The sequence below is a fragment of the Emys orbicularis genome, chromosome 3, assembly GCF_028017835.1.
Source record: "Emys orbicularis isolate rEmyOrb1 chromosome 3, rEmyOrb1.hap1, whole genome shotgun sequence".
Classification (NCBI taxonomy): domain Eukaryota; kingdom Metazoa; phylum Chordata; order Testudines; family Emydidae; genus Emys; species Emys orbicularis.
In genome coordinates this window covers 177,832,608-178,102,367 of record NC_088685.1, presented here as the reverse complement: position 1 = coordinate 178,102,367, position 269,760 = coordinate 177,832,608, and the positions used below count along the sequence as shown (strand labels likewise).

At 42.2% G+C, this 269,760-nt stretch overlaps 1 protein-coding gene across 1 annotated transcript; it reads left to right on the top strand.

Annotated features, from left to right (window-relative positions):
- The first annotated feature begins 26,778 nt into the window (after positions 1-26,778).
- On the top strand, positions 26,779-159,240 carry THADA (THADA armadillo repeat containing). Its single transcript, XM_065400810.1, has 27 exons — positions 26,779-26,854; positions 28,761-28,855; positions 29,333-29,463; positions 35,726-35,874; positions 36,034-36,066; positions 37,508-37,560; positions 38,395-38,581; positions 40,627-40,721; positions 40,845-41,065; positions 43,026-43,732; positions 44,433-44,596; positions 44,757-44,912; positions 47,114-47,236; positions 47,717-47,840; positions 49,991-50,122; positions 51,550-51,783; positions 57,015-57,150; positions 57,665-57,801; positions 59,086-59,244; positions 60,430-60,587; positions 65,629-65,738; positions 80,936-81,068; positions 92,983-93,096; positions 98,646-98,768; positions 101,885-101,976; positions 146,075-146,164; positions 159,105-159,240. The coding sequence occupies exons 1-27, from the start codon at positions 26,779-26,781 to the stop codon at positions 159,238-159,240; spliced, it is 4,068 nt and encodes a 1,355-aa protein (XP_065256882.1).
- Positions 159,241-269,760: the final 110,520 nt, after the last annotated feature.

The window sequence follows — 269,760 nt, the reverse complement described above, 5'->3', positions numbered from 1 at the left end:
AAAATTGATTTATAAAGGGTTTTTCTGTTCCCTTGTAGATTTTTATAAGGGTATGGTCATAAGGGTAGAAATCAACTATGCCCCGATCCTGCAATAAGCACTACATATGTGAACCCCTAAAGAGCTCCATGGGCTGCAATGGAGAACTGTGGGAGTGCAGAGGTCTGCCCACACAGAGCTCATTGCAGGATCAGGGCTTAACTGATTCTATAGCCACAACCCATTGTACACACAGCACTGTCAAATAAGTAAATACTTAAAACAAAACTATGTTCACTAACTTTTAACTTATAGCATTTTAAAGTGTAATTCCTTATTACAGTAGGAACAAGCTTTGCACTCACTAATGGGATTTGCACCTTGGTGGTGTCAATACATACATACATTTCTTGAGTGTTAAGTGTGGGGGATTCTTCTTGGGAAAGGGCATATGGCACAGAGAAGCTTTAGTGAACGACAGACGTGTAGTAAGCTACTGTATCACCAAGCAGGTCTCAGTGTTGTCACTTCCACTTTAGGCAGGTCTTGTATAGACACACAAAGTTGCTTTGGTGCATCAGTATTTTACCCCAGTGGATGACCTCATTATCACAAGGCAATGGCATCATGACCCAAAGTGAGGGACCTGTGACACGTTATGACAGTGGAAGTCAACCTCTGGCTCCGGAGCCACATGCGGCTCTTCAGAAGTTGAAGTGCGGCTCCTTGTATAGGCACCGACTCTGGGGTTGGAGCTACAGGCGCCAACTTTCTAATGTGCTGGGGGGGTGCTCACTGCTCAACCCCTGGCTCTGCCACAGGCCGTGCCCCCCTCCTCCCCTGAGCCTGCCATGCCCTCGCTCCTCCCCCTCCCACCCAGAGCCTCCTGCACACCACAAAACAGCTGGTTGGGAGCAGGAGCGGCGCCAGGGTTTTTGCCGCCCTAGGTGGCAGCACTCCTCTGAGCATTCGGCGGTGGGGGGGGGTCCTTCCGCTCCGCGTCTTCGGGGCACTTCGGCGGCGGGTCCCGGAGCGAGTGAAGGACCCACCGCCGAATTTCCGCCGAAGACCTGGAGCGGAAGGACCCCCCCACCGCCAAATTTCCGCCAAGGGCGGCATCCAAATCCTGCCGCCGTAGGTGACCGCCTAGGGTCGCCTAGTGGAAGCGCCGGCCCTGATTGGGAGGTGCAGGGAGGAAGGATGAGGGTCTGATCAGCAGGGCTGCCTGCCAGTGGGCAGGAGGCGCTGGGAACAGGGTTGGGGGGCTGCTGACGTATTACTGTGGCTCTTTGGCAATGCACATTGGTAAATTCTGGCTCCTTCTCAGGCTCAGGTTGCCCACCCCGGCGTTATGATGTCCTGATCCTGACGCTATGACATCACAATCTGATGTCCTACGATGTCCCCTGGCCGCCAAGCCATCTGCTTTGCCGCTGCCTGAGGCCGGACGAGGCTCCAGGGAGGGGGCCGGACGAGGCTCCAGGGAGGGGGCCAGCCCGCTCCCCCCCCCAGGCCCCGCCGGGAGCGGAGGGCAGGGGCTGCGGGAGCTCTGCTGCTGAGTGGCCAGGCTGTAGGGGGAGCGGTCCCGCCCGCAGGAGGAGGCAGCCCCGGGGTCCCGGCCCCTGCGGGACGAAAGGGGGAAAGAAATCTCGTCAAACCTGGCAGGGCTCCGGCTGGCTGCTGAGCAGGAGGCCGGTCCCGCGCCGGGTCCCGTCTCTTGTCTCGCAGCTCCAGGCTCCGTTAGGGTCGAAGCCGCCGCGGCTCTAACCGCCTCCCCCGCGCCCGTCCCACGATCCCCGCGGCGGGCAGCGAGGGGCCTGAGCGGCAGCCGCGCCGGCCACTGAGGAGCCAGAGGCTGCCCGGCCACAGGCCGGCGGGCGGGGCCACCCGTCCCCTCTCGTGCCTGCGAAGAGGGGAGGCAGCTTCAGGGCACTGCTGGGAGGGAAGGTCCCAGTTCCTGCGGCCCCGTCCCAGCCAGAGCGAGGGGCTACGGGGCGTGGGACGGCTCCCTGTGGCCGAGGCCGCCAGGGTGCCCCGTCGGGGCACGCCAGGAGCACCTGGTTCCGGCAGGGGAACCCCTGTGTCGGTGCCGGTTGGGGGCACGGGACTCCCTGTGTCAGTGCCCGTTGGGGCACGGGACCCCCTATGTTGGTGCCTATTGGGGCATTGGGATCCCTGTGTCAGTGCCCACGTCGGTGCCTGCCGGGGCACCCCTGTCGAGGTGAGGGGACCCCATGTCTGTGCCCACCAATGGTGCCCCCACAGGTGTGCAGGGACTCCTGTGTCGGTGCCCACCAGAGGCACCCCCATCAGGTTCCCCCTAGGGACCTCCTTGTGTCAATAGTACGGTCCACCATGCTCCATTGGGGCGCATGGATCCCTGTCTCAGTCGGGGCAGAGGGACCCTTGTCATGGTACCTGCCAGGGGCGCCCCTGTCAGGATGGAGGGATCCCTGTCTCAGTGCCAGCCCAGGGTGCCCACATCAGGGCACTGGGACCCTGTGTTGGAGGTCCTGCTCAACCCATGCAGCCTTGGGATGGAGCATGCTAGGTACAGCTAGACAGTGTTAGGTAATCTTAACTACAGATGTTGCTATTAGCTCCCCCGTGTAATTACATGACTTTTTAACCAAAGGATCGTGCTCTGAGTGAAGGCAGAGGACTCCTGACCTCTAACAGGAAAACCCTTGTATAAAGAAATTTGTACAGTGATGTACCTTGTTTTGTTGCTTCAAGAACTCGAATTGGCTTTCCCCCTTTCCCGCCAGTCCTGCACAGACATCAGTGGACCTATTCACAGTTAAATATACATGTAAGTCTCTACAGGATTGGAACACAAGAGGGTAATAAATACACTATTTAGAAATCTTTCATTAATGCTTTTCAATTTCCTTTGGGAATTTCCTACTGTTACTATCAAGTCCTGGTTCTTTCACTTCAGTCATTTGTATGCTGTAATAAATTCCCTACCTTACACTTTTCCAAATATTTGAAGGAATCATTTAATGCATTGATCCAAATGGGCAGTACCCTGTGATGCTACAGGCTGAGACCCAGAAGGCCAAAAAGAAGACCCATTGACTCCACAAGGGTCTGTCCACATGGTTTACTTCATAGGAGTAAGGCCAAAGTGTAAGCTGGAGAGCAGGTCACAAAAGGCATATCACTTACAATACACGTTAGAGAAATGAACATTCGCTATTTTCTCTATTTAATTTCTCCTCACTTTGACATAGTTGCATTTATTGTATTAGCTTTCCATAGCATAACTTTGGAATCTTGCAGGACAGTTTTCCTGTCCAAAAAAAACTAATAAAAATATTTTTAAAATACAAGAGGATTGCTTCTCCTCTGCTCCTCTTAAGTCTGAGCATTAGCCAGAATGCTAGGTTGAGGTTAATATAATTTGTAGTACTGAAATTAATTTTTATTAGTGAAACAGTTGTACGGTATAGTTGGTGCATAAAGAACTAACACAAAATGTAATTCGTTGTATTCAAAACTTTTGGAAGCGAATTGTATAATGACCTGCATTTCTATTGTAACTTTCATCCTAAGGGATCCTAAATCATATTATAAAGTTAACACATTAATATATCAACTATATACAAGAATGATGCTGCTATCTCTGTGCTGAAAATGCAGGGTGAATTTCAAGTAGGCCAGAACATAATTACCTGAGTTCCAGTTTGGCCAGAGTAATGGACATGAAATCCCTACTTATGCAAAAAGTTCCATGGATCCATAAGTAGCGAGAACATCAGTTTTATATCTCATCTGTTATTCCTATGTAGGTTTTAAATGTAAGAAGATGCAACAAAATGTCACATAAATCCATCTATTGATATGCAGATACAATACAATGAACATATGAATGGATATTGTGTATTCATATAATTATACTTGTACCTTTTCAGAATAATTTACCAGTATAAATAAATGATTCATCCTCAGAGAATATTGTATGCGGAACTGATTACCCCATCTCAAAAAGGATATTACAGATATAGAGAGGGTTCAGGAAAGGGTACTGAGAATGATTAAAGGCATGAAAGAATTCCTATAAAGAGAGTTTGAAAAGACTGGGATTGTTTACCTTAGATAAATAAAAGAGGACATGATAAAAATATATAAAATAATGAACAGTACAGAGAAGGTAGATTGCGAACTTCTGTTCTCCCTGTCTCATAACACAAGAGCAAGGGGATATTCAATGAAATTAAAAGGTGGTTAATTCAAAGCTAATGAAATGAAATGCTTTTTCATATACAACATGTAGATGGATTGTGGAACTCATTGCCACTAACTGAGACCAAGTGTTTATCAAGATTCTAAGGAGATACTGTACATTTATATGGATAACAAAAATGTCCGGAGTTATAATAGTTAATGCTAAAAAAGTTTTGGAAGGACTATAAAATCTCATGCTTCAGGGGTTAAACCAATATTTAATTATTAGGAATTATGATGAGACCTTAACTGGCGAGAGACGGGGCAGATTATCCCACATCTGTCTACTATGAGCCGTTCATTTTCCTGTGAAGCATCCGTTGCTGGCCATTGTTGGAGACAGGATACTGGACGAGATGGACTATGGGTGTGATCCAGTGTGGTGGTTCCTATGTTTTTCCTTTATTTTCTTTTTTCTTTTTTCTTCATCCTTCACTCCAATTTTGTTTTACATTTTTTCTACATTATATGGATTTTTCTCAGTCTCTCTCTATTTTCCCTAAGAATAACTTAAAGACATCCTCCTGATTCTGAAGTTTATGAGCACCTCAGAAATGAGGGTGGCAGTGCTTTTAACATTATTCAGCAAAAAAAGTAGAATTTACCAAATATAAACTCAGGGGTTGGAATTGTGTGCGATCACTAGGGAAGAGGTTTTGACTTTCATGACATAAAACTTGACTTTTAGGAGTTTTTTTCTCATTAAATAAGCAGACCAGTCCATGGCTGAGCAAGCTGTCTTCTGGTTACCTGTAGCTTTCTTAAGTGCTTGTGAGGTACCAGCACTGTATTATCTGAGCACGTAGCTCTTGATCACAGTGAAGAAATCTGACTGGTTTCAGACTGCCTGTTCCACTGTTAAGAAAATTGTGCTCCATCTGCTTATAAGAGGCGGTACTCCAGACCATGCTTTGTATCAATATAAAATAACGTGAACAGCAATTTACTATAGAATATACGCATCTATTTATTTGCATTTTTTAAGCACTTTTCACTGAACTATTTAAATTGAGTATTATGCCATGTGAAATAAGTGATTTATACAGTAATGTTTTACCAGTAAAAACAATTGAAATAATGCAGAGTATTTCTATTTGAATTATGTTTGAAAAACTATTTTTATAATTATAAAATATTTTTAAAAAAATTATTACAATATTCATATGTTATTAGAAAATGATAAATATGAAGGGAGGAAATTGACATAATTTATCTTCACTTTCTCTACAATCTCATAATACATGGGGATATATGGTAGGACACGCTGTGATTAATTGAAAGGGCCCCACATAGATTCTAGCAGGAAAAAGCGTTAAAAATCTCTGTCCAAACAACTAACAACCTTTGCACTCTAGTAATGGAGACAGGTTATTTAGCAGATTCTAATGAGTCATATGTTGGCAACAGCCCCCTAATTCCCAAATGATCAGGGAAGTAGTTGTGAATAGGTTTCAGGTAGATAGTAAGCTGAAGTCTCTCTTTACCTGGATATGTTTAGAATAGCTGGTTAGTTTGTGACTTGGCTGAAATATGTAAACTTTTTCTCGTGTATGTTTTCACATGGACTGTTTTGTTTGGCTTATGATGTAAAGAGGCAAGATATTTTGCTGCAACTTCCTATTTGTAAACAAGTTGCACATTACAGCATTTCTTCTCTCAAGGTGCCTATAGGCTAATACAGGTGCACAGAGCTCTTGTGTAATCTGCCACTGCTCCAAGTGGCCCATGATGCACTTGTGGTACAGTTTTCTTGTTTGCAGAGAAAGTTGTGTTTTAAAAGCTCACATATTCCATAGCTGATCACACACACACACTTTGATATTTTCCTATTTGGCTCTGTGCAGCCTTCAGTTTTTCCATCAACTTGGAGTGACATCAAACAAAGTATCCAAGCAGATTGATATACTGATACTTGCCCTGTCATTTATCCTTCATACTTTGTTTTTTAAAATAGTAGCCACTGAAAAATAGGTTCAAGAATATTATGCTTGTTTGAATAGTAGAAAATGTAATTTTCTTTAATCTAATAGACTTTGTGCCGGTGAACTTTCCACATAGAAGTCACCTCATAGAAACAATCACTCTTAAAACTAATTTATTGTACTGAAGAAATCTTACACTGTTTTTCTTTGTTTTAGCAAAATCTTTTAAAAATTCTCTTTTATTCTCCTAACAAATTTTATACAAAAATTAATTGAAATCTATATTTCATTACAACTTTGTTAAGTTTTAGGTTTGTTTATTGTTGTGTGAGTACAACTTGCCTTGTAAAATTATGTTGTCTTTGATATGGCAATTAAAGTGTAACAAATATACACAACAAACATAACAGAGGAAGCAGTGCATTTGAAAATATGGAAAACATCCAAAATATTTATTAGGGCTGCCAAGTGATTAAAAAAATTAATTGGGATTAAAAAATTAATTGCGCTGTTAAACAATAAGAGAATACCATTTACTTAAATATTTTTGGATGTTTTCTACATTTCCAAATATATTGATTTCAATTGCAACACAGAATACAAAGTGTACAGCACTCACTTTATATTTATTTTTTATTACAAATATTTTCACTTTAAACACCAAAAGAAGTATTTTTCAGTTCACAAGTACTGTAGTACAATCTCTTTATCATTAAAGTTGAACTTACAAATGTATAATTATGTACAAAAAAATAACTGCATTCAAAAATAAAACAATGTAAAACTTTAGAGCCTACAAGTCCACTCAGTCCTACTTCTTGTTCAGCCAATGCTCAGACAAACAAGTTTGTTTACATTTGCAAGAGCTAATGTTGCCCACTTGTTGTTTACAATGTCACCTGAAAGTGAGAACAGGTGTTCGCATGGCACTGTTGTAGCCGGTGTCGCAAGATAGTTATGTGCCAGATCCGGTAAAGATTCATATCTCCCTTTGTACTTTGACCACCATTCCAGAGGACATGCGTCTATGCTGATGATGGGTTCTGTTTGATAATGATCCAAAGCAGTGCGGACTGATGGATGTTCATTTTCATCATCTGAGGCAGATACCACATGCAAAAGGTTGATTTTCTTTTTCAGTGGTTTGGATTCTGTAGTTTCCACGTCAGAGTGTTGCTCTTTTAAGACTTCTGAAAGCATGCTCCATACCTCATCCCTCTCAGATTTTGGAAGATACTTCAGATTTTTAAACCTTGGGTCAAGTGCTGTAGCTATCTTTAGAAATCTCACATGGGTATATTCTTTGCGTTTTGTCAAATCTGCAGTGAAAGTGTTCTTAAAATGAACAACATGTGCTGAGTCATCACCTGAGACTGCTATAACATGAATGCGGGTAAAACAGAGCAAGAGACATACATTTCTATCCCCGAGGATTTCAGTAACAAATTTATTAATGCATTATTTTTTTAATGAGCATTGTCAGCATAGAAGCACGTCCTCCAGAATAGTGGCTGAAGCATGAAGGGGCATGTGAGTGTTAAGTATATCCGGTATCTAAATACCTTGCAATGCCGGCTAAAAAAGTGCCATGCGATCGCCTGTTCTCACTGTTAGGTGACATTGTAAATAAGAAGCAGGCAGAATTATCTCCTGCAAATATAAACAAACTTGTTTGTCTTAGCAATTGGCTAAACAAGAAGTAGGACTGAGTGGACTTGTAGGCTCTAAAGTTTTACATTGTTTTGTTTTTAAGTGCAGTTACATAACAAAAAAAATCTATATTTGTAAGTTGCACTTTCACAATAGAGATTGCACTATAGTACTTGTATGAGGTGAATTGAAAAATACTATTTTATTTATCATGTTTACAGTGCAAATATTTGTAATAAAATGATATAAAGTGAGCACTGTATACTTTGTAGTCTGTGTTGTAATTAAAATCAATATATTTGAAAATGTGGAAAAACATCCACAAATATTTAATAAAATTCAATTGGTATTCTATTGTTTAACACTGCAATTAAAACTGCAATTAATCGTGATTAATTTTTTTATCACGATTAATTTTTTTTAATCGCATCAGTTAACTGCAATTAATTGACAGCCCTAATATTTATATAAATAGTATTCTATTATTGTTTAACAGTGCGATTGGGGTGACTAATACTGCATGCAGTATTCAAGGTTTGGGCATACCATGGATTCATATTGTGTCATTATGATATTTTCTGTCTTACTATCTATCCCTTTCTTACGGTTCCTAACATTCTGGTAGTGCTTTTGACTGCTGCATCACATTGAGCAGATGTTTTCAGAGAACTATCCACGATGACTCCAAGATCTCTTTCTCGAATGATAACAGCTAATTTAGACCCCATAATTTTGTATGAATAGTTAGGATTATGTTTTCCAATATACATTACTTTGCATTTATCAACAGTGAATTTTATCTGCCATTTTATTGCCCTGTCACCCGGTTTTGTGAAATCCCTTTATAACACTTTTAAGTCAATTTTGGTCTTGATTTTGTTCACCTTATTATCTTCTAGATGTTTGCAAATTGATTGCTTAATTATTTGTTCAATATCTTCATCAATGGTTTAGATAATGGCATAGAGAGTACACTTATAAAATTTGCAGATGACACCAAGCTGGGAGGGGTTGCAAGTTCTTTGGAGGATAGGATTATAATTCAAAATGATCTGGACAAACTGGAGAAATGGTCTGAAGTAAATGGGATGAAATTCAATAAGGACAAATGCAAAGTACACCACTTAGGAAGGAACAATCAGTTGCACTGTACATACAAAATGGGAAATGACTGCCTAGGAAGGAATATTGTGGAAAGGGATCTGGGGGTCATAATGGACCACAAGCTAAATATGAGTCAACAGTGTAACCCTGTTGCAAAAAAGCGAACATCGTTCTGGGATGTATTAGCAGGAATGTTGTAGATGTAAACAGAGTCAGGATGAGCTCTGCCCTGACATCTGGTGGTGAATTGTGGCGAGTTGTGGAAAAGAACTTCAGGGGCTGATCTTGTTTGCATAGGCACACCCACCCCGCCTAGCATGAGCCCACAGCAGCCCAAATGGTCACTTCGGCTGCTGTGGGATCCCCAGTTTCTCTGTTATTGGGGCAGGAAGAATAAAGTGTTGTTACCCTGATTATGTGAATCAAGGACAGTGAAACTGTTTTATGACAGAAGGACTTGCCATCAACTAAGTAGCACTCGCTAGACAAGGGACATGGGTTCCAAAACCCAGTGAATTGAAAGAGGTTGGGGACAGGTATTTGTACCTGATGGTATGGGCCCCTTTTGAGGGCCTCAAATACCAATTACACTGCCTCCTTTCTCCACTGTGGAATATCAGAGCTAATTTTGATTCTATTAGGAGTCTAGTTACAGACTGCTGAGCTGAATTCACTTTGGGCCAATAGTGCACCAGCACTGAGGCTCTCCTACTACAAGCTGAAATAACTAAAGAGCTAAAATTACTAAGAGCTGAAATCACTGAGTGCTGGGGGGGGGCTGAAGATATATTGCTGAGTGGCTGGTGGAGCAGAGCAGTTAGCGGGACGGCTGGAGCGGCTCATGGAATGCTGGTGGAGTGGAGCGGAGGAGAGCGGAGTGGCTGGCGGAGCGGAGCAGTTCATGGGACGGCTGGAGCAGCTCATGGGATGGCAAGTGGAGTGGCTGGCGAAGTGCAGCAGTTTGCGGAACAGCTGGAGCAGCTCACGGGACGGCTGGTGGAGCAGAGCGGCTGGCGGTGAAGACTGCAGCAGAACCCCACGGAGAGGCGGGGCAGTCGGCCTCGGACTACGTACGGTGCCCCTTAACACCCCTGTGTATCCCCCCATTTCCACCCAGGCTGGGAGGTAAAACTCTGCAGATAAACTTTTGAACTCTGGGGCTGCACTGACCAGGGACAGAGACTTGGGTTGTTGGACTTTTGGGTGATTTTTTGGGTTGCTGGACTCAAGAGACTTTTGGGGTGTTGGACTTTTGGGACTTTGGGTGATTTTTTGGGTTGCTGGACTTAAGACCCTGAGGGGAAAAGGACACTGCCAAACTTACTTGGGGGTGGGTCTTTTGCTCATGGTTTGTGTTATGAATCCTGTTTGTGGTGTTTCCCCAACATAATGCCGCATTGTTTCCCTCCTTTATTAAAAGGATTTTGCTACACTCAGACTCCGTGCTTGCGAGAGGGGAAGTATTCCTCTTAGAGGCTCCTGGGGGGTGGTATGTAATTATCCCAGATCACTGGGTGGGGACTCGAGCTGGTTTTGCATTGTGTTATTGAAACGGAACCCCTAGATACTGAACCCGACCCTTGTTGCTGCCAACTCAGATGGGCAGAAGGGTTACATAAGCAAGACATGAGAAGTAATTCTTCTGCTCTATTCCATGCTGATTAGGTCTCAACTGGAGTATTGCGTTCAGTTCTGGGCGCCACATTTCAGGAAAGATGTGGACAAATTGGAGAAAGTCCAGAGAAGAGCAACAAAAATGATTAAAGGTCTAGAAAACATGACTTATGAGGGAAGTTTGAAAAAATTGGGTTTGATTAGTCTGGAAAAGAGAAGACTGAGAGGGGACATGATAACAGTTTTCAAGTACATAATAGGTTGTTACAAGGAGGAGGGAGAAAAAATGTTCTTTTTAACCTCTGAGGATAGGACAAGAAGCAATGGGTTTAAATTCCAGCAAGGGAGGTTTAGGTTGGACATTAGGAAAATCTTCCTAACTGTCAGGGTGGTTAAGCACTGGAATAAATTGCCTAGGGAGATTGTGGAATCTTCATCATTGGAAATTTTTAAGAGCAGGCTAGACAAACACCTGTCAGGGATGGTCTAGATAATACTTAGTCCTGCCATGAGTGCAGGGGGCTGAACTAGATGACCTCTCGAGGTCCCTTCTAGTCCTATGATTCTATTAAAATCTTCTGTCAAACTTTTCTTAATGGAAAATGGCTTTTCAACTAAATGGAAAATTTTGCAAATTCATCAACATTTTGACAATTATTTCAATTTAAAAGTTTTTGTGGAATTTTTTTTTTCTTGACCAGCTCTAGTTGCTGTCCTGACTTGTCACATTGTGTTCTATTTAAAGCATACAACCTGCATTTCAGTGATGGATGAAATTAGGGTTTTATAGAAATAGTTTTAAATATTTCTCAGGTGCTTTGAGACCATTGGATGAAAAGGTTTACAGAAATGTCAATTGTGAGTAAAGTCTTTTTCTGCATACAAAAAATACAATCTCAAGGTTTTTAGTGTCCCTTCAAAGGTGCAAAGATTCTTTTCTATTGCATGGTGCCACAGAGTGGTGAAATTGTGTATTGCTTTAAATAATCAATTTCCATGAGACTTTTGGCATTTAATTATGAATTTACCTCATCTCTCCTAAACTAGCACTAAAAACAGAAAATCCTCTTCATCCCCACAATGACTCCTTTATGCAAACAGACATAGGCATCACTTGTTCAGGTTAACAATAGGTCAGAAAGGAGACTCTAGAAGAGCCAAGAAATCCATTGCTGGAGTTCTGATAGCAAGGTACTTGGGGAGCCTAGTGGAAGAGAGATGAGAAGCCCTAATATGAGAATGATTGGGGAACCCTTGAGGAGAGCCAAAAGGATGTGCAGAAATTGAGCTGAGCATTGCACTTGTAATTATTCTGGAGAAGTTCTATGACCTGTGTTATACAGGAGATCAGACTACATGATCACAACACTCCCTTCCAGCCTTGGAATCTATGAATCTATGACTGAAGAATTGAAAGCTGATTTCTTTTGTTGGATTCTATGTTTACCCGGGGAGAGGACAAACTATATGACTGGGGTTGGAGGGCTATATTAGGCCTCGTCTACAGTACAGAGTTTTGTTGACAAAAGTTATTTTGACGACCAAAAAGCGCTATAATAACATCGCTATTGCATGTTATCACAATATGCTCCCTCTGTTGGTAGAGTGCATCCACACTTGGTGCTCTAGCAACAACAGTGATAGCAGTGCACTATGGATAGCTATCCCACAGTGCTATTCACCACCTTGTGCCACTAGGACTTGTGGGTTGGTGGAGAGGATCATAGCGCATAATTGGTGTGGGCTCAACGTTCCATGATGCACTGTTTTCTATTCCAGTATTCCATAAGCGTCCGACTGCAGTTCACAGCATTTTTCAATGGCCCTTGTTTGCTGTCCGCCTACTAAATCTATGTGAAAGTATGGATCCCACACTGCTCTCTACTGCTCTGTTAAATGTCATTAACACATCGTGGATGGCAGTGCAGTTAATCATAAAGTTCCTAACTAAACAGGATTCAGACTTGTCTGAACTGCTGTGTGACAGGGATAGGAGTAACATATGATTACTTTTGGCATTCACGGAGCAGCTGTACAAGGTGGATTGTCACTTTTGGTCTTGGGAAACTAGCACTGAGTAGTAGGATCACATCGTTATGCAGGTCTGGGATGACAAGCAGTGGCTGCAGAACTTTCAGATGCGGAAAGCCACCTTCCTGGAACTGTGTGCGGAGCTTACCCCCCACTCTGGCACCAGGACACCAAAATGAGAGCTTCCCTCTTAGTGGAGAAGCACATGACGATTGGAGTGTGGAAGCTGGCAACTCCAGACTGCTACTGGTCAGTCGTGAATCAGTTTGGAATCGGGAAGTCGACTGTCGGGGCTGCATTAATGCAAGTGTGCAGGGCCATTAATTGCAATTGGCAATGTGCGTGAAATAGTGGATGGCTTTGCAGAAATGGGTTTCCCTATCTGCAGAGGGGCGGTAGATGGCACGTATATCCCAATTTTGGCACCGGATCACCTTGCAATGGAGTACATCAATAGAAAGGGATACTTCTCCATAGTGTTGCAGGTGCTTGTGTATCACAGTGGGCATTTCACTGACATAAATGCTGGATTGTCCTGGAAGGTGCATGATTCACATATTTTCAGGAACACTGGCCTGTACAGAAAGCTGCAAGAGCAGTGGTGGGCAAGCCAGTGGCGGGCCTCTGAACCATTTGTTTACATTTGCATGGCCGCCCGCAGCTCCCAGTGGCCGCGGTTCACTGGGAGCTGCGGGCAGCCGTGCTAATGTAAACAAACGGTCTGGCGTCCCGCTAGCAGATTACCCTCACGGGCTGCGTGCAGCCCACGGGCTGCAGGTTGCCCACCACTATGCAAGGGTGACTTTCTTTCCAGACCAGAAGATTCCAGAGGGGGATGGTGAAATGCCCATAGTGATCCTGGGAGACCCAGCATATCCCTTATTCCCATGGCTCATGAAGCGTTACAAGGGAAACCTGGATAGCAGTAAGGAGCGCTTCAACAATAGGCTGAGTAGGTGCAGAAGGAGCTGGAATGTGCGTTTGGCAGATTAGAAGCATGCTGGCAATGCCTTTATGGCAGGTTAGACCTCAATGAGGCTAATATTCCCTTGGTCATAGCTGCCTGTTGTATTTTGCATAATATTTGTGAAGCTAAGGGTGAAAGGTTTGCTCAGGGGTGGATTGCTGAGGCACACTGCCTGGAAGCTGATTTTGAGCAGCCTGATACCCGGGCTATTAGAGGGGCACAATGGAGGACAATTTGAATCAGGGAAGCTTTGAGGCAACACTTTGAGAATGAGAACCAAGAATGTATATTTCTATGCTACAAACTGCAATGCTTCATTAAATCAAGTTGTGTTAGGAAACACTTGTGATGATTTGTGGTCTAGGATCTCAGTAAGCAAATGATTAAACTGCCTGTGTATGTCTTGCTGTCACCTGATATCACAATTTGTAAGACACAAATAAAGATCAGTTTATCTTTCAGATTCTTTGTTTTTATTAAACAATCAACACACACACAAATGCTTGGTGGGAAAAGAAGGGACCAGGGAAGGGCAGACCATCAGAGCTGTGTGTAGGTCCAGCTATCATTTTGAAAATTGTCAGAGGCGGTGGAGTGAATGGGAAACTGAGAAGTTCTGGAAAGCATAAGGGAATGTGCGGATGGAGTTTGGGGGGTGGGATATGAAAAACAGTTCTGAATGTGCTGCTGGGGATGGTAGGCACATATCTGTTCTGACTGCAGCGTTGTGAGTGACTTAAGCATCTCTGTTTGCTACTCCATTACTTTTATCATCCACTCAGTGGCGTTCTTAACAAGTCCTGATTTTCTCTTCTGTTCTGCCTTTCAATTTCTCCCCACCCCCTGTGTTCCCTTTTTTCTGCATCAGAGTATTGCAGGACCTCCTGGAACATCTTCTGCTTCCTCCATCTTAGATGCTTTCTAATCTGGTGGAGGCGCTCCGTTGGTGTGTAGGGGGTTCCCCTGAAAGCCACATCTGCAGAAGCACAAGAAACAATACACAGAAGCATGGTTATTAGTTCATGCACAGCATTGAATCATTACAGTTTAGCACACCTCTTATAACATACCAAGAACTTTCTCACTGTCCCTTGGCAAGCACACAACTTGACAAACACCCCAGACATGGTGAGTTTAGCCCAAGGTGCGATGGGAGGGGGCGGGGCGTTCTGGGGTAAACAGCAGTGGTGCTTATGAAAGGGTTATGGTGCAGGCAACTAGGGACAATATTGTAAATTCTCCAACCCTTTTCCATAGGCGGGGGTCATTGAAGCAGATATCTCACTCCTGAGGGTAACCAAGGAAGCAAGGCTACATCTGCTGCACACTTGTGGCTTCTGACCCGGTCTCTATGCTGCTCGCCTGTGTGCCACTTTGGTCCCTGCATAAGTGATTGCAGAGTGGTATAGGAAAGTTTCATTCAATGAGGGAAGGAACAAAGTAGCTCTGCCAAGGAACCTCTGGCAGAGGATTGCCGAGGACCTCCAGTAAAGTTTCCTAGAGATTTCTCTGAAGGATTCCCATAAAATCTCGGTGTGCATCAACATACAGTTCTGCTGTACTGCTTAGCTGCATAGGGAAATGTGCAGCACACAGAAACACAGCTAGCCTTTTACATTTCTATCCCTTGACCCACTTACGCAGTACTCAAAGCAAATGAAAGCTGGACGGCATGTAACTGAGCACCATCAACTCAAAAAAAAAACCCCACTTACCAGGGGTCTCCTCTTCCGCTTCTTGCTCACTGGACTGGCTAGACTACTCCAGAGTGGAGAACAGTTCTTGATTGGCTGACCCACCTGCCAACCCCATCATGTGCTCTAAATCATCCTCTAACTCCACCTGCTCGTCCACAACTTCATCCTCTGGGTTAGGTTCACTTTCTGCTGCCTCTAGCTCTGACAAAGTATCCATGGAGCTCTCGGTGGTGGAGGTGGGGTTACCACTGAGGATAGTGTCCAACTCCTTATAGAATCGGCAGGCCTTCGGTGCAGCACCGAAGTGACGGTTTGCCTCCCTTGCCTTCTGGTACGCTTTCCTCAGCTCCTTTATCTTTGCTTTGCACTGCACTGTGTCCCGATCATACCCATTTTCACACAAGCCACAAGAAATCTGCCCGTAGGTATCAAAATTTCTACAGCTGGAGCACAGCTGGGACTTGACAGCCCCCTCTCCCCAAATACTAAGCAGATCCAACAGCTCTGCATTGATCCAAGTGGGAGACTGCTTGCCATGTGGAGCCGCCGTGGTCAGCTGGGAAGATGTGATGTGAGCTCTCCACACCGAGCAAACAGGAAATGGAATTTAAAAAATTCACAGGGCTTTAAAGGCGGAGGGGGTGGTTGTTCACTGGGCTGCAGCGCAGCGGAGTTCGAACTGCTGACCATAGCGGTCAGGATGGGCATTGTGGAACATCTCCTGGAAACCATTTAAAATAAATATATGGAGATATACCTATCTCATAGAGCTGGAAGGGACCCTGAAAGGTCATTGAGTCCAGCCCCCTGCCTTCACTAGCAGGACCAAGTACTGATTTTTGCTCCAGATCCATCCCTACATGGCCCCCTCAAGGATTAAGCTCCCAACCCTGGGTTTAGTAGGCCAATGCTCAAACCACTGAGCTATCACAGAGACAGAACTAAACACCATGTTTACACTGGCACTTTGTTGCTAAAACATTGCCGCAAAAAAACCTCTCTTGTAGAGGTTGTTTTATTTTGTTGCCAAAACTGAAGAATTTTGTCACCAAAAGTGCCATTGCAGTGTGTACACCTCCACTGTTTTGCTGCCAAAAGGTGCATTTTGCTGACAAAACTCTGTAGTGTACAAAAGGCCTTAGAAGCTGGAGACAGAAGAGTCTCATGTTGGAAGAGGGAAACTGCAACACAGAATATAAGGTACCAAGGTGATTATGTCAATCTCCCAGATATGAATGTATAGATAAATTACAACAGGAGAAAAATATTATTTTTCCCTCAGGCCATTCTGTTAGAGATCAGAAGACTCTATAGAAATTAAACTTAAATTTTAGAGCTTAATCCAAAGTTTGTTGAAGTCTAGGGAAATACTACCATTGACTTCACTGGACTTAGAATTAGGCCCCTAGAGAAAATTACTGCCAGGTGATAAGAACAGATAAACCAATGTCTGACACAGAGTTCAAATATAATTAGTTTTCCTCACTGGGATGTTATTTTCACGAGGGCTCCAGAAAACAGGAATTATGTTATATTACTCCATAGTCCTTCACATTGACAGTGTCCAATGTCAAGTGTCAATGATGCAGTTTTTAATGAGAAGTTCACCTGTGTAAGGACTGCAGCAAACATAAGGCTGCTTATCTCTGTTTGGAGAAAGGACCCTCATCCACTGTAAATCACTGATTGGAAAGAGGAAAGATCATCCTCATTTGATGTTCTGTTGTTTGAAAATTATTTATTTGATACTTATAAAAGTGTTATAGGGTCCCAGTTACTGTATGGGTATGGGAAACGGTGCAAGACACACTGTACAGGAGTTGCAATCTAACAAAATCCATCCCATTTGACACCTGAATGGGGAATGTTTGCACAGCAAAGTAACATCTACTTAGCTCGCTAAAGCAGAATCAACTTTAGTTTTGTTTTATTAGTTTTACAGTTTTATTAAGAGGTGTACAGGTGACAAGATGACAAGCAGAGTGCTATTTGTTTGGTGGTGAACACCTCAAATTTTGTTGGTCAGGAGACATAAAATAAACTTGTGCAATCGGAGGGCAGTTTTCAGACAGTGTTACTGTATTTTTATATGGCACTTCACAATGTACAAAACAGACTGAAAGCCCGATATGAGGAACTTTCAGTTTAAGGATCTATCTGGCAAAAGTGCTGAGCACTGATTTTCTACTGATGTGGATCACTTCATCATAGCGAAATGCATTCACCTCTGAGGCAAAACCTAAGTAACTGTTGCATACAGCAATGCTACATGACAGCCTAAGGTCGGAAGTGATGAATGCCATATCCAGTTGAAATTCAGGAGGGTGGTTCAGTTACAGTAGGCTTCAGAACTACCCACAATGGAATTTGGCCTGGAGAAAGAGGTAACATTCTAACTTATATGATTTCTATTTAAGTACCAATCCGTTGAGTACTCTAACAATAGTTAAAAGCATCAGTATAAAACATAGAAGTTTAGTCATCATGCATAGTGAAGACCCTACAGAGAGCATATTCTTAGTAGCCCTTCCAGTCTAAAGAGGGTGCTCTAACTCAGTGGTTCTCAACCAAGGCTACGCGTACCCCTGGGGATATGCAGAGGTCTTCCAGGGGGTACATAACTCATCCAGATATTTGCCTACTTTTACAATAGGATACATAAAAAACACTAGTGAAGTCAGTACAAACTAAAATTTCATACAGACAATGACTTGTTTATACTGCTCTATATACTATACATTGAAATGTAAGTACAATATTTATATTCCAATTGATTTATTTTATAATTATATGGTAAAAATGAGAAAGTAAGCAACGTTTCAATAATCATGTACTGTGGCACTTTTGTATTTTTATGTCTGATTCTGTAAGCAAGTAATTTTTAAGTGAGGTGAAATCTGGGGGTATGCAAAACAAATCAGACTCCTGAAAGGGGTACAGTAGTCTGGAAAGGTGGAGAGCCATTGCTTTAACTTGTGTTAGTGCTGATTGCAACTGAAGTGATATTACAATAGGGTCAAATATTCAAAACTGGCTGCCTAAATTGCACCAACTGAATTTACACTCACACTGCAATTGGAAAACCTCAACTTGTATGGAAAAATAATACAGGGTAATTTTAATGGAAATGTCACATGGAGGATATTCAAATGAAACCTAGGTTTTGGAACAAACCAACATCTTCTGCTGCTAGTGGATCCTGGGAAGACAGAGACCAGGAGGTGAATTCTAATAGAGGTGTTCCAAGTCATGGGCCCAAGTGTCTGACACATGGATTCTGTGAATGAAATTCAGAGCCAATTTTTACTACTGCAGCAATCAGGAATGGATTTTTATATCAAACTCTAAAAATGACACCATTTGCCTATAGCACAGTGCGCAGTACCACCACTGCATGGCACTCCACACCATTGACCCCACTAAGCAATGGGCCATACTAGAAAAGTAGGGCTACCATATGTCCGGATTTCCCTGGACATGTCCGGCTTTTCGGTCTATAAATAGCCGTCCAGGGGGGATTTTTAAAAATCTAAAAATGTCCGGGATTTCCCCCCGGTCGGCTATTTATGGACAGAAAAGCGGTGGCCAAGCGCCGCTCGGCAGCCAAAGCCCCTTCCTGGCTCCCCCCATCCCCTGAAGCCTTACCACGCCGTCCAGCCCCACAGCTGTCTTCCCCCTCCTCCCCTCCCCTGAACGCTCCACCCACCTGCTCCTCCCCCTCCCCCGCTTCCCGCGAATCAGATCTTCGCGGGAAGTCTGAAAAGAAGCAGGGGCAGGCGGGAGGCAGCAGCAGGTAAGCTGGGGCTGGGGCGGGGGGGACGCGAGGAGGAGCGCTCTGGGGAGGCGCGGCCCTGGCCGAGCGGCTCCCTCCGGCCCGGGCCGAGCGGCGCCCGGCGGCCCCAGCGGCTCCGGCCCTGGCCCCAGCGGCTCCGGCCCGGCTTGGGCCCCAGGGCGGCGGCCCCGGTTTCGGCCGAGCGCCGGCCCCGGCCCCTGTGGCTCCGGCCCAGCTTGGGCCCCAAGGCGGCGGCCCCGGTTCCAGCCGAGCGCGCCAGCCCTGCCCCGGCTGAGCGGCGCCGGCCGAGCACCCCCGGTCCCAGCAGCTCCGGCCCGGCCCGGCTCGGGCCCTAGGGCAGCAGCCCCGGTTCCGGCCGAGCACGCCGGACCAGCCCCGGCCGAGCACCTCCGGCCCAGCCCCAAGCCCCGCAACCTCGGCCGGAGCTCCAGCCAGAGCGCAGCCTGATTCCTGGGCTCTTTAAAGCCGGCCCTGGTCAGGGGACAGGGAGGGGGGGTTGGATGGGTCGGGAGTTCGGGGGGGGCTGTCAGGGGGGCAGGGGTGTGGAGAGGGGTTGGGACAGTCAGGGACAGGGAGCAGAGGGGGTTAGATGGGTCTGGGGTTCTGGGGGGTCTGTCAGGGGGGCAGAGGTGTGGTGAGGGGTCGAGGCAGGCAGGGAACAGAGAGGGTTGGATGGGTTGGGAGTTCTGGGGGTCCTGTCAGGGGGCGGGGAGCAGTTGGATAGGGCATGGGAGTCCCGGGGGTCTGTCTGGGGGCGGGGGTGTGAATATGGGGTGGGGGTGTGGATAAGGGTTGGGGCAGTCAGGGGACAGGTAGGATCCTAGGGGGGTTCTCACGAGACAAGAAGCAGGGAGGCTTAGATAGGGGGTGGGGTCCTAGGGGGCAGTTAGTGGCAGGGGTCCCAGGAGGGGGCAGTGAGGGGACAAGGAGCGGGGGGGGGGGGGTTGGCGGTTCTCAGGGGGGCAGTCAGGGGGTGGGAAGTGGGAGGGAGTGGATGGGGGCGGGGCTAGAGCGGGGCTCCTCCCCCCCCATGTCCTCTTTTTTGCTTGTGGAAATATGGTAACCCTAAGAAAAGCTATGTAACTATTTGGGGTGATTTTTTTTTGTTAACCCAATACAGTTTTACAGATATAGCTTATTCTGCTTCCTGAACAGTCACAAGCTATGTGCTGCTGCAGGCACTTACACTTCTATATAGTTCCTAGCTTTCATCCACTGATTTTGAGACTGAGGAACTTTCAGTCTATGGATCTATCTGGAAAAAGAGGTAAAGGGGCAACTGCCCTCCAAGGGGATACGGTTCTCAGATACCATGGTGATAAGTGCACGATAAGTTTCCTGTGTAGACAAGCCCTCAGCCCACTTGATTGACAGTTCTCCCATCCACGTCCTGTCCCTTAGCAGCACCGCTTAGCTTCGGAGCTTATCCTGCTAACGGAAGGGCTCTAAGCCCCGCCTCTCCTGGAGGCCAAAGGGTAGTGTCTGTGTCGTAATTGGCGAGCGGGATCTGTCAGTCAGTCGCTGTACCGAAAGCCGGAGGGCCAGCGTGCGTCACTCACAGCTGCCGCGGTTTGGTTCCGCGTCCCGGCCCCTCCCTCAGCGGGGACAACACGTGGCCCGGCCGGAACCTGACCGAGCCCCGCCTGGGGACGGAGGCAGTGTGGGTGGGTGGCCAGGAGGCGGCAGCAGAGACTGGGTGCAGAGCCAGCGTCCCCATCGGGTAAGGGGGGCGCGTCTCAGTGAAACCCACGTGCTGGGGGGCGCAGGTGATGGGGGTAAATGCGCCGGAGGGGTGGGAGGCGCAGGTCCTGCCCCTTTCCCTGGGGATGGGGGGATAAATGTCTCAGGGGTGTGGAGTCACAGGTCTAGCCCCTTTCTCTGGTGTTGGGGAGATGGGGGGGGGATAAATGCCCCGGAGGCATGGGGGTCACAGGTCCAGCCCCTTTCCCTAGTGATGTGGAGAAGGGGGGTAAATGCAGGTGATGGGGGTAAATGCGTTCTTCTGTTTCTTCTGGTGATGGGGAGAAGGAGAGTGTTAATTCCCTGGTGCTCTTGCATTCATGCCCTTGCCTGCAGGGTGACTGGAAAGTGTACGTTGTAGGTGAAGAGCAAAGAACTAGAATGCTAGATTCCTGGGTCCTCTTCCATGATGTTGTCATTTATTTATCTTGGCCTGTTTGCTTAAGGCCAGATCTTTATCTATGTGGTCTCTGAGGCATTTGGCTGCGTAAGAAGTAATCTCATTTTGGGGCACAACTGGGTAGGTATGCATGTCCAAGTACATTTTGAGGCCAGGAGAAAATTTAGCTCTTCACTATGTGTTTCAGTTTCCCCATCTCTAAAATTGGTATTGTAGAGAACTTCAAGATGCTTAAATGAAAGGTGCTGTGGACGTGTAGTACCTCTCATAACTCAAGCCTGACCCCAGATGTACAGTACCTTCCTTCTTAACTTGTGTAAAATTGATTTTAAACATTAGCTTTAATAATTTTTTTTCAATATTACAGTCCTAAAGTTACTTCCTAAAAGTAGTTTTTGGCTCTCATAGACTTTAAGGTCAGAAGGGACCATTCATGATCAACAAGTCTGACCTTCTGCACTTTGCAGACCACAGAACCTCACCCATCCATTCCTGTAATAGACCCATAACCTCTGGCTGAGTTACTGAAGCCCTCGAATCATGATCTTTTTCTCTTTCACGTGCACAGATTTGCACTAATATTATGCATTTAGTATAAATAAAATCAATCTCTTCTCTGGGAGGAGACTCTTCCTGTCCCAAATCATGTTTTCTTTCTCCACAAATTATTCATCTCAAAAACTGCTAGGGTAGCCTTGGCATAAGAGGTTGTATCTGGCTTCTTAGTCCCCGCTGACCGTGATTATGATATGATAAGTAGGATACTATCGTTTTCTGTTGGTGGCAGTGGACACCAAGGCACTTTTGCCACAGTGTCATCTAACCATTGCAATCACCTGGAATTGCACAGGTGGTGAATGATGGAGACTAAAATGCCTGGTGTAGATAAGGTATTAATTAAAGTGGCCGCTGATCTATTGTATGTGTCTGGAGAATGGAAACTGGTACAACCTGGGACTTACATCTTGGCCAGCTAGCAGCTGAAAAGTAAATGGGATACAGGAAACCTAACTTTGAAAGGAAACAGTTTTTTAAATTGTTTTTAATAATACGGAGCACTTATGGCATTTTTCATCAGTAGTTCTCAGTGTTTTACAAACAGTAAGTCTTACAGTTTTACTGATAACCTTTCAGCTCAGATTGCCTAAGGGTGCAATCCACAAAACAACTTAGGTATCTAAAGTCCAGAGTTAGGCACCTAAGTCCCTGTGTACGGCACCAATGCAGTCCATGAAGCTCTTAAATGGCTGCTGCATAACCCTGTAGGTGCCAAAACTCACTGTGAACCTAACTTTGCACTGTAAAAATCCCTGAGACACCTAAGTTTTAGAGCCTGGGCCGTGCCCTGTGCTGCCCCACTGTAGGCATCTGGATGTCTGTTTCCCATCTAAGCCCAGAGTGATTCAGAAAATGGGAAGATAGACATTCAGCCACCTAAGTTGCATAGAGGGCCTGATCCCGTAGGTGGCCTTCAAGCATGCCTACTGAATCAGGTCCCATTCCAAATCTGGCTGGAGGTGGTGCTGCCCACCTTGTAATATTTAGTCTGGTGAATAGAGCACTTGCCTGGGATGTAGAAGACCCAGGTTCAATTTCCCCCCTCTGCCAGAAGGGGAGAAAGGATTTGAACAGGGGTCTCCCGTCCCTCAGGAGAGTGCTCTAACCATTGAGCGATGAGATATTTTGATATGGGGCTCTCTCAGTCTCTCCTTTTGAAGCTGTTCCACTGTGGATAAATAATGAGTGATTGGAACAAGAGGGTTTGAAGCGCGTCCCCTACCTCCCAGGTGGGTTCCCTAACCACTAAATTATAGTGTTATTCTCGATATTTCCATTCTCTCTTGTCCCATCACCTCCTCCTCCTCTGGCCATTTTTTGTGTAGTGAGGCAGGTACCTAACTCATTCCCACAAGAAGTGGCTTAGGTGCCTAAACTGAGTGACTCCAGTTCTCAACCGAAGATAGGCACCTTCCTGCAGCCTGGACTCAGGCCAGCCTCTGTGAGAGGGATGGCACTTAGCACACGCCTTTCTCGTAGGCATCTCCCATTGGCTAGCTTAAGGCAGCTCCACACCCTGCATGCTGGCTTTTGTGGATCACATGCTAAAGTGCTTATCTCTCCCTGTTCATTGCATAGGGCAGTGGTTCTCAAAGCCAGTCCGCCGCTCGTTCAGGGAAAGCCCCTGGCAGGCCGGGCCGGTTTGTTTACCTGCCGCGTCTGCAGGTTCGGCTGATCGCGGCTCCCACTGGTCGCGGTTCGCCGCTCCAGGCCAATGGGGGCCGCGGGAAGTGGCACGGGCTGAGGGATGTGCTGGCTGCCGCTTCCCACCACCCCCATTGGCCTGGAGAGGCAAACCGCGGCCAGTGGGAGCCGCAATCGGCCGAACCTGCGGACGCGGCAGGTAAACAAACCGTCCCGGCCTGCCAGGGGCTTTCCATGGACAAGAGGCGGACCGGCTTTGAGAACCACTGGCATAGGGAGCCTAGGCGCCTTATTCAGCTTTGTGGGTGGCAGTGTGGATCCTGTGACTTTTCTAGGCACCTTAAAGTTGGGTGCTCTGACACTCAGTGTTTCAATGCCTGAGTCTGTTTGTGGAGCTCATCCTAAGTGATTTGGATAGTAATGCCAAGAATGAGACTTGGGTGTCCTGCCCCCCTGTGCTGTGCCCTATCCATTGCCTCCCTTAACAGTAAATTTAAGTTTTTTTTTTAAATGAAGAGAGATCAGTCAAATTAGCCCTCAGTGTATGGAAGTGTTATTTAAATTCTTGGGATTTTCAAGGACAAGATTGGTTTATTCTTTTTCTATAGACTCAAATGAGACAATTTGACCCTTCCTCCACACCTTCAGTGACCAAGCCAAGCTAACTGTGTTAAATTATAAATTGTGTTCTTCTCCGACAGTCTGCCTGGAAAAAGTCACTACAATCTACAAAAAGGAACACTTCTGTGTCATTGTTTTGTCAAAGTATTGCTGTTCACGGACCCACACAATGGCATAGGCAGTGGCAATACTAGCTTCCCCACACTGCCTTGATAATCTGCCTCAATACTGATATGGAGGAACCAGGGTCAGGATCCACAAAGGGACTTAGGCATTCTGATGTTGAGCATAGTAACATCTAACTTTTAGGCGCATTGAAAATCACTGGAATCCACAAAAGCTGAGTTACCCGCCTAGCCTCCCTATGCAATGCGTGGGGAGAGGTAGGTACTAGAGGATGGGATCTGCAAAAGCCAGTAAGTTAGATGGGGAGCTGCCTAGGCTACCCGGTAGAAAATGCTGATGAAAAGGGCGTGTCCTAAGCGTTGCCCCTCTCACAGAGTTCATTGCCGAAGTCTGGGTGGTAGGGAAATGTCTCGGGTTGCGATCCACAGCTGGAAATCTCTCTCCTGGAGTCAGGCGGCTAAGCCGTTTCTTGTTAGCCAGGTGCCATTCTCACTCAACGCAAAACAGCTGGGTGGGAGAAGAAGAAGCCTCCTTTATAAAACTTAGTCTGGTGGTTAGGGTACTCAACTGGGATGTGATACATTATCTAGCTAATGAGAAGAAAAAATTTGAACGGGGGTCTCCCGCTTTGCAGGTGAATGCTCTAACCACTGGACTGTAGAGTGATTCTCACTCTCTGTGCCCCAATTAATATTTAAGTATTTAATTAAAGTAGAATGAGACACCTACATCAGAATATCCCTTAGTCCAGGGATTGAAGCAATCATCTGAGAGCTAGAAGATCCCTGTTCAAACCCCTTCTTATTGGGCAGAAGGGGAATTGAACTGGCGTCTCTCTCATGCCAGGTAGGTACCCTAACCAGTGGGCTAAAGATTAGACTAGGGGTCGGCAATATTCGGCACGCGGCTTGCCAGGGTAAGCACCCTAGCGGGCCGGGCCAGTTTATTTACCTGCTGACGCGGCAGGTTCGGCCGATCCCTTGGCCCGTGCCGCTTCCCGCCGCCCCCATTGGCCCAGGACGGCGAACCGCGGCGAGTGGGGGCCGCGATCGGCCGAACCTGCCGCGTCAACAGGTAAATAAACTGGCCCGGCCCGCTAGGGTGCTTACCTTGGTGAGCTGCGTGCCGAACGTTGCCGACCCCTGGATTAGACAGAGGAGGAGGTAGCAGCCTCCCTTTTTATCTTTCCCAGAGTTGAGGATGATGCTGGGGCTTAGGCATGTGATAGGCATCCAGATGCATGCCTGAAGCAGCTGTAGAATGTCCAAATGCAGCTACTTAGGCACATAGGGGATTTTTACAGTGAAAACATAGGTGTCGAGTGACTTTATGTACCTACAGGATTAGGCAGCAACCAAGAGAGGGAGGATTTTGTGGATCACAGTGGTTCTTAAATCTGAGATTTAGGCACCTAAGTCCCTTTGTGGATGTGGTCGCAACTCTGGTGGCAAGAGAATAGTTTACTCACCAGTTTTGTTTGCTTACATGTTATAATAGTTTTGGGGATTAAAGTCTGGTAGTTCTTGTGAAGTGGGTGACTAAACTTTGAATTGTTAACCTAGAACTGAAAGGCTCTGTGCCCCATTTACAATCACATTCACCTTCCAATTCTTAAAGTTTTGCATCAAATAACATGTAATTGGGCTTTAAAACATATTTTTAATACTGGTGAAAAGTCACTTGTTTGCAGGGCTGCCCGGGGGGGGGGAGGGGGGGGCAAATGGGGCAATTTGCCCCGGGCCCCACAGGGCCCCCCCACGAGAATATAGTATTCTATGGTATTGCAACTTTTTTTTATGGAAGGGGCCCCAAAAATTGCTTTGCCCCAGACCCCCTGAATCCTCTGGGCAGCCCTGCTTGTTTGTTACTTAACACTCTTTATTAGAAACCCAGACATCTCTACACTAGTAGATCTCTAAAAGACCTTGCCTGGTGGATTTCATATCCCATTTATACAGGACAGGCTGGCCTTAAACATTAAGTGAGATAGGACCTTGGCCAGTTGAAATTTAGCTCTTTAATTCTTATTCTCCCAACAATTTTTAATCATTGTTTTCTGCCACTATTACATGGCCCAACTGCCCTCCAAGGGCTTACAGTTCTCAGGTACCATGGTGATGAGTGCAGTATAAATTGCTATATAGTTCCTATCTTTCATCCACTGGTTTTGAGACTGTGGCTATATCTACACTAGAGATCTTACTGCGGCACAGCTGTACTAATGGGAGAGAGCTCTCCTGTCGACATAATTAAACCACTTGTAACGAGTGACAGTAGCTATGTCGGCGAGAGGAGCTTAGTATCACTTATCTTGACAAAACTTACGTTGCTCAGAGGGGTGTTTTTTCACATCCCTGAGCGACATAAGTTTTGCTGACATAAGTGGTAGTATAGACATGGCCTGTGCTGTGGTTTTTGTCTTCTATTTTGTGTCATGAATCCTCAGTGAATTTTGGATGAAAAGCTTGAAGTGCTTAAAAGTGACAAAATGAAACAGCAGTGAATTTACTACATTTCCTGTAAAATGATTGTGGAGATTAAAATGGAGTAGAACAAACTATTTTAGGGAAAATAATGAAGATCAATGTTAATAGCTAAAAATGAAACTGTCTGTGAATTAATTATGCTTTGAAACAGTATTTTAGCAGGTCCTAAAGTTTAAAACTTTTTTTTAAAGTAGGTTACATTTTAATCAAACAAAAATGGTTTTGAAGAAGAAGAAAGAAATTCAAGTTGATGCATTCGTTCTTGAGTGCCAAGAGCTTGAAACACTTCGGTGTAAGTATTATTTTTTTCCCTAAATTAATTTGTGTAATTTGTCTGTTTGTAGAATTACCTGAATAGCTACTAAAATAGATTTTTTTTTTAAATGCTTTGTCCCTGAGAATAATATATATATATATATATATATATTTTTTAAAGGCTTTTTAGCTTGACAGGTTTCAAAGGAGTCCTATTCCATCCTCCTTCTGAGGAATCTTGGCTGTTACTCATGGGTGTGAATGGATGGTTTAAAGTATGAATGGACCTTTTAGGACTATGATAAAGATGCAGAGGGTTCCTAAGGAGAAAAACACACAAGAGACTTTAAATAACTTCAAAATAGGGCATTCATGTATTTCTCATGATTCTTGGATTTTCCAGGGCCAGTTTGATTTGAAGAGGTAGTTCAGATACTTTTAGAATGTTGTATGTTTGGTGATCAAATGTGATACAAGTTTTCAGTAGTCTTTGTAAAAGGAATTAGTAATAAAGACAAATATGTTTATATTATTGAGAATTTTGACTTTGTAGCTTACAATTAGGAACATAGGAATTAACACATGGATCTGAGGTCCATGTAGTCTAATATCTTTTCTCCAGTAGTGGCCAAAAGCAGATGCTTCTAAGGGAGGTTAAAAACACCACATTAATCAAATATGGGATGATCGGCTTCTGACATTAAGTTCCATCCTGATCTTAGGGTATGTCTATACTGTAGTTCAACATCCGCAGCTGACCTGTGTCAGCTGACTTGGGCTCAGGCTGTGAGGCTGTAAAATTGCAGCATAGGTCTCCAGCCAGAGTCCAAATGACTGCATTGTTAGAATGGCTTGCGCCCTAAAGCGTGTGGTTTAATATCACTTCCAAAAATTTTATCATTCATTACAATAACTCTGGATAGTTTTGTTGTCCATGTACATGTCCGGTCCCTTTTAGAATCTTCTGAGTTTTTGGCCTCAATGACCGTTCTGCTTTTGGATCAGTTAAAATAGAGTGAGAGAAACTTGAGCACCTCCCTCCTGCTTCCATATCACTCTTGTGTTCTGGGATGGAAATCTGCTGCTAGCAGGTCCTTTAGTCCTTAGGTCTGGGCTGCTGCTTCTTGTCCTCTCCCCAAAACCCTTGTGTATGACATGACACGACACACTGTTGGCCTTAGGGACACGGAACAAGCAGCCCACCAAAATTAGTCTGAGGTGAATGTTTTCTCCTGTATTTGGCACTGTGTCCCTGACCCAGCACAGAGAAGCGGCCAGGTGCTGTGGTCTACCTATGCAATTCTCTCTACAGGGCTGATGCCTACATACTCTAGTCTTAGAAGCTCTGCAGTTGGCCCTTTTCTGAGTCACTCCAAGTGACTTTTTAAAAATGAGGTCTGAACTGGCGCTTCTGTTTCCTTTTGCTTTTTTTCTTTGCATTGGGTTTTGTCTAGTTGAACTTCCCATTTAGCATGGATTTTCCCTTTGGTTGTTAATTTTTCTTACAAAAATTACATGAATATGAAATTCGTGCATGTGTGAGTGTGTTTTCAGGATCACCTCCTTATGTTCTGTAAAAGTATGTGTAGGAGTACATTCTTATATCCACACAGATTCTTTTGCAGAATAATAATGGGCTGATTCTGGCTTTAATGTTTATCTACTATTTTCATATAAGTGCAGTCATTTTTGCTCTGTGAAGAACTTGGCTAAGGGTTAAGGTATTGAACATGTAATGTATTCTTATAAGTGCTAAGTATTGTTATGATGATGAAAGGCTGGGGAGGGTGACAGATCAAGTGTAGGGGGGAAAAGGATAAAACAATAGTGATATGTTACAAATATGATATAATTATGAATTGTTTACTGGTTCAGAAAATCAATCTACTATTTATTATGTGGTTCCCGATTAAAGAGAGCTTCTTTTCCCAAATAAAATGTAGCATTTGCAGATGCTGAAGACCAAAATCTGGCTTCTCTGCTGTTGCACTGTGTACAGCTGTCTGATGGTATCCATCAAATCTACTCTATCAAACAGGTAAGTCTTTGCTAATGTTAATTAATGGTAAATTGTAACTGCTAATTTATCATGATACCTGGGAATTTTCTAGGCACCTAATATCAAGAGCTATTTTTAATGTACACTTGTCTTGTACATTTTAAACATTATTAGGACCCGTTTAAAAGAGCAGTCGGTATTTCTCCAAATGTATTAAAAGTTTAGTCTGATTTTTCAGAAATGCTCATAGACTTCAGTGGGAGTTGGAGGTGCTCAGCGCCTCTGAAATCAGACTCTGCGAGGTGTCTGCCAGCAGAAAAAAATACAGAACAGGAAAAAATTTTGAACCTTTATTCTGACAGTTGAAATTTGGTGGCAGAAAAAGAAACTTGTGAAGTAAATTCTTTTAAATTTGGCAAAATGAAATTTTAGGTAAAGGAGAATTTCATTTATTTTATGTATGAGAACATAAACAAAAGTTTAAACTCTGTATGGTTTTTAATTTGTTGATCACAGATTGTGACATTATTGAAGAAGATGGATAGAAACTCTGCATGTAGCCCCATGATTAAATGCTGTTTGGATGTTGTTGGAGTGATGTATTTTTCACTGGGCGCAAAGAATCCCTTGAAAAAGGTGTTGGCAAGGTAACAAATTGGATAGTAAATAAAAAACCCTTTTTGTTTTTCAAAAATAGTAGAATTTTAGCTAAGTAGGAACGTCTGCTGCCACAGACTATTTCACTTAACTTTCAGGTACTTTATTGTATTATAGTTCCATTACTGACATTCATTATTATTGTAATAAGGACGTGGGTTGTCCTTTCTGCCTTAAAATTAGCTGGCTTCTGTAGAAATGATAGCTTTATGTTGGTTGATGAATATGATTTATTTGAGTAGGTAAATTATTTGATTTATGGTCTGGAGGTGGAATCCATGACTAGAAATGGTAGAATGTGAAACAAAAAGAAGTAACACACATGTGGGTACTATAAACTATATTAAAATATAACTTAAAAATGGCATTTGGGTAGAAAATAAAACTTATTTCCACAGTCAAAGATGAATCTTAGAGTCTGTGTTCCATCTAAGTACAAAGAATTTTATTATGATAGCTGCTATGGTGGCACATGCTTATGCTTAGGAGGTACTGTTGTATGGTTTTCATTAATTTTACACCTTTTGATATGTTTGTGGTTTGGGATCCTGTATTTAAATGTTTTAATTTCATACACTCCAAAACATAAGCAGTAAGAAATTATCTGTGCTCTAGCATACAATATAAAGCTTCAGTTGTGCAATGTATTCTGTGCTGGTGTCCCTCCTGTAGCTGTGCAAAACTCCATTGACTTGAAGTCATTGGGAGCCTGTGTGGCATGGGAACTTGCGTGCATGCACCTAGTTGCAGAATTAGAGCCCGAGGCCTTGATTTTGTGATGAAATGTGCGCTGGTGGACCTAGGCTCATGCAAGCATAGAAATTCAACTCCAAACATTTTTGTGCAGCATCTGCTCCTAATTCTGTAGCTGCATGGACCTGATCCTTCGGTCCTTATACAGGCTAGACTCCCACTGACCTCATTGCAAGGTGGGTCTCATTATTGCTGGTGATCTGTAGGTTAAGGTATGATGCTTGAGATTTGGAATTGGTGCAGCAGTGACTTAGTGGGAAAACCGTGGGTGAAATCCTGACAAAACACTTATTGACTTCATTGGGATCAGGATTTCATTTTTGGGTCTACTGAAGGGATAGAAGGGAACAAGAATCCCAAGGAGTCGTGGGGAGTAGAAGTTTGCTGGGGGGGGGTTGAAATCTCAAGGAGTTCTGGGGTAGGTGGTCTGGGAGCGTGGGGAAGAACTTATACAGAGGCACCTCACTGTTTTTTAGAGGCCCGTTAAATTTTGATATAGCCATATCCAGGCTCTACTTAGTTTTAATCTATCTGGGATTTTATTCATACTATCCTAGGAGAATGAACAAATTCTGCAGAGTCTTGGTTTGGAGTAATTTTAAAAACATTAAGGAAAGGCAAGTAAATACTATTAAAAAAAGGAATCCAAGGTAAGCAATATGAGAATTTAAGCTGATATGTGCTCCACGTAGCCCGTCGTTTATAAGCCGACCCCCCCCAAGGTGGTTAGGTAAAAATAGCAAAAACTGTATGACCCTTTCATAAGCCAACCCTATATTTCAGGGGTTGGCAAACTTTGGTTCCTGGCCCATTAGAGTAAGCCTCTGGCGGGCCTGGACGTTTTGTTTACCTGGAGCGTTCATAGGCATGGAGCCCCTCACCCCCCAGTGTCTGCGGTTTGCCGTTCCCAGCCAATGGGAGCTGCGGGAAGTGGCGCGCTACTTCCCACAGCTCCTATTGTCTGGGAATCGCGAACCGCGGCCACAGGGAGCTGAGGGGCTCCATGCCTGCAGACACTCCAGGTAAACAAAACGACAATGTATTAGGTATTCAATTCGATGATTCCATAGAATTTAAAATCATCAAATTTTGGTGTAGACCCGTTTATAAGCCGACCCCCGCTCTTTGATGCGTCACTTTTTTACCAAAAACATTCGGCTTATGAACGAGTATATACAGTACTTCCTTTAATATAATGGCTATATCCAAAAGCAGTAGTTCAGATTAAAGAATTTAAGACTAGTTTTACCCTTTGTGTGTATGTAATTCATTAAATGCTTTCCAAATGTCATTTTAAAATGAAGTTTTTGGTTTGGATACAGCAACAAATAGATTTTAATTTAAAAAACAACAACTTTGTTTTCTACAAAAGCATATCACTGAAAGTTATTTGGTTCATGTTGCTTTAAAAACCACTCTTTTCCATTGTGAGGAACTATGTGCCAGATTTAAGATAGGAAGGAATTTTTTTGGCTATTCTAAACCCCAATAAATAAGGGTTCATAGTGGAAAAGCTGACATGCATATATGCTCTACTTTCAAAATTAAATTAGAATGTGTCATATTAAATAAAATATTTTAATAGGTTTAAATTAATAAAGTTAAATAGGTCATTGTCATAGAAACAAAATATTATGCTGTGTGTTTAATTTGAATTCTGAGTTAGAAAAGGGGCAAAGGGCTAAATCTAATAGCTCTATATTCTAATGGAACCTTGTGCGATTAAACAAAATTAATATAAAAAAGCAAATTACAGAACAATCAGCTATTGTCCAGTCAGATGTGAAGTAGTAAGGCTGGCAGATATTAAATACATTTGTGTTTAGTACAGTATTCTGGATTCCAGCATGTGATGGGGTGGCACTCACCACTGTGGCGCCCCCTGCTGGATGTCCTGGGGATCAGCTCTGTTAGTTATTGCGCCCTCTTCTGGTGGTGTCTCGCCGCCATCACTTCTGCTCCAGTGGTGTTTGCTACCTTTTCTAGGACATTGTTAGCTCTTTTAATTTTTCCATTTCCCCTCCCTCCCCCCCAAGAACAATATAATAGCAAGGAAAAAACACAAATAGGATGAAGGGCACTGAATAAATAAGTTATTGCGATGAGCAGTCCAAATGCATTCTGTGGGGACAGATGAAAGGTTCGGTTGTTCCATCCCATGGGAAAAGGACAGGGGAGTCAGGAACCTACACAAGTTTGACCTGGTGGAGAATCCAAGCAGTAGTCTCTTTGGGTGGAAGCAGGAACGAAGATTGAGCAGGAGGTGTAGCATCCCAACTTCTCAAATCCTAGGGTAGCTGTAAGGATGGGAATCCCTAGTGATTTGAATGCAGAGATATCTGAGTGGAGGGCTGATTTCTTGGTGCTTCAGTAAATTAAATCCCCATGTAGCATTGCAGTAACAGTGGTAGAGAGGACCCAGTACAAATAAATGCTGCTTAATCAGCATTTACTTCTAGTCAGATATTCACAGCATAAGTGAACCGTGGAAGGCCCTTGGGTCTACCTCCCTGTTTCCTGTTCTCAAAATGCAGAAAGAAAAGATCACATGGAAGCTCCTTTGCTGGAGCACTTCATAGTTATGGATGTTTCAGAAAAGCATAGTTAGGTGCTGCGTATTCATTGCTCCTTCTCTTTCATTTCCCATTTTCCAAGAGAGAGGTGGTGGATCAAAGTCCCTTTCCCTTAGCCCGAGGTTAATAGTTCTTCTGTTTGGCATTGAGGTTTGTTTTATGGCTCTGAGGACTAAATGTCAAAAAAAAAATGCCCAGTGCTCTTAAAGAGCTTATTGATGATGTCAAATTATTAATTTGACACAATGTAGAATTCTGTTATAGGTAAAGAATGAGTATATAGGGCAATATCTCTGGATTTTTCTCCAGCAGGAATGAGCAACAGGGAGTGGATCACTTGATGATTACCTGTTCTGTTCATTCCCTCTGGGGCACCTGGCATTGGCAGGACAGGATATTGGGCTAGATGGACCTTTGGTCTAACCCAGTATGGCCGTTCTAATGTTCTATGTTCTTTGAATTCCCTCATTATCAATGTGTTATCTCATTGATGAGTCTTGTAGTTAAACTGTGGAAATGTGACAGTGGGGCGGGAGAAACACTAATTCAGTGAAATATGATAAAAGGTCTGATCCTGCAGCCTTTAATCAGGGGAAATTGCTGTTTATTCCAATCAGGATTTTTCCCTGAGTAATGACTACAGGACCAGACTCTAAATACACTTTTAATCTAATCTAATTTAATCTAATGTAAATACACTTTTAAGATTAATACTGTGGATACTATTGTTTCCTTGTTTGTTTCACAGTCTGAGAGGTAAATTTGCTTAGTGTTCACAGTTATACACTAAATAAAATGTTTGGGGGAGAATCCTGACTAGTTTGATTTCCTATGAGTTATCCAAATAGTTTGCAACCAAAAATACTGTCCCATCTTCTATGCTTTCCATCCTTATGTATGAAAAGTAACTTTTATAGTCTACTAATTTAGGGGACAATTAAATGCTGAAATAATTTTGGTTATATTTTGAGTGTGAGTGAGTGCTTGGCATCATATACATAAGTAGCTCCCTGCCCTAAGGATGGTAGTCTACTTTAACAGATGATACATTGGGTGACAAGCATGAGGTATTGAAGCAGTCTGAATCTTGCAGTGATAATCCCTGGAGGATTTCATGTAATAAGTGTTTATGTTTGAGAGTTCCCTCCTTTTTTTTCTTTTTTTCTTTTTCTTTTTGGGAAATGGGGTTACGAGGTTAGAAGAGATGAGGCGAGGGAGGCTGCTGAAAGTCAAAGGGGCAGCATGGGAGAAAATGAAAAGATGAGTGGTGAAAAAGATGAAGAAGCAGTTAGCCCAGAGTACTCCTGGGGGGGATTCTGTGTGGCTGTTCACCCTTAGAAAATGCACACCCCCCCCCGCCCCCCGCAGAATTCCTGTGCTTCCCTGCTGAAAATGGCAGGGAAGCCGCGCCGGGAGGGAATGGCGGGGGGATGACCCTGGGCGCAGTTTGGGGGGCATTGCCTCCCTCCAGACAGAAGTGAGGCATGGGGGGCATACAGGGTTACGTTCCAGTGCCCCCACTTATTTCTGCAAGCGCAGAGCTGCCCAGCTGAAGGATGCTGCGTCTGGGCTCCACTGACTCTACAGCTGAACGCTGACTCTTGGGTCCTAGTGCCAGTCGTGCTCCTCTTCTGTGTGCTGGGAGCCTCTTTTTTTCTGGGTAAAGGGGGGTGTGTGGGGGAAATGAGTGAAGGGGGGTTAGGGAGGGGGGAGGAGAGGCAGTGGGGGAGAAATGGGGGTGGAACAGGGCAGGGGAAGGGGAATGTGGGAGTGAGGGAATGGAGAAGAAAAGGGGATAGGGCAATTGCAGGGGGAAGCGGGAGCTCAGCATGCAGTGTCCCCTCAGCAGCAGCTGAGGCTCCCCTATTAAGCAGGCCCATCAAACCCTCACCCTGATAAGCCCTACCCCTCTATACCTGGACCCCTCCGACGAGCCCCTCACACCCAGACCCCCCCACTGATCCCCAAGGAGCTACACCTGGACCCCCACCCCATCAAGCCCCACTTCTCCAGCACCCGGAGTCCCCCACTGAGTCCCCCACCCCCACCCACCCCCGCTGAGCCCCATTTCCCCACACCTAGACCCCCACCGCTGAACCCCAACCACCTTCACCTGGATCCCCTGCAGAGTCCCATTGCCCCTGCACCCCCAATGAGCCTCTGTGCATCAAGATCTCCCACTGAGCTGCCCGCATCCAGATTGCCTCACACAGAAACCTCTCACTCCACACCTGTATCCCCCCACACTAAGCCCCTCCACACTTGGATCCTGCTGGGCTGAGACTTCCCACACATACCTGGTGCAGGAGGGCAGGGCCCTCGGGTGTTTCTGGGGCAGGCCCAGCGCTAGCACTGTATCAGGGTCAGGTGGAGCCCCACTGCTGAGTCCCTGTACTAGGGAAGGTGGGGGCTTCAGGGTGATCTCCCACCTCAGTGCCGCCAGTGGCCTGTGTTCCCCACTGCCATGCTGGAGCCACAATTATTTATTGACAAATAAAATTTGCAGAATTTTGCAGAATTTTTAATTTTTTGGTACAGAATTCCCTCAGGAGTAACAGAGGCTTGGGAGAAGCTAATTTTTTAAAAACAAACTTTGTACTTCTGGCTGTAATTAAAAATGCCTCGTGTCTTAGAGTAATGTAACTGAGACTTGTTTCTACCGAATACCTTTGTACTTGCATTCATTTATGTTTATTTTTTCCAATGTTGTAAAATGCCTTAAACTCCGGTCCTGTAATCAGATCTGCCTGAGTACATCCTTGCACCTGCACAAAACCCCATTCAAGTCATGGGTGCTCAATACAGGCCTGCATGAATCCAGTTGCAGGACTGAGGCCTAAGTTTTTCACCAATTTGGCAACTTTGATATTGTGGATGCTTTTTAATATTCTGTTTGAAATAATTGATTGTTCTCTTTCTATTGTAGTTCACTAAATGGCCTTCCTGAACAACTTACGACTGAAGCAGTGCACAGTTTTGTTCGTTGTCTTAAAGAAGAACTAAAAACTACAGACTTATGCTTGTACAGAAAAGTAATGGACAATCTTGCTTCCTGTATGGAAAACTTCAGCCTAGGTATGATGACATGCAATATTATCTTTCATATTTTTAACTTAGTCAGTTGTGATTTGGAACTTGGTATTGTTTATAATGGTCTTGGTCTCATCTTATTGAGATAAAGTAAATGATTGCTTCCAACACATTTATTGAAATACATATTTTCCCCCCCTATAGGTAAAGCAAGTATTAAGAATTTATTCAAAGAAGGTAAGGTCATGCTATTTCTGTAACAGATATAATAAATGTAACCTTTTTGATTGCTTATGTTTTCTTGAGAATAGCTTAAGACAGGCATGACATTTTAAATGTGCATAAGCCCCACTCTTTCTTCTTTATGAAAACTCACATTCAACAAAAACTAAATGTGAAGATAATATAAACAGTTTTTGAACAGCTCTTCTTAATGGGCTTACTAGAAATGAAAAAATTGCATGAAGATATTCTTCTCCATTATAGCTGGAACTTGGTAGATTCGTCTGTTTTCCATGACTTTTTATCTTCCATCTTCAATTCCTTAGTTGCATTTATTGCTGTTCTGAATGAACAGATCTCAGTGGAACCTTTTCAGAGCAGAAGTTGCTATTAAGTGACACGAGGCATTCTCTCTCCCACTTCCCCACCCTCAGGTTGGATGTGATATCTGTGAACCATTACCAAAGAGAGAGAACCAGGAACTGGCAGTGATGAATAATTTGATCTACCAATAGCAGTTAATTACTGTATCATTTATTAGAGTCCGTTTCTAGACCATAGGGTAATGGCAACTTGATATATTGGAAAACTAGGTCTTTGTCCAGACAAAATTCGAAGACCCCAGCCCGGGGTGGCCAATTTGTGGCTCTGGAGCCACATGCCGCTCTTCAGAGGTTAATATGCGGCTCCTTGCATAGGCGCCAACTCCGGGGCTGGAGCTATAGGGGCCAACTTTCCAGTGTGCTACAGGATGCTCACTGCTCAACCCCTGGCTCTGCCCCAGGCCCCAGCCCCACTCCACTCCTTCCCCCAAGGCTCCTTCCCCTGCATCTGCCGTGCGCTTGCTCCTCCTCCTCCTCCCCCCCCCACCCTGAGCCTCCTGCACATCACAAAACAGCTGATCGTGGCGGGCAGGAGGCGCAGGGATGGAGGGTTAGGTGCTGATGGGCGGTGCTGCTGGTGGGTGGGAGACACTGGGGGTGGGGGAGAGCTTATGGGGAGCTGCTGACATGTTACTGTGGCTCTTTGGCAGTGCACATTGGTAAATTCTGGCTCTTTCTCAGGCTCAGGTTGGCCACCCCTGCCCCAGGCTGTTGCAAAGCTGCATGAGCAAAGCTTGTGTGAGTGAGCTCCTTTCCTCCAGCAAGCTGCCAATCCTTATTTTGGAACCATCTCTTTATCGACTTTCTCAGCATAACTTAAGGTTGCACAGCCCAGGGGAATTGTACAATTTTTATAATGGAATTTTTTCCACTTCCTTTGAACACTACTCCTATGAGACTATACTGAAGTTCAAACTTGATTGATATGTACTGTTGTAATGTTGCTTTCATTTGGCAAATAATTTTTCTGTCCATGCACGAACCCTGCACGCACACATGTGGGACCAATTCATATTTGCAGTTCAGTCTGTTTTTAAACAAAATAATTTCTTACTATAATTTATTTTTAATAGTTCTTCAGTTTCTGCAGAAATCTGTCCTTGAAATACAGGAGGAAAACAGGCAAGTGACATTAAATGTGAAATGTATTTAGCTATTTCAAATCCACTCTCTGTGGAAGATACAGTTGACTATGAATATTCTTTCTGGTGACAATAAATCCATTAATGATGTAAATGCCATAGTGATAAAATTGATATGTGCAGTACTATGCCACCTAACAGACATCTGAATGCTGTATTTTCATAATTAATAATAGAAGAGGAAAAGATACTGGAAGAGTAGAGAGGGGGTTTGTCCTGTTAACTTAGTGATGTAATACTGAAAAGGTGAAACCCAGGTTCCATCATAATGAATGGGGCTTCTTTGGAAAGTTGGGACAGTGCATCACTATTTTATGTTCCTTATGCAATCTTGCTAAACACTTATTGGTCCATTCTTTTCTTGATATTAATGAGAATGGGACCTTAGCTTACATAGCAAGGGCTGAATAAAATCTTTTCCGTGTTAAGTTTTTAGTATTCCACTTGACTTTCCCTGTTCCAGGTTTGTTAAAAAATGATCACAGCACAAGTTATCTTGACTTAGAAAAATATCAAAAGAAATTGAAATGTTTGTGGCTGTTTTGTGATTAATATTATTGATTGTAACAATACAAAGACTGACGAGATTTGTTCACAAAGTTATGCATTTGTTTAATCAGCATGCAATGAGTTGTTTTTTAAAAAAAAAAAGTGAAAATGCCTTGGACTTAGCTTTCCTGTTTTATTTTTATAATATTCTCAGTGGATAGAACAAAGTAAAAAAACTTTTTTTTCTGTAACTTTGACAAAATATTTGCATGGGGGAAATACAAATTTTAGTTGACTTTATTTCTATATTTTTTTTCCTTTTCAGAAAGCTTAGTGGAAATAGTATTGCTGAAACTCGACTGATGCATGATTTATTGATGGCCATTAAAGTTTCAATGATGCTACTACAAAAAGTACAAGAAAATTTTCAGGGAAGTCTTTGGAAGAAACCTGGTTCTCTTGTTTGGCAAAGTATGTGTGGTTTACTGAAGAGCTTCACAAACTTTTTAATGGATGGTAAGTATCAGCAGTTTTTAAATATTATAAAGTTTGTTCTTAGTAAGAAACTGAAATAGTTCTTTGTTGAAAAACTTGTCTTTTGGACTTGTCCTCCTTCAATTTAAGTCACTGAGCATTGTACTGATTCTGGTAGCTTACTAAGATCCCAATCATACTGCTATCATCAATTCAGAATGAGCAGAATGTACAGAGGGAGAAATGAGACTTATCAATTATAATGAATAGATATTTTTGATGAGTGAGTGGCATTTCTGTTGTCTTTCAAACTTTAACAAATAGCTTCGGTGAGCATTGCCAGACTATTATGTGTGCAGAAAATTTGTACCAAATAAATACAGGGTTGTGCTATCAGAAGCACAGATACCAATGTCGCAGAACTACTAACTGTGGTATGTAACCTATCATTAGTTCAGATTCTGTGCCAGATGACTGGAGGTTAGCTAATGTGACACCATTTTTTTTTAAAAAGGTTCCCTAGGTGATCCTGGCAATTACAGGCTAGTAAGCCTAATTTCAGTATCAGGCAAATTGGTTGAAACTATTGTAAAGAATAGAATTATTGAACACATAGATGGACACGATTTGTTGGGGAAGAGTCAACATGGCTTTTGTAAAGGGAAATCATGCCTCCCCAATCTATTAGAATTCTCTGAGAGAATTCTTTGATTCTTTCTTTCAACAAACATGAGAACAAGCGTGATCCAGTGGATATAGTGTACTTGGATTTTCAGGAAACCTTTGAGAAGGTCCCTCACCAAAGGCTCTTAAGCAAAGTAAGCAGTCGTGGGATAGGGGGGAAGGTTCTTTCATGGATCCATAACTGATTAAAAGACAGGAAACAAAGGGTAGGAATAAATGGTCAGTTCTGAAAATGGAGAGAGGTAAATAGTGGTGTCCCCCAGAGATCAGCAGTGGGACCAGTGCTGTTCAACGTATTCATAAATGATATGGAAAAAGGGTAAACAGTGAGGTGGCAAAATTTGCAGATGATACAAAATTATGCAAGATAGTTAAATCCAAAGCAGACTGAGAAGAGTTAAAATGGGATCTCACAAAACTGCGTGATTGAATTTCATCTGTCATTTTGTTGCCCAATGTTGATAAATGCAAAGTAGTGCACATTGGAAAACATAATCACAATTATGCATATAAAATGATGGGATCTAAATTAGCTTTTACCACTCAAGAAAGAGATTTTGTAGTTATTGTGGATAGTTCTCTGAAAACATCTGCTCAATGTGCAGTGGCAGTCAAAAAAGCTAACACAGTGTTAGAACCCATTAGGAAAAGGATAGCTAATAAGACAGAAAATATCATAATGCCACTGTATAAATCCTTGGTACACCCAAACCTTGAACACTGTGTGTAGTTCTGGTCACCCCATCTCAAAAATGATATATTGGAGTTGGAAAAGGTATAGTGAATGGCAACAAAAATGATGAAGGGTATGGAACAGCTTCCATATGAGGAGAGATTAAAAAGACTAGGACTTTTCAGTCTCAAAAAGTCGACTAAGAGGGGATATGATAGAGGTCTATAAAATTGTGAATGGTGTGAGAAAGTGAATAAGAAGGTGTTATTTACTCCTTCATATAACACAAGAAGCAGGGGTTACTGAATGAAATGAATAGGCCTCAGGTTTAAAACAAAAGAAAGTACTTCTTCGCACAACACATAGTCAACCTGTGGAACTCATTGCCAAGGAATGTTGTGAAGGCCAAAAGTATAACTGGGTTCAAAAATATAATATGAGCATAGCAGACTCTGCCAGAGACTTCCTTTGTGACTTTGGGCAAGTCACTTCATGTCTGTTTTCCCCCATATATACTATGGGGATAATATTTTCCTACTTCACGTGAGTATTTTCAATATAAGTGCATTAATACTTACGAGGAACTCAGATACTGCGGTGATGCAGGCTATGTAAATAATTGTACATTGTGTAGAAAAATAAAATAACATATTTACAGTTCTAATAATTTCTATCAAATAGAGCAAGCATTGTACAATGAAGAATGTTTTTTTCTTTTTCTATCATAAAGAAGGTCTCTTGCCTACTGTTCAGACTACCTCAGGATTGGCTGTCATTCTCTTTACTAAGACTATGTTTGAGCCTGTTGAAAAGTTGCCTTGTTTGGTAAGTATGCTTCTTCTCTTAAACTAAAGCTATAGATATTTACTACTACCAATTACTAGGTACTTTAATGTTCTATTTGTAATTAATCAATAAGATTGGCATTAATTGATTTTGTTTTTGCAGGTCAGTGACTTGCTCCTCCACTCAGTGAAATGTGCTAGTGTACCAGAGTGGTTTGTGAGCAGCTGTGGGCGCCTCTGTACTGAAGAGCTCTCTGATTCAGTCCTCCTCTTCCTTTGTCATGGAGCGCTGGCCATGTTAGAGTGGAAGAATGGCAGTATGGGTGAAAATGGAGAGAAATTACTCTTAGATATTGCGTTGGTTTTGTTATCTTTGGCTTCACGGTAGGTCTATTTTTTTAATGCTGTTTTAACAACTATTTTTCTGACCTCTTACATGTTCATTTCTGTCGTTGAAACCATACCTACCAACAGTGTCCTGCAGTCCATATCCTTTTCTGAAGTTGGAAATTTAATTACTCTTGTCCAAGTTTTGCACCTTTAATAACTTATTCTGAGTAATCCTAATGATACCAATCTAAAATAAATAAAATATTTGCGTATTTCATTGCCTAGATCAGGGGTGGGCAAACTTTTTGGCCCGAGGGCCACATCCGGGTTGTGAAACGGTATGGAGGGCCAGGTAGGGAAGGCTGTGCCTCCCCAAATAGCCTGCCCCGCCCCCTCCCACTTCCTGCTCCCTGGCTGCCCCCCCTCAGAACCTCCGACCCATCCAACCCCCGCAGCTCCTTGTCCCCTGATTGCCCCTCCCGGGACCCCCTGCCCCAAATCGCCCCCCTGGGACCTTCCCCATCCACCCCCCCCCAGCCCCTTTTGGAATGTGGCCCTGTGAACATGGGCGGAGGACTCAGGAGGAGCAGGGGCAGCCGCGCAGCCGGAGAGAAGCGGCGGTTTCCCCTTCAAAGCGCCACTTCTCTCCGGCCGGCTGTGCGGCCGCCCGGTGCTCCTCCTGAGTCCTCCACCCACGTTCCCCGTGCTCCCGCCACCCGCACCGCCCGCCTGCTCCCCTGCCCCCGCAGTGCAGCCCCTCCCCCCCATAGGGGGTGCGCTGGTTCTGAGCTGCCCAAGTGCTGGGCCCGGGGGCCCCCTGTTGTTGGGGGGGGCCGTGCCAGGGCACCCTGTGTTCACCTCTGAGCTGCGCCACCTGGCCGGAGCCAGCCACACTGCCGGCACGGTGAGCTGAGTCTGCGGGGGAGTGGGGACAGCAGGGGAGGGGCTGAGGGCTCAGGGGCTGGGCAGGACAGTCCTGCGGGCTGCTGTAGTTTGCCCACTTCTGGCCTAGATGTATTTGCAGTTTTCAACTGTTTCCTGAAATGCGGAAATACGTAATTTTTCTTTTGATTTCAGTAGGACTAGTGTTGGAGTAAGGGATTACTCCGCGTGAGAAAGTGTGGCAGACTCAGTCCTTATGTAATAATGTGAATCTTATTTGTTAGATTTCATCTTTTCTGCGAAATATTCTTGTTTTCGTACAGAATAAAAGGAGTGGAACTCTTAAAATGTGATGAATTATGTGGATACAAGCTTTGAGTACTTGACCTTTTAAAATTGTCATCCCTATTAAAATGTAGATTAAAATATATCCCATATACAGCTCCATCCTCTCTACTTAAGGGGTCAAGGAGGTGGTTACTGTTTTTTACATTATGTCATTATTATACTGTTTAATTTTTAATTTTCTTGTGACAAAGAAAACATTTATCCTTTTATTTTTAAAGTAGATGTAAAGTAATTATGTGAAAAATAGTAAAGCTGTTCAGATATCAACAAATACTCAGTTCCTTATGGGCTTAGTCCAAATAGCCAGTCAATACTATTTTTAAATTAAGATTGTTTGTCAAGACTATTTGTCAGGGAATTCTAGCAGTGATAATAATCCATGGTAAAGAAGACAGGGTGGTTTATTGCAGTGTTTCTCAACAACTGGTGCGTGGACCAGCACTGGTCTCTGAGATCTCCCTGACACAATTTAGGAAGGCAGCAAACCGGTCCCTGGTATCAAAAAGGTTGAGAAACACTGGTTAGTGGACTGAGCATGGAATTTGAGTTTTGATCCTGCCACTGACACAGTGTGACTTGTCACTTAACTTCTCAACCTCAGTTTTCCCACCTACAGTGTGTGGTCACTGTTTCCTTACTTGCCTAAGGGGAAGGCGGAGGAGGATATTATGAATTAATGTTTTTAGTGCTTTAAAAATGTAAAGCAATATTTAATAAGTAATACTGAGTGGATAATGACAAATGGGAATACTGCAGATTTTTTCTTTCTTTCTTTCTTTTAAAGATTAAAAGAATCCAATATGGCAGTATCCTTATCTAGAATCTTAGCTATTTGGACTAATTCAGCATTGGATGTCCTTGAATCAAGCTCCCAAAATCTAAAGAGCAGTCTTAATGGAAACTCCAACACAACTGGGAAACTGCTGGAATATGTGTACACGCATTGGGAACATCCTTTGGATGCTGTTAGACACCAGGCCAAGTTGATATTCAAGAATATCCTGCGGATACACCAAGCCACTCTTAAAGAATCTGTTGTAAAATCAGACCCTTTCTTGCCAGTGTTGACAGAGAGCTTGCTAAGTTTAGAATGGCACGTTAAAGGGAAATATGCTTCACTTGGCTGTCTGGTGGAGTGTGTGGGTGTCGAAAATATTTTAACAGTGGACAGAACAATCCCAGCGCAAATCTTGGATGTAATGGGTGATCAGTCTCTTGCACCTTATGCAAGTGATCTTTTGGAAACCATGTTTATAAATCACAAGAGTCATCTAATATCTGCATTTCAAAAAACCATCTGGATTAACCACTGGCATGACACATGGGTATCTCCTCTTCTTTTAATATTGTGTGAAGGAAATCCTGACCAAACTACTTATGTAATAGATTACTATTTACCAAAACTGCTCAAATGTAGCCCTGACAGTCTGAGCTACATGATTAAAATTCTTCAGGCTTCAGCTGATGCTAATATTGGTAAGAAAATAAATTTAATATTTATAGTTCAGATGTTTAGATAAGCTGCAGCAATTGTAGAGAGATGATTTCTGATTTGTTTTTGTCTTAGAAGTAATAAGTGGGAGAGGCAGGGAGAGAAATTCCAAGCTTTCCTTAATTGCTCTCAGCATAGCTGAGAGGAATTTACAGTGATGGCTGAGTGCATATATAAGAGCTTCTCCATTTTAAGTTATGTGTTCACACCCTCACCATAAAGCAAAATGTCACTCTAGCTTTACTTGTATTTTTTTAAAATTAAGCCTGCCTAATAGTTTCCTTATTTATCAGTTTTTAGTTATAAAATGCATGAGAGTTTCTACAGTATTTCTGTATATTTTGTCCATATTTCTTATAAACACTTGCGCACAACAAGTATAGAGGAAACAAATCAGTAAGCTTTGTAGTTCACTTTTAATAAAATATTTTTGTTACAATGGGCTGTGATTAAAAGGTTTATGGTACTGTTGTAGCTACATGGTTTGGTGGTGGTTCTCAGAGTGGTTTTGTGAACTGCTACTGTTGGCTCTCTCAGCCGTTTCTGGTGCTACTTGGAATAAGGAATGGGGGACCTGATTGGATCCAGGAGAAGATCCTTCTCTTAGGATGTCACTCACAGACTAGAAAGGTGGGGGATGCCTGAAGTAGAGTACTGATATTCCAACCAGTATTATATTAATAAAACAGAAATTATTTATTCTTTCTTTAGGCTCTTGCAATACCAGAGGTGCTCTTGGAGCCTTGATGGCATGCCTGAGAACAGCTAGAGCTCATGGACATTTACAATTTAGAGATATCATGAGGGATGGTCTACTATCAGTTGGATGTGTAAAGCAAGGTTTAGTTCATCAGCATAATCAGGTAGATGAAGAAAGTTATTTATTTTTGTGCTTTAAAGTGTGAAGACTTGGTTAGCCTTACAATGTTTTATTTCAGTATCATTATACAAACTTTCTGTCTCAAGTATTTATTCCAGGTAAAAACAAAAAAAGTCTATGGTTCACTTTGGAATGTTTTGTAGGTTCGCATTGATGCTTTAGGTTTGCTTTGTGAAACTCATCGGAGCACAGAAATCTTGACTATGGAAGAGATGCAGCTAATTCAGTTTTTTATTACGTACAATTTGAACAGCCAGTCCCCTGCAGTGAGGCAGCAGATTTGTTCCCTACTAAAAAAGGTAATCTTCAAGAATAAACAATATGTAGTAAGGCCCATGTATTTATGATTTTTACACTGTTTAAAACCAAGTCTCTTAGCATGTTATAAAATGGAGACTATTTGTGATACTGTAATGCTTAAAAGCTCTAGTTGTGGATCAAGCCCTATTGTGCTAGGTACTGTACAAACCCAGAACAAAAAGATGATCCCTGCCCCTGAGAGCTTGCAATCTAAATACAAGGTAACAGAGAGTCGGGAGAGTACAAGAAAACAATGGAGACAATATTCGTCAACATTTTAGTCAGTGGTATCAGTGCATTATCGGTCTTACTTTTGTGTCATCATGCCTACAAAAAACTTGATGAAGAGTTTTGAGGAGGATAATGCGGTATATTTGAAGATGTTTATGGAGAGCTCCTCTCAAGCATGAGGGACAGCATGGGAGAAACCAATAAAGGTGCTTGTTTGGAAATTTAACAAGTGGATGATGGAGGCTGATATCATTATCCAATTAGAGACGGAAGTTGACATTTCGATTAGTAAATGAGAAGTAGGTAGAGTGAGGATAGGCTGTGAAGGAACTGAAGAAAAGCAGCTTTTCCTCAAGATAGGGTAGGGGCACCAGTGGAAGGATTCAAAGAAGGGTGATGTGGTCAAAGCAATGGACTAGGAGAATGATCTTTGTAGCAGTATTCTGAATGGATATGAGCAGAGCAAGATTGCATTTGTCAAGGGATGTTGCGGTAATCGAGACATGAGGTGAAGGAGAGTTTTATCTGAATGGATGGGTAGAAAAACCCCAAACTGAGAGGGATTATGCAGAAATAATCTGCAAGATGTAGACATAACTGGGAACTGAAGAGCTAGAGAAAGAACTGAATTGAAAAGGACACCCAGGTTACAGACTGAACGACCAGCACATTGGTAGTGGTGAGCACAATGGCTGAGAAAATTGGGCATGAAGGAGAGAGGTGGGCTTCAGGGCAAAGATTAAGAGCACTGTTTTTGTCATGTTCAGTTTAAGCTGATGGCTAGACATCCATGGGGAGATGTCAGAGACAGGCTGAGATTTTAGTTTGGACAGAGAGGACCGGTCTAAAATAGAAAAGTTAATCTGCGAGTTGTCAACATAGGGAAGATAGTTTAATTTGTGCTTGCAGATGAGACTACTTGGAGATAAGCTGTTGAGGGAGAAGTGATGGGGATCAAGGACAAAGCCCTGTGGAACCCACTTAGAAAGCTGGAGAGGGGATGAAGGAGCATTCTCTGAAAGGTGTGCTGGAGGAGTAATTAGAGAAGTAAGAGGAGAAACAAGAAAGGACAGAGTCATGAAATTCAAGAGAAGACAAGATTTTAAGAAGAGCATGGTTGACCATGTTGAAGGTGGCTGACAGGTCAAGTAGGATGAGGACAGAGTGCTGGTTCTGAGCTTTGGCTAGGAAGAGGATAGTAGAGAATTTGTCAAGGGCAGCGTCAGAGGAGTGCGAGGGGCAGAAGCTGAATTGGAGTGGGTCTAGCATGGAATTGGAGGAGAGGAACTCCAGATGGTGATTGTAGACTGCATGTTCAGTGAGTGTAGTGTTTGAAAGGGAGATGGAGTGGTAGTTGGAGAGGCAAGTGGGGTTAAAGGTGGGAGAGACTAAAACATGCTAGTATTGTCAGGGAAAGAAAGAACCAGAGGAGGGTGACAAGTAAAGGAGAAGAGTAAGGTGTAGGGGATAAGAGTGGACTTGAGAGCAATCAGGCGATGGGGTTGGATGAGATCACTGAAGCAAGTGGAAAGGTTAGAGGAGGACAGGAAATACGAAACTTCTGTGTAAATGATGTGGGAGAAGGAAGAGAGAGTTGTAAGGATACAGGAGCTGAAGGGAATGAGATATAAAAAAGTGGCTGTGAACCTTTTACAGAATGGGCATTCCAGAGACAGCAAGAGAAGAGGAGGAGGGGAATGGGCGTGAGGTTAGGAGTGGTGGCAGGGATGGAGGAGGTGGATGTGGTATCTGGATTTGTGCTAGCAGGAGAAGGGGCAGATCAGGGTGGAGAGGGGAGGATCAAGGAATGTCAGTAGTGTGATTGTTACATGGTACATGAACTTGTACGCTTTTTGAAACTATAAGCAACTAAACCTGAAAATTATGCCCAAATGTGTTTTGTTTAAATCTCTTATTAGTCATACTTCAGTGTGTGTCTGATCAACTACATTTTGTTTGTGTTTAAAAGTTGTTCTGCAGAATACAAGAAAGTTCCCAGGTACTTTATAAACTGGAGCAAAGTAAAACCAAACAAGAGTTAATGAAAGAATCAGCTAAATGGGATCATTTGGCAACTTTACAGCAGTATAAAGTAAGTATAGGAGCTGTTACAAGAGGTCTAATAATAATAATAATAATACTTAGCATTTTTATAGCACTTGAAAAGCATTAACTACTAATCCACATAACACAGTCAGGAAAATGAAGGATATCCAGCTGCCTGCCTGGAGGGTTCTTCTCAATTTCACTTTAGAAAGTGAAATTGAGAAGCGCCTTCTAGGCTGGGCAGTTGAGAAACCAAAAAATTCCAGTTTGGTTTTCCCACAATGGAATTTTTTATTAAATCTTTTCCTGGTTTGGGGCAAAAACACTTTTTGAAAGCGCAGCTTTTCTTTCGTTCTTTCTTTCGTTCTGTGGAGTTTTCCATTTTCTGGCCAGCTCTAATTTTTTGCCCACTGTGTTGGGAGGCATAACTATATGGGTGTCATCTTGTATCTGATTTCTCAGTACATTTTTATTAAGGTGCATAACATACAAACTGTACTCAGCACATGCCTTTTGTAATCTTCAGGATTTCATGTCATCTATATGTGACAAACTTTTTGAAGCCCTGTTTCCTGGCTCATCCCATCCAACCAGATTTTCTTCATTAACTATTCTGGGATCAATAGCAGAAATATTTTGTGCTCCAGAAGGTGAGGTGTTTGACTTTCATAGTGGGGCAACGGTAGGGTTAAAAAATGGGCTTGCTTACAACAATGCCCTGGTTAACTGGGTACTCAATTTCTGTGTCAGTTTTGCAAAATTTACACTTCAGGTGCAGTTTGCTATATTGTTTCTTCTTTAAATAAAATGACGGTGTCAATAAAATAAGAAAATTCTGATTTTGGAATAAGTGTAAATTAAAGGATGATAAATGCAGTTTTCAGAAACGATGGAGAATTGAACATGCTGCAGTTAAAATATCAAGACCGTAAAAACTGTTAGATTTGTAAAGACTCAAATGATACTGGGTTCTCCGAGTACTGCGCACTAAAATTAATTAGGTGATTGCTCATGTTCTGGTGCTGATAAAGTATTGAGACATTATTTCTTTCAGTATCAGGACTATTCGATCATTCTAAAGTATTCATAATAGGAGCCTGTTTTGAAGTGTTTATAATTAGAAATTCTGTATTTAGATTGTATGAGCAACTTAAAAATAAAATGGTTTGTAAAAATTATATAGAAAAAGCTAAGTATTTGAGCAAGAGAGTAGAATGACTAATGAATTCAGAAACTAGACAATGTTTTTAGAGTGGACTATATTAAAAATTTAGCTAAGTGATCTTATATGTAGGAGTAAAAGTGTGCTTTTCAAAACAGTATGCACTTTTGAGTCTGTTGCTTCATTCCTGTTAATGCCAAATAGTCAGTCATGGGTAGTCAGCCCCAAAAATCATGTTTTTTTTTTTTTTTTTTTTAAGAAAAAGTATTTTTAATTCTTTTTATTATCTTCTGGGTTTTGAACTTTTAGAGCTCAGTCTGGTCACATTTTCAGTCTTCTCTCCAAAGCCATAACAGCTAGAAACTTTTTTTTTTTTTTTTTTTTTAAATGAAAGCTGCGTTTCTCACCTAATTACATGGCTAGAGCTTTAAGGAAAGCTAACTTGGTGAGAGTTGGCAACTGTGAGCTTTGAGAATATTAGAATTATTTTTTAATGTGATAAGTACCTTTTGTACTCTCTGGGGCTTGCTTTCTATATTACAAATATATATTTTTAAACAACACAAACTGATTTGTAGGCAGTGATAGGAAAACTCTGTAAATTGAAATAATGCATTACTCTGTTTAGCCTTAACAGAGTCTTAGAACTTCTCTTCATTGTGGGGTGGTGCATACTATAGTGATTTCTGAAGCACACTAATGTGTTGAGCATTAATCGGTCCATGTAGATCCTGTGACGGGTTGGATCACAGAAATCCCCTTGGGGCTGCCAACTGATATGCCAAGACTACTTTCACAGACTGAACGCCTTCCTAGTCTGGGCACAATCCTTTCCCCTGGTCCAGCCCTTGTTCCAGCTCAGGTGGTAGCTAGGGGATTTCTCATGATGGCTGCCCCCTTTGTTCTGTTCCACCCACTTATATATCTTTTGCATAAGGCAGGGATCCTTTGTCCCTCTCTGGGTTCCCACCCCCTCTTTCTCAATGGAAAAGCACCAGGTTAAAGATGGATTCCAGTTCAAGTGACATGATCACATGTCACTGTGAGACTTCATTACCCACTTGCCAGCACACATGTATACAGGAAGACTTACAAGTAAAACAGCCATCTACAGTCAATTGTCCTGGTTGATAGGAGCCATCAAGATTCCAAACCCCCATTAATGGCCCACACTTTGCATAATTACAATAGGCCCTCAGAGTTATATTTCATATTTCTAGTTTCTGATACAAGAGTGATACATTTATACAAATAGGATGACCACACTCAATAGATTATAAGCTTTGTAATGTTACCTTACAAGAGACCTTTTGCATGAAGCATATTTTAGTTACATTATGTTCACATTTATCAGCATACTTTCATAAAATCATATAGAGTGCAACATCACAGATCCTGCTGGCTCACATCAAATGTTTAACTAGGGAACCTTGAGTGTGCACCAGCAGGGTCTATATAGACCAATTAACGCTCAACAAATTAGTGTGCGTTAGAAATCAAACTCCCGTAGTATGCATTATCCCACTATGTAGACAAGCCCTTAAGGTTTGCAGTAGTTCCATTAAATAAAAGTGGAATACAAATTCTTATTATTTGATAATAACAAAGCATAATGGTGACATCGGTTTCTTTGAACAGGTCAGATGCAAGCAGTCTTTCAGTTGGCTCAAGAGATTGATCCTACCCGTGTTCAAACGCTAATCCAGTGTTTTGCCAGCACTTTTGAGGAAGTAAAAGTTTTAGCATTTGAACTTCTTATGAAACTACATGATATGTTAGATTTACAGGTATGACACAATTTTAGTTTAAAGATACGGATTCCCTAAAAATCATACTTCCCGTTTTAATTGTTTTATCAAGAACACAGACCACACATCAAATGGAGATCAGAATGTGATGGTCATTTTCACAGTAGCACATGAAGAAAATGTTTTTGGTTTGATATCCTTTTTTGCCTCATTGGTTGGGAGAATAGGAGCAAAATTTAGTGGGGAAGGGAAAGGAGGAACCTTAAGAAAATGACTTGCGGCTGCATGACCTTGTACTGTGATTGTATCATATCTCATAAATTAAGGAGGGGTCAGGCCAAGTCACTACTTAGAAAGTATTAGTGATATGGGTGGTTTAATAGGTGCCAGTTTTCAATCTCCAGCATGTTTGAGGCACTGTTGTTGAAGGGGCTGTCTTCCTGAAGAAGCGTAAAACCTGAGGACCAAACCACTTCTGGTCATCAAAGATCCTGTGGCATGCTCTGATAGAATAGGGTTAGTGACCCGAGTGTTCTAGCAAAGTTCCAAGTTGGGTGGTTATATGATGAGTATCTAAATTCCCCCATTAATATCAGTTGAAAAAAGATACTTGTTACTTTCTGCTTTTAAATATTGTGTTGCTATGTGTTGTTAAGCTGCTTCTGCCTTCACCCCTGTGGTGTTTCATTTTAGTGGTGGATGAAGTGAACACAGTATATGCTTTGCCTATCACTAGGTAAGGAATCCCAGGAAGGAAGGCACTAAAGAGTGAAAAGTATTGACTATCCGTGCCCTGCTATGCCATCCTTTTGAAGGGTATTGCTGAGGCATTTGACTCACCTATTGTTGTACCTTAGAACATTCTGCTCTTGGTCTCTCTCCCTTACACTGGTTCTTTGTGGCTGGTTTTAAATTGATTTTTCAAGCTGTTGCCTCTGTTGTCTGCAAATTGTCCCCTTAATTAATCTGATTCTGGCTTATTTAATTCTTGCCATTTATTACCCTGAAAAAGCTTGATTTAGAATGTATAAACAAATCAGTGGGCAGCTGCTCTTTGTTTTTGATTGTTTTGTGTGTGCTGCACAGTATATGCTGTGCTCTTTTTTATAATAATCTGCATAGGGCTTTTTCTGTGTAAAGTCTGTTACCAGTTAAAATGCAGAAGAAAATGTTTTGTTTTCATAATGTTTTGAAGTGTCTGAGCACTGCTTTATATATGAAGAGTCTTATTTTCAATAGATCTGTAGGTATGCATTTGCTGAATGTTAGCAAATGTGCTTGTGCAAATCTCTTGACATACGGTAGGTAGTTGGTATACAAAACAGATACCTGTGAGAAAATGCACTCCAGCAAAGTCACTGAAAATCAGACCCCAAAAGGTTTGAATTAAAATAATTAGCACCGTTGATCTGTAAACTCAAGAAAAATGTATATTGAAAATTACTGAACCTGTATTTTTTTTATTTCAGGATTCTGAAAATCTACATCTCTTATTTCAAGCAGCCATGGATCTTAGCATAAGTACCAAACCCTATGACTGTGTTACTGCCTCATATTTGCTGAACTTTTTAATACATCATAAAGGGCTACTGAATGTCTGCTTAAACAATCAACAGGTTGCACATGCATTTCAGATAGATGAGGATATGTCTGCAAGCACCATGGAAAAGAACACTTTAGCTGGTTAGTTCTGAGGAATAGAAATTTTTTGGATTTGTTTGTTTAGAAGCCTCCATCTTATTTTCTTGCTGGCTATTCTTATGGGCATTCCGGAAAGAATAAATGTACCTAAACTTTTATGAAATTAGGTTAGATTTAAGCATTATATTTAGTATAAATAGAACAGTTTGAGAGCTGATAGTCCTTGCAGGTCAACTCAGGGATGTCAACCTGCCCTAACCCCTACCCCAGCCATGTACTGTAGGACAGAAAACTGGCCCCCGCCCTCCTGTGCTAGATGTAGCCCTATAATGCTCCACTGCCTATGCCTTATTCATACTGAAAGCTTGGGCTTTCTTGTTAACAAACTGCTCTTGGCCCCTCATAGTCTTTTCTACAAATTTAAAAAAAAAAAAAAAAAAAAAAAAGTACATCTCTACTCCGATATAACGCGACCCGATATAATATGAATTTGGATATAACGCGGTAAAGCAGTGCTCTGGGTGGGCGGGGCTACGCACTCCGGCAGATCAAAGCAAGTTCGATATAACGCGGTTTCACCTATAACGCAGTAAGATTTTTTTGGCTCCCAAGGACAGCGTTATATCGGGGTAGAGGTGTACTAAGATTGGGAAGTCATAAATTCTGTAGAATCGCCTATAGCAGGCCTGCACAACTCGTAAAGCGACGAGGGCCATATTACTCCAAAGAAAACAGCTGAGGGCCGAAACCCCCCAAGCGCCGCCAACCCCCCCCCAGCGCCACCCAGCCCCCCCCCAAACACAACACCCCCCCCCCCCAGTGCCGCCCGCCCCACAGAAACAACCCCCCCAGCGCCGCTGAAACACACACCCCCAGCGCCACCTGCCCTGCGGAAACAAACCCTCCTTCCCCAGCGCCGCCCCACCGAAACAGCAGTATTGAACCTCGGTAATATGTTATAGCGGGCCCCTAAGGTAGTATAATTAAGGTAAAAGAAAAATGTCTTTTTTGCTAGAAGTAGAATAAGATCTTCCCCCCCACTTTGTAATCAATTGCCCTGTTGAATGAATGAGGTAGGCGTGGAAGGCAGGCACCTCCAGACAGCTGCAACCCTTGGAGAGGGCAGGGCCAGCTCTAGGATTTTTGCCGCCCCAAGCAAAAACAATTTTGGCCATCCCCTCCTTTTTTTTTTTCGTGCCCCCCTGGCCCTGCCCCAACTCCACCCCTTCCGAACCCCTTCCCCAAATCCCCAGCCCCGCCTCCTCCCCCGGCGTGCCGCATTTCTCCCCCCCCCGTGGGCCCCCTGCGACCTCCCGCCCTAGCTCACCTCCGCTCCGCCTGCTCCCCCGGGTGCACCACCGCTCCACTTCTCCCCCCTCCCTCTCAGTATCCAAATTCAGGCGAGGGAGGGCGGAGAAGCGGAGCAGCGGTGCGTTCAGGGGAGCAGGCGGAGCGGAGGTGAGCTAGGGTGGGGGGGCGCAGGAAGTAACTGGGGGGGGTAGAGGAACCACTCCCCTCTCCAGCTCACCTCCGCTCCGCCGCTCGGCTTCTCCCTCCCTCCGCTATTTCACGCAGCAAGCCTGGGTTTCGCACGCAGCAAGCCTGGGAGGGAGGGGGGAGAAGAGCGGCAGCGCGTTCAGGGGAGCAGGCGGAGCGGAGGTCAGCTAGGGTGGGGGGGGCGCAGGAAGTAACGGGGGGTAGAGGAACCACCTCCCGCTCCAGCTCACCTCCGCTGCCTCCCCCGAGCGCCCCCGCCGCTCGGCTTCTCCTCCCTTCCAGCCTTGCTGCATGAAACAGCTGTTTCGCGCGTGACAAGCCTGCGAGGGAGAGGGGAGAAGCGGAGCGGCGGCGGCGCGCTCAGGTGAGCATGCGGAGGCGAGCTAGGGCGGCGGGGACACTTTTTCCCCATGCCCTGGAGTTGGTGCCTATGATGGCCGGCACCGGAATGCTGCCCCTAGAAATGTGCAGCCCCAAGCACCTGCTTGTTTTGCTGGTGCCTGGAGCCAGCCCTGGGAGAGGGGATGAGAGCCGAGTCAGATCAGTAGAACAGGTCAGCCACCGATTCGCCGCTCACCTCCTCAGCCCCCCTCCCCCGGCTCGCCTACTCACCCCCCGCGTCTGCCCGCTCGCTCGCCCGCCTCCTCAGCCACCACCCCCCCGGCTCGCCTACTCACTCCCTGCCACTGCTTGCCCGCTCGCCTATTCAGCCCCCCGTCCCTCACCCGCCACTTGCCTACTCACCCCCCCCGCTGGCTGCACAGTGAGCCCAGGCGGGCCGCACGTGGCCCGGCCTATAGTCTCAGGCCAAATTTTAAACCTGGCATCTCAAAAGCACCTTAAGTAATGTTTTGACTCCTGTAGTAAGTGCCCTGATTTTTTTTCAGTAGTGCCAAGCACCAGCAGCTCCTGTTGAAGTCCTGCTGAATTCCTAATGGCCTGTGGTTGCCCCTGTAACTATAAAAGACAGGTACAAAGCAAGGGCCTGATCTTTTTCTTGTGCTGCGCCTCAGAATTTTTCTTACCCATCTTCTTAACTTGGAGCAGGGGTGTTAGACTCATTCTCTGGAGAGGGCTGAATTCTATTTGCATATGGCCTTGAGTTAAAACTTCAGAACGACCACACCGCATTCCACACTGATATCAATGAGCAGTTTACACAGATATGAATGGTAGAGTATATCCTTTATGCAATAAATAAGCTTTTATTTATTTACTCTTTACTTTATCATTGCTCTCTGCATTGCTCAATGTGAAAATATGCTCACTTTTAGGCTTCACTGCTATTTCTGCCATTTTTTTCTCTTTCTTTTCACGGTCTCTTCTGCTGTTTTTCCTTTGTTTTCTTTCCTGCCGCAACTCTTAATTGCCTGCCCATGACCTGTGTCAGCTTAAGTCTTAACCTCCTCAGCATTCCACTGCTAAAATAAGCAACAAAATAATATTTACATTTAAAATGCCTTTAGGCTTTAGAGTTAACAGTTCCCCCCCCCCCCCCCCCGAGTAATTAGGCAGGGGAGTTCACTCCTCTGAATCATTGTTTCAAGTGATCTGCAACCTCAGACACACAGCATTGTGTTGGGTACATTCTATTCACATTTGGAAGGTTTTCATTGCAGCCATGATGGCTAGAAATCTTTTTAAACAAAAGCTTAGATTTTGCACGATCAGCCTACATATGTTGTGTGGGCCCCACAAATGCATCCTATAGGCTGGATTGAGCCACAAACCCTATCCATCTGTCTGTCTAAGGGCTGGTCCACACTAACCCCCCAGTTCGAACTAAGATATGCAACTTCAGCTACGTGAATAACGTGAATAAGTCGAAGTATCTTAGTTCGAACTACAAGGTACTTACCGCGGGTCCACACGCGGCAGGCAGGCTCCCCCGTCGACTCCTGAGTCCCCCAGGACCCAGAGTGCCACTGAAAATCAGCTCGCGTGCCGCCTTCGGCACAGGTGCTAGAGGGTGCCTACCCCTGTCCTAGAGTATGAAGTGGGGTGATGATGCTCTCCAGTGCAGTGTTTTGGGCCCAACCTGGTGGTTGTATTTCAGCGCCATCCCAATTTAAATGTTGTAGTAAGGATGGGAAAGGTGCTAATGGGGCTAAGTACGACTGAAAATCACTTGTCTGTCTTAGGTGCCGGAATAAGGATTTATGTGGCTGATTGGAGGCATCCAAGTTTGAATGTTCTGCCAAAGTGGCGGTTGTTTAACTAACCCTTCTTTAAGGGCAAATTCTGCCTTCTAATATGTGTATGTTACTTCCATTGACTTCAGTGTGAGCTGTGTGATTGTGTCTGAAGATAAGGAGTACTTGTGGCACCTTAGAGCATAAGCTTTCGTGGGCTACAGCCCACTTCTTCGGATGCATATAGAGTGAAACATATATTGAGGAGATATATATATATACACACATACAGAGAGCATGAACAGGTGGGAGTTGTCTTACCAACTCTGAGAGGCCAATTAAGTAAGAGAAAAAAACTTTTGAAGTGATAATCAAGATAGCTCAGTACAGACAGTTTGATAAGAGGCAAGTGTGAGAATACTTACAAGGGCAGATAGATTCAATGTTTGTAATGGCTCAGCCATTCCCAGTCCTTATTCAATCCTGAGTTGATTGTGTCTAGTTTGCATATCAATTCCAGCTCAGCAGTCTCTCGTTGGAGTCTGTTTTTGAAGTTTTTCTGTTGTAAGATAGCCACCCGCAGGTCTGTCATTGAATGGCCAGACAGGTTAAAGTGTTCTCCCACTGGTTTTTGAGTATTATGATTCCTGACGTCAGATTTGTGTCCATTAATTCTTTTGCGTAGAGACTGTCCGGTTTGGCCAATCTACATGGCAGAGGGGCATTGCTGGCACACGATGGCATATATCACATCACATATATGCCATCGTGTGCCAGCAATGCCCCTCTGCCATGTAGATTGGCCAAACCGGACAGTCTCTACGCAAAAGAATTAATGGACACAAATCTGACGTCAGGAATCATAATACTCAAAAACCAGTGGGAGAACACTTTAACCTGTCTGGCCATTCAATGACAGACCTGCGGGTGGCTATCTTACAACAGAAAAACTTCAAAAACAGACTCCAACGAGAGACTGCTGAGCTGGAATTGATATGCAAACTAGACACAATCAACTCAGGATTGAATAAGGACTGGGAATGGCTGAGCCATTACAAACATTGAATCTATCTGCCCTTGTAAGTATTCTCACACTTGCCTCTTATCAAACTGTCTGTACTGAGCTATCTTGATTATCACTTCAAAAGTTTTTTTCTCTTACTTAATTGGCCTCTCAGAGTTGGTAAGACAACTCCCACCTGTTCATGCTCTCTGTATGTGTGTATATATATCTCCTCAATATATGTTTCACTCTATATGCATCCGAAGAAGTGGGCTGTAGCCCACGAAAGCTTATGCTCTAATAAATTTATTAGTCTCTAAGGTGCCACAAGTACTCCTGTTCTTTTTGCGGATACAGACTAACATGGCTGCTACTCTGAAACCTGTCTGAAGATAGTGTTTGATCATTAGTCTTTACAGACAATAGTCAACTTAGGCTAAGACTGCAGATTGATAGCTTATTGTTGGACACCGAGTGAATGAAAAATGTGGATAATGTGTTGGGGGAAGAACTTGAAGGACAGTGACAAGTTTAAAGAGAACAATTACTGTGCATTTTACATTAATTGTCTTGCTGGCAAGCTTAATCTGTAAATGTATTTAAAACTGTTTTCCTTTTCTATGTGATGCTTTTTATTCTAGTAATCAAATATTTGTTAGCAAACCTCGAGCGAGAAATATTCCAAGCTGAAAAGTCTCTGCTGCAAGCAGCAGCTTCATTCCCAATGTATGGGAGAGTACATTGTATAACTGGAGCTTTGCAGCAATTACCTTTAAAGTAAGTAAAACATACTGCTGTGTGTAGTGATAAATCAGTAGTGAAGTTGACTCAGCCTTTCACGAGAACACAATAAGATCAGCAGTGTATAGTCCTAATGCAGTGGTTCTCAAACTTTTGTACTGGTGACCCCTTTCACATAGCAAGCCTCTCAGTGCGACCCCCCCCCCCATAAATTAAAAACACTTTTTAATATATTTAACACCATTATAAATGCTGGAGGCAAAGCGGGGTCTGGGGTGGGGGCTCACCGCTCATGACCCCCCCCCATGTAATAACCTCATGACCTCCTGAGGGGTCACGACCCCCAGTTTGAGAACCCCTGCCCTAATGCCTGGATTTTTTACTGTTTAGGTTTTTTTTAATAGGAGCTGACTTCATAATTTTGATTTATGGAACATCTTATTTAAAATTAATTGTATAATAAAGTGCAGATGCTATTTTTATTTCAATTATTTCTTGAAGTTTTGAATATATAATTACTTTTAAATTCCTTGTTTGTATTTTCTTAAAGTAACTTGACCTTGATGACTGAATGGAGGCAGATGGTTACAAAGCTTATTTTAATGTCATACAGACTTTCGTCTGTAGTATCTCCCATTGTCCAGAGTTCATCACCAGAGGGCCTTATTCCAATGGATACAGATTCAGGTAAATGAAATCCATTTTAGCAATAGTTAAGGTTGCTAGAGTTTTATTTAACATAATTTGAATGCTTGTAAGTCCAAAGTTATGAATGGTTACAAACAGTTTTTAATCAAATGTCTGTAACATACTTATAATTGACAAAGTACTTTAAAAAAATCATACATTAGCATTTAAAATCCTTCCAGGAAGACACAGTATGTATGGGGACTGGTCCTACTAGACTACTCGGTCAGACTCTTTCAGCACATACCTGCAGCCTACCCATTTTGAGCTCCCCTTGTCCTTAGCCCCTAACCCTAGTGGCCAGCATCCTGATTCATCTTCCCCATCAGCTACCATCCTTCTGAGTCTCACAGAGACAAGTGAAGGCAATAAGTTTGTTACCACTTTAAGGGAGGCTGAGTTAGGACATAAATCCATTCCCCAGATGCCAGCAGTCATACACCCCTGCCAGATATACAAAGCTATTGGTGGAGGCTTTGAGTTAGCATCTGCCTTTGCACATGGCCCCACAATACTAATACTGGCCCTGGTAGGGAACTCTAAGCAATATAGACTGTAAAGTCTGGGCCAAATTTTGCTGAATTTATGTATGTGAGATACTCCTGTTGTCATCAGCCAGGTTACTTTTTTACAGTGCTTAATTTGTGCCAGGGCTTGCCAGGGCTGAGCTCCGATACTTCTAGGAATGGCAATTCATAGCCCCGGCAACGCTGGGCTTGCTGCATTAGTTACGAATGTAAAAAAAAATTGCTTGAGCTCTGGTACCTTTATATCTTGAGCCCCCGCACCTATTTCATTACAAATTATGCACTGCTTTTTTGAGTAACGTGAGCAGCAATACCTGTGTGCAATTTTTGTTGAAGTTGAGTTTAGTTATACATGTGTGATATTGTAAAATAACAGTGAACAGTAACTTCTTTTGTTTTAAAAGTTCTTGGATATGAACTAGACTTTTTCCTTCGAGTTGTTTTATTTTAAAATATCAGAATCTTAAACCATTAGCTAACTTGGATAAAGGACATATTTTCTCACACTCTAGTGAGAAAGCATTAGTTTGAAGCATAAATATGACAAAGTGAGTAGAAGGAAGACTGTTTTCTTAACAAAGGCAGAACTGATTATTAGGGAGTTATTTGCTTTCTATTACTAACCAACTGTTTTCTAGTAATGTACCTAAAAAAGGTGTGTGTTTGTGTGTGTGGGGGGGAGGGGGGATGGGTTTGTGAATGACAAATGTCAAAATGATGAATTATTAGCTTAAATATTCTCTTATTTAAAACTTAGAAACTGCAGGTCGTTTGCAGATGATCCTGCATGAGATACAGCCACGAGATACAAATGATTATTTCACTCAAGCAAAAATATTGAAAGAACACCACAGAGTAGACTTTGCAAAACTGACTGACGACGAGCCAGTTGAAAATGTTTGCACAGAAATTAGAGGTAATTCAGAAGCTGCTTTTTAAAATTAAATCAGGATATTTTCCACGGAACAAGCAATTTTCTGTGGATGATCCAAGTTAGAAGTTATTTGGTATGTATAGCATTTCACTTTTAACAATAAATATGTCAGAAGCTAGTTTATGTATGGGCATGCTTTTAAAGGTTAATTCACTGTATTTCTAGAAGATTGTGGTTAATTTCTCTTTTGGCTACAAGTGAAAATGAGTTGTTTGCTGTTGGCCTAGTATTTATTGCTTTGTCTACACTGGCCAGATAATCTTTAACACCTTTATATCAAGCTAGGTTTAAACACAGTTTTTGCTTTGGTCCTAGTGTAGTTTCCCTGTCCAGCGTACACAAGGTCGGTAAGGAATTTATTAATGTAATAAAGCCCAACTCATGGACTGACACAATAAAGAGCCTCTGCTTTGAAGATTCCATTGTTAAAATAATAGGGGATGTTATGTAATTAATCCACTGGGGCTGGATGAATTGTAAACTTTTGTTTTCATACTTTTTTTTAAGTCTTTGTTCGTGGTGATACATAATAATATCTAAAATATAAAAAAGTTGTATTTTATACAGTTTTTAAAGTTAAAAACCTAAAACTTCCAACTGTCTTGACTCATTTATTTTCATTAGTTTAAAATAGTTATGGATGGGCTGTGCTTTTTTTATTTCATGGAAACAGTACTGTAAATATAGTGTTTTGGACTCCCTTTTTATTGTAGTTCATGTGATGAACACTAGATGGGGCCATTGAGTTATAAACATTTATGCTTATAAAAGATCTCATCAAACTTTGAGTCTAGGTTAAAAACAAATAAGATCTGGTGAATGATACATTTCTGACTGGTATTGAAGCTTAATTCCAAAACAAAGTAGAACATACGTTTACTTTTCATCCTGAAGTTGTAGTTATATGTGTGGTTTTATTGTCAATAGAATGGCTTCATTGACCAAAACAAAGGACATCTACCATTTAAAATATCACACTGATTTTTTTTGTCAAATTGTATGCCAGGCACAACAATGTAGTATAGGAATCTCAAGAATGGATAATTTTGTTCATATGAAAATGATTTTTGTAAGAAGATTAAACTTAGGAGCACTAATGATGAAACAAATTTATATTAAAATGTATTTAACTGAGCTATATGATATTGCACTTATTTTATTTTTAAGGTAAAGAAGGGCAAACATGTGATGTAACAGCTCAAATGGTACTGGTATGTTGCTGGAGAAGTATGAAGGAGATATCCTTGCTTTTAGGGATGCTGTGTAAACTTCTGCCTTTACAGACTGTGTCTGAATCTTCTGATGGGTTAATAACAGTAGAACAGGTATGAAAATACTTTCTGCTATAAAATCTTGCATTTCTGGAAGAGGTTTCTAAAAATTTCTGGAGGGGAAAATATATATATATGGAAAAGTTGCATTCATTATCTTGTTCTTTATTTTACATTTTTTATTTTTCAATAAATTGACATGCAAAAATAATCAATACTGTAGGAGTAACAGATGAGAAAAAATAGAGTAACAAGTTAGTAAATTAATATTCTGCTAACAAACTCGTGAGATATTCATTCTTGTTCAGTAGTGTTAGGGCCTTTACCAGGTATAGGCTGCAGCCATTGACATTCTGTCCAGTGTGGGGCGGTGTTGCACATATTAATTCGGAAATATAACTTTTACTGTATTTTAGTGAATTAAAGACTCAATGGAATGTCTTTGCTTCCATTTTGAAACATGGAAGTTCATACTTATGTTGAAAATGTTCTTTTTTGGACTTCATACTCAGTAATTTTGGGGGGGAGAATTATGTTGATTGTTTCTGAGTATCATGTTCTGCATAATATGGTTGATTAAAATTATAGACATTTTGTGGGTTGGTCCCTCTTTCAACCGCCCTCCCCCCCCACCGTTTTTAAATTGAAAGACCACAAAAGCTAGCACACTGCCTGGGAATGTTCAAGGGGCTTGAGTTCAGTGTTTACTAGAAATTAGGTTACCGCAAGTATTTTATTTGGGAATATTTTGAATTTATTAGATTTCTGTTTTTAATTGATGATCTTTTTCCTTTCCATATGGTTTCAACAAAACCAGTTGCCAACATGGAAAACTGAAATATGCAGCACATACTTCATGTTTAATCTTTTTCAACTGAAAATAAATATTTAGTTTTGCTTAAGGTGTTACCACATTCTAGAACAAAATAAATAACAGTATAGTATGCTGATGATCTGATTTATTATGCTGTCTCATGTGCAGTGCCTTGGAAATAATGCTAATATTTTTTTATTCACACATTGTCTCCAGCTCATATGTTTGCATCTGGTTAGCAGCTGTGCTTGTACTGTTGCAAAGCTCTGGAGTTTAGATGAGAGAACAGCAATATGTCTCCACTGTTATGTTTCTTAATCTGTTCCAAGTCAAACAGGAATTGGTGTCTTGGAATTAGTCCGCTCTGGAGCTGGCGCCCCCATCTTCACTTGGAAATGCAGCCACAATTAGTGCTTACTTCATGAGTGTCTGTCAGGGTATTTAGACACACAACTCTGATTTTCATAGGTGACTCTGCTTTCATGCCATATATAAACCAAAATGTCTGCATTTTCTTTTTAAAGAGTAATAAACTGACTTTTCAGTCAAATGGTTGAATAGTGGAATCTTCATTTACCTAGGATTAGCAGGAAAATACATGTAGACTGATTGACTATATGTAGTATATAAAATTGTGTGTTGTAGCTAGAAAAATGAAACTGCTTCTTTAGTCTAAAAATAATTAATAAAGTTGTATAGTGCCATAGTAGTAGTTGGGAATTTTAACTTCAGAACTTGTATTATCGTAAGTAATAGATTGTTTTCATGAAAACATCAAACCATTGAAATCCTTTAGTGGATATTCTGTTTGTGTGCATTTTTAGTGTAATACTGTTTGACTTAATTACATAATCTATATAAACAACAGAAGAAAACATAACTGTAAGCTCCTTTTTATGTAGCAGCACCAGATTGTGGATTTAAACCACTGGCATCACTGGTTCAAAGTAAATGAAAATATTCCTGCTGACTTTTATAGGTTTTGGATCAGACATGTGATGCAATAGACATCCCGACGAGGAAGTCTCACTCAGCATTCTCCCTGGTGCACTGGGGCAATGTGTGCTGTAGTAGTAGCTCCATTGTGCTTGGAAAGGGTGTATACACTTCTCCCCACATTGGGCCCAACACTGCTGGCACATGCGGAGCAGGGATGGTTAATGTTCCTGCAGTCACACTAACCTGGAGCAATGATACCTACTCTTCCCAATCTGGTGTGGCTGGCCCTGCACCATGGTACAAAGGGAAGAGGAAGTTTCCTTGCCCTGTCTGCCCCCATATTGAACTTCCACTGCTTCTTACTTGATTAGATAAACTGTATTTATTTCCTACATGTTAGTTGAGGAATTAAAAAGCTCTCTTCATATTAAAGAAAATATGCATCTTTCAACAATATAGAATACAAATAAGCCATTTCACTTGTTTTCATGGAAGATGCTGTTTGTGTTAATTGATTCTTGATAGCCATTTCCAGTAAGTTATATTACTTGATACCAAGTTCACTCCATTTTAATGGAAGTCCATTTAAAAACTCATGAAAGCGAATTTAATAGCATTGCTCTAAGCCAGGTGTGTTGGACAAGCAGCTAATGGACAAACCACCTTGTACAGCACTACGAATCCTTTTTCGTTTTGATCTGTAATCCCTTTTTTCCAGTCCTGGGCCTTTCTTGAGTTTAAACTGCTAATTGTGCAAAATGATCTGCGTGGTTTTGTGATGTGGAGAAATAGCAGTGGCAAACTATGATGAGATCAGATTCTTCTTTCGCCCATGTCAGGATTTGAACTTGGAAAGTGGTGCGTTGATGTAAGCACTAAAAGTGCTCAGCACTTCAGTTGCTTAGCTTTGCAGTTTCTGTATGAAGAGGGTTGGACTTTCACAGCCAGACCATAGGTCATATGGGAGTCATACCCTTGGGTGAGCAATGGTTATTGGCAGCCAGTCGTGACTCTCCTGTGTCAGAGCATCTGCCACTGGCTAATTCCCAGTGCTTTTTTCAGGAGTTCTTTTTCAAGAGCTGGCTGACGGAGTGTTTGTAAAGGGACAGTGTCAGGGAGAGGCAGCTCTTGATTGATCCGTTCTCTGCAGCTGGCAGTTAGGGATAATGCTCTTTTTCTTCTAATTCATTATTAGCCCAGCTTCATTGGAGTAAGAAGTTAGATTCACATGGTATTCCTGCAAGGCCCAGTGGCTGCTTCATACTGTGGCAGTCTTTGGGGCTATGGCTTTGGTCAGGGCTGGGAATAAACTGGTCCTTGTAGGTTTAGGAAGTGTTAGGATGCTCTGAATTTGAGAATCAAAAAGTGAGGAGGCTGACGGCCTGGAGTGGCTGTGGTCTTAATCCTCCTTTCCTCTGCTGCCAGAACAGGTTGCTTTTGGGACATATCTTCAGGGTTCATTAAAATTGCAATCACTTGGCCAAAAAAGGTAATTTTTGTCTTTGTGCTCATTGGTGTTTACCATTCACATATGAAACTGAAATACTAAGGCTTTAATTTTGCATTCTCTTACTACTGGACTAGTGACTTGAATGGGATTCTGCTCCATAGTAAAGACTATGCCTGCTAGTAAGTACAGGTGTTATATATAAAAAATGTCAGTATCTGTATCTAGATAGCAGTGTTGCCAACTCTTGCAGTCTTTTCATGAGTCTCTGAATGTTTGGTATTAAAATCCTAGAACATGCAGTCAAGTTTCAAGTCCTCATTGCTGTAGAGAAAATCTTGAAAATGTGACTCCTAAAGGTTGAAAAGCTAGAAGGAAAGAAAAAGAACTCCAAATGTATTTTTAAAATATCTTGATTTATGACTTTTCAACGCTTGGGATTGCCAATGCCGTGTGTGTGTGAAAAACATTTGAGAAGGGGAGAGATTTACACTTGCCTCTGCTTGGAAAGCTAAAATCTTATATGTGCACTAAGATGATATTTGGATTAAAATCCACTCCAGGAGAGAGTTTAGCTCAAATATCTGCAAGTATCGATGGCCTTTTCTTCCTGTATCTTAATATATGGATTTCATAATACATGATGAAAAAAAATTTAGATTTTCTTTGACTGTAAAAGGCTAAATGTCTTTTTCCTGTTTGGTGCCAGCTTTTGCTTTACCAGAATTTGGATAAAATGCATTATGAAGCAGTAGGGTGGAAAACTATATGCACCTGGCTTAAGTTTTGTGATAGTATCCTCTGCAGTTCATAAACTGTGTTACTTTTAGTTATCACTCAAAATGAGTGGGCATAATTTTGTCCCTGAGTTTTATTTGAGCCGCTTGTCAGGTTGAACTTTTGTGAATCGGCATTAAAAATGTATAATCATCTTAGATTTGTCACATGATTCAGTTATCTGTTTTTTGTGCGAATTTAGTAAATCGTCATCATAGAAACTCACTGAGAATAATAGGTAGTATTGACAAGATTTTCTGTTTTTTGCAGAATTAAATCCTGGCATTTCTAAAGATGTACTGATGCTTACACACTTGATTTATTAATAGAATTATAGGACATGATGTCAGTGGTATTTATTCTCAGAAGACAACATTTTAGTGTATCTCACATTTTAAGTGTAGTTCTTGTTATAAAGCAGTTAAATGGACAGTGTAGACTATTTTTCAAGCTTCTAAAAGGGTTCTAATGACCACAGATTGTAAAAAAGAAAGTATATTTTCTTACTAAATACAAAACTTTCCATTTGGCAAGCTGTTTTCCTTTTGATGTGAACAAAGCTACCCAATTTAAGAAGTAACATGTTTTGAGATGTAAGGGGCCAGCTACTTAAAATATAATAGGAATCCTTTTCTCTTCACAAATACCCTCCCAAATATTTATTTCCATTCATGTTCTTCAGTGTACATTTGTCTCTGCCCTTTGCTAACATCCTGAGTAAAACAGCATGAGAGAATCTTGTTTGTAGATCGGGAAATCAGTGACTCACATAGGTCACTGCAGTCTACTATAATTTGTCCTGCAGTTAATGACACTGCACTGTTGAGTACAAGAATTGAGTCTAGCATGTTTTATGCTAGTTTTTTTATGTTTAAAGTAAAATGCCTTTCACCACTTGCGTTTTAGTTTTGTATTTTCCTTGCTTTGTTGATAACTATCTGTGACCCTTTTAACCTGAGGAAATATTGCTGTCTCAAATGAGGTGTAGAGGCATAAGGTGGTACGGACACCGTTGGGGAACACTTGTTTGAAATTTCAGTCTCAAAGTATTTTGTGTAAATAAATGTACTAGTTGTATCAACTCAAATCATGACTTGCATTTTTACTTTTTTTTCTAGGTTAAAGATATAGGAGACTACTTTAAACATCATCTTTTGCAGTCCAGGCATAGAGGGGCATTTGAATTAGCTTACACTGGCTTTGTGATGCTCACTGAAATACTCTCCAGGTAAAACCCACATATTCCTTATTTAAAAAAAAATGTGTAACAGTTTTATAAACTATGGCCTTGATTCTGCAACTGACTGTGCAAACAGTGCCTTGCACCTTTGTAGAGCTCCATTGATTTCAATGAGGATTTATATGGCCACAGGTGTCCACTGTTTGGAATTAGTTGCATGATATATGACTGTATGGACTGTTTTATTTTAGTTGTATCCAGGCACTCGAGTTGGAATGGTAAGAGTTAAATGGCTAGTTCTTAAAAGAAAAATAAAACAAACAACTCACCCTTTTCTTAATTTCTGTAGTGCTATCTACTGAAAAATTAATAGGAGCGCATGGGAAAATTGGAGTGAATCCCATGGATCCTGCAGTTTTTTAAATCTGAGAATGAGTGGTAAACTTGCTATATTCAACAAGCACCTTTATATTTTCCTGGAAATTCTCAATACTTTTCATTGGATAAACTGTGTATTCTGACACTTGGAAAATTACCTGAAAATGATTTTCCCCTGAAATTTTATTTTTATACTTTCCTATGAGAACGAAACCAACTGAACTGCCTCTGTGTCTAGGTAAGGGTGGATTTTCCATTAAGTGCTTAGAGAATAATTTCACAAAATAGATACTGACGTGCTTGCAATGCTGCTTTGAGACCTAGGGAAGGGGGTAAATAGGGACAGTATTGAGTTTTAATGAGACAAACCAAAATGCAAAATCTCCCTTAATGACTATGCTTTTCTGAGCAGCAAAGCTGACAAAAGCCTAAACATTTTGTTTATACTTACTGTATTAAATCCTGTCCCTCTTGAAGTGAAAGAGAGTTTTGCCATGGACTTCACTGGAGTCAGGATTTCTTCCCTTGATTTCAGGCAAAGGGACTCGCTATTATGCAGACTCTGAGAAGAGCTGCTATTTACTTTCTTATATAACCTTTTGTATTAGAGCTGTACCAATTTTAGCTGTGGCAGGGGAATTTTTTCAGAAAGGAGACTAGGGTGGGCTCAGCCACTGGATGCTGAGGTTCATGGGACCTGCTAAGACGGTTGAAACTCAAGTTTTTCAACAGAATGAAAAGTGTCAACTTATTTGTAGTAATGTGGTTAGTTTTTTCTGCTTATAAGAAAATTGGCACCATTAGCCACCTTTGAGATACAAAACAGGTGATTTAAAGGTAACCAAATTTGATATATAGAGAAAACAATATATTCAAATAGTTGAGTCCGTGGAACAACTAAATCCAGATTCAACGTAGATACCTGTAAAACAAGATAAGAGACTAATCACTGTGGGACTCTGAGACCTCTGGGGCACTTTGGCTTCTCAGCAGGAAACCAATCTTTTATGGAATTCTCTTTTTGAAGGTTATTATGGGCTAAGGTACAGGCAGGCCTCTGACACATCAGACAAATCTCCTTGGTCTGTCTAAAGGTGTCCCTGTGATATAGCCAGCCTTAAACTCTGAATACTAATCCTCATGCAACCTTCCAGCTACATTCTTAGTTCAGAAAATATAAAGTCACCTTTTATCTTTGTACTTCTCCTGTGTTAGCAAGGGATTATCCACTATCATGGACAACTAGTACATGTTGTGGTGGGCTCCCATCCAGCTAGACAGCTTCCTTAAACAACATCTCATCTATATTATCCCATCAGCTAAGTGAATCCCATCTGGATGGGAATAGGCCTGCACATTTGTACTTGATGTTTCTTACCATGTGCCAGGTTGGGATACAAAGAATTATTCTGCTTTCTGTTGGGTAACAGCTGCTACTTAATATCTATTCCCATAGGTTTAATATCAATATTTACTATTATGTCCAAGTTGTTATAAGTCTGCAGAATGAAATATTGGGCCTGGAACAACCTTTCTTTTTTAACTGAAATTAATTAATTACTTCTGACCTCCTCTTTTGCAAGACTCTGGAGTAATCAAACTCCTTCTCTTTCTTATCTAAATTTGTAACTTTAATTCTGCTTCAAATGAAGCTAACAGTAAAATCAAATTACTGTCCTTATCTTGAACTACAGGTATGCTAAAGAGGAAACGTTCTAAATGATTACTGGACAAATAACTGAAATACTAAATGCCGTATAGTTGTGGCCATGTCGGTCCCAGGATACAAGAGAGACAAGGTGGATGAGGTAATATCTTTTTATTGGACCAACTTTTGTTGGTGAGAGAGACAAGCTTTCAGGCAGACCTGAAGAAGAGCTCTGTGTGGCTTGAAAGCTTGTCTCTCACACCAATGGAAGTTGGTCCAATAAAAGATATGACCTCATCCACCTTGTCTCTCTGAAATATTAAACAAAGTCAGCATTTGTTTGAATTTTAATTATAAATGATTTGAAATTTCTTCAGATATAAAGAGAGTTCAGTATTAAACAATCATACAACGAAATAAATACAAATAGTAGATCTGTATTGAGAGGATATTTTGCGTGTTGAATATAAGGGGAAATTTGCATAATTTGATTGTATGAGCCACCTTTTTTTTTTTTTTTTTTTTTAAGGGTCTTCCCTGCTACTATCAAATTCAAGGGGGATTTGCCATGTGGTGGTATTTTTATAATGCCAAGACTTTTGTTAGGTGAATTTGAAAGGTAAAAAGACAGACTATGCTCCAGAATATATATGATTTTAATAAACTATGCTCTAAATCAGGGGTGGGCAGACTAGGGTCCGGGGGCCACATCTGGCCCTTCAGCCTGTTTAATCTGGCCCTCGAGCTCCCGCTGGGGAGTGGGGTCTGCGGCTTGCCCTACTCCCGCGCTCCAGCTGGGGAACGGGGTTGGAGGCCGCTCCAAGCGCGCGTGCTGAGACTCCCGGAAGCAACAGCATGTCCCCCCTCCGGCTCCTACGTTTAGGGGTAGCCATAGGGCTCCGCGTGTGCCCCCGCCCCAAGCGCCACCCCCGTAGCTCCCATTGGCCGGGAAATGCGGCTAATGGGAGCTGCTGGGGTGGCGCCTGCGGACAGGGCAGCGCGCAGAGCCGCCTAGCCGCACCTCCGCATAGGAGCTGGAGTGGGGACATGCTGCTGCTTCCAAGAGCTGCTTGAGGTAAGCGTCGCCCGGAGCCTGCACTCCTGACCCCCTCCTGCACCCAACCCCCTGCCCCAGCCCGGAGCCCCCTCCCGCATCCTAAACTCCTCATTTCTGGCCCAACCCCAGAGCCCGCAGCCCCAGCCAGAGCCCTCACCACCCCCTGCACTCCAACCCCAATTTTGTGAGCATTCATGGCCCACCATACAATTTCCATACCCAGATGTGGTCCTCGGGCCAAAAAGTTTGCCCACCCCTACTCTAAATAGATGACAGTGGGCAAAGGGTAGGGGATGGGATGAAACAAAAGGCGATTAATTAGGAATGTCTAGTACGCATCTTTTTAGTTTCACTTTTTTTCTAATGCCTTGTGTACTGTTAAACTGGGAGGTACTAATGACTGGATGAATCACAGATTGATGGCTGTGAACTCATTCTTCAGTTAACATCTAAAGATAAGGTAATCATATGCCCTCACCTAAAACAAAAGGAGTTTTGAACTGAGTGACTGAAGGTTGCTACAATTTGTAAGGCATGGATAGCAATTTCATTGGGGGGGGGGGAAGTAATCAAAGTATTGTTGGGGGAAAATAGACGTGTGACTGTTGAGTGGGAGTTTAGGGGGAGCAGTTTAGACTGTAGCAAAGGGAGGGTGGTTATGAAGAGGGGCATAAATTGGGTTGGATGATAGCACCCAACCTCTCTTGGCTCCCCTCAAGTGAGGGAGGCATGGCATTCAACAAAACAGCTCTGCCAATGTACCCCAATCTTCCTGCATCCCCACTACTCTGCACCCCACAGCTCTGCTAGCAAAATTCGAACATCCTGGGTCTGACAGCTCTGCCAGTGCACCCCGATAACCCTGCAGCCACAGAGCTACCAATGCACCCCAGCCTTCCTGCACCCTACCGCTTTGCCAGTACACGCCAACCGTACCACAGCCATTGTGTTCCACAGCTCTGCCAGTGTACCCAAACACTGCATGAAAACTATTAATGAATGCTGGAAGATCATTAATTGGGAGGGGTCACGGAGATGGGGTCCATCTGTTGGACAGGGGGCAGAAGATCTTTCTCTCATACATAAAACTGTCAATATTTTAGAACAGGAATCCTGTCTGTAATTTTGTTTCTGCCCTCTTTCAGCAATGCCCCAATGTGTCCCATTAATTCTCACCTTTACTCTGCCAACACTGGAGTTGATGAAATGTACAAGCTCTTCACATCCTTTTGCAATCCAGGCATTAGTGGATATTCTTCAGGCTATGGCTCCTTCAAAATTGGTGTTCCCATTAAGGAGGCCATGCTGGAGTCCGCTGAAGAATTTGGCACACACCTGCCACTTGTGCCCCTACTCTTGTTAATCAGAATTTTCTGCTTTCTCAGTCTACCTTGTCAGTTATTCTCTGTAAATCCTCCTTGATCAGTGCTGTGAGGTCAGTATGGTCTGCTAATGTGAGGTTATGCACAGTCCCACCATATAATGTGACTCCTCCCATTTCATCTCTCAGGCTACAGTCATTACTGATTCTAGTACCAAGTTAAACAAATCTGGTGATAGCATGCATCCTTGTCTCACTCCTACAGTCATTCTGAACCATTCAGTCAGCTTTATGTCAACTGTCACTGCACTCATCAACTTGCTTTGGATGATTTCCATCAGCTTGATCAACTTTTTGGAGATGTCATACATTCTCATAACTTTTCATAATTCTTTCTGCTCAATGCTATCAAAAATTTATTTGAAGTCTATAAAGTTGTACACCTCTACCCCGAGATAACGCTGTCCTCGGGAGCCAAAAAATCTTACTGAGTTACAGGTGAAACCGCGTTATATTGAACTTGCTTTGATCTGCTGGAGCGTGCAGCCCCCCCCCCCCGAGCGCTGCTTTACCGCGTTATATCCGAATTCGTGTTAGATTGGGTCGCGTTATATCGGGGTAGAGGTGTGATAGGTTTGGTTGTGTACTTTTCCAGTATCTGTCTTATTACAATAACTGATCTATTGTACTTCATCATGATCAAAATTAGGGCTGTCAAGCAATTAAAAAAATGAATCACGATTAATTGCCTTGTTAATAATAGAATACCATTTATTTAAATATTTTGGGTATTTTCTACATTTTCAAATATATTGATTTCAGTTACAACACAGAATACAAAGTATACAGTGCTCACTTTATATTCTTTTTGATTACAAATATTTGGACTGTAAAATGATAAACAAAAGAAATAGTATTTTTCAGTTCAGCTAATACAAGTACTGTAGTGCAGTCTCTTTATCATGAAAGTTGAACTTACAGATGTAGAATTATGTACAAAAAACAGAATTGCATTCAAAAATAAAACAATGTAAAACTTTAGAGTCTACAAGTCCACTCAGTCCTACTTCTTGTTCAGCCAATTGCTCAGACGAACAAGTTTGTTTGTATTTGCAGGAGATAATGCTGCCCGCTTCTTGTTTACAATGTCACCTGAAAGTGAGAATAGGTGTTTGCATGGCACTGTTGTAGCCATCGTGTCAAGATATTTACGTGCCAGATTCATATGCCCCTTCAAACTTCAACCACCATTCCAGGGGATATGCGTCCATGGTGATGATGGGTTCTGTTCGATAATGATCCAAAGCAGTGCGGACCGACGCTTGTTCATTTTCATCATCTGAGTCAGATGCCACCAGCAGAAGGTTGATTTTCTTTTTTGATGGTTCAGGTTCTGTAGTTTCCGCATCAGAGTGTTGCTCTTTTAAGACTTCTGAAAGCATGCTCCACACCCCGTCCCTTTCAGATTTATGAAGATACCTCAGATTTTTAAACTTTGGGTCAAGTGCTGTAGCTATCTTTAGAAATTTCACATTGGTACCTTCTTTGCGTTTTGTCAAATCTGCAGTGAAAGTGTTCTTAAAACAAACAACATGTGCTGGGTCGTCATCCAAGACTGCTATAACATGAAATATATGGCAGAATGTGGGTAACACCACAGAGCAGGAGACATACTATTTTCCTCCTCAGAGTTCAGTTGCAAATTTAATTAATGCATTAATTTGTTAACAAGCGTGATCAGCATGGAAGCATGTCCTCTGGAATGGTGGCCGAAGCATGAAGGGGCATACAAATGTTTAGCTTATGTGGCATGTAAATACCTTGCAATGCCGGCTACCAATGTGCGATGGGAATGCCTGTTCTCGCTTTCAGATGACATTGTAAATAAGAAGCAAGTAGCATTATCTCCCCGTAAATGTAAATAAAACTTCTTTGTCTTAGCGATTGGCTGAAGAAGTAGGACTGAGTGGACTTGTAGGCTCTAAAGTTTTACATTGTTTTGTTTTTGAGTGGAGTTATGTAACAAAAACCTACCTTTGTGAGTTGCACGATAAAGAGATTGCATTACAGTACTTGTATGAGGTGAACTGAAAATTACTATTTCTTTTATAATTTTTACAGTCCAAATATTTTTAATCAAAAATAATAATATAAAGAGAGCACTGTACACTTTGCATGCTGTGTTGTAATTGAAATCAATATATTTATTTGAAAATGTAGAAAAACATCCAAAAATATTTAATAAATTTCAGTTGGTATTTTATTGTTTAACAGTGTGATTTAAAACTGATTAATCGCTATTGATTTTTAAAATCGTGATTAATTTTTTTGAGTTAATCGTGTGAGTTAACTGCGATTAATCGACAGCCCTAGTCAAAAATCCAGCCTGTTCCTCTGCAAGTGCTGCTCCCACATACCTCTTCATTCTCCTCTGCAACGTCTTGCTGATACACTCAATAAGCTGATTACTCTGTAGCTCTTGCACTCGCTCTTACTGCCTTTTTATATGGATTGGTACTATTACCACTTTCCCCCAGTTGCTATCATTTGTAAATCTTGAAGACCTGGTCTATTACCTTTGCTGTGTGTCCTCGCCTGCCTGCAGCAGCTCTGCAGTTATGTTGTCACTTCCTGGTGTCTTTCTTTTTCAAACTTCTGTCAAGATCTTTATTATTTCTTCTAAGAATTCTGGCCTCTGTTCTCCTTTATTTGTGCTGGGAAGCTTGTCCAGAACTATTTCATCTACTGTGTTCTGCACATTGCACAGTTCTTCAAAATATTTTTTCCATTGTTTAGTCTTTACTTGTTTGCCATCAATTATTTGTCCGTGTTTGCCTTTTGCTGCTGATCTCTTCAGCTTGTATATCCCATTAATTTCTCTGACTTTGTGATACAACCCATGTCACATTTCTCTTTGCATATTCTTCTTTATGTTGTTTGCTTATCTGGTTGTTTTCTGTTTTATCTGTCTGGTCAGACTTGTACTCTGCTCTTAGACTTTCGCGCTCCTTCTTGTTCTTTTTCGGCTTGCTACGCTTGTCACTCAGCGGCAGCACTTTATCTGTTATCCACCTTTGTTTCTTTGTTTTGGCCTTGTAGCCCAACACTTGTTCAGCTGCTCTTGTAATTCCCCATCCCCCCTTTTTTTTTTATAGTGTTCTGTATCTCTTCAGGGTTCATTTCTTCTTTCACCAGAAATATGAAGTTTCTTCTGCGCGACTTCTTTATGTTCATTCTGGATATCTGGCTCTTTCTTTGTTTGCCCATCAGGTATCTATGTCCATTTCCTATGTGGCTTTCTTTGTTGAAATAACAAGTTCATTATCACCAGGTTGTTGCTTAGGCTACTGAATTTCTGCCTTTCTCTTCTCACTTTCTTCACTCAGTCCAAATCTGCCTGTTGTATGTTATACAGCTACTGTTCAATATACTGGGAGCTCTGTAACCCTCTCTGTTTCATTAATGCGATCATTAATGTTTCAGAACATAATGGAATGTCCTCCAAAAGGTAAATTTATAGGGCTTCATTCATTTGGGAGGAACAGGGTGGATTGATTTAAATTAGTGGTTTTCAAACATCTTAGGCTGCATACCCCTTTCCAAATAATGTAGTCTACTGCCTACCCCATCTGAGACAAGATCATAATATATCCATGATCAGATTGCAAAGCTTTACTAAATAAAATGCATTGTCCGCCATTACAGGATTTTTCGTGTACACCCGGATGAAAGCTCGTGTACCCCTACGGGTATGAGTACCCCAGTTTGAAAATCACCAATTTAAATCAAAGTGACTTAAAGCACTGATTTTAATCTTGTTTTGTATTTGTATTTTTTAGTTACTTTCCTTAAGTAAAGGTGATTCTCATTGGTTGGTAACCAATAAAACATATTGATTTGCAACTAAATATAGTTTTCACACTAAGTTTGGTATTACTTTTTGCTAAGCAGGAAGATACACTATATCTATACATGTTTTTAGCAGTTATGCAGCTTATCGTACATTTATTCAGATTCTTAATTTAAAATTTTTTTAACATGTTAGAAAATGGTGAATCATGCGTTTACAAAATGATGTATTTATTTATTTTTCTTGTGATGTGTCAAGCACTATTTGGATGGAAACTGGCATTCAATGACAAATGTGCAACATTAAGCAGCATTTACATTTTTTATGAGTTAAATAAAACTGCCTTTAAATGTGCTGGATGCATAAGAAAAATGTTAATCTAAACATGTTTTTCATTTAAAATTGAGTTATACTTTCCTTATTTAATAAGTAGTTAGCGAATTGAACTGATTATTTCAGGTGACCACGTTCAAGATTTTATAACTAGTAGAGCTCATCCTCACAACTAGTTTTTATTCATAGATGGATGAGGAAAACAAGCTTTCTTGCACTTTTGTCTCCAAATTGGTTTCACAACTTTGAATGAATTAGTCATTGAAATAGTTGAATAAACTGAAATGAAGAGAATATTTCCCTTGTATGAGCAGAAAAAGCTACTGTAGTCAAAAGCTGGTTTAACACTTCAATAAACTGATTCCATGTTGTTAGCCAATGACTTCTCCCAGTAGAGTGGTTTGACTTTCTTTAAAGCTTTGGTGGCAAGCATGCACTGTTTAAATATTTTTTTATTTAATAGATTATAGTAAATTAGGCCTTCACATAGGATGTCAGAATTTCAAATTTAATTTTTAAAATGTATGTAATTTAAATAAAATCTGATTTTAAATAAAAACAATTAAAAAAAATATTTTTTATCCCCCCCTGGGGAAGAATGGAGCAGAGAACTATATTTAGGGCTTGGTAGAATTCTTGTATTTAAGAAAAATGTATTTGGAGCACTTTGAGGAAATGGGGGAATAATTATTTTATACATTGTATATTGAATTCAGTTAATATCACACATTGCCACCAGAAAGCTATGGCATTTGGTCTCAAATAAAAATACTTAAAGGAGTCATTTCGGAGTCAGCTGGACTAATGCATTTAATTCAAAATCCTTGGAAATTATCCATCTCTAGTGGTTTGCTGAACATCTGCAAGTGCAGTATATGAAGCTATATGGAGATTTCCAGTAGGGGATTGGGAATAGACAGTCCTGTCTGCTATTACTGACTCTGCTGTTGACTGCTGTGACCTTGAGAAGTCATATAACTTTCCTGTCTTCTCAAGCCCCTAAAATCTGGTTAGCTGGTATTATGTAATTTAAAATTCATTAACAGGCAGATCACTGAAGTAAATTACCATTTTATAAACCTTCAAGTCATGCACTGACCTTTTTACCATAACCTGTAAAATTTTTCAATGTAAAGTGAAATCCTCACCTATAAATGGTAGTTGCATGGATGACTTTCTGTACTTTTAAAATGGGTAACTTCAATCTTTCTGGGCTTTGAAACTAATTTCTTATTTAAAATCACCACGTTTGTTGCCACCATTTAAAAAAAATCCTAACCATGATTTCTAGAGCATGCCAAACACTTATATATTCAGACACTGTAGTGTAGATAACTATAAAAGTACTCAGTTTAAAAAGAACGCTGGAACCCCTACAAATGTCTAAATACATTATTCACCTGTGAAACTTTCACTGTGCGCTAGATTCTCCATTTCAGTTCCCCTACTCTCTGGGTGCAGGGAAAGAGTAGGGGCAATGGTGGTGCTATATCTGTTTTTGCACCTCCCTATTCCAGGGTTCTATCAAGTCTTCAGTGCAATTTAAGGATGTCTCCAGAACTGCTCTGATTTGTAACAACTTGTAACTGCTGCCTGTGAGCTGTTACATTGCTTGAGAAATCCACGTCTTCCATACTGAGGCTACAAAGTGTGGGGCAAGGACGGCAATGTAAAGTTATTGTACCTGCTCTTAATTAATAGGGAGCCCCTCTTATGAAGCACATATTTTCTGGGGCAAGTTCACCTTAGATTGTAATAAACTTCTAAGGGCAGGTCCTTGTCTCCTTATTGGTTTGTAAAGCACCAAGCACACTATGGATGTTAGTTTACAGATAATAATAGCATCCAGTACAAAAATTAAACTACAGTAGGACTACTGGAGAGCAAAGTGATTAAATGAGTTTCCCCAGGGCAAGCAGGATTACACTGATTTAAACTTTGAATTTAGATATACGCCTCTACCCCGATATAACGCTGTCCTTGGGAGCCAAAAAATCTTACCGCGTTATAGGTGAAACCGCGTTATATCGAACTTGCTTTGATCCGCCGGAGCGCGCAGCCCCGGCCCCCCGGAGCGCTGCTTTACCGCCTTATATCCGAATTTGTGTTATATCGGGTCACGTTATATCGGGGTAGAGGTGTACTAAGATAGACAACACTTCTAATTATATGAAGTTTAAGCTACAAACCTTAAAAATTCAGGTCCAAGGTTGACCCTTCATCCTTAATACACAATAATTTTTGTATGGGGAGGAGAGTACAGCCTTATGAGTTACGGAGAGAGGCTCAACCTTAACTTTGAATTTCCTGGTTTTTGGCAGTTTGTGTCTCAGGTTTATTGGATTCAGTGAAACTGATCAGAATAGCTGTTATGGCCAGGCATGAAATTGTTTTAACTAGAAGAAAGATAGATAAATCAGAAAAACCACTCACTGAACTGCAATTGAAGTCATTTGCATATCAAGTTAATGTGTGGTGTTTTAATTACAGACTTTAATTATTTGGTCTGGCAAAAATAATTAATACTTCAGTCTGATACAGATTAGGGGTTTTAACCTGAAAGATAACACATTTGTGAACACAATTTTTACCTCAGAAAGCTTCATTATTCTTAAATTTCAAGGCCACCTGCTTATTATGACAATAATCTGCCTGCCAGGCCATAAGAGATGCTGTTGCCAAGCATAAGGGAGTAGTCTCCTCCATTTAAAGGTCAATAGTCTCTAATGATTTTTACTTTAGAGCAGTAACACTTAGCTTTCACAAAAAACTTGGGTTTGGGTGAGTGACTAAACAGGATAGAATTACTTGTGGCAACTTCAGTGTTTGAAATGTCTTAGATTGCATTTCAGTATATTTTTCTCTTTCTGCTAGCTCTTAAGGTAAAAAAATCTATTTAAAAATAAAATATGCAATAAAATAATAATAATAATAATTAATAATATAATGCAAACCCTTGCAATATGCAGCATAACAGCTTTTAAATATTCTGTAATGTTTTGCCTTGTTCTCTTTTGTACCAGCATGAATGTTAGCATAGGATGTTTGTTTTAATGTTGAGGTAACATACTGAAGACTTAAGCACTATTCTTTTGAATAGCTAAAATAAGAAGTTTAAACCATGTTTGAATTAAGGAGATAGGACCAGTAATGCTGGTATTTACAATTAAAACAGTAATATCTGTAGTAGTAGTATACTATAGTTGAAATGGAGTCACAAAGTCTGAGGTAACCACCAGAATTACTGGTTGGTCAAAACCCTGGAAAGTTGTCACATCCATGTGTACAAAAGGATAGAAAGCCAGCCCATGTCTTAAATCATCTGAGAACGGCCAATGGTAGGCTATGTAAAACAAAGATAGGACAGAGGTGACCATTATGTTGTAAAAGGTCCAGAGGAAGATGTCGCAACTGGTTGCCTTGGTTGTGGATCCTGTAATGTGTGACCCATTCTCTTTGAAGGCATGTTTCTCTGACACTTTTGAGGTGGCTGTCAGGATGGTAGTTTAGAGATGCACTACCTGCTTGAAACGGAGCTGTGAAAAGGAGAGAGGGAGGAGAAGCAATGTAGGGAAACCATGGTGGTGCCCAGTCCTAGGGAGGGATTGGGTATCCAGGGGTCCTTCCTTTAACTGGCCCTTACAAAAGGTAGAGGACCTACTGTGACTGTTGCCTAGCTGCATGGTGTGCCGGTTCTTTCTTTTCTTTTTCTTTTTCTTTTTCCTGGGTAGGGAGGGAATAAGACAGAAAGATTGTGTTTTTAAATATTTAGGTGGTGGTCAGATACTACAGTGATGGGGTCGATAAGAACCTAGTGAGTTGGAAATGGAGTGGGGGACAGCAGTGGCAGTAGAAATTGATGTATTTTTAACACTTAAACTGAGGAAATGTGATGTGGGGGATGGGGAAGAAATAAGAGAAAAGTGGAAGGCTCTCTTCAGCCTTCACTTTCTTCTTCCTTCTTCCCCTTCCCGTCTTCCCCTCCCCCCCCAATTTCCGGTCTTCTCTCTTAACTTTAGAGTTCTTATTTCAACCACCCAGGTAGTCAAATAGGGCTAACAGGAGGCCACCCAGCTACTAAAATGGGAGAGTAATTAGGACTTGTGTTTTGGCAACAGCAAATCCTACAGGGTTAATATAATTGCAGTTGTATTAACCATAACTGATCATCATTTGTTACAGGCTGTGTCAAGGCAAATGTTTTAGTGCTTTTAATAATGATATAAAATGGCATTAATGGAAAAACTAATTTTAACTGTGAAAGCTACATTTGGAAAGGCTATGTAATGGTTAAGGAATAGGTTTTATGCTGGCTGACTAAATTATATTTTGTTGAACTTTGTTTGGGCAGCACCTGGGCCTGAAGTAGGCTTGAGGTTCTGTTCCTGCCCAAAAGTCCTTTGCTTGAGGCCGTTCCTGTAATTTTGACAAAGTATTTATTTTTAGAGCTATTTGCCCTGTGAGAGTGTTTCATAGGGAATGCCAGATTGTATAACTGCAGAGGAAAAATACTTCATGGCAAGAGTGCAGTTTAGACACTTGACAAATAAGTCAAAGTACTGGTAATGAATTGTACCCTTGTTTTTTGCTGTCTTCACTAGCTGCATGTTTTTTTGTGGGTATTTTACATTTAAAATTATTTGAATGTATTTTATTTTAAACTGTTTTAAGAGACCTAGCATTATAAAAGCTTTGCAATACTGCTGCTCAGGTTTACAGAAGCATTTTATTTAATTCATTTGTACTGAACATACACTCATTGCATAAGCTTTCAGGTGTGTCGTGTATGACTAAACCACAGTTAAAATCAGCATTAGCCAGATGGTGCAATATGAAATTATCTTGGGGATTGGATGTAGACTGTAGGTGGCACTAAGGTACTATAATGAGGACAAACCAGCTACTTACCTAACCAATTCCTTTAAACATTAGACTCCTTCATAAATGGCCTGCCTCAGGCAGAGGGACGAGTACACACATGAGCAGTTGGAGCCCTGAGATCCCCTGTGCCTGGAGCCACAAGTCCTCCGCCCAGAGAAGCCCCGAGCACCCCTCCTCCCATGGCTGGAGGAGCCTCGGGCTGGCCAAAGCCCTGAGACCCATCCCACACCTGCCCAGAGCATCCCCGCCCCCTTGTCCAGAGGAGCTCTGGGCTGGCCAAAACCCCAAGCCCCCCCACCTGCCCGGAGGAGCCCCGGGCCAGCCACAGCCGTGCCTCCCCTCTCCCCTCCCCTCCCCTCCCCAGACCCAAGCCAACCAGATATGTTTTTCATTATTATTTGGATTTCTATTATGTAAAAGCATTTTTAAATTTACTTCAGAATTGTTATACAGACAACCACTTTTACCAAAAAAGCAAAAGAAACACTAATAAAAAAGACAAGAACATGCAAAGCACCTTATTTATATTTCTACTCTGTTAGGTCTGGTAAAGAATAGAGATAACTGTGCATGATTTTTATTATTGAGTCTGCAAAAAAACCCCGAAAACCTTACATAAATAAATTACAATGATTTGGATGTATATATGTGCATATTACTTTATTAACTTTAGGAAAAATAAATAATTTTAGGAAAAAGTGTAAGTGCGGCCACCAGCAAGAGTTAGTGGCTGCACTCTGAGGCCACCAAAAATTTTGTTGCGAGAACCCCTGGAGTAGGGGCTGCCTAAAGTTCAAATCTGGGGACTGTTAACAGAAGCATCTTGGCTGTTCCCAGCTACTAGGAAAAAGCTGGTCTCTTAAGTAGCTAGGAACCAGCTCGCCTAGTATTTTCTAGATGAAACTTTCTTATGTCCAGTTTTTGAGATATGGAAAAATCCATGGGTAAGTGAAACACACATGCACCCACATTCTCCCTACCACTTCTCTCCAGCCCCCTTCCCCACACATCTGTACAGGTTACAGGGTGAAGGCGTGGGAAGAACGTCATTCCCTTCCACCTCATGGCTTTGCACAAGGGTTGGCTACATTCCTGATAGGGGAATGTACAGGAGCTGTACTAGGTAGAGATGCTAGTAGGGTTAGCCACCTCAAAGTGGGAGAGGGCATGGCCATGGACTTGAGCCAGAACAGACGACTGCATACTGCACCCTTTGAAATGCTGGGGGGAGCTCCTGATCCAGTCTTTGCTCCCCATAGCATTCCCTGAGGAAACTTGCTGAGTCAGACGGAATCCCTCTGGTGGCTTCTACTTCTGTGCAGCACCTCTATTTCTGCCCTGCAAAAAAGTGTCCTGTGGTTAAAATGATAATCTCTTCAAGATTTTAAAATATTGTAATTACCATTTAATACAGCATACCAGGCATTTAATACCAGATCTATTTCAATGTCTTTAATTTTGTTTTTATTAGCCTGGATACAACTCCCATGCTTCTCTCATCACATGTTCCTGCATATGTTAGTATCCCCAAATATGTAAGGCATATGAGTATTCCCATTTTTCAAAATGGGTTGTATATTTCTCCCAACATTGGTCAAGTCAAATCAATCCTACACATTAAGTGCATATCAATCCTATACATTAAGAAAAAATGGTCTTGGTTAATAAAGGTAAATAGCACTCTGCAACAGCAATAGGGCACAGTTTATTATCTTTTAATTTTGTTTTGAACTTGTTTATCCTAAATACTTACGCATGCTTATTTGTGTCTCTTTAGATGTACTAACGAGAGTCTCCGTACATTGCCACAGCAATGGTTGTACAATGTTTTAGAAGAAATTAAATCTTGTGATCCTTCTTCTAAACTATGTGCAACTAGACGCAGTGCTGGAATTCCATTCTACATACAGGTACCTACTAATGTTGCACCTGTAACTTCATATGACTGCATTTATTTTATTGCCACATCATTGTGAGGCATATAAATCCCTGAGAAGTATGAGTGAGTACATTGTGAGATTGACACGTGTTTTACCAATTTGACCCATTCTAGATACTTTGTGAACATAGATGCGGGCAGGAGTCCACATTTTGTCCCAGTTTACATTCATGCAATTGGGATTACAAAATGGGAGTATAATTCGCTGTGAGATGTGGATCTATTGACTGGCGTTTCTGGAGGATGAGAGCACATGAAATTTGTGGTTTCAGTGTGGTGTTTGTCAAATGTGTAATAGTTCAGAGATTGTAAATATAGCTGCTTATTTTATTTGATAAATAAAAATGTGGATATTGCATTGTGAAGAACATGCCTGTTTTCATTTGAGTGCTCCATTTTGGAGCTGAACTCCATTTTAGTGACACTAATACTGTAGCAAACGGAAATTCTTCTGTATTTGATAGATTATATTTGTAATTGGGACATATGATTCAAGAACTTTTATTCTTATGTTTGTAATTTACACTATACATTTTATGATGACTGGATTTTTTTGTTTCAAATAAAATATGGGTGAGCAATTCAACAATGTCGAAATTTTGGCTTTCAGAAGAGGGGTAGAAGTTCGGAGACATGAGGGAAAATGTTTTCTTTCTTTCTTTCTGTAAAATATTACAGATTGTGCAGTGACGGTAACTGATTTATGATTGAGAAATTGCTTTACTATTAATGCAGATTTTCTGTGTAAAAAGAATATTTGAGGGAGACTGGGTAGTGTTGGGAACTGTTTGTAAGCTCTTTCTCTTTTTAAGTTTTTCTTTCAAATCCAGCTCCGATTGATAAAGATAAAAAATTCTTACCCTCTGATATTTGCAAGTGGTCTACATGAAATTAATTCGGTGGCTTCAGCCCAATTGCTGGGGACAAGTGTTCCCATCCATATCACAAAATTTAGCACAGTTAGCACTAATTGGCACCATTAATAGCATTCTGAGAAGCCAGGTTATGAATTGGCATCTGTGAATAAGATGGATAAGCACTAAATGAGGATAACATTATCCTTTTTTTATCTAAAACTGGTCTTTGTAGGCCGAGGTTGACATACATTGGTGGGGAAGTTTACACTGCCACTGTCCCTGCCATACCCGTTTGGATAAACTAGTCTGGAAGGTGCTGCTTTGTCAATCCCCGAGGGAGTACTAAATTCACATCCTGACAATTAAATACCTATAAATGGAGATTTGGAACTAGTTTTGGAATTGAACTGAAACCATTTGGTTGAAGAAATGAGACGGATAAAACCAAGATGAAAATATGTACAATTTTCTTTCTGGTTTTCCATTTTGTTTTTCTTTGATGGATAACTCCAAGCACACTTGTGATTAATGAATCCTGAAATGGACTGTTGCATTTAATCCAAAATATAGATTGTAGTACATATTATAAAGTATCCTAAGAAGATAGCATTAATACATAAAAGATCTTGTTTTATTGGTCATAAATGCAAGACTCAATGTGGCCTCTTGCCATCAGTCTCCTGAGACATGTTTTACTGGCTCAGTAAACTTGCTCTGTAGTGTTTTAATGCTTTTATAATATGTTCTGTAAGGTTACATGCATTTTTAAAATTACCCTTTCAGATTAAAAATATTGCTACCTAAAATAAATCTTTAAACTGCAGAGAGCAATTCCTTTTGGAAGGATAAGAGGAAGTAGTGGGAAAGGGGCTTTGTTTCATTTTTGTACTATTCATTATCATAACATTACATTTTTAGCCTCCTTATGTTTTGCTGAATGTTAGTCTCCCACATATTCCCCTCCATTTTATCTCCATACTGCCTCAATACTTCCTTTCTCTTCTCTCCATGCTCCATGTTTTCCCTCAAAGACACTGTTAAAAGTGCCAGTTACTGCTTTTGTGCATGCTCCCAGTTTCTGTCCTCATCAGTGCTTCCGTTGGCTGAATAGCTCGGAGGTTTTGCTTTCACATTTATTTTTTGCAATGTGATACGGTATTAAATGCCTAAATATTTGTTATTGAAATGGATTCTATATGAGGTTGTTCCCGTTAAAGACATTGATTCTTTTCCCCCGAATGTAATCTAGTCTTGATGTGTGATTTTTTTTTTTATTATTATTATTATCTGGTATCCCTCTCTCCTGCCCCCTTCCTTAATATTGCATCACTTCTGAGCAGCTGCATTCATAAGTATCTTGACTATTTTACTGTTCTTGTAATAAAAATATAGTTAAACTAAAATTTAACCAATTCAGTGACCTTTGGACAGATGGTCCTCTTCCAAAATCAGCGTGCACATGCTGTGCTCTGGACTCGATGTTTCAGTGAAGTGTCTCCAGCGAGTATTTTTATGGTGTATGAAGTGTGCTCCACAGGTTGAAAGGATTGTGTTCAGAGTTAGTAGAATTAGTGACTATTTTCATTTATGGAAACCATTCACTTTAGTACTAGTTTGTAACAAAATAATGTTTAGTTAATTGTTTTTAAAATGAGGATGTTACAGCAGTACACATTTGATTGTCATAGTAATTATTAGGGCTGTCAAGCGATTAAAAATTAATCGCACGATTAATTGCGATGTTAAACAATAATAGAATACCATTTATATAAATATTTGTGGATGTTTTCCACATTTTCAAATATATTGATTTCAGTTACAATACAGAATACAAAGTGTACAGTGCTCACTTTATATTTGTTTTTATTATAAATCTTTGCACTGTAAAAATAAAAGAAATAGTATTTCTTCTTCGAGTGATTGTTCACGTCCATTACACATTAGGTGTGCGCGCGCTGCGTGCACGAACGTCGGAAACTTTTTCCCTCAGCGGCTCCCGTCGGGCCTGCAGGGTCTCCCCTCCCGCCAGAGCGGCGCCCCGCTCTAGCGTATATATATCCCTGCCGGCCCGACCCTCCCTCAGTTCCTTCTTACCGGCCGTGGCGACGTTGGAACAACTCTATCTCTCTCTGAGAGTGTCCCTTAGCATAGTACTCAGTGTTATCTTCAGTTATCAGTTCTTCAGTAGTTAGTGTTAAGCCCCTGGCTATTTAGAAAGACTTAAACTTCTTTTGTGTCGGGTGTTTGACCAACCCCGGCACCGGCCCTGGGCGGCGGGGCATGCCGCACGCCCAAGGCTTTAAGGCTTGTGCCACGTGCCGCAAGCCCATGCCAGTAGGCGACCCACATGACTCGTGTCTCCGTTGTCTGGGGGAAGCACATCAAAAGGAGCGCTGCAAGATCTGCAAGGCTTTCAAGCCTAGGACTAAAAAAGAGAGAGACTTTCGCTTGAAGCAGCTGCTCATGGAGACGGCGTTACAGCCCTCCACTTCAACGGCACCGTCAACCTCGGTGCGGAGTGCCCCGGCATCGGTTCGTGATCCGACGCCGGCGGGGCAACCTAAGCCCACGGCACCGAATCAGCGGGAACACCTCCGGCACCGGTCGTCTTCGCCGGCTAAATCGAAGGGCCAACCCAAGGCCCAAGGACGTTCCCCGCACAGGAGGGTAGCGCCCGCGAAGACCGCAAGTGCTCCTAAGGCCGTTGCGGCCCCAGCACAGATCCCGGTGCCAGTGGCTCCGGCGCCGAAAGGCCCGTCGAGCCCCGGGATAGGCGCGTCGAGTGAGGAGGAAGGGCTGGAGGAACTTTTGGAACAGCCCTCCACCCCGGACACATTTGAGGCAGCAAAGGACCTCATTGAATTGTCCGCTGAGGGCACCCTCCGCGCTAAGGACATTCCGCCGAGACTGCCATCCAAAGGCAAGCCGGCGATGATGCGCCCATCACGGTCGCCATCTCGGCACCGTTCACGGCGCCGGTCCCGGTCGAGCTCCGCCTCGGTGGACTCCCGGCTTCCCTCCGCGCAGAGGGCCGCACAACCGTCGGGCCCCAACAAGCGCAAGGCACCGGCCCAGCAGCCCTGCTCGAGTAGGCACCGGGACGTATCGGTTGCGCGATCCCCGAGACCGTCCTCCTGCAGTCGTTCCCGGACCCGGGGTCACCGGTACCGATCCAGGTCCAGGTCAGCAAGGCGCTACTCCCGGTCCCGGTCACGAAAGCACCGCTCTCCGACCCCGGACCGGCACCGTTCCACGGCACCGCCGTGGCCCTCTAGATCACCGTCCGTAGTTTCGGAGGTAGACTCGGGCCATTCCACCAGATATGCCCACAGAGCACAGACCAGTAGGGAGCACGAAGCCACTTGGCACCCACAGTGGGGCCATCCAGGACAATGGCAATTCTGGACCCCTTGGGCCTACCACCAACAAGGCCCCCCGTCCAGGACCTCGAGATCTGGCCCCTCGGGACACCGGTCCCGCTCTCCACAGTGGCGCCCACCCTCTCGCAAAGAGGCCACGGTCTCCAGGCCGCCAGAGAGGGATAGGGCTGACTCGGCACCGAGCCCGGCACCGTCCCAGACCCACGTCAGGGAACGCACTCCGGAGGAGCACCCAGCCGATGAGGAGTTGCAGGAGGAGGAAGACGCGCAAAAGGCCATGACCTCCTCCTCCTCGCCAGACGAAGCCGTGGCGGGCACAACCGTGTCCGGTCCTCCCCCGATTGACCATCGGGCGCACCAGGACCTGCTCCGCCGAGTAGCCCTCAATTTGGGGTTGCAGGCAGAGGAGACTGTTGAGCAGGAGGACCCTATGGTCGACATTCTAAGCCCGGAGGGCCCCCTCCAGGATCGCGCTCCCGCTCATAAAAACGGTCCAGTCTAATTATAAGACAGTATGGCAAACACCAGCCTCCAGTGTGCCTACTGCAAAGGGCGTAGAGAGGAAATACTTCGCCCCATCTAAAGGGTTTGATTTCCTATTCTCTCATCCAACACCATGTTCGCTGGTCGTCTCTGCGGTCAACGAACGGGAGCGACATGGCCAGCAAGCCCCGGCCCCCAAAGCCAAGGAGGCAAAACGCTTGGACTTATTTGGGAGAAAGGTCTACTCGTCCGGAGGCCTCCAGTTGAGGATCGCAAACCAACAAGCGATTCTGAACAGACACAACTTCAATTCCTGGGCATCGGTCTCCAAGTTCAAGGAAGCCTTGCCTCAGGGCTCGCAACCCGAATTTGCGGCCATAGTAGACGAAGGGAAGGCAGTAGCCAAGATCTCTCTACAGGCCTCCCTTGACTCCGCGGACGCAGCCGCCAGGACAATCGCGTCAGGAGTGGTAATGAGGCGCTCGGCGTGGCTACAGGCTTCCGGCCTTCCCCCAGAGGTGCAAAACACCCTCCAAGACCTTCCGTTCGAGGGATCAGGCTTGTTCTCGGACCAGACGGACGCCAGACTGCATAGCCTCAAAGACTCTCGAGCTACCCTCAAGTCGTTGGGGATGCACACCCCAGTGACGCAGAGGAAGCCCTTTAAGCCCCAACCTCCGCAGAGGCAGTACCACCCTCGTCCTAGACAGGAACCGTACCGCAGGAGGGGCAGGGATAACAGGCGTAGACGCAACAACACGCCTAACCAGGGCCAGAATCATGGCCAAAGCAAGCCGCAGCTGGGAAACAAGCAGGGGTTTTGAAGCTGCAATCGAGGACAGAGTACCAACCTGTATTCCGGATCCCCCTCTGTGTTTCAGGGACCGCCTGTCCCATTTTTACCGTGCTTGGTCGCATATAACATCGGACCGCTGGGTCCTGCGCACGGTGGAGGCGGGCTACACCCTTCAGTTCTCCTCGCCCCCTCCCTTCCACCCCCCATCCCCGTCCCTCTTCAGGGACCCCTCTCACGAGCAACTCCTCATGCAGGAGGTACAGACCCTTCTCACAGTAGGAGCGGTGGAAGAGGTTCCTCCGGACCTCAGGGGGAAAGGGTTCTATTCCAGATACTTCCTCATTCCCAAAGCAAAAGGGGGCCTCCGTCCTATTTTGGACCTACGCAAACTAAACAAATACTTGCTCAAAACACGTTTTCGTATGGTCTCCCTTGGTGCTATTATCCCGTCCCTGGATCCGGGAGATTGGTACGCTGCCCTCGATATGAAAGATGCCTACTTTCACATCGCCATCCGCCCGGCCCACCGGCGGTTCCTGCGCTTCACTATCAACCAGCGCCATTTTCAATTTACGGTCTTGCCCTTTGGCCTGGCAACGGCCCCGCGCGTATTCACAAAATGCATGTCCGTGGTGGCGTCTTTTCTTCGAAAAAGACGGATGCGCGTCTACCCATCCTTGGACGACTGGCTCCTTGCGGGCCGGTCGGAGGCCGAGGTTCGCTCCCATGTGACGTTGGCACTACAGGTGTTCCGCAAGCTCGGTCTACTGGTCAGTGTACCCAAGTCATCGCTGGTCCCCACGCAGAGACTGGACTTCATAGGGGCAGTCCTGGACTCAGTGGCGGCACGGGCGAGTCTTCCCGTATCGCAGTTCTTGGCCATTCAGAAGGTCGTGAGCTCCATCCAGCAATTCCCCACGACCACGGCCAGATGCTGCTTGCAGCTTTTGGGGCACATGGCGGCCTGCACTTATGTAGTCGGACACGCCCGCCTAAGACTCAGGCCATTGCAGTTGTGGCTGGCCCAAACATATCGCCCCAACAGAGACCCCTTAGACCTGGTCGTGACGATCCCGGCTCGGGTGTCGAACTCTCTCCGTTGGTGGCTCGATCGGCAGCAAGTTTGCGCAGGGGTCCCTTTCGCCACCCCGCAACCCATTCTGACGTTAGTAACAGACGCGTCGGACCTGGGTTGGGGGGGCGCACCTGGGGGACCTGCGGACTCAGGGCTTATGGTCCAGGGAAGAAAAGTTGCTTCATATCAACCTGAAGGAGTTGAGGGCGGTTCGCCTCGCCTGCTAGACCGTTCACGCTACCATAGAAGGCCACAGCGTGTCAGTTCTGACGGACAACACTACCGCCATGTTCTACATAAACAAGCAGGGCGGGTCCCGGTCCTCTCCCCTCTGTCACGAGGCGCTCCTCCTCTGGGACTTCTGCATAGCCCATTCAGTCCACCTACTAGCGACATATCTCCCGGGGGCCCAAAACGGGTTAGCGGACCGCCTCAGCCGGTCCTATCACATGCACGAGTGGACGTTGAGACAGGACGTCCTGCATTTAATCTTCCGGAGGTGGGGGTTTCCCCAGGTGGATCTCTTTGCCACCAAGGACAACAGCCAATGCCCTCAATTTTGTTCATTCCAGAACCTCAGTCCGGGCTCATTGGCAGATGCCTTCGCAATTCCGTGGGGCGGGAGCCTGATGTATGCCTTCCCCCCCATTCCCGCTCATCCACAGGGTCCTCCTCAAAACCTGCAGGGACAAGGCGACAGTCATCCTCATCGCCCCGGCGTGGCCACGCCAACACTAGTTCACGACCCTGTTGGAACTGTCCGTGACCACTCCGATCGCCCTCCCCCTCCATCACGACCTCATCACGCAAGACCGAGGTCGCCTACTCCACCCGAACCTACCGTCGCTACATCTCACGGCATGGTTTCTCTCTGGCTAAACGATATGGAGCACAGGTGCTCCCATCAGGTCCAGCAGGTCCTCCTTGGTAGTAGGAAGCCCTCCACAAGAGCGACCTACCTCGCCAAATGGAAACGGTTCTCCCACTGGTGTGAGCCTCATCACATCCAGCCTCTGCAGGCCTCAGTCCCATCGATTCTGGACTACTTGCTGCACCTCAAGCATCAGGGGCTCGCCCCCGCCTCAATTAAGGTGCATCTGGCTGCCATATCGGTGTTCCACCCTGGGGAGTTGGGGGCTTCGGTGTTCTCTAACCCCACAGTAGCCCGATTCCTCAAGGGGCTGGACAAGGTGTTTCCCTACTCGCGCCCGCCGGTCCCTGCGTGGAATCTCAACCTGGTCCTCACTAAGCTCATGGGGCCGCCCTTCGAACCCCTGGCCTCTTGCTCCCTCATGCACCTCTCATGGAAGGTAGCGTTTCTCGTGGCCATCACATCGGCTAGGAGGGTCTCGGAGTTGAGGGCCCTCACTTCGGAACCTCCCTATACAGTTTTTTATAAAGATAAGGTGCAGCTCAGACCGCACCCGAAATTCCTCCCGAAAGTGGTCACGCAGTTTCATACGGGACAGGACGTTTGTTTACCGGTGTTCTTCCCTAAGCCACACTCGGACCCAAGCCAACGCAGCTTGCATACCCTCAATGTCCGTAGGGCATTGGCTTTTTATCTAGAACGGACCAGGCCATTCCGCAAGTCGACTCAACCGTTCGTTGCCATTGCGGAGCGAATGAGAGGCCAACCTATCTCGACGCAACACTTGTCGGCATGGATTGTGCTTTGCATACGCACGTGCTATGAGCTCGCTAACGTACCAGCCCCGAAGATCAGGGCTCACTCTACTAGGGCCCAAGCGTCCTCGGCGGCGTTCTTGGCGCAGGTTCCACTCCAGGAAATCTGTAAAGTGGCCACCTGGTCGTCGGTGCATACGTTCACAGCCCACTACGCGATCCATCATCAGACCAGAGAGGACGCGGCGGTCGGTAGAGCTGTGCTTCAGTCGATTATTCCTTGACTCCTACCCTCCTCCAATGGTAAGCTTGTGAGTCACCTAATGTGTAATGGACGTGAACAATCACTCGAAGAAGAAAAAACGGTTACTTACCTTCTGTAACTGTTGTTCTTCGAGATGTGTTGTTCACGTCCATTACACTTCCCACCCTCCTTCCCCTCTGTCGGAGTCACCGGCAAGAAGGAACCGAGGGAGGGTCGGGCTGGCAGGGATATATATACGCTAGAGCGGGGCGCCGCTCTGGCGGGAGGGGAGACCCTGCAGGCCCGACGGGAGCCGCTGAGGGAAAAAGTTTCCGACGTTCGCGCACGCGGCGCGCGCACACCTAATGTGTAATGGACGTGAACAACACATCTCGAAGAACAACAGTTACAGAAGGTAAGTAACCGGTTTTTTTTAATTCACTTAATACAAGTACTGTAGTGCAATGTCTTTATCATGAAAGTTGAACTTACAAATGTAGAGTTAAGTACAAAAAATAACTGCATTCAAAAATAAAACAATGTAAAACTTTAGAGCCTACAAGTCCACGCAGTCCTATTTCTTGTTCAGCCAATCGCTCAGACAGACAAGTTTGTTTACATTTTCAGGAGATGCTGCTGCTCGCTTCTTGTTTACAATGTCACCTGAAAGTGAGAACAGGCGTTCACATGGCAGTGTTGTAGCCAGTGTCGCAAGTTATTTATGTGCCAGATGCACTAAAGAGTCATATGTCCTTTCATGCTTCAACCACCATTCCAGAGGACATGCGTCCTTGCTGATGTTGAGTTCTGCTTGATAACGATCCAATGCAATGCAGACCAACTCATGTTCATTTTCATCATCTGAGTCAGATACCACCAGCAGAAGGTTGATTTTCTTTTTTGATGGTTTGGGTTCTGTAGTTTCCGCATCGGAGTGTTGCTCTTTTAAGACTTCTGAAAGCATGCTCCACACCCCGTCCCTCTCAAATTTTGGACAGCACTTCAGATTCTTAAATCTTGGATCTAGTTCTGTAGCTATCTGTAGAAATCTCACATTGGTACCTTCTTTCTATTTTGTCAAATCTGCGGTGAAAGTGTTCTTAAAACAAACAATATGTGCTGGGTCATCATCCGAGACTGCTATAACATGAAATATTTGGCAGAATGTGGGTAAAACACAGAGCAGGAAGCATACAATTTTCCCCCAAGGAATTCAGTCACAAATTTAATTAACACTTATTTTCTTTTTTTTTTTTTAACGAGCGTCATCAGCATGGAAGCATGTCCCCTGGAATGGTGGCCAAAGCATAAATGGGCATATGAATGTTTAGCATATCTGGCATGTAAATACCTTGCAGTGCTGGCTACAAAAGTGCCATGCAAATGTCTGTTCTCACTTTCAGGTGACATTGTAAATAAGAAGCGGGCAGCATTATCTCCCATAAATGTAAACAAACTTGTTTGTCTTAGTGATTGGCTGCACAAGAAGTAGGACTGAGTGGACTTGTAGGTTCTGAAGTTTTACATTGTTTTGTTTTTGAGTGAAGTTATATAACAAAAAAAAAAGTACATTTGTAAGTTGTGCTTTCACAATAAAATGATTGCACTATGGTACTTGTAGGAGATGAATTGAAAAATACTATTTATTTTATCATTTTTACAGTGTAAATATTTGTAATAAAAAGATATAAAGTGTACAAGGCTCACTTTATATTATTTTTATTACAAATAATAAATATAATAATATTATATAAATATATATAAAAATAATAATAATAATATAAAGTGAGCCCTGTACACTTTATATTCTGTGTTGTAATTGAAATCAATATATTTGAAAAGGTAGAAAAACATCCAAACTATTTAATAAATTTAAATTGGTATGCTGTTTAACAGTGCATTTAAAACTGCGATTAATCACAATTAATTTTTTTAATTGCTATTAATTTTTTGGAGTTAATTGCATGAGTTAGCTGCAATTAATCGACAGCCCTAGTAATTATACTAACATAGTGTTTCCTCCTTTCATTTACGTATGAAATAGCTGCATTCTCCTTAGTCTCCACCATTATTTTGAATAGATAAAGTACACTAGGTGAACATCCAAAGTGAGGGTTGTGGGTGCATATACAACTGTTAACAATGCCTTATGGATAAAGGTTACACTGTTAAAATACAAAATTGCAGAAATGCAACAGTTAAGATAATATAAGCAGTGTTAATTCATCTACATTACACATGCTGTGTTTTACAGTATGAATTTTATGGTATAAAGAGAAATATATTAAGCATATCTAAAAAGAAAAAAGTAATGACTCAACTTTAATGTCATAATTTATTTCTTGCATGTAACTTACTAGTTGTGGCAGAGCGTTTGTGTGCATGTGTCTAGCTGGAGCTTACAAGCTACATACACTTCATGCAACTGTCTGGCTTGCTGAATTCATATTCTCTGCCAGTCTTACAGTGGTTCTAAGCACTTTGAATCAACAAAACTAATGATATGCACACATTTGCTTAAATGCACCTCAGTATGATTGAAGAAATATTCTTTAGTACACACTCAAATGATTGTATCCAGAGCTGGTTGAAAAATTTTCAACCAAACTTTTTTCTGTTGAAGAATTCCATTTTGACAGAAAATTCTTTGGGGGAGGTTTCTGAGACCCAGGAAATTGGGACGTGGGGGATGGAGCCTGGGGGTGAGTGGAGACTAAGACTGAGAGACTGACTGGCCAGGGTACCCCACCATAGAATTGCTAGTAGCTTGGTGGATAGGGCACTCATGTAGGATGGTGGGGATCACAGGTTCAAGTCTCTGCGCTGTCTTATTCAGAGCAGTGAGTTGAACATCAGTCTCCTACATTCTATGCAAGTCTCTGGCCAATGAATACTTAATTATTTATACAAAGTGGAACAGCTCCAGCAGGAGATACTGACAGAGAGACTGACTGTATGGCCTGGTGGTTAATGTTGCTATTATAATCTTAACTGATTAATTTTCTGACTTTTTTTGGTTCTGTTTTTATTGTTTGTTTTTTTGATTCGTGAGGGTGAGTGACTGAAAATGAGACCTTTTTTGAAACTTTTTTCGTGAAAAAATTCAAAAAGGTCTCATTTTCATTCCACGTTAGAATGAAACAGTTTTAAAAAACTTTAATGTTTTTGCAGAATGGTATTGTTTTCCAACCAACCAATGTCATATCAAAACTATATATATTTTTTTCAAACCAATCAAAGAAAAACAGGATTAAAATCGAAACTATTGTGCAAGTTTCCCTATGGTGCTCAAGAGTGATCAGACGCTCTGCTGTAATATCTTGTATATGTATGAGAGAGAAAGAGAGAGAGATGGTAACTGGGTAGTACTGTTAGTAGATAACTAGAAAAAACTAATTACTTATGACTTTTTACCCTCCCTTAGGCTTTGTTGGCTTCGGAACCAAAGAAGAGTAAAACAAACTTATTGAAAATGACAATGAATGAGTTAATATCTTTGGCTGTACCTGTGAATGAATCACCCAACATAATCCCTCAGGTGAGAAGTAAAACACATCATGATATTAGGAAATAAAGTTCCCAAAACAGTCCTTTGTCAACCAGTCATTGTGTTTTTTAAAAGTAGATGAAATTCATTTTTTTTGATCCACAAACATGCTAAAGTTTAGTTTCTTGAAGCATTCAGAGGTTGTGGAATTATTGGACTCTTCATGCAAACGAATGAGATGTTCTGAACAAAAATCCTGAACATTCTATATTGACTCATTTGGTGTATTGACCCCTTCATGTGGTGAAACTATACTAATTCCTTTTTATTAGAATTTACATAATCAGATTGCCCTGTAATATTTCTGAACAAATGATGAGTAAATTTTAGTATTAAGCAACGTCCCATTTGGAGTAAATAAACAATAGTTTGTGTTCCATACATAGTATGGAACAGTAATGAGAACACACACTGAAAAATGACTATTGTACATACTCACAGCTCTTCATACTTAAATATGTGATCATTAACTTATATTTGCAAATCTTAAAACTAATTGGTCCAATTTAATGTCGAACATCTTTATTTTTCAACATTATGGTAGCAGTACTATAAAAACTTGATAGCTGAGCATGGTTTGTAGTTAGCTAACTTCAGTGTTTGTAGTATTTAGTTACTATGCCAGCTCGTCAGCTGGTGCAAATTTATGTAGCTCCATCAAAGTCAACTTCAGTGATTACCATCAGCTGAAGATCTAGCCCAGTATGTGTAGGGAAGTACAAGAGAATACAATGTCTGTTGAGATAGCCCATGTATTAATCTTAGCTTAAAATTGGCAAGTTTTTCATAAACACCTGTTCCAGGTTGGGTTTTTTGGTGTGTTTTGTCTAATTTTTGAGGCCACATCTACACTATAAAGCAATGTACTAACTAGCTGCCAGTTAGTACATTGCTTGTGCGCATGCATACTTGGCTCCTTGTGTTGGTGGTGTGCATACTCACCAGGAGTGCTTGTATCAATGCAGAGAGCGGTGCATCATGGGTAGGTATCCAACCATGCAACTCGCCACCATTCAGCATGTTCTCTTTTGGGAAGTTTTGGCATTGCATGATGGGGCGAAAATGAATCGTGCAGAGATGACTGGGCGCATGGGGTGAATTTCCCAGCATGCAACTGTCTCTATCCCAAAATGTTATCTATAGCCCGTAATTTTCTCGCTTTTTTTCAAAATCCCACAAACCCACGTGGCCTTCCTCATTGTCTAACATCTCTGAGAGAAGCATGGTGGCTGTATGCCTCTGTACTATTGTCATGAGTGTTGCAAGCACAGGGTGCACAATCCTGGGGTATTTGCAGAGCCGTAAGAAGAACCAAATGAGTGAGAGGCATGGTCATTCCTTGGAGGACTGATTGCTGTGGGACATAGTGAGAACCAATTCAAGGATCTTGGTGGCGTTCATGGAACAGCTGCAGATGGTGGAGCGGCGCTTCTGGGCCTGAGAAACAAGCACTGACTAGTGGGATTGCATCATTATGCAAGTATGGGATCACAAGCAGTAACTGTAGAACTTTTGGATGTGCAAGGCCGCATTCCTGGACCTGTGCGCTAAGCGTGCCCCAGCCCTCTAGCACAGTGATGCCAAAATGAGAGCTGCACTGACAGTGGAGAAGCAAGTAGTGATCGCACTGTGGAAACTTGCAATGCCAGATTGCTACAGGTCAGCTGGGAATCAATTTGAAGTCCCCCACAGGGGCCGTTGTGATGCAAGTGTGCAGGGTCATTAATCACCTCTTGCTATGCAGGACTGTGACTCTCAGCAATGTGCAGGACATAGTGGATGGATTTGCAGGAGTTGGGTTTCCGAATTGTGGTAGAGTGTTAGACAGCACATATATCCCTATTTTAGCACCAAATCACCTTGCCACAGAGTATACTGACAGAATGGGCTACTTTTCTATGGTTATGCAACTGTTGGTGGATCATTGGGGATGCTTCACTAACAGCAGTATGGGCTGGTCAGCGAAGGTGCATGATGCTCGTATCTTCAAGAACTTTGTCTCCTGACCGGAGGATTAGCATTGGGGATGTTGGAATGTCAATAGTGATCCTGGGCTACCCAGCCTACTGCTTGCTCCCCTGGCTCATGAAACCGTATGCCAGCCATCTCAACAGCACCAAGGAACAGTTCAATTACCAGCTCGGCAGGTGCAGAGTAACAGTTGAATGTGTTTTTGGTCATTTGAAAGGATGCTGGTATTGTTTACTCATGCGATTGGACCTTAATAAGAAAAATATCCCAATTGTTATAGCTGCCTGCTCTGTCCTGCATAATATCTGTGAAGCAAAGGGCGCAAAGTTTCCACAAGGTGGAGGACGGAGGTGGGGAGGCTGTCTGCTGAGTTTGAACAGACAGGTGCAAGGGCTATTAGAAGGGTGCAATGCAGAGCTATATGGTTCAGGGAGGCTTTGAAACACCATTTTAACAGTGAGCCAGAGTAATATGTGGTTGTGTTGTAGTGTGGTCTGTCTGGCCCTGCTCTTTTGTGGTCTGGTAGGAATTATGTGGTGAATGCTGTAGGAATATAACATTGTCAATGCACCTATTAATGTTGTTTGTGAATTATTTTATGAGTTGTGTGACACTGTGTAATGGGTTGCTTTCAGAACTGCAGAGCGCTCGGCAGCATGTGCTGTGAGCTAATAAATATGAATTATTTTCCAAATAATAGTTTTATTCTGTAACAATCAGTGCAAAAATCAAAAACCCAGTGCAGTTTTACAACAAATACATTTAAAAACGTAATAAATTAAAAGAACAGAACTTATGAAGGGGAAGGATCATTCATATTCATTTAAACTACACATACTCACACTGACCTGTGAAAGCCACAGTTGATGTGAAGATGTGACTGTCTTTAATGTCCCCCAGGGTGGAGTGGTAGGGGTAGTGTAGCAAACTCTGATGCCATGTGGAATGTTGGGGGGAGGGGGAGGGTTTAGGGAGGTCCCAATGTTGAGTTCTCAGTGGGCTTCAGAGGAATGTGAGCCTGGGATTGTTGAACCTGCAGGTCCACCAGAGTCTGCTGCAGAGTCTGCCTGAGAAGCCCCATTATGTCCTGGTGCATCTCCCTCTCCTTTTCCTGTTGGGACTCCTGGGCCTTGTCCTCTCCATTCTTTCCTTGTCCATGGTATCTGCAATGTTCATCCGCCAGGCCACCATGTTCATGGTCTGATACAGCACTGGCTTGCAGGATCTCATTGAACATATCATCCCGAGTGCTCTTTCTCCTCATCTGGCTCAGGCATTCCGTGAGTGTGGAGGGAGAGACCCTGAAGGCTGCAATGGCAGCAGCTGAAGATAAAACGCACAGAGGTACCATTGTCAGTGTATTCACTGTGGAAAGCGAAACTTGAGGTGCTGAACTCACTCGCCTTGCTCCTCTAAAGTTTTAAGTACAACATTGTCATTTCTTCTTGGGATTGCTTGTGCACGGCGTCAGTCACAGCGCCAGCCACGGTGAGCATGGCTTGCTGGGGGTTGGTGTTGCATGATTCTAGTAGTATAGGGCAGTGGCATTGAATACTGGCACCGTTTTCCACCATTTTCCATTTTATCCTTTTATCTCACTCCTGCCGATTAACAAAGGCAGAGAGAGAGCACAGCTGCTTCTGGTGTCCTTAAGCTGCCTGGGCCCATATGCTGCTAGCTTGTGTACTGCAATGGTGCCTGCCAAAGTTATCAATGAGTGGCGTGGGAAAGTATTCTACCACGGAGGAAGAAATAGGGCAGCCCTCCCTAGAAACCTTCGGTGGAGGATTGCAGAGTACCTCCATGAAAGTTTCATTAAGATCTCTCAAGAGAATTCAAGGGACATCCCTGTGTACATTAAAAAAAAAAAAAAAAAAAAAAAAGGCTCCGATTTGTTCCCTCTGCCTGACTCTATAGGCGAATGTAAAGCAGATAGCAACTCTACTGCTCTTGGTTGTACCACTACCTCTTCTAGCATGAGTAAATTAAATATATGTCCTGCTACTTTGGGAGCGCCATCTCTGTAATTGAAAATTTATCTGCACGCTTGCCCAAGGTTCCTTCCCCTGCATTGGGCTCACCTGTGCTTGACTGGCAGGACTGCAGTGGAGTCAAAAACAGGCTCACTGTGCAGCTCGATCCCCTTGGTCACCTGTCCCCCATACTTCTCCTTGCCGTTCCTGGCAGGGGTCTGTGACTCAGCCTCCTCAGAGGCATCAACGCTGCTGTGGGTAGTGGTGGTGGAGTCTTTGCTGAGTATGGCATGTAGCTTTTTGTAAAAGTGGCAGGTGTGCAGCTTGGCCCTGGATTGATTGTTGGCTTCCCTACACCCTTCTGGTAAGCCTGCCACAGCTTCTTGGCTTTCATGCAGCATTGGTGCTGGTCCCTGTCAAATCCCTTCTCCTGCGTCCCATGAGCAATCTGTAGATGTCGACGTTTCTATGGCTGCTTTGGAGCTGAGGTCTTCTCCCCACAGGCCCAGGAGATCCAATATCTCCTGTTTACACTAGGCAGGAGCATGTCTGGAGCATGTAGCTGACATGGTCAGCTGGGCAGTTGCACACAACAATGGAGAGCTGCTATGTGTGCTTGCCAAGCCAGGAAATCAGGAAAAGGAATTTCAAAAATTCTTGGGGCTTTGAACGGGTGTGGGGGGCTTCCGGTCTCCGTGACGTCTTGGCAGTGGAGTTCACAATGCCTGACCAGAGTGGTCAGTCTGGAGCATGGTGGGACAGCTGCTGGAGGACAGTTAGGGTCGACATAAGTACTACAGTACATCAACAGTGACTCTACGCTGCTCGGGGAGATGGTGTTACTATGTTGCTGTAACGAGGCGCTTACAGCTGTGGGAGACAAATTTGAGTGTAGACACATGCACAATTAGGTCGACGTAAGCTGCTTAACTTGGTAGTGTAGACCAGGCCTGAATCAAAAAGTATCTATTTTTTTCCCCTTCTTGGTTGACAAATTTAAGTTGTAATGTACATGAAGCTCAGAAAAGAATGATCAAATTGACTTTACTTACAAGGTTTGATGCTTCAGATAATCATGAGAAATTTTGAAAATTGTCTCTTCATGGTAACTGAAGAGAAAAAGTGCAACTTTTATGGCTTGATTTTACTTGTAATACAGAAGGTTCAGGATTTATTTGTCCAGGATAGATTGCTAAGCATTACAATTTTACTAGCTGTAGTAAAGAATTTGACACTCCTTTCTTCATATGTTTGCTGCTGTTAAAAAATATAAATACATGTATATCCTTTAGTTTCTTTCATCCAAGAATCTCAATGTTTCATAAATGTGGTGGTAGCTAGAAAAGTGAATCATTTATTCATTCTTTTTTTTTTACTATGACTATGCTTTTCAAAGCACTTTGCACAGTGCCATTGTATTGCTTTAATTGTTAATAGTGATATGTTGAATGGAATTTAAAGTGGAAATTAAGTGGCATAAATGAGTAAATGCATGGATTTGTTCATCTCCATGGCTATGGTTAAAGTATGTAATTTGAGGACTTTTACAACAAAGTAGCATATGTTACAAAACAAATAATGATTTTTTTCCCCCAGGTTCATGCTTTAAATATCCTGAGGGCCTTGTTTAGGGATACCCGCTTTGGTGAAAACATCATACCTTACATAGCAGATGGAATACAAGCAGCAATTCTAGGTTTTACATCCCCTGTCTGGGCAGTAAGTTAATCCTTAATACATTGTATTATATTGGAGAAGCATGTGGTGATGGTGCTAATCAAAGCGTTTGTAATGTTTGTCAATAATTGTACCACAGCTGATGGAATTTTTCTGAACTGAACGTCCATATGTATTACAGAATGTGATGTATCATGGCACAATACTGGAGAAAAATCACAGGAAAGCTGCAGTTTGGGTCTCAGTATTGTTATATCAATGGATTTTTTGCGTTGGTTTGATGTAATTCAGAGTGTTCTTCTTTCTAATTTCAAGAGCGACAAAAGTAAATTATCTTACAAATAAAAAAAAAATCTGATTGGCTGATAAATAGTGAGTCAGTGCATCATGTTAGTAAGAGTCAAGGTTCTCTCCCCTCCCCCCCCCCCCCCCCAATCATTGGACTGGGTCTCAATGCAAGATGGTTATCAGTATGTTATTTTTAAAGTCCAATATCTCCTGACCTGCCATGGCTAAAAATAAATGCTTTAGACTACTGGAAACCTGGGCTCACGTTTGTTCCTTGCCCTTAATGTAGCCCAAGGATATGTCTGGACTTTGCAGTAGTTGCCAGACTGATTATTCCGGAAAGCCTCACTTTCTTAATAGTACTTTCATCTGATTGATGATGATGAATTTGTGATGTTCTTTGCAGGTAAGGGCAGGGCCAGTGCAAGGAAGTTTCGCGCCCTAGGCGAAACTTCCACCTTGCGCCACCCCCAGCCCTGCGGCAGCTCCCCGCCCCTCCCCCGCGGCAGCTCCCCACCCCAGCTCACCTCTGCTCTGCCTCCTCCCCGAGCACGCCGCCCCCGCTCTAATTCTCCTCCCCTCCCAGGCTTGTGGCGCCAAACAGCTGATTGGTGCCGCAAGTCTGGGAGGCGGGAGAAGTGGAGTGGCCGCTGCGCTGGGAGAGGGAGTCTGAGCTGCCGGCAGCCCACCCCAGGAATGCTGTAAAAAAAAAAAATTGGGGGAACCGCTTTTTGGCGCCCCTAAATCTTGGTGCCCTGGGCAACTGCCTAGTTTGCCTTAATGGTAGCACCGGCCCTGGGTAAGGGAGATGAGCTCTGGACTGTGGTCTCAGTGTTTTGTGATTTATGAACGCTGTGATTCCCATTGAACTATGATGTGCTAGTTGAATTTGATTTGGTTTCTGCTGAGTGTTTCACTGGTCTTCAGTTCTCTGAGATCCACTATTTCTGTCTCTGACTCCTGGCCATCAACTCTGGTACTATTATTGACAGGTATCATCAATGTTGCACTTTGCAATGGGAAGCTACTCACCATCCTTAGACATGCAGAGATCCACTCCTTTCTTAATCCCATGATAAATAGAGTCAATATTCCTTTTTAGATAATGTGACTGAGAAAGGGTACCTCTTAGTGTCTTGGTAATATTTATCTGAGAAACTCTTAAATTAGATATTACAGAAAACACACGCATAGTTTTTGGCTAATTAACATATAATTGTTTTTTGTTGTTTAGATACCACGGTGCATTGTAAATACCTTGGTAAATGTTCTTACACTTGTTGTACTGCATAAAAAGCAGTCTGTTAAAATTTAGATATAAGTGTATGTTGGGGAAACTAAATGGGGGAGAAAGTAGAAAAATGTAAGAAAATCAGAAAATTCAGATGTAAGTTGAAACTCCTGAGTCTGCAGTGCCATCATGTCTATGCTTCCATAGCTGTGCTCATTACAGAATGGAATATAGTTTTATATGTCTACTGATCCCTACCTGTTCCATGAGGCAGACAGTGACCTCTTTTCAGGGAGGACTGGGAAAAGGCAGAACTTACGAGGCTAAGCATATGGCTCCTAAAACAGGGAGCAGGCATTGGCCTGCAGAGGGGAAGGCAGAAGAACCCAGCAAGTGCTGAAGAGAAAATTCCTGTGCAAGGACAAAGAAATGAGAATTTGCCTACTACTAGACTCTCCAATTGCCTGCTATATTAGCATGTAACCTTTGTCTGGTGCCAACCATTGAAAATCCATTCCAGAAAAAAACAAAACAAAAACACTATAGTCTAGGCCCCTACAGTGACACTAGCAAAACTGAAGAATATGCAGGTTGTGGAGTGAGAGTTCATACTTTCGGGAGATGTTTCTGAGATGGTCCCTGAGCTAAAGAAGTTGGAGCCACTGGTAGATGTTCTTTTCCTTATTTTAAAGATTGGGAAATGGGGCAGAGGTTAGTGATTTACCCAAGGTTACACAGGAAGTTTGTGGCAGAGTCAGGGATGGATACCAGATTGCTTGCTTCCCAGCCCTGATCTTTCAACCATTAAGCCACACAATCTCCTCCATTAAACTATTTTAGGGCACTGAAGTTCATTAAACTATTTGTCTGTTCCACTCACATGTTAAATATTAACAGAGTCCTGTGGCACTTTATAGACTAACAGATGTATTGGAGCATAAGCTTTCGTGGGTGAATACCCACTTCGTCAGACACATGTAATGGAAATTTCCAGAGGCAGGTATAAATATGCAGGCAAGAATCAGTCTAGAGATAATGAGGTTAGTTCAATCAGGGAGGATGAGGCCCTCTTCTAGCAGTTGAGGAGTGAACACCAAGGGAGGAGAAACTGCTTTTGTAGTTGGCTAGCCATTCACAGTCTTTGTTTAATCCTGAGCTGATGGTGTCAAATTTGCAAATGAACTGAAGCTCAGCGGTTTCTCTGGAAGTCTGGTCCTGAAGTTTACTCCTACAGGTTTTTGTATATTGCCATTCCTAATATCTGACTTGTGTCCATTTATCCTTTTACGTAGGGACTATCCAGTTTGGCCGATGTACATAGCAGAGGGGCAGAGCTGGCACATGATGGCGTATATAACATTGGTGGACGTTCATTCACCTGCACCTACACTTGCTTTTTACAGATCCAGACTAACACGGCTATCCCTCTGATGTTAAATATTGTATAGCAAACTACTTTCACCTTCCTGTGCCGCTAAGAAGGATGCTAGATTAGGGACTGTTTGTCTAGTCTGGCATGCAAAATGTTCTGTTGCTGTTTTAAAAAATTCTAAATTAAATTACATCTAAATTTGAAATCCAGTTTACAGTGCGGTTTGAAAGCTGCTTAATATCTATTCTATGTTTCTTTATACATTAGGTGAGAAATTCCTCCACTCTTCTGTTTAGTACCCTGATTACAAGAATTTTTGGAGTTAAAAGAGGGAAGGATGAAAATTCCAAAAAAAATAGGTAAGCTCCATCTGATGCTAACTTTACTTTTGCAAAGCATTGACTCAGCCAAGAATAATTTGAAAATGTTGCATGCTTTTATGGATTTATCTGAAGAATAATGTTACAAAAACATCTCAGTTAGTTTAAACTGTGTTGCCAAGCTCTTGAGTCAAAAATATCTCCCCAATACAGTGAAAATTAATTTTAATTTAAAGTGTAATTTTACAGAAAGGGCCTGATCCTGAAAGATGCTGAGCATCTACAGCTCCCAAACGCTTCAATGGGAATTACAATGGTCATCACATCTTGGGATCAGACCCCAAAATGATCCTCCAGAAGTTGAGTAACTGGTCCATGATTTTCAGAGCATTAGGACTCCCAGGGAATTGCAATTTATTCATTTTTGAAATGTCTGCTATTTTTACTACACAGTGACTCATCTTGCTGGTCTTAGGAAACAATTTTATTTTTGTGTATAATATAATTAACTGTGGATGTTCTGGCTCTAGTGGTAGTCAATATGGTGGCTCATAGGGAGTTCTGAAATATTTGCTGACGGCAGACAGATGTATTGCTGTTGTTGACACTTCTTGCTGCTCTGTAATTGCAGGAATTCCATGACAAATAGATGAAACATCATAATTACTACCCAAAAATGAGAGCAGTACCATGCCCCCAAAATAGTTACTATGATTGTATTCATGTTGGAGGATGAAAGGGGAGGGGCAACTCCCAAATACAGCTGGGAAAGAGGAGATCATATGTTCAAATCTCACCTCTGCCGACTGTGACTTAATCGGCATCACAGAGACTTTATGGGATAGATCTCATGATTGGAATTTAGGTATGAGGGATATAGTTTGTTCAGGAAGGGCAGACAAGATAAAAAGAGAGGATGTGTATATAGGTATAGACTATATATATGCTTGTTCTGTTGTCTGAAAAGAGGAGAGACGCAGACCAGTTGAAAGTCTCTGGGTAAATATAAAAGGGGTTAAAAAGGGAGGGGTGATGTCATTTTGGAGGTCTACTATCGACCACCAAATCAGGAAGAGGAAGTGGATGAGGCATTTCTAGAACAAATAACAGCAATATCCAAGACACAAGACCTGGTAGTAATGGGGGACTTTAAATACCCAGACACCTGTTGCAAAAGTAATACAGCCAAACCCAAAATTTCCCATAAGTTCTTGGAATGTATTGGGGACAACTTTTTGTTTCAGAAAGTGGAGGACGTAATCAGGGGGACAGACATTTTAGACATGAGAGGGAGGAATTGGTATTGAATCTGAAGGTGGAAGGCAATTTGGGTGAAAGTGATCATGAAATGATGTATTTCATGATTCTAAGAAAGGGAAAGAGTGAGCAACAGAATAATGACAACGGACATCAAAAAAACAGACTCTAACAGACTCTGAGAACTGATAGGTAAGGTCCCACAGGAAGAAAATCTAAAGTTAGAGGAGTTCAGAAGAGCTGGCAGTTTCTCGAGGAGAGAATATTAAAGGCACAACTGCAAATTATCCTGATGCAAAGAAAAGATAGGAATACTAGTAATAGGCCAATATGGCTCCATCAGGAGCTCTTTAGTGACATGAAAAATCAAAAAGAAGTCCTGCAAAAAGTGGAAATATGGTTACTGGTCTAATGGATTGGGGAGGGAAGCAGTAGGTGTGAGAGATCTTGATTTTAGTTAGGCTTTTGACGCAGTCCCACGGATTATTCTCATAAACAAACTAGGGAAATACTGTCTAAATGAAATTACTATAAGGTGGGTGCACCTCTGGTTGAAAGACTATTCTCAGAGTAGTTATCAACGGTATGCTATCAAACTGTGAGGATGCCTCTGGTGGGGTCCAATAGGAGTCAGTCCTGGGTCTGGTACTATTCAATACTTTCATTAATGACATGGATAGTAGAGTGGACAGTTTGCTTATAAAATTTGCAGATGACATGAAGCTGGGAGAGGTTGCAAGCACTTTGGAGGACAGGATTAGAATTCAAAGGACCTTGACAAATGGGAAAATTTGTCTGAATTCAATAAGATGAAATTCAATAAAGACAAGTGCAAATTTTCACCTAGGAAGGAAAAATCAAATGCACTATTATAAAATAGGGAATAACGGGTTACGTGGTAGTACTACTGAAAAGAATTTGGGAGTTGTAGTGCATCCCAAATTGAATATGAGTCAACAATGTGATGTAGTTGCCAAAAAGGCTAATATTATTCTGGTTTGTGTGTAAGACATGGGAGACAATTGTCCTGTTCTACTCTGCCCTAGTGAGGCCTTAGCTGGAATACTCATTCTGGGCACCACAGTTTATGAAAGATGTGGACAAATTTTCTTTATAAAAACAAGTGGTTTATTTAATTCACACAAAGAGAACATCCTGCCCCACACACTTATTTCGTATTTGTAAATTATAGGGCACACCAAACTATAGGTGTTTCATATTCAGTTACTTTGTCATTTTCCTCTTCTCCCATACCTAACAGTGTGAACCTATCCATTGAGGTACAAACCCTGTATAAAAGACTAGGAAATAAATATAAAAAACTTTATTTAGTGACAGTTAAGACTACATCAGTAGAGACCCTATCCATGCAAAACCTGAAAAACATGGAAGTAACAAGTTAAAGGAAAAGTCTCCTGCATTTCTAGCCTTTTTCACATTGCCTACAATGCTGTCGATAACACTTCAATATTCCATAAGGCTTTCACTTCCTCATCTGACTGATACCAAAAGGCAATATGTACCTCAGCTTCTTCATACTCGAATTCTAATGCAAAACCTTAACTGTGACCTCAGCAGTATTAAGGCAGCCTAGCTCCCCAGATGTATGGAGTCAGTATGTGACAGATGTGCTGATCTGTTGTTACAAGAGTGTCTGAGGTCTGTTCCTGTTTTGCAACAGAGTGCAGGTTTCATGAAGTTGCATGTCGGTATCTGTTGGAGGTAGCTTGCACAGGCAACCTTAATTCTGTCATATCCCTACTTTTGAGTGCTTGACGCTGCAACCTCAGTGTTCTTTTAATGTAGGGTTTTTTAAATATATATGTTAAATGGATGCTGTCAACTTAAATTGTACTTCTCTCTGAAACTTCTTTGTTCACTGTTATAGTAATCACTGGGTGTTACTTTAACTGAAAGATTAGAGTAGAAAATATTTTTTTCTGTCTTTTCAGATTGTTTACTTTGTACATTGGACAGGACTTTGAGTGTAGTCAGTTTTATTGTTTCTTCTTTGAGTGCTTGTTCATGTCAATTCCAATCGTGTGTGTGCGTGCATGTACACAGTAGCCGGAAGATGTTTCCCTTAGCAGCAGCCGTAGGGTCGGCCTGGGCACCCCCTGGAGTCGCACCTTCATGGCACCCAATATAGTGCCCTGCCGACCCGCCTCCCCTCTGTTCCTTCTTACCACCAGTGACGGTAGCTGGAACTTCCCTGGCTCTTGCTTCAGCAAGTGGCTTAGCAGCTCGACTCTCGTTGTATTCTTCTTGTTTAGTCAGTTAGTATAGTTTGTTACCTAGTTAAGCAGTTGTAAGTTCCATTGTGGGGGTTGTTCCCCTTCCTTCCTTGCTGTCCCCAGGGCATGCTGCAGGGCATGCAGGTTTCAAGACCTGCAAGGACTGCGTAAAGCGCATGCCAAAGAGTGACCCCCACACCTCTGTCTTTTTGGTGACCTTCGCCCAGACACCATAAACAAGATGTAAAATCTGTCTGGAATTCCAACCAAGAACCCTGAAAAAGAGAGAGCAGCGGCTTAAAATCCTCCTCATGGAGGCAGCTCTTCGACCACAGTCGGACCCCGGTGCTGGGGATCCTACCACCAGCACATCATCTTCGGTGCGGAGCGTGCCGGCAGCCTCTTCCAGGGACCAGGCGCCAAAAAAAGATGCGCCCAAGGAGCCTTGGCACCGTCATGGAGCGTCTCGAGGACACTCCAGCCTTCGGCACTGGTTCCAGTCACCGATGCAGAAGAAGAAGAGGGTCGAAAGCAGTCGATCCCCAATACCTAGACTCAGAGAGACCAGCCATCAGTGGCACCACATTTGGGCCACGGCTTTGAGACGCAAGGGGTGGCCACGTCAACTCAACAAAGAAACTCAAGTTCCTCATGGTCTCTCTGGCCTCCATCATTCCCTCATTGGATCCAGCAGACTGGTATGCCACCCTCGACTTGAAGGATGCGTACTTTCATATCGCGATCACTCAGCCCCACAGGAAGTACCTCAGGTTCATGGTGAACAACATCCACTACCAATTCACAGTCTTCCCGTTCGGCCTGTCAGCAGCACCTCGGGTTTTTACCAAGTGCATGGCAGTCGTCACTGCGTTTCTGCGCAGGCACTAGGTTCAGGTGTTTCTTTACCTCGACGATTGGCTGATCAAGGGCCGCTCCAAGACCTAAGTGGAGGCTCAGGTCAAGTTTATCAGAGCCACCTTCGTCAACCTGGGTCTCCTTTTAAACGAAGCAAAGTCCACTCTTTCCCTTGATCAGAGGATAGGGTTTATAGGGGTAGTATAGGACTCAATCCAGGCCAGGGCATAGCTACCGCAAGCGAGTTTTCGGGCCCTGACCATTCGAGGCCTCAGACAGTTTCCCACCACCACAGCAAGAAACTGCCTGAAGCTTCTGAAACACATGGCGGCTTGTACCTATGTGGTGCAGCATGCCAGGCTCAGACTACAACCTCTTCAGTCGTGGCTGACATCAGTGTACTGCCTGACCAGAGACAGCCTGGACAGGATAGTGACCCTACCTCGCCCGGTCCTCGACTCCCTCCTGTGGTGACTCGACACTCAGGAGGTATACTCAGCGGTCCCCTTCACCAGTCCGCAGCTGTCCATGTCTCTAGTGACAGATGCATCAGACGTGGGCTGGGGAGCACATCTAGGAGACTGCCGGACTCAAGGTCTTTGGTCTCAGGCAGATCTGGCTCTCCACATCAACATCAGAGAGCTGAGAGTGGTACGCCTGGCGTGGCAGGCTTTCCGGGCATACTTAATGGGACAATGTGTATCAGTCATGACGGACAACACCACCGCAATGTTCTATATCAACAAACAGGTGCATGCTCCTCTCCCCTGTGCCAGGAAGCCCTTGTGCTGTGGGACTTCTGTGTAGAACATCCAATACACCTGCAAGCGTCGTACCTCCTCGGGGTACAGAATGAGCTGGCAGACCTCCTCAGCAGGTCGTTTCATGGCCATGAGTGGTCCCTTCACCCCGACATCGTGATTTCAGTCTTCCAGAGGTGGGGCTTTCCCCAGATAGACCTATTCACCATGCGACACAACAGAAAGTCCCAGCCTGGGACCTTTCTAGACTAATGGGACCACCCTTTGAGCCCTTGGCAACGTGCTCCCTCCTCTATCTCTCTTATAAGGTGGCGTTCCTGGTGGCGATAACCTCGGCCAGGAAGGTGTCTGAACTCAGGGTCCTAACCTGAGATCTCCCATATACTGTGTTCTATAAGGACAAGGTGCAGCTCAGACCTCACCCTGGTTTCCTCCCAAAGATGATGTCGCAGTTTCACATCAACCAAGACATCTTTCTCCCGGTGTTCTACCCTAAGCCTCATTCCAGCTGCAGGGAGCAGAGACTCCACTCTCTGAATGTCCGCAGGGCGCTAGCCTTTTACATCGAGAGAATGAAGCCGTTCAGAAAACACTGGTCTACAATTTTTGAGAAGTCGTCTGCTTCAGAGATAAAATGTGCTATTTATTATATATTTTGATGTGCTGAATTCAAATATGACAATTAAAACAACTGATTGGCTACTGTTTCTAAGATATTTAAGTTTTTACATTTTATGTCTATGTATATTGTGTAGATAGTAGAGTTTTAATCATAAATTGTAAACCTAGGTCTTTTCATGTGTTTATGGTTGCTTTACATGATAATATTTCACCTGTCCTGTTTATGTAACACTTTAAAAATCAGCAAAAGGGTTATATAAATAAAATTTATTATGAAACAAAAGGCAAAAAACTATTCTGTACATAGTTTAGTCCTATTCAGTGTCTACTCGGCGCTTCTTGGCTTGTCTCTTGTATTCATTAAATGGAGCATCTCTTGTCACTGCCCAGCAATAGTCTGCAAGCATTGATGGGCTCCATTTGCCCTGATAGCGTTTCTCCATTGTTGCAATGTCCTGGTGAAATCGCTCGCCGTGCTCGTCGCTCACTGCTCTGCAGTTCGGTGGAAAAAAATCTAGATGAGAGTGCAAAAAATGTATCTTTAGTGACATGTTGCAACCAAGGCTTTTGTATGCCTTGAGGAGGTTTTCCACCAACAACCTGTAGTTGTCTGCCTTGTTGTTTCCGAGAAAATTTATTGCCACTAACTGGAAGGCTTTCCATGCCGTCTTTTCCTTGCCACACAGTGCATGGTCAAATGCATCATCTCGAAGAAGTTCACAAATCTGAGGACCAACAAAGACACCTTCCTTTATCTTAGCTTCACTTAACCTTGGAAATTTTCCACGGAGGTACTTGAAAGCTGCTTGTGTTTTGTCAATGGCCTTGACAAAGTTCTTCATCAGACCCAGCTTGATGTGTAAGGGTGGTAACAAAATCTTCCTTGATTCAACAAGTGGTGGATGCTGAACACTTTTCCTCCCAGGCTCCAATGACTGTCTGAGTGGCCAATCTTTCTTGAGGTAGTGGGAATCTCTTGCACGACTATCCCATTCGCAGAGAAAACAGCAGTACTTTGTGTATCCAGTCTGCAGACCAAGCAAGAGAGCAACAACCTTCAAATCGCCACAAAGCTGCCACTGATGTTGGTCATAGTTTATGCACCTCAAAAGTTGTTTCATGTTGTCATAGGTTTCCTTCATATGGACTGCATGACCAACTGGAATTGATGGCAAAACATTGCCATTATGCAGTAAAACAGCTTTAAGACTCCTCTTCGATGAATCAATGAACAGTCTCCACTCATCTGGATCGTGAAGGATGTTGAGGGCTGCCATCACACCATCGATGTTGTTGCAGGCTACAAGATCACCTTCCATGAAGAAGAATGGGACAAGACCCTTTTGACGGTCATGGAACATGGAAACTCTAACATCACCTGCCAGGAGATTCCACTGCTGTAGTCTGGAGCCCAATAGCTCTGCCTTACTCTTGGGTAGTTCCAAATCCCTGACAAGGTCATTCAGTTCACCTTTTGTTATGAGGTGTGGTTCAGAGGAGGAGGATGGGAGTAAATGTGGGTCCTGTGACATTGATGGTTCAGGACCAGAAGTTTCATCCTCTTCCTCGTCTGACTCAAGTGAGAATGATTCTGGTGCATCAGGAACCGGCAGTCCTTCTCCGTGGGGTACTGGGCGTATAGCTGATGGAATGTTTGGCTAATGCACAGTCCACTTTTTCTTCTTTGACACACCTTTCCCAACTGGAGGCACCATGCAGAAGTAACAATTGCTGGTATGATCTGTTGGCTCTCTCCAAATCATTGGCACTGCAAAAGGCATAAATTTCCTTTTCCTGTTCAACCACTGGCGAAGATTTGTTGCACAAGTGTTGCAGCATATGTGTGGGGCCCACCTCTTGTCCTGATCTCCAATTTTGCAGCCAAAATAAAGGCAATAGGCTTTCTTAACCATAGTGGTTATACTGCGCTTTTGTGATGCAAAAGTCACTTCACCACAAACATAGCAGAAGTTATCTGCACTGTTCATACAAGTACGAGGCATCTCTGCTCACTTTGGCTAAACAGAAATGTGTCCCTTTGCAAAATCAAACACTGACAAATAAGAGAGCACCACACTATATGATTTCTAGAGCTGATATAGGGCAATTTGTTCAGCAGAGTGATGTAAGCTTCGTTATGATTGCATCATCCATGACTTCTAGGAATAACATGATGCAATTCATATCATGTATGACGCAATACCAGCTTCAGATTGCATCATTCATTGTTTTGCCTAAAAAGCAAGTACTGTCCAAACCCAGTCATAGATTTATTCATAGATCCAGTCAAAGATGTATTTTAGTCATTTCTGGTTTAAATTGAGATCCCTTCCCTTTATAACTCACTTATCCTCCGCCATTCCCAAGTCAAGGGTCGTATATACTGACCCAATAGCATATCTTGAAAACTAGAGCCAATCAACAATTTTAAGCATCATTTTCGTTCTCAGTGACCCAGAATTAGTAAAGTTTGACTACATTTAGTTCAGAAGCATTTTGGCTGTAGAGCAGTGAAATCGGTCCAGTTATTCGTGGCAATGGTGGACAGAATGAAAGGTCTGACTGTGTCGTCACAACGTATTTCGTCATGGATCGCATCCTACATCCGCGAGTGCTACAACCTGGCGGGGGTTCCTGCACCCCTGATCACTGCGCATTTCACCAGGGCGCAGGCTTAGTCAACAGTGTTCCTGGTGCAGGTCCCCACTCAGGAAATCTGCAGAGCAGCAACGTAGTCCTCTGTCCACACTTTCGCCATGCACTATGCGATTACTCAGCAGGCCAGAGACGATGGGGCCTTTGGATGAGTAGTGCGCCAATCAGTGAATGACTCCAACCCTGCCTTGAGTCACCTGATTGGAATCAACATGAACAAGAACTTGAAGAAGAAAGAATGGTTACACACCTTCTCGTAACTGTTGTTCTTCGAGATGTGTTGTTCATGTCCATTCCAATACCTATCCTCCTTCCCCTCTGTTGGAGTAGCCGGCAAGAAGGAACTGAGGGGGTGGCGGGTCGGCAGGGCACTATATTGGGCGCCCAGGCCGACCCTATGGCTGCTGCTAAGGGAAACATCTTCCGGCTACTGTGTACATGCACGCACACACACGATTGGAATTGACATGAACAAGCACTCAAAGAAGAAACAATAAAACTGACTACACTCAAAGTCCTGTCCAATGTACAAAGTAAACAATCTGAAAAGACAGAAAAAAATATTTTCTACTCTAATCTTTCAGTTAAAGTAACACCCAGTGATTACTATAACACCCAGTGTGTATGCGCACACATCTGATTGGAATGGACATGAACAACACATCTCGAAGAACAACAGTTACAAGAAGGTGAGTAACCGTTCTTTCCCTTGTATAGTCAGTGAGCTAATCTCACACAAACAGGGCGAGACAGAAAAAAGATTTGCAATAGAAGAGGGAAATGAGTGTAGAACCATAAAAAGTGATAGGTCCTCAAGAAGGTGTGTGTGACCTGAAACTGCTTTCAACTTTTTTTTTTCTTTAAGTTGACTTGGTTTCAACTTCATGGCAATTAGTTTATAGGAAAATGGTTTGTTTTGCTAGCTTATTTCTAATGTTTGTCATATACAGTAATGAATGAAGCTAATTTCACTTAATGTTTAAAACTATTATTCTTCAGCAATTGCATCACTTTTGTAATTATAAATGCCACTAGGTGTCGCTGTTGTTGCATATCTTATCATACAATATTCACTGTATAACTGCAATTACACAATTACAGTAGGTGACACATGCAATTCTTCTGTCCTTCCATATATTTTCCAGTATGTTTGCTGTTTTACTGGAACAAAATCCTTATATTAAAGCCTAATAATGTTTAATTTAAATTTTTGGCAGTTTGTCATCTAAAACTTTAAAATTTCAATGCCATAAGTTAGGCACTAAATTAAAATTAGCCTGGTTTTCAGATGTACTGAGCACCTGAAGTCCCCATTACTTAATTGGGAACTGTGTGTGTTTAGTACTTCTGAAAATTAGGCCACTTCTTTAGGTGCCTAAATATGGATTTAGTGGCCTATATTGAGGTGCCTATGTATTATCTTTGTGATCACAGTACACACAGTAGTAAAGCAAGAGAACTGTATAGTTACCAGGAAATGCTCTTAATTTTTTGGTAACTCCAATGGAATTAATAGTGGTAACACAATGATGCTGCATTGTTGCTGGATAACTATGCCAGTTTAATAAACTAAAAAACCCTTTGTTAAAAAATCCCACTGATAAAATAATCTTGTATTCAGTATATTGCAGTATGCACACTAAAATACATCAGAAATGCATTTGCAGAAATAATATTTGTGTTGAATCTTTAGAAATTTAACCTGGAACAAGAATGTCAGGTTATTTAGGTAACATTGAAATAATATTAGCTTATTTTCACTTTGCTTCTGTTGCAAGTTTAGTATAGGAGCACTGTGTTTATTCAAAATTACCTGACCTTCTCACTGTCAAATCTGAGACAGGGCCTTGTGCACTGCAGTTTTATTGCAGTATTACTACTTATTCTGCTATCTGTATCAGGAAGACCAGGGACTTGAATCTGGGTTTACCCCCTCCCATGCAGTACCCTAACCTTTGAGCTATTGACTATTCTGGGTTGGTCTCTCTCTCTCTCTCTTTCTCCCAAAAATTCCATCTGTGAAAAAAATTTCTGTTTAGACAAATAGGCATTTTACAAACACACAAACAGCCAGCCTGAGTTGAAAAATTCCTGACCAGCTCTCTTCCACATCTGCCCCCTTCTCCACTTCTCTCTCCCTAACCCCTTTCCCTTCAGTGCCCTTTTCCTTTTATTTTCTTTCCATTTAGCTTATGCCCACCTAACTAAACTCACTGTGACGGGTTGGATCACAGAAACCCCCCTGGGAGCTGCCAACCGATGTGCCAAGACTACCCCTGTTCCTATTTTCCCTGCCAGCTCAGGACTCCAGCACCCTGTCTTGCTGAGCCAGACACTGCCGTCTGCTCCAACAAAGACCCAGGGTCTGAATTACTTGCCCCAAAGCTGCAGATTTACCTGAAAACAGCTCACAGAAGTGTGCTTGTTTTTAGCACTCAGATGCCCAACTCCCAATGGGGTTCAAACCCAAATAAATCCGTTTTACCCTGCATAAAGCTTATGCAGGGTAAACTCATAAATTGTTCGCCCTCTATAACACTGATAGAGAGAGATGCACAGTTGTTTGCTCCCCCAGGTATTAATACATACTCTGAGTTAATTAATAAGTAAAAAGTGATTTTATTAAATACAGAAAATAGGATTTAAGTGGTTCCAAGTAGTAACAGACAGAACAAAGTAAGTCACCAAGCAAAATAAAATAAAATGCGCACATCTATGTCTAATCAAACTAAATACAGATAATCTCACCTTCAGAGATGCTTCAGTAAGTTTTTTCTCAGACTGGACACCTTCCAGGCCTGGGCACAATTCTTTCCCCTGGTACAGCTCTTGTTCCAGCTCAGGTGATAGCTAGAGGATTCTTCATGATGGCTCCTCTCCCTCCTCCTTTGTTCTCTTCCACCCCCTTATATATCTTTTGCACAAGGCGGGAACCCTTTGTCCCCCTGGGTGTTCCCCCCCCCCCCCCCCCCACTGGAAAAGCACCAGGTTAAAGGTGGTTTCCAGTTCAGGTGACATGATCACATGTCACTGCAAGACTTCATTACCCACTTGCTAGCACACACATATATAGGAAGACTCACAGGTAAAACACAGCCATTTGCAAACAATGGTCCCAGTCAATGGGAGTCATCAAGATTCCAAACCACCATTAATGGCCCACACTTTGCATAATTACAATAGGCCCTCAGAGTTATATTTTATATTTCTAGTTTTAGATACAAGAGTGGTACATTTATACAAATAGGATGATCACACTCAATAGATTATAAGCTTTGTAATGATACCTTACAAGAGACCTTTTGCATGAAGCATATTCCAGTTACATTACATTCACTTATCATGTTTTTATAAAACTATTCCAGTTACATTATAGTCACTTATTATCATGTTTTTTATAAAACCATATAGACTGCACAACGTCACACTCACCTCTCCTCCTTCCCTCCCCCGAGAAAAAAATTGAGAAACAAATGTGACATTTGATGCCATCCCATTGTTCGCTCTGTTTGTGTTCTACCCCTACCCTCATCCTTTGTCTGTCTTTTCTGTTTAGCTTGTAGGCTCGTCAGGGCAGGGAGAGTTCTACTCTGTGTTTATACAGTGCCTGGTAAAATGGGACCCCATTCTTGGTTGGTCCTTAGGCACTACCCTAATAAACATGATGAATGATAATATGTGTATTGGACAGCATGCACACAGGGTTTATTTGTATTAGCATAAGTAAAGAAAGGAAATTGACCTGAAAAATTAATGGTTGAAAAACTAGAATATGGCTGGTTCAGGAGAATTGGATCATTCTTGCTAATAATGTTTACGATGGTGTATGAAAAGGGGGGTTGTACAGTTTGAAGTTGTACAGTTTCTCCTTCCAGAGTTGTGATGAAAGGAAATCTTCTCTAGCTGCTTCTTATGTTAAGAAAGAAATGGATATCAAAATTCAAACACTCCTGATGTGCTTTAGGGAGAGTGGTTTTGGGGATCTGGAATAACTATGGTTTGAATTCTAAATAATTTAACTTGAGCTATAATATTAAGAGTAAAATCAAATAAAAATTCTGTTAACTAAAATGAAGCCTTAAGTAAATTTTTTCATATACTTGAATTGGGAATATATGTCTGTAAACATTAGCATATTTGGGAAGTAAGTAGATTTGGGACAAAATTTGAGCGACAGATTTGGGCAAAATTTGAGCGACATGAGAATGAAGTGCTGTAATGGTGGAGGATGGCAGAGGAGTTTCTGAAGCAGAGTGGAAAGTTGCTAAGTTACCCAGGTTGTGTACGGCAGGGTAGTGTGCAGTGTGTGGGAAGGCTGGCTGTGCACTAAGGCTAGCTAACCACTCCTTGTTGGAGCCATGGAGCACTGCTGGGTGTGTTAGTTTGACTGCCCACGCAGTCTCAAAGGACTGCTAGGCAGCATCCTCCCTCTCATGCGGGAAAGACTCCCTGCATTCAACCCTTACACCATGGACCCACACAAGACAGGCAAGAGGTTGGCTCTTCACAATTAATTAAATGACCAAGGTTTTCCCTTATGCAATCAAAATACAGTTCAAATTTGCTGATTCTACAAATTTTCAAGCACTCTGGCAGAGCGTGCATTTTTGTTATTAATTTCTGCATATGTATGAATTCCTTTTTTTCCTTTTAGTATTGCTACAGATCACCATTTACATTAAGCAAATGTTTGCTCTTGTGGTGTTTAGGATCAAGATTTCATTCTGTGAAAGGAGAGGATGGCTTGAAGTGAAGAGATTCTAAAAATATAGTGCAATAGACGTGAAATTGAATGCAGATCTTTGCATGAAAGTCAGAATAACTTAATTATTGCAGTCAGATGGAGCTAAATAAAATTAACAACGAAATCTGAATTAAAGTCCTCATCGTTTAAGCGGTTTCTTCTTCCTACCCAAATGAGAAACAATATAAAGGATAAGACATTTTCACCTAAATTCTAGCATATATCTATTTCAAAGACCTGAGAAACTTCCATTCTTTGGCCTATATCCAGTGCCCATGGAAATCATTGGGAAGACTGCCACTTACTTCAGAGTGCTGGGTTAGGTCCTCTTCCTCATTAAACACTGCCATTTATTTGTTTTAAAAACTGTAAATTCCTGGCCCTTGCTTTAGGCCTGGTCTGCATCTAAAATTCAGGTTGACCTAGCTACATCATTCAGGGCTGTGAAAAATTTCACACCTGGTGCAATGTTGTTAGGTCAACCTAACCTCCATTGTAGACACAGCTACACTGACGGAAGAGTTCCTCCATTGACCTAGCTATCACCTGTTGAAGGGGTGTATTTGTTACAGAGATGGAAAAACCCCTTTTATCACGCTGCAGTGGTGTAGCTGTGCTGATATAGTGCCTGTAATGTATCAGGGGGTAGCCGTGTTAGTTTGTATCCACAAAAACAACAAGGAGTCCGGTGGCACCTTAAAGACTAACAGATTTATTTGGGCATAAGCTAACTCCCTTCTCTTCATGTGTCAGTATATAATGCCTGCATCTGTAATTTTCACCCCATGCATCTGAAGAAGTGGGTTTTTTACCCAGGAAAGCTTATGCCCAAATAAATCTGTTAGTCTTTAAGGTGCCACCGGACTCCTTGTTGCCTGTAATGTAGACATCCCCTTTTCTTTCACCGGGTTGGAACAGTCTGAAACTTTCTTTGAAGCAGTGCCCTTTGAAGCAGTGGGATGTGGATTTGTGCGTAAAGAGTAATCGTTCTCTCTGATTGGCAATTGAGGTATTAATGGGCTCTAAAGAGAGTTCTGCCAAACTCTCTGAAGGAAGAATGATGTCCTCTAGGGTGCAGACTGGGGGGAGAATAAGGAAATCTCCCTGAACCTCCCACAGAGATGAAAAGGAGGATATTTCCATGAAGAAAAGTCTTGTTTTCTGAGTAAAAGGGTAAACAAGTTCTAAGTGATACTGTGCAACTAGTAACTTTTTATGCTAGAACATCTAGTATATTATTTCATTAAACAGAGCTTTGGAAGGAAAAGTAACTCCTATGCACTTAGAGCCCACTTAAGGAAAGCATCTGCATTCAAGAAAGCACTTAAGTACGTGTTTAAAGTTAAGTATGTGCTTAATTTTCCTGAATTGGGGCTTGACCATGACATTACCATGTGAAATGGCTTTTAATTTCACACAAATACATGTTATATAGAACAAATATTTAGATAATTAGAACTGTTAGGAGAACATGACCATAAACACTGCTATGTACCCAAGAACTATATAGGTATCCTGTATTTTGATCAACAAGGAAGGCGAAAAGTATGCCTTATGTCATTATTTAGAACACACAAAAATCAGGGCTATTTTGCGGATTTAAAAGTTTTTTCCTTTTAAACTGTAATTTAACTAGCAACTTTAGGTTGATGCTGACTCTTGTCAAGATAATTTTAAGTAGGCACTCAGAAAGGAAACAATTCAGGACATTCAGAATCCCATAAAGTTAGACCAATACCACTTAAACTTAAGGTGAGATTTTCAAAGGCACAAATGGCATTAGTTGCCTAATACCCATTGACTTTTGATGGTCATTAGGTGACTGACTGCCTCTAAAAATTGTTCATGTAAACTTTAGAGCTGTTCTCTTTAAATGTAAGAACATCAAGGTGGAGCTTAATTTTATGTTGCCCCTCAACAATTCAGGATATGTTCTTTACCTTATTTACTCCTCACTATTCACCTTCGCATTCAAAGAATAGCCACACTTGATCATTACATGCTAACAGGCATATATTACAAGGTATGGAAGACCCTCAATTGACTTTGGTTCTGTTGTGATTATCAATTTGCAGGAAGTGCCTTCTCCCCCTCATCCCCCTCTGCCACCACAAATGAGCCAATAAGGAAAATCAAATTCACTTTTTAAAATACGGAAATTTCAAAATAAGTGTTTTATAAGCCTTGGGATTTTGCACAAGTGCATAGGTTTTAAAAAGATTTTAAGTGGTCATGTAAGATACTCAGTGGGGCTCAAAGAAAAATATCACAACTCAAATACAGGATTTTTATTGCATTAACACACATGGCCATCTATGAATACATTTATCTTAGTGAGAGTATTATAAATACGTTTCTTCAAGAAAACACTGTTGGGTGAGAAAAAACATGTATATCTGATACTGAAAGAAAGCAAGATTTTTTTTTTTTTTTGGCACCAAATATGTTGTAGACAACATTCAAGAATATTTCATCCTTGTAAATAGTCACACTGCCGTGATGTCAAAATCGGTGTTGTCATGGGCCATCTGCTGTTTATTGTACATTTCAGTCACATTGGTCATAGTTGTTTGGGACATACTCTAATCCAAGCCCTTGGCTATTTCATAAAATTTTTTCTCAAATTAAACTGATATCCTTTTGAAACTACAATAAGTAAAATATCTCTCATAAATACAGACAGTACACAATAGCTGCCAGGTTTATACTTTTAGCATACTATTTTAAACAATGGTTAAGATATGTAGTTTTATCCTCTGCAAAAGCCCACATTTTATCCGGGATATTTGATCAGACTTGACCTCTTTATTTCTTAAACATTTGTATCGAGTCATAAGCAGTGATGGTAGGAAGAGGGACCTACCATTAGAGATTCTTCTATAACGTCCCCTGGTATCAGGACATCTGTCCTTAGATTAAGTTTGTTCAGAGCTTTGGTACTCTGCATTGATATTAAATGCCCAAATAGCAGTGGCGGCAAACACCTATTTCCAATTTCCATCTGAGAAGATGGTGCTCCACCCTGTCATATTCAGGGCCGTTAGGCTTTTTTGTAGTCACATGAGCTTAAAAACTCCAACTCCTGTAAAATCTAGCAGCACATTTACTTAGTAAAATGAATTGTTTTGAACATACCACCTCATGCTCAACTCTCTAAACTGTCTCTCTATTAATACAAGAGTCCAATTAATGATCTCTGTCCAGATATTCAAAGCCCTCCATGGGATTGACCCTAACTGCTAGAGAAGTTACCCATTCTAGAACATCTACTTTCTGTTGGGGAAAATGTCAACCAGTAAGGGGGAAACTTGTGAGGGCAGAGACGGAACTTTCTTAGGAGTTGGACCTAAACTGCAGAATTCTCTCCTGCAAAAGCTAAGAATGACCCCTAACATTGCTGCATTCAGAACTTGCATGTAAAATGTATTTCTGAGACATAGCATTTCCTCCTGCATATGTCAAACCAGAGGATCATAATGGTCCCTTCTGCCCATAAAATCTATGCTCACTCACTCTCACATAAACCAAGCAAATTAAAAACAACAACAAAAACCTTATAAACTACTCAAGCTCTTTCTTCTGCAGCATAAGAAAGGAAGAGGAGAGATTTGTTGTTTCTATTTTTTAACACTGGAGGTGTCCAAATACTATGGTGATGGAGGCCAAATATGTAACTAGATAGGTAGATATTACCAATGGCCCCTGTACATATCCATGTCAGTTCCAGCACCATAATATTTTTTTTGCCTATCAAGTAACTAACATACAGAAACATGTATGAGAAACAGGAAAATAACCCAGTTTTTGTGGCTATTAGTAACTGGTTGCAGTGGAATGACAGTTCTCTCGTCACTGTGGCGATTTATGTAAATGTTCATTTTTAGTATTCATGCTGAGTGAAAGATGTAATGACTTCAGCACAGATGCACCATGTTATAAACAATTTAAAAAAGTTACAAATCAAAACCCAAAATATTTTACAGAGTTTTCTCCCAAACTCCATTAAACGTGCCTTTGCTTAAGCTCCCCCCCACCCCCAAGCCCTTTAGATATTTTTCAGTGTGAAATCTTTACAACGATCCAACTCGGGTTGGCATCTTCATACGGGTATGCTTCATTAGCCTCCTGAAGTGCTCAAGTGGCTGTGTCCTGTAAACTTGTACTGTTTTGAAACGCTGGGCAAATCTCCTTTCCAGCATCTGGAAGGGAAACTTAAAGATCAAAAGTGCTGTGGATTTCAGGTTACAGCAAATGTCATGAAGAGTCCGATCATTAGTACTCAGCCTATAATGAAGGGGCTCCCTTGCTCCTTTGGAGAAGGGGCACTTTTCCTGGAGACCAGCTGTTCATTGTGAGGCTTTTCTCTAGTGGCTTTTTATAACTCCGTTTTTCCCTTACTGCTTGGAGTTTCAGCTGCCGCCAATATAATTCTTTCCCCATTGTTACTTTCTGGCAGTGCTGCTACTGTCCTTGCTGTGTATCCTTCTCAGCGAGAGAAACCCTTTTTCTCTGTATTCTTTGTTCCTCTTTCCGGTTCTGTCTCCCCCAGATATATAGACAGGGCGAGGATGGTTCAGTGGTTAGTGAACTAGCCTGGAATTCAGGTGATGTAGGTTCAGTTCCCTGCCCTGCCACAGACTTCCTGTGTGACCTTGGGGAGTCATTTTGTGTTTGCGCAGCAGCTGGCAGGTATGATTCCCAGCATGGAGCTAGTGTGCTAAAAATAGCAGTGTGGCTGCAGTGGTACAGGCAGCAGCTCTGGCTGGCTGCCTGAGTACAATCCCAGGGTAAGCCCAGGCAATTGGGCTTACCCAAGCTACTGTGGTGACACTGCTATTCTAGGCAGCAGAGCTAGTGCATGTATGTCTGCCCAGGCTGGGAATCACACCTCTCAGCTGCTTTGTAGATATACCCTTAGTCTCCCTATGTGAGAGTTCCTGTAATAGCACTTGCCTACTTCACGGGATCATTGTGAGGATAAGTACATTAAGAGAGTGAGATGCTCAGATGCTGTGATAATGGGGGTCAGATAAATACCTAAGATAGATAGCTATTGAAGCCAAAAGGTCTTATTGCTCACTGTTGCACAGTGACATCATATACTATATATTGCATAGAAAACGTTTAGAGGCTTTTTTGGTAAAGACTTTAAATGGGTTGATAGAAACTGATAGTAAAACAGATTGATGAATGTCTTTAAATCATGTAGCAAAATGGAGTCTTTTAGAGATACGTTAAGTATGCATTTTAAATAGATTACCTGAGCATGTTTAAAACATTCCACTCATGAATGGTACCTCAGAACATATACAACATGAATTAGAAAAATGAACGTGGTATGTAGATCTAGCCTCGCTAGTTAAAATTTAATTACATCTCTGATTGATAGGTTTCAAAGATCATTTGTAAATTTTTCATCCATTAACAATTATTTAAACCCATAGATTTCTAAAAACCACAGGAATGGTAGTAAGAATATAGCTAAGAGTGGAGTGTGTGGTCAGAGATATCTTGCCAAGTATCTTTCTAAGATTTGATGAAGTAAACACTGTCAAGCTGTGTTGTGTTTTTTTTTAAATACGGTAGCCCATATTAATTTTGCTTAAATATTAGTCCATGCTCTGTCTTTTAGTATATTGACTGCTTCAGCAGACTTGCAGGTCTTCGTGAGACAATTCTGAGCTTAAGTGTTCAAACCAATGTTTGCAGCAGACACACTGCTGTTACGGTTTATATTGATTACCAGTCCAAAAATACTTGTTTAACAATATAAGAAAATACAGGCTTCGTACCCTACTGTGTTTTTCTAGTAATACGAGTGATAACATAACTGCTGTTAACTTATGAATTAAAGATAAGTTTTATGAAAATTTTGTGCAATAAGGAGGCAAATTGAAAAGAAAAACCCCATGTACTCCGTTTTCCATACTTCCTAAAGCTAAAAAAATTTGAATATTGAAATAATCTAAAACAATAAAACCATTTTAGGGTAGTCTTATTTAGCTTACAGAAAAAGTATATAGTGTATTCTCTGTTAAAGTTTTAAGGCGGGTGAGGATGATGGTAGATGGAGGATGGTTCTCTTTCTGTACATAAAGCTCTGCTTGGGTCTAATTGTAAAGCTCAACCTGACCCTGACTAGACCTGACACAGCTAATCTGAACCTATCAGGTTTTTTTTCATACCTGACCCAAACCCAACACTTGTACTCGGGTCCACTGAGATTTGGGTTGGGTTGCAAGGGTCTAGCTGCTGGTCTGGACTCCATTTTCTTTACTGTTTTTTCCCCCAGAGCTGCCGAGGTTAATTTATCCCATGCCCTGTTCTCCACCGCAGCCCAGTGCATCCGAAGAATTGCTGTTTCCCCCCTGCCTCCCAGCCACTCCTCCGAACTTGTCAGTGTTGCCGCTGCCACCTCATCCTTGGGGCTCACCCTAGTGGGGGCTTTCTCCTCCCCATGCCCACGCTCCATTTCTGGCCACCTTCTCTTCATGACCTGCCATCTTGCTGCACTGAGAGGCGCTATGACATGTCAGCACACTGCACAGCATGCAGCACAGCCAGGTGGCAGTGGCTGGCAGGAGTGAGGAATGCAGCCAGTGAGGTGCCGCACCGCTGGACAGGAGGAGGTGATCAGAGACCACCTGAGACAGAGTGTTGGGTTATTTTCAACCCACCTGACCCGAACTCGTCTCTTGAAGTTGGGTCCCATTGGATTGCGAGGTTCTATACTAAGTTTAATTGAAATTACGAAGATTGTGACAAAAGTAGTGTATGCTTGCTGTGGGTAATATCAAGTAAACTGCTAATTTACAGAGAGGGGATTTTAGACCCTGGTTGAATTAGGATCAGAGGAGCCATCATTTTGTATTATCCCAGTCATCCTTTTAGTCCAGTGTCGTGTCTCTGATAGTAGCCAGTTCCAGATGCTACAGAGGAAGGTGTAACAACCCCAAAGTGGCCAACTATTGGATGTTCTCCTTGTCTGTATAAATGTCTAATCCTTTTATGATTCCTCCTAAGCGCTTTTCTCAATGATACCTTGTGGAAATGAATCCCACAAGCTGATCGTGCATTGTATAAAAAGATTTCCTTTCATTCTTCTATCAATGAAAAAATTGCTGCTTTTAATTGAGTGTGTCCTTGTAGTATGAGAGGGTTAATAAGAGTGCCTGAGTGTCTCTATGCTGTTCATTGTTTTGTATACCTCTATCATTTCCCCTGTTCTCCAGATAGTCAGTCTTTTTTCTTTCTCTTTATGTGGAAATAGTTCCATTCTTTTAACCACCTTTGTCACTCATCTTTGTATCCTCTCTATTTCTAATATATCCCTTTTGAGCTAGTATTAGCAGAACTGACCATAGTATTCCAGGTGAGGGTACACCATTGATTTGGGGAGTTAGATTTTGAGACTCTGTACTGTATGATACAGTCTCTTTTCAGTGTGCAGCTAAAACAACTCCATATTTGTAGATTCAAGGGGATAATATTCTGCATCCTTTCATCTTTCTATATTTTAATATTCTGTATTCTGTCTGAAATTTTAATATCCCAACCCATAGTAACTATCCATCCTGTGCACAGAAAGCGGCAGGAGGTTCTGTAGAAAAAATTAGGTGTGATCGCGTAATTAAAGACCGCATCGTAATGCATGCACACAAGACAGGGCTGAATTAAGGTTGCATAATCATATTTCCCAACTTTTGAGTTCTTGACCTTGTAACCTTAATAATGTTTTTTTTTAATTTAGTTTTTAATGTAACATGTATATATTTAGGATCTCTAACCTATCTAATTTATAAATTTAGCACTATCTTTAATGTCTAAAGAATACAAACAATAGTCCTGGTAGACACAGTGCTGTGTCTGTAGACCCAAATTCGGAAAAGCTTTTAATACATGCTTATCTCCCAGTCCAGTCAATGGGACTTAAACAAGTGCAGAACTTTAAGCATGTGCCTAAGTGCTTTCCTGAATAGGAAGAGACTTAAGCACATGCTGAACTACTGTCTTGAATCAGAGCCATATATTCCATTTTGAGACGGATGGTGGTTCCTCATTTTACCACAGTGATGGGTACCGTATACAAACTCAAATAAAATGCTATCTCAAATGAGAAGTGATAACAATATGTGCACTAGCATGCGATGTGTAAAGAGCTTCCTCAAACTGTTCATTTGTTTTAAATAAGGAAAAAGCAAAACTTAATTGGATTTTTGATTCTCCCTTCTTACATACCTGAAACAGATAAAATGAAGCAAAGACCTCTGAAAAATCTAACCATATGAGCAGGTAACTTACGGTATGTCTACACAGCAACTAGACACCCAAGGCTGGTCCGTGACAGCTGACTTGGGCTTCGCAGTACTCAGACTGCATGGCTGTTTCAGTGCCATGTAGACTTCTGGGCTCGGACTCCAGCCTAAGCCCAGAAGTCTACACGGCAATGAAACAGCCCCTCGGCCTGAGCCCCACAAGCCTCAGTTAGCTGGCCTGGGCCATCTGCAGGTGTCCAGTTGCTGTGTGGACATATCCTTAGTTTTTCCATCTTATTTCTAGTGATGGAACATTTTAATTTCTTCTAATTTTGACATAATTGTTTGATTTTGTATTATATGTGAATATTGATATCAGGTCTGTCTGTTAACTCAGATTTAAGTGACATTCCTCTCCTTTATTCTGGCACATCATATTTTAAGATCTCTTGCCATCGTACCAACAAAGTTGCCTTCAGAAAGATTCTTTTAAAAAGTTATTTTGGTAAGCTGCTTGTTACATAATACTCTATTCCTCTCAATTGCCGTTTTCCTTAAGTGTTTGCCGTGCACAGGTGCTCTTCCCATACCTAATTACACAAAGGTATCATAAATAGCAAACCAACAGGTATAAAGAGACTTGTACATAAAACAGATCAAAGCAAACGGACCATGTAGTCCTTTGGAAATCTTGGCTACCCACTTTTATAAATAAAAGTGCTTCTAAAGCAGAAAGTATTCAACTACTGTATTTATATAGGCCTTGATTGACAGTTCAGTTATTAACCTCATAAAACACAGGCAATGTAAACTGGTAAGAATGTTTATTCTAGCACTTCTATCTGAAGGAAAATGAAAACTAAGATATAATGGCTTGGTCTCTATTTCTTTTAAGTATTTATTTTAGAACTATGCAGTATAAAAGAATGTTTTCTCAAGTCGGTGAACTTAAGCTATTTTGCTTACTGTTCTGGAATTTAAGTATGTTGTTATAATTCCTTAGAAAACAAACCTAACATTTACTAAAGCTATAAATTCCACTGATGCATAGTGATTCTTCCATCCCTCTTCAAAAATTCCCCTTCTGCCAATGTAGTAAATAAATCTAAGTTGTTCTTGATAACTACATCATGATGTAATAAAAAGGCTGGCACCCATTGCTCTCACTGAAGAGGTGTCCTAGAATTAAATTACTTACTGTAATAAATCTGTGAATGACAAAGATGAGATAATCCTTTTACATCCTTGTATAATTAATTACACAGGGCTTTTTATTAGCTAGTACATTATAACATTTATTTTAATTAATAACAAGGATATGCACAATATTGTTGATTACTTTTCCCCCTAAAAAGGTCAGTTATGTGGTCAGGATGTCTTGTTGGGAATACTAACATTCTCTTTAAGCATGTAACAGTTTTCAACCTTGAAAGCTAATACCATGAGCTCTCTAGAGCAGTGTTTTTCAACCACTGTTCCGCGGCACACTAGTGTGCCGCGAGATGTTGCCTGGTGTGCCGTGGGAAAAAAATATTAAACAATGCTTCGATTCCAGCCAGAATATCAGCTTTGTGTTCAGCCAAACAGGCCCAGGTTGCGCACTGAATAAAGTATTTTATAATTTTTCATATTTCTGTTTACTTACTATTTCATAATAAAGTAATTATAAAATACTTTCTTTGTGTTTATTTGATTCCTATTCAAGAGAATTACTTTATATATAGTCAATATAGGCACAGAGTTAAATTTTTTAACATTTTCTAATGGTGGTGTGCCTCGTGATTTTTTTCATGAAACAAGTGTGCCTTTGCCCAAAAAAAGGTTGAAAAACACTGCTCTAGAGACAGTGTTAAAGTAACTGAAATGGCATCCTATGGCTAGGTCTAACAGAAGAGTGTACTGATTGTTGGAGACCAAGATTATCTAGAGAAGAACTCATAAAAATATTATTTCATCTGCATTGCTATCTGGATCTTTCCAGCAGGACTGCCCAATGTGCATTGCTATCTACTTAAATTTCTAACCCTTAGAATGCTGATATTTCCAGTCTGTCATCCAAATAAATATGTAGTGGGCAGAGCTGCCTGGTCTGGTCAGTCTTTCTCACAAGTGCACACTCTTGCCTGCATTAGCTGTAATACTTTCAAATGGCAATCTTTGTTTGACATCTGATTGGCATTTTAAAGAGTAACATAAATTCATGCCAAGAAGATTGCTTCATACTGAAATAAAGACTACATTGATTGTTTTTAGGAAAAGTTAGTAAATTCCAACTAGATCATTTTTCTTAGCTGGAGCCTATTGATTACTGAAGCTCTAGTATCTGATGGGGCCTACAGATACAGTAGGAAATAACTAGAGTTCTTTTTGAAAATGGATGTTTTCAGTACTGTCATTTCAAGCTGTAGCATTTATTTTGACTGAACTCTGCTTTTTTTTTTTAGCTTTCTGGGCCCAGATTTTTCTTGACTCCTTAGCGGGTAATGAATGTGGTGCCATGAAAATGCAGCTCCCAGCCTGAAGTGATTAAAGAAATAGCAACATTTTTTATGTTGGTGTGGAATACAACTAAGAAAACCCCATACAAACCATCTGCCTTCTAACCTACCCTTAAAAGAAACATTTTAATTTATTAATAAACAGTGTATTTAACTGATAACTAACTGCCCTACAAAAAGTAATATACTGATTCAGAGAATAATTTCTAAAGGAAGAGAACTGTAAAAGTGGTTTAGCCATAATATTCAATGTAAATCTCAAAAGCAATATAAGCAGTGATTTTTTTTAAAACTGCACTGGGACTGTTTGCAGACTCATCTTGCAAAATGTGTGGCAGAATCTGACACACAAATATGTCTAATTCAAATGCCTCAGAGAGTCATAGCACTTCCCATGATGAATTTTATGACACATCCTTAACTCTGCCCTGTAGTCAGAGGAAAAAAATATTTAAAAATGTGTGTATGAAATAGTTTTTTCTAATCAGGGACCACAAACACTATCATGCCTTCAAGTATCAGGGGGTAGCCGTGTTAGTCTGTATCCACAAAAACAACAAGGAGTCTGGTGGCACCTTAAAGACTAACAGATTTATTTGGGCATAAGCTTTCGTGGGTAAAAACCTCACTTCTTCAGATGCATAGAGTGAAAGTTACAGATGCAGGCATTATATACTGACAAATGGAGAGCAAGGAGTTACTTCGCAAGTGGAGAACCAGTGTTGACAGGGCCAATTCTATCAGGGTGGATATAGTCCACTCCCAATAATAGATGAGGAGGTGTCAATTCCAGGAGAGGAAAAGCTGCTTCTGTAATGAGCCAGCCACTCCCAGTCCCTATTCAAGCCCAGATTAATGGTGTTGAATTTGCAAATGAATTTTAGTTCTGCTGTTTCTCTTTGAAGTCTGTTTCTGAAGTTTTTTTGTTCAATGATAGTGACTTTTAAATCTGTAATAGAATGACCAGGGAGATTGAAGTGTTCACTTACTGGCTTTTGTATGTTACCATTCCTGATGTCCGATTTGTGTCCATTTATTCTTTTGCGGAGGGACTGTCCGGTTTGGCCAATGTACATGGCAGAGGGGCATTGCTGGCACATAATGGCATATATAACATTAGTAGATGTGCAGGTGAATGAGCCCTTGATGGTGCGGCTGATGTGGTTGGGTCCTCTGATGGTGTCGCCAGAGTAGATATGGGGACAGAGTAGGCAACGAGGTTTGCTACAGGGATTGGTTCCTGGGTTGGTGTTTCTGTGGTGTGGTGTGTAGTTGCTGGTGAGTATTTGCTTCAGGTTGGGGGGTTGTCTGTAAGCGAGGACTGGCCTGCCTCCCAAGGTCTGTGAGAGTGAGGGATCATTTTCCAGGATAGGTTGTAGATCGTGGATAATGCGCTGGAGAGGTTTTAGCTGGGGGCTGTATGTGATGGCCAGTGGTGTTCTGTTATTGTCCTTGTTGGGCCTGTCCTGTAGTAGGTGATTTCTGGGTACCCGTCTTGCTCTGTCAATCTGTTTCCTCACTTCCCCAGGTGGGTATTGTAGTTTTACGAATGCTTGATAAAGATCTTGTAGGTGTTTGTCTCTGTCTGAGGGGTTGGAGCAAATTCGGTTGTATCTTAGGGCTTGGCTGTAGACAATGGATCGTGTGATGTGTCTTGGATGGAAGCTGGAGGCATGTAGGTACGTATAGCGGTCAGTAGGTTTCCGGTATAGGGTGGTGTTTATGTGACCATCACTTATTTGCACTGTATCATGCCTTAATCACAATCATGTGGTTATTGCAGCATGTCACTTTGGGGCAGAGTTCAGGTTGTAAGGTTGCCCTAACTGCCTTTCCATACTTCTTCATGTGTTTGGATTTCTTTTAAGGTTAAACTTAACTCTGAAATTCCCAAGTTTATGCTATTTGGTTTTGTAGGGCTGTCAATTAATCGCAGTTAACTCAAGTGATTAACTCAAAACAAATTAACTTGATTAAAAAAATTGCTCACGATTAATTGCAGTTTTAATCACACTGTAAAACAATAATAGAATACGAATTGAAATTTATTATAAATATTTTGGATGTTTTTCTACATTTTCAAATATATTTATTTCAATTACAACACTGCATACAAAGTGTATAGTGCCTGCTTTATATTATTTTTGATTACAAATATTTGCATTATAAAAAAGATAAACGAAATAGTATTTTTCAATTCACCCTTCATACAAGTACTGTAGCACAATCTCTTTATTGTGAAAGTCCGATTTACAAATGTAACTGCACTCAAAAACAAAACAGTGTAAAACTTTGGAGCCTACGAGTCCACTCAGTCCTACTTCTTGTTCAGCCACTCGCTAACACAAACAAGCTTGTTTACATTTGCAGGAGATAATGCTGCCCGCTTCTTATTTACAATGTCACCAGAAAGTGAGAACAGGCACTCGCATGGCACTGTTGTACCTGATGGTGTAAGGTATTTACATGCCAGTTATGCTAACATTCGTATGCCCCTTCATGCTTCGGCCACCATTCCAGAGGACATGCTTTCATGCTGATGATGCTCGTTAAAAATTAATGCATTAATTAAATTTGAGACTGAACTCCTTGGAGGAGAATTGTATGTCTCCTGCTCTGTGGTTTTATCTGCATTCTGCCATACATTTCATGTTATGGCAGTCTCGGGTGACGATCCAGCACGTTGTTCAATTTAAGAACACTTTCACTGCAGATTTGACAAAGCGTAAAGACGGTACCAACGTGAGATTTCTAAAGATAGCTACAGCACTCGACCTAATGTTTAAGAATCTGAAGTGCCTTTCGAAATCTGAGAGGGACAAGGTGTGGAGCATGCTTTCAGAAGTCTTAAAAGAGCAACACTCCGATGCAGAAACTACAGAACCCAAACCACTAAAAAAGAAAATCAACCTACTGTTGGTGGCATCTGACTCAGATGATGAAAAGGAACGTGCGTTAGTCCGCACTGCTTTGGATTGTTATTGAGCTGAACTCGTCATCAGCATGGACGCATGTCCTCTGGAATGGTGGGACACTAAGGAGAGAGAACTGTTAAGAAAACCTAATGAGTAGGTAGGTCATGTGATGGCAGCACTCTACAGCATTTGAACACTAAGGAGGTCCTTATCTGGGAAACTATTAAAAAAAGAAACATTAGACTAAACTAATCTATAGAGGCAGAAGCATGAGTTGTAATTTCAGACCATTTTGGTATTGATAATAGCTGTGGTCTGGAAACGTTTTTGTAAGCACGAGAACGATGCGGTGGAGAAAAAAATTAAAGCTGAGTCAGAACACACACTTATGTCCTTGACCATATCTGCTATATTATTGAGGTTTGGCTTGGTCAGTCACTTTGCTCTGTTGTGATTCTTATCCACATGTCACAAGCATTATTAACTGAAAAAAGAACAGGAGTACTTGTGGTACCTTAGAGACATAATGTTCCATTCTATGCATCCGATGAAGTGGGCTGTAGCCCACAAAAGCTTATGCTTAAATAAATTTGTTAGTCTCTAAGGTGCCACAAGTACTCCTGTTCTTTTTACGGATACAGACTAACACGGCTGCTACTCTGAAACCTGTCATTATTAACTGAGTTTCAACAGGTATTTATGCCTTTGAGCCTCATGTACCTGATAAACTGATCCATTGCTTACAGTAGGGTTAGCATTGGGTTTTGCACTAGATCAATCAGCTGCACACATTTTAACTGCAAATGTAGAGCAGGACAAACTGTACTCTGTACTAGTTCAGAAAGCTGTGGTTAATACTTGTTCCAGGCATGCATTAACAGTGGTTTCTGAAATGTTGCTGAACACGGTTTGTCCTAGTGCACTCTTGCAGTTAAACCATGTGTGCTTGAACTGGTGCTGAACTCATTGCTAACCCTTGTTATCACAGATCCATCAGCCCTCTGATCTCTGATGTGCTGTGGGTCACAAAGAGCCTATTAGAGCTAGGCTTTGCAGACATAGGGGTGCACATGCCCTCCATGGGGATCACCAAAACCTACCCAGCCCCCTGTGCAGTGGAACATTACTGGTTGGATTTGTTCCAAATAGGTGTGAACTAATTTCAGTGGCTGTTAATTCTGAAGCCCCTTTGTCATTCTGTGTCTTAGTTTTATCTTGCAAAACTATAGTAGCTGCCCTTAAAACCTTTCCAATTTTACCTTTGCAATTAGATAACATTATGGTGACATTACTTAAGCTTCCTCTTAATTAGTTTAGGAAACACTGCACAGACAGATGTCTCATGTTATTTAGTTGTCTCAGGCAACTGAAAATTTTTTAAGGGTGATTACTATGTCTGGAACTTCTGGGAGGTTTCATCCACCCCAAACCTTGTGTGCATTCCAGCCTGGTAACAAGTAGGATAAATTTGGCTAGTGACCTATTGGATAATATGAATATCGAGGTTTGCACTTGATCTGTGGCCTGGTATATAGTATAAAAATTACATGTTGCCGACAAGCATGTCAACAACAGGTTCAGCCCCAGTAGAGGTGCACAAGATTTAAATGCAAGTACAGATCAGAACATACCATGTTCACCATCATTTCACAAATACATGGTTAAGGCTTGTTTCTGTATTGGGATGGAAATGGGTGATCTACTCTGTCTGTTTTACTGATGTCTATGATTCTACATAGTGTAGAAAAAGTTGTGTATTTGGGGGTTAGGAGGACCTATCAGGTGAGAGATTTGGGAGAGAATGAAGAACCAAAAGTAAACAAGTCAACAACAACAACAAAATTCTGAATATTGGAATAGTGGAATATTCTATCCACTGTGTGTTTTGTTTGCTTGCTTTCATAATTTGCTAAAAGCAAAAGAGGCAAGTATATCAAAGTAGATTTGAAAACTTGTGTCCCTTTCATATGGCTATTTATATTTTCAGGCCCAAATTCAGCCTTGGCTTAAAATGCTTTCTGCGGGAATTGTGTCTGCTGAGGCCAGGGCTCAATTTGGTTCCCAGTCTCTCTGTTTTATCTTTCCTCTGTGATATGCTAGATAACTCTTTAGGCTCCATTAATTTCAGTATAGTCATTGCCACAATAAGAGTAGATGTTATTCTTGGCAGGAAAATATTAAAAAGAGGCCTCCAAGAACTCATGAAAACTATGCCCTTTAATAACAGCCTCTGTAAATGTCTCTTTGCTTTTTGCTTTTTCCCTTTATATATTCCTTTATCCTTGTCTCTTTTCCTTTTTTCCCTACATTTGTTATATCCTTTATCTCCATCCCAATTTTGGTATTTGTGAGTGCCTATCAGCAGTCCAGGATTCTTCTTGTTGGTATTCATGATTTAGAATGAGTATTAGAGCGCCCTTGATAGCCCCAGAAGGTCAATTGTCTTTAAACCTCTTTTGCTATGTTTTCTTTTTACTCTAGACTCTCAGTATGAGCAGATGATTCACAAATGTACTTTATAGTGTCAGTTATTAAAGCAGGATACAAGGCTATGGAGCCTTTAATTTTTCTGAAAAATATGAAATCAGAGATATTATAGAAGGAGATAATCTGTGACATATGTCACGGTAAAATGAGATGTACACACAATGTCATTGCTGTACTTACGAATTAAACTGATCCACCACAGTATGTTCTAAGTATTTACTGCCGCAGCATTTAGCAAAGAGTACCACAGGATTCAAACTCTTTAGGCTATTTTTTAATAAACAAATCTGTTAAACAATTTTAAATCCACAGATAGCATACAAATACAGTAATACAACACCTATTTACAAAGACAGCTAAATGTACAAATACAGGTCTTGACCTACACATGAGATCACAGCACTTAATCGGAATTGATTAATACATGAAAGGAATAACTCTTGAGATATCATGTCGGCCTAGAGGCACTCATGAGAGAAGTAGGATGAAAAAGATGGTGGAGGGGAACCAGCTGACCTGTGGTCATGCTATTGTCTAGTAGAAAACTGGAATCTATCTATCTATAGATAGAATTTTAAGTCTGTTACATTATAAAATGTTTTATCTATTTTGATTGAGAAAGTACAGTAATATTGAACAATCTTATCAGAGGAATAGAAAGGAGATTAATAAGAATGAGGCCATTCTCTTGGTGTGAAGATTCTATTAGGAAACAAATAAAGCCATAAAATCAAGTACAAATACATAGAGAAGTTACTGACCATCAAAAGTACAATAAAAGCTTTGTGTGGGAGAGGCAAACTACTTTTCTCATTCCTCCTTTTTTAAAAGAAAGTTTAGTCATCCACATAGCAAATTGGTCTCTAGCTGCAGCTTAGAATAGACTTTTCTATAAGTTTATTTTGCGGGGTTTTATAGATCTACATCTGCCTTCAATTATGAATTTTAGCTGTAATAGTACAATGAAGGAAGGAAGTTATAACACCACATGTACATCTCCACTCTTTGCCTTCAAAGTAACTTCCGCTTCATAAGAACTCACTACATTTTACTAGAACAGTTTTCTAGCTAGTATCATAAACCTTATCCTTGTGTTTAATGAACTGTGGCGCAGATCCACACAGACAGAAAAGGTTGGAAAGAGTAAGTTCAGATGAAGGAGACAGATGAAACAATTACGAGTGGCAGGTGCAATATGACCTATAGTTAGAACGAAGGGCAGAATTCTTCAGTTAATAGTTGTGGTGGTGGTGTGTTTGTTAGTACTTTTCTTTAGGGGGAAACATAAGTAGAGGGGGAAACTGTCCCTGATTTACTCCCACAACTCAAACAAATTGTACTCTTTTTTCCTCCCATAACACCTCTGGATCCTGGTAAATCTTTCTTCAGACGAGAGCTGAAATGAATTGTTCCTAGAATCCATCAACACATCAGTGTAAATTAGCCACCATTCACTGAAAGGGCACTAGAAAGAAAGGATTGTGCTCTAGACCACCAACTGTCATATATAGAGAATTGGTGAACTGTGTTTAATTTTTTGTCATTGTTAAATTGTAAGCTCTGTAGGACAGAGACCTACTCTTCTATTTTATTTATTTACTTAAGTGTCCTGAACATTTAATGGTATTCTATAAATGAAGCAATTACAGGGGAAGAAATGTGCTTCAGTTTTCTTTTCTGTATTAACTTCTTTGACATGATGGTCAAAATTATGCTAAAAATTCTTACATGTGATTTACAGCACAGAAGAAAACTGATAGTACAGAAAAAGCTGTTTTATCTGGCACTTCACCAACTGGAAAGCTCTAGAAACTGGCATTTCTGATCTTCATTGAAATTCTGGTTTACAGTTCGGTTGGCGCGGGGCCGGTGGGGGGCTGGGGCGTGGGAGGGGCTGCGGGGCGCAGGCTCTGGGAGGGAGTCTGGGTGCAGGAGGGGGCTTGGGGCAGCGGTTTGGGCCACGGGAGCGGATGCGGGGTGCTGGATCCGGGGGGTGCTCACCTTGGGCAGCTCCCCGCAAGCGGCAGTCTGTCTCAGCTGCTCCTAGGTGGAGGCACTCCAGGCGGCTCTGTGCGTTGCCCCCGCCCCACCCCGAGCTCTAGCAATGCACCAACCTGCTGCCCTGAGCCCCCTCCTACACCGAAACTCCCTCCCAGAGCCTGTGCCTCGCTGCCCAGCCCCGCACCCCTTCCTGCACCCAAACTCCCTCCGTCTTAGTTAACCGGCATTTTTCACTTACTGGCACTTCCCATTCTTCAAACATGCTGGATAAAACAGCTTTTACTGTATACTATAATCGTTATTATTCTACTAATAACTCTTTTGGTTCTCATTAAAATAATTCCTGTTTTATTAAATAACCCAGCACTATTTCTTATTGTTTAGACCTTGCTAATCCTGTTTGAAATATTACCCTTTTAAAATGTTCTGTATCTACATGCAGAAGAAAAGGAAACTGAAATGATAGAGGGCATGGTTGAGCTATATGAGCAGGGGAAAGTCTGAAGCAATAATAAACAATTTAAGGTGGACATGGAAAAAATAAAATGTAGCAATGTCTTTGGGCTCTTCCCAGTTCATTTTTTTGTAAACAACATTTTTGGTGTGTTATAAAATCCTGCAACCTATGAAATGTCAGTTTAAAGGATTTAATTAAAGGTAGTTACAAAGCCAAAATCTGCATCTGAACACTATCAGCAACTGTTTGTTCCATCAGTTAGTCATCTTTATGTAGTCCTTGTATCCATCATTCTTTGTATATTCCTCTTTTTTATAACAAATGTAGTTGGATTTTTGAGAGTTGTTCTATTAACTCTTCATGTGCATGTATCTATTTATATCATGAAAATGGGGTGAGCTAAATCTTTTTTTTTTTTTTTTTTTTTAATTATTGGTTGAGATTCTCAAAGCAGTGCAGGGTCTTTAGCCATTCGTCTTGTATTAAAATTAATGGAAAATGTGTGACTAAATGCCTTGTGCTGCTTTGAAAATGTCAACCATTGTCTTTATGCCAAGTGTGAAGGTAATACAATATTCTTAATCACTGCACAAAAATTTCTCTCTGTGCCTGAGATGCCTGACAGTGCACACACACATCTAGTGATGAAAATCCAAAACATCATCACTGTTTGAAAATCAACCAACCAAAAATCTCCATACCCCGTATTACCTCCCCTTTACCTACTTTCCTGTATGTTCATTCTGTTGCCCCAGTGTTGATCCATTTTCTTTTCTTCTCCCTTGAACTTTCCACAGTTTGTAGGTCACAGTCCTTCTTTGAGAGACGGTCCCTAAGTGGATTGCAAATGTGGGTGCACATGTGCGCTATGCACCGGAACTGTTTATAGTAGTGTCTGTTGACCCACACATGTCATGTGTCGATTGCGCGGCGTGTCTGAGGCTTTAAGAGGCAGTGCGGGTCGATGCTGCTCCAGTTCCCTCTTACTGCCGCATGGCCAGAGTCGGAACCCCTGTTCCTTGGTGCTCCGAGCTTACAACGAGTACTGCGTTTTTCGCCTTTTTTGCCCCTTGTACATAGTTTTTTCTTCTCTAGTTGTAGTTAGTTGTCCGTTCAGATAGTTGTTACCGATAGGACTTTCCCTCCCTTTGCGGGACTCTTCCCCAGCCCAGGGACTATGCCCAGGCAAGCCAGGTTTAAGTACTACGCTTCGTGCCCTCACCCCTTCTCTGTGAGCGATGAGCACCAATGTTGCCTTTACTGCTTGGGTGGGGTCCATATAGCCGCCTGCTGCTCCATTTGCTGATCAGTTCCTCATGGAAGAAGCGATGCGGTCACGTGCCCCTTTGGATCCGTCACCGGCAGATCTGTTAGCGCGCTGACCAACACCAGTGGCAGGCATTTCTTCTGGCCCTTCCCACCCAGCACCTGACAGCATCACCTCCTCAACCCAAATCCCACTGTGTGCATAAGAAGCACACTCATGGGCACAAAGGCAGCTCTGCGACGGGGACCGCCGCTAAATGCAGCATTACCTCCCTGAGCTGCGCCAAGTCAGATGAGAAGTCACATGTCGATTCCCGCTCTGAAGCTCCCGCTCTGAAGAAGCCTTGTTCGGAGCATAAATCAAAGCATAACGGTCTGCCAGCACTGCCTTCAGCCACGGTACCCATCCCACCACCATCACCTCCAGCGCAGTCCATGCTGCCAGGACTGTCTTGCGCACACCAGGACATTTGTCCCCCCTGACACCGACGGTCGAACAGCTTCTGCCATTTGCTGACTCTCCTCAGCTTTCTGGACTGCTGGTTGTCCCTCCGTCTCCGGCCGCGGAACCTCTCCTGCTCATGAACTGCCCTGCGTCATCCCACCTCTGCCAGATCTGTCTTCAGAGTCGGACTGATCCTCCGAACAGGACTCAGCCTTCTCACCAACTCACTCCTACAGCCTGGACCCCCGCAGCCAGCCCTATCCTCCAACCCATGGCCCGGTGGACAATCCGTAGCTTGCCTACCTGTGGGGACCGCCAAAGGCTGGCGACTCTGTGCTTGGCCCTACTGGTCCGCCTGGGACACGTATCGGTGCTACAGACTCCCATCATGCCTGCACCACCGCCCATCCCCACCTCCCGTCGATCCACCCTCTGTCTATGAGGATCCCCATGACGCTTCCACTCTCCTGGTGCCCTCTGTTCCACCAGCACTGTTGGCTCCCTCGGTCCCTACTGGCACTTCTTTATCACCGGATGACGTGCTCTTCCCTCCTTTGTTACTCGCTCAATTTAAGACACTCCACCTATACCCTACCGAGGGCTCAAGATGTGACCTGGTCAATTTAGGGCACCCCACCTATACCGTACCAAGGGCTCAAGGCATGGCCCAATCAGTTTAGGCACACCCACCCTTTCCCTTCCGAGGGCTCATGATGTAAGGCACCTATCCTTACCCACGGGGCTCAGGAAGAAACCTGGTCAATTTAAGTACCTGCCCTTTCCCTTGGGGCTCAGGGCTCTATGGGTCTGCAGAACCTTTTCCCAGGGAAAGAGCGTTACACAGTTGTGCTCTAAACATCTATTTATTAGCAACACACAGAGAATAAATATACCGAGCAAATCTCTTACGCTCACCACTCCCAATATACAGACAAATTTCATCCGATGGCCAGTCAGGATTAATTCATCTGGAGGTTCTTGGCGATGCCTCTACACGTCACGGTTGTGAAGAGGGGTCAGAGTTCCAGCAGCTTGATGTTGAACTGCAGTCCGGAAATGGTTCCCAAAGAGCATTTTTTTTTTCATTTACATTATATAGGTAAAACTAGCTCCCTCCTTCACATTTACTAAACCTATCACATTATCCTACACTCCTAAATAACAAAAAATTAAACTAGTTACGCATTGGCATCTGTGTCCTCCTTCCTGTACAAGTTCTTTGCATTTTATCTTTCATGCCCAAATTGTAACTTAATTGTGACCTTCTCTATTTGTGCAGATGGTCAGCATAAAACGCTGGCCAGAGCTTATCTTACCATTTGTTGAGTCTCTTTCTGTATCCTCCCTAATTTCCCAGCATCTTTACAACCTGGGTGGTTATAACTCTTGTTAGGGACATTCCGGAGGTGGGGGTGCTTTATCAGCAGCAAAACATTATCTTTTTTTTTTTTTTTTTTTTTCAATTTTAGTGGTGAACTCCCTGAGTTTCACCCAAGGCTGGTTTAATATTGAGAGGGGTGTTTATCAGGTCTCAGGAGGTATCAGGAACTTCTCTGCTGCATGGTGGCTGCTCTCAACCTCCCCGTGGAAGATGTCCAGGACCCCCATGATCAGTTCCTGGACATTCTGCAGCCCTCTGGACCTTCTGGTATTGCCTTGGTCATACATGATGCCATCCTCCAACCAGCACAAGCGGTTTGGCACCCTCCGGCTCCTGCGCCCCCACCCTAAAATAGGCTGAGTGCAGATACTTTGTGCCAGATAAGGGTACGGACTTCTTGTTCTCCCACCTGCCACCTAATTCCTTGGTGGTTCAGGCGGCCTTGGAACCTGCCCACCAGCAACATCTTCCCTCCACCCCCCTGGACTGGGCGGCAAAAAGCTTGACTTAATTGGGCATAAGGTCTACTCCTCCGTGGGCCTCCAGTTCCTCATTGCCAGTTATCAGGCCATCCTGGCAAAATACAACTTTTTCCTATCTAAGTTCCCAGATTTCCATGCCTTCCTACCCCCGGAAAGCAGCAGGACTTTCAACACCTCATGGACGAGGGCAAATTAGTCACCAAGATGGCCCTTCAAGCCACGGTCAATGCTGCTGACACTGCTTCCCGCTCTCTGGCTCTGCTGTAACACCTGGCTGCAATTCAGCAGTTTCCAAAAGGAGGTCTAAACTACGCTTGAGGACCTCCCCTTCAACAACCAAAAACTCTTCAGTGACACAACTGATGAGTCCCTCCATTCCCTAAAGGAGTCTCAGGCCTCTATATCCCTGCCTCTACCCGCAGGCAGCATCGGTTGTCTTTCCGACCCCGTCCCCATGCTATCTATCTGCCCTACCCACAGCACCAACCTGAGCCATCTCGCCGCCATTCTCTCTCTGAGTGCCCACGACTTTCTACTGCCTCTACATTAGCCGCCTCTACCTTTCCGCAACAAACCCCCAGGCAGAAATTTTGACTCCTTCCATGGGAACCGCAAACCCTCCTCCATTCTCTAGGTCGCTACCAGTCACTTTTGGGGGTCGTCTTACCCTTTTCACCCACTACTGGGGCAAAATCACCACAGATCGTTGGGTAGTGGACATCATTCGACATGGCTACTTGATCGAATTCTTCTCTTTTCCTCTCCCTCCCTCTGTGCAGAAGTCATCCTCCTTTGGAACTGGTGTTTCCGGAACAACCTCACCCTCCATGCTGTACACCTTCCTGGTGCGAGAAACTCCCTTGTGGAGCAGCTCAGTCGCTCCTCCTTCCATGTCAATCACGACTGGGAACTCCACGATCCCATGCTCCGCTCCATCTTTCTCCAGTGGGGTACACCTCAATAGGACCTCTTCACCATGGTGACCAACCATAAACTTGCCCTCTTCTGCTCCAGGGGAGCCCTCAGTTCAGGCTCTCAGGGAGACACCCTTCTCATTCCCTGGACCAACGAGCTCTGTTATGCCTTCCTACCCATTCCCCTACTCCCTCAGGTCCTGCGCAGAATCCGATGGGATCAGGCGACGGTTCTCCTTGTGGCCCCCGCTTGGCTTAGCCATTATTGGTTCCCAGACCTCCTTCATCTCTCTGCTTGTCCCCCGATTCGCCTTCCCCTCTTCCCCGATCTCCTCACACATACCCACAGCCGCCTCCGGCACCCCAACCCCAGTCTCTTCACCTAACAGCCTAGTATTTGGATGGGGCTCGCACATAGATGTGGTGTGTTCTGCTCCTGTACGTGACATCCTCATGCACAGTAGGAGCCTGTCTACCAGGGCTTGCTACCATGGAAAGTGGCACTGCTTCAGTGCCTGAGCGCATCGCCACAGCTATTCCTTGGACTCTGTCTCCATTCCTATTGTCCTGGATTACCTTCTCCATCTCTGTCGCTCGGGCCTCTCGCATTCCTCTGTTCGTATCCATCTCGTGGCACTCAGTGTCTTCCTTCCCCCTGTAGACAGGTTTCCTGTTTTCACTCACCTGGCTACCGCCCACTTCCTCCATGATCTCAACGCTTTTCCCTCGGTGCGGAAGCTTATCCCCTCCAGGGACCTCAGCCTTGTCCTCTCCTTCCTCACTAGGCCATCCTTTGAACCCCTGGAAACCTGCTCTCTCGCTCACCTCTCTATGAAGGTGATTTTCTTGGTCAGTGAACTGGCACAAATGATGGCGGAACCACCCTTTACCATCTTCCACCATGACCAGGTCTCCCTATGCCTTCACCCCAAATTCCTTCCCAAAGTGGTCTCCCTGTTCCACCTCAACCAGTGCATACACTTACCCACCTTCTAACCCAACGGTTCTCAAACTGTGGGTCGGGACCCCAAAGTGGGTCGTGACCCCTTTTGAATGGGGTCGCCAGGGCTGGCTTAGACTTGCTGGAGTCAGGGGCTGAAGCCTGAGCCCCACTGCCCAGGGCTGAAGCCAAAGCCCAAGAGCTTCAGCCCTGGGCGGCCAGGCTCAGGTTGCAGGCCCCCTGCCTGGGGCTGAAGCCCTGGAATTTCAGCTTTGGCCCCCCGCCTAGAGCGGTGGGGCTCAGGCTTTGCCCCCCCCCCCCACCTGAGGCAGTGGGGCATAGGCGGGCTCAAGCTTCGGTCCCCTCTCCTGGGGTTGTGAAGTAATTTTTGTTGTCAGAAGGGGGTCGCGGTGCAATTAAGTTTGAGAACCCCTACCCTAAACCGCACGCCTCCTCCAGGGAGCGCATGCTGCACTCCCTCGATGTCTGCCGAGTGCTAGCCTTTTACCTCCAGCGTACACGTGACTTTCGCATCTCCCCTCATCTCTTCCTTGCCATCGCTGACCACTGTGGAGGTGTCAAAGCTGTATCCCCACTTTGAACTTTAGGGTACAAGTGTGGGGGCCTGCATGAGGACTTCTAAGCTTAACTACCAGCTTAGTTCTGGTCCGCTGCCACCATTCCCTTCCCTGGGAAGCTTTGAGAAACCTTTCACCAATTCCCTGGTGAATACAGATCCAAACTCCTTGGATCTTAAAACAAGGAGAAATTGACCCTTCCCCCCTCCTTCCTTTCACCAACTCCTGGTGAATACAGATCCAAACCTCTTGGATCTTAAAACAAGGAGAAATTGACCCTTCCCCCCTCCTTCCTTTCACCAACTCCGGGTGAATACAGATCCAACTTCCTTGGATCTAAAAACAAGGAAAAATCAATCAGGTTCTTAAAAAGAAGGCTTTTAATTAAAGAAAAAGGTGGTAATCATCTCTGTAAAATCAGTATGGAAAATAACTTTACAGGGTAATCAAACTTAAAGAGCTCAGAGGACCCCCCTCTAGCCTCAGGTTCAAAGCACAGCAAACAGAGATAAACACTCTAGTAAAAGGTACATTTACAAGTTGAGAAAACAAAGTAAAACTAAGACGCCTTGCCTGGCTTTTTACTTACAAGTTTGAAATACAAAAGACTTGTTTAGAAAGATGGGGAGAACCTGGATTGATGTCTGGTCCCTCTCAGTCCCAAGAGCGAACAACCCCTTAAACAAAGAGCACAAACAAAAGCCTTTTCCCCCCCCCAAGATTTGAAAGTATCTTGTCCCCTTATTGGTCCTTTGGGTCAGGTGTCAGCCAGGTTACCCGAGCTTCTTAACCCTTTACAGGTAAAAGGATTTGGAGTCTCTGGCCAGGAGGGATTTTATAGTACTGTACACAGGAGAGCTGTTACCCTTCCCTTTATAGTTATGACACGAGGACACGCTCTTGCCTCGCAATGTCTCTTCCACTGGATCTCCCACTGCACTGAGGACTGTTACGCTCTTTCTGGTGTTCCCCTCTCCCCCGCGGGTTCATGCCGCCACATCAGCTTTCCTTGCAGACATCCCGTGGCAAGACATTTGCTGGGCAGCCATTTGGTCCTTCATCCATACCTTTACCACACACTATGCCCCTGCCATGGCGGTGGATGCAGCTCTCGGATGCAGCATCCTCTAGACTGTGACTCCTGGAGAACCCTTGCACCCGCTACCACACTTGAGTACTGCTTGCTACTCTCCCATGTTTGGAATCCACATAGGGACCATCACTCGAAGAAGAAAAGGTTACTTACTGTAACTGGAGGTTCTTCGAGATGTGTGGTCCCTATCTAGATTCCAATCCTGCCCTCCATCACCTCTGCTCTGGGCTCTGCAACTGCGTGATAAGAGGGAACTGGAGCGGTATCAACCCGCATGGCGTCTTAAAGCCTCTGATGCGCCACACAGTCGATGCACAGCACATGTGTGGGTCAACGTACACTACTATGATCAGTTCTGGCTCCAATGCATGGCGCGCATGTACACCCACATTTGGAATCCAGATAAGAGCCACACATCTCGAAGAACCTCCAGTAAGTAAGTAACCCCCTCTTCTACTTGCACAGCCTCATCTTTGTACAATTCCCTTTTGTTCACAACATCTCCACTAGTGTGCTGTACTATGTTGTTTCCTCTATGCACTGGAATGGGAGGCAGCCAAAGTTGTTGCTTAGCAACTAGTCCTTTTAGGGTGTGTCTTCACTGGAGCTGGAGATGTAATTTCCACTTGGGTAGCCATACCTGTGCTACCTCTCAAGCTAGTTTGCTAAAAATAGAAGTGTTGCCATGGTGGTACGAGCAGCAGGAGGATTTAGTCACCAGAGTACAATCCCATCTGAAACACTAGGCACGTGCTCAGGCAGCTAGCCCCCCCGCTGCTGCAGCTACATTTCTATATCCAAATTAGCTCGGGCATATCTACCAGAGGTAGAAATTACATCTCCAGCTGTAGTGAAAATATACCCTCAGAGGCAGGAGTAAGCACTTCCTCTCACTGCCTTTAGACATGTTTTCTGCAAATACCTGACAAGTAGCAAGTAGGTTTTGAATAGAACCTTTCCTACAAGATCCGGGCAGCAAACTGAGAGACAGGTTATGTGATGTGCCCAATTCAGTGGCATTTACCTTTTGATTTTTTTTTATCCTCTGAATATCAAGAAACTGCATAAAATTTACATATACTGTATATTGAGCACTTTAAGTTTAATGTTCTAGGAACTTTCACTCTTAGTGCTTAATTTTGATTTCATATTTGGTCACTGAATTATTTTGTATGTTAAATTGGGCCTATCGTGACATGAATAAACCCTTGACTTAACTAGCTGCTTGTAATTTTTTCTTTTGAGGTGCTCAGCACCCAAAATGCCCATTGAGGTCAATAAGAGCTGCAAGTAAAATCAAGACAGTTCTTGTGGGTACCTAAAATAGATGCAGTTATCTTGATAGTGCCAGTCACTATTGGGTGATGCTACCTTTTTAGAGCCCCAGGACTCCTACTTCTTTAAGAAAAAAAATACATATGTTCTTAAAAACAAAACAAAAACAAACAAAAACCAAAACTTTGAATATTTATGCCCCCCATTCACCAAAAATTCTGTTTCACTCAAGTATTTTCAAGACTTCTGTCCTCTGCAGACACATTTGCAAACTATTTTTATATGGTTATAAATCCTTCTGGATATGAAGAAGGCACATTGTTAAGAACTCTTATAAATTGCTATCAGCTATAGCTAATTCAAGAACATTTACATCATTCTTTTTATGCAGTTATCAGAAATCTAGAGAGGACATTTAATAGTTTTAATAGAAAGAATGTAGATACTACATCTGAAGGTGTTTCCCATTAGATGTTTCAGGGGTTAACCCTTGATAACAGTGACTATACTGCCCTCTCTTTGAAAATTTACACTTTTTCTGAGAGAAAAATGATTTTTTATTTTTGAGAGTAAATAGAATTTTTCACACATTAGATGCATGGCTGTCTTGGTAACATCTGCTTGGGAATTCTGTCTATTATTATGTGGTGCCTGAATTTGGTATATTAAAATGAAATGCAATACATTGTAAAAACTCTTATAGTACTGCTATAATGTAAACAGGCCTCCAGGAACTGGTTACAGTGGTTTCAGTTTGAATTTGCTTGGCTTTCTAGCCATATCTCCAGTTTCTGATCATTCCAGACAATGTAATGCATGGCTGGAAATAATACTTCAGAATCATCTTCTGTTTCCAAAAAGTCAGATTTCAGAGAGAGATTTTTATTTGAGGAGCAAAGGGGGAAAATAGCAGTAGATTTGATGTTAAGACCTCTCTTGTTGACATTTTTGTTTCAAAATGTAAAATTTGCTATAAATATTCTAATATGGATTCTATAATGTGTTTATCTCCTCTGCAAGGAATCCAAAGTCTCTGAATTTGTAATGATATACATCTACAGTGTGATAGGTTAGATCAGGGGTTCTCAAACTGGGTGTCGTGACCCTTCAGGGGGTCGCAAGGCTATTACATGGGGGGTCCATCCCCCAACCCCACTTTGCTTCCAGCATTTATAATAGTGCTAAATATATTTTTAAAATATTTTTAATTTATAAGGGGGGGTCTCACTCAGAGGCTCACCAACATAAAAGTTTGAGAACCACTGATTTAGATTCTGTTAAAATGGGGCGGGGAGAGGGTTCTCTTTAGATTTTAATTTATGTGGGCTGACTGGAGTTTAATCCAACTTCTCTATTCTTTAGTCCCAGACTGTTTTTTCCCTACTGTTCTTTTTTTTTTTTTTTTTTAGTTTGTGTTTAGTTTGTGTTTATAGGTATTAACATTTCTTTGGTTTTAGGGATTGCGTGCTTGTTATGAATCCATAAGAAGAGGGTATTAGTTCATTAGTTATACCAAATCACCTTTTAAGCCTATGCCCAAGGACTATATATTCCACAGCAAGTTTGACCCAAATACTGTAGCTAGAGCAGCTGGATTCTGGGCATATCACTGTAGTAGTTTAGAGATTCTACATGGTATCTTCATAGTGGATTAAGTTTTATTGATTTAAGAAAGGAAAAAGAATGATATAATCAGTAGTATGTCACTTGTATGTTTAATTTTATGTTAAATATTATTTGTTTTGCACGGCCCCTGTGTTTTAAAATGTCACTGTCCTGCACAGTTTGTATAGAAAATATGTAACCGTGCTGTAGAAATTGGAAGTTTTGGCAGCTTGGTAAGGGGACATTTGGCGCTTTTGGCAACTGGGAAGCAGTTTGAGATTGTGGGATAAGCAATTAGTTGGATGTTTCTGCTAAAATAATTAGTGAAATAGTTAATGTTGACGTTTGAATTACCATCATTATTTCAGTTTACACTTGATTCACATGTAGAAGATTTTCTTCACAACCATAAAGGCTAGAAGCTCAATTTAAAAAAAAAAATGAAATATTTGGAGCAAAATTCTGTGGCAAATCCTCTGCATATGCCTATAGTTATAGATAGTTTGGGATTTTGGTATACTTTTTATGTGCCTACTGAAATTTTCCTGAACCTTTGCGTTTGAAAGTTTGTTTCCATCTAGGGATCATTTTTTGCTGTGTTTACTCTATGGCCTGTGGCTAAGGCATGTTTTGTTAGCTGGGCACTGGATGAGGCTTTGCTGATGTTTGCCATGTGGTGATTTTACTCTTGCATAGTGGTTTTTTTTTTTTTTTTTTTTTGCTTATTTTCACTAAGAATTCATTTTTGCAATTCCTCCCTGTGATTTCGTAGATACTAGCATGAATCTTTTCAGTGAAGCTTTGCTAATGTTTGTTCACTTTTTTTTTTTTAAGTAGATCATGGGGTAGAAACATGTTTTACAATTCTGCTTTTTTCTTCTAGTGGTTAATTGTTTAAAAAAATTCAGAACCCCTTTTAATCTGTCTAATGTATATTCTAATTAGGCTCTTTCCTACTATGAGATTTGAAATACAGTTTTTGCTAACACAGTTTCCTGGCCAGGGTAGACAGTGTCTGTGTTTATAAAATGGTTTAAAAGGCTGTGTTAAAGCTTATGTTTAGTTTGATTTTATTCACTGCCATAACTTGAACTTTGCTGCTTTATTAAGTCTGGTCATTGGTTGAGCTTTGCTGATCATTGGCATAAACTGTATTTAATTTAATTTGTTATGTGCTGGAAATCTGTTTTGAATCTTGTTATGTAGGCTTATAAGGCTGCAAATACACTGGCAAAAATGGGACCTGAAATTTACCATCAGTGTCCAATGGTGCAGCTTTCAGTTTCACTGGTAAAAGTGATTTAGTCACGGAAGTCACGGATTCCGTGACTTCCAAAGACCTCTGTGACTTCAGCCAGTGCCTGCAGGGAGCAGCAGGGTCCCGTACTGCCTGTGGAAGCAGGGAGCTGTGGGGTACTCCCATGGGCCCAGGTGGAGAGAGCTGGCGGTAGCAGGTGCACTCCCCACAGCTCCCAGCCCCCGCGGATGGCAGCGAGGACCCCCGCCACTCCCAGCTGCCCCGGGTGGCAGGGGGACCCCCACTGTTCTTGTCCACCACTGGTGGCAGGGGTAACCCCCGGAGCTCTCTGCCTCTGCGGACGGCAGGGGGGACTTCTGGAGCTACCGGTGGCCACGGGCAGCAGGAGCTCGGAACTGCCAGCAGAGGAGGACCCTGGAGCTCTGAGCCCCCACGGGTGGTGGGGGCTCCTGGAGCTCCCAGCCTGCCCGCAGTTGCCCAGGCTCCTCATTTTATAGACTCATAGACTCATAGACTTTAAGGTCAGAAGGGACCAATATGGTCATCTAGTCTGACCTCCCGCATGATGCAGGCCACAAAAGCTGACCCACCCACAACAGAATATTCCAGCCTGCGAGCCCTGCCCTATGCTGCGGAGGAAGGCGAAAAACCTCCAGGGCCTCTGCCAATCTACCCTGGAGGAAAATTCCTTCCCGACCCCAAATATGGCGATCAGCAGAACCCCGAGCATACAGGCAAGATTCTACAGCCGGATCCTCATTTTACCCGCGATGGCACGTTAATGCCTAATTGACTAAAATCACGTTATCCCTTCAAACCATTCCCTCCATAGATATTTTTAGTAAAAGTCAGGGACAGGTCATGGACTTCCGTGAATTTTTCATTATTGCCCGTCACCTGTCCGTGACTTTTATTAAAAATATCTGTGACAATATCTTAGCCTTAGTAATAGCATATGGTAGAAACTGTATTATAGTCAGGGTTGAAGTGGGCTTGGGCATTTTTGCGACCATGTCTTATAACCATGTTGTGAGCTACTACTTTGGGTTACACTCAGGTATTAATAAAAAAAGATGAACACTTGTTGGCTAATTGAACATTTTGAGACAAACAGGTTGTTATAGAACACTAACTGTTGTTCTTTTTTGTCCCTTTTGCAGAATGACAGGGAGGGAGTTTTTCTCTCGGTTTCCAACCCTTTATCCTTTCCTTCTCCTGCAACTGGAAGTTGTAGCCAGGACTATGGACTGGTAAGAAGATAAGCATGTGGAATTCTACTGAACACAGTGCAATTTAAGGGTGAGGGCGGGGTGGATTTGATTTAAATCACATTAAATCACTAGTCAGGAAGGCTCGATTTAATCATGGATTTCTACATAAAAGTGCATTCTTGTTGGTTGTTATAACCTTAATACATATTCTTCAGAACTCAGAGATGGATGTAGGTTTCATTTTTAGAAGGTACACAGTATACATTATTAAAGTGATTTATTTTGAAAACTTTTCAGATTAGTTTTATAGTTATATCAGAAAATGAATGATTGTTTGGTTATTTCATTTACCAAAGGTAATTGAAGCAGATATTTATGAAGTCATTGGGAGGTGAACTATCTCCAGTTCAACAGGTTAATCATTAATGTTTGGAGGATTTTCTTGCCATGCTGTATTAGGAGGAGAACATCACCAGACAGACATGTAAATTGTTTTATTTAACTAAAACAACAATATTAAGTATTCTGGATTTTTTTTCTTCAACAACAAACATAATATTTTAACAAAACAAGCATATGAATTTTTGAATTTAGTTAAACATTCCAATTTTTTAAAATCAGGTTTGTTTTTAACTAAAATAGTTAAATGAAATATTTAAAAAAAACCTCAAAAATTAAATCGACTGTGTCAGTCAGGTCAACATGAGAAACTTAAACATTGGCTTCTGCAGCTAACTCAGTCATCTTCACCTTCATTTTCTTGTTTGTTCATAATCTGGAAAAGGAAAACAAGCTTTCCCGCTTTTTCAGGTCCCAAACGATTTCTCAATTTGGAATGAATTAGTCTAAAGGAAGAAAATATTCTTTCTACACCGGCAGAAGAAGCTACTGTTCTTAAAAGTGAGCTTATCACTTCAACAGTCTCTGAATCCAAGTGCTTAAGTGACTTCCATCAGTTCACTGGTTCGTGATTTTCTTTAAAACATCATCAGCAAACATATATTTCTTGAATGGTTCACGCTTAGCTCTGAAGTTTATTATAGTTGGCATTATGGAGGGATGATTGCTGGATGTCCATGTCATAGCCAACTCCTCTTCTTCAGCAGTTAAGTTTTGACCCTAGTACTGAGTATTGAGAATATTTGCAAGAAAATGAGCTGGAGATAGTGTTTGTCCCATTCATTTTTTTAATGCTTGTAATTTAATCTTTTCATTGCATATTTCTCTTTTTAAGATCTCACTCCATTCCTTCCAAATTTCAACAGTGTCAGCAATAAAACAGCAATTTCCCTGCATTTTGTTCAAGGCTACAGAAATAGGTTTCAGGGTACTCAGCATGTGTTCAACATTTCTCTTAAGCCCAATGTTGAGAACTTTGGCTGTGATGGTGCCATCTATTTTTTCACGATTTTGTTCACAAACTGTCATCAGATTAGGCCAGTTCTTGATATAATGCTCAAAACAGTCCACTACTGAGTTCCATCGCACGTCTTGTGGGAGAGTTAGCTTGGTTCCTCCCACTTTTTTCAGAGCAGCTGCTGCAAAGTGGTTGTTACGGAAGTATTTTGCAATTTCAACAACATTAGCTTTTATTTCTGGAACACTGAAGTCTTTGGCTAGGAGGTGCATCAAATGAGCACTGCAACCGTATGTTATTAGCTTGGAACTCTCTTCACTTTCTTCTAAATAATTTCTTCTCATCTTGGATACATTTGCAGCATTGTCTCTGACCAAGCTACCGTAGAAGACATTTGAATTTCTTTTCACAGTTTGTTATAGCTTTTACTGCTACTTCTTGTAAGTATTCTGCTGTGTGTGCATTTCCTGATGTATCAATTGTTTCTGTAAGGAAGACAATTCCCTTCTTCTTTTGTCACACAAGCACATACAACAGGATCATTGTGGACATTGCTCCACCCATCAAGACTCAGGTTAAGAATTTTACCCTCTAGACCTTTTGCACACTGCTAAATTTTTCTTTCATACACTTTATTCAGCAATTTGCATGCGACATCTGCTCTGTTGGGTGGACTGTATCCTGGTCTTAATGACTGAACCATGTTAATGAAGTGTGGGTTCTCAATCATACGTAAAGGAAAGTTTGTTGCATAAACAAACTGGGCAATTTTTTCATCAATTTCCTCTTTTTGTAATCTGCTGGTTCTTATCTCAAACTTATCTATGGTTGTTTCTGGATGATGGAGATTTTTTTTTCTTTTTGCTACAGGTGATATACTGTGGCTATGTGACATACAGGATGTGACTGAAACACTATCATTGGCAAATAACTCTGAAACTATAGAAAATGATGGTGATCTTGAAGGTGGATAGTCTTCAGAATCCTGTATGTTGAGGATGGATTCTCCTAAACAAAATAAGTCAATGCAGTTATTTAATTATTATTACCATACTGCTCATTTAGTATTACTCATTGCATTCACTGCCACTCAGTACTACTTTAAAGGTGAAATTGTAAAAGGAAGATCTGCCTATTTCAGCTATTCATTTTTTATCACAACTGCATCTAAAATGATAGTACCGGAGAGTAACAACTATATTTTTTGCTCAAACATGAGAATTCAAGAATAGTCCAGAAGGAAGACAGGCAGTCCTTAAGAAAGAGGTATGAAATAAAAAAGTTTACCAACCTGAAGATCCTGCATGTTCAGACATATTCCTTTCATCATCTTCAACACAGCTTCCTCCTGAGAAGGAACACTTCTCATGATGTTGTTTCATTCGGGCAATCAGGCCTTGCATTTCTTTGTTGCACTGTTTGCATTTTGCACGCATGCCTGTCTTACCCACAGGTAGAGGAACTTCATTAAAATATTCCCAAACTGGGTCTCTTTTACGGCCTGCTGCCATTATAGGTTTTCCCTTCTAGTGAGAGAATGGTATAGTAGATCTCAAATCAATGAAGGCTACACTCAGAAAGACCGCAAGACTTCTGGAATATGCTGCTGAAACAATTTCACTTTTGTTTCTACTGCCTGTCTCTCCCTTCTCACATTTATCTCCAGACTTCTTCTCCTTGTCCAGATCTATTCTTCCCCCAACAATCTTCTATTCATTGTACTTTTAGAGAGAGGTAAGGGATTGATTCTGTGTACACAATTTTTCAGAGGGACAATAGGGTTGAGGTCTGTTATTTCTCACCTCTGTATACCATTTATTTATTTATATGAAACATTTTTGCTGTTAACAAGCACGTTCACTCTGGAGACACAAATCCATAGTTTGAGAACTGCAAAACTAAACATCTCCGATGGTATCTTTTAGACTGAGCACTGAGTCCCATTGTGTAGATAGAAAGATTAACCTAAATAATCTATACAGAAGCCCCTGGAGCCCCCTAAGATTGGATCCCCAATCCATGAACTATTGGAACTCATTTTCTTAAATGTTACATGAATATATTGTCTCACTATATAATTAGAATTTATAATCCCTATTCCATGATGAGGTATCTTTGAGCTATAATGTATCTTAATTAAAACTATCTTTAGATAAGTTTTTTCCTCAAAAATCATTTTATCAAAAAAATCTGATTTAAATAAAAAATCCAATTTTTTTTATTTTTTTAAAAAAAAGAAATCATTGATTTTTATCCACCCTGGGTGAGTAGAAGTGAGTTAGAGGTACTGTTCTTTTGGTGTATTGTTAGTAAGACTTGGTCCCTTTCTCTCCCTCAGTGGCTGTTCAAGGGGCACGGTAGTAAGAGTAGTGTGTTAGAAGGGGAAAAGTTTAGAAGGATGATCAGGAAGGGCTAGAAGCAGATGGGGCCAGTTCAAGAGAATGTCACTGCATTATCCTTCCTGCTGACTGCAAGAGTGAGGGATGGTATTTATATCCCATGCATCTCTGGAGATGCCCTCTTTACTAGGATTGGCTGGCTGCACCTACCCATCCAACTATGAACTTGGCAAAAGGACTGAGTTCCCTCGTGACCCGCTGTGGGCATTGTTTGAAGGAAAGCATCCCTTAAGGGGTGTGTGGGTTTCCTACATCTCATACATTGGGGAACCGACCCTCCTCCTTTTCCTATTCCACTTTAACGGAGCTGAGGGTTTGGGGTTCCTATTATCGGAACTGCAGGGAGCCAATTCCCCTCCTTTCTGCACTGTATAGTTGTTGCTAGGTACTCCCAGATAATTTAAGTGAATAAAGTTGTAGCCTCATTAAACTACATCCATTGCCTCCTGTATTTCTTCTGGTGTGGTTGAACAATAGTGGCTCTTCCATTTGCCTTTGCAGTTATTTTATTACGAGGCTTAACCAAAAATAGCTGGTAAGCTCTCCAGACCAAAATAGGTGGTCAAAATATTTAAAAATAGAAGCCTAAAGTTGGACTCCATATCCATATTTAGGCAACTAAGGGTGGGACTTTCAAAAGCACCTAAGTGACTTACGAGGACAAATCCCACTGAAGTCTAAACATGGATTTTAGCCCAGCTTTAGGATTCTACTTTTGAAAATGTTGGCCTGCAGCTTGTTTATCCATTGCCTATTTCATTGGACACCTGATCTGGATTGGAATCTTTGCGTCCTACTGAAATTCATATATAGTTATTATTTGTATTGCAGTAGCACTCAGAGATTCCAAACAAGATCAGGAATCCACTGAAGTAGGCACTGGATAAACAAGCTACAGGCCAACATTGTCAGAAGCAGAAGCCTAAAGTTGGGCTAAATCCAACAGTGTATTCCATAGTGCTATAAGTGAGTATTTTAGAACACTTTGAAATACGCTGAGTTTTAAGGAAGTTGAAGAAAGCACAATTTGTTTTAGTCTGAAACTGTTTATCACTGGCATTGCTCCACTGAAAATTAAAATCATATCCTCTAGTGAGGGCAATTTTATCGTCTAGTGAGGGTGCTTTTAGCGTACCACAACAAGGAATATCTAGTTGTCAGAAAACAGTCCGCAGTGCTTAACTGTTATAACAAATTGCCTTACGCACTCTTGTTTGTTATCACCATTACAGTATGCTCATATTCAAATAACACTTTATATTATGCCCCCAAAAACTAAGATAAAGAATGTTAAGATTGCAAAGTGAAGCACTCAAAAGTTAGGAAATGCCCGATTAAGGTTGCTTGTGCAATTTTAATTCAGCTTCCTTGTGAATATGTATTATGATCTAAGTTCCCTGTAAGCTGCGTGGCCGTGCAGCAGCCTATTTAGTGCTGTGCAGGGGTCCAGGGAACCTGCTTGGGGACCTGCAGCAGCTGGGGCACCCCTCCACCAGCCCCAACTCTGCTGCGGCCGGGCGGCTCGGCCTGGCCCCAGGTGTGGCCCAGCCTGGCCCCAGGCACGGCTGGGGCACCCCTCCCACAGCTCGGACCCAGCCCCGGCCCCGACCTGCTGGGGCTGGAGAAGGGGCGCCTATCCTGCTGCTGCGGCGGGGAGAGGTGCCTTTCCCCCCCAGCCCAGGTGCTGCAGGGAGAGAGAGCACTGGGGGGAGTCCTCTTCCTGCAGTAGCTCCAGAGCACCATCCTGCACCCCAAACCCCTCACCCCCAGCCTGACCCCAGAGCCCGCAGCCCCAGCCCTGAGCCCCTCATCCAGGCCCCACCCCAGAGCCTGAACCCCCATCCAGAGCCCTCACACTCCTGCACCGAACCCTCTGCCCCAGCTCTGAGCCCCTCATCCAGGCCCCACCCCAGAGCCCTAACCCCCAGCCAGAGCCCTCACACTCCTGCACCCCAACCCTCTGCCCCAGCCCTGAGCCCCTCATCCCCAGTCCCACCCCAGAGCCCACACCGCCAGCAGGAGCGCTCACACCCCTGTACCCCAACCCTCTGCCCCAGCCCTGAGCCCCCTCCCACACTCTGAATCCCTCGCTTCCACCCCCACCACATGAATGTATCCTTTATTATTTATGTCTTTAATTACACAATCATGTACTATTTTTTCCACAGGCCTTTTTTTCTCATTCACTCAGGCCTTATTTGCTGTACGCTATTCAAACCTGCTCTGAATACAAAATTGTTTATTTCTTCACAGGCATTTCTGTGGTGCTCTCGCTACAGTATTTGAGTGCCTCACAAACTTTAATGAATTTATTTTTCCAACACCCCTGTTAGATTAGGTGGTATTATTTTCCCTATTTTCCGGGGGAGTGGGGGGGGAAACACTTGAAACACTTTGGGCTTGATTTTTCAGAGTCTGAGCATTTTTATAGCACATTATATTCTTCTTCGAGTATTGTCCCTATGGGTGCTCCACTGAAGGTGTGTGTGCGTCCCTAAACTGCTGATTGGAGAATTTCAATAACAGTCCATCCCGCCTGCGCACATGCAGCTCCCTGCCTGTCATGAGGTTAGCCAGCATATATGGATTTCCTCCTCAGTTTCTTTTCAACCGCCCTTGCTAGTACTAAGAGCTATTTGTTCACGGATCGTTAACTCCCTATAGTTTTGCAAATTTTAGTTTCCCTTGAAGCCTTTTTCTTTTAATACCTTGTTTGTTTTCAGTTGGCCATGCCAAAAAAATAAAAATAAATAAAAGAAAGAGAAGAAAGGGTTTGCCTCCTGCCAACTCCGGTGGGGTGGCCCCCGGACAAGGGTATGCCTGGCTCTCCTGCAAAGAATCCATCCCAGTGACAGATGGACATTCGCAGTGCATTTGCTGCCTGAGGGAAAAACACAGTCCACAAAAATGTGATTGGTGCCAGCAGTTAAAACCCAGGTTCAGGAAGGACAGAGAATTAAAGCTTGAACTCCTGCTCGTAGTCTGCCCTTCAACCTCCAGACTGCTGGTGAGAGCTATCGCCGCAACCTTCTACATTGAAGGCAAGTGATCCCAAGGAGATGAGCCACTCACTCAAGACCACTAAGAGAAGGTCTGTGAGTCCCCATAGTGAGCCGCAATCAAGGCGGAAACAATCTCTGGCTCCATTGGTACCAACGGCGCCGATGCTATCTAGAGGCGGTACCCAGGGCACGCACGGTACCGAGCCGACAGAGCAAGTCAATTGCCCATGCTCATCAGGTCTTTGGGCACAAGAAGTACTGGTACCACATGGGCGTGAAAAGCATGGAAGATCTGCCCCGGAGAAGGTTACATCAATGATGTCATCGGCATCGGCACTGACCCCTGGTGCACGTGGCACCAATGGACCATATGACTAGATCCGTGTCTCTGGCTCCGGTACAAGTCTCTTGGCACCGACAACCACCGGCACCGATATTGTCCGCACCGGCAGATCTCTCGATGTCTGATGCACCGGACTCGCCCCTACTCAATGCCAGGGCTCTGGTGCCAAATTCTCCCAGAGCATTGGATTCAATGACCTCTCCATGCCATGCACCACCTTTCTCTTCATCAGAGTCAGATTGTGAGCAAGAGGACTTATCCTATCCACCATACTGGTCCCAATTTCATCATGGACACCAGGCATACCGCCCGCCTGACTCTCAACCTCCATGGTTTCGGCAACCAAGGTTCCAGCCTCCTACCCTCAATGGCCATATTGGGACTCCTGGCAGGCCCAGAGGCAACAAGCCTCCCAGGCTCCTAGTGTGGCATACCAGCAGGCAAGGAGACACCCTTCTTCAGCTGTGGTGTCAAAGGGTTTGGAATCTCCTGAGCAACTGGGAGAGGAAGTTGAAGCTGAGGCAGAAAGAGAAGGCACCCCTCAAGCTCGTCTCTCATCGTCCTCACCTGATAAGACGGTGATGCCCCCTCCACCATCTATGGCAGATTATTTTAAATCATTCCAGGACTTAGCTCAGAGGGTGGCAGAAGTCCCGCAAATACAACTGCATAAAGTGACTGAAGCTCACCACACACTAGTGAATATTCAACACTCTTCCACCTCTGCCAGAGTGCCCCTGCCAGTTAATGAGGTGCTCCTGGATCCTGCTAGAGTTATATGGCAGACCCCTGTATCCGTCCCGCCAACATGCTAGCGGGCTGACAAAAGGTATTATGTGCCAGCGAAGGGCATGGAATTTTTATTTTCTCACCCGCCATTATTGGGGATGCAGTTAATTCTAGGGGGCCACCAAAGCCAGTTTAAATCCACCCCGTATAACTGAGATGGGAAACACTTGGACCTGTTTGGCAGAAAAGTGTATTCATCATCCATTCTTCAGTTCCAGATGGCTAATTACCAGGCCTTGTTGGCCAAATGTGACTACCAGAACTATGTGAAACTAGGTTCCTTTATTGATCAGTTCCTGGACCATTCTTCAGTTCCAGATGGCTAATTACCAGGCCTTGTTGGCCAAATGTGACTACCAGAACTATGTGAAACTAGGTTCCTTTATTGATCAGTTCCTGGACTCCCACAAAGACCAATTTATGGCCATAATTAACGAGGGCCAGCTGATGGCGAAAACATCTCTCCAGTCTGCATTGGACATTTCAGACACAGTGGCATGTTCAGTTTCCACGGCCCTGCTTATGAGAAGGGCTTTGTGGCTGCAGTTGTCCAGCTTCCCTAAAGATGTCCAAACCGCGGTGGATGACCTGCCCTTTGAGGGAATGAAGCTGTTTGCCAGAAAGACAGATGGGCCTCATCACATGTTGAAGGATTCTTGGGCAAACCTTCGTTCCCTAGGGATATATATACCAGCCTACAAGAGAAAATATAGCCTTCAGCTGCTGCTCAAGTCCCTGTCGTCGCAGTACTTGCTTCAATACTTGTCACAGAGATCTTATGAGCCAAAGAGAAAGAAATCAAGTTTCCCCAAGCAAAAGCAATTGGAACCACAACCAACTTCATCTCAGCCTTCAACCTTGAAGTGGTAGTTTTGATGGGTTGGTTGAGGCGCCTGTAGAACACTCTCCTCGCCACCTTATGCTGGGAAGCCCCATTCCTCCTTTCTGAGACCGCCGTACCCCATTATGCAGCACCTGGGAACGTATAACCTCTGACAAGTGGGTGTTGGAAATCATCCAGAATGGATATGCCATCCACTTCTCCTCTCTTTCCCCACCCAAACACCCTTCCCCGTCCCTCTTCAGGGACCCTTCTCACAAGAATCTGCTATGTCAAGAGGCAAACCATCTCCTCAGCATAGAAGCTGTAGAAAATTTGCTCGTACATCTCAGAGGCAAAGGCTTCTACTCTCATTACTTCCAGATATAAAAGAAAAAGGGAGGTTGGAGACCCATAGTGGATCTCAGAGCACTCAACAGATATGTCAAAGTGCAGAAATTCAAGATGGTCACCCTATCAATGATCATCCCAGCATTGGAAGAACGAGATTGGTTCTTGGCCTTCGACCTTCAAGACTCATACTTCCACAATTCTATCGTACCAAGTCACAGGTGTGCCCTCAGATTCATGCTGGGGCAGGACCAGTACAGAGTACTCCCTTTCGGCCTGTCATCGGCCCTGAGGGTGTTTGGCCAAGGTCCTCTCGGTAGTAGCGGCCCACCTACATTCTCAGAGCGTAATGATTTATCCCTACCTGGATGATTGCCTTCTCAGGGCACGGTCCCGCACAGAGGCCCAGTGAGTCACTCAGACCACACAGGACCTGTTTCTGAATATGGGCCTACAGATCAAAGAACAAAAATCGACCTTAACACTGGTTCAAAGGCTAGAATTCATAGGAGTCGACCTTGACTCCATTCAGGCAAGGGCACTCCTTCCACATCACAGATTTCTCAGTCTCTCCTTGTTGATAGAGACAGTACAATCCAGCCCCCAAATCTCGGACAGATATTGCCTTCAGCTTCTGGGGCACATGGCCGCAGGCACATCGGTATGTGCTCATGCTACTACACATGAGATGTCTCCAAGCATGTTCGGTTCCGTTTACAGGATGAACAGAGACAACACAGGCAAGCTTCTGTCGATGCCCACCAGAGTCAAGCAATCCTTAGACTGGTGGAAGGACCCAGTAAATGTCTGTACAGGAATCCTGGTTGCTTAGTCTTCCTCAACCCATCTCCTGACCACCAGTGCATCACTCATAGGCTGGGGAGCACTTCTCAATGGTGGCACAATATAGGACAAATGGTCTCTAGCAGAGACGTGCCTCCACATCAACCTGTTCGAGCTCAGAGTGGTCAGAAATACGTGAGCTTACTTCCTCCTGCTGATCAAGGACACGCAAAGAAAGGTCATCACTAAGGCTGCGATTTAGACCTCCGTGACTTCAGCCAGTGCCTGCTGGGAGCTGCAGGGTCCCCTGCTGCCTGCGGAGGCAGGGAGCTGTGCGGTACCCTTGTGGCCCCAGGCAGCAGGAGCAGCAGGCGGACTCCCTGCAGCTCCTGGCCACTGCAGGCTGCATGTGGGATCCCACCGCTGTGAGAGGCAGGGGGACACCTACTGTTCCCATCCACTGCGGGCAGCGGGGTAACTCCCTCCGCGGGCAGCGGGGGAACCCCCGGAGCTCCCAGCCGCTGTGGGCGGCAGGGGGGACCCCTGCAGCTCAGAGCCACCAGCGGAGGGGGACCCTGGAGCTCTGAGCCCCCATGGGTGGTGGGAGCCCCTGGAGCTCCCAGTCTGCCCGCAGCTACCCAGGCTCCTCATTTTCTCATAGATATTTTTAGTAAAAGTCGGGGACAGGTCACCGGCTTCTGTGAATTTTTCATTATTGCCCGTCACCTGTCCATGACTTTTACTAAAAATATCCCTGACAAAATCTTAGCCTTAGTCATGACAGACAACCTGGCCAACCAACAGGGAGGTGCTAGAGAAGGAACTGAGGAAGAAATGCTCGCGCACGCTGGCTAGCCTGATGGCAGGCGGGGAGATGTGTGTCCACGGTTGGAATGGACTGCTACTGAAATTCTCTGATCGACAACGCAGGGGAGTGCACACACCTAAAGTGAAGCACCAATAGGGGGACGCATCTCGAAGAACTATCATTACTGCACAAGATGAGTAACTTCTTCTTTTCAAAGCACAGCTCCGGTGAACTTCAATTGCAGCCACGAGTGTTCAGGAATTCTGCAAATGTGGCTACGGGTGTGTCACGTTGGGCACCCAAAAATGAGGAACACACAGTTAGTGTCCAACTGTGAATATTTTGGTTTTGGTGATTTGCCCAACATCACTTGGGAACTCTGTAGCACACACAGGGATAGAATCCAGTTCTCCAGGGCAGCATTCAGCTGCCTTGATTATGAGAACATCCTTTGTCTTTGTGCAATACCTTGCTTTGTTCACTACACACACACCCAGCTTCTTTAACAGATGGGGCAGGGTTCCTACAGACAACAATGCTCTTCATTACACGACCCTGCCTGTGCAGAGTGAGGCATTGTTCCTCAGAAAAAATAGTATGTGATCATGTAATTAAAGACTGTAATATTAGGCTTGGAAGGATTATTTTTACTGGTAAATGTCAATAAACATCAGTTTCACCATAAACACACAAACTGATGAAAAAAATTTCCATCAATAGTGATCAATATGTACAGTCAGAACAATTCTGCTTGAGAATTTACTAGATTTTGATTTAAGGATATTTACTTTGTATATTTTGACACACAATGTTGACAATATATGTTTTAGTGAGGATAAAGGTTTAACTTTTTGAATCTCAATGTTTATTGTCACAAGACACAACTGAAAAGTTTAAATAGATAAAAAGAGGAAAAATGCTAAAAACAAAAACAAAAAAACACTTGAATTCTTCCAAACCTAATCATAGTGCATAAGCAGACAAATTAAGTTTGCATGTGCAACTTTAGTTCTGGCATTTCCTAACTTTTAAGTATTTGAATTTGGAACATTAATAATACTTTTTAATGTGTTTTTTGCATGTAATTTCCTAATTAAAAAAACCTGAAGAAATAGAATTTCTGTCACGTGGAACTATATTGACCTCAGCTTGGATCATGAGCTAGATTTGGATCTTTAGATCTGTACCACAGGCCTCTACCATTTGAACTAACAGAGTAACTTGTAGCATTTGTAGGCTATTAACATTTATGAGGGCCAGCCACTAGAAGTAGCTCTGACACACAGTTTGCCAGTGGGTTTAACAGCTATTTGCTGACAGCAGAAAAATGTAGAGACTCAGTACTCCTAGGTTCAGTTCCGTGTTCTTGAGGGGAATGTGTTCTACTCCTGTGGCCATGGTTTTTGCTCCCCAGCCCCCGGAGCCTATCGACTCCCCTTTGCCTCAGCTCCTGCTTTCCTCCCCCTCTGCTCTTATATACACACCTACCTCCATCTACCATGCTCCCAACGCCCACAAATCTTCTGGTTTTAAAATTTGTAAATCCTTAAGTGTATTGAAATAAACTATACCAATATGAGCACATTACATCATTATAACTGCATCTGTACTAGTTGATTGTACCAATTTAGTTTTATCGGTTTCTACATCAATATGGTTAAATTGGTATAAAAACTGATTACACCTGCCTTAAAGCCTTTCCACTGAACAATCTAACTGATCTTTTGCATGTAAGCTTGTTGGATTTAATATCAAAATATGCTTTATAGTTGTCTTTAGTTTTTAACTTGGGCTATATGGACAACAGCATTCCAAAGTAAAACCTGCAGGACACCACATGCTAATTTTCCTGCCTATCTGAAGATAGGTTTATTTTGTTCTCATGCTTTCATATTGTATTGATCAAACTTTCTCAATTTCCCAATTCATTGGGAAGTGTTACCTGTTCCATTTTTTAAGTCAGGTTAGACAATAAGTATGTAATGTAATGCACCAACTCTTTTGCCAACCTCTTCTGTTTCTTTTTTGGACTTCATCTTATTTTCCTAGAGTTGATATATATAAAAAGGGATTTGATTGATTCACTGAGCTATCTGGGTGTCTCATGCATGCATTTGAAATTAAATAACTCCTATCATGTGTAGGGCCCTATATTTAAAGGTTGAAAGGTTTGGGTTTTTTTTAAGAGGAATAGTAGAAGGATGTGTAATTTACTTAAATTTCTACTTTGCAACATTTACTGATATAGCAGGGCCAATTATTGGTGTTAGCAGACATGTTTAAGGATAATGTCTTTAACCAGATGTCTCTTATAATTTTTCATTTAGTGAAACTGGTGAGTTGAAGCTCCATCCAAGTTTGTTTCTTTTGCTTTTGATCCTGGGCAAGCTATATCCTTCTCCAATGGATGGCACTTATTCAGCTCTCAGCATGGCACCGTTTGTTCCTTTTATTATGAGGTGAGGTACATATTTCAAAAGAATTTTCTATGCTTACTAGAAAACATTCTCTGGTGATTTTTTTTCATATGAAGAGAATCATAGTTTTTTAATATACTTTTCAGCATATTTCAAAATGCTTTGTAAATGTGTTAGTTACCAGTTAGTTGAAATAACTCATGAAAAAAACTGTTACTTTAATAGTTGTTTGCAGTGTTTTTGTAGCCATGTTGTGTCCCAGGATATTAGAGAGACAAGGTGTTTGATGCAATATCTTTTATTGGACTAACTTCTGTTGGTGAAAGAGACAAGCTTGTGAGCTACACAGCTGAAGAAGGGCTCTGTGTAGCTCACAAGCTTGTCTTTCACCAACAGAAGTTGGTCCAATAAAAGCGATCATCTCACACACCTGGTCTTTGTTACTCTAATACTATATTAGATCAAAGTTCTTGATTACATATTAATACCTATTTTATTTTCACTGGGTTAAGAAAAAGACTAGGGTAAACAAATCTCATGCCAGTCACTGCAGGGATCAGAGACACTTTCCCCTCATGTACAGCATTGCACAATTAATTGGTTAGCTGCATTGTGGGTTTTTTTAACTTTCATCTGAAGCATGATGTATGGTATGGTCACTACCAGAGACTGTACACTAGAATTGATGGACGAACTTGATTGACTATGCTGTGATCGGGAGGGTAAATCTTATGCTGCTGATCTTTAAGAAGAATGTTTTCAACTCCTGTGGAATGGATTTTGATGTTCATTTACCATAAAAAATGATGGGAGTTGTATATTTAATCCACTGTGCATGGTGTGGGAAACGTAATGCTAAAAAAATTAATTGCTTCCATGTGGAGAGAGAATTATGGTTTTCAAATACTTTTTTTGCTCTTGGGTAATATGGTGAAAGAAAACAGGACTGGAGGTTGGGAAAGAAATGGGAATAGTTCTTAAGTACAGAGGAGGGCTTAAATGCCCTACCGGCTGCGGGAAGATAGATTTTACAGTCCAAAATATTACTCCTTAAGCTTGGAAAGTTCATTATTAAATCTATTAGAGTAGTAAAAGAAGTTAAACATGTTTCTGCCCCAAGTCTTTTGATCATTATTTAAGCTGTTATTTATAGTGGAAAACAATAGTCGCTCTGCCTGTTTATCTCTTAGCAGATATGACATTAAAGCATAGTGTCTTGTATACCACAGCGTTGCTCAGCGTTTGTAGGAATAAACTCAATTTACCATATACTGTTTCTAAAAACAGGAACTGAAATAACAGAAGTTTATCTAAAATGTTTCTACGATTCCTGAATCTCAAACGTTTATCTATAGATCCATCTAGGGGTGCATTTATTAGTTACGTCATTTAAGCTATATTCTGCCTTCATACAGTAGCATAGCTGGGGGGGGGAGCAGGGGGAGCAGCTGCTCCCCCACTGAGTACAGTGGCGCCTTAGGCCACCCATTCCACCTCGTAGGCAGAAAACGCAAAGCACCAAGCCTGATGTTGTGTGGCTGAGTGGAGGGAAAAGGGTGAGTTAATCATGAGGTTTTAGAGCCAGTCATGGTTTCTGCAGCTTGCAAAAACGTTGTGACTCATTTCACAACAACCCCGCCGCGTGCATCATGTTTCCTTGGCTTGGACCTTCTGGGTGTCCTCTGCCCCGCAGGTTAGTTAGACCTCAGCCAGGGGCATATGAGCGCTGCTGCTGCTACACACGCTGCCAGCTGCGGACGTGGCGGCGGCTCGCTTCAGGCTCGCGCTGGTTGCTGCCAGCTGCTGCTGCTTGGGTGGCAAGATTTATTCCAGGCAGAGAATTAGCCAGCCAGCCAGCCTCCAAATCTCCGGGTTCCTCACACACCTGGGCACTCAAACCGGAGCTGCCGGGGGTTTAGCGGGGAGTGCTGCTGGCCAATGCATTTTCCAAAGCGACTAAGCGAGCCCGGGGTGTGTGTGTGTGTGTGTGTGTGGTTTGCAAGGTTCGCATAACATTATGCTCTGCAAAACAGGTGGGAGGAGGGGTCAAGCCTGGAGCCTGAACTTCTGCAGAGGTAAAAGGTCCCCGGTGCAAAACAGAACATGTTGCTGCCACACCAGTTCCCTTGTGCAGCGGGCACATCTCCCCGATAGCCACCCATGCTCTCCCGCAGCGCCTCTGGGGGTTAGATCCAGGGCTGGGAGCAGAGGCAAGGAGACACAGACGGTGAGGACAGGAATGGGCGATTCCCTCCCCTCCGTAGCACCTGGTGGGAATTACCCAGATGAATTCACCTCCCTCCCCGGAGCCAGTCCTGGATTCATTGGTTCCATGGGGGCAAGCGTCTCCCATGTCTGGCCCTCACATCCCCTCGCCACTGTCTTACCCCCCCCCCCCCCGCTGCTCTCCTCCTCCCCTGCAGGCCCCCCTCATCCTCCATCCCCAGGCATCCCCCCAAGTTTGTGTTTTCATAAACTCTTCTCTCGCCCGGTAAGTTTCACTCCCTTGTAACCCCTGAGTGCTGCTGCAATAGGCTCGAGGCTACCATTTCCGGGGGGGGGGGAGAGGGGGGGGGAGAGATTAGCCCCAGCTGGATTTTCAAAAAAAACCAGATAGTGAAAGCTTGCTGCCCGGCTGGTCTCCCTGGAGTTGCAGGCATGGGGCATCGCTGGGGGAGGCGCTGAAGGCCTGGGGTTCATAGGGGGATGGATGGGTAGACGGATGGGTGTGTGGGACTGGGGACAAAGGGTGTGCTTGGGGTTGATTAATCAAACTTAGCTGTGCCTCTTCAGCTGCCACTGAGAAAATCAACAGCTCCCATTGCAGCCGTGAATTAACTTCGCTCTCCACTGCCATGTACTTTATGCAGCTCACAGGGGCTGCTTGAATTACCACCTCACTTAGAGCCTTTACTGCCCCATAATCAGGGATGAAGACCTCCGGCAACACAACAAAGGAAGTCTTATAAATAGCAGGGGAATGTCAGTCACCCGCGGTGCCATTGTAATTGCTGGATTAAGTATGTATTTGCTAAAGTCCCCTGGGGGGATTGTTACGGTCTATGGGGCTGATACCAGACATACATGCTTGTCATTGGTTGCAAAAGGACACGGCAAACCCCCAGGCCCTGGTGCTCCCCTACGTGGGAGCTGCGCTGGGGTCAGGGAGCAGGGCTCCTGACTGCAGACAGGGGACTCACGATCCCCACTGATGCCAATAAAGCCTCCTGCAAGGGTAAATCAGGAGTGAGGATAGATACATAGATGGGTGTGTATGGAGATCAGTGGATGGATGGATAGACAAAGGGGTGTATATGGGGATAGATGGGTGCGTATGGGGTTATGGATGGATGGATAGATAGAGGGGTGCATATGGGGTGGATGGATAGAGGGAAGTGTATGGGGATGGATAGATAAGGTAGCTAAACGCAGTGATAGATCCAGACTCTGTAGTAACCCTATTGCAGCAATTATGCCAATAAGTAGCGCAGTTGCGGAACAATCCTTTAGCCGACTCGAACTTATGAAGTCCTACCTCCACTCTACAATGGGTGAAGATAGATTGTCTGGGTTAGCTTTGCTCTCCATTGAAAGACAAATGGCTACTGAAGTAGATTATAATAAGTAATAGATAACTTTGCTAGAATGAAGCTTAGATGAAAGAGGCTGTTGTAGTTGCTTCATAGATTATCATATTGTTTTGATCTTATCTTTGAAATATAAAATAAGTAAATAACGTGTTTTTATTATGTTTTGATTTTATATACAATATAAATAGATGTCATACTGTAAAACTGTTTTTATATATTAAATGCAAAATAACACGTACTTGTAAAACAATATCATTCTTGTGTTTTTATTTTAAGTGCAAAATAAATATGTATAATGAATTTAAAAGTATGTAATTAGTAATTTGATACGTCGTGTGGCGCCTTTTTTTATGTTTTCGCTCCCCCTGATCATAGATGATAGAATCTTAGGGTTGAAAGGGACCTCAGGAGGTCATCTAATCCAACCCCCTGCTCAAAGCAGGACCAATCCCCAAATCCCTAAATGGCCCCCTCAAGGATTAACTCACAACCCTGGGTTTAGCAGGCCAATGCTCAAACCACTGAGCTATCCCTCCCCCCAATTGTTGATGTTAGAACCTGGCTACGCCACTGCCTTCATACCATATGCTACTTCACTGGAGTTTTATAAATGGTCTAGAGTAGAAAACAGTGCCTGTCAAACATCCATTTATGCTATTTTTTCAGCTTACCTATTCTGTTTTTCATGTTCAATCTGCATTCTGATTGGCTACTCTTAGCGAGAAACACATGTAAGCAACATAAAGCTTCAGCATTGCTGTCCTCCTTAACAACTGCTGTGAACATTTTTTTGGACCTGTCAGCATTAAGCCTTTTCACAGGGATGTTATGGAACAAATAACATATATTTGAGTGTAAAACTCAAGACATTAAGAGATCTATATCACCAGGGACTTGCCTTCCTTAACTCCTATCGACTGCAAGGACGTCTGTAATACCAGTGGTGAGGAGGGCAAAGAGATTTGTTAAGATTTTCTTTCTGTTGAACATGGGCAATAAATTAGTTACACTTTTAACAAATTGGTCTAAGGCTAGAGAAAACTTGTTACATCTTTCAGAAAGCAAGTTTCATCAGGCTTTGAGATGTAAATTTCCTGTCTGATACTTAGCAAAGTGCTGACTTTTTACAGTTGTCTGGAGCTATACTGAAAACACTGTAGCCTTTTTAAAAAATCACTTTGTGTTCAACCTGACATTCTTGATTGCGTATCATTATATAACTTGTTTTTTTTTTAAATGTACATAAACACTTCTGTGGATGCATTGATAATTAGTTCATTTCAACCTCTGTGTGCATTATCTGTGATTTACAGAGGTGAATCACCTAGGGAAGGATACTTTCATTCCTTCCTTTAAATTTTCCCCTTGCACAAGGACAAATGAGCCAAAGTAAAAGTACCTCTTTCCTGAACATTTCTGATTCCTTTTAAGATTGCAGGTGCCAGTGAAGATTGTTGTGAAATAATTCTAAGTGAGGATCAAAGAGATAGTATAGTACCAAAGGATGTTAATCAACAATATACTAAACCAGCATACGTTAGTCATCCTCTGAATCTCCCCATGTAGATATATTCATCTATATATATGAATGAATGTGTGTGTATATAATTACTTGGCAATCCTATACAATTACAAAATATAATTGCTATATTTTATACATCGTATAGTTTTATATGATTTCAAGTTCCATAGAGCTCTAACATCACATTTTATAGAGGATAGATATTATATATGCAGCGAGAGAAAGAGGAAGTGAATGAACAGTATAACGTAGCTGATCTTTATCCCTGCACACAATAAAGTGGCATTCATTTATTGATCTGAGAGAATGAACTGAGTACTTAGTGTGTTTGCAAGAAAACAGGCAGCTCCCTTAACAATACTGTACTTGCTTGGAAGATTTCTAATTAGGCTTTTGAACAGTTTCAGTTAGCTAAAGTGGAATTTTCCATCTAGTGGGAGTAGAGTTAAGGTCGCTCTGACCGTGCTGAAATGAATTGCACAATAGGAGTAGGATTAAATGCTGCAAGGACAAATCTCGGTCTCCCTGTAATACATATACTTTCTACTCCCTGCTAAAGTAGGACATTTGAGTGCCTATCTACAGTTCTATTAAAAGTACTTGTTTTTTTCCTCCAGATGTTTTATTTGGAAGAGAATGCATTGATTCACAACTTATCAACTCACTTTTTAAGATTTTTGAAAGAAGTTGTTTTAGAGCTAGATATGTCTGACATACTGATTACTTTTTAGCATGAAGGAATGTTCAGAATGTTTTTGATTAACGAGGGAGGTAATCTGGAGGTGACATTTTAACTATAAAACGAAAACACTTCAAAAAAAAATTCTTAGCTGTTAAAGTGATCCAAATTTGAATGACGCTTGCCATGCCCTCCTCAATGCAATGTTATTCATGAAGTGCTTAGTGCTGAATATTGTTGGCTGAATTCTCCGTGGGAATAAATCAGTGTTCCTGTGGAATGGTGGTGAGAATCTAGCCCTCTACTCTTAAGGGCAGGTTTCAAAGCAGAGTCATGAGTAATAAAAATCATTAAAGGAAATGCATTCTGTGGAGAAAGTTTAATTAGAAATACAGAAATCTTGCTAAGAATTTAATATTTTTAAAATGTCAGCATTGCTACATCATGTGAAATCTGTGATTGGATCTTTCTATTAAAGCACATATTATAACAGCTTAAAGGGTTGGAAAACCCCGTAAAAGAAAATCACACATGCTGTTTTATTTTTGAAAGTGTGGTGTAATTCAGAGAACAGCTAGTCCTTGTTTCTGCTTTACCTTTGTCCAAGTATTGCTCTCCTACATTTTGATTTTGAACATAAAGTATAGTAAGCTTGGAGGGAGTGTAGAGGAAGAGGATGCCTGACTCAAATACGGAGGAGAGGAATGCTAGTCTGGGGATGGAGAGAAGTAGTAGTTTGTGACAAAGAGCTGGGGGTGTGTGGGAGGGAGATGCAAGTGAGACTGGAGGCATGTGGCAGTGGAGGGGCGCAGGAGAGACAGAGAAAAACAGGGACCGATAGTTATCGGAGTGGTGGGGCAAGGAGACAGGGACTGGGAACCAGGGTGGGAAGCTGCAAGCCAGCGCGGGAGGAGGAAGACTGAGTCAGAAAAGTCCTAGTTATGGTATAAGAACCTAAATAGAGAGGTACTTGTAGGTGGGCCTGGGAAAATAGCTCCAAGATCTGTGCATATCTGAATCGAAACCTTTACTAAGAGGGTGCTAAGAGTCTTCAGGATTAGTGACTGCACAGGGCCTACATTGCAGGTCTGCAGCCTGCCTGGAGGATGGGGGTGGAGCCCCTCCACTAAAGCTTGATAACTTGCGTTTTATGAAGTGTGTGTGAGAGACGGGCTTTTTCACATTAGGGGTATGTCTGCTAGAGGTTACTCTTTCCAACTTGAGATAACTAATTTCCAGTTGACACAGATTAACTATCAGGATCGCACCCTATTAGTCTGGATACTCCACAAACATTTGTTGCAGGTTTGTGGCCTCAATTAACTCAGGTTTTTGAAAAACCAAAACAAAACCCTGTAATATAGATGTACGCTATGTGGTTTGAGCTACAGCTGTAGTATACTTGCATAATTTAATATTCCAGAAATTAACTACATTCTGAACTGTACTTAGCTAAAAAATAGACTGTAAGCAGGAAATAGCTAGCTGTTTTTAAACTAAATTAGACTAGCACAGAATATTTTGTAGGTATACTGAACATTATTAATTTAGGAGTGAACTACTAGCTTGATACAAGAGATCTGGTTCTTTCCAGTTAACAGTCTAAAAGGAGGTTCACTCCCAAGAGTCCTATCAAAAGCTGTTCAGAGATTAATTAGCCTTTCGTGTGTGTCTGAGCCAATATTTGATAAACTATTTTAAGCAACATGACGGTATTACTGAAATATTGTCTTGTGTATTGAAATACGTATTTGTTCTAGTTCTGGTAGAAATACTAGCATGAATAGTAATGTATTATAGTTAATACTGAATGTAATTGTTTATGGGCTAGGACAAGTCAAAGCTTACCTTGACTGACGTTTACTTGAAGTTTAAATAGAATCACCTTCACTTGTGCCTCGTTGATAGTTTGTATATAGAATGAATTTCCTCTTACTGGGCTTTCTGATCAGTAAAATATTTTTCTGATGTTGAATAACTTCACCATAAAGATATGTAATCAATTTGTTCCCAAAACACAGTTTTTTTAAACATTATAGGTATATTAAATATGTATGCCATAATTATTATTGTAGTGCCTAGGAGCCCAGTCATGGACCAGCTCTCTTGTGCTAAATGATGTTCTAACTGTGTTAATTGTGCTGACTTGCAGTTAACTGATTTGTCTCCCCAGTTGTTTTTCACTTCACGAACTCACAGCTGCCATTCCAATGTAACTACTTTGTCTCAAAAAGAACAGGAGTACTTGTGGCACCTTAGAGACTAACAAATTTATTTGAGCATAAGCTTTCGTGGGCTACAGCCCACTTCTTCCGAAGAAGTAGCCCACGAAAGCTTGTGCTCAAATAAATTTGTTAGTCTCTAAGGTGCCACAAGTACTCCTGTTCTTTTTGCAGATACAGACTAATATGGCTGCTACTCTGAAACTTTGTCTCACTATATCACCTGAATTTCTCTATCCTTCCCCAGGCTTTTTCCTTCACCTACCCTCAGCCCCACCACTCACCTTCCCAAATTCCCTCTATCTTCTCTCCTGTCTTCATCACTCTGTTCACCTCAATTCCATACATGTAAGGGGAAAGATATCACAATGATGATGAACAGCTATCACTTCTGAACAATACATTAAATTACTTTTAAAAACCATGGAGCCTCCAGGATGCCCATACAAAGCAGATAATCTCATTGTAACTGTTGTGTTACCATCCCTGCAACCCATTGTTGTAAACCACTTATTTTGTTACATCTAAGCTTGGTTGTATGAATGTGTGAGTAAGGGTTTGCAGGATGGGGCACTTGAATTGTAAACTTGTTGGCGGAGTGACCCTGGGCCCAATTTTCAGAAGTTTTGAGCATCCATAACTCACATGGACTTTTTAATTCAGACCACCTGTGAAAATGAGTGTGCCATGGCTCTTATTTATCTAAAGGAACCATAAGGCTCTCTAAATATTAATTTTTGTTACTTTTCATAAACACTATTCATTATTTTTAAAAGGAAATTATTATGAATCTTCACTAGCAAATGGTTCATTTTTGTCTTTGTATTTAGAGAAACTTAACCTCATAGCCAGCTTGTATTGCTTAGATAGCATTATCACTCACATACAATAACATCAGTAACTTATGGTAAATTGTTTTTCAGTAAGTGCCTGATACTGCTCCCATTGAAGTTAGTGGCAAAACTCTCATTTACTCCATAGGGACCAGGTCTGGGCCCACAATGAGTAACAGAGCAACAAACTCAAAATGTAAAATGAAAAGTGTTTGTAAGGCTATAAAGTACACAGTCAAAATTTTCAAATTTAAGTGCCTAAATTTAGACTCCTAAATTTGTTTTTAGGTACCTAAATAGAATTGGCTTGATTTTCAGATATGCTAAGTACTCACAGTTTCCTTTTGAACTCAACAGCTACATTAAAAGGAGGAAGCTACATAATCTCACAAAGAGAAAAGTAAACTAGTGCAGATCTTGTCCTGTCCTGAGATATCTACAGTACATTTTTTGAGATTCTATAATTTTATTGAAAACTTCGTTAGTAACTTTATTTAGGAAAAATATTTCTGCAAACATTTTTGGTGTCTCAGATATTGTAATTGAAAAATATTCCTTATTTATTTATTACTTTGTTTAAAAAAAAATAGTAGATTCTCTGATTTTGTTTTCTTCCTTATGTGCAGTTGCTTATGTTGACTTAACTATTTCGTCCTGTATTTGACTGGTACAGTATTTAACTGACTTTCTCACCTAGGGTGACCAGATAGGAAGTGTGAAAAATCGGGACGGGGTGGGGGGGTAATAAGTGCCTATATTTAAAAAAAAAAGCCCCCAAAATCGGGACTGTCCCTATAAAATCGGGACATCTGGTCACCCTATTCTCACCTCCAAACCCTAGTACCCTTTTGAGAAGTGGCCAGTGTAGATTGCCACAGAGCTGTGTAACAATGTGGCTCTCCCTACCTTGCAGCCTTTTTCATTTTGCTGTATTTTAGCATATTATGGCACCAACAGGAAACTTGTTGCCAAAAACCTGCCTGATTGCAACTGCCAATGCTATGAGATAAAGATTTTATCAACAACCAACAGAAATTTCTGTTGGGATAAATGTTCAGCGTGATATGAAGGGAAATACACTTGTTGAAGCCAGTTTTACATTAATACAACTGTTGTGAGTTACTATTGTTAATTTAAAGTCTGTCCCTAAGTTCTGTGTTAAAATGTATACATCGTCCATTTTTGTTTGTTTCTTATATTAGCTGGTCCATATGATTGGTTTAAGTTGTAGTTGGCTGGAATTATTTTTATTATTTGGAATCTGAATGATGCAAAAATATTAGAAATATTCAGTTCTTGCTAAGGAAGCTCGTTGGGCCCATTTGTCATTTTACTACAACAGCAACTATCATCTTGAGTGCAGTTTGGGCTTTCAAAACCTATAACCTGATGTAAGTATAGAGAAAAATATACAGCTGTAGATACATAATAATATAAAAATCATATATATCCTGTTGTAAAATGTGGATTTTTTTACATTTGCATTATGTTTTTCTATGCTAAATCCTTATTGCGAGAGCATGTTTGTATATATTTTTGTTTGGTGCAAAACCTTCTTAGACAATAGTATAAATATTTCTTTTGACGGGCCTAGGATGAGGAGTTCATTTGAGATGGAACAAAGTGACAAATACATTAAGACTATCAAAAAAAGGCTAGTAAAAATCTGCTACTCTTAAGTGTTAGCTTTTGAGTATAGTAGCCAGTGTTTAAACAAGTGATCAGATCTACACATAACTCTCAAGTGTATCTGAAAACACAATTTTTGGAAGCTAGTGGCAGCCGTTGGCATGCCCATATCTGCATATTGGCTTTCTCTGAGCAATCCTGTTTACAAAGGGTTGGTAATGATGGGTGAATATATTTCCAGAAGATTTTAATTTATTCTTTCGTCCCCACCAAGCCTTTCTGTTACTGCACTGTTAGTATATATTTCTCATATTTGTCACTAGCAGCTTTTCCTTTATTAATATTATCACTGACATCCAGGCTTATTTCTTTTAGAAATAGACTTACAGAAGAAATTTTAACAACTCTCCATACAATAAACATAAAAACGGAACTGTGCTTTTAAACTGATTTGCACAGTGGCAGTGGTTGAGCAGACAGTGAAATGCTTACTTTCTGTTGATGGTGTATGGGAGAGATGCTTGCACTGCTCATCTAAAGAGGGCATGATTTTCTGACTTCTCAGAGAAATATATACTAAAGGTCAGTGCAATAGGAGAAAGGCTTATTGGAAATGATAGGATAAATTAAAATCTTCTGGAAATATTTGCTTTAATCTTGAATATAGGTTTTCCTCTTAGATGTTGTAACTTGCTGTATTTAGTTTACACAATTAAGTCCCAATCCAGCAAAGCACTCAAGGACAAGCTTAACTTTAAGCACAGGAGTAGTCCAGTGAAATTAGTGAGTCTACTCATACGCTTAAAGTTAGCATTTGATTAAGTGCTTTGCTGGACCAGAGACATTTAGTCACATAACCTTCCTTCACAACAGTATACACAGGAAAGGGCAGAAAAATAGAAGGGAAACAAAGCATGCCATGCAAATGACTATAACAAAGTAAAAGAGAGACAAGGTGGGTGAGGGTAATATCTTTTACTGGATCAATTTCTGTTTGATAACTGGAGCTATACAGAGCTCTTCCTCAGGTGTGGCAAAAGTACTCGGAGTGGCACAGCTAAATACAAGGTGGAACAGATTGTTTAGCATAAGAAGTTAACACATATTGTAACAAAATAATTAATCACAAGACTAACATCAATAGTGATATTTTAAAAGTTTAATTATTATAAAAAGCAAAAAATATATCTGAGCTTCTGAGAAGAATCTGTATAAATGGAGCTGTTCAGTAGGTACTCTGGAACTATTGTAGGGGGTGGGCCACATATATGGAATGGGGAAAAGTTTTGGAAGAATTTAACCCCTCTGGCTGCTGACCTACTTGCCATGATTCTAATGGTAAGTTAAAGTAAGAAAATTAATCTTGGCATGTCCTCAGCTGCAATCAGTTCAAGCACTGAAAATCTTTGCAAAGGAATGAGATTTAAGTTATTGTTTAACCTATATAGTTATTTTAAAAATAAATAAAAGGTTACAGACATTACTGCAGAAAATTGTGTTTTGACTACAGTCTTTGTTGTGGGTTTTGCTAACTAACTGGTATAGTAATAAGTGTTGTTGTGTAGTTCTTCCCATGATTCTGCATTTGTGAAACATAATAGTAGTTTGTTTTTACAGGTTATCAAAATTAAAATGCAGTTTTGAATAACAAGTGTTCTTTTATTTTCTCCATGTTTCCATTTACACAAACTCAAGTTGGCAGAATTTTTGTTTCTCTGGCAGGGTATCAGCCAAATATTAAGAAAAGGTGAATCTACAATTAACCCCATGTGACTTCAACAAATTGCTAAATAAATCTACTTGAAGTTATGGTTGTCATTGAGACATTGCTGGGGATTTCTTGATAGCAAAAGCAACAAAAAGATTGAAACTGAAATAGAAAATCCCAGCAGATGATGTAATAAATCTGAATTTGAAGAGAGAATACTTCTATGGAATATGAAACTTATTTACTTTCTTCCTAGGGTCCCTTAAGTGTGAGGGGTGCAGGTGGGAGAGACTTGGGCTTTTAGTATAACTTGTTGACCTGTTTCACAAATAGAAAAAGCCTATGTAGTTTGCCTACATGCTTTCTGTACTACTAATGTATACTACAGTATAAATGATTTTAAGTGCTTCTGAGAAGAGTATTGCCTAATGTTTTATCTTACTCATCTGTGCTTTTCCAAGCTGTTCTGTGTTGGAAGAGTAAACTATTTACTACAGATACAGAGACTAGAAACTTATGCCACTATTAAAAAACCCAAACCCAGTCCCTTAAAAATCTTTTAACATAAATTCAAGGATATATTCGTGCCTAAGAACTGCGGAAAAACATGTATATTCCACCTAATCTGTTTCTACCTTTGTATCTGATGTTGGGCCCCTTTTTTATTTGACTAAATTGATGTATTAGTTGTAAAGTATGTAAGCTACAATAAATTGTTACCACTGTTGAGACATTGAGTCCCTACTTTTCTTTATTCTTTGTCAAGAAGAAAATTGACAAAAACGGAAAGTAAATACTGCATGTTCCTCAACTAATTTCAGATTAAAGTCAAAATGTACTCAGAACAATTATAATGCAAATGAATCCCAGCAATGAGCAACTGAAGGTAAAAAATTTGAGACTTAATTTGTCTCCCTTCGGATACATTAGTTCTTGGGTGATATAAAATTTTATATGGAGCCCTTTAAATCATTTAAAGTATAATTAATATTCACCCCTGTTTACTCTAGGTTGGTTTCACAGCTATGATCATTTATGAAGATACATTTTTATTCATAAATGAAGTAAAAATTGAGTCCCTGAGAAGACAGGAGAGAGAAGAATTATTTGCAAAATCTATAGTTGCATAATACATTTGATCACAGGAAAAATTATTTTGTGACCCTAGCATATTATTTGTGGATACAAGAAATGCAGGAAAAGTCTTTCTCATATAAAATCAAAGAGATTGTGTGCCAAGCAGGTTGTAGCCATTGTTGGGGAGGTAAAGGACACCACTGTAGGATTGATATACCTGCACATAGACAGTAAACTGAAAATGAATCTCATTGCCCTACTCTTTTAATAGCCATACACAAATAACAAGGGCTCCCACAATTGTAATTCAAGATTGTGTATAGTTTGCTTCAGCTTTAGTCCCCTCTCTCCTCAGCACGGTACCCACATGTTTATGGGCCTGAGCCAAAGCCAATTGAAGTCAATGGGGAGATCCCCCATTGACTATGAAACTTTGGATCAGACTCTGTATATCTTGTGCCTCAAGAAACCAGCAACTTGCTTCCCCAATAAGGATTAGATTCTGTATAGAATCACTGACTTTCAAAAGTCATTTGACAGCCTTCACAGGTATACATTGTGGAATATTCTTCAGTCCTACAGAATCCATGTGAAAGTCATCAACATCAAGGCCACATACAGAGATGTGAAGTGCTCTGTAAGGGTGAACAACCAGATAGCAGAGTGGTTCAATGTGGACACTGGCATGAAAGAAGGCAGCATTTTATTTCCACGGTTGTTTGGAATTGCCATAGATTGGATAATGAACACATGTATTATCAACACAGACCCCAGTCTAGCATGGGTAGATGGCAAATGCCTATACGATCTAGGCTTTGCTGCTGATATTGTGCTATGAACAACACCCCAAAAAGCTACAAAGACAGACACACAATGGGAGGCCTACCAGTGTTCAAAATTAGTTATTCTAAAACACACATTCTTGAAATCCAGATGTAAAGCAGTAATGTCATATTAGAAGGCAAAAATATCAAGAAAATATAACAGTTCACCTACACAGCAGCACCATATAAGTCAATGAGAGACCTTAAGAAGGAAGTGACATCAAGAATAGGAAAGACACCACAGCATTTACAAAACTCAACAACATATGGAAATCAGATATACCACACCAAAACAAAACTGAGAATTTTCAGTTCTAATGTAATCTCGATGCTAACATGCAGCTCAAGAGCTGGAGATTTACTAAAATGTTGGACAGTAAACTAGATGCCTTCTAGTTATTTATCCTCTTAAGGAAAGATATTTTCTCATTGATTTTTCTCCAATATCAATGAGGAATCTAAGAGGAATACTTAATAGTGTGGATGTACCACAAAAATAAATGCCTATGAAAGCTTCTGGGCATCGGAAAGCCTGTGTCACCCGTGAAGAGATCTAATAAATTAACAACCAGCAGCTCATTTCTACCAGAAGCAGAAGAAAGCGCTGGACATCTGTGGGGCATGTACTCTGGATGCCAAAACACGGACTGCCATGTCAACAAAAACTGTAAGAAGAACGCTTAGCAAGGAGGTTAGAATAGACTATTTCAACACCACAGAGCAAATGGAAGCAGCAGCAAATGACAGAGAAATGGAAGAGACTGGTTTTCACCCTGTGTGCCAACATTGGCATGGGAAAGATGTAACACGGTGTAAATAGAATCACATATATATCTTTCACTTGTTTGAAATGCTAAAAATACTCTCTAAAGCTAGTAGAGGAAAATGGAGAATGCCTTATAAACTTACACTGGGGAAATTGTGGAGGAGATTCAGGCTGTACCAGGGACAAAGAAGAACCAGTTCCCAGACATCCCAAGGGAGGAGGAAACAATATAGTACCTTCATTGGGCAAAGAATCCCATCTTTCCCGGTAGGATTAAATCCTGAGATAATGCTATTGTACATAGTGTTGGCTGTGTGGGTATGGCATTTAACTGCTGCCCAGGTTGTAGGTAATATTAAGAGAAATGGTAAGATACCATTTCTTTTAATTTCTATAAACCTATGCATTTGTAAAGAAAAAAATGCAAATAATTATTTAGATTCTAGGGGTCATTGCTTTCATATTGGGTCAAATGACAAATGCAGAGTAGGTCAAGTTGAAGACCTCAAAGGTTTGATAATATCCCCTTTAGGAAAAATATTCTTTCATTGATTGTCTTTAATATGGAAATCAGAGGAATATTTAATAATGGGGATGCACCACACAAATATCTGTATAGTCAGCTTACTGTTCTTTTTACACCTAACTGCATAACATTGCTGTAGCATTGCTACCTTCAAAATTTGATTCAAATATTATGTCTTACAAGGGGTAATTTAGCAACTTAAAAATGAATTATATTGAGGATGTATGAATAGAGCCTGGAACATAATCATTTGATCTGATTTGAAAAGGAAAGATAACTAGAAGCTTTTACTTCATTTTTGTGAATGTCATTTTTGCAGGAGCTCTTTCACTCAGAACAGACAGCGCGGTTGGGCTGGTAGCTGAATTTTAACACAACTAATTTTTTTCTAATAAGAACTTAATCCACTGCAAATTGAACAGTATATAAAAATAACTTTTGGGTTCCTGAACAATTATTTAAAAACCAAGTGAACTCTTTGGTTAACTTTGGGTAAGGCTGGCAAGTGGTTGACCCAAAGACTAAATGTTCAATGTTAGTTTTAATTGGCAAAGTTGGCTATGCTCTCCTGTAGTATTGGTTAGCAGTAGAAGTGCTGGGTTAGATATTTTTATAAGGGAACTGTTCATCAGTTAATCAAAAGAACAAAGAGTATTCTAGGAGTGAAAGTGGGTCCAAGACAGAAGTGTATGGTGAGCATAAAAAATGATGGAAATACTTGTCTGCTGTGACATCAATACTTGTCTGCTGTGACCGGGTAATCTGTATACTGCTGAGTGAGGGGGAAAGTAAGTGTATTTTTTGTTCTATATATATGAAAATGATGATTTATTCTTAACGTAAAGTACACCATTTTAAAATTATTTTATTTATCCAGATTACTAGCAAGTGGTAAGCAGGAAATACATGGTAGTTCCTATTGCATTAGGCATTTTAATGAAAGGATTGGATATGTGTTTAATGGCTAAAGCCGTTATTAAATATGTTACTCTTATTTGGTAGTCACAGCTCTTCATCCCAAGTTAATTTTACTTTAGTCACAAACAACTGAAGCTTGTGCGTGACCTGTTGTTCCTCCATTTAGGTTTAAATAGTGTTGTGTGTACATCACTTATAATAATGGATGATATACACAGGGCTCTGTTGTTGCCGAGGGTAGAGCGGGGGTAGGGAGACCAGACAGCAAGTGTGAAAAATCGGGACAAGGGGTGGGAGGTAATAGGAGCCTATATAAGAAAAAGACCCCAAAATCGGGACTGTCCCTATAAAATTGGGACATCTGGTCACCCTAAGGGGGGGGAGGAAGCAAATAATATAAGATTCCCATTTATGGGCTGCAGCATTCAACCTTCCCCTGTGTCACCAGGCTCCATCTAAACTCCTTTGTTCCCACTCCTCCTCAACTTTCTCCTAGGAACATCTCAGATGCAACCTCCATTGTTTCCTGAGCTGCATGCTGGTAGGCATGATTTGGGGTGCACCCCTACATGTCTGTATAGGTTCAGGGTATAATATTACTTCTATTCTTATTCTTATTATTTATTTGTATTAGCCCTCAGAGTTCCCTTTTTTCTGCTGTCATGCTGTATTTGATATGACTTAATGACAAATGTAGCATCAACATTAAAAGGACACTATAAACTTTTTAATTATTTTTTAAAATGTTTAAAAAACTTTTCTAATCAAAATAACAAATTGATTCTGATAGTGTATGCTTTAAATAGCATGAACGGAATTTTGTTCTGTGTTTTTAAAAAGCCTGTTTTATAAAACATTTATTAGAGGGCTTTTTCCTGCTCCCACTAGGGTAAAGAAGGGACTTGGGTTGAATTTGAGATCAACACAGTGGTGTCCCTCCTTGCTCTGCTCAAGTGCATATTTGTTGTTTATTCAGTTCCAAACATCCTATTTCATGGTTTGGTGCAAGTAGTACATTTCAGATTACTCCAGACCAGTGTATGAGAATGTGATACCACTGTTCTAGTTCATGAGACAGGAAGTGCAGCTAACTTCCTACTAACCAAATAATGAAATTGATTATACATAAAGTACTGTCAGACACCAGAAACAAACTAAAAATAGAGGGGATTTTTCCTGCTAATCTTTCTTGGTCTGCAGTTTCTGGAATTGTAACAATAACAGGTACAAAATTTTCATGTGGAAACATGATTTTTCAAGTTAACTCTGTTCCTTTATATTTCTGTGACATAGCTAATGTGCAAATAGTGAGAAAAATGTTTTAAAAATGTTTGTGTTATGGTTAATTTAGTAATCTGAGAATTGGTGAAAGTGAGTACTGCAGAGAAGGAACAGTTATAAATAGAAGTAAAGGAAACCATGCATATAAGGAACACCTTAAATTCTTTTATAAAAATATATTTGAAGTACTTTTACTTTTCTTCTCAATTACTGTTCTGTCATTTTTACCATTAAGGTAATTAACTGAATGCTTTGAAGTGTGCTTGGGAGTATAAAACCTTTTCATACCTAGCACAAGCTGCTGATATAATTTATGGATTAAATCTTGCCAGTTTTAGCTGCTTTGTTCAGGATCTGAATATTTCTAAGGTTGGCCAGTGCAGTGGAAATATGTTGAATCCATAATTAAACTTGCTGGAGTCTGTTCAGATTTATTGACTTTTTGTTCTTGATCACGAACTGTTTGAGGTAAATGTGTTACATTCAATAGTTCTCGATGTATGTAGATGAATAGTACTGGTTTGCACATGAAGTACTTATTTCGATAATTGTGTCTAGGACTAACATTTACTTTCAGTGGATGGATACAGAATTGAGATTCTCCATAGGTAGAAATGGAGTAGTGTATCATTTGAGGATTTTCCAAACTTTTCCAGTTGACTAGTATTTTGAGGGTGGATATACCAGCATGTTTGTTAGCAGTTTTATAATTGGACTGAGGCACGATTTCACACTTTCCCTGTGACTCTTTATAAAATGTGTCCATAAAGAATATCAGATCCTCAAGACACAGATTAAGTATTTTCCAAATCTAAAGAAAATACCCACACTCCTCCCAAAACACTCCACTGTTCACACTTCTGGCCCATGAAGAAGATGAAAGAACCAAGCAGCCTGTGATAGGTTTCAGCCACTTCACTTAATGTATTACTGTGGCACTCAAACTCCAGTGATAAGCGCAGTCTGACAATCGATAAAGAACAGAACAGAATTTCAAATCTTAAAAATACCATAATTCAGTAACTGTGTCTTGTTCAGAATGGTTGGTGTCAGTTGGCAATGCACTGTTTTCATAATTGACTCTTGAAAAATGGTTCCTTAACATGGCCCACATTTTACTGAAGACAGGGCCTCTGATTTTAGGTTTCACAACACAACAATGCATTGTTTTACGTTCTCAGGACTTTCTCAGCAGTTAGAAGGGCCAAGATTAATTTTAAAAATCTCAAAAAAGTTTGTATTCTGCTAAATACATTGAAATTTCTGAATACCACACAGTGTGGTGAAGCAACTAGTTTACAACATGATGCATTCCCTCAGTCCTGAGCCAAGTCCTTGGAAGAAACAAATAGATTCTGCCCACCCACCTCCCCTTTATCAGCCAAAGGACTGCAAAGTTACAGCACCTGAACTATTTTTGATTTGTTACTCATTTTGTCAGAATGACTGCCTGCAGTCTAATCCAGAATCCAGCACATAGACTATTCTGAAGAGTAATCAGCTTTCTTCTCAGAGAAGATCACATATATACAGAATGGTCTATATGGGACCCAGGATGAGGTAAGCAATCACAAAATAAACAGCTCAGATGGCTCCTTTATGGAGATTGGTCAATTTGCACAAGCAGCGGTCTGTAATATACTGAAGAACATTTGAGTTACTACCTGCTATGTAGATTGTGTCCTTCCTAGCTGGTGAAGGACAACAGAGACACTACTCAAGCCATCTACCAACACAAATTGTCAACATTTCCTTCCACAAAGGCTCCTAACATGCAGCTGTGCAAGTAATACTTAAGAAACAGCCTTCTACCATCAGGGCCAGCTCTAACTTTTTTGCCGCCCCAAGCAGCAAAAAAAAGTGCCGCCCCGCCGTAACACCCCCCCCCAGCGCCGCCCCGCCCTGCCGAAACCCCCCCCCCGCCGAGCGCTGCGCCACCGAACAGCCCCCGCCCCTGCCGCGCTGCCGAACACCCCCCGCCGCGCTGCTGAACCCCCGCAGAGCGCCGCCAAACACCCCCGCCGAGCGCCACGCCGCTGAACACCCCCCCCCCCGTGGAGCGCCGCACTGCCGAAGCCCCCCGCGCAGAGCGCCACCGAAACCCCCGCAGAGCGCCACGCTGCCGAACACTGCCCCCCCCGCGCGGAGCGCTGCCAAACCCCTCCCCGCGGAGCGCCGCGCTGCCGAACACCCCCCGCCGAGCGCCGCGCTGCCCCCCCCCTGCCACCCCAAGATTGGCCGCCCCTTACCAGGAGCCGCCACAAGCATGAGCTTGGTTGGCTGGTGCCTGGAGCCGGCCCTGGCCCCGGGGTCAGGGCCGGCTCTAACTTTTTTGCCGCCCCAAGCAGCAAAAAAAAAAAAAGTGCCGCCCCGCTGTAACACCCCCCCCAGCGCCGCCCCGCCCTGCCGAAACCCCCCTGCCGAGCGCCGTGCCACCGAACAGCCCCCGCCGTGCTGCCGAACACCTCCCGCTGGGCTGCTGAACCCCCGCTGAGCGCCGCCGAACACCCCTGCTGAGCTGCTGAACTCCCGCCGAGCGCCGCGCCGCCAAACACCCCCGCCGAGCGCCGCACTGCTGAAGCCCTCCCCTCCCCCCCGCGCGGAGCGCTGCCGAACACCGCCCGCCGAGCACCACGTCGCGCTGCCCCCCCCGCCACCCCAAGATTGCCCGCCCCTTACCAGGTGCTGCCCCAAGCACGAGCTTGGTTGGCTGGTGCCTGGAGCCGGCCCTGTCTACCATCCTCACAACCTAGTAACTGGTATATTCACAGGGACTCTAAACTAGCATAACCTAGAGCCCAATGGCCATAGATAACCTACTAAAAAGCATGAAAGCACATTAGTCAAATTCTAATTGTTCAGGGAAAACAGTATTAGTTATCCATTGTTTGTCTGTACAAAAATGTTGTTGCAAGTACTCCTGTTATTTTTGAGTATACTCTGTATGGAGAAGAAAGTATTCAAAATGAAAAATATGGCATTTAGCCTTCAGTAGAATGCCTCTCATCGACCCCTGTATAGTTTCCTGCTCTCACCATTACTTTGTTTTATAATTCTATAACCACCTACTGTTAATATTGGAAGTGTTCTTCAAAAAGTTTGAGTTCAGTTTTAGCTCTGTTGAATCACTTTGAGCTGGTAGATGTTTTTTCCAAACCACCTAAGTAATTTAGGAGCGTGTGTCTTACTGAGTTGTCCTCCTTAGTCACTTAGGCACTTTCGAAAATCTCACAAACTATCTTTCATTTGTCCCTTAAAAATTCTCAGATTTAGTGCTGCCTCTGTGGAAATGAATTCAGGACAGGGACGGACAGGAAAATATCTATCCACCAGTGAGAAAAGTTTGCAGCACTTTCTCAATTGGTGTCTTCAACTTGCTCGTTTACCTCCATTGTGTTGCCATGGATTTTTTTTTTTTTTTGAATAGTCAAGAGTGCCACCGTTTTTAAGTTTACCCTCTTAATACAGAGGTTAAATACTTAGAGCACAACCTGTGAGAAAGCTTATTTGACTAATAAAGCTCATGGTAGCAAGCCAAAAAGATTTTCCAGCTGCTACTTGTATATTTTTCTTTGTTTATACAATGTCAGGAAGAAAATCCCCCAGACGAATTGGGCAGAAAGATCAAACGGAGATTAAAATGAAATCCTGTTTGTTAAATCCAACTTCATTGCTAATGAACTGTATATGTTCTTTATTTATTTTTAACCTTACAGTACTAGGTTTCACTACAGATGCAAATAGAGTTAAAATAATTGCCACTGTCATTTTTGTCTTTAGAGATAGTTCCTAATTTGACTGGTCAGATCATTTCCCATGTTCATTGTAAATTGCCAGAAGGAAGAAGTATTTGTATAGACAGGTGCTCCAGAGTCAGATATTGTGAGGGTCTCCTTTGTGACTGTTATAACAAGGAAGCAAGACTTGTCACTCAAAGCTGGAATTTTATGATTGGTTTACATTTGCCTGACTCTTGTGTTTGAGCTCATTCCTGCTCCCATTTTCCGATAATAAAACTCTTTTGAGTTAAGTTACTGATAACAGGTGATGGCTGAGTGAGAGACAATAGCTGTCAAAGTGTCATATTCTCTGAGTCTAAGGTAGCCCTATTGGTTAAGGAATAAACTAGGAGGGTATACATTGTGAAGTTCATTTGTAAACCTCTCATGTAGTTAAGGCATGAAGCCAAGTACCTTCAAAACACCTGAGATGTATAGATCAGGTGCCTTAAGGCAGTCAAGTTCATTGACAGGTTACTAATTGTCACCCTGTTGTGATATATTATTGTGTTTAAAAACAAGAGAGAGAGAGATTTTGGCGCATTACCAATAGTATATTTTGAAAAAATAAATATTTTTCTATGCATTCCTATGCCAGAAAAAGTAGTTCCTAGGAAAGGGAACAAATATAAGAGAAAAAATAACAGGAGTACTTGTGGCACCTTAGAGACTAACAAATTTATTAGAGCATAAGCTTTCGTGGGCTACAACCCACTTCTTCGGATGAAGATATAAGATATAAGAGAAGTTATTTACTATACAGAAGAACCTTCTTAGTACTGATTTTACTTCTCTGAAAAGCAAATAATTTGTAACAGAACTCTGTGACCTTATTCTGTTTCTCAGTAAGAATTTAATATAGTGCTCTCAGGAGGTTTCATATTATTAAGATTTTAGTACTTTTTTCAAATGTGTATATTACCATCTATTTACTAATATGCTGTAGGATGTTATCATAGTTTACATGTGTCAAGGTAATCAAAGTGCTTTTTGTTACGCAGTATCCTTCATTTTTTAAAGTTTTGATGATCTAAGTCCAAAAATTGAGCCTTCCCAAGTGGGTCTTCAAGTCATGTACAATAGATGGCATCAGGGGAATCAGTGAGGGCCAGATCTAGTAGCAGATTTCCATTCCAGACCACTATGCCTGACCTCCTGCACATTGCAGGCCACAAAACCTCACCTCCGCCCCCCTCCGCTCCTGTAATAGACCCATGACCTCTGCAAGAGTTACTTAGCTCCTCAAATCATGATTTAAAGACTTCATGTGACACAGAAGCCACCATTAATTCTCATTTAAACCAGCAAGTGGCCCATGCTTCAGTGGAAAGCAAAAAACTCCCAGGGTCTCTGCCAATCTGATCTGGGGGCAAATTCCTTCCTGACCCTAAATATGGTGATCAGACCCCTGAGCAAGTCAGCAAGGTCCACCTGCTAGACACCTGGGAAAGAATTCTCTGTAGCAGGGGTAGGCAACCTTTCAGAAGTGGTGTGCCGAGTCTTCATTTATTCACTTTAATTTAAGGTTTCGCGTGCCGGTAATACATTTTAACATTTTTTTAGAAGGTGTCTCTCTCTAAGTCTATATTATATAACTAAACTATTGTTGTATGTAAAGTAAACAAGGTTTTCAAAATGTTTAAGAAGCTTCATTTAAAATTAAATTAAAATGCTGATCTTACGCCGCCAGCCTGCTCAGCCCGCTGGGTGTGGGGGGGGTTCAGGGCAGAGGGCTGGGTGTTGGGGGGGGGACTCAAGGTCAGGGCAGAGGGCTGGGGTGTGTGGGGGTGCAGGGCAGAAGGCTGGGTGTGGGGGGGTTCAGGGCAGAGGACTGGGTGTTGGGGGGGTCTCGAGGTCAGGGCAGAGGGCTGGGGTGTGTGGAGGTGCAGGGCACAAGGCTGGGTGTGAGGGGGGGTTCAGGGCAGAGGGCTGGGTGTTGGGGGGGGACTCAAGGTCAGGGCAGAGGGCTGGGGTGTGTGGGCGTGCAGGGCACAAGGCTGGGTGTGGGGGGGGGTTCAGGGCAGAGGGCTGGGTGTTGGACGGGACTCGAGGTCAGGGCAGAGGGCTGGGGTGTGTGTGGAGGTGCAGGGCACAAGGCTTGGTGGGGGGGTTCAGGGCAGAGGGATGGGTGGGTGTTGGGGTGGGAGGGGTCAGGGCAGAGGGGTGGGGGGTGCAGGGCAGAAGGCTGAGGTGCTCCCAGTCCCCTGCCCTGAGCTGCTCAAGGCATGGGGCTGGGAGGGATATGCCCTGGTCCACCCCCTTCCCCAAGGCCTGTCCCTACCTCTCTCTGCCTGCTCTACGGAGCAGCGAGCACGCTGCGCTCGGCTCTGCTCCTCTGGGAGGAGGAGGGGCCGGAATGCACCACGTTGTGGGAAGAAACGGGGGAGGGGGGAAGCTTGGCTGCCGCAGGACCAAGCTTCTGCCTCCTGCCCCCGCAGGGGAGAGCGGTGGGCGGGGGGGCTGAGTGGGGCGGGGGACCAAGACCCCCCCCCCCCGCACCGCTCTCCCCTGCCGGGGGCAGGAGGCAGAAGTTTGGTCCTGCGGCAGCCAAGCTTCCCTCCTCCCCCGCTTCTTCTCCCAGCATGGCGCTTTCCAGCTCCTCCGCTCCTCCTCCTCCTCTCACCGGGCAGGCAGCATGCCACTCAAAATCGGCTCGCGTGCCGTGTTTGGCACGCGTGCCGTAGGTTGCCGACCCCTGCTCTGTAGTAACTTAGAGGCCTCCCCATCTAGTGTCCCATCTCTGGCTGTTGGAGATATTTTGTTACTCACAGTTGCAAATGGGCCACATTCCATTATAGGCAAACTTGCCATACCATCCCCTCCATAAACTTATCAAGCTCGGTCTTGAAAGCAGTTAGATGTTTTGCCCCAACTGCTCCCCTTGGACAGCTGTTACAGCACTTCTCTCCTCTGATGATTAGAAACCTTTGTCTAATTTCAAGCCTAAACTTATTAATGGCCAGTTTGTATCTATTTGTTCTTGTGCCAACATTGGCGCTTAACTTAAATAACTCCTCTCCCTTCCTGGTGTTTATCACTCTGAGGTATTTATAGAGAACAATCCTATCTACCCTTAGCCTTCATTTGGTTAGGTTAAACAAACCAAGCTCCTTAAGTCTCCTCTCATAAGATAGGTTTTCCATTCCTCTGACCATCCTAGTAGACCTTCTCTGCACCCGTTCCAGTTTGAATTCATCTTTCTTAAAATGGGAGACCAGAATTGCACACAGTATTCCAGATGAGCTCTCACCAGTGCTTTGTATAATGGTATTATCACTTTCCTACCTCTATTGGAAATACCTCACCTAATGCATCCTAGCCTTTTTCACAGCCACATCACATTGATGGCTCATAGTCATCCTGTGATCAACCAGTACGGCCAGGTCTTTCTCCTCCCCTGTTGCTTCCAAAATGTTGAATAAGATTGGTCCCAAGACCAATCCCTGAGGAACTCCACTAGTAACCTCCCTCCAGCCTGAGAGTTCACCTTTCAATATCACCTGTTGTAGTCTCCCATTTAATCAGTTCCTTGCCCACCTTTTGATTCTCATATTAATCCCCATCTTCTCCAATTTAACTAATAATTTCCCATGTGGAACTTTATCAAATGCCTTACTGAAATCCGGGTAGATTAGCTCTACCATTTCCTTTGTCTAAAAAATCACTTATCTTCTCAGAGATCAGGTTGGCTTGGTATGATCTACCTTTTGTTGTATTTTATCCCAATTACCGTTTACCTCTATGTCCTTAACAACTTCCCCTTTCAAATTTGTTCCAAGTTCTTCTAAACTAATGGGCCTTTAGTTTCCTGGATCATTCCCCCCCCCTTTCTTAAAAATAGCTACTGTATTAGCAATTCTCCAGTCATATGGTATGACCCCGAGTTTATGGATTCAATAAAAATCCTTGTTATTGGGCTTGCAATTTCATGTGCCAGTTCCTTTAATATTCTTGGATGGAGATTATCCAGGTCCTCCTATTTGCTCTCATTAAACTGTTTGAGTTTGACTTCCACCTCGAATGTGGTAATTTCTACTTCCATATCCTCATTTCCATTAGCCACCCTGCCACTACCCCTAAACTCCTCATTACGCTTATTAAAAACTGAAGCAAAGTGTTCGTTTAGGTATTGGGCCATGCCTAGATTATCTTTAATCTCTACCCTGTTCTCAGTACCTAGCGGTCACACTTCTTTCCTTGTTTTCTTTTTACTTATATGGCTAAAGAGCCTTTTACTATTGGTTTTATCTGACACTTTGTGGTGTGCACTGCCCAGGACTCAGGGCAGATGGTAATGTTACAATTTCACCCTTTATGTACAATAATGTACATTTTAAATCTCTATTTTCATACTGATTTTCTTTTGTAGACAGCATAAGGGGAAAAATAGGTACTGAACTAAGAGCCATAGGCAAACATATGAGGATATTGAATTTCTGGGTTATATTAAGTAAATATCTCCTTTTTCCAAAACCTGCTTTGTAGCAAAAACCTATTTACGAAGGATTAGTTAGCAGTTGTAGTTCATATTTTGCCTCAGTAATAGTAGATGAATGGTTGGTTGTCACAAAATGAGAGATTGACTCTACTATCAGCTTGTTGTTAATAAGGTAGAAGTGCTGGATTTTGTTAATTTTCTTCCTTTCTGAATAATAGTATTTGCTTTTGGGAGTTCGTTGACATTTGTACGAGAGTACATATGCTGGGTAAAATCCTGGCCACATTGAAGTCAATGGAAGTTTTTGCCATTTGCTTCAAGGAGGCAATAATTTCATTCCTTGAGTAGCTCCATTGAAATAAATGGGGCTACCTGTGGAGTAAGGTACTACTCAATGTGAGTTCGTGTGGCAGAATCTGGCCCTAAAAAATGACATGTTGGTACACTTAGGAGTTAATCACTGTCAATCTATTCAGGCATTACTGCATATATTTTACTGGAACCAAAGTCTGCATTTCTGCTCTCCCCTCAACTGCAGAGGTTCCCCACAAACACTTTGGAAGAATTTTGGAAACTATCTAGGGAGTGTTGATCTACATCTACAGCATACTTTGTAGCCGAGCTCTGGAAAGTGAAACCTCAAGCAGCAGTGTTTAGGAGATGAGATGGCGGGGGCAGAGGATCTGCTGTTTCACAGATCCTCCAATCAGTGCCCTTCACAACAGGGACACGGCAACAGGTGGAGCTACTAACAGCCTTAGCAATTGTGGAGCAGCTTCCACTCAACGGCTTGGAGGGTAGTGAGGATCCATTTTCCTCCAGCCCATGTGGAACCCACTGGCATCTCAGGTTGCATATTGAAGCCAAGATTGTGACCTTTTTAAAATAATTGATTTATTATATTATTGGTTGTTTAAAAGTAGTTTTATAAGTTTTGAAAATGTGTAGAATAAACAGTGTATAAGCTGGTTTTCGTAGCAGAAGTCCCAGCTTTTATCCAGCAAATATCTGATACAAATATATTATAGATGTGGTCCATTTTAAATTGTTTTTTTGTCACCATTCTTTCCATTCCATTAATAATGCGCATTTAATTAAGTGTGGGGGGAGTTATGTGTAGGGCTGGGTTGGGAAGTAATGATTTTGCCAGCTCTCACTGTACTGCACAGGGAGAGGAGGATTGGGACCATAATGTTGTAATATCTGCTTGTTAATAAATTTAGTAAATTTATAAATATATCCAACTAGAATAAGTATTTACAAATATCTAATTCTTGTACGTGTAAAGTTTTATATTTTGTTCAGCAGGTAGTGAAATGTTATTGAGAAAATGACAGAAAATACTTATATCAATTAATAATTATCTGTTTTTATTTTCAACTAGTGAAAAATGGTTGTATAGGTTTTCTGCATCTGACATTTCAGAGAAAATAGGAGAGATGACCTGTGTAAGCGCCTAATCCAACAGGGCTACTCTCAATAGGGTTACTTGTGTGCCTAATTGTTTGCAGTATTGGATATAGGGTATAATTTTCCAAAGCACCTGTATTGACTTTCAATGAGACTTCAGCTCTGAAGTACCTAAGTCATTTTTGAAAATGGAATTTAGGCTCCTGAGTTTGGCACCTGAATTTAGGCACTTGGGAAATTTTATCCTTAACATGAATTTTTTTGGTCAGCAATAACATATACTGTGGTTACTTCTTGCATTACCTTAACAAATGTAATAAACAATAATCTGGCAATAAGTGTCTTACAAAAAATTATACAATTTTTCCATATGAGTGCTTATTGCAAATTGTTTTAAACAGAAGCATAGGACATAGTTTAAAATGAGGTTACTTAAAAATTGCCTGGAAATCTATCCTTGATTATGTTACTAGGAAAAAAATATAGAATTCCATTCCATTGTATTTAATTGCATTACATTTGGGGAGGGAGGGAACCCCAAAACCTCTGAATCATATGGTTTTGGAAAATACCTTTGCACAGGGTATCTGGCTGCAGCAGACTCTGGCTCTTTCCCCATTTTCCATTCTTTCTCCTGAACAGAGGCCAGATTCCTTTGGGAAATCATCATTTGTAAAAGGTCATGAACAGAATGAGGGGCATTCTTTAGTATACAGTTACTGCTAATTAGAAACTAAACATCTGTAACCATGTCAGAGTTATTTGTAGCTGAAAAGAAACATTTATATACAAGATTCCCTCTGCTAATATAAAACATGGTATAGCACGAATACAGGAACAGTTGTAGACAAATCACTTTCCGCTGTGCTGAGGTTATTGTCTAGTAGAACTGAAGCATTCTCATTTAAAAAACATAAGTTCTTATTAGCACTAAACCAAATATTTTCCTACACTTGCCAATGCAGGATTAAAGGTTTTACCATATGTGGCCAAAAATACAATATGCAGAAAGGGTTAGACTATGACTAGGACTGACCCACCGTCCTTTTCACATGCTTGTGTATAGGATATCTGTTGTCACACTCCTTGCATTTCCCTGGAGCACAAGGACTATCCTCTCTTAGCACCTCTGTCATGCAAGTCACCTAAAGGAAATGTGGAAGAGATGGGGATGAGGAGAGGGGAGCATGCTGCACCCTCCAGAGGTTGTAACTCAGCTCCAGGAGAGAGAGTTGCAGTTCCTACGGCAGTATAGCTGCTCTGCACTTCCCCCAATGCACGCTTATATCTTCAAGGTATAATGTGGTCTAAAATGGATACATTGTCAGATACATTATGCTGTTAACTAAGGCAATGTCTACACTTCAAAGTTAAGTCGACATCATGTAAATGGACATTGAGCCTCAGATTTAAGCAAGTTGATCTTGCATGTTCACACTACACTTGTGTCGGCAGAGTGCATCCTCACTAGCAGGGCTTGCATCGACACACGGAGCACTGCACTGTGGGTAGCCATCCCACAGTGCACCTGGCCGAGTGGAGTTTTGGGTTGGGCTTGCAATGCCTTATGGGACCAAAACATTGGCAGTGTGGTTATGGGAACATGGTGTTAGCCTCCTATGATGCAGTTACCTCCCTCCCTCCCTGAAATCAATGGCAAACAAATCAAGCCTTTTTTTGCGCTGCCCCCCTCCCTTTTTTCCCCCTTTTTCTGTAAGCCTGGGTTATCCGCGCGGACACCATAGCATGATAAGCATGGACCCCGCTCAGCTGTACACTGTTGTTGTGATCACTACAAACACCTCGCGCCTTATCCTGCAGTATTTACACAGCTGATACAGGAGCCGCAGCACAGAACAATGTGATGCCACGCAAGCAGCCCTGCTGGAAGACAGAGCAGAGCAATTCGCAGTTGCTGGCGACAGTCCCGCATCACCTTTACATGGTTGAGTGCCATTTCTGGGCTCGGGAAACAAGCATTGACTGGTGGGACCGCATCGTTATGCAGCTATGGGATGATGAGCAGTGGCTGCAGAACTTTTGAATGCCACTTTCCAGGAACCGTGTGAAAAATTTTCCCCAGCCCTGAAGCGCAGCAATACTAAAATCAGAGCTGCTCTGACAGTGGAGAAGCGAGTGGCAATAACTCTGTGGAAGCTTGTAACGTCAGACTGCTACCAGTCAGTGGGGCATCAATTTGGAGTGGGTAAATCTACTGTGGGATCTGTTGTGATCCAAGTTTGCAGGGCCATCAACAGACTTCTGCTAAGAAGGGTAGTGACTCTAGGCAACGTACAAGACATAGTGGATGGTTTTGCCGAGATGGGGTTCCCTAACTGCGGTGGGGCGGTAGACGGAAAGCCTATCCCTATCTTGGCACCAGACCACCTTGCCAAAGAGTACATAAACTGAAAGGGGTACTTCTCGATGGTGTTGCAAGTGCTGGTGGATCACAGGGGCCATTTCACCAGTATCAACGTGGGATGGTCGGGAAAGGTGCATGATGCGTGCATCTTTAGGAACACAGATCTGTTCAGAAAACTGCAAGCAGGGACTTTCTTTCCAGACTACAAAATAACCATTGGTGATGTTGAAATGCCAATCGTGATCCTGAGAGACCCAGCCTATCCCTTGCTCCCATGGCTGAAGCTGTACACCGGCAGCCTGGACAGCAGTAAGGACCCGTTCAACCATAGGCTGAGCAAGTGCAGAATGGTGGTGGAATGTGCCCTTGAACATTCCAAAGATCGCTGGTATTGTTTGCTTACTAGGTTAGACCTCAGTGAAAGCAATATCCCCATTGTTATTGCTACCTGCTGTGTGCTCCATAATATCTGTGAAACAAAGGGAGAAAAGTTTCCGCTGGGGTGGAGGGTTGAGGCAGATTGTCTAGCAGCCAGACACCAGGGCAATAAGAAGAGTACATCGAGGGGTGCTGCGTCTCTGTGAGGCTTTGAAAACCAGTTTCAGCAATGAGACAGAGTAATGTGACACCTATCTGTGTTGTTCCTTACCAAACTGTCCCCTCCATTGCATTTTCTCCCCTGTAAACTCCATCCCCACCAACCACTGTGTGTTGAATGAATAAAGAGCCTTTTCTCCTCAATCCATTCAGTTTTATTATGCACACAAACAAACAGAGACAGTAAAGAAAAGTAAGATAACCTGGGGCAAAAGCCCTGATAACACTATGGTGGGAGAAACATGGAAAGCTTGCTTAGAGATGCACTGCAATAACAATCAAAGGTGTGGGAATGGGCGCCTTCTGGTCCTCGTACCTTCCCCTGGTGTTGAGTGTAAGGGATACCAAACTCCCTTCCCACCACCATCCCCACCTCATAGGACGGTTGCGGGAGGAGGATGTAGAACTGGGCGATGATGGCTGCAGATTCAGCATAGGCTGCAGAGGGACTCTCTAGCATCCAGCTGCCTTTCTTCTTCCTCAACATGTCTGTTTGCTCCTTCATAATCCGCAGCATCTCTTCTTGCATGGCGTGCTTTTGTTCCTTGCACGCTCTCCTGTCCTCCCTGTCCATGTCCAGGTTCTCAGACAGTGTAATCCTCCATGCTCTGAGCTCCGTCTTGTCACTCTCAGAGATGCACATTAACTCATTGAACATGTCCTCCCGAGTCTTCTTTTTCCGCCTTCTAATCTGGGAAAGTCTCTGTCCTGGTGTGGAGGATGCGCTGACGGACAAGGTTTCAGCTGCAAGGAATGCAAAGCACCAGGGTAGCATTGACAGTGCATGCATTGTTTCTGGTGCAAGGTTAATTATTTTTTTATAAAAAATAAAAAATAAAACCACCCCTCAATATACTTCACTGCAAGTCACAACGTAATCAAAACCACTGGCTATTGAGTCGGTTTCCTGCTCCAGCCATGGTGAGTACGGCCACAAGGCATGGGCAAGAGGTCTTGTGCTGCTGCTTTGTGAAGACAGCCTTGGGATCACAGGTTGGAAATTGAGAAAAGCCCCCCTTTCCCCTTGCAACCTGGATAGTGCTTGAGGACAGGCACCAGCGTAAAGCCCCCCAAATAGTTTGTTTTTTATAAAAGTATGGGGGGGAAGGGAGACAAACAGGAAGCCGCCACCCTCTCTCCCCCTATTTTTTCCAGTGCTGCTTGCAATACACGGTGATCCCTTCCAACCACAACCACAGCATGTTTGGGAAAGTGTGGTTGTGTGACCCAGATTTCACCAAATGGGGCGGATTACTTGTTGAATTTTTTCTGGTTTAAGGGCTAGCATTGCAAACTTTCCCCGTTTCCCCTAGGTGACCTTATGCAATATCACTCTCCTGAGGGTAACAGATGCAGTAAGGGAGCAGATGCTGCAAGCGTCTGGGTACAGACCTGGTCTTTGTGCTGCAATGCTGTGTGCTGCAAAGATGCCAGCAGAGTTAATACTGGAATGGCGCAGGAAAGTGTCCTACCGTGGTGGACGAAATAAGGCAGCCTTTCCCAGAAACCTGCTGCAAAGGATTGCAGAGTATGTCTATGAAAGCTTCCTAGAGATCTCCATGGAAGATTCCCGGGCCATCCCCATGCACAGAAACAGTTCTTATGTAATCCCTACAGTTGGATTGGAAATGTGTGCTCACCAAAGGTGCCTTCCTCAGCATCACGCTCTGCCACTAACTGGTCCTGTGAAGAGATGGGTTCCAGGGTTTAAAACAGTTTTTGGCTGTCGGGGAGAATGGATTCTCTGCTTGCCAGCCTCACATTCTCCTCCTCTCTTATCAACAATGTCCTCATTGTTCAAAGTCGCCTGGGGCTCCTGGGAGTTATCCACGGAGCGTTTTGGGGTAGTGGTGGGGTCCCCGCCGAGAATCTCATGCAGCGCCTCATAAAAGTGACATGTCTGTGGGGCAGAACCAGAACAACTGTTCGCCTCCCTTGTCTTCTGGTATGCTTGCCGTAGCTCCTTTATTTTCACGTGGCACTGTTGTATGTCCCTGGTGTAGCCCTTCTCCCCCATGCCCTGCGTGATCTTGGCATAGATGTCAGTGTTTCTTCTGCTGGATCGGAGCTTTGCCTGCACAGACTCTTCTCCCCACACAGCAATAGGATCCACCACCTCTTGGGTACTCCATGCTGGAGCGCGTTTGCGGCCTTGAGTCTCCATGATTAAGGTTAAGTTTTTCTCACGGATACTTTTAGTAAAAGTCATGGACAGGTCATGGGAAATGAACAAAAATTCCCTGACTTTCGCTAAAAATATCCCTGACAAAAGGGTAAGCAGGTTCAGCACCCACTGCTCCCGGGTCCCCCACTGCTGCCGTGTGTGGGAGCTCCAGGGTCCCCCAGCCCACGGGACTGGGTTGCTACGGGGTCCACCCGCTGCATCTGGACAGCTGCAGGGAGTCCCTGCTACGGTTGGGCAGCTGCAGAGGGTCCCTGCACCGCCCTCCGTGGTTGGACAGCTGCAGGGAGTTACCCCCCCCCCCCTTTGCGTTTGGGCAGATGCGGGGAGTCCCCACGCCATGGCTGGGCAGCTGCAGGGTCTGCCAGGCCCCTGCCGCGACTGAGTAGCTACGGGGTCCCCCCCACCAAGATGGGGGCTGGGAGCTGCGGGGGTGGGGCTGGCTGGGAGCTCCAGCCCCGGGGAGAAAATGTCAATGGAAGTCACAGATTCCGTGACCTCTGTAACATAATCGTAGCCTTATCCATGATGAGCTGTGCTGGCGAGCTCTCCACACTGATTAAACAGAAAATGAAAATTCAAAAGTTCCCGGGGCTTGAACAGGGGAGCGGCTGTTTTCTGTGTACCTGGCTGATGTGCAGTGGAGTTGAAAGTGCTCTCCAGAGTGGTCACAGCGAAGTACTGTGGGACACCTCATTGAGGCCAATTCATTCGAATTGCACAACATGATGTCTACACTATCCACTTGTTGACCCATGGATGTTGAATCAAGCGCTATGCCTCTCGCGGAGGTGGAGTACAGAAGTAGACTTTACAGGCCACTTAGGTTGGTGGAAGGGACTTGGTAGTGTAGACACGTATGTTATTAAATCGACCTAGCGTGGCTTATATCGACCTAACTTTGTAGTGTAGACCAGGCCTAAGTGTGTCTGCTGTGTACTAATCAAGGCCTTTTTATGCATTTGTTTTAGGAACGTATGTCCTATTAAAAATGTACCTTATATCTGTATATCTTGTTCATATAAAATGTGTATTAGGCATATTGAGAATCATAAATTTTAGTAAAATTAATAAATTAGCATGTTCAAATTCGCGGTTACTGTTTGTCATTAGTAACATCAATGGGCGACATAGATGGCTGCTACTGAACAGCTGGGTCTATGGTCCCATTATATTTTTGTCTTAAAGAAGACAAGGACATTTTTGAAGAATAGAATCTAGTGTGGATATATTTAGATATAGGTGGCTGGAATTACACCCTATCAGTAGCTAGAGGAAATATTATAAAAGTATGTTTTGTAAGGAACATGTTTTGGTTTAGTTTTCACTGTGTTTAGTCATTTATTTTGCATTTTTATTTCCGAATACATTAAAATAATCATATCTGGAATAAATGTGTAACTGTTACTTGTTAAGTAATAGCAATGCGTTCACTGTATGTGGATGACAAACGTGTTTCTCGCTTTTCTAGATGTGGCTACTCTCCTGTGTATCGTTCACGTGAGATGGCAGGCCGAGCCCTTGTTCCATTTGTTATGATAAACCAGATACCACATACAGTACAGTCTCTGCTTGCTGAGCTTCCAGAGTGCACCAATCCATGTATACGACAGAATTCTGTTCATGGAATGCTTCTACAAGTAAGTTCTCCTTTTGTGTAATACGATGTAGTCATAGTTCATGGTGAGCAGAGAAGCACTTATTAAGCAGTGTATGAAAGCACTTTACAAATCAGTTGTCTAAGATGATAAATATAGGAAGCCAAATTCATAGATGATTTAAATGTTGATATAAATCACAGTTCGGTAACTTAGTGTAAGTTGATTTAATATACATGCAAAAGGAGCAGAAGGACAGAGTTGTAAGAAACAGCAATCTACAAGAAGGGTGCAAGATGGTGTACGACAGCAATGACACTAATATAAAGTTTTTCATCTTTGAATCTCAGAATGCTTTTAAGAAGTGGGAAAATATCATTATTCCCATTTTACAGATGTGAACGTATATGTGCAGAGAGGTTAAGTGACTTGCCCAAGGTCACACACCAACTCTGTGGCAGGTCAGTCTCCCACTCCCATATTCTGTCTGTTGATCCTCCTTACTTATCTGACACATTTGTCATGATCCTTTTGGTTGCCCCTCTTGCCACAACCTCACCTTGTTGTCCTCTTGGCATGTATTCTACACCCACTTCCTCTTACACACTGACTTATGTAACTTACATTACCAATTAAGAAACATCAGAATTTGGCCCCATATGTAGAAATGCGTAAATAACCTATAAATAAATATTTAATTTAATCCATAATTGAAAAGCAAAACTGAAAATAATGAAAAGGTTAAAGAATACGAGATACAGATACTTGAATAATTTATAAATTTGTGAAACAGTATTATTCCAAAAAATTCGCTGAGCCCAAAAATGCAGAGAGAAAACCTCCCAGGCAGAAATAATGATGTCTAAGGGTTTGTTAACATCTGTATTTCCATTTTGTTTCTAGAAATGTGGTCTTGATCCTCTTTTTGTTTTTGATTTTCTTTTTTGAACTATCAGGACATAGGACTGTAAAGAGACATTACTAGCTTCAAATTAACTCACTTACAAAATTCTGATTTCTTATATAGCATCCTTTTAAATAGTATATCCTGAAATTCTTTATGAAAATTCCCTTCAAAATTGTTGTTGTTTGTTTTTTGTTTGTGTTTTTGCTCTTCTGTAAACATTTAAAAGGGTCTTTTTAGCACAAGTAAAACTGACTACCTAACATTACTGGGAAACAGTAAAACTGACTGTACACAAAAGTGCTATTAAATGCACAAAGTAAAGAAACTTAAAAATTAGAGAAACATTTGTTCCTCTAATGTTTTGAGAAGAGTAATCTTAGTAATATAGTAATCTTATAACTATAGTAGATTTAAAAAAAAACTTTTATGCAGACGGCTTTCAAGTTGATCACGTCCCTTTTTAAAATATGCAGCTGTGACAAAGAGAGAACTTTTTATCTATGTTATTGGAGAAACTTCTTGGGACACGCAAGTATCAGTACTACATGCTTTCTTTTCTTTGATATGGGGATTGTCTCTGAAGGAATGAGCTATCCGTTCAAGATAGCTGTGGCAAAAAATGAAATAGTAAAGGACACCCTCAGTGCATTCTTTTCTACAGTAATGCATTTTCTTTCACATTTTCACTCAGAATTGTGCTGTTTCTTGTAAAATGGTAATATCTACCCACTTTATAATTTTTTCACAAATTGCATTTTTGCAGGATTTCCAGAAGGAAGTCCATTTGATGCAAACAGACACCTTTTTCACACTAAAGACAAAATGATATTAAATTATTTCATCAACTTTGAGTGGGAATACTTTTAGTAATCTGCTGACATTTACATGTGAGGTTTATTCCCATCCTTTTAGCAATGACCTTCGTCAGATTTTGACATCTATGTTTGAGAAATTATTTGCACAGGGAGATATGAGTTGCCATATTGGATCAGACCAGTGGTCCGTATGCTTCCATGTCCTGTCTCTGGCAATTAACAGTACCAGTTGCTTCTGAGGAAAGTGTGATATTCCCACAATGGACAATTATCTAGTAATTTGCCTATAGGGGAAATTTCTCAATCATGTGATAGTAGTAGTTGCTTTATGTCCTGAACCATGAGTGCTGACATCTCTTGTAAATTTTAATCATAGCATATGATATCCTCTAATTTTTTCAGACTGAGGGTATATTGATAGGGTACAGAGTGGCAGGCCAACTCTATTTGTACAGGAGTGTTAATGTAGACCTGTCATATTTGGGGATGGGTATTTTAAAGTGCTTTATAGTTTAAGACATTATGGACAGTAGCTTGGCTTGTTTCCTTGTATGTTCTCTAAATCTTTTTCTTGTTCCAAAAAATTTTTATTGTTCACTTTTAAATGGAGCAATTAAGTCTTTTCTGTGTGCTTCTTAATTCTGAACCCAGCTGTGATAAGCTTCATATTCTGTAACTGGAGGTCAAATTCTAGGAAACAATTTGGAATCATAAATTAACTCACCTGCTGTTCTTTTAATTTAGGGTAATCAGTTGTGTTTTGTGCTTACTTTTAAATTTGTCATACTAGTAATTTAGCTACCTTATTGCCTTTTTTCATGAGAATTCATCTGAGACTGCCTTATTATGCATGTTCACTTCTGTTAGCCTGCAACTGCCCATGTCTCTCAATGTATCTTGGCACACCTTCCTATTGTGAGTTCTCTTATGTCTTTTCCAGAGTGTTCTTTTCTCTTAAATTTCCTGTATGGTCAGCAATTTTAGGACAGGGGAAATGGAGGGGAGCCCCTATACAGCTGTTATCTTTAGCTGTACCTGTGCCCCATGATATATCTGATTTAGTTTCTGGCTTATCATTAATTTACGTAAAGTTAGTTGTAGATCTCCAGTAATTCTCTCACTATTTTTAGACTCAGATTTGCAAGCAGATTTTCATTTCAATCTTCCCTCCTGCTTTATTTTATTTTATAGAAGAGAGTTCAGTGCTCGTGAAAGGAGCCAGACAGTGGTATCTAAAGAATGAAATCTTTTGTTTATCTGTAAAATAGGCATATCCCAGGTAGTGGCAGTACAAAATTGGCCTGACTGTAACACCAGTGTTCTTTCTTTAGTATTCTAGCAGAAGTATTTTTGGGAAGTTGAGAGGGTAATTCAGTCTCCATGCTGAGGCTGCTAAAAAAGGGTTTCATTTCTAATGATGGTCTTTGTGATATTGACATCTGTGGACTGAGACCACCAACTTATTTCACATAGCCTATGAACTGCTTCAGTCAGCTTGAGCCAAGTTTGGTCATTGCTAGCCTGGGGCTTTTAATAATTGAGTCTACAGCAACACTAGGTCCTGTTAAGGGGCAAAAATAGTTCCTGTCTTGAAACTCTTGACTATAAAGCTATTCTCCAGTGTAAAACAAGATTCATGTTGACCATTTTGTGCATAAAAAGAAAAGTACTTATGAGGTTCAGGGTTTTGTCCTCACCAGACATCTGTGAGGTCCAACTCCAAAGTGTCCTGGGTACGCAAAGGTATCCAATAAATGTTCTCCATGGCACTTAAATTATTGCAGGGAATATCATTATTTTGTAGAAATTTCCAAGTCGCCTTCTTGAGAAGCAATTATTCTCTAGCAGAAAAGATAACATGAGGTACATTAATATGAGGGGGGGGGGAAGGAAATAACTTACACTGGTCTGAGTACTACAGGGCTGCCCAGAGGGGGGGGCAAGTGGGGCAATTTGCCCCGGGCCCCGCAGGGCCCCCCATGAGAATATAGTATTCTATAGTATTGCAACTTTTATTTATGGAAGGGGCCCCTGAAATTGCTTTGCCCCAGGCCCCCTGAATCCTCTGGGTGGCCCTGGAGTACTACACAGTCATAATGAATAGGAATTTGTCAAAATAGTGCTATTTAATTCTGAAAATGAAAAATCATTTAAAAAGAAAAGTCTATCTCTCCAGTACGGTTTACATCAGGGGTAGGCAATAAGCGGACCATAGGCCAAATCTGGACCACCAGGCACTTTTGAATGGACCCCAAAATCTTTTTATTTACTTATTTATTATTATCATTGTTGTTGTTTATTTTTTTTAAAAATATTTTCTCTGGAGTCTGGACCATGACTATACCCTGATCAATGAATTGGGACCTTGACAAAAAATAATTAAAACGGCAAGTGTTTATAAATCTTTATAAAACTTAACTTTTTGTCATGCTGTTTTGTTTACTTTTTTGTATTTCACTCACTTTGGAACAGTTTCACTTTTGTTTCTAGTACTATCTTATTAATTTCACTTACAGGAGCAGGGCCACTGGGCTGCAGTGGTTGGGTTGTATATGCTGCAGGAGAGGAATATTTATCTCAAAACAAAATTGTTTTTAAAAATTAAAAATTCATGAAAAATCTATTTTATTGGGCTTTGTACAATTTCCCCTTCCCCTTTTAAAAATATATTTACAAAATATATACGTTTGTGAAATAATCTGACATTGTCCCTTTAAAGTGAGTATATGCTTTCCCCTTTTAAATAATGAAATGAAACAAAAAAAAGCCCAGAATACATGGCTTCATGCACTGTAATGATAGCACTATACATAACATAAATAAAGAAAAAAGACACATTCAATTATGGTTCCTCTAGTTATATGCTGAATAAAATCACCATTGATGGTAATTGAAAAGGATAAGGAGACTGGTTTCATTTTAATTGCTGAAATCCTGGTTTAGCTATTCTCAGATAGAAAGATATTTAGCTCTTATCTATATATGTAGAGCCATAAAAAAGGAGGGTAGGTAATGATTTTAAATGAAAATTAGAGTTGCATTTTTGAAAAGCTCTTCTGATTAGTTTTGAAAATTGAGTATAACTTGCAAAAATATTCAGAACCAGATCACATCCTCCTTTTGTAGGCATGAGGACAGCAGAAAACCAGTTGATATAAGCAAGATGTAATTGGAGGAGGTAGGTTTGAGCAAATGTTGCATCATTTTTCTTGCACTGTTTATGGAATACCTCTGTGTGATATCTGCCATTTTGGCAGGAGATGGCTGGTTGGCAAGAGAGTGGGGCATGGAGAGAGTCATTGTGTGTCACTATTCCTCGCAGTCCCTCTTGAAGCATGTCTGGGATGATTGCTGGCAGTCTCCACTTTTTCCTTCTCTTATGCTTTTGACCACTGGATCTTTATTGTGTCTGGGTTATGCCTCTCAAGACTCCCCTTCCACTTTTTACTGGAACATCCACTTCATCTGATCATATGTCCTAGCCTTATGTCATACTGTCCTGGAACTGCACTCAAGAACATATAATGCCATTCTGATACCTCCATCTAGCTCATTTGTGGCTCTTCTGGTTGAAATGTGGTGTTAATCATTTCTCTTAACTGCTTGTGACAAGTTGGGAATTTCTTGGAACACTTCTCCGAAAACAACTAATAGACTTGAGTGCTATCATTATTTCTTTCTGTCTTTCTCCTAGAGTTTCTTCAAAGGATATTTTCCTTCTAAAAGTGTTTTCCTATCCTGGAGCTCAAACATGATAAAAAGTAGACTTGTCTGTATGTTGGCTCCCAGTTTATACAGTTTATATCAGCTGTGCATTCTGTTTACTGGCACAGAACCCATTCCTCCAAGTCCAGTTCGTTGCTAACTGCCTATTGCTCCCCAGTAGAGTTTTCTTACTGCATTTTAATTTTTCTGAGTTTTACCCCTCCCACCTCTTACAGGTGCAATGCCGTTTTCTTCTCATTTTCTTGAAGATTTGACATTGCCTGTTCATTCTTTAAATTCAGCCCATAGTAATGCAATCTCAGTTAACACGTCACAAAACCACCACCACTAGTTCTTATTGATTTCCTTGTTGGCATTCTGAGTAGAAAGGCCAAAGACTGGATGCATATGGAGACTGAATTATACTCTCTCTCACCTAGACATGGGATCCCTCCAGCAAACAGTTGAGACACATTACCACTGCCTATGCCCCATACTCATTGTGTGGACAAATAGGACATTCAGTCTACAGTGTGGCCAAGCTGTCACTGGTTGCAAGTAGTAAAAATGCTTATATGCAGAAGAGATAAAGAAGTGAAATCTCTTTATATATTTGAATTAAATTCTGTGGAATGTTTCCCTCCCCTTGTTTGTTCCCTACTGTCTTTTTGGTAAGGTGAGGATTTTGTACTAAAAATGATTGGGGGCATAGGATAAATTCTCTTAAAATTAGTTTCTGTTTGTTGAGGCTACCTGTCCCTCTTAAAACTGGAGTTTGTGGGGGTTGGGGTGGGGGTGAGGGGTGGTATATAAACATCATGTATTGTAACTTTGATATCTTGATGCCCAGTTTAACTGAGCACAATGTATGTATTAGCCACACTGCTTCTAATTTACAAGTCCAGTCCACTTATCTGTCATCACAGTAAATTCAGTTGTTACACATGAGATTTGTAACGAGCTAAGCAAATAGAGAATTTTTATAAAAATATTTTCTAAGCTGAATATCATCTTTTTAACACACCGTTTATTGAATTACAAGTTTTGAATGCCATGAAAACAAAAAACATCCTATAAAATCCTGTCCCCTTCACCCTATGCCACAAATATGCTATTATAAGATCTGATATGTTTCATAAATATTTTATGTGAACAAATCAAAACCAGAATTTTAAAGAAGCATGACTAAAATCAAGCTGCCTGAGGTCAACCTGTCAAATTCCAGAATGTGCAAATTGAGGAGCACAAGATGAATATTAAAGTAAGAAAGCTCAGAATTAAGTGGGATTGATTTTTTTTTAACATACAATTTTCTGTAACTTAATTTTCATAATTCTTTATCTTTGATGGTTATAATTGAGAATAATGATAACAACAACTCTGTGTGGTCTGAAAGTAAATTTTGGTCTCAGGTGAGGAATGGTTGAGATTTGTGGAGATTAATTAAAAAAAAACCCCACAAACACCTCAAAATAAAAAACCCTAATGGAATCAGTTATACTTCAAAAAGGGTGAATGCCAGAGACGTGGTGAAATCTAATAAAGATTTATTGTTACTGATTTTTCATTGAAGGTGCTCTTATACTGTGTTGATGGGAGGGCAGTATAAAGCCCTACAATTGCTTAATTAATTTTGGCACTTTAAAAAAAAAAAGTTTTCTGATATACTGTCAAGGCTGATTCCCCACTCTGGCACTTTGAGTGCAGAAAGTGGGGGCCCGCAAGGATTCTAAAAATTAATACTGACCACTCCAGGCTTCTATTAAACTCTGACCTTGGATTGGTAGATGCTGCCACCACCCAAGTGCAGAAACCCCTTTGAGAAACCAGGAAGGTGCACTTGGGAATTCCTTCCTGTGGGGTACCTTCAAACCCCTTCACCACCCCACTCTGAGGAAGAGCTGAGAAAGAAAACAAAGGAAATCAGCTGTTGCCACCAGCTAATTAAACAACATGTGCACAAACCTCTTAGGACACAAAAATTCAATCCTGTTCTTAAAAAAGGTAAATTTTATTAAGAACAAAAAAGAAAGAAAATACACCTGGGAATGTAGGCTATTGTTAGACTTAAAAAAAAAATACAAAAATTAAGAATCAAGAATAGCTTCCTTGAGGTCCAGCTTAAAGGTTACAAGCAAAACAAAAGCACCTGGGGTTAGCACAGAGGAATCCAGAAGCCATAAAGAAATAAAAGAAATAAACCTAATTGCGTCTTCCTAGACATTCCCTGATCTACTTACATATCTGGGGTTTTAAATGAGTAGTTTCTAGGTATGATTTGATGATTTTTCATACCTGGCCCAAAGCTTCTTACAGCATCGCTGCTCTGTCCCTTCTCTCTTGGAGAACAGGCAGGCAGACAGACAAAGGGGAAGTTTTTTCCCAATTTTAAAAAGTTGTAGCTTTCCCATTGACTCTTTTGGTCAGGTGCCCACTCTCTCTTCCTTTTACCTATGCAGGGAGACTTTTTAATCCTTTACAGGTAAAGCAAGTAGATAACAACTACTAAGAGGGATTTTATAGCTAACTGACTGTCTGGGTGTCCATAAAAGGGCACTATCCCCCCTCCCCTTTCATTTATCACATATACCCTTTTGCACCTCTCTGATATTCTCACAGTTGGGCAAATTCTGTGTATTAGGGATAGGTGGACATCCATTTAAATCAAGAGTTTTTTGTTGAGCATGTCTTATCTACCTCTACCCCCTCCAAACCCATGAAGTGTTCTTGAGGTGAGGATTTGGTTGTACTATCTGAAAACCTATTATGTGTTCTGTAATATATGAGTACTCCATTCAGAAATGTCTGTTCAGTCTTATGCATACAGCTATTATATTAAGCACTCTTGTGATTTACATGTGGTTTAATCACAGCAGCTTTGGAGAACTCTTTCTAGAGCCAGTTGGAGGCTTGGGCCCAAGACTGATAGCTATCTTATGACTGACAGCTCCAGCTGCTTCCATCAATGACTAGAGTACATGTATGTCTAAACCAGGTGTTCTTAAAATATTCATTTAAATTTAAATATGTTAATCCTGGTTATTTTCCAAAAGGAAGTAATAGGGATTGCATCATTTGCCTGCATGTTTAAGAGAAAAGCACTCAGGTTAAAAGAAAACTGTTTTCATCCTGGAAAATTAAATAATTCTGAGTTTAGTTGTGTTAAAATTAGGGCTGTCAAGCGATTAAAACAATTAATCTCGCAATTAATTGCACTGTTAAACAATAATAGAATACCATTTATTTAAATATTTTTGGATGTTTTCTACATTTTCAAATATATTAATTTCAACTACAACACAGAATAAAAAGTGAACAGTGCTCACTTTTTATTTATTTCTGATTACAAGTATTTGCACTGTAAAAAAACAAAAGAAATAGTATTTTTCAATTCACCTATTACAAGTACTGTAGTGAAATCTCTTTATCATGAAAGTTGAACTTACAAATGTGGAATTACATACAAAAAAACTGCATTCAAAATTAAAACAATGTAAAATTTTAGAGCCTGCAAGTTCACTCAGTCCTACTTCTTGTTCAGCCAATTGCTAAGACCAGGGGTCTCAAACATGCGGCCCGCGGAGTTCTTTGCTGCGGCCCACCAAGCTCCCCGGCCCCGGAGTTATTTCCTGTGGCCACCAAACTCCCCTCGCCCTCTCCCCCCCCCCGGAGTTATTTCCTGTGGCCACTAAGTTTCCTTCCCCCCTCCCCCTCAGCGCGCCGCTCCCCACTTCTCTGCCTACCTCCAGGCGCTTCCTGCCGCCAAACAGCTGTTTGGTGGCACTTAGCGCTTTCCAGGAGGGAGAGGGGAGGAGCGGGAAGCCGTGCGCTCAGGGGAGGAGGGGGAGAAGAGGCGGGGCAGGGGCGGGGATTTGGGGAAGGGGTTGGAATAGGGGCGGGGAGGGGGCGGAGTTGGAGTGGAAACTGTGGGGAAGGGGTGGGAAGAGGCGAGGCAGGGGTGGGGCCTCATGGAAGGGATGGAGTGGGGATGGGGGCAAAGGGGGCGCTTTAACAGAAGTAATTCTAAAATTAAGTGCGTATTTTGTCCTTTGAGTGAGGTGCATTACTGAGTGTATATATTTTATTAAAACTGCTCGGAAATGACTTCATCAAAAAAAAAGAACACTCGTGGAAGAAAAGAGAGTTTTCCAAGACAAATGGGAGAATTTATATTTTTTCACAGAGATACAAGATAAAATTCAATGCCTTATTTGTCAGTAAACGATTGCTGTTCCCAAGGAGTATAACGTGCATCGGCACTACAACACGATGCACCGTGAAAAATATGATGCATTCACCGGAAATATCCGAGAGGAAAAAGTTCAGCAACTTAAAGAAGCATTTGCCAAGCAAAGAAATTTATTTTCAGAGATTAACAAGTCTAGCGAAGATTCAGTAAGAGCAAGAGAAATGATAGCTAAATCATTGTGACCTTTTACAGATGGCCTATTCATAAAAGAATGTCTTGTGAAGGCCAGCGAAATTTTATGTCCTGATAGGAAGAAAGTTTTTGAAGGCATAAACTTATCTGCCAATACAGTTGCCTGCGGGATAACAGATTTAGCAGATAATGTGCAAAAACAATTGATTCAAATGGCAAAAGTCTTCAAAGCATTTTCAATTACTCTTAATGAGAGTACAGATGTATCAGATACCACACAGTGCGCAGTGTTCATTAGAGGTGTGGATTGCAATTTAAATATAACTGAAGAATTGCTAGACTTAATGCCACTGAAGGGTACCACAAGGGGACGTGATATATTTCAAGGACTGGAAGAGTGCATTGAAAAAGCTGCGCTGCCATGGAACAAACTCGTATCTTTGGCTACGGACAGTGCGCCATCAGTGTGCTCTGAAAACGTTGGTGTGGTTGGATTATTGAAGACCAAACTGAACAGCCTCATTTTGCACCAAGAAGCCCTGTGTAGTAAAAGTCTACAAATGAAGGAAGTTATGGATGTAGTGGTTAAAACCGTTACTTTTATATGTGCACGAGGGCTGAATCACAGACAGTTCACTTCTTTTCTAGCAAGTTTGGACAGCGAATATGGGGAACTTCTGTATCATACTCAAGTTAGATGACTGAGTCGTAGAAATGTTTTGAAGCGTTTTTTTGCACTTAGAGAGATTGATTGATTGATTCCTTTATGAAAATGAAAAACAAGGAGGTTCTGCAGCTTGCTGATTCCACTTCTATCTGCAACCTTGCTTTTCTAACAGATGTAACTGATCACCTGAATGCACTGAACTTGAAGCTTCAGGGTAGAAAACAGGTGATAACACAGATGTCTGACTGTGTTAAGTCATTCAAAGTCAAGCTTACTTTGTGGGGGAAATAGCTGACTGATGGCAATTTGGTCCATTTCTCAACTCTGAATTCCTTAGGAAAAGTTGAACCCAAATCCTTGAAAGAATATGCAGATATCATTTCTAACTTACACAAACAGTTTGATGTGCAGTTTAAAGATTTCAAGGCACTTGAACCACATTTTCAACTTTTTTCCACACCATTTGCTGTGGAAATTGACAATGTTGCAGAGGAAATGCAGATGGAGTTAGTGGAGCTTCAGTGTGACACCATTTTGAAGCAGAAGTATACAGATGTTGGAATTCCAGAATTCTACAGGTTTCTTTCACAAGAAAGATTTCCCATGTTATTCTCTGCTTCCGCAAGGATAATGGCAATGTTTGGAAGTACATATATATGTGAACAGTTTTTCTCTTACATGAACATTAACAAATCTGTGTTAAGGTCAAGGCTCACTGATGAACATTTGAAAACAACACTGAGATTGGTTTCGTCTCAGGATATCAAACCTAATATTGATGCTCTGGTTGATGCAAAATGCTTCCAGCTAAGTGGCCAAAAATGAAATGACTGTCAAAATTAGCACTGACTTTTCACATTACCGTTTTAAAAAAGTTAATAAATTGACTTTTAATAGCATACTATATTACTCTTTTTTTTTTTTTTTTTTTTTTTTCATTTTTGACTATACTTTTGTATCGTTGTATGAAAAGGTTTCAGCGATGCGGCCCTTGGGCCAATGTACTAGTCCTCATGTGGCCCTCGTGGTGATTTGAGTTTGAGATCCCTGGCTAAGACAAACAAATTTGTTTACATTTGCAAAAGATAATGCTTCCCACTTCTTGTTTACAATGTCAAATGAAAGTGAGAACACGTGTTCTCATGCTACTGTTGTAGCCGGCGTCGCAAGATATTTACGTGCTAGATGCGCTAAAGATTCATATGTCCCTTCATGCTTCAACCACCATTCCAGTGGACATGCGTCCATGCTGATGATGGGTTCTGCTCAATAACAATCCAAAGCAGTGCAGACCAATGCATGTTCATTTTCATCACCTGAGTCAGATGCCATCAGCAGAAGGTTGATTTTCTTTTTTTGTGGTTTGGGTTCTGTAGATTCCGCATCAGAGTGTTGCTCTTTTACGACTTCTGAAAGCATGCTCCACACCTCGTCCCTCTCAGATTTTGGAAGGCACTTCAGATTCTTAAACCTTGGGTCAGTTAGAAATCTCACATTGGTACCTTCTTTGCGTTTTGTGAAATCTACAGTGAAAGTGTTCTTAAAATGAACACGTGCTGGGTCATCATCCGAGACCGCTATAACATGAAATTTATGGCAAAATTCTGGGTAAAACAGAGCAGGGGACATACAATTCTCCCCCAAGGAGTTTAGTCACAAATTTAATTAATGCATTCTTTTTTTAACAAGCGTCATCAGCATGGAAGCATGTCCTCTGGAATGGTGGCCGAAGCATGAAGGGCCATACGATTGTTTAGCATATCTGGCACGTAAATACCTTGCAATGCCAGCTACAAAAGTGCTATGCAAATGCCTGTTCTCACTTTCTGGTGACATTGTAAATAAGAAGAGGGCAGCATTATTTCCTGTAAATGTAAACAAACTTATTTGTCTTAGCGATTGGCTGAACAAGAAGTAGGACTGAGTGGACTTGTAGGCTCTGAAGTTTTAGATTGTTTTGTTTTTGAGTGCAGTTATGTAAGTTGCACTTTCATGACAAAGAGATTGCACTACAGTAGTGTATGAGGTGAATTGCAAAATATTATTTCTTTTGTTTATCAAGTTTACAGTGCAAATATTTGTAATAAAAAATAATATACACTTTTATTTCAGTTACAACACAGAATACAATGTATATGAAAATGTAGAAAAACATCCAAAATATTTAATAAATTTCAATTGGTATTCTATTGTTTAACAGTGCAATTAAAACTGTGATTAATTGTGAATAAGTTTTTTAATTGCGATTAATATTTTTGAGTTAATCGGATGAGTTAACTGCGATTAATCAACAGCCCTAGTTAAAATGTGCTTAATTACATGATCTCTGTATTGGCCATATTGGGTCAGACTAATGGTCCATCTAGCCCAGTATCCTGTCTTCTGACAGGCCAGTAGCAGATGCTTTAGAGGGAATTAACTGAACAGGGCAATTATCAAGTGATCCTTTCACTGTTGTACAGTCCCAGCTTCTGACAGTTGGAGATTTAGGGACACTCAGAGCATGGGGTTGCTAATAGCCATTGATGGACCTATCCTCCATGAAGTTATTGAATTCTTTTTTTAACCCAGTTATACCTTTGGCCTTCACAACGTCCTCTGGCAATGAGTTTCACAGGTTGACTCTGTGTTGTGTGAAGAAGTACTGTCTTAATTTAGTTTTACTCCTGACTCCTATTAATTTCATTGGGTAACTCCTGGTTCTTGTGTTAGGTGAAGGAATAAATAATACCTTCCTATTCACTTTGTTTACACCATTCATGATTTCATAGACCTCTACCATATCCCCCCTTCATCATCTCTTTTTCTAAGATGAACAGTCCCTGTCTTTTTAATCTCTCATCATATGGAAGCTGTTTCATATCCCTGATAATTGTTGTTGTCCTTCTCTGTACTTTTTCCAATTCTAATATAACTTTTTTGTGATGGAGCAACCAGAACTGCATGCAGTGTTCAGAGTGTGGGCTTACAATGGATTTATACAGTGGCATTATGATATTTTCTGTCTTATTATCTATCTCTTTTCTAATGGTTCCTAACATTCTGTTCGCTTTTTTGACTGCTGCTGCACATTGAGTGGATGTTTTCAGAGAACTATCCATGACTCCAAGATCTCTTTCTTGAGTAGTAACAGCTAATTTATACCCCATCATTTTATACGTATAGTTATTATGTTTTCCATTATGCATTAGTTTACACTTACCAACATTGAGTTTCATCTGCCATTTTATTGCCCAGTCATCCAGTTTTAAGAGATATTTTTGTAACTTTTTGCAGTTAGCTTTGGGCTTATCGATCTTGAGTAGTTTTGTATCGTCTACAGACAAAGCCACAGCACTGTTTACACCCTTTTCCAGATCATTTATTAATATGTTGAACAGCGCATCTCCCAGTACAAATCCTTTACAGACATTGCTGCTTACCTCTTTCTGTTGTGAAAACTAACCATTTATTCCTACCCTTTGTTTCCTGGCTATTAACCAGTTTCTGATCCATGGGAGGACCTTCCCTCTTATCCCATGACTGTTTACTTTTTGTAATAGTCTTTGGTGTGGGACCTTGTCAAAGGCTTTCTGAAAGTGCAGGTACACTGTATTCACTGGGATCACCCTTCTCCACATGCTGATTGATGCCCTCAAAGAATTCTAATAGATTTGTGTGGCATGATTTCCCTTTACAAAAGCTGTGTTGACTCTTCCTCAACATATTGTGTTCATCTCTGTGTTTGATAATTTTGTTCTTTACCGTAGTTTCAACCAATTTGCCTAGTACTGAAGTTTGGCTTCTCAGCCTGTAGTTGCCAGGATTGCCGCCAGAGCTTTTTTAAAAATCAGCATTACATTAGCTATCCTGTAGTCATCTGGTACAGAGGCTGATTTAAGTGATAGATTATATACCACAATTAGTAGTTTTGCAGTTTCATATTTGAGTTCCTTCCAAACTCTTGGGTGAATACCATCCAGTCCTGGTAACTTATTACTGTTTAATTTATCAGTTTGTTCCAAAAATGTCTCTATTGATACCAATTTTAATTAATCCATTAATAGATTAAAAATAAAAACAGCGAGGAGTCCTTGTGGCACCTTAGAGACTAAAAAGGACTCCTTGTTGTTTTTACTGATACAGACTAACACGGCTACCCCTCTGAGATTATAAATAATGATTTTGAAAAAGTGATAAGCATATGAACTTTCAGATTGCTTTTCTGAGCAAAACAGACCTTTTGATCTTTTCATTTTATGAAACCTGTATCAGTAATGTGGGGGTTACTTGACTTCAAAAGCTGTGCTATGTGTGTAGGACTGGAATCCCGTCATATTAGTGCAGTGGAGTAACAGGGTGTGAGATACAGATAGAAGTGGTCAGTCATCAGTCTCTGTTCATTAGTATCTAGAACCATCTTGCTCATTTGCTTGGAAAAAGCTTGACTAATGAGAACACACACAGCCCACACAAAATGTTCTTTTTAAGAACATTTTATTGAACTGCTATAACTAATTGTGTAGCAGATGATGTAGTATTTTGGATCAAACCTACAGTAGCAGAGAATAGGTTTATTTCTTCAGACAGAAAAATCTAAACACAGCCATGTCATCATCTTCTATTTTATGAGCCACACACAGCTCCCATTGACTTCAGTGAGAGCAGGATTGGGCCCATGCCTTTTATCCTATAAAACTGATTATATTTTTTCTCTTTACAATATCAAATGAATGAAGATTATTAAAAGAGGCAGTGTGGTTTCAGTTAACTTCTCTGTGCCTCAGTTTGCCGATCTGTAAAGTGTGAATAATAATACTTATTTACGTCACAGAGGTCTTGCGAGGATTAACAATTAGAATCAGGTAGCTGAGTGCCATGGAAAGATATGGGGAAAGTACAATGAGCCCTACTCCCACTTCATCTTCCTTGCATCCCTTACACAAGGGCCAGTCACAGCAGTATTCCTTTCACTCTGGAGGGAGTGCTTGCACTCCCCATAGCACCTCTGGGATACAAGTTAGCCTAAAGAGAGAGAGGCTGAGGTAGGGCTCCTTGATTCCCCCCCCCCCCCCCACTCCACTGTCTACAGCTGACATGGTACACAAAGGAAAGCAAGTTCATTATCCAAATGGGTGGTGGTGTGTGCACACTCCCTCTGTGCACTGGGGAGCTGCAGGATATTTTTTTGTATCACCTGAGAAACAATTCCTCCCGGAGGTCACAAGCAGGCCCTTTGAGACCGCTGGCTGAAAGTTGCTATAAACGTACTAAGTATTTAGTTTTATTTAATTTTTCTATTTTATTTAGATGTTTATTCCATTCAAGCAGCTGTGTATAAATATTGAGTGACTTTGTCTCGAATTAAAACTGCATAGGGCTGAAAATTTAAATATCATTCTTGAATGTTACTTACATTAAGCATAAGCAGAACAATCCATTACATTTAAGAAGTTGTAGTAATTTTTTTAGTTTTGCCCAAAAATTAATAAGATTTTTACATTCCTAAATGACCTTCCATTGAAATACAAAATCTGATAATAGTTATAAGTAGTTAACTCACTATTTCATAGGAATAATCTGGTGAAGGAAAGCTTTTCTTCTTTCTTGTAATACGTAGTCTTCACTAGTTCAAACTATTCCTTTTAGCTCGTGTGTTATAAATGCTTTGAAAAGGATGTGATTGTTGCTACTGAAATCAGTAGCCCTTATGCTTCTCTCATAGGCAGTGGTGGATTAGCCACTGGGTCAATGGGGCTCATGCCCAGGGGCCCTGGAAAAATGGGTGCCCCCATGGCCCGACCCGCAGGGCACAGGGGCTTGCCCCGCTCTGTCTGCCCACCCGGTGCTCCTCCCAGGGAATGGGGTCGGGGTGAGGGGACTTGCCCCGCTCCACGCGCTCAGCGCTCCTGCTGGTGAGCAGGGGAAGCCCCTGCGCTCCAACCCCGCTCCCCAGGAGGGGGTCGGAAGGGACTGCAGGTGGAAGGGGTGGGGAAGGACCCCCACTTGCTCTGGCCCAGAGCCCCACAAAACCGTAATCTGCCTTTGTTCACAGGTGTAAACCGTGTAGCTTCGATGAAGTCAGTAGAGTTCCTGTTGTGTAAACCTAGTGCATATGATATGAGAATTGGGCCCAAAGGGAGACGAGGGCACTCAAGGCTTGATACTGTGTCATTGAAGTGGTTGGTAAACTCATTTTCACTTCAGTGGGTCAGGAGCTCAGTGCCTTGCAGGAAATGCTCAGCATCTTGCAGGTTTAGGTCTCATGTTTATGAAAATACTCCATGTAATTAGCATTATGGTTCATGATACTTTAATATTTAGTTGGGTTGACTTGATGCAGTGGTATAGAAATGTCGTTTGTGAATTACTTTGTTTGGCTTGGCAGTAGCATTTAAAGCATAGCAGTTCATAGTTAAACTTATAAAACCTAATATAGTGAGTGCATGTTATTACCTGGAGATCAAAGAAGAAAAACTACAATCATTAAATGTTTTCAGTTGAAACTTCCTTGCAGCTGCTCTTCTTCAGAGCTCAGTTTTTAGTGTCCAAGATAAGCCTTACTTTTAAGATCAGAACAAAGAGAAAAGAAATATTAGTGTCAAGTGAAAAAACATGCACCTAAACATAAGTAACAGTAACAAAGCAGCTGTCTTATTTCTTCATGCTGTAAATTCTAATTCACTATCTATATATTGTCATAGATGTAGATAGTGCTTTATAAGTATGTGAGCAGACAAAGGCCATGCACCAAGTAACTTTTCATTGTACAACACAAATATACCCGTAGCTAAATTGGCAAAATGGAAGCTGACACCTTGGGAGAAGAGATGGAAAATGGTGGAAAATTTGCCAAAAAATTATCTTTCCAGCTCCTAGCTTTTTTTTAAATCAGCTCACATGGTACCAACAGTTAGAGACTTCATATCTAGTCCAGACAGTACTTTGAAGAAGCCCTTACTTTAATTAATCAATTGCTCTCCCAAATATTGACACTCTGACTTCCTGAGTCACATCACCAGTTCTCAGGATGAACCAAAATTATAGTCTGATTTTACAACTCTCTTAGGTCATTTGATCTAGCCTCTTCTAGTTTGTTCAGTTCCTTACTTAGCCTAAATAGGTGAGCTATTAACTGGGGATATGTAGAAGAGCTATGTCTTAGGCTTTTTCTTCACTGCTTTAAAAAAAAAAAAAGGTGTGTTTTTACAACAGGATAACTAACATGCATTAGTTATCCTGTTGTAAGAGTCCAGTGGAGACAAGGCATTGTAGTTTTACTGTGAGGTAAATTCGGGGAGGTCAATTATCAGCAGGTGTAGTACTGGTCTCGCCTAAGTACCTCACAGTAAACACTACAGGGAAATTGTCTCCCTTGGATTTTATAGTGAGAACTCTTTTGCATTTATCTCATTGTAAAAAAACAAAAACCACCTCTTTAAGCAGTGAAGACAGTCTTGGTCTACCTGATAATTTTCAGAAAGAGCTTTCTGTTTCAGTATTGTACAAGAACATAAGAATGGCCATACTGGGTCCGACCAAAGGTCCATCTAGCCCAGTATCCTGTCTTCCAACAGTGGCCAATGCCAGGTGTCCCAGAGGGAATGAACAGAACAGGCAATCATCAAATGATCCAACCCATTGCCAACCACATATGTTCAGAAATCATGAGTCAGGCCACTAAAATCATGAGATTTAAAAAAAAAAATGTTAGAATCTTTTGTTTGTCTCGTTTTTGAGGCATATTTTAAGCTTTTCTCTGCAACCATGAAGGCTAAAGCCTTCAAATAAAAGCTAACGTTCTCATGTAGTCACTTGTCTTCAGAAGCTGGGGCTTAAAAAACAACAACCCCCAAAAAACACCAAATATTGTGAAACGTGATAAAATGGTGAGAGTTTGCAACACTGCTGTTTCCAAAGTGACTTAAATGGATTCATATAAACAATAGATTCATATTAACAAAAATGATTAAAGGTCTAGAAAACATGACCTATGAGGGAAGATTGAAAAAATTGGGTTTGTTTAGTCTGGAAGAGAGAAGACTGAGAGGGGACATAACAGTTTTCAAGTACATAAAAGGTTGTTATAAGGAGGAGGGAGAAAAAATGTTCTTAATCTCTGAGGATAGGACAAGAAGCAATGGGTTTAAATTGCAGCAAGTGCGGTTTAGGTTGGACATTAGGAAAAACTTCCTAACTGCCAGAGTGGTTAAGCACTGGAATAAGTTGCCTAAGGAGATTGTGGAATCTCCATCATTGGTGATTTTTAAGAGCAGGTTGGACAAATACCTGCCAGGGATGGTCTAGATAATACTTAGTCCTGCCTTGAGTGCAGGGGACTGAACTAGATGACCTCTCGAGGACCCTTCCAGTTTTATGATTCTATGAAAATGCCTTCATATTTATTTATACACAAATATGAATATACATCACAATAAGATATTTCTCCTAATGATATATTGACTGTGTGCATACACCAAACAGGAATTAAAATTGTTGTTCATTTTATTTATTTAATTTTGTTTAAAAAAATCTGAAGATATAGTCCATACACACACACACACACACACACACACACACACACACAATTTCTCAAATAATATAAAATAATATTTAAACTGGACAAAATAGATGACAATTACAGAATTTTAAAATATCTTAAAAATGCAGAACTTTTCAAAAAATTTCTACAAGTGCTAAAAATATGAAAGAAAATGTTTAAACCTTGTACTTATAAAAAATTGTTCTTTATTGTATATTAACAATATATTTTCATTGGCACAGTGTTCCAGAATATTTTTATAGAAAGACTTTTTATAGAATAAATTCTTCTCTACATTTATTACAATAATTTAGGGCCTGATTCAGAGCCTACTGAAATTAATGAAAAACTATAATTGAATTCAGTCACCTTAGCTACTGACTTGGGGCCTGATTTAGTGTACTATATCAGAGGTAGTCAATAGGCGGACCGCAAGCCAAATCTGGATCGCCAGATACTTTTGAATTGACCCCCAAATCTTTTTATTTACTTATTATTGTTTTATTATTTTTATTATTTTCTCTGGAATATTTTCTTGACCCAGAAATTTGGACCTTTACAAAAAATAATTGACTACCCCTGAACTATATGTTTTCTTTTCAGTCAGCAGCACAACTTTCTTGAGATGCATTTCAGACTGAGATTTGTCAATTGGGATGAGACAGCTAATTACAAAACTAACTCAGCTGCAGACTTAGATGACCTATATCTGCCAGTCTATTTTCCACTGTGTTGTTACATTTAGGGCTTGTCTATATTTACGGCTAAATCGACTGTGCTGTGATCAATGCAGCGGTGTCGATTTAGCGGGTCTGGTGAAGAAAAGCTAAGTTGATGGCAGAGCGCTCTCCCATCGCCGTTTGTAGTCCACCTCCCCGACAGGCAGAAGGTAAGCTGGTGGAAGAGCGTCTCCCCTCGACACAGCGCAGTGTAGACACTGCTGTAAGTCGACTAAGTTACGTCGACTTCATTTACATAACTGATATAGCGTAACTTAGGTCGAAGTACAGCTTCAGTATAGAGCAGTTCTTAATCTGTAGTAAGTTTTATATAACAGCTTACTGTGTACTTTTATATAAAACCGTTTTTTTTTTAAAGTGGAACACAGAGTAGTACACTGTTCTACGAGATGTTACATAATTTGCTTAACTTTACTACTACAAGTTGTCGCATTGAAGTGAAGCGGCGGTACAGTTAAGCATGTACATGTTTGCAAGATTGGGGCATTAATGTAACTTCATGAGTGCAAACAGGCAGCTGAGTAACTTTATTCATGTGCCAACTCCAGTGGCATTATATTTGTCTACATTGCAAGATGCACAATGAACAAGAAAAATGATCCTATTGAGTCTTGTTCACGGTACACTTTTCTGTATTTTTTTTTTAAACTGTGTGGATGTGTTATGTAACCCATTTTGGCTCTGAACACCTTAAATATAGCAGTCCCTGCTGCTCCCCATATAATGTACTGGTTTATTTGAAACAGTCAGTGAATTTGCAGGTGGCAAAATATTCGTTTTGTGATGGGTTTTATAATCCTCAGTACTTGTAAGCAAAACAGATGTAGCTGGTTTGCATATATATTTGACATAATATGACTAATATATTTGTCCTCTTAATGGTCTAAAACCAAAACCTGTAGAAAGCAGTACATGGTTCAGGGCCTAAAAGACAGTTTTAACTTGTATACCATAGTATGTAACAAACAATACTGTTGCCTTTTTGTAAATTATCTTTAAAGCAGGAGCTATTTTATATAGAAATAGGCTGTGTTTTTCAACATCTAAAGTTTTATTTAAACTAATTAATGTGGCTAAATGTATTAATTATTTTTATTAACACCATTGTTAGCACCATGGTAAACTCTTAATAGTTTAATGAAAGGGAAATTATAATATTTGTAATATCTTAAATAATGTGGATGTTAGAAGCAAACTATGTTGGCACAAGGTACTTCTTTTTCCGTTCAAATCTTTATAAAAGTGAAACTATTTTGAGCATTAGCCAGTTAATTTGATTTAGTCCTGACTGATTTGGATTCCCTGAAGAGCAGGCTGAACTTGAGTGAAATCTTAAATTTTTGTCTTATTTTTAAGAGTTCAGTTATGCATTAAAGTACATATTTCTTGCACCTGTTTTATATTATGAATCCTTATTAAATGTCTCCCATGATTAGTCAGAAAAGCAGTACTATCATTCTGTCACAGACAAAGGATGTTTTTACATTTGGGAAGGAAAAAGTTGAAACTTGTAAAGTGTATTGAAGATATATCCTACTAGGTGGTATGGTAGATTTAATCTCGCAATCTACAGAGTTCATTTTTCATCTATGAAAACATGTTTTCTATCCCACCCGCATAGGTATTTTTCTTCCTTTTGATCTGAAAACTGTGTCTTTAAAAGGTTCATAGCCAAAAGAAAGATAATCCTGGATACACATCCTAGATACATGACTTAAAATACCAATCCATGATATGTTATAAAGTGTCACAGTCCGGAAAAATATTTATGAACAATGAGGGCTTTTTATTATACCCAGTATCTTTTAAAATTCATTTTACATTCAGAAAACAAAGAAAGGTCTCAATGTTTGGTCTCTGGGGACTTTCTCAACCTATTTGAAAAAACAGAACATAATTTTACTTGAGACAAGGAATTGGAGAACCAGCATCTAAAGTGATGGATGAGAGAAGAGAATGATGAGGGGCAAATAGATACAAAAAAGTGGGTAATTAATTGGCAAAGGATAAGTTTACATACAGCAACGGCCAAATTTAAGAATCCCAAACACTAGAATGAAGATTATAAGCAAGATTGGAGAAAAGGAACAGCAAGTAATAAAATGGAGCCAAGTGAACAAAACAGAATGAAATAAAAGGATACTTGACTAGGGAGGGAAAGTCTTTTTAATAAGAAACCAGTAGAATTAATTTAATACCTCTTTTCTTCCCTGAATCGACAGCTTTGTGATCACCTTACTGCTAGTCTCACTGTCTTTTTATCTGATACAAGTCACAGTCCTTTCTCGTGCTAGCCTTTTGGCTGTCCCGGTCCTTTCTGTGTTTTATTGTTTAATTATTTTATATATCTGCATTTCTAAAGTAGCAACAATTGTATAAGGATTTGCTGGGAGCAGGTGGGATGCAGCTGTTTGATTCTTGACTCTGAATAAAGTGTGTTTTACTTTTTTTACTTATAAAAATCTAACAGACTAAGTGGAGTGTGAGAGTGGGCTGAGAGCAACCCTTAACACACATTTGGTGGTTCTTTTGTTTTATTTTTCTGTCCCAAATGAGGTGGAGAGTTTTCCTAAATGGGGCAAGTGAAGAGGGGAGGACATTCAGGCTGACCAAGGACTTTGTAGAAGTTTGACAGTTAGCTGGGATGCAGGGAAGTTGGTTGAGGAAGAGGTTTGTCATATAAAAGGAAAAGCTAGCGGGGGAAGAAGTTTTATTATGTTGAGGAGGAAGCTAGAAACAAGTTGTACTGTACTTTTGGCAAGTTGCTTTTTTGTTTGTATTTGTTTGTATCTGTTTGTGTTGTTTTTTATTGTAAGCTCTTTGGGCAGGGACTATCTTCTGTTCTATATTTGTACAATGCCTAGCACAGTGGGACCCCAACTCTGTTTGGAGTCTTTAGTAGCTAGTGACATATTAATAATACTAACTGTCCAGTGGGTCAGTAAAAACATGAGCTTCAAGTTTCTCATTGGACTCAATTCTCTGCAGAGCAGCTTGCACCCTCTGAAACAGGGCATGTCTGAAATGTGGTGGATGGGGCTAAGAACATAAGAATGGCCATAATGGGTCAGATCAGTGGTCCATCTAGCCCAGTATTCTGTCTTCTAACAGTAGCCATTGCCAGATTTTTCACAGGGAATGAACAGAACATGGCAATTTATTGAGTAATCCATGCCCTGTTGTCCAGTCCCAGCTTCTGGCAGTCAAAGGTTTAGGAACCCCTGGGAGCATGGGGTTGCATCCCTGACCACCTTGGCTAATAGCCATTCTGGACCTATCCTGAATGAAGTTATCTAATTCTTTTCTAAACCCACTTGTAGTTTTGGGCATGACATCCCCTGGTAATGAGTTCTACAGGTTGACTTTATGTTGTGCGAAGAAGTACTTTCTTATATTTGTTTTAAACCTGCTGCCTATTAATTTCATTGGGTGACCCCTGAGTCATGTGTTATGTGAAGGGGTAAATAACACTGCCTTATTCACTTTCTCCACACCAGACATGACTTTATAGACCTCTAGCATATCCCCCTTAGTCATCTCTTTTCCAAGCTAAACTGTCCCATTCTCTTTAATCTCTCCTCATATGGAAACTGTTCCATATCCTTAATCATTTTTGTTGGCTTTCTCTGTACTTTTTCCAATTCTAATATATATATGAATTTGTGATGTGGCAACCAGAACTGCATGCAGTATTCCAGGTGTGGGCTTGCTATGGGCTTACAGTGGCAGTGATATTTTCTGTCTTCTTATCTATCCCTTTCCTAATGGTTCCTAGCATTCTGTTCACTTTTTTGACTGCCTCTGCATATTGAACAGATGTTTTAATAGAAATGTCCACGATGACTCCAAGATCTCTTTTTTTGAGTGGTAACAGCTAATTTAGACCCGTCATTTTCTATATATAGTTGGGATTATTTTTCCATTGTGCAGGGACATGTGCGGGGGGAGGGGAGGCAGGGGCTCTTCCTCAATAATCATCTCCTCCACCATCTGCAGCTTCTGCTCTGGCCTGTCCCCCAAGCCCCTCCTCACCCCTTTCTGTCAGGGTGGAAGTCAGGCTGAGTGCAGATGGAGACGTGCCTGGGAAGGGCACTGCAGCTAGCGTTCTCACTGAGCCCCACTAGATGGCGCCCAGAGCAGGGAAGCTGGGCTGGCAGCAGAGTTCTGCAAGAGGGAGCCTGGGAAGCCTGCTGAGTCCCACCCCTTTTCCCCGCAGCCTCCAGTAAGTGTTTGGAGCCCGGGAAAGTGGGGGAGGCAGCGGGGCATTGAGGGCATTGGGTGAGGGGATGGTGTTTAAAGTTGTCTCCCCCACCCTATTTAAAAGTAGTCACATTTAAATCCCTGCGCACACCCTTGCCATTGTGCATTACTTTGCATTTATCAGCATTGAATTCCATCTGCCACTTTGTTACCCGACTTTGTTGTAACTCTTCTTAGTCTGCTTTGGATTTAACTGTCTGGAGTAGTTTTGTATCACCTGCAAACTTTCCTACCCCACTGTTGGTGGGGTGCAAACTGAGAGGGTGATGGGGGATGGAGGTTAGAGATATCCCTAACATACCTCTTTCTTACCCCCATAGCTAGAGGGGGATCTGAAGGCATGATGTTCCCCAAGCCTCCCCCATTGTCTTTCCTTCTTCCCACAGTATCTACTGTTTGCCAATCGCCCCCCATGAATTCTGCTGTCAGAGGTTTTCCCCCGTCTCTACACTGTGCAGAATGTCCTCAGTCCTCCCACTCTCTGTCGTGTTGTCCCTGTTTCCTTGATGTCACCTGCTATCCCAGAACATTGTTGTTTTCATTAGTGGGTTTCCTTTCTGTTTTCATAATGTTTCTGATGTTCCCTTGCATCTGAGACCAGATGTTGATGATGTAAACCCAGGAATTAGGCACAATGCAGGGGTTACTAATTGAAATATAAGGGCCAGAGTTATGTGGGAGGGCGGCAGATTAGATGATCATAATGATCCTTTGGCCTTAAATTCTCCGGGAAATATTGGTGGGGCCAAATTATGGCAAAGAATTTAAATAATCGTGTTAGTAAATTTTTCCTAAAAAATGGTGTAAGCATATTTCTCCATATATAGGTAGAAGTATAGAAAAATTGATATCTGTATGTCTACTTTTGTTTCAGAAAGGGTTGAGTAAAAGGGTGAGACTCATCATCAGGAAATCTTACAAATGATTATATTTGTCCTTTAAAGTGCTTTCCTCTATTTCAAAATTGCCCTACCACTCAGTATCATCATCAGAATTCAGTTTTCATTGATTCCTGTTGACTTATGGCCTCATTTTCAAAGGTTTAGCACCTGTAGTCCCATTGACTTTGATTTAAATAATATCTATGGTTTCTTTGCACATTTAATTTTTTTTCCCTTCCCAGACTATAACTTCTAAACAGTCTCTAGTTATAGACTGTCTAGAGTTTAAGGGGTGTTTTGGTTAAAGTTTTACTAAAACAAAATTTCAGATATCCATTTGTTATTTACTTTTTCTGACTATATAAGAATGTTCTCCCTTCAAGTTAGTAAATAGTACTTTAGGTATTGAAAAGGGTTTTTTTATGGAGAAGTTTATTTGAGAGGGAAAAATAAATAATCGTTACGGTCCATTTGCAGCTGTATATTTACAGAATGCATCGACATAGGACTGAAGTTTAATTTAAACGTGATGGTTGCACTGTCTAAATGTATGTATTCATTACATTTCAGAATGTTAGAGATTTGATTTGATAATCTTCAAAGGAAAAATCTGTCAAGGTGGCAGAGTTATAATTTATGAGGCCTAAATTAAAAAAAATCCTCTAAGAAACAGCTGTATAGCAAATTGAATATCTGTTGTATCCTTACCACCCAGTTACAAATATTCAGCAATTTTTCCCCTTTTTATCTGTTCTTTATTTGTGAAACAATACAGTATACATAACTAGATTAATAAAATGTAAAGAGATCAATAGTCACTTTTATACAAAGCTAACATCACTGTATGCACCCCAGATGACTTCTTTCTTCTTGCTTCTCTGAATTTTAACATTTGAGCTAGTGTGGGGTAGGGTTGTGAATGTTTAGGGTAACCATTAGGGGACATAGAGCAAGGCAGTAAGAGTCAATGTAAACAGGAAATAAAGACAGTCTTGCATTCACCCCAACCAAGGTATGCTAAATCTATGTAATCTGTACATTGCGTACCATAAAAAGATATCAGCTGGAGAGTTTGCTCTTCCGTTGAGTCAGAATGATTTTTGAACAACAAAATATATTTTGTTTTTCATCTGGTGGTGATCAGTATTCAAGCCCAAAAGAGCTACTGTCAGACATAGAAACAGCTCACATTCAGTTGCCTAGATATTTGAGTAAATACAGTGGTTTAAAACACGTTAATTATAAAACAAGATTACCATATATGTGCTTTTTCCACCTTACTAATACAACCCATATAATAAGAAAAGAGAAGATGCATACTGTATATGTGTATTGGTATAGTTACATCAAACAATATCTGATTGAAACAAAATCGCTTTCTCCCTCAAACAAGGAGAGACTTCATTGATGGTAGTTCAGGTTTTTAAGAGAAAGATGCTTTCTGATTTTGATTCCAGGGAATGATGGTTGATATAAATAGCTGGTAAAAGAAATCATTTTAAAGTACTTCTCATTTTTATTCGGCAGATGTCATTTTAGATTATTCAGTAGCCTGGAAATGTCTGAAAGTTTGAGCTTTATGTATATTACACATAAAAACCTGCACATCTACCAATGTGATATATGCCATCATGTGCCAGCAATGCCCCTCTGCCATGTACATTGGCCAAACCGGACAGTCTCTACGCAAAAGAATTAATGGACACAAATCTGACATCAGGAATCATAATACTCAAAAACCAGTGGGAGAACACTTTAACCTGTCTGGCCATTCTTTGACAGACCTGCGGGTGGCTATCTTAAAACAGAAAAACTTCAAAAACAGACTCCAAGGAGAGAGTGCTGAGCTGGAATTGATATGCAAACTAGACACAATCAACTCAGGGCTAAATAGGGATTGGGAATGGCTGAGCCATTACAAACATTGAATCTATCTCCCCTTGTAAGTATTTTCACACTTGCTTCTTATCAAACTGTCTGTACTGAGCCATCTTGATTATCACTTCAAAAGTTTTTTTCCTCTTACTTAATTGGCCTCTCAGAGTTGGTAAGACAACTCCCACCTGTTCATGCTCTCTGTATGTGTGTGTATATATATCTCCTCAATATATGGTTCACTCTATATGCATCCGAAGAAGTGGGTTGTAGCCCACGAAAGCTTATGCTCTAATAAATTTGTTAGTCTCTAAGGTGCCACAAGTACTCCTGTTATTTATGTTAAACAATATTATTAAGGCTGCAAAGTCAAGCTGACAAAAGTTAGGAAATACCAGTATTGAGGTTGCCTGTACAATTGTAGTTCTTTTCTGCCTTGTGTGCATGCATTATGATATGGTTTTTAATTACGTGATCACACACTATTTTTTCCACAGGACACCTACCTTATTCAGTGCAGGATGGATGGTGCTCACTTAATGAGCAACAGTTACAGCGCTGGCTGAGCTCCCTCATGTGGACACTCACCAGGCTGCAGACATAGTTCCAAACCCTGTCTTCCATATGCTCTAAGGGCAGGTCTTCACTACGGGGGGGGGGGGGGGTGTCGATTTAAGATACGCAAATTCGCGTAGCTGAATTCGACGTATCGCAGCCGACTTACCCCGCTATAAGGACGGTGGCAAAATCGACCTCCGCGGCTTCCCGTCGACGGCGCTTACTCCCACCTCCGCTGCTGGAGTAAGAGCGTCGATTCGGGGATCGATTGTCGCGTCCCGACGAGACGCGATAATTCGATCCCCGAGAGGTCAATTTCTACCCGCCAATTCAGGCGGGTAGTGTAGACCTAGCCTTAGACTGGCTAGGTCAGATTGTCTCAAGCTGTGGGCTTTTGGGCACACTCTTGGGGTGCAGATCCTATGTGTAGCACCCTTTTTGGGGATATGGTACTTTGCAGTCCAACTGCTTAGGCTCTGAAACTTGTGCTGGCCTTCCCAATCGTCTCCAGTAGCAAATGCATGCTCTCTCAGTTCTTCAGAGCAGCATTCAACTGCCTTAAACTTGAGCCTATCCTTTGTCAACCTGTAATCCCCTAATTCATTCACTACACATCTTCCATCTTCTTCAACGAATGAAGCAAAGGTCCTACAGTCAACAGCTTCCTTCAGTACATAACACTGATTTATGCCTAGAATAGGTCCATTCTCTCTACTGAATGACGTGGTGTCCTATGGAAAAAATAGGATGTGATCATATAATTAAAAATAGTATACGAAAGTTGAGGGCCCTCTGGATTACCATCTCACCCTTTAGAGACTATGTTACTGTTAAAGCAAGGGGGACACAACTTTGCAAAGGAATTTCTAAACCACTGACACATTACTCATAGACAAAACACAAGAGATGTACAGATTTATGGAAAAATAACAAACACCTTGCAAAATCTTCCCTCCAGTGTCCTGACCACTCTGAGAGCTTGTCAGTCCTTTCAGGGTTCCAGGGCCCTTCCTCTTTCTGCTCCTGCCCAGTCTGGCTTTGTTGTTTTGGTCAGTGAGAGAGAACCTCTGTTACAAATAGAACATGTCCTTTTATAAAGTTCCTGCCTTCTCTGAGGCATGGCTTCAAGTCCTTTGTCTTTTGATTTGTTGCTTTGTTACAGCCCACCTGAAGGCCAGGATGGGAAATATGATTCCCCTGGGCTACAGCCAGCTCTAGTGTGCTTCCATTTGAATGGAGGGCCACCCCGGTTAATGATGCTAATTGCTCTCCATAGTTAACCCTCTGCTAGTGGGCACACAGGGTTTCTGTTAACACGTCTTGGATATCTCAGTCCAGGATGCAGGTTAAAAGTCAGAAGTGAAGGCACAATGCAATTTATATTAAAAGTGGTGTTTGTAAAACAAATACGAGTTTGCAAACCGATACAGACGTGTACAGTGCTTATTGCTGGAGTGTTTGAATGCTTCACAAATATTAACTTATTTTAACACCTTTGTGAGCTGAAGATGCCCAAAAGTACGGATGAGGAGCTGAGACGCACAGAGATTGAAGTAAAAAATATGCACTGATTTTTGGACTTGAGGTACCTAGGATCTGATTTTCTTTCACCACACACAGTGTTATATAGCACTTTATCATGTTCAAAGCACAGCTCCCACTGACTTCAGTTGCAGATGTGTGCGTGCTTAGTACTTCTGCAAATCACACTCCAGGATCTCAAGTCAGGCGCCTAGAGAATGAGGAGCAAACAATTACTGACCGTTAGTGAAAAGTTTGATTTAAGCGACTTACCTAGTATCACACAGGAACTCTGTGCCACAGGCAGGGATAGAATCCAGTTCTTCAGAGCAGCAATCAACTGTCTTAAACTTCAGACCATTTTTTGTCTTCCTGCAGTCCCCTAATTCATTCACTACACATCTTCCATCTTCTTCAACAAATGAAGCAAAGATCCTACAGACAACAGCTTCCTTCACTACATAACCCTGATTTATGCCTAGAATAGGTTCTTTCTCTCTACTGAATGATGCGGGGTCCTATGAAAAAAATAGCATGTGATCATATCATTAAAAATAGTATACGAATTATACCAAATTATGGCTGCACAGGCAACCTTAATTCTAGCATGTCCTAACTTTTGGTTGCTTGACTTTACAACTTTAATAATGTACTTTTAATGTAGGGTTGGATTTATTATCGTTTATTTTAAAATTCCCTATATGTTTAAAAAAACACACAGAAAAAACAAATTCCACCATGTAGCATCAAATTGACACCCACTTGAGTCATCTCACAGATCTCTACCACTTGAGCTAACAGAGTGACTGATAGCAGCACTAGAGGAGGTTGGTACACTTGGTCTGTGGGTTTCACAGACAGCAGAACACTGGTGAGACTCAGGAATTCTGTGTTCCATTCCAGGCACTGGAGGGGAGTGTACCCTAGTAGCCCTGTGCTCTTTCTTCCCATTGCCCACAAGCTTGACCCCTTTTGCTGCATCCCCTCCAACCTTTCCTTGTCCCAGTCCTGTCCCTTCCCCAGGCGTGGCTCCTCATTCCAATCCCAGTCTCCACTCCTCAGGCTTCTCATCCCAGTCTCCTTGCCCAGTCATTCCCAACCCTCCTCCCCCAAATCCCTGGCTCCTTGTCCCCCATCTCCTTGTCCAACCAGTCTGTCTTCACCTCCTGGCTCCTCCTCTGATCTCTTTCTTTCCTCCTGACCTGCAGTCAATCCCCATCCCTGCTGCCTCCCAGTCCCATTCTACCTCCCTGCACTTGTCATCCAGTTTCAGTGTGTCCTTCCCCCCACTAGCTCTTGTTCCCCATCTCTTTGCCCAACCAGTCCCAATTCTGCCCATGCATCCTGCCTGTTTGTAAGATCTGTCTCCTTGCCCCTGCACACTTCCTTTCCTTCAACCCACTGGTTCCCAGTTGTTGCCCACCCAGTCCCAGTCTCCCTTGTTGGCTCCATGTTCAATCTCAGTCATCCCCCACCCAATGACTATCTCCTATTTCTTTCCCTTGCCCAGCCAGTCCAGTCTCCCCCCTCCACACTCAGTTACCAGTCTCCTCTGTCTCCAAACTCCCATTCCCATTTTCCCTTATTTATCCCCTCACAAGCCTCCAGTCCCAGTTTCCCTCTCCCCCATCTAGGCTTCTTGTCCCAGTCTCGTGTGTTCCCCCACGCACTGGTCCAGCTCTTGTCTTCTCTACTTTTGAACCAGGCAGCTTCATTCTCCATGCTGCCTGGACCCAGCAGAGGGATCAGTGAGGCAGTCTCCCTGATCTTAGTTCCAGTGCCTGGACATGGCATGGCCTACAGCAGCCAAGAGTTAGAATTTCATGGAAAGTCTTGTTTAGCTCCCTGCAAACCTGGGCTGGAGCATGCTCTGTATAGACAGAATCTTCTGAGTTTTGAGCTGCAAATGTTTAAGTCTTTCCTGATCATGTGTGAACTGTGATTTTTTTTCAGTGGCTTGTAACTTAGCTAAGTATTGGTGGATTTTCACATGAACAGCAAAAGGCACATCCTTGACACAAAGGACACCCCTTCCCAAATTTCAAAGCCAGGCTCCAAAGCATGGGGGGGTATTAGAGCTTCTCAAAGAAAAGTTCACCAGCATTTTTTAACTTGGGCAGAACAACATATTTTTTCACTGGAAACTTCTCTGTATGATAATATCCTACATGATGGCATAAAATCTCAATCAGTACAGTGGTTTCAGAGGGGTAGCTGTGTGAGTCTATATCAGCAAAAACATGCATCTGATGAAGTGGGTTATAGCCCATGAAAGCTTATGCCCAAATAAATTTGTTAGTCTCGAAGGTGCCACAAGGACTCCTCGTTGTTTTTAATCAGTACACTGTTTCTAATAATATATTACTTATCATACCATGTTTTATATACACAGTTCTAAGAAGGGCTAAGTCCAGGTTGTTTAACTGTGTAGCAATATGCGGCTGGTTTAGAAGATGAGTTTATCTTGAGCCATGTAACATGAAAACAAGGGGTTCCCTATAATAGAAAGCTTTTGAATTATCTTTGGAGGAGTCTGTAGGGGAATTGTTGAGCTGACAGTACTTTAGGGTGTCTGTGATGACATGAGTTATTCATATATCAAATTAGTAAATCTAATAAAAGAATAATTAATGGCGAAATAAGTAGGGGATGGTTCATTTAAGACCTTTTCTACCCTTGCAGCTGCATGTAGGGTATGTGTAGCTAGGTGCTGCAGTGAAAGACAGGCTGTGTACATACTCACTGTGGTGTGTAGCTACATACGACAGTGACAGGCTCTGGCAGTGGGGAGGCAGCAGGGAAAGGCTCTGGCAGCAGGGAGCTGCCGCAGTCTTTCCCTGCTGCCTTCACCTTACCAGAACCTCTCCTCCCTGCCAGAGTCTTTCACTGCAGAGAAATTAGCAGGGCAGGCATGGGAGGCACTGCTTGGGAGTGTAGGGCATGTACCCTAGAGTTCAAGGATGAAGCGCATTCAGTGCCTCTCCAGCTACACTGCTATTTATACCTGTGCTAGGTTGGCGTGCAGTGTCTGTACTCTACATGCTGCCATAAGTGTAGACGTACACTTAGATATCTCCACTATATTCGCTCTCTATTTTTACTTCATAATGAAAAACTGATTCAGTAATTTGGAAAAATACCTGATAGGTGATTAATTTTGTTTAAAAATTTAATTGGTCTAAAATACTTAATTAAAAACATTGCATTTCATAACATTAATCTAGAGTGAGCAGATATTGCAAAATTATGGTATAATACACTCAAGACTGTAGTTATTTTTGCCAGTGCTTTAAACCTCATTAGGCATGCATAGTGTAGTGTTATAGCAGCAGCATGCTCTTTCTGTTTTACCAACTCTGTTTGGCAAGCATAAGCTAAACAAGCACTTTGTATTGTCTTAGCTCTTAAAACTGTTAGAACACAAAATCTTGAAGTTGTTCAACTGATCTGTGCAAAATTAGCTCTCTATGGTTTTCAGAGTTACAGTTGAGTAATTTAAAGCTAAATCCTGTTCTCTTCTCCAAACAAATGTTTTACTGTTCATCAGTGGATAATGCATGGCATTAGGAGAAGCATATGGATCCACAAGGTATCCATAACATGCACTGAGAAATGTTTCATGTCCCTACTTTGCCTTCTATCTCTTCAATATAAGGGTTTTAAAATTATGAAAGTAGAGACTATAGGGCACTTTTGCAGGCCATCAAGTAGATTTAAGGTATGTGCTGTTTGGATACTCTTGTGGAAAAAACACATTTTTGGATGGATGTATTGAATAGTATTTGTGATACATTGATAAACATACTAATTTCAATTTCTCCTTTAACCCATCTGACACAAGGAGCAGCACTTCTAATTATACCTCAAGATATTTTGAAATATTAGATGTTTTGGTATTGTGCTAAAAAGTTGGGGCTGTTCCATGTTCATTTGTCCTAACAAACCATCTCCTCCTTGAGATTTATTAGCCCAGGATATTGCTATTACTAAGTTAGCGGGACGCCTTCTCAAGTCGTTATACTGATGTGTACTTTCTATCATCTCACTTTGCACTGGCCTTTGCTACTATAAATCCCTTTGGCTATCAATAACTACTTTCCCATATCTTTCCAATGTATATGCCTAAAGTAGGCATGGTCACCTCAAATTCTGACCCATTCTCAAGTGAGCCATCCCTCCTATCTTCCCAGTTCCTTCCCCCCCCCCCCAGTCCTCTTTGCTTGAGGAGGGGATAGTTCCTCTTGAGTAATTGCCTTTTAATTAAACTCTATTTATTATCAAGGGTTAGGTAAAATAACAGTGGAAGAAGGAGGAAGGGTTAGAAGTACACAATCATTTTTATTCTGTGCACATGGTTTGGGAGTTCTAAGGGCACTAGCCAGTCAGTTGATCACTGTGGATGTTAAGAAACAACTGTACAATGTACAAAATCTTTATTCTCTTGACTTGCCAATAAAATATCCATGAGCCAACCAAAATGCAGAGAATTGCATAGTTGAGAAATACATATGTATTTTTGGGTTAGTAACTGTGCAGCTTCCCTGCAAAATAGATGGGACAGTTCCATTTAAGTGTTATAAATCATGAACAGGAAGCACATTCAAATGATCTAATTAAAAAGAGTCAGTGACTTAATAAAGCTCTTCTTTATGGGGAAAAAGAAAATCAGGTTATTCTAGGAGGTAAAGTCTTGAAATCTAGGAATACAATTGTATAGTGGCTCGAACTAGTCTACTGGCCTATCTATGTGTAGCTCATATACCTAAAAATTCTATAATAAATGTCTCTTATTCTTGCATGGTCTATGTTGTATTGTAAACAAAGGAGGGATCTATCCTTGCATAGTTTCTAGACATGCTGTAAAAACTGTTAACTATTGGGACTCTGTCTATCATCAGATCTTGAAGTGAAAGTCGTAATGTATCCAATTAGTGCTATATTGAGAGGTTTGACCCTTAGCCTGTGTAACAAAGATTTAGACTGCTTTTTTCCTTAACTTCAGCTTGCTAGGAGATCCCTTATCATCTTAAAATAGAAACAGATGGAGGCTCTGTTTGCAGCTGGTTGATTCATGCTTAAAGGATTGCAGAGCTAACAAAACTGACAGTGCACCGATGATAAGTTAACTAGATTTGGAAAAAGAACTGGGAACCTTTTTTGAGACCATGAAATTGCTATTGGTTAACTACTGTACATACAGTTTTTCAAAATCTGTGCAGTGCCTCCTGAGTTAAAGTTTGATGGACCAATAACTTCTGAATCAACTCATTGCTGTTACTTCCTCCTGAGAAGAAAGATACTGTCAATTCTCCCTTCTTGACTTAATGCTTCAGAGAGAAATGGTGGGCCTTTTTATTGCATTTCTGTTTCTCTTGTATATAGCAATGCATTCTTTCACCTTCTTTATATTTTTATCCCAAAAGGTAGCAAAACCACCCTTACTTCTACGCTGCCTTCAGAGCTGGGCAGCTGGAGAGCAGCGGCTTCTGACCGGGTGCCTAGCTCTGAAGGCAGCACTGCCGTCAGCAGCAGCAAAGAAGTAAGGGCAGCAATACCGTCACTCCCCTATAATAGCCTTGTGGCCCTCTTTTGGGTCAGGACCCCTAGTTTGAGAAACGCTGCATACTTTTTTATACTTTTACCTTATAGTATAGGGTATTTTTATAGTATAGGGAAAAGTACACAAAAGACCAGATTTCAGGGGGGAGACCAGATTTCATGGTCTGTGACGCATTTTTCACGGCCATGAATTTGGTAGGGCCCTATTCATGACATACGTTTTTTTACTTTAGTAAGTTTTATAGCTTCTAAAAAGCAGGTAATGTGCAGTAAGCCTTCTAAATTGAAAAAATAGTTACCACCAGGCTCCAACAACATGGCTGCAATCAAATAGTTACCACCAGGCTCCAACTAAGGTTCAGGCCATGATATAGCAGAGACCGCTCTAGTGGCCCTAACAAATTGCCTCCTTAAGGCCATGGACACAGGTAAGATCTCCATGCACACATTGTCGTACTTTGACATAGTGAGCCATGAGGTATTGCTAACTCACCTACATGGCATAGTATGGAGGAATTAATTAAAACTTTAAAAATTAAAAACAAAAACCTTATCCCAAACACAGGTTTAACCCCCCAAAAAGGACACAGTCCAAAGACTCCATGAAGTTCACTAGGGACTTCTCTACTGCTATTGAATTTACATGGAAGGAGCTCATCTACTATGGTGATGGCAGCTGTATAAAATCCTTAGACGATAGACAGAGTAATTTATGAAGTCATATTATTACAACGTAAAGTTCCAATGTAATTCAGAGTGCAGAAGGAATGCTTGACCATTTAGAGTTTCAAACTAGTATGATCTGCATAGGCTGATCTTTTATCTGAAAAAATGCATTAGATGATGAGATTTGTGGGGAGAATACGTTTTAGCTGCTTTGGACAGATGTGTTTAAATGGTTAGCTAAATTAAAGTGTGGGGACTGAAAAGCGGCATAATATATTGCAGTTGTACTTCTTGGTGTTCACTTCAAAGCATAAATGCCATATTCATTAAGCTTGTTCTTTGATTATGCAGTTAGCCCTCGCATTGCCCTTAAGTTTACCTTGGCTTGGGCACTTGCAGTTAAATGGCACTGCGAAAATTACTGGAAAACATTAACATTAACTTGTTATTGTAAGCTGACATCATGCTGAGCCTGATGGGAAGTAACATTTATAAATAGCCTTGTCTGTATGCGTAGGGTGAAAATCTGCTGAGTTTCAGCAATGGCTATTATAATGTGGTTCATTTATTTGCTACGGTTTAAATTTCATTAGGGGTTATCTCTGTTTCTATGAACATGTTTTTGTAATTTTGAAAGGTATCAGGGGAAACAGCCAGGAAACTCTATTGTCTAAAACTTTTTCATATGTTATTAATACTGAGGAAATACTGACTTGATGTTTTCACCAAGTGTTTCTTGTGGTGCATTTTATATTTTTATCCATTTTACTAAAAAAGATTTTTCCTACCTTTTTCAGTAGTGAGCAAGATACTCACTTAAAAATAAAATAGGCTTAAAACGTAGCATGTTTTGCACTTAGATATGTATGTGGGTCAAGGCATTGAACTGGGACTTGAAAAATCTGAGTTGAAATCCTTACTCTGCCACAGACTTCCTCTGTGACCTTTGGCAAATCACTTAATCTCTCCATGCCTCAATTCCCCAGCTGTAATACTTCCTTTCTGTCACCCTTTGTCTGTTTTTTCTTTTTTAGATTGTAAATGCTTAAGGGCAGGAGATTTTTCTGATTCTTTATATAGCGTCTAGCAAATGAGGTCTCAGTTTTAGCTGAGGCCTCTAGGAGCTACTATAATACAAATAATAAATAGTATACACATACCCACATGTGTATATACATATATACAATTTTTTTCACTATTTATCAACTAAAGAAACAAGGGTTTTTTGATGTAGCTGATGTTATCCTTGTATCTGTTTAAACTGCTTAAGATTTAAGGCCTTGTATGGGTTTACACTACAAAAATTTCCAGATAATATTATTTGGAGGGACAAGAATGTGGATGGAGGTGCGGTAATCAGGGGTTGTCAGGTGCTTACATTGCCTTAAGGTTTTATAAGGCTATACATTCATCAGTATACTCTATTTTGTTGTTGTTGTTCTTTGGGATCCTGATCCGTGATTGGGGCTTGTAGGTACTGCAGAAATATAAATAATATATAGTGCAATAATAAAAATAAATAATAATAATACCTGGCTCTTATAGTGCTTTTCACTGTACATGTCAAAGTGCTTTACAAAGATGATCGTATTTCTATCCCATTTTACAGATGGGAAAACTGAAGCACAAAGGAGGTTAAAGTGGTTTATCCCAGGCCACACACAGACCAGTGGCTGAGCTGGGACTAGAACCCAGGTCTCCCCCTGTTGCTCTATTCACTAGGCAAAACTGCCTCCCCCTTGCAAAACACACATACATTTCTACCACCAACTTGTACCTGCTAAATCTGCAAGCTAAATTCAGAACTAATAGAAGCAGATGCAGCTCCCTTGATCTGAGTGTGCAGTCTGCTAGTGATACTGGTAAGTACACCTTGGCTTTGGCTTTGGTGTTAATTATGAACCTTTCTATTTTCCTTCCCCCCCCCCCTTTAAAAAGTTCTAGTAAGTTATGTTAAAAAAACACATTAATACAACCTTTAAGTTTGCACAGTTAAGCATGCAGAGGTCAACGAATGCAAAACGTTGAATGCAATGTTAACTCTACCCCGACACACTTGTGTTAGATACAGTCTTTAGCTTCTAATAACTTTTATTAAGGTTGTATTAAAAAGATTGTGGTTAAAAAACTGTGTGTGAGCAAATGATTAAAGGCTGGGCTTGATGCCCCACTACTTGCACAGGAAGAGCTTGCGGGGACACTTTCCCCCCAGAGTTATTCATCTCCGGGGAAGCATGCAGTGTTTGCACTGCCACCTTCCACTAGGGGTATTTTAAACTTGTGATTCCATAGGAACCCCACCAGCAGAGACTTCATGGGAATAGGCCTCTTCCCAGCCTGTAGTGCCCACTTTAGAAAGAGAGTTGTGGGTACTTTATGCCAACGCAACCCTTTCTAGCCTAAGTGGCCCTATGTCCAGGATTATGTTGGCTTCCAGGGCTGAATATAGTCATGTATTGTAATGCATATTTATAAGGGATCTAAGTTTAAGTTTTGGGGGGCAAGGGCCATCTTTTTTTGTTCTGTGATTGTACAGTGCCTAGTATTGGTTCATTCCTAGGACACCTTCATGATGCATGACTGGGGTTCTTTCCAGTTTAAGTAATTATGAATTAATATTGCATGTTCAGTCTTAACTTTTTGCTTTGGTAGTCCTGAGTATACACTGACTTTGTAGCACTGACTTGCACAATGTTAATGTTGCAGTCATGCTTTTTGCATTGTTCTTTAAATTTCCTTACATGTTAAACAGATATGCTTATAGTGTTTTTACTTTGTTGAAATGGAGAACATTGTTGTTGAAGAGGCCAGTAATTTGACACCGTAAAATTCTTGTGGGTATTATCTGCATTAAGAAAATGCATTAATGGAACTGTAGAATGGTCAGTTTTTGTAACATTTTTCCTGGTACTATAAATACAATGTGGCAGCAGTGAAAAAAGATGCCATGGTTTTCAGCATGCCTAGAAGAGCTATTAATATAGCCTAAAGGGGTTATTGGCTCAGAGGAAGACCCCTTGAGAACACAATTACTATTAGCAACTACATGTATGAGAGTTTGTTTTTGTGTAAAGAATGGAATGGAACTGTAAATGGGGAATAGTCATTGAGCAGATCTGTTTTCAGTAGGGTCCCACATGAATTGGTTCTTGGCCCTACACTATTTAACATTTATTATCATGACCTGGAAGAAAACATAAAATCATCTCTGATAAAGTTGGCAGATGACACAAAAATTGGAGAAGTGGTAAATAATGGAGAGGACAGGTCACTGATTCAGAATGATTGGCTCACTTGATAAATTAGGAACAAGCAAACAGTATACATTTTGATAGAGCTAAATGTAAATGCATGCCTCTAGGAACAAAGAATGCAGGCCACACTTACTGGATGGGGGACTCTATCCTCGGTAGCAGTGACTCTGAAAAAGATTTTGGGGTGGAGTGGATATTCAGCTGAACGTTAGCTTCCTGTGAGTTTATTAGGTTTCCATTAATAAGGATAAACATCTGTATAATTTAAATGATTAGTTCTTCTTAGTTCACATATGCGCTGTAGTATTTTTTTTTTCTTCAGTTGAATGACACTTTTTTTTAAACCTACTCTTTTTCAGCTGAAATGTTGCCTCTTTTGGCACTGGCCGGGCGGAAAAGAGATGAAATATTGGAGCATGGGCTTTTGCTCATTACGGCAGCTTCTATCACAATACTTTTAGACTAAGTTAATGGACAAGTTGCTCTTTCCAAAACCAACAAAAGTACTGGTTCATGAAGTAGTGGGTACTTGTGAGCTCTCTTCACCTTTGGAAATGCAGATTAGACAAAATACCCTTATGTAACTGACCTTGCTCATTGCCCTTCAGCTCTCCTGTTTCAGTGGGATAGTTTATCTCTTCCATGAAGCCTGCCTTTAACATCTGTCCTCGTTCTAAACCTCCCAGTTTAGAACAAATCTGTGCACTCAGGAACCTATTTAGACATTGCCTGTGGACTCTGGAACCTGGTTTTTACTTAAATATGACATAAAAAATGTGGGCACAAGGGGCATGAGGCTTCTAAGGGTCTGTTCCTGCTCCTGTTGAAGTGAATGTCAGAATTCCTTTTAACTTCAGTGGGAGCAGAATTGGGCCCTTGTCATTAATAACAGAGACACAAAAGTGAACTTAGGATAGTGCCAGAAAACACATATGGGGTATGACAATAGTTGGCAGCAAAAGAGATATATATAACTCACTCATAGAAGAGCACTTTTGCACGTACCCTTTTACCCGATTGTCACTTCCCCACAACTAGTAATTGTTAACGTTTTGTGTAGTGGTTGGTTGTGTTGTGAGAGGGTAGCTAGGTAAAGGACTGTGTGTAGAATGGTGGTTCTTTTTCGAGTGCTTTCTCATGTCCATTCCACATTAGGTGTGCGCGCCCCATGCACCGCTGCTGGAGATTTTTCCCCACAGTGGTATCCATTAGGCAGTCTGTAGCGCCCTCTGTTGCCACGCACTCATGGACCCTGGCCAGCCCCACTGTCTCTAAGTACCTTCTTACCACCTGTGACAGTCACAGGAACAACTTCTCTTGTTTCGGCAAGGCGTTCTACCAGTGGTTCTGTTATTCTTTAGTTTAGTTACCTTCTGTTTTATTTTCTAGTATTTGTGTTCATAGTGTATATAGTAGTGGTGTATATAGTTAGACCCCCTCTTTTAGCTTAGAGGGGCATGCCCCAGTCTCTGGGCTTCAAACCCCGCACCTCCTGTACAAGCCCATGCCCGTAAGTGACCCACACCCCAGCTCTCTGAAGTGTCTGGGGGAAGCCCACATATGAGAGCGTTGCCAGATTTGCCGTGAATCCAAGCCTCATACAAAAAAGGTTAGGGAGGCCAGACTAAGGGCTGTCCTGATGGAGTCTGCACTTAGACTGGCATTGAAACCAAGCAGGTTGGACTTGGCACTGAGCACCTTGGCTTCGGTGTGGAGCAGTCTTCCGGCAACATGGGTTTCTTGGCATCGTTTCCCTTCTCCGGTACCAAGAAAGAAACACAAGAAACAACGGTCTGAGAGGGAACGCTCCCCAGAACCATGAAAGGACAAGCAAGGGGAGGCCAGCAGAGTGTGACCTGCATCTGGTCACTCCTCTACCCCCGCTTCACAAGCAGTACCATTGACTCCATCCCGTTTGCCGTCCACCAACACTTGGGGGGGTAACATCGTGGGGCCAGTGGGATAATGGTGCCTTCCACCACGAAGGCTTTTGCAGCAGCCAGGAACCTGATGACTGTCCTGGTACCGCAGACCCCAATGGGCCAACTACTGGCACCGACGAGAGCGTCAAGCAAAAGGAAACATGTTACCCCAAGTTCCTATCCATCACCATGTCCCCTGGTACCGACCAGAGGGAAACCAGCCCTGCTGATGTGGCAAAGACTTTCCTGCCCCAACACTGATCCTCAGATCCTCAGCACCAGCCAGTAGAACCGAGGGGTACTGCCCCCCCCAAGGGTTTCCTTGAGATGAGTCGGACATGGAGCTCTGCACACAACCAAGGGCCCATCACCTGACTTACCTCCCACCAGATCTCGGTGGTGCCCCTCCTGGCACCTGTTCTGGAGGGCAGTGGCCTATGCATGTTCAATGTCCCATTCTCTGGGCTTCAGTGGGGTTTTCCCAGGTACAGAGACTGCTTTCTAGCTGTTCATGGTCAGTGGTATTCAAGAGAAGGGCTCCTCCGCCATACCCATACTCCAGTACCGAGCCTGGTACCGACACTCAGGACTTAGGCCTGCATGATGTGGTCGGTGCAGAAGAAGAGGAAGGCCCCCCACTCTTCCTCCTCCTACCCAGACGAAGCTGTCTTAGGACCGAGCAGCTTGGTGCCACAGGATGATTTCAGAACTTACCAGGAGCTCTGTTGGAAAGGGTGACTTCTAACCTGGGGCTAGAAGTGGAGGTTCTTAAAGAATCCTCACACAGACTCATTGACATTTTGGCTGAGGTGGCCCTACCTCTCAATGAGGCTGTTATGGGTCCAGTAAAGTCCCTATGACAGACCCCTTCCTCTTTGCCCTCCACCTCAAAAAGAACAGGGAAAAAGTACTATGTCCCTTGTGGTCACAGCAGCCAATGAGCGAGACAGGCAAGAGCAGTGAGGCGCGACCCCCACCCTCCAAGCAAAAGGACTCAAAAGGACTGTTTGGTAGGAAGATTTATTCTACTGGTGGGTTACAGCATTGCATTTCCAACCAGCAGGCTTAGAATCATAGAAGATTAGGGTTGGAAGAGACCTCAGGAGGTCATCTAGTCCAACCCCCTGCTCAAAGCAGGGCCAACACCAACTAAATCATCCCAGCCAGGGCCTTGTCAAGCCGGGCCTTAAAACTCACCAGGGGCTTGCTTGGGAGATATGATTATAGCATCTGGGACTCCATGGCAATGTTTAAGGACTCGTTGCCGCAAGAGTTCTCCGCTCTGATGGAGAAAGGAAAGACCATAGTGTGGCCCAGCCTCCAAGGAGCCCTAGATGCAGCTGACACAGCAGCCAGAATGATGGCTTTGGCATGGTCATAGGGAGGTGCTCCTGGCTCCAGTCCTCAGGGCAGCAATCCATCCAAGATCTTCCCTTTGAGGGAACCTCCCTTTTCTCTGAGCAGACAGACTCAAAACTTAATGGTCTGAAAGATTCCAGGGCTACCCTCAGAACCTTGGGCCTCTACTCCCTGGCACCTTCGAGGAAGCATTTCAGACCTCAAGAGCCGACTGGCTCTTTGGCTCTGCCACCTCGCCAGAACCTGTTTAAGAAACAAAGCAGGGGTTACAGGCATAGGCAACCACACCACTCCATCTCATCCTTGCTACCAGGTTCATACAGATACCCAGAAGACCCCAAGCAGAACTTTTGAAGGGGTACTCTCGGGTGTTGTATCAGTTCCTATGCCAGCTCTTGCCCCACTTTTGTTTTCAGACCAACTCTCTTACTTCAACCCAGCATGGTCCCTCATCACCTCGGACTGTTGGGTGCTGAATATGGTGGGAAAAGGTTACTCCTTCCGTTTTCTTTCACCCCTTCCTTTTACCCCCCGTCCCTCTTCAGGAACCCTTCTCACGAGCAACTTCTAGTCCAGGAGGTGCAAACCCTCCTTTGGGTAGAGGCTATGGAGGAGGTGCCTCACAACTTGAGAGGGAAAGGATTTTACTCCCGTTATTTCCTAATCCCGAAGGCCAAAGGGGGTCTCCAACCTATCCTAGACCTGGGTCGCCTCAACAGTTATCTCAAGAAACTGAAGTTCCGCATGGTCTCCCAGACCTCCTTTATCCATATCCTGGATCTAGGGGACTGGTACATCATCCTCGACTTGAAGGATGCCCATTTCCACATCTCCATCTTCTGGGACCACAGAAGGTTCCTCAGGTTCATCGTAAACCAGACCCACTACCAGTTCACTGTCCTTCCCTTTGGCCTGTTGGCAGCCCCTCAGGTTTTCATAAAATGCCTGGCTGTGCTGGCGGCCTTCCTCAGAAGGTGAGGCATTCAAGTCTACCCTTATCTCAACAACTGGCTGATCAAGGGCCTGTCCAAGACACAGGTGAAAGCCAGCATCAACCTGATCCAAGCTGCCTTTCGGGCCTTGGGCCTATTGATGAACGAGCAAAAGTCAGCTCTCATCCCCATCCAGAGGATAGAGTTTATCAGGGCAGTGCTTGATTCTACCCAGGCCAGAGCCTTTCTCCCAGAGTCTCAGTTCCAGGCAATGTCAGCTCTGATATCCAAGGTCAAGGTCCACCCAGTCACCACAGCCCATTTTTGCCTCAAACTTTTGGGTCACGTGGCTGCTGCACATACATGTACAGCATGCAAGACTACATCTCAGGCCCCTTCAAGCCTGGCTGGCCTCAGTGTACTCTGAACCGTCACCACTTGGACTCGGTGCTTATAGTTCCTGCCCTGGTCCTTGCTTCCCTTGACTGGTGGAAGGACCCTTTATCAGTGGGTGCGGGCAATCCCTTTGTCACCCCCCAACCTTCAGTATCCTTAATTTCAGATGTGTCCAATCTAGGTTGGGGTGCTCACCTCGAGAACCTCAGGACTCAGGGTCTGTGGTCCCAGGAAGAATTCGCCTTGCACATAAATGTCAGAGAGCACAAAGAGGTCCACTTAGCATGCCTGGTATTCCTACCCCAGACCATGGGCAAAGTTGTAAGTGTCCTCATGGACAGCATGCAGACAGGGAGGAGTGCCCTTGTCTACCCTGTGTCAGGAGGCCATTTGCTTGTGGAACTTCTGTGGTAAACACTCCATCCACCTCAAAGCTTCCCACCTTCCGGGAGGCCAGAACGCTCTGGTGGATCTCCTCAGCAGGTCTCTCTCTTCTCACCACAATCCCTTCACCCAGAAGTGACCAAATCCATCTTCCAGAGGTGGGGGTTTCCCCACGTAGGCCTGTTCGCAACCAAGCAGAACAGGAAATGTCAGCAGTTTTGCTCGCTACGTGGTCACAGTCCAGGATCTCTCTCAGATGCCTTCCTACTTCTGTGGACAGAGCTCCTGTTCTATGCATCTCCTCCCATTCTTCTGGTGCACAAGGTCCTGCTGAAAGTCAAGCGAGACAATGCAAGGGTTATACTTATAGCCCCTGCGTGGCCATTACAGCACCAGTTCGGCACACTGCTGCATCTGCTTACTGCCACTCCCACCCCTCCCGGACCTGATCTCACAAGATCACGGCCATTTGCTCCACCTGTACCTTAAGGGCCCGCCACCTGACCGTAAGGAAGCTCCCGGGTTGGATACGGTGGAGCAGGCCTATTCAGTACAAGTCCACCACGTCTTACTAAGTAGTAGGAAACCATCTACTAGAGCGACTTACCTAGAAGTGTTTCTCTGTGTGGCCTTCCCAAAGAGGCACCTCACCAACTCAGTCACCCCTCCAATGCATGCTGGAATACCTGCTCCACCTGAAACATCAGGATCTAGACATTTCATTGATCAAGATGCATCTAGTGGCAATCTCTGCCTTCTACCCACTGGTGGATGGTAGATCGGTCTTCTCACACAAAATGTCCATTTGCTTCCTCAAAGGGTTAGAGAGACTTTACACTCAAATTTGCGAACCTATACCACCTTGGGGCCTAAACCTGGTCCTGTCAAAACTCTCAGGCTCTCCCTTGGAGCCTCTGTCATCGTGCCCTCTGTTGTATCTCTCCTGAAAGGTTGCCTTTGTAGTAGCAATTGCCTCAGCCAGGAGGACAGAAATCAGGGCCCTTATGTCAGATTCCCCATATACAGTGTTCTTTAAGGACAAGGTTCAACTGCACCCCCACCCACTGCTCCTTCCAAAGATAGTCTCGCAGTTCATCGTAATCAGGCTATTTTCCTACCTGTTTTTCCCCCCCAAAACCACACAAGAATATGAAGGAGTGGCATCTCCATATGCTGAATGTTAGATGCGCCCTGCCTTCTATATTGAGAGAACCAAGCCGTTCTGTAAATCCACGCAGCTCTTTGTGGCAGTAGCGGACAGGATGAAAGGTCTACTGGTTTCAGCCCAGAGAATTTAATCCTGGATCACTTTCTGCATTCATACGTGCTATGAGCAGATGGGCATCCCACCTCCTGCTATCTAGACTGCCCATTCGACGAGAACCTAGGCCTCATCGGTGGTGTTTCTGACCCAGGTCCCGATCCAAGACATCTGCAGAGCAGCAACCTCGTCATCGTTACATACTTTCTCCTCACACTACACTGTCACCCAGCAGGCTTGGGATGATGCCAAGTTTTATAGAGCAGTGTTGCAATCCGCACGTCCATGAACTCCGAGCCCACCTCCTCAGGTACCGCTTGGGAGTCACCTAACATGGAATGACATGAGCAAGCACTCGAAGAAGAAAATAGTTACTAACCTTTCCGTAACTGTTCTTCAAGATGTTTTTCTCGTGTCCATTCCATGACCCACCTTCCTGCCCCTCTGTTGGTGTTAGCTGGAAAGAAGGAATTGAGAGAATGTGGGGCGAGCCAGGACGGCCCCTACCGGCGCATGAGCGCGCAGCAACAGAGAGCGCTAAAGCCAGACAGATGGATAACACTGAGGGGAAAATCTCCAGCGACAGGGCACGCAGTGCACACACACCTAACATAGAATGGACTTGAGCAACACATCTCGAAGAACAGTAGTTATGGAAAGGTAGATAACCGGTTTTTAAAAAGGGTGATGAAAGGCCAGTGTCCTTAGGGGTTGCAGAGTTAAGACTGTGGTGCATAATCTCTGGTGTACATTGATTGCGGTGATGGTATTGGCCTGGGGGTGGAGTAGAGGAGGCTCAGCACCTCATTTCCTTGTGGTTGTGTGTGTAGCACCCTAACTACTTCCAAAAGAAGCTTCTTATGTATTCACTTCTAGGGATTTTAAGTTCTCTTTTTAATGAGATTCTTTTGAGGGGTGGAGGCTGTAACAAGGCAGGGAGGTAGATCTGTAGGGGGGTACTAGTGCGGCTGTTGACGGAGAATATTTTATCTGTCAGCAACTCCACACAAACCTGTCTCTGCTGTCAATCTTTATCCTACAACAAAGTGTAGCTTCTGACAAGGCTGTATGTGCCCTATTCGCTGATCAGGTTTGCATGTGCACAGCCCCATTTATCTATCTGGCTTGTGTGCACCAGGCCCTGTGCTCATCTATCAGTCAGGCTTTCATGCACCTGACCTTGCCTTTCTCATCAAATAGATCTGGGTCCTCCGTCCTCTTGTCCCCCTCCCCTCATCAATTAACCAATCAGGTTTGTGTGCACAGCGCATAAAAACTTTCCATTGTAATGTGAATAATGGCTAAAAATTATCCTAAATCCCAACTTTTTGAAACACTAAAAAGCTATCCATTGGACCAGATTTAGTTGGGGTTAATATCTCTGCCAAGTTTTGTATGGACAGATAAACAATGTATTTAAGAGAGAAGTCAGCAATATCATGCAAACAAAAAAGTCTATTGCACAGACAAAAAAAGAATAAGTTGAATTAGGACAGTGAATATGGGGTAGTGACACTAGCTGGAAGCAAAAGAAATATGTTGCTCCTGGGACAGCACTTCTGGACACACACATACTTTTACTAGATTATTCCCACACCAACAGTAGTAGTAGCAGCAGAGCCAACGAAAAATTTGAGCCAGAGCCTAAATTTAACCTCTTCCTATTAAAAACATATGAAGAGAAACCAAACAAAAACTACCGGTATATAAAAATTCAAGAGGCTTAAAACTAATCCCACATCAAATTTTGCACCAATTGGCCACCTCCTTTTAGAAAAAAGCAGGAATTTATGCTTCACTATAAGCCTATTTTCAGAACATACCAATTATGCAGTCACCACTATATGCCTTCATAATTTAAGGAAAAAGTGTATGCATTATTTGAGAAGGTTTCATTATTGTGTATGGCAGGTTCATCATTTTCAAACTCGTTGCTGTGTTTTGTTGGCTCACTTAAAGAAGTTACTAGTTTTTATATTTTTATCCACTACTTGATTATATTTAGGATTCCATATTTTGTCCAGCTTTTTAGTTCAATGAATGGAGCAAGTTTTCTTGTAATTTAATTGTCAGTTATTCCTTTTCTTTTTATCCAGCAAAATCTTATTTATTACAATAGTGATATTTGAAAGAGAAATAATTAAAACTCCAGTGTTTCATGTATTAATAAACAAAGTAAATTTGCATAATTAAGTTATAAAACAGATTAAATCAAGTTGAAACTATGGACAAAATGCAAATAAATCTTCTCTCTTAAGTATGTCACTTCCCATCTGCCTTAAATAAAAAGAATGAAATAATTTTATCAAGATACTTCTTCAAGAGGCAGGAAGTGTAGAATTTCCAATAGGAACACTTAAGTTATAACTTTGGAGACATCCATTGATTCATTTGGGAACAGAAAGAGAAATTTGAAAGAGGAAAATCTAAGCACAGTTTGCACTATGAGGATGAAAAAATTCTGAATAAATATCTTATCAGTCATGAAGTCATCATTACAAAGTTATAGGCTTTGGAGAAAGGCACCTTTGTACCATTTTCTCAAACATGAATGATCCATTACCATAGTTTTATCACTTTTTCTCTAATGTCCTTATTAACTGGCTGTGTGGTTTAAACTACATTTATTTTGTGTGAAAGGTTTCATGCTCATGCCAAAAATGCTAATTTAATTTTTGTTGATATAAATCATCCTGTTGGTATTTATGCATGCTCCTCACATAGTAATATCTAGTCATAAAATGTTACACTGCTGCTAATCACTTAATGGTCCAAATTCAGACCGAGTGTACGTGGGGGCAATTCCATAGGCTTTGGTGGCATTTGCCTGCTTAAACTAGGCATTAACTTGGTGCAATGTATTCAGGAGGGATGTGTTCCTGATTTAACAGACAAACAAAATTATCATATTTGGGGATGTTAGATTGCATACAACTAGTCATAATATATAACTTCATAAATTTGTTGAGTATTATGATCAGAGTGTGTCTTAAAATGGATGGTGTCCCTGGCCTCTGTTTGCCAGACGCTGGGAATGGGTGACAGGAGATGGATCATTTGATGATTACCTGTTCTGTTCATTCCCTCTGAGGCACCTGGCATTGGCCACTGTTGGAAGACAGGATACTGGGCTAGATGGACCTTTGGTCTGACCCAGTATGGCCATTCTTGTTCTTAACCAGAAAAGGTGGTGAACCTAACATGGCAAAAGGAAGGACTTTCAAGGTATGGATGGAGCTTATTAGCTCTGGAGGTCAAGACGTGTACTTCACCAGGACTAGTTAAACTTCTGAGGGCATTAATATATGTAGCTATGCACTATACATATATTAATATATTATTAATAAATATAATGATAGAGGATGGGGCCTTTTTGCTTGGTACCTTGACCCCTTGCCCCATCTCTTCTTCCCACGCAAGCTGTTCTTTTCTATTCTTTTGCCATACTTAAACATTTTAGTGTTCTTCATTTCTCCAGTGTTTTGATATTTAAACAGGAACATGAATAAAAACATTTAATTTCCCCCTCCAAAAAACAAAACAAAACAGGAGAACTCGTCTTCAGTCATCTTTCAGCGTGTAAATGGATCCCTGAGATATCCAAAAGTAAATTTCCACTGTCTTAATTATAACACTGTATAATTTTGCAGGTGCATTCCAGGTTTTTTTTCACCATCATGGCAGGATGTATATTGGCCATACGTGAGAGGCAGGGTACAGATGAATAGAACAATGATTTGATTAAACAGTATATTCCTATGAAATTATGGTTCCAATTCTCCATTCTCTCGCACTTTTTGTAGTCATTTGTACTTGTGCACTCTGGTTGTAAAATGCTACCAATAATACATATGAATGGAAAATTCTGATTTGGTAGCGTTTTTACACCTTATTTGGAAAAAAAAGTAACAAACTACACAAGGGACAAGCCAGTGGAAAATCAGGCCCTATGAGAGCAGAAGATGACCAGATCGTAGTAAGTTTTTAAAATAGATATACAATAAAAGCTGTTTTATCCAGCACTTCACCAGCCTGAAAGCTCTATAAACCGGCATTTCTGATCTTCATTGAAATTCCAGTTTATAGTCCGGTTGGCACAGGGTCAACAGGGGGTTGGGTCGCGGGAGGGGGTGTGGTGCGCAGGCTCTGGGAGAGTGTTTGGGCGCGGGAGAAGGTGCAGGGTGCCTGATCCGGGGGCCGCTCACCTGGGGCGGCTCCCCGCAAGTGGCGACCCGTCCCAGCTGCTCCTAGGCGGAGGAGTCGCTCTGTGTGCTGCCCCCACCCCGCCCCAAGCACTAACAACACAGCTCCCATTGGCTGGGAACCAGGGCCAATAGGAGCTGCGGGGGCAGCGTCTGCAAGTGGAAGCAGCACACAGAGCCGCCTGCTGCGCCTCCACTTAGGAGCAGACGGGACAGGTTGCCGCTTGCGGGAAGCCGCCCCAGGTGAGCGGCCCCCAGATCCGGCACCCTGCACCTCCTCCCACGCCCCAAGCCGCTGCCCCAACCCCCTTCCCACACCCAAACTCCCTCTCTCTGAGTTAACTGGCATTTTTCACTTACCGGCAACCCCCATTCCTCCAACATGCCGGATAAAACTGCTTTTACTGTATATTATATCATTATTATATTATATTTGTACATTTTCTAGTACAGTGTGTTTGAGTTTTTCAGTGCTGCCACATTATGTATTGTGACAAAGTTCCTCCTCTACCTTGGTGGGTCCTGCGCTTATTGGTGGATTTTCTTGCCTCAGAGATTCACCATGTGGGTTGGGGAACAGCCCAGAGACCTTCCCCTCTGAAAGAACCCACAGTCCAGGTCAATTGGGAGGTTTGGGGGGAACCCGGGCCCACCCTCTACTCCGGGTTCCAGCCCAGGGCCCTGTGGACTGCAGGTGTCTATAGTGCCTCCTGTAACAGCTGCATGACAGCTACAACTCCCTGGGCTAGTTCCCTATGGCCTCCTCCAAACACCTTCCTTATTCTCACCACAGGACCTTCCTCCTGGTGTCTGATAACGCTTGTGCTCCTCAGTCCTCCAGCAGCACACCCTCTCACTGTCAGCTCCTTGCGCCTCTTGGTCCCAGCTCCTCACACTCACACCACAAACTGAAGTGAGCTCCTTTTAAAACCCAGGTGCCCTGATTAGCCTGCCTTAATTGATTCTAGCAGCTTCTTCTTAATTGGCTCCAGGTGTCCTAATTAGCCTGCCTGCCTTAACTGGTTCTAGCAGGTTCCTGGTCACTCTAGTGCAGCCCCTGCTCTGGTCACTCAGGGAACAGAAAACTACTCATCCAGTGACCAGTATATTTGTCCTCTACCAGACTCCTGTACCCCACTGGTCTGTGTCTGTCACAGTATGTTAAATAATAATAATTGCTTGTGTTGCTTGCAGTAGCCTATTTGTAACACGAAATAGAAAGAAATTGTTCCTAAATTCCTTTTTAACTTTTTACCCCATTATTCTTGTAATGGGTATATTTGTTTTGCTTCTGACTTCTTTCCATCTTATTGGAAAGGAGAATTTTCTTAATTCCAGTTTTTGTCTGGAGCAAAGCAGATAACTTTTGTTTTCACTGTAAACCTGAATGTATTTATCCATTCTAAGAGAAGGCAACTTTTGCTATTGTGCCATTTTGCCAATTTCCACTTTCCCATTCTGATAGAATGATCAAAATAAGGCTTTTTTGAGAGAAACTTTAACACAGTGAGATTTATTGTATGGTAAAATGTAGTATTTTACCAGATAAAAACCCAAATCTCTCTGAGTTGTGCATTCACAGAACTGAATTTGTTCTCTTATTTTCAGGCAACAGATTGAGAGTGACCCATTCCAACTCTGTCATCTTTGGCTAAGTGCAGTCTTTTTACTGCTGCCATTTTGCAAACACCTTTTTTTCCTCTTCTTGTTGCTTCAACCCCCACAGTTTAGTCAGCGCCACGTTTTTCCAAGCTTGGTATTTACACAGTGTTTTATTTCAGCTGGTGAAACATCTGTATTTTTTCATGGAGTTAAATAAATGATCTATGCCGAGAATGTACAGTATAGGGTGATGTCAGTTTGCTTTTTTTCAAGAGTCACTGAGCAGAACAGTCAGAGTATTGTTTCAGCCTTAGAGTTAGGAATGTGAATATTTATACTGTATACTTAATTCATACAAACACAGCTAAGGGCATGCAAGCAGAAGTTTTTATGGCTTTAGGTTAGCTTGAGGGGAGAAACGTCTAACCTTGCTATTTCACTGAAAAATGTGTAATTCTATCACTTGCAAAAGTGTTGTTGAAAAATTATGCATTAAAAAGGGACTTTGTGTGTGGCTACGTGTTAAAGATGGAGAATATCATCAACATCCTTTTTTTCTTTAAACGAAAACATGCTCTGTCAGCATTCATGCCTGCAGTTAAACAACAAAATTTATTGTGAAGATCCGAAAACCACAATTTCTTCTGTAAGATTAACACTGGCATTACAATATGTAAATTTGTTTCTTTTTCAAAAAGAGATAATGTGACACAATAATTTAACTTTGCAGCTGCTAGATAGTTCCGTTGCATTTGCAGTACTGTGTGTTGAGAATTGACTAGCCTACCAATGCAGCAACACAACAAACATATCTTGGGATCAAAAAGTGGCTAACATTTTATTAAACAAATCCATCAACACTCATCATTTTTGTCTGTTTTATACTGATGTAACTCAAAACAAGTATTATCCAGTGGTGAATCCATTCAATCTTTTAAAGATATAGGGGTTAGCATAATATCATAGTTCTTAAAGCTGATGTGTAAAGGTAAAGAATTGGGTTTGTGTACTTTTTTATTTGTCAGTGATGTATAGATAAGGCAGGGGTCGGCAACCTTTCAGAAGTGGTGTGCGAAGTCTTCATTTATTCACTCTAATTTGAGGTTTCGCATGCCAGTAATACATTTTAACATTTTTAGAAGGTCTCTTTCTATAAGTCTATAATATATAACTAAACAATAGTTTAGTTATATATTATAGACTTATAGAAAGAGACCTATAATATATAACTAAACTATTGTTTAGTTATATATTATATTAACACGGCTACCCCTCTGATACTTAAACTATTGTTGTAAATAAGGTTTTTAAAATGTTTAAGAAGCTTCATTTAAAATTAAATTAAAATGCAGAGCCCCTCCCACCCCCCCCCCAGACCGGTGGCTAGGACCCAGGCAGTGTGAGTGCCACTGAAAATCAGCTCGCGTGCTGCCTTTGGCACACATGCCATACGTTGCCTACCCCTGAAATAAGGCTTAAATGAGATTTATTCGTTTGGTTTTTTGAGCAAAGTTTTAAAAAATTTCCGATTATGGTTTGTTGGCTATATATTGGGAATATCACATATGAAATCTTGCTTTCTCTGTTTCGTGTTGGCAGTTTCCTCATGGAGTCAGAAAATGGGGACAAGAGCTTTCTCAGCCTTGATGAATCTTTCAAAAAGAAAACTTTTCCTTTGGGTGTTGGTCACGTGCTTGAGTTAAATGAGCATCAACAGAAACAAAACTTTAAATAGCCTGAATAAAAATTAATTCACTTCTTAAATTTCAAGTACCAGTGTCTTGGTACTTTCTCTGTCCTACTCCTACCGGTTCTTCTGCCTTCCAGGAAAAACAGCATAGACAAGACCTGGATTTCTACTGCAAAAAATCAGTTTCCTGTAGCAGGAAAAAAGACCTTTAAAAAGCAAATGTCTCAGACCTTTGTACCTCTAATGAATCAAAGTACATGAATGTTTTTTGTTTTCTTTTATATTTAATGTTTCATTATTGTGGCGGTAGCTTAGTGGGCTAGAAGAAATGCAGGAAAAATTGATTTGGTCTATCATTCTTTGAGACCACAAAAGATAAGAGCCTTGTGTTACTCAACAGTGACATCTGTCGGTAATTCAGTAGTGGCATAATGGATCTCTAAAAGAAGCATAGGTCAGTATCGTCTTCCCACTCGAAGGATTAGTCTTGGTGATGTGTGAAGCAGTGTATACAGAAAAGTTAAAGGAAGAAAATTCAGCATTTGTGAAGGTATGCATTGGACTTTTTGATTATCAGGTCTCATTTTGTGACCTAATCAGGTTTCCATTCTTCACTCCACAACACATGATGAAAGCCTGTGTGTGTGAATGGCATGATAGTGGGAATTTATAATATAGTGGATAGTGCCAGGTGGCTGCTATTTGTGGTTTGGGAAACCTAACACAGTATGAGAGGCAGCACAGAGAGAATTTAGGAATACAAATAACTGGATGTTTAATACTCAGTTGATATTTGTTTGGGAAAAATATTAAAATAAGCAATGAATGGCAATGTTTTCAGAACTATTTATGTGAAACACAAGTATTTGTACATGCAAATAGGTACCTGTAGACACTAGCAGATAAAAATACCCATTTTGCATACACAAGTACATGTTTTCTGGACACACAGGGGTGCACATCTTGCACCCAAACTCCCTCCTGGAGTCCGCACTCCCCCTGCACCCAAACCCCCTGCCTCTGCCCGGAGCCCCCTCCCACACTCTGAATCCCTCGGCTCCACCCCCCAGCCTGGACCCCAAACCTCTCATCGCTGGCCCTACCCCAACCTCGACCAGCCCCGAGCCCCCTCCTGCACCCCGAGCCTCTCATTTCTGGCCCCACCCCTGAGCCCATACCCCCCACACACACCAAGCCCCTGCCCCAGCCTGGTGAAAATTAGCAAGTGAGTGAGAGTGGGGGAGAGCCAGCGACAGAAGAAAGGGGGATGGAGTGAGTGGGGGCAGGGTTCGGTTTTGTGCGATTAGAAAGTTGGCAATCCTAACTGCTGTAAGTGCAGACACACCCTAAGACCTGGTCTACACTAGAATTTACTTACGTCACTCAGGGGTGTGAATAATCCAAACCTCTGAGCGATGTAAGTTATACCAACCTAAGGGCCGGTGTAGACAGTGCTATGTTGTCAGGAGAGCTTCTCCCGCTGACATAGCTATCGCCTCTCATGGAAGTGGAGTAATTAAGCCAATGGGAGAACTCTCTCCTATCAGCTTAAAGTATCTTCTCCAGAAGCACTACAGCAGTGCAGCTGCATTGGTGCAGCTGTGCCACTGTAATGCTTAGATGTAGCCAAAGTGTCTGTGAATTCAGCTGTTGAGCATTAACGGTTCTTCAGTGTTCTTTGATCTTCTCTGCTTTGAAACAAGAGGTCAAAGCACACTGAGGAACTGTTAGTGCTCATTAGCAGTGTCCATACAGACACACCCCAGCTTGCAGGGAACTAAATGTTCATGTGGACAAGCCCTTAGACTGGGACCCTGGTTTTGGGAGCATTTTTTTTAAAAGCACATTTTGTACCTGTTTTCTTTGTTTTCTTTCTTTATTTGTGAACTACCGTCGCCCAACCAACTGAAGGAGCTGTCAGCCAGCGCAGTTGGTGAATTTGGCAGAAAGCTGACCCCTCAAGGATCATGTTTCCACAAGGGCTATTATAGGTTGCCACTTTGCCCACCCCTTTCCACCAAGCCAGTGAGCCCCTTCTGCAAAAGTCCATAAGCCAGACCTACCACCCAAGTAGAATCTAATTTACAGAGTGACATGGAAAAAGGAGGGGAGAGAGGGAAGGACTGGCTTCATGTACTTCCTGCTGCTGCTGCCAAAACTACACTCCTGCACAAAACTCCCTAACCTCCCGTCCCCTGCAGGCTTATCCCCTGCACCATGTGTAATTTGGAAATCTGGTCACCCTAATTGTTGTAAGTTCATCCACCTATCAAGAAGATAGGGAATGGCAGGAATTTAATCACAGAGCTATTGACATAAAGGCTTAGGTCACAGGAGTTTGTGAAGGAAACACTCCCAATGCTAGTCCTAAGGTTTTTTATAGTACACCTGAGCACTATGGGGCTGGACAGATCCCCCAAGCATGCAATTGGTGCCAGTTTCCCTACACATGCAGTCAATGCCCTCTACCATCAGCACTAAACTCCCACACCTACGGGCCAGTTGACTTTATCGCCTCTTCAGCATCACTCCTGGTAGCAACTTTTCTTACTTGCTGCTGTTTTGCAACTTTGCATTTAAGAAAAAAAGTATGTATATAAAATATATATTTAAATGGAGTTCCTACTTTGCATCATTGTTCAAATATGTTTATTTTTTGTTTTCTTATGAAATCCAAAATTTGGTATGACAGCATATGCCCAAAAGGCAGTGAATCCCAGAATGGAAGAGATGACTTCTTTGATTAGGAATATTTGAGGTGATACACTTCTATAAAAATAAATGCTATTTGATGATGGATTATTTTGTTGTTTAAAATGGAGGCAAGTTTTTGCTTTTTAATTTGGTGTGTTGAACGGCTGTTAGGAGCTTTAGAGAAAAAGTGGACAAAAAGCTCTTTGAATTGTCCAAAGAATGTCCTTAAAATGCCTCTTGTGGCTGCATTGATCATTCAGCTCTGAACATTATCAGAAAATATTGCTCTGATCATAGCCTCCATGTTCAGACCCCTTAGTTGTTGACATAATACTTCAGTCCCCGAAACAATTTTCAGAATATTCCTGAGCTCAGATGTGTTCATTTATTTTATCTGAAGGAATAAATCCCAGAATGAAGCAGACTCAATGGTATGTTTTCATCCTTCGTAGGGAGAAAGTGTGGTCTGGTTTAGAGTATGGAACTGAAAACATATTGAACAGATAATATTTTTCATTTAAATTCTACAGATAACATGATCTATTCCTCCTATGTTTCCTGGAGACATAACGAGTGACAAGATTCCTTATAATATTTGTTATAATATGAAACATTTTGATGATTTCGTGCATGTGTGACTTATTTTCTGAAACTAAAGTTTTACAGCTGTATTGATATAAAATTATATAGAAACTGGATGCAATGTTTATTGCTTACCTTATGGAAAATGTCTGAATGTCCATGCATGAATTGCCATTATCTTATTACAATTCACGATGTTGATTACACAAGCCTTTTTGCTTATTCCAGATATGTATACAGTTTGTTGCAGTAACAATATTATATAGTACGATTTTTGCATTTCATAAATCCTCTTCTGGTTGATAATTTCTCGTGTACATTCCATGACCAACATTTTATAGCTAAGACAATATCTTTTCTCACTACAAGATCATCTATGTATATTTAATTTCTAAATAAAAAATACCTTTACTTGTCTAGAGGAATTAAACTCTCAACAGTTTTCACTGAGTATTTATTAGACTCATCAAAAGCCAGTTTCAGATCCTAAAATAGTCTTCACCAAGGTTTTATGCTCAAACAGATGTGTTCGTTTATCATAATGGACCTGAATGTGCAGGGCCCAGATGAAAGGAAGAAATAAATTCCCCGCCCCCCCCCAAAAAATAACTCATTTGTATACTTCTTTTATGATTTTATATTGTTTAGTCAGTTAACTAGGGACCCACTTGCTATCTTTTCAAAAAACAAAACAGAGAATTTTGTTTTGGTTTGTGTGGCTTTTTGTTCCTAAATTCTCTTCGTTATAAATCATTCCACATTTGTTGGGTCTCTAGTTGTTGCTGAGAAAATTGCAACTCCTGATTTCAGAATGATCTAGCCAGAGATTTTATATAATGACAATGCGGCATAGGTGGCACAGTTGAAAGAAGACAGCTTTACTTTCACAAGCAAGGCTGAAACTTACCAAAAGTTACAAAAACATGTTTGTTTGTTTTTCCCTGATTAAGCTGAGCAGATGTGGCACTGAGTTTATACACTCGTCATCAAGTTGCCATTTGAGCTATATTGATTTTTTTAAACGAAGGACATTTAGAAGATTTGATTGTTGGAAAATTAATTGTAAACTAAAGTTTACACAGTTTCTAACTTAGGCCTTGTCTATACTACCAGGGTAAGTCGACCTAAGTTACGTAGCAGTGTCTACACCGTGCTGCGTCGACGGGAGACACTCTCCCATCGACTTACCTTACTCCTCTCGTTCCGGTGGAGTACCGGAGTCGACCAGAGAGTGCTCTGAGGTCGATACCCGGTAAATGTAGACGTGGCTTTAGTGTGTGTTCCAAAACTGTATAACTTTACAATGGCTTTTAATCAATAAATATTAAGTTAGTGGTGACAGCATGGAAAGCTTTTGTAGTTTGTTGGTATGTAACTCCCTAGAAGTGGTATTGGGGAAGTCTGATGGCACTGCAGGTCTGTTTTTCTGTAGGTAGGAGAGCCCTGCAGTAAATATAGGGAAGTAGGGCAGCGTTTTTTTTTTCATTTCAGCAGCTGTAGTCAGGGTCCAAGTTTTGAGGGCTTCAGGAAGGATAGTTTGGGACTATCTCAGGTGTCGGTGAGACTGTCACCAACTTTTCCCTCCTGTGATAACATCACTACAGCAGCTGACATTCTAAGAAAAGAAATGCAGTAAAAAGTATCAGGGGGAAAGGGATAGCTTAGTGGTTTGAGCATTGGCCTGCTAAACCCAGGGTTGTGAGTTCAATCCTTGAGGGGGCCATTCAGGGATCTGGGGCAAATATCTGTCTGGGAATTGGTCCTGCTCTGAGCAAGGGGTTGGACTAGATGACCTCCTGAGCCCTTCCAGCCCTGATATTCTCTGATTTTACTATTATACACAAGTCTATTAATAGGCAGAACAATGTTGCAACATTGGGCCCAGAACTTGCAATGAGATATGCACAGGCATTTTGGCTCTAGGGATTCCTCTGTGCACATCTCATTGCAGGACTGGGGCCTATCTCTTTTTTTATAATCCAAGTAAAACAAACATGCAGTTGATAGTATAATAACCAGTTACTCCAAAAAATGAAACCAATTTCTTACACAGTTTTTATGTATGACCTGTAGATTCAAATAAAAGCTAGAATGTTTAACACAGATGTCATTAGTACACATTCTATTTCATTATTTTAAAGGGTTAAAACAATTTAAAAAGTGATTGTACTTTTTCTGATTAAGTTGATGAAAAGATAGAAGTCTCATTAAGAAGGACTAGTTCTAAGTAATTTTCATTTGTAGAATAAGCATGCATGGATTTGCTGCCACCTCTAGATTGATAGGCTCATTTTGAGTGGATGCAAAACTGCTGGTGTCAAGAAATATGTTTAAATTGTTTTGCTCTTGAAATCAGTTATTAGGTTGTTTACTATATTTCATTAGTTATAAAGTTATTATTATGGGATAATTATCTTTTTATTTGGTATTGTGAAAAGTACACATAATAGAAAAGTAGATTGAGGATGTAACTTGCCATTAACCAAAACTAACACACTTTTCTGCATGAATAGTAGAGGGTCATCTTGCTAGTGGCGGTTTTCTTCTACGGGGTTATTTTGAAGAAGGATGAAAGCTAGGAGCTGAGGAGTCAAAAAAATATTTTTACAGCAGTCTGCAACTTTTTTTCTTTTTGGATTTAGGTTTTTCACGTGCTGGGGTCCTACTTGGAATCTAAACACCGGGTTAATTCAGACCTTCAGCAGGGGCTAGTTGACATCATCACTTGTATAAAAGCCAAAGTGTGGTTGGCCAAGAGGTATGTTCAAAGACCATATATGCAAGAAGTTATCAAAGACTACTAATAAATACACTGAAGGGTTGGAGGGGGCTGTTTTTGTGTGTTTGTTTTTGAAAGGCTATTGACATAAGTGCTGCAGAAATATTCAGAAATTTGAGTCATATTCATAAAAAGTATTTATTCTTTTGGCCTTTTTCCCTCAAAAAATAAAGGAAAAATAGTGTTAATGTGCTTTTCTCACACACATCACTGTTTTTTTGCTTTATCAAGCTTCTTTCCTACATATGAAATAGTTGACTACCATTTATATACCAGAAAAGATTCAGAAATCCAAATGTAAACAGTCATCTCAAATACTGGGTGAACAATCCTTGCATTTAGATTATACCAGGAGAAAAAGAACAAGAACATTTTTAAGAAAGGATGAACATGGCTGTTACGATAAAGTCACAGTAATATATACAATATGGTCAGTAGCATGGCCATACTTTTCTTATTTTCTCTGGTCATTCTCACCAAAGAATGTAGAAAATGTGTCACAGCATGCAAATGCTGGATCTTTTGCAGGCTGTGTCCACCCAAACATCAACAACGCAGGATAATTCTGGACATCTTTCTTCAGGTTTGCTGCAGAAGAATGTTGTGGTGGCCAACATGCCACCATAAAGCAAAAAAGAAAATCGTATGTTATTACAACATTTCTCTGAGCACATGTGAAATATTAATAAATTGTACACACATCCTGTTGACCAAAGTCAGTAGAAAGATACCTGCATAAAATAAACTAAGAGCGTACCCCACCCTGACAGAAGAGATGGGCCTTGCATATGTCTTAATTATATATACATAGTATTTTTAATAAGTTTACATGCTCCCACAGACTCTTTGAAATGGGCCCATTTTGTAAATGAATAACATTAATAAATATGCTAGTCTCCTGACTTTCAGGAGAAAATATATTTGTAGGTTTTCGGATAGAGAAATTCTCTGCAGCATTGAGACTAAGAAATCCAGCTGCCTAATCTGGATGTATGGCCAAATTGCAGTATTTCCTCTATTTCACTTGTACATAAAAAGCCACTGTCACATAAAATGACCATATGCATTAATGTAAGCCTGCATCAATAGGCCATTTTCCTTTGCGTATCTGCTCTAGACTCCTTTCTTGATTCATACATTGTAAATTACAGTGTTAAACATAACCTGGATATAAAAGATTTTTCTTTTAAATTAATAGAGCTCTTATTATATAGACTTGACAGAAGGAATAAGAGTGGGATAACTTTATTCGTTTTAAAAAATACATATAATGTTTTTCTATATATTTTGACTATAGAGTTCTGTAAAACTATGTTAAGTCATACAGTGTTGGTTTAAAACTTTTCAAAATAAGTTTTTATCCATAATTTATTTGCTCATTCTCACTTGATCTGTGTTATTTTTTTTACTTAAAGGACACCATGAACAGGGTGAAATTTGTTTTTACCTAACTGAAGTAATGAAAATATCTGTGAAACATTTGATAACACAATTTACTTGTACATGTATTCAACCTAAAAAGAAAAGGGAATGATTTCACTAAAATGGAGACTTTTCTTCTTCAAGTGGTTGTCTCCGTGGGTATTCCACTAGAGGTGAGCATGTGCTCTGAGTACTTGAGACTGAAAGATTTTACACTAGCAGTGCCTGTTGGTCCAAGCCTGTGCCCCCTTGTGCTGAGAACTGAGGGGGTAAGAAGAGGCCCAGAATAACTACCTCTCCAGTTCCTCTCTACTGCTTGTGGTCTGAGCTGGAATCCTTGGTGTCAGCAGCTTTGCTAACGGACCTGCTTCCAATCAGGTTTTTCTGTAAATAGTTTTACCTTTTAGATAGTTTTGGTGCTTAGATAGTGCTCTGGGAACCAGGGTGTTTCTCCCTTCATTACCTCTCCACCATTTGGAGTTCCTAGTATGGCTAGAACTAGATCCCCAGCTGCAAGTCCGGTGGGACTGCCCCTGTGTCTTCCCAGTGAGTGACACTCCCCTCCCCCCCTCTCCCCCCGACTCGTGTTTGTTACCTTGGAATAGGGTTACCAACAGTCCTGTATTAGAAGGGATGTCCCTTATTTAAATAGAAAATTGCTTGTCCCGTACTAAATCAGTACAGGACACCTTTTATCCCATATTGAAACAGCAGGGGGCCAGTACCCATAGCTGCATCTTTCCACTCCCTCCCCCAACCCTGGCCCTTCAGTGTTGTGCAGGAAAAACAGTGTCAGGAGGGGAGTGGAATATGCACCCATGAGTACTGACCCCCTGCTGCACAGGGCCCCCTGCTAACTCCAGCCCTTGAGCACAGCCCCAACTACTTTCTCTGCACAGGCTCTGTCTGGCAGAGGAAGTGAACGGGGCTGTGTGCCCTGTAACTGCACTGAAGGGCCAGGGTCAGAAAGGGGCTCTGTCTGGCAGGGGATTCAGCACTCCCAGGTTGTAGTCTCCCTTCTCTGAGAGTCTCTGCCAACATCCCCAGCAGGGTGGACAGCACAGCAGCAGGCAGAGACCAGCAACTGCAGCCTCCACCTTGGCTCCTGGTGTCCGTGCAGAACCTGAACAGGAGTTGCAGCAGCTGCTGGCCCAACACCTGAGGCTCTGGATTCTCTGCAGCATCCAGAGCTGATGAGAGAGAAATCCTAGAAAACATGGGGTGAGGGGAAAGGGTCTTGTCCCCAGAGGTTCAAGTCAAGATTGGGGACATCTGAGGTCTGTCCCGTGTTTTTAAATACAATGTTGGCAACCCTACCTTGGGGAATCCCACTAGTTGCTGTTATTTTCCATATTGAACCCAGAAATCCTGTGAATTCTGGGTCCGAAGACACCTGATGGAATAGTCGATGAGGCCTCAGTCAGACCCTGGCTTGTCTGATGTTGTACACTGGCTGAAGGTGCCTCTCCTGGCCAGATGCTACCTAGCTCCGGACCATTAGAGACCAGGCCTAAGAATTCTAGCAGGCAGCAGGAAGAGGGTAAGAACAAATGCCCTCATAAAAAGTGGAAGAAATCTCCTCCCAAGACCTCTAGCGGAGGACTGCCTCCCGTACACTAATGAGACTCTGTACAGGTGTGTCAGGAGGTTGTGGGGAGCAATGATCCGAATTGCTGGTATTGAGGTCCAAGAGCACTCCAAAGGTACCAGCCATGAGAGAGAAGGAAGCAATCTCCTGGTGCACTGGCAGTACTACACCAGAGTGGGAAGAAGGACTCAGTAATATCAACATGCACTGCTCGACCTAAGTCAGTATAGTTGGCTCCATGAAAAGTCAGACCCTGCTCCTGCTCCCCAAGTCTTAGACCTGAGTGTACTATTCTTGAGGACCTGGCTCTGTATTCCTAAAGATTTGTATTCCTCTGGTGAGCTAGAGCAGTGGTTCTCAACTAGGGATACGCAGAGGTCTTCCATACAGCTTCCTTACATGAACTAGATATTTGCCTAGTTTAACAAGAGGCTACAAAAAAAGCACTAGCGAAGTTAGTACAGACTAAAATTTAATACAGACAAAATGAGAAAGTAAGCAATTTGTCAGTAATAGTGTGCTGTGACGCTTTTGTATTTTTGTAAGCAAGTAGTTTTTAAGTGAGGTGAAACTTGTGGTATGCAAGACAAATCAGACTCCTGAAAGGGGTACAGTAGTCTGGACAGGTGGAGGCCCCCTGGGTTAGAGACTGAGAGAGTGGCTCCTCCGTCTGCTCTGAGATGCGACATTAGCTCTGACAGAGGTTCCAGAGACTGGTAGACCCCTTGCACTCCTGCAGGACACATTACCGGGTTTGGGAGCAGTGGTATCCTCTCCTTGGGCACCATTTCCTTACCCTTACAATCTCACTCACAGGGCCTATTGGGGTTCTTGGGATCCTTACATCTAACTTCTCAACTTCAAAGGATCTGAGCAGGAATTCAGACTGAGGTCACCTTGTACAGAATAGCCTCAACCCCCTTGGGAGTGTTCTGAGGAGGAAGATCAACCTGAACAGATGGGTCCACTCAGTCACCCTGTGGCACGCTCATCCTCCTCTCCGAACAAGGTGGTAGCACCGGCTTCACCATTGCCATCCAACGACTACAGACAATTTTAGGACCCCCTGGGGAGAATTGCAGAGTCACTCCAGATTCCGCTGGAGGAAGTCCAGGACTCCTCTCAAAAATTTCTGGACATCTTCCTGACTGCAGGCCCTAGCAAGGGTCAGTCAACAAAGCTATACTGGAACCGGTCAAGACAGTCTGATATACCCCAGCCACCAGTGTCCCCACTGCTAAGAGAACAGATAAAAACTACTTTGTACTGTCTCAGGGAGTGGAATACTTGTTTTCACACCCCGCCTCAAACTTCCTGGTTTCACATCCAGGCCATCACTGAATGTAACAGACCACCAATCTAGGTCTGCTTCCTCCAACAAGAATGCTAAAAAATTAGACCTCTTCAGAAGAAAGTTTTTCTCCTCCTCCAACCTTCAGTTTCACATTGTGAATTATCCTGCATTGATGCCTAAATATTACTTTATTAATTACAACAAATTGTCTGAGTTCACCAACAAACTTCCATAGGAACTAAGACCGCAGTTTCAAGGCATCATTGACGAGGATAAACTGATAGCCAGGTTATCCCTCCAATCTTCAGTTAATGCTGCAGACGTGGTTTCCCGCTCCATGACGACTGTGGTTATCATGAGATGGGCTTCATTACTTCACCCCTTTGGGTTTCACCAAAGTTCAGGCTACTGTGGAGGACCTCCCCGTCAAGGTCAACAATCTGTGTAGTGAAAAACTGATGAATCTGTGTGCACCCTGTGACAAAACCAGGCTGGATGGCTGCAAGAGGGTGCTAGAAGGCAGATATATTAGCCCCAGAATGTTAAAGGCCCTCTTTCCTACTAGCTGAGAAGGGGTTACCTCAGGTCAATGAGGGACACCTGATTCCAATTAAGGGCTGCCTTAGGACTTCAAGTAAACAGAAAAGTCCACTTTAGTTCCAGTGCCAATTATAGACTTTATCAGAGCAACTCTGGACTAAATTTCAGTGAAAACATACTTACCTGTGGACAGATTCCACATAAGGAGGGATTTCATCTCCTGGCTCTGGCAATAGTTAGATCCCACCAGGATGTCCTAGGCCCCATGGCTGCCTTCACCTACATGACTCTTTAGCAAGGCTCCACATTGTCCACCTTCAGGCATTGTTATGGACAGTCTACACTCCGAGCAGGGAACCTGGACAATAAAGTCTGTTCCCCTCAGTGACCTGACATCATTCACCTACTGGGAAAGCAAAGAAGCTGCGTGCATAGGCGTTCCCTTCATTCTTACCCTCCCACCTGCAAAGATGGTGACTTTGGTTGGCCCCCTACTGGAGTGAGGAGCACATCTGGATGATCATATGGCTCAAGGTTTGTGGTCCCAACAAGAATCCAAGCTGCACATCATGTCAAACTGCAAGCAGTAGACGAAGCCTGCAAAAGATTCCTTCCTTTCATCTGGGCCCTGCACATTCAGGTCATGTCAGGCAATATGATCATAGTTTACTACATAAACAGGGAGGAGTGAGGTCCACCGCTTTCACACGGGGGAGTCAAACTCTGGAAGTGGTATATCTGATACCAGATAACCTTGTCAGCAGTGCACCTCCTGGAAATACTGAACACTTTGGCAGACAGACTCAGCGGGCACTTTCACAGGGAATACTAATGGGAACTGAGTTGACTCAGTGGCATAGAACATCTTCTGGGAGTGGGAATTCCCATTGTGGGTCCTCTTCATCTTCCAAATGAACATGAAATGCCCAGCCTACTGTTCCTAAATAGTTTAGGGTCACAATTTCTGAAGGGGACACATCCCTAGTTCAGTGGTGAGAGCCATTAAGATATGCCTTCCCACCCATATCTCTCTTACCTTCAGCCCTGAGGAAAATCCAGTAGAACAACCCATAAGTAATCCTAGTGGCACCCTGATCGCTGAAACCGTTTTGGTTGGTGACATGTCAATGCATCTAAATCCAGCTGTTTCTGAATCTGCTGACTCAGGAAAAAGGCAAGACCAACCATCCCAACTCAGCATCCCTCCATCTAACAGCCTGGTATTTGAGTGGATGATGAGTTTAGAAAGGTCATGTTCAGGGAAGGTAAAAACCGTCCTCAATAACAGTAGGAAAATCTCTGTGAGAAAACATTATGCAGCTAAGTAGAAGAGATTGTATGTCTGGTGCTAGCATCATCAGATACCTCCAGAAGACTGAGTTCCCTACCAACTTGGAATACAGCCTTTCCCTAGAGAAGTTGGGCCTATCTCTGAGCTCTCTGCATGTGGATTTAGCAGCGATCAATACCTTCCATTCTCTGGTGGAGAACTGTTCCGTCTTCACTGACACTATGACTTTAAGGGTTCTGAAACTTTTATCAGAAGCTTTCGTCTGGTACTGAAACTGATGCGAACATCTTGGCCTCCTTCTACCTTCTTCATCTGTCTATAAAAGTGGTCTTCCTCACTGTGATCATCTCTGGGAGGAGAGTTGGTGAGCTCGGAACTCTTACAATGGACCCTCCCTACACAATCTTCCATAAGGATATGGTTTCTTTGGGTGTGTCTATACTGCAGCATAAATCTGGGCTCAGATTCAGGGTTGAGCCCCAACCCTGCTTCCATCTATACACACATCTGTCAGACTTGGACTCAGGGTCCTAGGGCCTTGTGAGAGTGGAGGGTTTGAGTCCAAGTCAAGCTGAGGCCCAGGGCTCAAGCTCTATCACTTTGCTGTGTAAATGCAACCCCTCCTCAACCCTCCGACATCTGCCAGAATTATCCCACAATCCCATGGGCCAAGTTCCTTTGTCCTCTCTCTCCCAAGAGTCACCAATCAACTCCAGGGAAACAGAAGCAACATTCCCCTTGTAGTGCAGCAGCTCTGCAAGTCAGCATTTAACTCTTCTACTTCGTTCTGACGACTGAGCTGTGAACGCACCTTGGGAGAATCTTCTGCACTGGCAATGGACATCAACCAAAAGAAGTCTTTTGCAAAGTGCCGTGCTTCATGGTCACGGGAGCACAGCCAGACTTTGGTTAATCTCTAGTATGAGATCAGGACAACAGTTTTTAGTTTTGGATTTTAGCAAAAATATTAGGACCACGCATACCAGCAAATAGTAAAGAATCCTCCAGTGCTGGAAAATTACCAGACTGGTGACTAGTGCAGGGAGTGGATTAAGTGGTTCAAAACTGAGTACTGGGAAACCAGGGGCCAGTACCAATTGACACTGCTAGTATAAAACCTTCTAGTCGCAGGTGCACCAACAGTGGAATACCAATAGGGTCCAGACATCTCAAGTAACTTGTTTCTGTAACCCCCTTTCCCTCTCAGGGCATTTCCTGAGGCTTAGTTGTCTGCCCTAGCATTACCAGACTGCGCAGCTCCCATCAGCTATTCATTAGTCCCCAGGAAGTGTCCTGCACCAAGGTCATTGTTACTATTGCAAGATGAAAATGGAAAAACCAATAGGCATATGGATTCTTGTTAATGGCTGACTTGGTTTCAATTGGCATATACAGGGTAGTTCCAGAGAATAAATACGCCATACAGAATTGGCCAGATGGGGAAAATAAGTGTCATTCCATTGCAGTAAATGAGTGAGGATCTGGCTCTTTTTCTCTCTATTAATCTATCTCATCTGTCTTCTTTATATGGTCCCTGTCACCATAGTACTCTAGCACCTCCTAAGTATATAAAAATAACAGTAACAGTCTCTTTGCAAATGTTTCCAGTAATATCATATGATTAGAGCTGGGCAAAATTTTTTGCTTTTTTGCCAGTAATGCAGTTTTGGTCAACTCAAAACTATTCGTAAATTTGACAGGTTTGCGGCTCTGGGCACTATTGCTTTGGCTAGTTCCTTAAGTACTCTGAGGTGAATTTCATCAGGTTCTGCTGACTTAAATACAATTGTTTAAGCTGTTCTTTCCCTATTTTGCCCTAAGATCTTTTCCCCTTTTTATTAATATTAATTATGGTCACAATTAACCTTTTAGTGAAGAGTTAAGGGAAAAAATTGGAACAAAACTCATCTCAAAATATCGAAATCCTCCGTGAAACAGAATTACCTTTCTATGCACAACTCTAGTCCCATATGTATGTCCTAGAAAGGGAGAGAAGCAGACTACAGCAAAGAATTACCTGTTTGTTTTCTTTTAATTCTAAGAATAAAAAAACCTGTAATATCTCAGATACCACAGTGTGGTGACGCTTGGCAAACATGATCTTTAGTGGCAACTGGTACTTATTTGCAATGGGTAGAAAAGCTAAAAATCATGGGGAAATAAATTTTAAAATTCTTCAGTCTTGTATTATCACCACTAGTTTCACATTCTGATTTGATTAAAATTAATTTGTCATTTCTGTATTCATTCTGCATGGTTCCTAGCAACTCGAGTTAAAATATACACTTCCACTGTGCTCTGGAGCAATTCTTCTTGAGAGCCTCATACACTTATGATTCTAGATGACAAGAGTGGGTCTCAAAATTATGAAACCAAAGTGTGCTGTTACCTAGCAACAGCACTTAGATGCATGAGCTAATTCCTGCTCCAGATATACTTAGCTGTCAGAAGGACTGTCCTTTTTTTCTTTTGGGGGCTGCTGACAGCAGTATTATTTTCTAAACACTTAATTTATTAGCATAAAAGAGACTGAGACATTATTGCATAAATACTGTAGCACTGTAATTTTATTTTTTCAGGCAAAGGCATGTCTTTAGGGAACAAAATAAGACTTTCCCCCCTCATTTCCCCTAGTAAGCTGATTTTTTTCCAATGTGTCTCAGAAAACTTTTGGGTTTTTAGCTGAAATGTTCAGCCTATCATTAAAACAAACCTAGTGGGAGTTTTTTCTTTGTGGTCTTTGCTGCTAAGGCATCAAGGGAGGAAAAGCACTGATATTTCACCTCATTTAAGCTGTGGCTTCTAGTCTTTCCCTTGATTTGCTTTTTTTTAAAAAAATGATACTTTTCAAACAGCTAAATATTAATCACTACCCTTTTTGGACAAATATGAAAAGTAGGGGGTTTTATTTTTCAGGTTGAGTGAATTTGATGCTTATTTTCTATCCTTCCTATTTTTAAAATTTTTATTAAGGTGATCTTTTTTAAAGTTTTCCTCCATTTTGTTCTTGTAGTTTACACTTTGTTCATTGCAGCATTTTTTTCTTTTTCTAAAAAATATGTTATGCCTTTCCTTCAAATGCTACAAACAGCAAAATAACATTCTTTTACTTTAACATTTGTTAAAATTATATATATATTTCCTAGTGTTGGAAACACAGAATATTTGAAAAGAACAGAAATGTGAAAATCTTCTTGTTGAAGAGCTAAGGTTATGGAAAAATATTCTGGTGAAAAGCAGTCAGAAATAATCAATATTTCAAGCTGAACCTTTGAAAGAGTTACTAAAGATCAAAGCTCTTTCATATGGGAGAAACCAGTAAAAATAGTTTTTACTTAACAGTGTGCCAAAGGGTTAAAAGACCAACAGTAGGTGCCTTCTACTTTGTAAATATAGAAAGTTATAAGTACAACCTGGAGCTGGTAATTTGTAAAATAGAAGCCATGGAAATATCTGTCTTGTTTCACTTGTGGCCTTTGGCAAGGCAGAATATTGCTGTTGGAAGATTTGTGAAATGTTCACTTCCCAGATTTGCTATGGGATGCAGTGTCTCCAAGTGTCTTTAGTTAGTTTTCTTAGTTCTTCTTAAGGGAGGAGAATGAAGTGTCTTTTAGTTCTTTTAAACATCTACGGTATATGTTCAATTTTCCTTACACATCAGTACGTCACATCACACCACAAAGTAGTGTATCAGTTCCTAGCTAAAATCTTCTTCCTTGGCCATTTTCTGACCAAGTGATCCCCCTCTTCAAAATCCTCTGTTGCCCCTCCCTCCTACACTGCATCAAGATCATGCTCCTTATCATTTTTATAAGTCCTGTATGACTTTGACCTCTCCCCACTTATTTGCCTTTGTCTCATTTCATTTTGCTGCTTCTGCAATAAAAGCTCTTCCCTTTTATGTCTGAGATACCTAGCGCATATTAAAATATACATGTATAACTTTCTCGTCCAGGATATGTTTCATCCAATAGTGCAAAATTCACAGCAGGCACAAAATCTGTACAATAACTATGTTCTTAAGCATAGCTCCTCTCTTGTACCCAGCATATATAAGAATATTATTTCGCAGCTTATCAAATTATATGCCAAATTAATCTCTGATGTTAACTGTATAAAAGTAAATGGATTTTCACCTGGGATGAATTTGACCTCATGAATTTTTATAAGTCACCAAGGGGAACTGCATATGCGTCTCCTGAAGAGAATGAAAAACATACAACAGAATTGTGGCCCTGACAGAGAACAAAACACACCCACCCCACCATCTGGTCCAATTCATCAAAGACAACTCAAAACACTACATCTCTAATAAAAAAAAAATCTAACTGAAAAAAGAGAGAACTGAAAACTCAGTAAGCTCTCAGTGGCGTCACAATAAAAAGAGTTTTTGCAGCTTTTCCTGAAGCAGTAGTAGGTTCCATGATGTTTCCAGGAAAAGAAAGCAAAAACAAAAATGCATGATAGCAGCAGCAAAATACTGGTGATGGCACACAAACTGCAGCCAACATATTGAAGAATTTTCACATTGGGGAAACAACATTCTCTGTTGCAAGGTTAACAGCTTTCATGTATGGGGAAAATCAGGCAAAGGGACCTTGTTAGCAATTGCTCGAAGAAGGTTCCACCGTGGCAGTAAATAGCCACATCTGTACACCGTCACTTGATATGTTGTATTTGTGTGCTGACATTCTTGAGTTTCCAGGCACCAAACAAAAATTCTTTGTTTGTGTTGCCTGCACGTTTCATCTAGGCAGTGACACTTGATATTTCCGAATGCATTGCTGTTAACATGTCAGTCTGTTGACCGTAGTGTTTGCTGAATAGATGAACATCTTGTTACATGGTTAACAGCATTAGTGTTTAAGTTTAAAAATTAATAATTAACACCTCGTTATTAACACCTCATCATGAGCACTGGAGGAGGTTCACACCTCTTTTGCTGCTTTTGTTTCAGTCTTTCATGTCTCCACTAGACAGAAGCTTACAATATGAAGGTTGTCTTTCTCAATCAGGAGGGCAAAAATTTCTTCCAAGTTTTGGTCCCTATGTGTATTCTACTGTGGGTATAAATGGGCTCCGTGCACCTGAGAGCAGAGAGTATCAAAGTGGTAGCCCGTGTTAGTCTGGATCTGTAAAAGCAGCAGAGAATCCTGTGGCACCTTATAGACTAACAGACGTTTTGGAGCATGAGCTTTCGTGGGTGAATACCCACTTCTTCTACCCACGAAAGCTCATGCTCCAAAACGTCTGTTAGTCTATAAAGGTGCCACAGGACTCTTTGCTGCTTTTACTGAGAGCAGAGAATTCTTTTAAGTCGTGTCCATTGGTCCACACCTAAGTTCCCCATAAGCTGCGCGGCCACGCAGCAAACTATCAAGGGCTGCGCAGGTGCCCCTCCCCCAACTCAGCCCAGCCCAGTCCTGCCAGAGCTGCCGCAGCCGGGGAGAGGAGCCCGTCGCCCAGCCCCTCCGGAGCTGCAGAGGAGAGGAGCCCCTCCCGCGGCCCGGCCCAGCCCAGTCCCACTGGAGCTGCCAGGGAGAGGTGCCCCTCCCCCGGCCCGGCCCAGCCCAGCCCTGCCAGAGCTGCTGTGGCCGGGGAGAGGCGCCTCTCACCCAGCCCTGAGCTGCTGCAGCGAGAGAGGGCTGGAGGGAGTCCTCTCTCCGCTGCAGCCCTGGGGCAGCCTGCACTCCAAACCCCTCATCCCCGGCCCCACCCCAGAGCCTTCACCCCTAGCTGGAGCCCTCACCCCCTGCACCCAATCCTCTGCTCCAGCCCTGAGCCCCCTCCCACACCCCGAACCCCTCATCCCCAGCCCCACCCCAGAGCCCACACCCCCAGCCAGAGCCCTCAGCCCCCCACATCCCTACCCTCTAGCCTAGCCCTGAGCCCCCTCCCGCACCCTACTCCTCTCATCCCTGGCCCCACCCCAGAGCCTGCATCCCAGCCAGAGCCCTTACCCCCGCCTGCACTCCAACCCTCTGCCCCAGCTCTGAGCCCCCTCCCACACTCCAAACCCCTCGGCCCCACCCTCACCACACATCACCTCCATATTGGTGCACATAACAAAATTCAGTCCTCACATGGACGTAAAAAATTAGAGGGACCGCTGGTCCACACCTATGCTGTTGCTCTCCTTGTGCTCCAGGATGAAAGTATAAGGGGCAGTGTGGACTGATGCCGCTCCAGTTCCTTCTTACTGCTGCATGGCCTGAATCAGAATCTCCATTGTCCGAAACTGCCTCTTCAACGTAAATATTACAATGTTTTATATATAGTTAGTGTTGTTAGTAGTTTTACAAGTTTAGCTAGCAGTTGGAGGATTCTCTGGGATGGGGATCAAACTAATTCCCCCATAACAGGACTTAGATAATGCCCAGGCTTCTGGGCTTCAAAAACTGTCTCTCTTGCCCTCATACCTTTGAACTCAGCAATGACCATCAGTGCTGCCTCTATTGCCTCAGAGAAGCTCATTTCTCTGCTAAGTGCAGTATCTGTCGCTCCTTCCCCAGACAAACGTGGCAGGCACAAGAAGCGCATTTTGGAAGCACCTGATGGAACGTGCCATGAGGCCTCAGTCAGATCCGAGCCAGGTAGCCATGGCACCCCACAGCGTATATTGGCCTGAGCCATCGAGAATTGCACCTCCTAAATTGCTGTCTTGACTCAGGAGTGGGAATGGCTAGAATGAAGAACCATTTATTTGTCTGGGTCTTCTCACAAGAGTAAGCATAAAAGCAGATCCCCTTCTAGATCACTAAGAGAAGGAGTCCCTCCCCAGCCCTGTCTAGGTTGGGCAAGTCTTTCCACTCAGGACACAAAGACTTATGTCCGCTAAGCCTCATGGTCATGATCAGAAGGCACATAGAAGCAAGGCTCCTTCAGTACCATCCCCACATTGTCATCAACACAGACCATGGTACCAACTTAGACAAAGCACCAGTAGACAAGGGACCATGAATCATCTGTACCCATGAAGACCATGCAGTTGGAGACTGTCACGGAGTAAGGGGGGACTCAGGGCCCTGCACCCCCGGCTTCCTGCGATTCACCATGACTCTCAGCCAGCCAATAAAGCAGAAGGTTTATTTAGACGACGGGAATACAGTCCGAGACAGGTCTTGCAGGCACAGACAACAGGATACCCCTCAGTTAGGTCCATCTTGGGGTCCTCGGGCACCCCAGCCCCCCTCCAGAGGTCAGAGCCCTCCCTGCCTGCCAGCCACCTCACCAGCCAGCTTCCCAGACTCTGCCTTCAGTGACCCCTCCCACAGCCTTTGTTCAGTTTCCCGGGCAAAGGTGTCACCTCGCTCCAGCCCCCTCCTGGGTTCTCATGTTACAGGCTCAGGTATTTTCAGTCAGTCTCCCATCCCCCAATGCAGACTATCCCAGCCACACTCCCCTGTCAGCACTCACAGACCGCAGTAAGAACAGTCCCAGTTCGTCACAGAGACTCCTTCACAAGTGGTACTATCACAGCCCCATAAGGAACTACCGATTACCAAGAGTCTCTTTACACTGAGGCAAGGCAACGAGAAGCATCCTTCGAAGGCTCCAGTATCTTACACCACTCCAGAGTATCCTCTGGATACTTCATCCTCCCGGATTCACAGTCTCCTCAGTTGCTGGGACTGATCCTCACCAGGGAGATTCCAATACCAGTAGACATCATGGACTTAGGGAGAAGCCCATCTTCCATCCCATCCACTAGCCACAGCTTCTCGGTACCAGCACGACCTATGGAACCAGACCCGACCTCCTAATCAAGAGAGTCGGATGTACTGGTGGAACTGTCTTGCCCTCCACCAAGAGTTCAGCCCAGACAGAGGATCAAGAGCAGGGGTTCTCAAACTGGGGGTCGGGACCCCTCAGAGGGTCACAAGGTTATTATATGGGGGGTCGTGCCTCCACCCTAAACCCTGCTTCGCCTCCAGCATTTATAATGGTGTTAAATATATTTAAAAGTGTTTTTAATTTATAAGGGGGGTCGCACTCAGAGGCTTGCTATGTGAAAGGGGTCAACAGTACAAAAGTTTGAGAACCACTGATCAAGAGTCTCCTGATACAAGTCTTGTCTGCCCAAGTAAGGACCCCCTTTTGGGGACTGAGGGTACCCAATGCCTTGGATACTACCACAACCTACGTTTGACCCCTCATGCTGACCTAACTGGGGGCAATGGGACTTGTATGCGCAGCGACCGGAGTCTGTGCTATCCAGTAGGAAGTCTTACCATGCCTCCCCTCCAAGAGACCAACCAGACTCTCCTGAGCCTATGGAAGAGAAGGACAATGATCAGGATCTGCCAATACCACCGATACTGACAGGTATATCATCTTCCTTGCCTGATGAGGTGGTTACTCCAGCCTCACCATCTCCTCTGGTTGACCACAGACAATTCAAAGAGCTGCTTCAGAGAGTAGCAGAAGAATTTCAGATCCTCTTAGAGGAGGTCGAGGACTCACAACACAAGCTTCTGGACATCCTACAGCCTACTGGATCCAGCTGAGTAGCACACTCCATGAATGAGGCCCTACTGGAATCAGTAAGACCTTTATGGCATATGTTGGCTACCTGTGCCTGAACCCCCAAGAGAGAAGAAAAGCAGTACTTCACTCGAGCTGAGGGAGTGGAGTTCTTATTCTCCCACTCTGCCTGGATCTCTTTTGTAATACAAGCAGCCACAGAAAGGTCCAGGCAACAGCACCAAAGGGTCACCCCTGTAGATAGGCAAGCCAGGCGTTTGGATCTTATGGGAAGAAAGGTGTTTAATTCCAGAGGCCTCCAATTTTCAATTTCTAGCTACCAGGCCTCCTGGCCAAGTTTTTTGAACTATTTTAAGTAAGTTCCTTGACTTTAAAGACAAGTTACACCAGGAAGATAGGGCTCAATTTCAAGCCCTTATTGATGAGGGCAGATTAGTGGCAACAACCTCATTACAAGCTTCTGTGGATGCTGCAGATACTGCATCGAGATCTATGGTGACTGCTATAGTGATGCATTGGAAATCTTGGCTACACTCTTGGTGTTCACCAGGAAGGTGTGGAACACTCGACAAGACCTGCCTTTTGATGAAAGCAATCTGTGTACTGAGAAGACTATAACAGGGTTCAAAAAAAGAACTAGATAAATTCATGGAGGATAGGTCCATCAATGGCTATTGGGCAGGGATGGTGTCCCTAGCCTCTGTTTTGCCAGAAGCTCGGAATGGGCAACAGGGGATGGATCATTTGATGATTACCTGTTCTGTTCATTCCCTCTGGGGCACCTGGCATTGGTCACTGTCAGAAGACAGGTTATAGGGCTAAATGGACCATTGGTCTGACCCAGTATGGCCGTTCTTATGTTCTTGTGAAGACAGATGAATCTTTGCATTCATTAAAAGACTCCAGGCAAACCTTTGTTCCCTCGGAATATATACGTCATCCCCGAAGAGGAAATAATATAAGCTGCCTTACAAGCTGAGGCCTTTACCCAGCCTCTCGCCTCAACCAAAAAATATTTTTGACAAGATGCTGGGGAGCTGCAGACCAATGTTGATGCCATCTCCACCCGATTCTGAGATCTGCTTTGGTGGATGCTTGGTACAATTTTCCCACTTCAGGAGAAAAACAACAATGGACAAGTGCATGCTGGATATCATCCATTCTGGCTATAGCACTGAATTTCTCTCCCCACCAGATCACCCTTCCCTGAAGCTTTTCAGGGATCATTCTCACGAGGAGATCCTCTTTCCGGAGGTAAAATCCCTCCTCTAGTGGGGAGCAACAGAGTAGGTGGTACTTCAGCATCAAGGAATGGGTTTTATTTCAAATATTTTCATGTGGATATTCCCCCTTTCCATGGAAGATTCCTCAGATTTGTGGACGGTCCTGACAACTATCAATACAGGGTACTCCCATTCGGCCTAGCAGCTGCACCCTGGGTCTTCATAAAAGTGTTTTCCATAGTAGCAACACTATTCAGATGGGCAGTTCTTCCATCTTCCTGTATCTAGATGACTGTCTTCTTACAGGCAGGACTTGTCCAGAAGTCATTGCATTGACCTTGTTACTGTTCCATCTCCCAGCATCCCTGGGAATCTCTGTGAACATGCAAAAGTCTATCCTGACATTAACACAGACTGTAGATTTCATAGGAGCGACCTTAGACTCAGAGCAAGGGCTTATCTCCCTGTGGACAGATTTTGGGTTATGCACAACCGTCACACATCACTCTGTATTTGCCTTACTCTACTGGGTCATGTGGCTTCATGTACTTACATAACACCATTCACCAGACTGCACCTCCTCTGCTTGCAGGCTTGGCTTTGAACAGTACATATACTGAACAAACACAGCATGAATACTGTAGTGAAAATCCCCATCAAGATAAGGGTTTCTCTGACTTGGTGGAAAGAGCCTTCACATGTATGCATGGGCAATCCTTTTCTATCCTGCGCACCTGACAGCACAATAATCAGAAGCCTCTTTATTAGGATGGAGAGTCTCACATGACCAGTCTCACAGGACACTTCGACACCCTGGGAAACCAGAATGCATGTAATTCTCCTGGCATTCAGAGCAGCAGGTCAAGAATCTTGCAGGGTATTTTTACTGTTAATCCAATCTCACCATGTTCTCATAACGTCAGACAATATGACAGCCATATTCTGCATAAATAGGGAGGAGCGAGATCCATTCCTCTGTGGAAAGAAGTGACCAGTCTGTGGAACTGGTATATCAAAAATCCAATGCCCTATCAGCAGTGTACCTCCCAGGAACCCAAAAATCACTAGCGGACAGACTCAGCAGATACTTTGCCACCAACCACAAGTGAGAATACACAGGTCAGTGGTGAACAGCATCATCGCTAAGTATGAAACCCCTGCCCAGGATCTGTTTCCTTCTCAGACAAATAGGAAATGCAGCATCTACTGTTTCAGGGAAGCTCAGGGCCAGTTCTCTGGAGGTGATGCTCTCCTGCTTCCTTAGAGAGACCGTTTGAACTATGCCTTTCTTCCTATCCTGATGCTTCCTCTAATATTGTGGAAGATGCTCTGTCCTGTTGAATGAGCTGTTCTCATCATACCCAAATGGCCCAGCTAGTTCTGGTTCCCAGGTCTCCTGAATATGTCAGTCTGGCTGCTCATCAGAGTTCATCCTTATCCAGATTTCTTGACTTGAGAATGGCAGTCAGACCTCCCAGCCCAGAAGCTCTTCTCTTTAGGGCTTGGTATTTGGATTGGCATTGGGTCTAAAATATTTCTGTCACAAAACTGTGCCAACTATTCTTACTAATAGCAGAAAGGACTCGAAAACGTTACTTAGCCAAGCGGAAGCATTTCTGTATCTCGGCCCACCACCACCATATTTTTTCTGAGACAGCAGGTATTCCTGATATTTTGGATTACCTCCTTACCCTCAAGATGACTGGGCTTTTCCTTAGCTCGACGTGGGTTCACCTGGTGGCAATCAGTGCATAGACTTACAGCTGGAAGGGACCTTGAGAAGTTATCAAATCCAGTCCCCTGTGGTGAGGTCAGACCAAGTAAACCTTGACCACCCCGACAGATGTTTGTCCAACCTGTTCTTTAAAAGCTCCAGTGATGGGGATTCTGCAACCTCTCTTGGAAGCCTATGCCAGATTTTAAGTAAATTTATTGTTAGAATAAACTTTCCGATATCAAATCTTAATCTCCCTTGCTGCAGATTAACCCCCTGTCCTGTTCTAATTTCATTGGACATGGAGAACAATTGATTGCTGTCCTCTTTAATAACAGCCCTGAACATATTTGAAGACAGGTCTCCTTTCAGTCTTCTTTTCTCAGGACTAAAGATGCTCAGTTCTTTTAACCTTTCCTCACAGGTCAGGTTTTCTAAACCTTTTATCATTTTAGTTGATCTCCTCTGGACTCTCTGCAATTTGTCCACATCTTTCCTAAAATGTAGCACCCAGAATTGGACATAGCACTCCATCGGCGGTCTCACCAGTGCTGAGTAGAGTGAGACCATTACCTTCTGTTTCTTACATATGACACTCCTGTTAATACACCCCAGAATGATAGCGATTTTCACAACTGCATCACATTGTTGATTCATATTCAGTTTGTGATCCACTATAATCCCAAGATCCTTTTCAGCAGTACTGACACTTACCCTGTTTTTCCCATTTTGTAGGACTTTGCACTTATCTTTATTGTAGTGGTCACCAACCGGTAGATCGTGATCAACTGGATTGTGATCTCCAGTGGCACAGTGGGGCTGCCGCTAAGACAGGCTCCCTGCCTGCCCCAGCCCCACGCCGCTCCCGGAAGCGGCCAGCGCAGCCCTGGGGGCAAGGGTCTCCCTCCGCACGCTGCTCCTGCCTGTAAGCACCACCCCCGCAGTTCCGATTG

What these genes read in the sequence shown, in the direction of transcription:
- THADA (XM_065400810.1), top strand. Translation starts at nt 26,779, where the DNA reads ATGGTTTTGAAGAAGAAGAAAGAAATTCAAGTTGATGCATTCGTTCTT. An exon ending in TAGTTCATCAGCATAATCAG is followed by an intron (nt 44,597 to 44,756) that starts GTAGATGAAGAA and finishes AATGTTTTGTAG; the next exon opens with GTTCGCATTGATGCTTTAGG. An exon ending in AATATTTTGTGCTCCAGAAG is followed by an intron (nt 47,841 to 49,990) that starts GTGAGGTGTTTG and finishes TTCTTTGAACAG; the next exon opens with GTCAGATGCAAGCAGTCTTT.